The sequence below is a fragment of the Ursus arctos genome, unplaced genomic scaffold (genome assembly GCF_023065955.2).
Source record: "Ursus arctos isolate Adak ecotype North America unplaced genomic scaffold, UrsArc2.0 scaffold_25, whole genome shotgun sequence".
In the NCBI taxonomy this organism is placed as follows: Eukaryota; Metazoa; Chordata; class Mammalia; order Carnivora; family Ursidae; genus Ursus; species Ursus arctos.
In genome coordinates, this window is record NW_026622930.1 from 30,733,870 (window position 1) to 31,013,954 (window position 280,085).

The 280,085-nt window shown below is 45.1% G+C and overlaps 4 protein-coding genes and 2 pseudogenes across 8 annotated transcripts; 3 read left to right on the forward strand and 3 right to left on the reverse strand.

Annotated features, from left to right (window-relative positions):
• Positions 1–1,751: 1,751 nt before the first annotated feature.
• Positions 1,752–54,578, reverse strand: SLC39A9 (solute carrier family 39 member 9). Its single transcript, XM_026519650.4, has 7 exons — positions 53,792–54,578; positions 35,489–35,597; positions 16,687–16,884; positions 9,325–9,393; positions 8,150–8,235; positions 7,255–7,389; positions 1,752–5,714 (listed from the first exon to the last, which is right to left on the reverse strand). The coding sequence occupies exons 1-7, from the start codon at positions 53,885–53,887 to the stop codon at positions 5,484–5,486; spliced, it is 924 nt and encodes a 307-aa protein (XP_026375435.1). The 5' UTR covers positions 53,888–54,578; the 3' UTR covers positions 1,752–5,483.
• On the forward strand, positions 26,078–26,400 carry LOC113270393 (60S ribosomal protein L36a-like; annotated as a pseudogene).
• Positions 54,579–54,725: 147 nt separating the features above from the next.
• ERH (ERH mRNA splicing and mitosis factor) lies at positions 54,726–68,420 on the forward strand. 2 transcript variants are annotated; one of them, XM_026519651.4, is made up of 4 exons: positions 54,726–55,016; positions 58,445–58,532; positions 64,235–64,355; positions 66,965–68,420. In XM_026519651.4, the coding sequence occupies exons 1-4, from the start codon at positions 54,858–54,860 to the stop codon at positions 67,065–67,067; spliced, it is 471 nt and encodes a 156-aa protein (XP_026375436.1). In that variant the 5' UTR covers positions 54,726–54,857; the 3' UTR covers positions 67,068–68,420. The 2 variants fall into 2 exon arrangements, with proteins under 2 accessions (XP_026375436.1, XP_057174669.1); XM_057318686.1 differs by lacking the exon at positions 54,726–55,016 and adding an exon at positions 55,023–55,654.
• Positions 68,421–86,203: 17,783 nt separating this feature from the next.
• GALNT16 (polypeptide N-acetylgalactosaminyltransferase 16) lies at positions 86,204–173,569 on the reverse strand. Its single transcript, XM_026519652.4, has 15 exons — positions 173,225–173,569; positions 118,163–118,320; positions 114,656–114,754; positions 113,663–113,730; positions 113,000–113,065; positions 110,982–111,103; positions 108,892–108,979; positions 106,958–107,042; positions 106,569–106,672; positions 101,589–101,715; positions 100,226–100,318; positions 98,805–98,888; positions 92,309–92,450; positions 91,468–91,590; positions 86,204–88,339 (listed from the first exon to the last, which is right to left on the reverse strand). The coding sequence occupies exons 1-15, from the start codon at positions 173,399–173,401 to the stop codon at positions 88,202–88,204; spliced, it is 1,674 nt and encodes a 557-aa protein (XP_026375437.1). The 5' UTR covers positions 173,402–173,569; the 3' UTR covers positions 86,204–88,201.
• Positions 173,570–179,451: 5,882 nt separating this feature from the next.
• LOC123002156 (GTP cyclohydrolase 1 feedback regulatory protein-like) lies at positions 179,452–185,329 on the forward strand (annotated as a pseudogene).
• Positions 185,330–191,539: 6,210 nt separating this feature from the next.
• EXD2 (exonuclease 3'-5' domain containing 2) lies at positions 191,540–240,263 on the reverse strand. 4 transcript variants are annotated; one of them, XM_048219899.2, is made up of 11 exons: positions 240,157–240,263; positions 231,764–231,889; positions 229,474–229,653; positions 226,986–227,375; positions 212,197–212,432; positions 208,004–208,130; positions 201,311–201,642; positions 200,203–200,309; positions 199,822–199,957; positions 195,792–196,148; positions 191,540–192,999 (listed from the first exon to the last, which is right to left on the reverse strand). In XM_048219899.2, exons 4-11 carry the CDS (start codon positions 227,325–227,327, stop codon positions 192,783–192,785), a joined length of 1,854 nt encoding a protein of 617 aa, XP_048075856.1. In that variant the 5' UTR covers positions 227,328–227,375; positions 229,474–229,653; positions 231,764–231,889; positions 240,157–240,263; the 3' UTR covers positions 191,540–192,782. The 4 variants fall into 4 exon arrangements, with proteins under 4 accessions (XP_048075856.1, XP_048075855.1, XP_048075854.1 ...); XM_048219898.2 differs by having other exon boundaries at positions 212,176–212,432; XM_048219897.2 differs by having other exon boundaries at positions 212,176–212,432; positions 229,474–229,675.
• Positions 240,264–280,085: the final 39,822 nt, after the last annotated feature.

Consider the following 280,085-nt stretch of genomic DNA (forward strand, 5'->3'; position numbering starts at 1 on the left):
TGCCTCCTCCGTCCTCGAACCAGTCCGTGGCACCGTCTACGCAGGGTCCACGTTCTCTCTCCTGTGCCACCAGGCCTCTGGCATGGTCCTGCTCAGAGAACCACTCCCCATCGCTCCATAGCTCACTCTGCTCCACCGGTGATTCAGTGCAGGCCTCCTCTCCCTCTGGATGTGATCCTCGAATCCTCGCTCGGGGTTCCCGGCCCCCATGCGTTCCCCGAGCACGCTGCGCCTGCCTCCCAGTACTATTGGCACCTGTGTCTTCTTGTTGAATCCCTCTCGGAACCACAAGCTCTTTCGGACCGGAAGTGACCCCCACTCCCTTTCGAACACTCGGCACCTACGAGTGCCTGGTCTGCAGGAAGGGCTCAGTGCCGAGTTAACGCTGCTGAATGAAGAGGTGAGTGGAGAAGAGGTAGGGCTCAGCTTACGTCCCATTCCACCTCTGGATAAAATAGGATCTGTGCTCTCTTACACTTGACGGCCCTTGAAGTATCTGATGGTAGTTATCAAGTTCTGCCCCCCAAGAACATTCCAGATGAAGGCAAACATTCAGTTCCTTCCACACCTCCTCTAACGCTCTGGCTTCTCATCCTGTCTCCACTGGGCTCCCTCCTCTGATGGCTCTCGTATTTGTCAGGAGCCCTCCATAGGGAAGGCAGTCAGAATGGGACATGTCTTCCCTCACATTCCTACCCAAGTTTAGAAAACTGGGCGATGGCTAACATTGCAACAGAAATCAGCAGCAGAGCCAGAAGTGGGGTCCAGATGTTCAGGCCCCTGGGTCAGGCACACGGTACCTTACTCACATTAGCCAGTTGTGGATTAGGAGCCCAAACCCAGTTCATTTCCCACCTGTACACTCAGCCCCGTGTGCGGACTCCTCGCCTCGGTGAACGCGGGCGGAGCCAGATGCCCGGGCAGCAGCTGGCTCTGCCACTGGTTACAGGAGTGCCACAGATCCGTGCCACACGCCACAGCAACTCATTTTGCAACACGTATTTATTGCGAGCTTCCTGGAGCTTGTATTAAGTAGGGAAGGACAAAGTAAGGATATATATTATAAAGCAGATTAAAAGGTGACCAGTGCTACAGAAAAAGAAATAAGAGAACAAGGTAAGGTGCACCAGGGCAAGGTGGGGCAGATTAGTTTTAATCAGGGTGGTCACAGGAGGCCTAACTAACTGAAGGAGACTTCAGATCAAGCCTGGAGGGAGGTGAGGGAGCTGGGGAAGGGCATTTTAGACACAGGGATGGGACACAAGGTCGCTTACTTCTGACATCATAAAAACGACACTGTACGGTGCTGCCCTAACTTATAGGAGTTAGAAACAAATTTACAAGCTGCACTTCTATTGAAATCTCTATTTCTAGGGGCAGGTGTTCACAGCCTCTATATACTCCTAGAACAACTCTGCCCTTTGACTGAACCCACTGTGATCGGGGTCTGTTGCTTTTTTTTTTTCTGGGCGTATACTACCTTCCTAAATATTTCTTAACAATGATGGAAAAGCAAAATAAAAGTCAATGAATTAGTATCTTTTGGGACAGTGGTGTATTGGGTCCTTCATCTCCCTTTCTCCTTTGCATCCCTCCTTCCCTAAAGGATCTGCATATAGGGGGCACATCTTTCCCCTGCCCTTGAAAGCTTTTCATTACCTTTTCAGATATTCAAATGTGGGTCAAGTCTAGTCATCAAACAGAAAAGCAACCTGCCAAGAGATTAAGTAATGAGCCACTCACATAAGGTATCCACTAATAAAAATTTAATATCAGAAAACAAATCAGAAAACAGCAAAAAAATTTTTTTAACCATTCACAATTAACGTGGAAAGAGACAAAATTATAAGGCAGCCATCCATGGAATGATTTCATGTTTACGAAGGATCCAGAAAAGGGGACATTTAAAATCACTGTTCAGGCTACTGAACCAGGGGAACTGCAGTTTTATCCCATGAGACTTCCAACTTGCTAGAAGATGCTATCAGAAAAGAGATCAAAGCCAATTTCCTTGCGTTTGGCTGAGCATATCTAGAGAATTCCCAATGGTTGTCTAGTCCTTTCCTTCAAGTCACAAATTTCCCTCAAGTCTCCTGGGGTGAATCTAGATGTCTCAGGTACAAAGGGGGGGGGGGGGAATTCCATCATTGGTTTTAATTTCATAGCATCTCCAACAGCGCTCTTGGGCTCACTCTGTTTTGAGTGGAAATTTTCTAATGGAAGGTGGTTCTCCTGTAGACCACCTTCCACTGCAGCAGTTCGGGAAGAAGCTGGTCAATATTCACGGTCTCTCAAGGGGCCCAGGGCCCTGTAGGCAAGAACATTTTTGGGGGGCCTGGACTGTTGGTAGACAGCTGCCCTGTTTAGTACCTAGCTACCATGGGTCCGAGGGGGCATAATACTCCAATGCTGCTGTGTCCTCCTAGTTCTAATCCTTGAAAAAGAGAAAAACCAGGCAGTGACACTTAGAAGTAGCTGGTAAAACACAATTTCACCATCTCCTCTCTACAAAGAACTGACCCCCTCAAAACAACCACCTCTGTCCTTTCTCGAATGATTCCAAATACAGGAACAAGGCTGACTCAACTGTTTTGAATAGGGAGATTAAAAAGGTGACGGGGGAAGGGGAAGAGAGAACATGTAGCCTCTGAAGATGGAACTGTTTCCAACTCTCTACACTCCGGTGCAGAGCCTTCGCCTAGAAAAATCTGGCAACAGCGTGCACAGGAAAGCAGCCAGCCCTGGAACAGCGCTGCGTGGGAGAAGTGCGGATGGATACGCAATTCGCTGGAAAACGAGGGGAATGGACCAGTAGTGTTTCCCACCTTCATTTGCCGTTGAAGAGTGCATTCGGAATCTGAAGAAATCTGTCCCTACCAAGGACATGGGGTCAAACTGCAATGAAGACTAACTCTGGTTATGAGGAAGGAAGGGCCAAGCTCCTCATCAGCTGCATCTCTTTGGTAGCCGATAATTCCGTCTGCAGTCACGGCAGCAGCTTAAGTATTAGCACTGTTTCCAAAGGTGTGAGAGCATTAAGGCATCTACATCTAAAGAGGCAGTGAACACAAGGGGAAACAGAACTGAAATGGGCCAGTAAGTGACCACCTCTGTGGCCCCTTCTGGGACACTGCCCAGCACGAGCAAGTTCTCCCCTCAATGCAGAAGGCCTCTGCCACGCTGCTCGGTCCCCTGCTGCCTGGAGGTGCATTTGAGCCCTCTACGGTGACTATGGCTGTTTCTGCCTGCTCACCCGGAGAGATGAATAGCTCCCGAGGCAGCGGCTCTAAAGTCTGGGAAAGCCTGCGGCTTCTGAGAGCTGTAGGCCTTGCAAGGTTTGCTTATTAATGTGAGGTCCAAAGGGGAAGGCAAATTTAGAAGTTTGATGGTTCAATCCTTGCCAGAGTTCAACCCCCCCCCCCCCAGCAAGATATTCGAGCCAAACTTTTCATGATGGCAAGGCACGGCTGAAAGAGGCTTTGGCCACAGAACAAAGGTCTCATCATTGCACGCAACAGTAGGATAGAAAGTGCTGCTACCCAAACCAAACCGGACATTCAGATGTGCTATTTATTTAACAAAGTAAATTTCCAGGGAGAATCAAGGCAACCATGACATCTCGAAGGACCAGACGAACCCCCTGACTCCCATAAGTCAGAGCTGTTATCAGGAAAGTCACTCAGACTTTCCAGACTGTACCTTCTGTTGGTTTTAATATATGCAATGGTTGCCAGCCACTATACAAAACCATAACCTATTTATGCTACTTTGGTCTACGGCCAGCAGAGGGCTCACAAGTTCTATTTCCATAGCTGCTGACCCAGTGACAAATCTAGGAAGGAAATAAAGAAATTATAGGCATGCTGGCATATACGTCATATAAAACATTTTACGAACTCCTAAACCCACTGCCCTGAAGAAAATAGTCTTGGTTCCCTCTTTGTATAATGTGTTTTGAAATGGTACAGAAAATCAAAATAAATTAATAACATAGTATTATACACTTAGTTGATAACACAAAGTTTACAGGGATTTTGGCAAATATGGAAAAATCATCCCAGTTTGTTAAACACTTTTACTAATCTCAACTGTTTATATGACCAGAATATTAGTGATTGTGTCATCTCACATATGAGGAAGTGATATTTTAAGGGCTTAACAAAGTTGCATTTGACACAAAGGTAACTTCATTGAAGGGAATAAAGAACAGAGACAATGTTATCTTCATCATCACAGTTCAAGAAGTGGTTGTCCTGATGAGAATTCAATTCACACAGATAACCAACATTGCCACCTGCAGTAAGCAGCAAATTATAGATAGGGAGGAGGGGCTGGGGGGAAAAGTCTGGAGAAGAGCATGGAAAAGATGAAGAGACAAGAGACATGATTTCAGTAAGCTTTAAATCAACAGGCAAACACTTCCCACTTGTCATACTTTGACTTTCTTCACTGCTCCAGGTGCTTATGTGATGCTGACCCAGCACTCCCCATGGGACACCAAGTATTTTCCCAGAGGGACTGCTAGTCTGCTAAGATAAATACGTAAAAAGAAAAAAAGGGACAACATAGGTTTTGGTAATCTTACTTTTAAAAAGATTATGACAAAGATGTCAGTTACTATCCCAATTCACTTAACACCTTTCATTTCCAAAAGACACTTCCGGATCTGACTGTTCTTGAAGGAAAGCCTGCGTGGGCCTGAACCTACCGGAACTTGGCTCCTCTGCACTGGAGGCAGGTATTCTGCAAAGGAGAACTTGAGAAGAAAAACTAGTCGCCTCCCTCGATGCCAGTCCCTCTCTGTTGCTCCATTTGATGGAATGGCAGGCTCTCTTTAAAGAGGCAGATGTGAAAGAAGGTGTCGTCTCTCCAGACATCCTCTTTTCAACGGACAGCTCTCGAGTAAAAAGTCAGTTTTTCATGTGCCTTGCTGTCATTTTCCTGACTCTTGCCCCAAACAAACTACAATTCCCTTTAGCATCTAGGACAGTGGGCATCATGACCTTTATCAAGGCATGCGGCACAGACGCTAAAGCACCAGGCTTACACGGCGGGAACCATGTTAAGAATCAATGCGTGAAGTAAGTGGCAGAGCCTCTAGACTAAGAAAGAGACTTAGCTTAATTACAGAACACTGTACTTTCATAATTATTATTTCATTGTGAGTATGAAGTTCTCCACTTTTCCTTAAAACAAAACTCCATCTTCCCTGAGAATAGGGTTAAGAGAAACATCAAAACTCAGAATGCCAAGGGCCCTTTAAAAAACAACACAACGGAATGTCTATATCCAGTCGCAGAGCGTTGTTTCTACTCTAAAAGCTTTCCAATACGCCAGGTTTTAATCTCACCTCCCTCTGGACTCCAGGAATACAGGTGGAGACGGGCGAGCTGAGACAAGAGACTGAGGAAGTGAGCACTGTCACGTGCTGGCTGTTCTCTCGGGATGGCCAACAGCCGCGGCCTGAGGCCGGAATCCGACGTTTAATGCTGGTGTCCAACTGACAGGAGGAGCGGGATGAGGCAACCCAGAACGAGGGCGGCCACCTCCAGGCGGCTGAGGCCCTTCCCGCCACTGGGGTCGGTTTTGTGGCTGTGCCCCATTCCTCCCACCTCAGGGAGGACATGTACTGTGGCAACATAAAGAAATGTCCCGGCAGAGAAAAGCATGGCCACTCCAGTGGCATTCACCTCTGAAAGGGCTTCTTTACTGCTCTGTGAATTAAGGGCGGGGGGGGGAGAAGGAAGAAAAATTAAGACAAGTACAATTCAGGGAGAGGAAGAAGTCCTGATTAAAAAAACCACTCAGTATTCATGACTGCTGCGATATGGGACACGGGGGACATCTTGAGATCAGAGCAATTTTGTTATTGATGAGAAGCTTCCAAATTTAAGACTATAGATGACATACACTATTGCTTTTTCAAACAGCTTCAAGTCTGGTTGAACAGGTCTGCATTGTATTATTCTTACAATGGAATCAATGGCATTATTAATGCAAGTATTAAATTTCATACATTCATGTATTCTACTAACACTGAACACACCTCCCTGTACCCCAGGCTCTAGGCTGGGGCTTGAGATACAGTGGTCATCGAGACGCAGTACCTGCCCTCACAGAGGCCAGAAACATAAGCTAATCTTGACACAATTAATTTCAACTTTCTCTTTTAAAAAAGTGGACCTATGGACTACGACCATTAATTAAAAATTTAAGAAGAGAATACGCCATAACGTAACATGTAACTGCACGGCTCCTGAATTATACCTTCCTGTCAGAAGTTCTAAAGACTTGCACCGATCAATGAAGTGATAGGTAGGGTAATACTTTAAAAAGAACTATATATTGGTTGTTGACTGAAAGAAGAGAAGAGTTTTCAAATGATCAGAGAGGGTTTTTATAATACCTCATTTGTTAGCAATCCAGATCAACAAACCTGATTAACAGGAACTTAATCGTGTTTGAATCACCTCATTTTTCACATGTTCTTTTCAATACAAGTTTTACTGCTTCAACTATGAATGGAATGACACTGAGAAGAATCAATGACCTTCAGAGAGAGTACGGGGGAAATCAGTTCCCATGAACTAGCCCTGAGTCAGTTTGGTTCTAAGATTTTCCTCCTGTGGCCACTCAGTTGACACTGAAGTACCACAGGGAGGGTTGTTCAGACCTGCAGCCCCAGGGGACAGAACTGGAAGGCAGGGAAAGGTCCACCCTGAACAACAGGGAAGAATGCCCAGGCTCGAAAGTGACAAGTGACACATGTTACTTCAGGTCTGAGGTTACGTTCAGTGTAATGCTAAAGAACTGGATATTTAGCATTTGGTGATATGAGAATATAGACATCTCTGCTTATCCCCTCTGCTCCTCAAAACTGCTGTTTGTTTGTCCCTCACTCTTCATGCACCTCCTTAAACATTAAATACATACTGTTGTGACTTATTATATAGCTGTCAAACAAAATTAGTGTGTTTGGTTAGGCTCGGGTTATGCTATTTTAAAGATCATATATCTGTGCAAATGTTTTCAGAACTGATAGGGAAGAAATTTTCAAACTAAATGAAATAGGAAAATGCTCTAAATTTATGAAGAGAATGCCTTGGAATTAAGATGTTTACCTTGTACTGGCTTTTACTCCTAATTTCATCTTTAGTTTGAGGGGGTAACTTAATTGCAAACTCAACATAATTCTGGTAAATCACAAAAGAATTAGATACTTGTCTAGATAAGCTAGGAATGAATCAGGCTTACCTTACTTAGTCCTAAGTATGTCACCATGGACATAACTGGTGCTGCCAGTGCAAAGACCAGTAAGTGTTTTCTGATTCGATTCCGTTCTAGGCCAGCATGCATTAAGAAGGAAACCAGCCCAAAAGCAGCTGGTGCCTGGAAAAGAAAAAGTATTCCTAATTACTCTTAGAGTAGGGATTGCTTCTATATTATGAAGTATATAAAATTCTCACAAAAAAATTCTTGACTGAATTCACACACACACACACACACACACACACACACACACACACACACAAATGGTACCAAGACTGAGTCTGTCTTTTAAGAATTAATGTTCTGGGGTGCCTGGGTGGCGCAGTTGTTAAGCGTCTGCCTTCGGCTCAGGGAGTGATCCCGGGGTCCTGGGATCGAGCCCCACATCAGGCTCCTCTGCTAGGAGCCTGCTTCTTCCTCTCCCACTCCCCCTGCTGTGTTCCCTCTCTCGCTGGCTGTCTCTATCTCTGTCAAATAGGTAAATAAAATCTTTAAAAAAAAAAATTAATGTTCTAAGCTAAGAAAATATCCTACTTTTGTGTGTGTGTTTCTTAGATAGTAGGGGAAAAAAAACAGTCAAGAAAAGAGTATAAGAAAACAAAAACACTTATGAACAAAAATTACTTTAAAATATAGAAATCTGTAGAGAATTTAAGAGTTTGTGTATATGGCCATAAAAAAAAGTCCCTTCACGTGAAAGTTTAAGAAAATAGTAGCAAAAAACCCTAGCTATGAGCAGAGCTAGTCAACTGTCTCAAATGAATGACAATTATGAAAACAACTAAAAACATCTTCCCATTCCAAAAAATGTGCATGACCAGAGAGAAATTGTAATTATGAATATATTCAATATCAAATCTTCCACTAAAATTCTGCTTACCTTATGTAGCATTATTGCCACAAACACGATTAACTGGACGCTAGTCTGTGAAGTAGAGGCTGCCGCTCCTAAGGCCACACCGTCTGCTAAACTCAGAAAAAATAAATCATAGAACACTATAACAACAACAACAACAACAGTGTAGTAGTTCCGTGTGTGGGCTTTCGAGTCAAGCAGAACTGCATCTGACTCTGGGAAGGTTCCTTAACTTTTCTGAACCATAGCCTTCTCATCTCAATGGGCTCAAGGAAGTATGTATTCTTAGGATTTTCATGAGGGTTAAATGAGATAACACAGGTAAACAGCTTAGCACCTGGCCCCAAATATTCAATATGTCAGCTGTTATAACAGAAATCGCAGAGACTGCAAGGTAAGCATCTTTGCGTCTTGTAGGTGAAAAAACACAAAATACAGATACTCCAACTCTACATAGATGATTGATACACAAGAAGTAAATACTGGCTGAAGGGATGAACTTTTGTCAGATGAGCAGGCTATACTCGAAAGGCCCAGGTGACAGTGCGCCACCTCCCACGTGCCTTTGTCAGTCACAGACTCCGACTGCTGGGCCTGGTCTTCGGTTGTGACTCCAAGGCACGCCCAGTCAGCGACGCTGCGCCTTCTGCATTCTACAGCCCACCTCTGCCTCAACGGGCACTTCGGATTTATACTGAGCAACAGTGCTCTTCAGTACAAAAATGTCAAGGCTCTTTCCCAGATGAGGCTCTAGGGCAAAGGTCAGACATTTTTTTCTTAAAGGGCAGAAAGAAACTATTTCAGGCTTTGAACGCCATTTGCTCCCTTACAGTCGCTGCACTCCGCCATTACTGTGCAAAGGCAGCCACAGATGATATGTAAACAAGCGGGCATGGCTGTGGTCCAAAAAAACTTTATTTAGGGTGCTGCAATTTGAATTGCATGTAATTTTCATCTGCCACAAAATATTCTCCTCCGTTAAAAATATAAATATAAAATATAAAAACTGTTCTTAGCTTGCAAATCCCTGATGCTGAGTACGCCTGGGCTTGTGCTTGTGTTTGGGGGACTTCATGAAGCAACCCTCTCCCCGAAGGCCAGCCCGAGAGCACTTCATGGGGATGGTCCCTGGGATGTACACACTAAGCCTCCCACGCTGAGACAGGAGAGAAAGGGGTCTCAGTGCCATCCAACCCTACCTGCAGCATGGACGACCAGACCCAATGTGGTGGTGATTTTGGAATTGCTGGGCCTTGCTGTTTCTGGATCTGAAGTAAAAATAAGCAAGTCAGCCACGAAGCAATGTGAAACAGATACTGCTAGAACAGTGACCTGGAGGTGGAAGAATTCTTTGAAAGCTCTTAAAGTACATTATATTTTCCCCATGACTATCTTTGCTCTTTGGCTTCAAACACTTAGAAGCTTCCTCTGTCCTGAAAGAGGGGGGCAGGAGGAACTCTTCATTCATCCCAGCCTTCCCTGAGCAGACAAATGTAACCCCCAACTGCCTCAACTGCCTCCCACCTCTTAACCCTGCGGCTTTCCCTGGAGGTGCTCTGTGGCCTCTCAGCGCTTCTCTGCAGACCAATCTCGTTGTCACTGCCGCCTGCCCCCCTTCCCCAGCCTCCTGCAACTTTATCTTTATTCCAACACCAAAATGTCTGTCACGTGTGCCCTTCTCTATTTTATCGCCACCATCCTGACCTAAATTTGCGTCCACCTGAACCTGAATGAGCAACAGGCTCCCCGCTGGTCTCCCCCTGCTCTCCTTTCTCCCAAATCTAACTCGTCCTACACATCCTTGTCCGATTCCTCTCTGAATCACTCTACTCTTCCGAAATGTCAGTTATCTGCTGCTTTTCAGACTCAGTCCAGACTGCTCTATTAAGTGGGTTCTTAAGCTCTTCATCAACTGGTATCACCTTATTTCTCACTATTCAGTCCCGTTAAACCAGTTTCTTTAATACCTTCCATCAAAACCTTTTCATTGTCCCTTCCCCAAATCTCTCATCCTTAATTCTTGGCATGAACTTATTAAACTTCTCAGCTCATCGATCTGAAACCTAGACACTGTTCAAAGTGTAATTCTAGCACCACTTTCCTCAAGAAAGAATCAAAGGTTAATTCCAGCTCAAAAGGTTCCCCTTGCCTAAAAACCAAGAGTTCTATGTGCACAGACTCTACATGGTACTTCAAAGTTTTCCCAGATCACACCCGAGCTATATACAACTGTTTTCACTCAAATAGGTCTTATACCCCCAGACTGACTGTAAACTACACAAAAGTGAATTTTCCACTTCTTTCCGTTTCTTCTTCACATCTTATAGAATGTAGCACAGCACTGGAAACCCAATAGCTGTTAAAAATTCCTTATTGGAGAGTGGAAAAAAAATATTTCTCTGTGTCACATGAATGTTTCTGCTATAACAGAAAATATACAAGCAAGTAAATAATGTTGGAACAACATAAAATTAAAAGATGGGGACATCAAAATGCCAGATGAAATGACAGATGGACATTAGCCAAATAAATTCCAAGGGATTTAATCTTCTGGGAAAAACCAGAACACATAAGGAATGGTTTACAGTGGAAAAAACATATACAAGTAAAGTAACATGTTATCATTTTAGTAAAAATAAAATTATCTTCTAATTAAAACAATGCAAGGAAGGGAAGCTAAACCCCCTAATTGTTCGGAGACAACAAATATTTCAATGTCACCCCAAACTGTGAAGAATATCATATTATACTGTGTGACAAGCTTGTTTTGACTTTCCTTTACACAGTCTTGTGATCTAGTTATAAATAGCAACTTAACTAAAAATTAAAGGCTTTAAAATTAAAACACAGTTTTTATAAATCTTTAGGAAAAGACTGTACTTCAGCATAAATTTAATAAATGATATTCAATAAATTTAATAAATGATATTCAATAATATATAAAACCTTACAGATAATAGGTAAAACCAGATTATCAGATACATGAAAGTGAGCAAAAACAGTGATTTCAGAGATGAAACAGGAGGAAGAATAAAGGAACACACACTATTTTTAAATCTTCGTATAGGATTATAGGGCACTAATGCGGCTTCATATGCATTTAAAATTGAAACTGACAAGAATCACAAAAATGTCCTAAACGCCACTGTGAGCAACTATGTAATGCAGTTGGAATCAGATACCATCCCACCAGAGGGTGCTTCTCATTTGCTATTTGGTAAAAGCACACGAATAAAACCGTGTACTCCTAAATCAATTTCTCAATACATGTAAGACCGTTAAAAAAGAAAAAGTATACGGAAAAAAACTCAAAAGAAATAGTATATGGAACGAGATTAACAAAACAAAAAGTATCCTTGGACTAAAAATGCTAATTAAGTTCAATGAATTTTGAAAAAAAACCTTTTATTTGGAAATAATTTCAAATCTTTCAAATAATCTTTGAAATAATAATTTGAAATAATCTTTCAAATCTTCAGAAAAGTTTCAAGAATGTTCAAAAAACATTCACTACTCGTTTCTCAGAATGACCTACTGTCTAACATTCTGCCCCATTTGCTTCATTATTCGTGCTCCTGTTCTTTCTGTAGCCACACACACACACACACACACACGCACACATTTTTTTTTCTGTACCATTTCAAAGTAAGTTGCATACATCGTAACTCTTTACCCCCAGATACCTCAAAGTATATTTCCTAAGAGAAAGGATATTTTCTTATATAATCGCAGTACAACGATCAGCTTCAGTAAGTTTAATACTGATACTTTTTTTCTAATTTCTCTTGCATATTCTAATTTTGTTAACTGCCCAGGAAAGTCTTTCAGAGAATCCCCCCCCCCCCCGGGAAGGATCCAGTCTGGGATCATATACGCACTCAGTTGTATCTCTTTAGTCCCCTTTAATCTGGAGCATTTTCTCTGCCTTTGACTTTTGTGACACTGATATCTTTCAAGAATACATGTCCCTTCCTGAGCCCTTCTTGTGTTTTAATAGAATGATCCCTTCCAGGGCGCCTGGGTGGCTCAGGTCATGATCCCAGGGTCCTGGGGTGGAGTCCCACGTCGGTCTCCTGACTCAGTGGGGAGCCTGTTTCTCCCTCTCCTACTCCCCCTGCTTGTGTTCTCTCTTTCTGTCAAATAAATAAATAAAATCTTAGGGGGAAACAAAAAGAACGGGTTTGTCTGACGTGGCCTTAGATTACGCACCCTCAGACGGAATGGCACACAGGTGCTGCTTCTCAGGATGTCGCGTCTACAGGCACAGAATGTACGTCTACCTGCTGCTTGCTAGCAGAGTGAATTTTGGATTATATCCTGGACATTGTGAATGTTATCTTGGGGATACTCTGGATTCTATTATATGCCTCCAAAGAGTGTCCATTTTGTGTTTTGCCTGAAGTCCCTTGGTTTGGCTTAAACTGCCAAGTCTGTCTGTTGGGCAGCTGCTCAAATCCCAGCTCAGTTCTTTCCTCTTTAGCTGCATCTGCCCGCAAAAGAATGGTTCAGGGCTCAGCCAGACTTGGGTCGAGTTTATACATAAAATCTGGGGCTGTGTTTCTCTGTCTCTCTCCTTTCTAAGATTCTCCCTTCGCTTTCCAGTGGCTGTAGTTACCCTGACCTCTAGTTCCTTAGGCTGGAGAGACGGAGTTTTCTATCAGTTTTAGCTACCCCAACTGGGTGCTGACTGCTTGAAGCAGTAAAAACAGAAACTTACCCTATTCCAAGGGTTGACTCCCCTCCAATATTTTCCTGCTTTAGGTCACTCTCTAGTGTTTTTAGGTAGTGGTTTTTCAAATTTGCCCAGAGTTCATTGTTATCTGTGAGGAGGCTGGTCTGATAGGCACTTATTTGCCCACACCGAAAACAGACACCAATGACATTAACCTTGATCATCTGGTCAAGGTACTACTGGATTTCTTCATTTCATTACTCCTTTTTCCCTTGCAACTAATAAATCAAAACTTATCCCCTAGATTTAACATTTGTTGATTCTGGCCTGCGCTAATTTTTACCATGAAGCTTGCAAAAAGGATTTACTCCTGCCGGCACTCTTTCCACACTTACAAGTTGGCATTTAGCAATCCACTGGAAGCAAGTGTTCTCCCTCCTCCTTCCCCTCCTCTCTCTCACGTGGATGTGCTCAGCGCTTCCCATTTTCTCAATGGTTTTCGCTTCCTTACTGTATGTAATTATTTTGGTACTCAAACTGTCTTAGATCTGGCCAGCGGGAACCCCTTCAAGCTGGTTCTATACTCTGTGACAAGTTTCCATTGTCTTCCTTTCTACTTTTTTTTTTTTTTTTTTTTTTGAGCACTAGATGTTCCAAGCTCATTTTGTACTTACCCTGCCCCTGTCCTGGAATCAGCCATTTCTCTGAAGAGCCCTGGTATGCTCATTGCTAGTGGGGTGTCTTTACTCCTAGGCCCTCTCTGCAGACAGAGCTAGGACATACATACACGTATACATAAACACACACGTATATATGTACACATATACACACATATACACATATACATTTGAGAAATCATGAGTCCAATCAACTCCAATTCCAGTCCATCCCTATAGGGGTTCTTTCTTGCCTTCCCCCATTCGTGCGTCCCCTCTTCCACAGTGAGAACTCTGCTTCCACCAACAGCAACACACTTACTCAAATCAGAGTAACACTTGCTACAATACATCGAAAACAGTTTCAGAGTTGTTTGCACCTGTGCCATCACAAAAAGCAAAGCCTACTAAAAAGAGTTCGGTAATTGTTTATGATTCTCCCCCAACTCCATCCAAAACTAAAAATATATAGTCAAATACTACATTCATACGTCACTTGAGGTTTTTTTTTTTTAATCCCCTTCCGTGTGATTGTATTAATCATTTGAATTACAGTTCATCTGCTTCAGTTGGCTTCCCCTATCCTTATTGATTTCGTTTTATTTTTTGAATATGGGAAATATCAGCATGCCCTCCCGAAACTCTTCTACCCCAACCTACCCTGCCCCCACCTCTTACAGGCAACTCTGTCGTCTAGCTGAGCTTTCATGTTTCCTTTCTGTAAAAATAAGCAGACATACGTGTTTTATTCCCTCTTTCTTACACAAAATGTAGTATATGACAGATACTAATTTACATTTCGGCTCCCCCCAACACTTAAAAATATCTCCTAGAAATCTCTATCAATTCACAGAGATCTGATTCCTCATTCTTTTTCACAGCCACCTAGAACTCCATTATATGCACACATCACACTTCATTCAACCAATTTCCATGACTGGACATTTAAGTGGTGTTACAATGATAAATAATGCTGCACTGAAGAATCTTGTATTTTCATATTGGTGCTGTATTATCAGAACAAATTTCCAGAAGTGGGATTTTGGGGCTGAAGGATAGATACACACGTAGTCTAGTTTGACATGGCCAAACTCCTCTCTGCAGGGCATTTTGTAGTCCCACAGCAACCGATGAGGGTGTGTCTCACTGCAGCTTTGGGAACCAAGCGTACTGTCAAGCTTTTGAATTTTTGCCTGACAGGTGAGAAATGGCGTTTCGGCAGAGTTTTGATTTGCATTCTTAAGTGAAATTGAACATCTTTTCGTATGTTTAAGGACCATTTTAATTATCTTTTTTATGACTCTGTTCAGGTCTTTTGTCTGCGTTCCCACAGATTTTTTTGTAGGCGACAGATTCTTAACCTGGGGTCCATGTAGAAGAACCGGTAAGATGCAGGGGGTGCCTGTGACCCTAACTTGGAAAAAAGCCACATTTTAATTTTTATTAACCTCTAAAGGAAATCCATCATTCCCTTTGATTATGAATATAGACCATAAACTACAAATACTGGTACTACCTATCCTTCATTGCCAGTAGTAATCAGATAATTTCATGTTGTTTTACAGTTGTGGGTATCTTCATATCACTGCTTTCACTCATCACTACTTTAAATTAAGGTGTACAGCTGCCACCGCACTGCATGATTACAGTCTTCTCGTCTGTAGATGCTCATGTGACAAAGCTGGGCAACTACCAGGCGACGCTGCACCTATGGTCATTCAGCCACTAAACGGCAAACGTCATGGGATCTCTCACTGGGGACCAAGACATCTATGCCGCTCTCCAGCAGCTCCAGTCTGCAGAGTTCTCTGTCAGTGTATCTGAAAAGTGATATCTATAAACCTCTCTTATCACCAAACCCTAGGAGTTTGACGCAACTCTTCCAAATTCATTCTATCACAGTGGCATTAAAGTTGTATCATGGATCAGAATCTTTTTTTATTTAATATAAACCATATCAAAGATGTTGATCCAGCCAAAGATGAATTCATTGATCTTTTCTAAAAAATTTTTTTATTTAAATTCAATTTAGTTAACATATAGTGTAGTATTAGTTTCTGGGGCAGAATTTAGTGATTCGTCAATTGCATGTAACACCCAGTGCTCATTACATCAAGTGCCCTTCTTAACGCCCATCACCCAATTACCCCATCCCCCCACCTTACACCCTTCCAGCAAACCTCAGTTTGTTTCCTACAGAGTTTCTTATGGTTTGCCTCCCTCTCTGTTTTTATCTTACTTTTCCTTCCCTTCCTCTATGTTCACCTGTTTTGTTTCTTAATGAATTCATTGATTTTAAGACAAAAACGTTACTATATCTGGGAGTGCCTGGCTGGCTCAATCAATGGAGCATGTGATTCTTGATCTTGGGGTCAAGGGTTCGAGCCCCATGTTGGGGGTAGAGTTTACTTTAAAAATAAATCATTAATTAAAAAAAATTTTTTTGAAAAGTTATTATGCCTAGAGTTAAATTTTAAGTCTTGGAGAATTGTAGCTGTAGTGGAGGAAGCGTATCTTTCCTTGTGAAGCAAGCTATGAATGTGTTTAAGTATATTTGTAAGAAAATATCTTTGTGAAGCAGGAATTTCTATATTAGTAGCCATCAAAACAAAAAAACAAATCAACTGGATGTTCAACTTGACACTCTGTTGCCTTGTTGAAGCCCGACTCACAATTTAATGTTTCTAGCCAAGCTAAGCAACAAAAGCTGTCATACTGCTGTCCTAAAAAATAAAATCTAACTCCACCTTGCATATGATTTAAATATATTATCTGGTTAATTAATGCATCAATAAAGAAGACATACATTACTATATCATAAATTTGTTTTTAATGTTTTGGAACTGTATTTCAGTATAATCATTTTCTCTGTAATACTATGCGTTATGGTTTACATATTTAAAAACACAATTCCAATAAAAGGTCCACAGGCTTCAGAATGCCTAAGGGCTCCACGGAATAAAAAAGGTTACAAATTTCTGCCCCAGACTCTCAATCAAATGAGACAGCTTTAAGATAAACATGGTAATAACCCAATAAGCACTCTCTTGTGCCACATGTCACAACTCACTCACCAGCTCCCCCAACTGAATAAAATGTTCACTAGAACTCAAGAAAGACAAGAGTTTTTGGCACTGAAGAAGACCACTGATATATACTGAATTATTCAATCATCTGTGACTTTCTAAACTGTAAATTTATTGCACTGCCCAGAAAGCCTTGAAGCCACTTACCATCAGTAGAATGCACATGGGAGCTGCCAATCTGGTCTACCAGCAACATGAAAACGAAGCCCAGCACGAGGGAAACGCCAATGTAGGCATGCAGCTGTGTGTGGTCATGGTTGTGCTCATGTTCATGGGCGACTGGTATTTCTGCTGCTTTGTCTGATGCAATCACATTCTGTGTTTCACTCACTTGGTGGTGTTTACCTAGAACAGAATGAACCATAAAGAGAAAATGTTTTCCTCCTTGAAACATTTTCACATAGATGCTTCCATTCTTCTGTATTTCAAGCTCTACTTTACTGCAAAGACATCTACTTCCTATATTACAATCCAGCGAATCATAAACTCCTTTTGGCATGCAGATCTTTTTTTTTTTTATTAAGATTTTACTTATTTATTTGACACAGAGAGAGAGAGAGCACAAGCAGGGGGAGTGGCAGGCAGAGGGAGGAAGAGACGGAGGAAGCAGGCTCCTCGTTGGGCGGGACCCTGGTATCATGACCTGAGCCGAAGGCAGACACTTAACCGACTGAGCCACCCAGGCGCCTGGCACGCAGATCTTTTAACTGCCTATTATTCTCAAAAGCTGGAAGTAGAAGCAAATCACCAAGGAAGAAAGCAGTCACATTCCCAAGCGATATCGTCCTCAGATCCTCCTATCTGGCTGAGAAATTCGTGCCAATATCATCAAGAAACTACAGTAAGTTTTATTCTGATGAAGACAGGCAAATGAAGAGCAGTAGTAATGAAAATAATTTTAACCAAATTCATCTAGTTTTAGATCTAGGTTGACTTAGAAATTGCAAATAAAGAGCAAATAGTATAAAACTTTAAGCTTTAAAAAATATCAGGAGGGGGGGCGCCTGGGTGGCTCAGATAGTTAAGCATCTCCTTTCGACTTAGGTCATGATCTCTGGGTCCTGGCATTGATCCTGAGTCCAGCTCCTGGCTCAGCAGGGAATCTTGCTTCTCCCTCTCTCTCTGCCTCTCCTCACTGCTCGTGTTCTCTCTCTCAAATGAATAAATAAAATCTTAAAAAATATATATCAGGAGGCAATCACTAACTAGAAACCAAAAGGGCAGAGCAGTTTAAGAAACAGCCTTCCATTTAAATTCAGTCCTAGAAATGCAATTGCTGGGATACTCTGAATTACAGGAAGTGACACTTGGCCAAGTAATACTTCTAGTTTATATTCACATATGACACTCAAAGCATAAATACTTGAGGGCGAGAATCCTGATCTTTGCTATGTTTAATGAAGAGAGGCTAACAGATATTTCTCATTTATAATTAGATTAAGCATTTTTACCTTTCATCAAAGCAATTACACTAGCTTGTAATATTTTAGACCCTGCCTTAATTCTTTAAAAGATATTTTTGAGGGGCACAAAGCACATGCGAGGTGAAAATTAAAAAAACAAAACAAAACCTATATATTCTTCTAATTCCTGAAAGATTTTTTTGGTTTGTTTTCATAGCCATTTTCTTTTTTTTTAACCTTTTTTTTTAATGTGATAAAATATACATATTTACTTACCATTTTAACCATTTTTAAGTTTAGAGTTCGAGAGCATTGAGGACACTCTGTTCTGCAACCATCACCATCATCTATCTCCAGAACTTCATCAACCCAAAGGAATTTTTTAATCTGGAGAGGTTTTTTTTTGCGAACAGTGATTTTGTCTACTTGTTTTTAAATTAAATGTCTAAATCTCTCTTTTGTTAAAAAAAATCAACTTTACTGAGGTATAATTTACATACAATAAGACACAATGAGTTTTCACAATGCAAAAATTCTACTAACTACCACCAAGGACAAGATACAGAACATTTTAAAATCCCAGAAAAGTTCTCTTATGCTTCTCTGAAGTCAATACATCACTCCTGGACCCAAGCAAGGACTGATGTGCTTCTTGTGCCCAGAAAGATTTTTTTTTTTGCCTGTTCTAGGATTTTATATAAATGGAATCATATAATACATAACTCTTTTGTGTAAGGATACTTTTGCTTATGGCAATGTTTTGAGATTTATCTATTTTTGCATGTATCAGTTGTCTGTTCCTCTTTCTTGCTGAATAATGTCCCACTGCATGGACATATCACAATTTGTTTACCCATTCACTTACTGATGGACATTGGGGTTATTTCCAATTTTGGTCTATTATAAATAAAGCTGCTATGAGCATTTGGGTACAAGTCCTTCTGTGAATACATGTTTTCTTTCCCCTTGGGTACATATGTAGGCTAAGAATTGATGGGTTGTGTGTAGGTTTAACTGCAAAAAACCGTCTGTTTTTCCCGGGGATTGTACCATCTTGCACACCCAACAATGGTGTAGGAGAGTACCAGTTGCTCTATACCACTGTCAACATTGGATAATGTGAGGCTTTAAAATTTTAACTACTTAACATACTCAATCATGTTATCTGCAAACAGTTTTACTTCTTTCCAATCTTCATGCCTTTTCTTTCTTTTTCTGGCCTTCCTGCAGGCTAGAATCTGGCCAGGACCCCAAATACAAAGTTAAATACCAGTGGTTGAGAGGAGATGGCATTGCTTTGTTCTGAATGTTATAGATGTCTTAACTGTAGGGTTTTCAGATATGCCCTTTCTTCGTAAGGAAGGTTTGCTGTAATTTTTTTTATGAAGGAGAGTTTAATTTTGTTAAATGCTTTTCTGTACCTCTTAAGGATGATCAAGTGGTTTTTCTACTTTATTTGATTAATATAATGAATTAAACTGGTTTTTGAATATTATTCCAACCCCTATTTTGCATTCCTGGCATAAACTCCAATGGGTCAAGACATGTTATCCTTCTTCTACACTGCTGGATTCAGTTTGCTACATTTGGTAAAAGACTGTTGTGTGTACATTCATGAGGGATATCTGCCTGTAACTCTTTTCCTGTAGCATCTCTGAGTCAGACTGGCATCTTAAAATGAGATGGAGTGTTCCTCCAAGAGACAGACAGAAAAGACTTCCTTCAGCCAACACATTTCCATTTTATTGATTTAAACAAGATCTAGGACTATCAACAGTTATTCTGATGTTAATGTTAAGTAGTATTTCTAAATTACTGAAATGAGATTTATGGCTTTTTTTAAACTTTTAAGACCATGACCTATAGTAAAAAAACAAATTTTATATTTATGGAAAACTAAATACCAAGTTTCACAAAACAGTGAAGCTTATAATGGTTACAACACACTCTTTCATTTCTTTCTCTTTCCCTCTTTCTTTGTCTCTCTACCAGGCTCTTTTTAAATATTGGTCACAAGTCCAACGCCCTAAATTTATTTGAAGACCCACTGAGTTGCTACCTTCAGTTTGAAAGCATCACGAGGAGGTGGAGAGACTCAGAGGAGAAATGGATGATTTTTCCTTTTTCTGGAAATTAGAAGCCTGGGCTGCAGTGGTCAGCTAAAGAGACTGGAATGCTAAACAAGCCTAGGAGAAAACGGTGGGCAGGTTGTAGGTGCCCATTCAGGTCCTTACACAGAATAAATTGTTAGCAATAAGGATGTTAAGCCAAAGACCTGACTGAAAACTCAGAGATGAAAAATAATTAAGTTTGAAAAACAGTCCAAGAATCTTGAATTAGTAATGTTGGACAATTAATAGGTAGTCTTGTGGTAACATGACTGTATTTAGTTTCTGAAAATCATTGAACTGTACCCTGCCAATATGTGTACTTTCCTATGTGTATAACATATTTTTGTATGCAGTATTTTGATAAAAATTAATTAATTCAAAATGTAGTACTCTGGTGCCCAATACTGAGATGGCTGCACCCACCATTTTTCAAGTAAGTCTTTATGAGCTGGGGGACTAGTTTAGCATGGTCTCAAGAACATGAAATATAAGAACTAAGACATCTGATTATCTCTAAAGACAAGGCGATTTTGGCTATGCTTCCATTTTAATATATATAACCATGATTTAATTCTTCATATTTATAGATGTTAAGAAACTGCCCATGTGGGGTGTATGGCTGGCTGTCAGTGGAGTGTGCGACTCAATCTCGGGGTTGTAGGCTCGAGCCTCATGTTGGGTGTAGAGATTGCTTAAAAATAAAATCTACTTAAAAATAAAATCTTAAAAAAAAAAAAAAAGGAAGCTACCCATGTGAAGTAAATCACAGAATTCTGGTAGCTACAATTTCCAATGCTATTTAGAAAGATGCTATTGGAGAGGATCTGAATGATTACACTTTCATAAGGTACCCACTTTACACTTTACTGGGCTCCCATCGCTCCCTCTGCCCATACTTTGCATGAGTTAATGAATCCATGGGCCCTCCATGCTGCTTCTCCTGGATAACACCTTCTCTCTCGAGACTCAGGTCAGAAGTTCCCTCTTCCTTGAGACTTTTGTGTCCTCTTCTCCTCATCATACACAGCGCACTGGGTGTCTTTCTACCATAGGTCTTATACCTCACTATACCATAATTCAGACATCAGCAAATTACAGCACAGGGCTGGTGCCTATTTTTGTAAATAAAAACTGCATTGGAACACAGCCACGTTGATTTGTTCACAGACTGTCTATGGCTGCTTTCATGCTATGACACCAGGGCTGAATAATTGCAACAGAAACCATATGGCTCACAAAGCCTAAAATATTTGCTATCTGGCCCTTTACAGAAAATGTAAACCAATCCCTGCTGTCATTGATTGTTATTCATTTTCCACTGGCTGTGAATTCTTGAAGGCTGGGGCTATATCTTAGATCTCTGAACTGCTAAAAATCAATAGAAGGCCAGAAACCTAGCAAATACTCAACAAATAAATGTTGAAGGCAAAAAATGGTCTTCACTTCTGTCATTTTTTAATGTGGCATTTCATTTTGAAAGTTATGGCAATTAATTATTTTCTAGACAAAAAGTATTGTTTTTTTTTTAAGGGAGAGTCAGTGCAAATGGCGGGGAGGTGGAGAGAAAGGGAGAGAGAATCTCAAGCAGGCTCCACACCCAGTGCAGAGCCCAACGTGGGGCTTGATCTGAGGACCCTGAGATCATGACCTGAACCAAAATCAAGAGTCAGACACCTAACCAACCGAGCCACCCAGGCACCCTGACTAAAAGATTTTTTTAATGGAAATAAATTATAATCTTTTAGTCTTCTTTTAAGATGATTATGCACATGCTTTTTTATAAATTCAATAGGTAACTGATATATATATGAAATTAGGTGATACGTTATGCTAAGAGTTTAGGTAAGAGCATGGGTTAACAAGGGTGTTGGTCATGCTATTATTTGTGAACAGTGGCATAATAATTTTTAAGGGCAATTACTTTTGGGATGTCTGTAGCACTGAAACTAAATGTTAAGCCTAATCACAACTTTCGAAGGATGGTCAACATCACTTTACTCTGAGGTATAACTGTATCAGAATTTTATTTTTTTAAAGATTTTATTTATTTGACAGATACAGAGAGAGAGGAAGAGAGAGTGAGAGCACATGCAGGGGGAGTGGCAGAGGGAGTAGGAGAAGCAGGCTCTCTGCCGAGCAGGGAACCTGACACGGGGCTCGATCCCAGGACTCCAGGATCATGACCTGAGCCGAAGGCAGACTCAACCAACTGAGCCACCCAAGTGCCCCTATATCAGAATTTTAGGATGCAGATGACCATATCTTAACCCAACAACGCTTTTTTAAAAAGACTGAATATAATTAACATACAATGTTATATTAGTTTCAGATGTATAACATTGATCCAACAATTCTTTATATTACTTAGTGCTGACCTCAGTAAGTGTAGTTACCATCTGTCATCATACAACGTTATTATAATATTATTGACTAAACTCCCTATGCCACACTTCTCATCTTCATGACTTACTTATTTTATAACTGGAAGCTGTACCTCTAAATCCCCTTCACCTATTTCACTCATCACCCCAGCCACCTTCCCTCTGGCAACCACCAGTCTGTTCTCTGCATTTAAGAGTCTGGTTTTTTGTTTTGTTTTTTCCTTAGAACTTATTTATTTTAAAGAGAGAGAGAGAGACAGCGTGAGCAGGGGGAGGGGCAGAGAAAGGGAGAGAATCTCAAGCAGACTCCACACTGAGCACGGAGCCAACGCGGAGCTCCATCTCATGACTCTGAGATCACAACCTGAGCCAAAACCAAGAGTCTGAGGCTTAACTGACCGAGCCACCGAGGCGCCCCAAGAGTCTGGTTTTTTTGTTTGCTTTTTAGATTCTACATATAAGTGAAATCACATTGTATTTGTCTTTCTCTGTTTTTTATATTTCACTTAGCATAATACCCTCTAGATCCATCCATGCTGTTGCAAATGGTAAGATCTCATTCTTTTCTATGGCTGAGTAATATTCCATCATACAACATACACACACACACACACACACACACCCCACATCTTCTTTATTCATTCATCTATCAACAGACACTTGGGTTGCTTCCATATCTTGGCTATTGTAAATAATGCTGCAATAAACATAGGGTGCATATATCTTTTTGAATTAGCATTTTGTTTTCTTTAGGTCAGTAGCCAATACAGAATTATTAGATCATACAGTATTTCTATTTTTAATTTTTCAAGGAACCTCCATACTGTTTTCCACAGTAGCTGCACCAATTTACAATCCCACCAACAGTGCATGAGGGTTCCCCTTTCTCTGCATCCTTGCCAACACTGTCTTTTGATTGTCTTTTTGATTCTAGCCATTCTAACAGGTAAGGTACCAACAACAGCTTTCTTTAAATAATTTTGGAACTTTTCTTTTGGTACTGCTTCAGAGTCAAGCTTATGAATCATAATAAGACTGTCATTACTTTATAGTATCACCTGCTTTTGATATAAAGTAGTATTGAATAAACTGATCAGCTATCTTATTATGCAGATTGGCATTGAATACATTTTATATTTCCCAAAACCAAAACTACTTTCAAGGAAAATCTTGCTGCTACTGATGATATTCACCTAAATGTGCTGCACACTCTGGAGGTAAATTAAAGGACAATTTCCAACATTTTCTGAGCAATCACTTCTATAAGTACGTAATTTCATGAATTATAATTTTGAAGGGGTTAATACTTATTTAGATGTGAAATTTATGCAAATAAGTAATATGTCAGCAACATATAATAAATACTGTTGAAATAACGTGCTGTTGATTGAGGCTCCTCATAAAAGATCTGAATGCTTATCATCAAGTGGAATTTAACTTTATATAAAAATATGACATACTTATTGGAGTACACACAATGGTAAGCCTTGGTTTTATATGCAAACATTAACCAAAAAAACAATCATAAACCCTTTTTAAAGTAAATGATAATCACCTTAATAGTACATACAGAAATTAGTAATGGAATCCAGATACTATTAATATACCCATCCTTTCTTCCGTTCTGGACATGAAACTAAAACTAGCAAAAACTGGGAACTCCAAAACCAGCTATAAAGCTAAAATATATTAAGTTGAATACATATGTTACTCATTCATGAACAAGCTTTCAGGTTATTGTGTCTGATTACTCGGGACACTGGTTGGTAATTCATTAGCCAAGATGTGTTCCACGTCATACTCCCTGCTGCAAAGTGTACACAAACCAATGGTGTTATCACTGGATATTGTACATGAGACATATATTTCTCATGCCACTAAGACAGTGTTCAGCAAATCATTATAGGCTTGTTTCTTTGCCTAGATATTTATATAGAAATCTTTCCAGCAACTTCCGTCAGTATGGTATGTAGCTGTCCTTTGTCACAGACATACATTACATTAAAGGTAACAGAAACAATTCACCCTTTGAAGACATTTGTTGAAGCTCCTCCTTCAGAGTAACATGTACTTCTATAAAAGAAACCAATTTTCAGGTAATCTGGCTTTTTTTTTTTTTTTAAGTGATCGCCAGTTTTGATTTTTATATTTTTGGCCTTTTGATTGTTTTTAATTTCTTAACTTCTACTCATACCTTACAACTTTTATAGCTCTCTATCATATTTTTTTCTGACAAAGACAGATAGTTCATTACACATGACACGTATTTTCAGTAATAAGGGCAGAATAGCTTCTACTTAATGATGACATATTCTGTTTCTCATGTAAAAAAGAAAACCTGATCACAGTCAAAATGTATAAAGCTGACATTTTATTTTTTTTAAGATTTTACTTACTTATCTGAGAAAGACAGGGAGAGAGCACAAGCAAGGGGGAAGGGTAGAGGGAGAGAGAGAAGCAGGCTCTCCACTGAGCAGGGAGCCAATAGGGAGCTTGATCCCAGGACCCTGTGATGATGACCTGAGCTGAAGGCAGACGCTTAACTGACTGGGCCACCCAGGTGCCCCTAAAGCTGACATTTTATTTTATTTTATTTTATTTTATTTTATTTTATTTTATTTTATTTTATTTTATTTTTTAAGATTTTATTTATTTATTTGACAGAGAGACACAGCCAGTGAGAGAGGGAACACAAGCAGGGGGAGTGGGAGTGGAAGAAGCAGGCTCCCAGCAGAGCAGGGAGCCCGATGCGGGGCTCGATTCCAGCACGCCCTGAGCCGAAGGCAGACACTTAACAACTGAGCCACCCAGGCGCCCCTAAAGTTGACATTTTAAAGGGATGTTAATTAATGAATCTTTGATCAAAATATTAGTTTTTATTTTTTAATTTTTTAAAAATTTATTTATTTTTTAAAGATTCATTAATTTGAGAAAGAGACACAGAGAGAACATCCACATGCATGTGAGCAGGGGGAGGGGCAGAGGGAAAAAAATCTTCAAGCAGACTCCCCACTGAGCCCAGTAGAGGCAGACTCCAGCTTGACTCTAGACTTGATGCCCCAACCCATGAGATCATGACTTGAGCTGAAACCAAGAGTTGTACACTTAACTGACTGAGCCACCCAGGTGCCTGGGTTTTTTTTTGTTTTTGTGGGTTTTTTTGAAGATTCATTTGACAGAGAGAGAGCATGCACACAGGCACGTGCAGGGGGCAGGGAGGAGAAGGGGCAGAGAGGGAAGGAGAGAGAATCTCAAGCAGATTTCCCACTGGGTGCAGAACCCCCACAACCCTGAGATCATGACCTGAGCCGAAATCAAGAGTCCGACCCTTAACCGATGGATCCACACAGATACCCCTAAAAAGAAAAAAAATCTATTATAAGATTTCTTCAGGGGCACTTGGGTGGCTCAGTCAGTTGAGCACCTGACTCTTGATCTCAGCTCAGGTCTTGGTCTCAGGGTCCTGAGTTTAAGCCCTGTGTTGCGCGCTCCACTACTTAAAAAAAACAAAACAAAACTTCTTCAGCAGATGAACGCTACAATGGTGATTTTAAATTTCTTATGACGTACGCCACGTAGCGGTCTATCATTAAGAATGTAGGCTTCATTTTTTTTCCATTTTTGTTATAGCACTCTCACAACCATGGTGAACGTTCCCCAAACCCACCAGACTTTCCGCAAGGAAGTTTCTGCAAGTACCAACCCCACAAAATGACACAGTACAGGAAAGGCAGAGGTTCTCTTTACACCCAGGGAAAGCAACGTTATGGCAGGAAGCAGAGTGGCTATGGTGGGCAGACTAAGTGGATTTTCTGGAAAAAGGCTAAAACTCCAAAGAAGACTATGCTGATGGTTGAATGTGTTGAGCCCAAGTGCAGATCTAAGAGAATGCTGGCTATTAAGAGAGGCAAGCAGTATGAAGTGGGAGGAGATACGAAGAGAAAGGGCCAAGTGATCCAGTTCTAAGTTCCATATTTAGTTATATTATGAAGACAATAAAACCTCAAGGTATATTCACTTCATTTGGTTGCAATTGCCTTTTAAGAGGAAAATAAACTAGCGCCATCAATAAAATTCTCCTTGTGGAGAAATTTAAGCTAAAAAAAAGAAAAAAGGTGTAGGCTTCAGAGTAAGACTGCCTGTGTTCACAACCTGATCGTGACACTTACTAGCTGAGTACCTTGGACATGTCATTCAACCTCTTTGTGGCTTCTCGTCCTCATCTGTAAAACAGTACCCACCTCAGAGGGCTCTTGTGCTGATTAGACAACAAATGTGAGGGGCTCCCCGCGATACCTGGTATATGCTAAGTGCTCACTCAATGTTCAGGAATATAGTTACATATTAGATGGAATTTGGGAGATTCATTTTTAAACATCTTATGTTATATAATTGATCTGAATATCAGTCAAAAACAATAGTGAGTAATAAAACAATATTGGGGGAAGGGAGAGAGGGGATAGGGAAAAAGCAGAGATCAGACATTTTAGCAGACAAAATACAAAGTTGAAGAGACAGATATCAGTCCACGATCATCCATGTTTCGGAATCCTGTAGTGAAAGAGTGAAAGAGTTTTAAAGAGCCACATTTTTATTAATGAATGATAGGCCAAGAGTTAGTTAAATATAACAGCGTTAACCGTATCCTTTTATTTAAATGTAGAGCAAAGTGACAAAACCGTAAGATAACTGTACTTCTCTAAAAAAAATCTGATCTGTGACATTCCTGGAGAAATTCAGTGAAATAATCTATATTGTACTTCTCTAAAAAAAATCTGATCTGTGACATTCCTGGAGAAATTCAGTGAAATAATCTATATTGTACTTCTCTAAAAAAAATCTGATCTGTGACATTCCTGGAGAAATTCAGTGAAATAATCTATATTGTACTTCTCTAAAAAAAATCTGATCTGTGACATTCCTGGAGAAATTCAGTGAAATAATCTATATTGAACCATTCCTGATAGTTCCAGTGACTATCCTAACAATTATGAAAAATACAGGTTTCAGGTCTTTGACCCCATAGCCTGCTTTCTCAATATACCAATTCTCATGTTCCAAAGAATTATGGTGGTTTCAAATGTGGCCCCACAGTAAATAAGCCCTGCAGCCCTCAACAGACTATATTCTTAAAACTTGTTTCTGTAGAAAAACAGTTTTCTCACACGAATGCTGATCTAATTCCAGTGATTTTAGAGCTATAATTATAGAAAAGTATGTGAGAGGTTCCTTTTACATTAACTAGTATTTAATAATGCTTATTAAAGTGCCAGAGCACTCAGTTAACATGAAATATTGAGCTCTGAAAAAATATCCGTTAATTATCGTAATTATAAGGTCCACAGAAGAACTAAACTATAGGTTGTAGTAAACACATACACAAACTCTTTTCTTGAAGCTGAGAAAAAAGCTGGTTGGATCTACAATAAAGAAAAAGAGGGAAAGGGTGGGGGAGGAAAAGATGAAGTAGCAGAAATGAAAGCAATGGGACTAAGCTCACCAGTGTGCAGACAGATGTGGAAAATGTAACGGCTGAAAGTTACTATGACGGTTAAGCGACCTCAAAAAATTTTTCACAGAGTGGAGTAGTGATATTTTACTTTTTAAAAAGAATGATGGGGACTTCTGTAGCTGGCTCAGATGGAGTAAACCTAGTGTTGCCTCAATCACACAATGATTACCACAGAAACCCTGGACAAAACGTACGCAGAACTACCGAAGGACTACAAATGTAGACAACAGCAAGAGGACAGAGGGCAGCAAAACTGCAAAAGAAACCTCGTCCTTCTGGCCAGAGGACCAGGGAAAGGTGCTGCTGGGGGATGTCCATATGGAGGGAAACCACCTCTCTTTTTTTTTCCCCAGACCTGCCTTAAAGGCAGTCCCAGTTGGGAAACTGCATGGCAGGAACACAGGCAGTGAAAACGCCCAGAAAAACCCGGTCTTTCTGGCCAGAGTGGTCTGAAGAGCGGAGGGGCCGGGGCGGGGGGGGGGGGGGATCTGGTTATTCTGTTCTCTCTCTTCTCCTGCCACTTTGCCCTGAGGGCACCCCAAGTTACACAGAACTGTGCAGTGACAGCACAGGCAGCTACAACTCCTAGAAAAACCCCATCCTTCTGGCCAGAGGACTAGGTAAAGGGTCCCCTGGGAGCCAGGGTGTGTGAGACAAATACTGGAGAGGAAACAGCTAAGGAGGGCTCCCCTAACAGTGCATATAAATGGCACGAGTCCCAGACTTACCCCTGAACTCTGCAGGCACAGGACATACCCAAAGCAGCATTACAAAGGCTTTGAAAACGGAACTAAAATTAAAACCATCACCCAAAAAGGCACTACAGAGCTGGCGGTCTGAAACCAACTAGGCTAAATGACAGCGAAAACAAAAGAACTACATATTCTCTAGACGATTTTGAAAGGACCCAAAGTTCCAAAATATATTATTAAAAATGTTCAGGACACAACCCAAACTTGCTTGACATACAAAGACAGAAAAACTGGGGTGCCTGGGTAGCTCATTCAGTTAAGTGTCTGCCTTCGGCTCAGGTCATGACCCTGGGGTCTTGGGATCGAATCCCACGTGGGGCTCCCTGCTCAGCAGGGAGTCTGCTTCTCCCTCTGCCCCGCCCCCCCTGCTTGTGCTCTCACACACTGTTTCATGTTCTCTCTCTAATAAATAAATTCTTAAAAAAAAAAAGAAAAATTTCACCAATTATGAAGGGAAAAAACAATCCAATCACAAGGCAACTCAGACACTGGAATACTCAAGACTTTAACACAGCCATCATCACTATGCACTCTGGGGTAAAGGGAAAAACGCTTCAAATGAATGAATGTTATTTGAAGAAATAGAAACTATAAAAAGAAACCAAGTAGAAATTTTAAAACTGAAAAACATAATATCTGAAAAAGTAAGTTCACTGGATGGCTCACTAGAGGGCTGATGACCACAAAGGAGAGAATCAATACCCTTGGTTACAATGACAGAATTGAACAGTATCAATAGAGACCACATGGCTCACAAAGTCTGAAATATTTACTGTCTGACCTGTTACAGAAAAAGTTTGCTGACCCCTGGTCTAAATACACCAATTTGAAGACAGAGAGATTGTCAAGTAGGATTTAAAAAATATGATTCAACTATATGCTGTTTACAAGAAATCCAATTTAAATATAGCGAATGACACATAGGTTAAAAGTAAAGGGATGAAAAAAGATACATCATGTAAACACTGATTAAAAGGAAACTGGAGTGGCTATGTTAATATCAAATAAAGCAGACTTGAGAACAAGAAATATTACCAGGAATAAACAGGGACACTACATAGTAATGAAAAAGGTCAATTCACCAATAAGACATAGCAACCCTAAATGTGTAGGCACCTGACCAAAAAGCTTTAATATGGATAAAGCAAAATAGAAATCAATAAAATACAAAGCAGAAAAAAAAATGAAATCAAACACGGTTCTTTGGGGAAAAAAATTTAAAAGAAAACACTACTGCAGACATTAAAAGGATAATAAAAGATTACCATAAACAACTCTTACTATGAATAATTTTTCAACTTAGAAGAAAAAGGCAACATGAATAGTTTTGTATCTATTAAAGAAATTGAATTCATAGCTAAAAACCTTCCAACATAGAACACTCCAGGCCCAGATGGTTTCACTGGTAAATTCTAGCAAACATTTAAAGAAGAAATATTTTTGATTCTATACAGTCTCTTCAGAATGTAGGAGAGGGAACACTTCCCAACCCTAAGAGGCCAGCACTACTCTGACCACAAAACTGTAAAAAGACATTGTAAAAAAGGAAAACCACAGGCCAACACTCCTCATGAAAAGAGATACAAATATCCTCAACAGGATCTTAGCAGATGGAATTCAGTGATGATAATCCCTAACAATCAGGGGGGGTGGCATATGCAAATCTAGTTCAATATTTGCATATCACTGTAATTCACCAAAGTAACAGACTAGATAAAAATTCTCAGCAAACTAGGAATAAAAGGAAACTTCGTTAACCTGAAGAGGGAATCTAAAAAATCTACAGCTAACATTATACTTAATGGTGAAAGACAGTGAGAATAAGGCAAAGCTGATGACTTTCATTCCTAATCAAACTCATACTAGACGGTCTAGCCAGTGCAATAAGGAAAGGAAAAAAAATTAAAAGCATATTGGAAAAGAAAACATTAAAGAGTCTCTGGGAAGGAAAGCATTAGACTGTCTGTATTCATTGATGGTATGATTGTGTAGCAAATCACAAGGAATCTACAAAAAAACTCCCCTAACAAGTGAGTTTAGCAAATTTCTATATACTAGAATACTGGAAACTGAAGTATTTTTTAAGTATCATTTCCAATCACACTAAAAACAGGAAATATTTAGGTATAAGTCTAACAGAACACCTGCAGGTCTGTATGCTAAAAGCTGTAACACTGGGGGCACCTGGCTGGCTCAGGCAGTGGAGCATATGACTCTTGATCTTGGGGCTGCAAGTTTGAGCCCCATATTGGGCACAGAGGTTACTTAAAAAAAAATTAAAAACTACAACACTGATAAAAGAAATCAAAGACTTAAAAAAAAATGGAGATATATATTATATTCATGGATTGGAAAATAAAATATTTTTAAGATGTCAGTTCTCCCCAAATTAATCTATAGATTCAACTCAGAGTCTCAGCATGATTTTTTGTGTAGACACTGACAAGCTGATTCTAAAGTTTTTACAGAAAGGCAAAGGAACTAGTTTAACCACAACAATTTTGAAAAATAAGAACAAAGTTAGAAGGACTTCACCATCTGATGTCAAGATATGCTATAAAGCTATAGTCATCAAGGCAAGGTTGTATTGGGGGCTCCTGGGGGGCTCAGTTGGTTAAGCATCCGCCTTCAGCTCAGGTCATGATCCCAGAGTCCTGGGATTGAGCCCCTTGTCAGGATCCCTGCTCAGTGGGGAATCTCCTTCTCTCTCGCTCTCTCGTGCTCTCTCGTGCTCTCTCTCGCTCACTCTCTCAAATAAATAAATAAATAAAATCTATAAAAAAAGAAAAAGACAGGGTTGTATTGGCAAAGGACAGACATGTAGATCAATTGAACAGAAGAGAGAGTCTAGAAATAGGCCAACACAAATGCGGTCAATTGATTTTTGACAAAGATGCAAAAGGCAATTAATCTTTTCAACAAATGGTGTTGAAACTATTGGACATCCATCCATATCCCAAAAAAATGAACTTTCATATCGTATACAAAATTCACTCAAAACGGATCAAAGACCTAAGTGTAAAACCTAAAATTATAAGACTTCTAGAGGAAAACAAAAGAGAAGACATTTGTGAACCTGGGTTCAACAAAGGGATTTTAGATATGACCCCAAAGCACAATTCATAAAGAGAGAATTGATAAATTGGACTTCATAAAGATTAAAAACTACTTGGTGAATGATACTGTTAAGAGACTGAAAAAATAAGCCAAAGACTAGGAGAAAATATTTGCAGATCACCTATCTGATAAAAGACTGGTATCCAGGGGGCCCCTGCCTGGCTCAGTTGGTAGAGCATGCGACTCTTGATCTCGGGGTCATGAGTTCAAGCCCACGTTGGGCCTACAGCTTACTTAAACAAAAAAAATTAATAAATAACTTTTACCCAGAACATATAAACAACCCTCAAAACTCAATAATAAGAAAACTCAACTTAAAAAATAGGCAAAGATTTGAATCATCAAAGAACACATAATAATGGCAAATAAGCATATGAAAAGATGTTTAACATTATTAGCCATCAGGGAATTGCAAATTAAAACCACACTGGGATAGCATTACCTACCTATTAGAATGGCTAAAATAAAAAACTGAAACAAAACAAACAGCATCAAGTGCTGACAAGGAAGGGAAGCAACTGAACTCTCATGCATTATTGCTGGGAATGCAAATAGTACAGCCACTCTGAAAAAGAGTTTGGTAATATCTTAAGTTAAACTACACTTACCATATGATCCAACCATCCCCTTATAAGTAACTACACAAGAAAAAGAAAAACTCACGTTCACACAAAAAAACCTGTATACAAACGTTTATAGTAACTTTATTCATATTTCCACCCAAACTGAAAATAACCAATATGTCTTTAAACTGGTGAAGGAAAAAACAAACTACGGTTCATCCAAACAATGGAATACCACTCAGAAATAAAAAGGCACAACAGACCAGAGACAGATACACAGAACGACATGATGGCTCTCAAATGCATTAGGCTAAGCAAAAGAAGCCAGACCAAAAAGCTACATAATTTCATTTATATGACATTCTGAAAAGGCAGAACTATAGGAACAGAGAAGAGATCTGTGGTTGCCAGAGGTTGGGGGTGGAGGAAAGGTATGATTACAGAAGGACAGCATGAGAGAATGGTTTTTGGGTGATGGCACAGCTCTGTGTTTTGATTACACTGGGGATAACATGACCATGCATCTGTCAAAACTCAAAGACGTGTACACCAAGAAGAGTGAATATAAAATAAATAAATGAAAATATTTTTCTCAATTGAAATGATGGTTTAGGGCTGGAGACTAATCCATGATGAAAGGCTAAAGAGACTAGAATGCTTATTTTTTAGAAAAACAGGTTTAAAAAGCACATTGTACTGTTTTCTTTTTTTTTTTTTTTAAGATTTTATTTATTTATTTGACAGAGATAGAGACAGCCAGCGAAAGAGGGAACACAAGCAGGGGGAGTGGGAGAGGAAGAAGCAGGCTCATAGCGGAGGAGCCTGATGTGGGGCTCGATCCCATAACGCCGGGATCACGCCCTGAGCTGAAGGCAGACACTTAACCGCTGTGCCACCCAGGTGCCCCTGTTGTACTGTTTTCAAATGAATCCACAAACTTATTTTGGGTCCCAAATCAAGAACACTGAAAATAAAGGAATGCAACCTGACAACATGATAGCTAAATTTAAGTTTAAAACTATACCTGAAATATGGTATGTGAGTTATATCTTAATAAAACTGCTATTAAAAAAAAACAAACACAAAAAAACTATACCTGAAACACTTTTCCTTTACCCCAGTGTTTCCCAAACTTTTCTAGTAAGAAACCGATAGAAACCTGTTAAAAATAGATATTCTCAGGGCCCTTCTCTAGAGATTCTGATTTTGTAGTCTAGGTTAGGGACCAGAAACTTTTAAATTGCACCCCTAAAAAAGGAACTTTTTAAGGAAAACAACTGCTACCCATAATTCTTTCTTAGCTACAAGGTCAAGCAAAAAAATTTTTTAATTGTCTATTTGGTCACGATCGGAAAGTTTTCTAGTATACAGAATAGTAATCCCTACACTGAAATAATCACACGTCAGAAAAATTCAAGATGATCCACTGGGATACGAAAGAAAACACAGGTGATGCTTGAAAAACGTGGGGGTTAGGGTGCTGACCCCCTGCGCGGTTGAAACCCACATATAACTTTTGACTCCTCAAAAACTTAACTCTCATACCCCACCGTTGACCAAGAAGCCTTACTGATAACATAAAGTCTTTTAACACATATTTTGTACGTTCTACGTATTATATACTGTATTCTTACAACAAAGAAAGCCAGAGAAAAGATTAAGGAAGAGAAACACATTAACAGTACTGTACTGAAAAAAGGCCACACGTAAGTGGACCCACATAGTTCAAACCTGTGCTGTTCAAGGGTCAACTGTGCTGGTCTTCTATACACATTTACTTTAAATCTCATACTTCAAAATTTTCTATTTTAGGTTTGTGTTTTATAACACATACAGTAAATCAGTACAATAGTGCATGCTTATCTTCCCCCCTCAAGTAGGATGTGTGATCAAAAAAGAGCGGAAACCACTACTCTGGGACTCCTGATTTATTATCTCCTCCCTAAATCTGACCAGTCGTCATCCTCTCTCCTGTTTTGCACTAAGACTCCCACAGTCCTCATATGTAACGTCTGCCGCCACTCTTTGCCTACCCAACACCATTCCTTATGCCTATATCCACACCCCAGGGAGGAGGGCATCATCACTCTGGATAAAGGACACAGTTTTTTTCCTTGACTGAGATCTGAATAGCTGCCTATTATATTGTATCTAGTATGAAATTTGGAAAGTGCCTACCTTTCTAGACTACTCTTTTTTTTTTTTTTAAGATTTTATTTATTTATTTGACAAAGAGAGACAGCCAGCGAGAGAGGGTACACAAGCAGGGGGAGGGGGAGAGGAAGAAGCAGGCTCCCAGCAGAAGAGCCTGACGTGGGGCTCAATCCCAGAACGCCGGGATCACGCCCTGAGCCGAAGGCAGACGCTTAACGCCTGCGCCACCCAGGCGCCCCTCTAGACTACTCTTAAAGTCCGACTGAGTCCTGGCACTTGAAGATTCCACTCACCAACGTAACAGCTGTGATTTTGATCCTTCACAGATGTCTGAAGTTTTGTGACAAGCAGTAATCTGATTTTGCTGAGTCACAAATCTAATTCAAGTATGTTTCCAGGTGTGAAGACCAAACTATCTAGCAGGTGAGTGGCCCAAGCTGCCTGCCCATTATTTACTCTCACATACCCATGCTGTTCCTTCTCTGCTCATTGTCCTTAGGGTCAGGAAAGACTTCTGTCACTTTTTTAGTTCTCCTTTACTGCAGAGATCCTCACCAATTACCTACAAGTTTACTGTCAAGATTCCTTTAAATCCACATGTGTATAATCTGTTTATTTTTTCAACTAAAGAACACTAAAAATACAACTACTATTATGTAGATTTGGGAAGTTTTTAAGTAGGCTTCAAAAAAGGCCTGTCATACTTAGAAAGACTGGAATTCATGCATTATTACAAATAAATCTTAAGTGGTATTCATGAATTGGGGATTCAGTTCACAAACTGCTAAGGATGTGTTCAATGTCAAAGATGTCAGAAGATATGTTTTAAGAACTCTTTTCAGGGTAGAATTCTATGGCAAATATGAACTATGTCCAGGAAAAAAACCCCACTAGGCTTCTTCAACCCTCCATGTCAACAACATATCTCAAAGAAGACGTTCTTCTTTCTCTCTCACCCTCCAGAATGTCTTCATAAAGTGCATGTACTCCTTCAGGCACGATGACCGCCAGTGCAGTTCCACAGAGAAGGCCAGCACCCAAAACAGTCACCAGCTTTAGTCGCTCCTGGAAAGAAAACACAAGAAACTGTTGAAAAGATTGATGATTGAATAAGAAAAAGTTTCTGAAGTATCTGTAATCAAGACCGTGAGCTGCTCATTTGTGAGACCAAAATCTACAATGGCTAGTGAACATGAAACAGGGTCAGCTTCGTGAAGAATTAACGCCAATTAAAACAGGGAGATGCCACTTACAGATTTGCCAGATTGGCAATGATGTGGGGAACCTTGTCTACTATCCATGATGGGAGAAACGAGCACAACTGTCTGATGCTGGGAGAAATGTAAATTGCTACCCAACCGATCTGGACCGCTATTTGGCGATTTCAATTTAAAGCCTCAAAAAATGTGAATTCTTGATCCAGCAATTTCACTTCTAGAAATTCATCCTAAGAAAGAACTGTGCAAAGATGATCACTGGCACTAAGACTGCAAACCTGAAAATATCCTAAATGTTCGAACAAGGAGACTGACTGAATAAACCATAATACTTCATCACAGTACCGCAACAGTCAGCCACTAAACACTATGATTCAGGTCTATTCATGGACACAGAAAGTCATGATGCACTGCCATGAGGGAAAAGCTAGTGGCAAACAATATGCACTGATAATCTCATATTTGTCATAAAAAGTATACATAGTAGAACAAGTATAAATCAAACATTAACAGATTTTTGACTTTATAATATATAAACATAATACGTTATATACAACTTACAAAACATATTTGTGACTGAGCGACAATGAACATGTATTACTCATAAAATAAAAAAATATGCTTAATTACTTCAGTACGAAAATGTTCTGCGAATGCCTTTAAAAACTGCTTTACTGAGGTATGACTGAAATACCAAAAGTTGTAGCTATTTAATGTAGACAACTTAACGTGTATGGAGGTAAGTATGTATCTGTGAAACCATCATCACAACCCATGCCATAAGTGATCTACGGTTTTAATCCAACCCAATCTCAATTTTTTTCTCACTACCCAAGTTTCTTTGAGAGACTGCCTCCTGACATACAAGATATAAAAGATTACATTTCAAAATTTCTTGAAGCAGCGGTGTACCCTATGTGGTTTCCTGGAGTCTTAGCAGTATGAAAAATGATCCTTAAAACTAAAAGGAGAAAATTAGGTAGGTTGCTTAAAAAAAGCTTCAGTAATTAACGGAGCGATACATACTTCACTTTTCTGTTTCAGTTTCCTTTATGAGGTTAGCAAAAATAACAGTGGCTGTATTTCGCTGACATACTACTGAACTTGTGACTCTGAGGCTAGGGGAATAAATATATAATATACACATACATACATACATACAGATACTGTCTCTATGGGAAAATGGGTTCTTAGCTGACAGGCTGGCTGAAGCATTACAGCCCCCTCGTTTGGGAGGAAGAAAGGAATCTATATCTCATTGTGTCTCTAGTGAAAATGGGGAAACTACAGTTGCAATGTCAGCACCAACTAATACTTGCCATATAGCGAGAGGGGGATCCCCCGCTCCCTAGCACACAGGCGAGGTCGGTCCTTCATACATTCAGGATGGCCATTATCAGCTACTTATAAATAGAGCATTCTGAATGCATCCAGCAGTTGGGGGACTGGCTTGGGAGGCAGAACTGGCTCCATGTCCAAACTGGTTAATAATTCAGTACTTTAGCTTTTCTTCTGTAAAATAAATATTTTTACATGTCTTATATAGGAGACATCAGGAGAAAGTGATTGAAGCATTTTGGAAAAACAACACCAAACCACTGGTGTTACTATTTTAATATTTAATACTGAACTATTCTAAGAGCTTTTGTCTCTTACAAGTTACTAAGCTCATCAAAGCACTGTTAATCATGGCATTCATTTGAGACGAACTGTCAGAGCATAGAGAACACAAGACGGAAAAACAGTTCTATTCTGTGTAGAGGGGACATGGTATATGACTTAGTCTTCTCATCATTTTCTCTAATGAATTCATAAGTCACCCTTTGTTTTAAAAAAATTCATGAATGTAAAGTTTTACTCCCCAGGAAGGACAAAAATCATGGTAAACTGAACCAGACTGAGCATACCATTTCATTACAGGGACTTGGTTTCAGAACTCCACAATTCAAACTAATGAATAAATTGCTAGGGAAGAAAACTGTCCTGTCAGCATTTTGACTATGACTATGCTCTACTTTGGGAAATGGAAATGAAAGATGCCCCTGCCTTAGAAATTAAGGGAAGATGGACAAGTGATGAAAGGAATGCACTTAAAAGAGAAAGAGCTGAGTGCCCTCAAGAATTACTTGGGTGGCAGCTCACATCACACACATAAATTAATTCTTGATGGATTATACTTTAATATAAAATCTAGAACTCAGAAACTTCTAGACGGAAGAGTATTTTTGCAATCTTGGTGTTGGCAAAATTTCTTAGCAAGGACACACACAAAAAAAGAATTTAAAACATCTGCTGATCCACTAAGAAAATGAACAGACAAGCTACATACTGGAAGAAAATATCTACAACACCTGTATCTGTAGTGGATGTTGTGGTAACACAGCCCACATCCATCTCCTCCAGGTTGGAGACACCTGTTCCCCTAGCTGGGGGGTGTTGCCTATTGATGGCTCACCGCTGAGTCACTCTGAGGACCTGACCTTGGGCCAAAGGGTACTGACTAACCTAAGGCTATATTCCCTCTCGCAGGGCAGTTCACATCCCATGACTAGTCCCCTGGGTTGTATGGAAGGAGGTACAAAGCCAGGACCCCTTGCCTCAATTCCAGATATCTCTGAAGAGCCATCCAGCTTCAGAGCAAGGTGAGCTGAGGCCTCTATTATAACCGAGTTACAGTTCAACTTCTCCATCTGCTTAATCCTACTCATTCTTCCCCAGGTGTTCCCCAACAAACCTCCTTTCCCAAGAGCACTCCCCCATAAACTTCCTGCGTGCAGCTCTCCTTCTCAGAGTCTGTTTTCTGGGGAACCCAATCTAAGATACTGATAAAGGGCTTGTGAAATATAAAGAACTTCTGCAATTTTCACAGCTCAGTAAGAGGCAAAAAACAAACAAAAAACCCACACAACAAAAAATGGGTAAAATATTGAATAGATACTTCACCAAGATACATGAATGTCCAACACACCCATGAAAAGATGTTCGGCATCTTTACTCACCAGGAAAATGCAAATCTAAACTACAAGATACCTCCCTACACCCACTAGAATGGCTGAGATGAAAGGCTGACGATACTAAATGATGGCAAAGATAGAGAGCAACTGGAACTCTCGTGCACTGCTGCTGGGACCATAAAATGATACAAACACTTTGGAAAACCATTAGTCTCTTATCAAGTTAAACCAGCAATTCCACTTTTGGTATTTTCCAAGAGAAATAAAAATGTATGTTCATAAAAACACTTGTACAAGAATGTTCATAGGAGCTTTATCAAAAATAGGCACAACTGGATCAGACGTCCACCAACAGGAGAACGTATAAACAAACTACGCTATACTCATACGATGGAATACCACTCAGTAACAAAAAGGAATAAACTGCTGCTACAGACAGCAACCTGATGAAGTTCAAAAACCTTATTCTGCTGTTTGAATGAAAGAAGCCTTACACAAAAGAGTTACTTACTGTCTGAGTCTATTCATATAAAGTTTAAAAGCAGGCCAAACTAAACCTTGGCAAAAGAAATCAGAAACCTGCCTCCAGCAGAAGGTGTTAGTGTGAGAACATAGTGGCCAGAGGGATTAACATTAACTAGAAAATGACACCGGGGGCGCCTGGGTGGCTCAGTTGTTAAGCGCCTGCTTTGGGCTCAGGTCACGGGGATCGACCCCGCATCACATGGGACTCCCTGCTCAGCGGGAAGCCTGCTTCTTCCTCTCCCACTCCCCCTGCTTGTGTTCCCTCTCACTGCCTCTCTCTCTCTCATAAATAAAAATCTTAAAAAAAGAAAAGAAAAGAAAAGAAAATGGCACTGGGTTATTTTTTTTAGGGTGCTGGAAATGTTCTTGACCGGGACGTGACGTACATTTGTATACATTTGTCAAAATTCATCAAACTGCATTAAGATAGGTACCTTTTACTCTACAAAATTACGTATCTATAAAAAATTACCTAGGTACTAATTTACTCAGCCAGAACCCTTGAAAGGATTCATCTTAGAACTATTCAATTGCAACAGAGCTTCTTCATGGCAGCTCTTTGAAACCAAGCTTAGAGTCTATGTAGAATACTAAAAGGCACTTCCAAAATTTTTTCTTAAACAATTCATCTGTCATTCAGACATTCCTTTAAAATCATTCCTCACAATATTATGTCAAAGACTGCACAGAAAAACCAGTGGTATTCGCAACTCTGGACCAATCCTCAAATTCACTAGGCACTTACCAAGTGCTTTAGAATATTCTACACTGGTGTCATGTGAAGCACTATAGAGACAAGATGTAAAAAGCAGGAGCAGAGGTGAGTTCTTGAGGCTTGCATGCTACAAAATTAAGTTGCAGGTGAAGTAGTACCGTATTTGATAACTGAGGGATACATGCCATCTAGAATAACTTAGACATCTATGGGCAGTAAGAAAAAAACTTTCAAATCCATAAAGAAAAAAAATAATTCTCCTAAAATGCTGCCTGATCCAAATTTTTAGAAAGACACAGTAAAAATTATTTTAAGGGACGCCTGGGTGGCTCAGTTGGTTAAGCGGCTGCCTTCAGCTCAGGTCATGGTCTCGGGGTCCCACATGTGGCTCCTTGCTCAGCAGGGAGCCTGCTTCTCCCTCTGACTGCCACTCCCCCTGCTTGTGCGTGTGTTCTCTCCCTCTCTGGCAAATAAATGAATAAAATCTTTAAAAATTATTTTAAAAATTATTTTTATTTTATTAATCTTTAGATGCATACTTTAAAAAGAGGGATACTAGCTACCAAAGTTATCAACACAGAATCCACGTTTAGGAACTGGAAGAAAATGTAAAAAATGATCCTCTTGGGGTGTCTGGCTGGCTCAGTTGGTTGAGTGTCTGCCTTTGGCTCGGGTCATGATCCTGGGGTCCTGGGACTGAGCCCTGCATCGGGCTCCTTGCTCAGCGGGGAGCCTGCTTCTCCCTCTCCCTCCCTTTCTCTCTGTCAAAAAATGAATAAGTCCTTTTTAAAAAATGATCTTCTTTTGATATACAGATGATGAATCAAAGGCCAAAGGTGAAAAATAATTTGCTCAAAGATCCCATGGCTAGGCTAGTTAGTGCTAAGGACATGATTACATCTGACAATGCACTCTGTTGCCCTGTACATTCCAAGACAATGTTCATCACATGGCACAATACATACAATTCATTATACAAAATTTACCTCTGAAGAAAGGTAACATTCAATCATACAACCTCTTTAAATAGTGTGAGCCAGCAGAATCCCTAAACAACATCAAGAGGAAAACCAAAATTATAATTAGTTATAACTGTTCTCTATTGACAGTTTCTAAAGCTCCATGGCAAAGCAGAAGGACAATGTACCAAGCTTTTCCTAAGGTTTTATTTCGTCAATGTAGAAGACTATTCTTTATTCTGAGATTATGTCCTACCTGCTTTTTCATCTTAAAATGTTCTCTCTTAAAAACTGATGGTGACAACAGCTTTTATTTTTAGTGTCCTTACTTTGCAAAATTAAAAGCAGGCAATCCTGTGTCAGTTTTCCCTATTATCAAAAGTATTACTGGTCTGTGAAACCCAAAAGCCTGGAAAACCCTGACCTCCAGTGTAAACATGAGATCTGTATTATAATATCATAAACAAATGTAGAAACAAACAATTTGAGGAAATGTAAGAAGAGATCAAGGTAAACGTGAGTAAATCATCTGTAGTTTTATAAAACCTCTTTGGAGGAAAGACAGTGTGAGCTAAAATTCCTACATTATGTCCTAGTTCCTTTTGAAATTGAGTAAAGCACATTTATTTACCAAAGGAAGTTAAACATCCACTGAATACTATGTTTGTCCTCACCCCACAATTGTAAGTTCTGTGAGGGAAAAGATTTTTGTTTTTAATTTACTGTTCAATGCTCAGCAGTTTTTAGGACAGAAACTGGTATATAACAAATTCTCCCTAAATATTTACTGAAAGAATGAATTAAATGCCCAGCACCATGCAAGGCCCTAGGGACTTGGCATCCCCCATTTCACTGGCTCTAGTATCAACAGATACACAAATGCAGTGCAACTTCTTTAGGCCCGGGATATAGGCCTAACATATTCCTTACAAGTGTAACCATATCAAGAATCTTCAGTGGTTAGCTGCTTTGGATTTATGCTTTAGCTCAAGGGGTATTCAAGTACATATAATAAAGAACCATAATGGGATTCCATTATCGTAAATGCGAAGCAATGCTGTCATTTGTCTCGTTAATGCAAATATCTCAAACGACATCTATTCTTTTTCCCAAGGAGCTCAGAACCTAGTTCAGTCACTACTTCGATCTTCAACAAAGCAATACAAAGATTATTCATCCTCCATAACTTTTATGAACTAGGTAAATGTCTACTAACCTTCTCAGGGTGACTAATACTACAGAGGTAACACTTGTAATGACAAAAAGAATCAGTAGTCAAAAGATAAGCATCAATGTCACGGGTTGTGGCTCCCATTTTTATTTTCTAAAAATGTCTTAACTACCTAAATTATTTTAGATGCAATCTCATTTGTTTCAAGCACCAGAGATGTGGTCCCGTGTTATTTGCATAGCTGTATTTTTTCACACAGCTTCACAACTTGGGATTCAATCTCAAAACTGTGTATATGTCAAAGTTAAAATGCTGACAGGTTCTCTCCTTTGCTTATGGTAAGTCACTATAAGGATGTATCTGAATGAAGAACTACAAATTCCAAGTGTGGTTAAAGATGAAAACAGAGCAATAGCTTCTGTCACAGAAGTGACATATTTGCTCAAGAGAGGCAAGAACTATGCAGTGCCATTGGTTCTACGTTATTTCATTCTATGGTCTCACAGCTGCAACCTGATTGCGCCAAAGGACTGACCAGATGTATTAATTAAAACAGCTTGTATTCCATGCCATTCACCATCAGCGTAAAGCTTTGAAATCAGTTTAATTTTCTTGGCAAACACCAACATAAATGGTTTTTCTTTCCTTGCTCAGAGAAAAAGTCAATAAATTGTTTCGTTTGATGAAATATAAGCCAATAATTGAAAAGCTTATAATATTTAAAACAGTTTATTTCAATCCCCCTTGTACCATGCTCATTTTGGTACTGACAGCATGAACTACAGTTTTCTAAAAAATTAAAGATGCCTCTCTTATTATAAGACTGCTCCCTTCAAAGCTCTAGGCACTGAAGAGACGAAAGATCCTAGGGTACACAGTAACTCACGTTCATGCAACAGAGGCCATCTCCATATTCTTACAAACCTACCTCAAGGAAATACTTCTTACTGTCAATTTAACTGCTGTATTACCTGCTGTTAGTTGTCAGGAATAGGTAATGAAAAACACAAATGTGAACTTTGTTCTTCAAGTTCTGACAACTGAGACAAGATGCCCAAAAGTTTCCTGCCTCTAAGTTGTAGCAGTGACCCTGAGTAAGTTCAGCATCCTCCTCTGGAAGAAGGGGATACGCCCGACACTATCACTATTATCATACAGGAGTGGGACATCAGCACCCTTAGCACAGAGCAACGGTCATTATTACTTATCTCTAACATCATTAGCAGCATGCAGAAAGGGCTTCTAAGCCCCCCCTTCACAAGAATAACAACTCAAACCCCAGATACTTGGATAAAAATTCAACAAACAATGCTCTGATATTTGCCATTTTTCCAGGGGCATATAGGCTCCCCCTTTCCTAATTCATTTGACATAGAGATAATAACAAGCAATACTTTATTACTGCCACTTCCTCCAATTCTGGAAAACAAGACTAATTTTTTTAAGAGTTTTTCCAAACATAAAAGAACAAAGGATAAATGGAAATCCCATAAAACTGTTCAGTGTGACTACAAAAACAAACACAAACAAAAACCCCCTGGGAAAGAACCTGGGAAAACACTGGTGATACATATTATATTATTTACATGTATGAAGTTTAACTGACCTGAGAAAATTAAAATAAGAAAAATACATTTTCCTTGGGACTCCTGGGTGGCTCACTCAGTTAAGGGTCCAACTATTGATTTTGGTTCAAGTCGTGATCTCTGGGTCGTGAGATCGAGCCCCATGTAGGGCTCATGCGGTGCATGGAGCCTGCTTAAGATTCTCTCTCCCTCCACCCCACCCCCCCTAAAAATTATTCCTTCATCAAATTAGCAAAGTTTAAAAACTTAACAATAATAGTACTCAATGTTTGTGCGAATACAATGTCATTTGCATTTATTGGAAAAAGATGCATTTTTTTAAAAAATCTCATAATACAGACTGAGAACCTTCTTAAGAACATTGGTGCCCTCTGACCTTGTCATTCTACTCCTAAGGAAATAATCTGAAATATGTTCATAGCATTAGACACAAAAACATTCATTCAACACTTTATCATGGCAAAAATGTGAGAACAAATTAAATACACAGTAAGAATTTCTATGCATAAAATAACTGAGTGTAATTAAAACATTAAAAAATGCCTAGAACACATTTTTAGTAATAAAAGAAATGCTTATGTTATACTATCTGGTAAAAGAAGGGAGAATGAAAATTACACATAAAACATAATTAATCATGTTAAAAATGCAAACAAATAGAAAAAAAAAGAATGGAAAGAAATAAAAAATGTTACTAGCAATTCTCACTGGACAGTGGGATAATAGATGATTTTATTTTCCTTTTACAGATTATCATATTTTCTAAATTTTCACAAAGAGCCTCTATTACACAGCCAAGCTTTAAAAAAAATTTTTTTTTTTGTTTTTTTTTTTGTTTTTTGTTTTGTTCAGGGATTCTTGGGTGGCTCAGTTGGTTAAGTATCTGCTTTCGGCTCAGGTCATGATCCCAGAGTCTTGGGATCGAGTTCCGCATCAGGCTCCTTGCTCAGTGGGGACCCTGCTTCTCCCTCTGCCTGCTGCTCCCCGCTTGTGCTCTCTGACAAAATCTTAAAAAAAAATTGTTCATTTATTTAGAGGCTGTACAAATAGCGGCTTTGAACTTAGTAAACAGTATCCTCATCTATAAACAGGGTAAGAATTCTTCCTTCTCAAGGTTACTGTTAAATCGATACAGAACTTGACACATAAATTAACACTGTAGCTATTATTACCATTAATTATTGCAATGTGGTCAGATTAGAGAGCACACTGCCCTTAATATTGTACACTTGGAAATGTTTTCCCCTTTATTAAGTGGTTCTAAACAACCGCACTTTGACGTTCTGTAATAATTTGAAATGTTTTCCAGCCTCCCCCTCTTGTCATGTTGTGATGTATTTCCTCTACTTGCTCCCCCACCCTTCTAAACAACCACACTTTGACGTTCTGTAATAATTTGAAATGTTTTCCAGTCTCCCCCTCCTGTCATGTTGTGATGTATTTCCTCTACTTGTTCCCCCACCCCTTCTAAATTTGCCTTTTCTAGTTTTCAAAGAGCTTAGAAATCAGTCCAGCCCAGAGGTTACAGACTGGCAACTCATAAACATGGGTTTTGGGGCCCACGGAGTGATGTAACAATATTTGACTTTGCAGCCAAAATGTAAAATTCAAAACATTTCATGTAAAAACCCTGATTTCCAGCTTCTGAAAGGTAGGATGATTTGGCCACACCAAGACACACGTTGTTCAGATGACCACAGTTCTCACCACTCCCTCATGACTCCCAGGCACCGACCCTCAAGCTCAGCTACCGGTTATCGTGGCACTTCAACTGTTGTATCTTACTCCAGGCCTGATTCACTGTTCAGCCTTAGTGGTTATTGACTTTTAATACCCATTACCTAGTTGTATTAGTCAGGGTCCAATCAAGAAAGAGAAATCGTAATTTGAACAGAGAAAGTTTACAACAGGCGACAGAATAATGAGAAATTAACTAGTAGGACAGAACTCTAAAGAATGTAAGAATAGCAGATAAAAGCAGGAGTGCCTACTGTAGGACTGAGGTAAGAGTGGTCAAGGAGAGGGTCCTATGTGGGCAGAGAGCCAACCGCTGCTGGAAAGGGCGTGGCTGGGGCTCAATTAAGAGCAGTAAAAGGTTCTGGGACCAATTCTGATACCTGTGTGTGTGTTGGGGGGGGGGTCCCCTCACCAAGCAATGCCGGGACACCAGTTGGGCGTACCACAATCCAACTTAATTCTAACACTATCTGCTTGGAGACATCAGATCCCACAGGTTAAGGGTTCAGTCGTGTAAGACTGCGCCCCACCTTCCTGAAAGAAAACTTCAACTGCCTCCATTTTGACCTCAACCTTTCTAACTGAGCAAATTCTTCTTTTCAGCTTATTTATCTCTTAACTGTGGCAAAAGACCCTGCAGGCAAATCATTCCCTGGCAGGAACCAAAACTACACCCTCGAACAGTAAGGGTTTCCCTGAGCCAGCAACACCCTGTATAACTGACCCCAAAACAGTGACTGACCTGACTGTCTCCTGCTCACCCGCACGGACTCACTGAGCTTTGTCCCACATTTTCCTCATATACACCTGGACGTATTTTCAGCACTTTGGAGAGACCATCTTTGAGCCATCAGACCGTGCGTGGTCTTCCTGGTGTTGGCCTCACTGACATAAACTCCTTTCTCGTTTCACCATCACTCGTCTCTCTGCCTTCGGATTTTGTCAGCAGTGAGTGGCCGAACCTGCTGTGTCTGGGACCCCCCAGAGCCGGGTGTCTTGTGTCCCTGCGCCCCGACTACATTCAGACACTAGAGCAAGTCCAGGTTGTCACCTATGTTTCTGACTGACTGACCGCCTCTCCTTGGGTTTGATTCATCTGCTACAGTGGTTCACAGAACTCAAAGAAACATTTTACTATTAGATTAATTGGTTTATTATAAAAAGGTATAATTCAGATACAGGCAGATGGAAGAGATGCACAGGGCCAGGTATGGGGAAAGGGCGCAGAGCTTCCATGCCCTCTCCAGGCGTAAAACTCTCCCAGCATCTCCATGTGTTCATCAACCTAGAAGCTCTCTGATCCCTGTCTTTCTGGATTTTTTATGAAGGCTTCATTACATAGCCAAGATTGATTAAATCACTGGCCACTGGCAATTGATTTAACCTCTGGCCCCTCTCCCTTCCTGAGTGGGAATGAAGGTTCCAACCTTCCCATCACATGGTTGGTTCTCCTGGCAACCAGCCTCCAACCTTAAGTTACCTAGGGGCATTCTAGAAATCATCTCATTCACATGGCAAAAGACACCTTTATGGCTCTCATCACTTTGGAAATTCCACCAGGTTTAGGACCCTTGTGCCAGAAATAGGAAGACCAAATCTATATTGATTATAAAGCACGATATTAGAGGCAAAGAAGATTCTGTGGTGCCACACTGGTGGAACTTGCTGGAAATCTGCACTCTTGGCTGTTGGAGAAAGCTGTTCATGGGAATGTATCTTACTGGAGAGACTCACCTATCCTATAAAACCACCCAAGGCAGGGTGGTGCCAGTGAGTACTGACTGCTGGGTGCAGAGAAGTATGTGTTCAGCAGGAGTCTACGGCTTGAAAACCTGCCTGCAGCGCGGGAGCTGGGCCCTGGAGAAGCCCGGCTGGAGGCCAGAGAAGCCAAACGTGTATGCTGCAGGAGCCTGCACTGGGGAAGCTGGGCACTGGGGAGGCCGGCTGCCTGTGCTGTAAGAACTGTTGCCAGAGTAGTTGCCAAGGAGCAAGCATGGACCAAGAAGGAAAAACCCCTCCTCTTACAACTTCTCTCCAGTATCTTCTACTGTGCCAGCTGGCAAAGGAAAAATACTTAAAGGGCCCAGATCCGTTTCTGCAGAGTAGTCAATGAGGAGTAAATTTGAAGCTGAGAGGCAATAAATTGATAACTGGCATACTAACCTACCAGAATTACCAAAAAAGATACAGAGAAGCCAAGTGACAGCCAAGAACAGAAGAGAGCAAGTAAAATGCTTGCTCTTCAGGCTACATATTTAGCCACTCACAGACTTTTCTGGTGGACAAGTTCTACACAAAAGAGGTGCTACCAATAATCTCCTTAATCTCTATTATAATAATTAATATTTATTAAGTACTTACCATGCCAAGCATGTTCTATTATAATCACCTCACATGTATCAATTCATTTAATCCTCACAACAATCCTATGAAATTATTATGTTCGCTTTACAAAAGCTCAAGTAATTTGCCCAGGCTCACAATAGGCAGCAAATGGCAGAGCCACAATCTGAATCTACATAATTTAGCTCCAGAATCTATACTCTTCTTTTTTCTGTATTTCAATTCAACTTCATTAACATACAGTGTAGTATTAGTTTCAGGGGTAGAATTTAGTGATTCATCAATTGCATATAACACCCAGTGCTCATTACATCTAGTGCCCTCCTTAATGCCCATCAACCAATTACCCCTTCCCCCACCTACCTCCCCTCCAGCAACCCTCAGTTTGTTTCCTAGAGTTCAGTGCCTCTTATGGTTTGCCTCCCTATTTTCATCTATTTTTCCTTCTCTTTCTCTATAATCATGTTTTGTTTCTTAAATTCCACATGAGTGAAATCATATGGTATTTATCTTTCTCTGACCAACTTACTTCGCTTAGCATAATACCCTCTAGGTTCATCCCACAATCTATACTCTTAAACACAATGCTAAACTGCTTCACTACAAAACCCATTTCATTGTTTCATTTTTTGCTTTTAGCACCCATCCTGTTTCCCCAATTTGCCTTCGTCAAATGCATGAAGAATTAATGAAAGAACCATACAAGGTGCAGAAGGCAGGGTATAATTTTTTGGTTATTAGAAAACTGACCCCCAGAGAAATATAGGGCTTGCAAAAGATAGTATGATGTACTTACCTAGTAGCTAACCCCTGAGACCTCATCACTTAAAAATCCATATAACTGGGGCAGAAGAATTTCCAGAGCAACCGATAGCTATTTCTATTTTATTTTATTCTATTTTATTTCAGTAAAATTAGACATTCAGTATTAGTATTTGAGGAGGATTGAGACTTCTAGAATTCTGTCATAGGTTTTAAGAAATACTTGTACTTACACTTAGCATTACTGCTTGTTACCTGGAATTCCAAACTGAGCTATAGAGGATCTTAAACCTTGTTATCATTCAACAAAGTTGTACTTCTTCTACAATTAAAGGAAAGGTTGAGACTGTCACATACAGAAGCATTTCAGGTCTTCTTCCCTCAAAAAGGAGGTGACTTCTTGAACATCACAATTTAGAACTGACTTGACTATGAAGACATCAAGTATGAAAATAATTTTGGACAGTTCAAAATGGGAACTGCTTCAGATTCTAACTTGGCAGGTGTCATTTTAAAGGACATCTAAGACATATTCCATTCTTTCTTAAAGGTTTCAATGCTATTTGAAGACGGTTTACCTCTGTAGTTTCAATTCTGCTACACTGACAAAACACAAGGTAGGAGATATACTGGGGAAGGTAGAACGTCAGTGATGTTAAAGATATTTTTAATTTGGGGAGCTAATGGAGATAATGTTAGTGGTGTTAGACATTCCTAATTTGGGGAGCTAAGTTGCCAATTTAGATCCATGGTATTTTCATTCCTTCTTTACAGTGTTCATCAGAAAAAGAAATATCATCTAACAGTCAAGTGCTTTGGATTGGTAATCAAACTGACTTAGTTTCAAATCCCATTTCTACCAGTGTCTACCATACTCTCTGAGCCAGAGTACACACATTTGTAAAGTGAGGTTTAACAGTCTCTACCTCACAGTCTCCTCCTGAAGATTAAATAAGACAATGCCTAGCACTACACAGAAGGAGCTCAATAAGCATTAACTACTATTAATATTATTAAGCAGGTAAGTTTCAATAACACTTACCCATAGAATATCCTAGGGAAAAGAAAGTTTCTCAGGAAAATATTCAATCAGGTTTTATCTAGATTTTATTTGACCCAAATACTTTTATCAAGCAAAGATACTTATGAAACAATAACCTTATAAGACAATAATCTGAGGAAAGGCAAAATTACCGACTGCTTTCCAGACATGGGTAAATTAGAATGCAAAGTGTAAAATGTTTGAATTTAGAAATGAAATCCCACACAGGCATAACATTAACATCTACTTGTATTACCGGAAGAGAATAAAATGTTAATATACCAGAGAATGCAAAAGCCCTGAAAAATGCAACTCTGTCACATCTACTTCAAAAAGAACCAATTGTCGGAGAAGAGCATACTGACTGAACAACTTTGTTCTTCAGACACAAATGTTTGATTTGTTAGTAACTCAAAGCCCCAAAGATATCTATTATTGAATGAGTCAGTTATTATAGTTAGACACAAAACAAAACTTTTTAACACATGAAAAACAAAACAAGGCTTAAAATGAAAATTAATGAAGAAAAGAAAGGTAAATATTAAGAAAAATACTATAAAGCACGGAGACTAGAGAAGACTTGGTCTCTCCAAATGGAACATTCATTGTGAATAGGAACGCCAACCGCCAAACAAGACCTTTCAGATCCCAAATTGTTGAGAAGTTTCTGGTAACTGGAGAGGGAGATGGAGGACTGTACCCATTATTAGAAGTCTGTTCCAAAATAAAGGCTTAAAAATTATAATTTTGAACAAAGTTCTAAAAATGAAAACCTTAAAGAAGTTTTCAGAATCAGTAAGGAGAACAATCCTCAACATTTTCTAAAGTTCTTATTATGTTCCAGAATTCAGTCTTGTGCTCATATTAATTCATTACATCCTCACAACAATCCTATAAGGTCATTTAAAAGAAGAGATTTTGATGTTAAATAGCTTGCTCAAATAGTGACACTGATTCTGAACTACACTACCTGTCCCAGACCGTTCCTGGGAAATTAGTGCATTACTAATACCTTGAACTCTTTATTGAAGTGAGAGCAGCACTACTTTCATCTGCACACTTATGGGTCCGTACTATTTTGACACATGAAGAATGTGGCATTATAATCCAAACTGGTCTGCAACAAGGAAAGGATGAAACTGAGACAAAGCCTTCAAAAATTTTTATAGAATATGAATACTACAATTATAGGAGTAACAGACATGTGTTACTGGGGAGTATGTCTATTAAATATAATAACACTACATTTGGGCTTACATCTTGTATGTCTTTTTTTCCATTTCATTTTCTTAGTATTTAACTTTTATAAATATATTGGTCTGCAATGCAATGGAAATTAAACTAGTCATCTACCAGATAGTTGGAGGAGCACTGCCCTAGAGCTCTGGCGCAAACAGCCTGCTCTCTGTTACCAGCTCTGTGACAAAGAGGAGACATGCTTAGGTAAGTAACAATCCTCAGGTAATCAATCTATAACCACGTTGGTCATGGTTACGTTGTAACTTCATTCACCAATCATCTGCTAAGTGGGGTTAATTTTAGGTAACATTAAGTTGTAGATTCTCAATCTACGTACGTAGCTTTATCCTTTAGAGTCAAAGACACTGCTCATTACCAACTGAATCTAACATCCTAAGATAGTGCTAAACTAGTGGTTCCAACTCCTTTACCACACGGGACTTCCTTTGTGTAAGTATGCTTTGGCCTCCTTTACAAGTTTAGTTTTCCTCCTTCCCATATGCTGAAGAAGAGAGTATCTTGATAATCAGTTACTCGTAAGTGCTTTCAAGAATCAGAGATTTCGGGGCGCCTGGGTGGTGCAGCGGTTAAGCGTCTGCCTTCGGCTCAGGGCGTGATCCCGGCGTTATGGGATCGAGCCCCACGTCAGGCTCCTCCGCTATGAGCCTGTTTCTTCCTCTCCCACTCCCCCTGCTTGTGTTCCCTCTCTCGCTGGCTGTCTCTATCTCTGTCTCTGTCGAATAAATAAATAAAATCTTTAAAAAAAAAAAAAAAGAATCAGAGATTTCTCTTCCTTTGTTTTAGAAATCATTTAGGCATAAAGGCAAAGTCACCAGGTCAAAAAGCAAGGAAGAAGTTACAAAAGCATCAAGAAAGTTGGTTTGGGGGCAAGGAATGTTGAAGAAAGTGACAGATCAATGTCGCATAAACCTCTTGATTGGTCAGGTATAGCAGGTAGGCACCACTGCTGCCGCAATTTTCAGGTTATTTAATTTTAACTCATTTCTAAATACTAATCCTGCCATAATTAATGGTTTTTTTGAACTTTTATCCCTGCTCTGAGAAATTCTGAGGAAAAAAAAATATTGAGTGGCAAAACAGCAGCTAGATTAAGAACGTGAATAAAGAGTGTATCTTTTCATATACACGAAAGTGAACTGCAAAATAAATTAGATTTATTAGTCTCTTTATTTATAATAACACCAGTCCTTAAGAAAAGCCAGATTTCCTTAAAAAGTAAAGTTGTTTAGCCAATGTAGGAGCTTGGGGAGCTATTTTCAAAGGGTAGAAACTGTGAATGAATTTTATTTTTTACAAATTTATGATCTCACTAGTTTCATGATACATCAATCTATAATAATATAATCTGTCTAGAAAAAATGTTTAATTTCTAAAAGACAGAAAACATCGGTTGAATTCTAAAATGTCTAAGTTATATATAACTTCCATTTTTATTCTAACAGCTCAAAATGCACTGTTGCTGCTGTAGTAATAAACAGATATCTTGAATGTGATTTACAGCATTTGAAGGCCTACAGCTGGAAAAGACCACTGTCAATTCAAAGAGCCATAAATGACATGTCATACTGATTATCTTTATTAATGCCTTGGTTAATTACACCACACATGTACACATTCGCTTTCAGCGAAAAAGAATATAGCAGATCCCTGCATACTGCAAAAATCACTCAAGATAGTTCAAGAAAATACTGAAATTGGAAAAGTTCTAAGCACTTTACAGAAATACAGTTTTGTTGAGTTCTTGTTTGAATTAATTATAATTTCTGATAAATGTCACCTCAATCAGTTAAGTATACAAACCAACTTAAATCTCACAAATGTCACCCGTAATAAGGTCAATTAAAGTCTAATGCAGTTATAAGAAAATATGGTTCATGTCAGAATAAAGCAGGCTCAAAAGAACTGGACAGGTGGCCTAAGTAAGTGAAGGAGGCTTCACAGCCAAAGAGGACTGTGACAATCTACTGCTACTCAGCTCTAACCAACTGTTGTCTTGAGGAAATACAGACAAAAATCAGTAACAATAATAAAAATAAATACTCTGCTATCTAACAAAGTAAGTCTGTGGGGCTAGTTTTGGTATGACTACCAGTTTGCTCTTTCATGAAGTTCTTTAAGGACTGGCGGTGAAACTGGGCCTATTTTACTGCTGGACCCCAAGATACTCATGAAAACCTGTTCCTTTCAAATGTAGTAGTTTTTCTCCCTAAATCTTTTGAGCACTGTGCATGCTGTGAACTCTTTATGAAGAACTTATCTGCATTTTCATTGAACAATGCTTTCATCTTTCTTCCCCACTGGTTAATGTTTGTTCAAGTAATGACAAATGAACAAATTAACCCAAATGTCAAAACATATTAACAAAAAATTCATTTCTAAGCAAAGATTTGAAACAACTTCAAATATCCATTCCAATGCCCTCTTTCTTTAAAAGGAAATGTGAGTTAACTAACAATCTAATTTAATTTAGTTTTTTTCTTTATCTTCATTCTAATACAAAAAATTCAAATCACCAGATAACTTTTTTGGATTCTAATCCAAAAAAACTACTTTCCACCAAAAAACTATGCTTCATTTTCTCAAAAAGAGGAGTTATACTGATTTCTATGCATACGGACAAATGATATTCTCCATTTATGTTTCTTGATAGCAATCTGGAACCTCAATTCCTTGGAACCTCTAGGAATCAAAATAATGTTATGATGCCTCTTTCCAGGAAAACGCACAGAGCCCAAAATTTTTGTATGCAATTTCACAAGATTCAGAGTACCCCAGGATCTCCAGTGGATCCATCCACCCCAAGTTAAGAACTCTAGTGCTTAAAACGAGGTTTGTTTCTATTATGAAATGCTATGTATCTTTTAAAGATAGCCTTCCTTAGTAAGACCTTTAGCTCTGAGATTAATTGGTCAAGCAACTTCCCTTTACAACTGTCTCTATTTCCTAGCAGCCATCCTGACAGCTGACAGAAAATTGAGAATTTCTTACCTCAGAGAAATTAACAGCCAAGGGAACGATTCCAGCCACGTAACATCCCACCAACATAGCCAGAGACAGCAGACTAATGGAAATGAAATCATCCATTCTGTCCTTTATTTACCCACCGCCACCAGACTACAAATTTTCAGTGGCTTCAAAGGGTCCTTAGGTTCTTAAACGCGTGTGGTGATTCCAAGAGAACAAGTGGACTTTCCAGTTCTTTCGTCCTCCCCACCAGAAGATGTGTTCAGGAAACCCCTTTCTCTGGAACGCACCTGGAAATAGCCCCTTTTTGCTGATATTAGCACCAGAGAGACCTTTTAGCAATCTGAGGTCCCAGCCCCTGCGTTTTCAGATGCCAGTCACTGGATTCCCTACGGTTAACAGTTAAAAGGTATGCGAAAGAGCGATTTCTTCAGTCTTCGGAACTGTGGCACAATGGGCACACTCCCTCTACAACGTCCCAGGTGGCAGCAGGAAAAGGAGGAAAACACAAGCAAACTTGTTCGTTCTCCCGGCGCCCCTACGTCCCTGGGGCAGTACCCCCCAGGCTGGGACCAGCCCACCAGTCTCGGCAAACTCTCCTCCGAGTCTAGAATGGGGAAGGAGTCCTGCAGGTCTCTAACGATGGGCTCAGGGGTTCAGCAGCGAAGCTGATACGAAGCTGTCTCTGCTCTATACCCGATGCTGTCCATATTACTCCACTCCGCTGGGCCTTGACCCGGAGCCACCGATACTACAGCTGCCATGGCCGCCAAGTGGCACCTCTTCATTACATCCACTTCCGGATTGCTTCACCGCCCCCTCCTTTAGAAGAGTACTTCCGGGTTACAACCGACCTATGGCCCGGGATTCTTATGCTACCGCCATTTTTGAGTAGGGCTAATGAAAGATATCTGGTTGTCAGAGTCTATCTTTGTGTTCACTGTAGCCATATGCCTGATAACGAGAGTATGGAAGATTATGTCTTGAGAAGAAATGATATTTTGCAAGTTCCGCAGCAATTCCCTGTGTATCGCATCGCCCTTATTCAAGATGGCTGAGACAGAGTCAGTATCCGCTCTAGCTGCCGGAAATGTGTGCGCCTCCATGGTCCAAAAGGCTCTTTCGCGGTGCGTTTCTGACGACTTCCGGCGGCTCCTCTCGCGGGGATTGGCTGTTGGCGGCGTTGCGGCTAAGCTCGTGTGCGGCGGCGGTGTCGGCAGCGGCTGCAGCGAGAGAGTTTGGCGCGATGGTGAGAAAGGCCTCAGCGGCTCCCCGATCCCCCGGCCTCCGGGGCGATCCCAGCCCTGTACATCTTTTCCCCAGCCCATCCAGCGCGAGCTTGCAGCTCCCCGGCCCACCAGCTTGTTACTGGACCCTTCCCCTTCCCGCCGCGGAGACGCTTGGCCTGGCACTAGGCCCCGGAGCCCGGGTCCGCCCTGCGTTTGCGCGCCCGCTTGCGGGCTTCCGCGAGGCGTGCGGTGTGGAGGATGCGCTTTCTCCCAGTTGCTGCTTGGCAGAGGGCGGCGTGGGGATACTGCTCTTTCCCTCCAGACTCTCTGGCCCAGTGTAGGAACAATGGCCGAGGGATGTCTGACAAACCTCTTTCCAAAGCTGACAGATTCAGTGTGCTGCACCCAGCGTGTGGGCCGGGAGGGGTCGTCTTCGCTTTGTAGTGTGCTTTCTCAACTATTCTCTTTTGTTTTGCTGTGCTCTGTCTTTAAATATACGTATAACATCTTTTCTCTTTCCCAAGACCCCAGATGCCTGATCTGGCGTTTCTCCCAGCCCTCAATCCTGTTCGTACTCATTCTCTTGGGACCGAAAGCTGAAAAGATAGGCTCAGCTGAGGGTCCAGCTTCCTTCGAATCTGATCGGGGTGGTAGTGGAGTGAGTGGGTATTTTGTTTGTATTTCTTATTTTATTCCACCGAAAAGGAGATGCTCCACAGGGATTACGAGGAATCATGGTTACTTCCATACTTCAGCTTTCGTTTTCTGATTGCTGCAGTTACTGTTAACAAGTTACGCAGCTGTTGTTAGCAAGGAACTTTTTGAGGTTGTACTTTTCTGAATTGAGATGTTTCAGTGTTTGACCCAAAAGGTTTCCCAGAGGGGACTAAGAATTGGAAGACTGGGTTTCCAGTTCTTGTTTTGTCATAACTAGCAACGTGACCTTGGACAAGTCTTTTTACCTCTGAGTTTCCTTCTTTCTCTGCCTTTTATGTCGCTATTTGGTATTGTGTTACAATGCTTAGATTAAAATGTGAGGAAGTGAGAGCAATTAATAACCCACTCTCGTTAGGCAAATACCAGTGATAATTCCTTCTGCGTCCAAGTAGCATTAAAAATTAGATTTTGTATATAACACAATTATTGGTTCAGTAGTCTTAAATACTTTTGCTTTATTAAAGATAAAAGCTTTAGGTGTGGGTTTTTGTGGGGTTTTTGGTAGTTTGGGAGAAGCATTTGAAGCTAATGGGCAAATCGTATGTATTCTTCTGTAGCAGTAGAATGATTCTTAGAATTCATGTGTGTGAGACTTAAAAAGTTAGTAAGGCAAGATTAACTATTCATTAAAGTGATTCACTTGTGCCTGGTAATCAGAAAGAATAAGGATTTTATTAAGGTAATTTTGCATACCTTTTCCTGATTTAGGTTTTGCAATTTTATTTTTCTGTTGGTGAGAAATTTAAGTATGTATGTATTTGCCTATATGTACTTATATTTTGCATATATATTTGTTTTTTAATAAAACCAAACGGCTTTGAAAATACCCCTAGTAAGAAGAAAGTGATCAAAACTGATTTGCGAAGTTTTATGATCTTAAAATGTTAATAGGAAAGCACTGCCACTTAAAAATAATACTCGTTTCGATTACAGATTTGTAAATTTAGTCATTTTTTGTTCTTAGTTTTTAATCCTCATCTTTGGGTAGTAAGTATTGAAAATAGTGAGGTTTGTCAGAGGTTCATTTTAAGACTAGATGTAAAAAGTAGTGTACTGAATAGCCATTTCCATATCTTTATTCTATCAAGTAAATTAGTCCCTTAATTTGCATTGGAATGAGAACAATTAATATAGTAGCAACTGGTGTGGGTAATGTACAGAGTGAGCCCTACTGCAGGACTTCTAGTGTGGTTTCTATAAAATTATTTTGTCAACATATGACCCATCGAAACTGCTGTTTTTTGAGTAGGTGACTTAGAAAAAATTCTGTATAACAAATAACTAATAAAATGCTTTCTCTGGTTTATAATGCCTATTTAACAAAGGCCTTGACTGTTCAGGTCGTTATAGGTAAGAATTACCCTTAATCTCTTGTCACCAACATCTATTTTTATCTCAGATCCTCTCAAACTTTTTATCAGAATGGATTAGTTCTTGATGGGGAGGGAGGAATGTGAGCAATTTCTTTGCTTTTTATATAGTGTTCAGAGTATTGGGGTTTTTTGGTGCTTATTCAGAAACTCTAGACCTCAACTATTCAGTTCCAATATCTTGATGGTTGAAAAGTCTAATGATTTCAAAACAGTTTGGGAGACCTGTCATAAACGATCTTTTTGGACAGTAGCACAGTAAAAGAGAAGAATGGGATTAGTTTGAGGGTTGAGTTTACCGTGAGGTTGCATCATACTTATATTTAATTAATCGACCTTACACACTTGGCAAAAGATTGGAAGGGGCCATAATTTCAATAGACCAATAGTCTGGACACATTTTTGATTATCACAGTTTTGCCCAGGAGGGGGCAGGGGTTCAAGTGCTACTAGTATTTAGTGGGAATAGGCCAGGGATGCTTCTAAATGTCCTGCAGTGCACAGGACTACCTCTATAAGGAGGACCCTTCAAGCCCAAATTGTAAAAGTGCAGAGAGTGAAAAACTGTGAAATAGACCCACTAACAAAAACATGCCCCCCACTGAGCATGATGAAGTGGAAGATGTTAAGTCTATTTGCTGTTCTTTAGGCATATTCACAGTTGTCACGGTGTGATCATCTCACTATTTCGTGTGATTCTAGTGTTTAAAAATATGTGGTTTTGAGACAGCGTAGCCTCTGAAGGTGAGTCATCTACTGGGTGAATAGTTAATGGTTTTTCTAGGGTAATGTTAACTATATATTAATTTTATACTGCCCATTTATCTTCTGCCTTCACGTTAGAGTCTAAGCCCTGGATAAGTTGTGACTCCACTGTTATGCTAAGGTTGGAAAAAAACATAAATCAGATCCAGTGCTTATAGTCATTAATAGTGTTTCCCTTTTTCTTCTTTTTATCAGCCTACATAGGAGTTTTTTATTAAGGGACTTAATAGGGCTAGAGATAGAAAGTGACCAGTGGAGATAGAAAATCAAAGTGGGTTTAAGATCTAGTTGGGGAGGAAGATGGGAAAGAAAAAAACAGTACAAGGTAGCTTATGCTGGAATGCTTACAGGCAGTAAATACAAGTTGGAGAAAGCAGCCCTTAAGGACTGGAAGACCTTACAGAGACTTTACAGAGAAGCTGTCTGCCCACGTTCTGACACCATGCTTGCACAAAGACATAAATGTAGGATGAGCACCCTAATTAATAGTGTTTTAATAACCAGTGATCATTGTGTCATGACTGGGGATTTTCTCTCACTATGAATTTCTCAAATATGAGTTAGAAACTTATGTTGAAATCACTTTCCCCCTACAGTCTCACACCATTTTGCTGGTACAGCCTACCAAGAGGCCAGAAGGCAGAACTTACGCTGACTATGAATCTGTGAATGAATGCATGGAAGGTGAGTTTAAACACTAATCAAGAGTTTCTGTTTTTGTTTTCTTGACCTTCACTATTAGAACATGTCTCTTTTAGGAACTGGGCTTGTTTTTCCTCCACATTTCTTGAATAATAAATTTGAGCAGGGAAGGAAGACATTAAGGAGCATATTTATTGAATATTGAAACATTGATTATATATATTATCGTTCTGCAAGTATTTTTTTTATCCAGCTCATGGTTACAATGAATGACTCTCTGATGCCTCCCTTTGTTATGTTGATAGTCCATTATTTGTTATGTAAATATCTTACAGTTATTCCTTGTGTATTCTGGTTAAACTCAAGCACTATAGAGTTAAGACAGGCTCTAGGGATACCTTCAGAACCTATTAGTCTGCAGTCTGCTCATTGAACAAATAAACATTAAAAGCTGTTGAGGTTTGGTTACACTCCATCAGAGTGTTAGGAAATAAAAATTAGCTCAGAGAATAAAGGCAAATGGAACCAAATAAGTATAATTTATTGTGCATTTGATAAGCTGACACCACCCTGAAGGGAACTGTTAGCCCTTAATGTGTCTTTACTCAGTAAACCATTAGATGAGAGCACGTAGATTGGATCATCACAAATTGGATTCATCCTTACATTTAATCATTATATCAAGTAAACCAGTTGTGCACATCTTGCACCCTTTTTAGCAAATTATCGATTCTTCACTTCTTCCTACAAAGATTTTACATTCACTGTTTTTGCTGCTGGGCATGTCTCTGAATTTGTTGATCATCCAAAGCTAACTGGGTTAGCCTTAGAGTCTGTCCTTGTAAAGCCAACAATGGGTAGATCTGTGGGGAAAAACTACTGGTAATAATTAGAGACGTCTTCTAGGTAGTTGGCACCATGCCTTTCCGATTGCAGGTTCTCTTTAAAAGAAGAGCAGCTCTTCTTCTTCCCTCATTTCAGGACCCTTCCTCTGCTGACTGTTAGGGTAGACTTTGTGCACGTGCTGCATTGGCACGTTAGTGCCTTACCTGGGTTATCACGTTTGGTCTTTGATTCTGCAGTACTCTGCCAACCTCTGCTGATTTTAGTAAGGCCTAACTTTTTCTTTTTAATTAATACACTTTATTTCTAGAGCAGTTTAAGGTTTACAGAAAAACTGAACAGAAAATACACGAGTTCCCGTGTACTTCCTTTCCGTACCTCCAAGGTTTCCCCATTAATAACACCTTACATTGGTGTGGTACGTCTGTTACAGTTGATGAACCCAGTTTTTTTGTTTTGTTTTGTATTTTAAGGATTAATTATTTGAGAGAGAAAGAGCGCATGAGCGCATACAGGCACAAGTGGGGGGTGGTGTAGAGGGAGAAGCAGACTCCCTGCTGAGGAGGGAGCCGGATGCAGGGCTTGATCCCAGGACCCTGAGATCATGACCTAAGCCGAAGGCAAGATGCTTAACCAGCTGAGCCACTCAGGTGCCACAATGAACCCAGTATTGATATGTTGATACATTATTATTACTAACTAAAGTCTACTATTAACTAAAATCTATTATTATTAATTAAAGCTTATATTGGCCTCATTCTTTGTGTTGTACAGTTCTGTGGGTTTTACCAAATATATAACATCATATATCCATTGGTATAGTATCATACAGAATAGTTTTCACTTACCTAAAAATCCGTGTGCTCCACCTGTTCATTCCTCCTCCCCACTTCACCCTTTGCCCCGACAACTATTGGTCTTACTGTCACCTCCATAGTTTTGCCTTTTCCAGAATGTCATAGAGTTGGAATCATTACCATATGTAGCCCTTTCAGACTCGCTTGTTTCACTCAGCAATATGCATTTGAGGTTCTTCCATGTCTTTTTAATTAATAGATTTAGTGTTTTTGGAGTAGTCGTAGGTTTACAGGAGAATTGATTGAAAAGTACAGAGAATTCCAGCACGCCCCTTCTTCCCTACCCTGTCCTTCCAGTTTCCCCTGCTACTTACATCCTGTATTAGTGTGATACATTAGTTACCATTGTAGAACCAATACTGATACATTATTATTGACTAAAGCCCATAGTTTACATTAGAGTTCAGTCTTTGCTTTGGCCATTTTAGGAGTTTGGCTTATATAATGACAGGTATCTACCATTTACTGCCCTAAGAATCTCTAGTGCTTCACCTGTTCTCGCCCCAAGCTGCTGGCAACCACTGATCTTTTTAATGTCTCCATAGCATCACCTTTTCAAAAATCTCATGTAGCTGAAATTATACAGTATATGGCTTTTTCAGGTTGGTACTTTCACAAAACGGTGTTTTTTTGTTTGTTTTTTAAAGATTTTATTTATTTATTTGAGAGAGCACAAGGAGGGGGAGGGGCAGAGGGAGAGAGACAGGCAGACTCCCTGCTGAGCAGAGATCTCCGAAGTCAGAAATTTCACTGATTGAGCCACCCAGGCGCCCCCAAAAGAGTGTGCTTTTAAGAGTCTTCAATATCTTTCCATGGCCTGATACCTCATTTCTTTTTATTGCTGAGTAATCCATCATTTGGATATACTGCAGTTTGGTTATCCATTTACCTGCTGAAGAATTGCTTCCGGGTATTGGCAGTTCCGATAAGGCTGCTATAAACATTTGAGTGCAGGTTTCTGTGTGGACCTGTTTTCAGCCCCTTTGGGTAAATACTAAGGACTGTGATTGTTGCATCATATGTAAGATCGTGTTTAGCTTTGTAAAAAGCTGACAAACTGTCTTCAGATGTGGCCGTACCGTTTTGCATTCTCACCAGCAATGAATGGGAATTCCTGTTGCTGCACATCCTTCGCAGCATTTGGTGCTGTCCGTGTTTTGGATTTCTGTCATCCTAACAGGTACATAGCGATATCTCGTTTTAGTTTGTAGTTTTCCAACGACATGATGTTGAGTATCTTTTCATCATGCTTATTTGTCACCTGTATATCTTCCTTGGTGAGGTATCTGTTCGGATCCCTTGCCCACTTTTTAATTGAGGTGGTTTTTTTTAATTGTTGAGTTTTAGGAGTTCTTTGTATATTTTGGATGCTTGTCCTTTATCAGATACATGTTTTGCAGAGATTTTCTCCCAGTCTGTGGCTTGTCTTTTCACTTTCTTGATAGTGCCCTTTGAAGCACAAAAGGTTTAAGTTTTGATGAACTCCGGTTTATTTTTTTCTTCTCATGGTTTTGGTGCCATATCTGAGAATCCATTGCCTTGTTCAAAGTCATGAAAATTTGTGCCTGTATTTTCTTCCAAGTGTGTTATAGTTTGGGCTCTTACATTTAGGTCTCTGGCCACTTATGATGTGAAGTGTGGGCCCAACTTTATTCTTTCGTTTGTGACTCTCCAGTTGTCCTAGCACCATTTGTTGGAAAGACTGTTCTTTCTTCATCAAGTTTTGTCTTTGTATCCTGGTCAAAAAGCAATTGACCATAAATGTGAGGGTTTGTCTGTGGATCCTCTTTTCTATTCCGTTGATCTGTATAGCCATACTGATGTAGAAGCAGTACCACACTGTCTTTATTGGTGTAGTTTCGTAGTAAGTTTTGGAATTGGTAAGTGTGAGTCTTCCAGCTTTGTTCTTTTTCAAGATCTTTTGGGTTATCCTGGGCCTCTTGTATTTTCGTATCAAATTTAAGATCAGCTTGTCAATTTCTACAAAACTAGGTTGGATTTTTGATAGGGATTTCATTGAATTTACAGATCATTTTGGGGGTCATTACCATCTTTTTTTTAAAGATTTATTTATTTGCGAAAGAGAGAGCATGAGCGGGAGTGGGGAAGCAGACTCCCCACTGAGCTGGGAGCCTAATGAGGGGCTCAGATCTCAGGACCCTGAGATCATAACCTGAGCCAAAATCAGGAGTTGGTTGCTTAACTGTCTGAGCCACCCAGGTGCCCCTGGGGAGCATTACCATTTTAATATTAAGTCTTCTGATCATGAACATGAGATCTTTCATTTATTTAAATCTTTACTTTCAGTGACATTTTGTAGTTTTCAGTGTACGTTCTATGCTTTTTTTTTTTTAATTAAATTAATTCCTAAGAATGTTAATTTTTGATGCTGTAGTACATGGAGCTGTTAATTTCAGATTGTTTATTGTTGGGGTATAGAAATGCAGTTGAATTTTGTGTATTAACTCATATCCTGCAATTCTGCGGCAGTCATTTATTAGTTCTAATGGTTTTGTACGTGCGTGTGTGTGTGGTTTCCTTAGAATGTTCTGTATACAAGATGGTGTCCTCTGTGCAGAGAGATAGTTGCACTTCTTTTTTTTCCAGTCTGAATGCCTGTTGTTTCTTTGTCTTGTCAAATCACCCTGGCCAGAACCTCCAGTAAAATGTTGACTACAGATGACAAGAGTAGATAGTCTAGTGTTCTACAGGAATACTCTGAGTGGGAAAGTATCCAGTCTTTCACCTTTAAGTATGATGGTAGCAGTGGGTCAGTGCCTTTTTAAGATACATGGTGAATACATTTTCCTGATTTTTGTTGCCTTTCTACTTTGACCTTTCTGTTCAATAACTCATGAGTGATACTCTCTGATCACATTGTGATGTATCAGTACCAGTCAAAAACCCTAACTCAGCTTTTCATAGATCTGTAGTTGAATATTACTTACTTCTTTTTTCTTTTTTGAATATTACTTTCTATTGGGAAATTTACGAATTTAGAGTTACAGGAAGGACCTGAGTGTAGAGGATAGGACATGCTTTCCCAGATGATGTTTACTCACTTGTTCATTCATCATAGCGGCATTAAAAGCATTTGACAGTGGGAGTGGACAGAAAAGGTTATGTTTCCATTGTGTGGGAAAAGAGGAGTAGGTCAATGAATAAAAAATAATGTGCTCTTTAGATAATTATGTTAATGTGTGCTTGCTATCAGTGATTTTGTTCGTTTTATTGTCTTTTGATGACTTACATTTGAGTGCTTACATGCTCTTACCGGTGCTAATGCTTTTATACGCATAATTTCACATAACCTTCACCATAGCTCCATCAAGAATATTGTTGTCCTTACCATTTGACAAGTAGGGTTCTGGGGATGGCGTCATTAGTAAAGGACAGAACTAGAATTCAAGCCTCTGAATCCAGAGTCCAGCCTTTTAAGATATTTTATGACAATCTCTTTCTCCGTGCCAGTTTTGTTTTTGCATTGTATCAAAATTTGAAAGCAGGATAGAAGAAGCCTCTATTTGTCATCCATTATTCCCAAATGTGGTGTTTTTCTGAGGCTTTAGGAATATTTGTTTATTGAAAAACCTGGTAAGACCCACACTGTCATCACTTGTTTGAACTCTTGTATGACAAGTCTTTAAAGTTGTTTTTGACCTACCTGGTGACTTGAAGTAATCATTTTATTTTATTTTTAAGGCATAAAATACTTAACATTCTGGCGGATATATAAAATTAAAAGAAATTTGCTAGTGACAAACGTTAAAACAAAAAGTGACCAACTTACTGTTTTTTTCCACAGACCAACTTTATAAAAATAAAATACTGTGGGGCTGCCTGACTGGCTCAGTCAGTGGAGCACGTGACTTTCGATCTCAGGGTTCTAGGCTCAAGCCTCACATTGGATGTAGAGATTAGTTTTAAAAATTAAATCCTTAAAAAAATTAAAGTATTATGGCATTGCTATATATATGTTATATATATGCTATTCATATCTAAAGTTTATACAATTGTAAGATCTTGGTTTTTCTCCTCTCTTAGGCGTTTGTAAAATGTATGAAGAACATCTGAAGAGAATGAATCCCAACAGCCCCTCTATCACATACGATATCAGTCAGTTGTTTGATTTTATTGACGATCTGGCAGACCTCAGCTGCCTTGTGTAAGTATGAGCCACCATGTCTTCTAAGGTGTATTTTTCTGTTGTTTATCCAGGTGTTTGAGGTGATTTATGGTATTGGGAGCTCACTCTATGCCTGACACTGATCTTTGCATTTTTTTTTTTTTTTTAAGATTTTATTTATTTATTTGACAGAGAGAGAGGGAACACAAGCAGGGGGAGTGGGAGAGGAAGAAGCAGGCTCACAGCGGAGGAGCCTGATGTGGGGCTCGATCCCAGAACGCCGGGATCACGCCCTGAGCCGAAGGCAGACGCTTAACCGCTGTGCCACCCAGGCGCCCCTGATCTTTGCATTTTGACTACTGTGTAGTAATATTTCATCTACATATGGCTCATAAGTTAATTTGGCAACATAACGGTAAAGGCACAGGAAAAGCTTGAGAATTTTGCTAAGATGGCAGAGTATGCATAATTAGTATGCAGAGAGAATTCTGTGAAGTTCAAAGTGTTGATCTGGGTTTCTTAAACCAAAGTTGTTTGTTTTTTGCTTTTGTTTGTCTGTGTGTGTTTTCCCTCAAAGTCTTTGTCCTAAAGCAATTGGCTTTGGGTTAAAACTAAGATGATTCTGTTTTCATGACAAAGGAAAATGAGAGTACCTTATAATGAGATGATCTTCAGTCATCAGGTGCTTGAATATGATATGCCAGATACTGTCCTAGAAGTAAATATGTTTCTGAAAAATTTATATGTCCTACTCACAGGCACTTCCTGTGACTCCTGGATTATGACCGGGGCCAGGCCCGGACTTGCTGTTTCACCAAAGATTCCTGTTGAACACTTGTATTTTCTCGGAATATTCGAGTTTTACTTTGCTAACTCAAAACATTCCAGTGATTCGGGTCTGGTCTTTAATGAAGTATGTTAATAAGAAAGTTTTGTGTGGTTTTTTTTTTAATGGGTTTTTTTTGTTGTTGTTTTTAAAGATTTTATTTGAGAGAGAGCATGCGTGAGAGCACGAAAGTTTTGTTGGGGTGCCTGGGTGGCTTAGTTGGTTAAGCATCGGACTCTTGATTTTGTCTCAGGTCATGATCTCAGGGTCTTGGGATTGAGCCCTGCGTTGGGCTCCATGCTTAGTGTGGACTCTGTTTGTCCCTCTCCCTCTGCCTGCCTCTCACCCTGCTTGTGTGCTCTTTCTGTGAAATAAATAAAATCTTTAAAAAAAATGGTATCTACTCGCAGGGTTGTAGTAAGGATTAAGTGAGTTGATCCAGGTAAGTACTCAATTGATAAATTAGATATTTTATCTTTCTAAAGTATCCCTAAGGTTTTTATTATTTTTTTTTTTTAGGCAAAGTGCATCTTTGTCTCTCTTGGATGCCATGTAGTGTTTCTACCACGTGTTGCACGTGGCTTTAAAACACTGAAGTGAATTGTATTTGTGCAATCTCTGGTTACTTATTGTCTGCTTTTTTTATACTCTAACCTTAGTATTTTACCCCAAAAATGATTTTATTGCTTAACCAACGAGATTTCAGTGGTAGGTCGCCTGGAATGTTTGTACTATTGAGTCTTCTAAAGATATGTTGAGTGGTTGGCTATTCAGTGATACCTTGGTCTCAGACGCCTGGAGTCCCACTGGAGTCTCATTGCTAATGCCGCCGGTCCTTGCTGTCCTGACCCTCCTCTTCTGATTGGAGCCATTTTGAAGCTTGTTACATCTTCCAGTAATTCTCTACCAGCCTCTAGCATGATTTTTTTTTTTTTTAAAGATTTTATTTATTTATTCGACAGAGATAGAGACAGCCAGCGAGAGAGGGAACACAAGCAGGGGGAATGGGAGAAGAAGAAGCAGGCTCATAGTGGAGGAGCCTGATGTAGGGCTCGATCCCAGAACGCCGGGATCACGCCCTGAGCCGAAGGCAGACGCTTTACCGCTGTGCCACCCAGGCGCCCCTCTAGCGTGATTTATTTTAAAAAGCAAATCCTAGGGCACCCAGGTGCTTCAGTCAGTTAAGTGTCTGCCCTCGGCTTAGGTCGTGATCCCAGGGCCCTGGCATCGAGCCCCGTGTTGGGCTCCGTGCTCACCGGGGAGTCTCTTCTCCTCCCTCTGCCCCCCGCCCCAGCACTCGCTCTCTCTCAAAGAAATAAATAAAATCTTAAAAAAAAAAAAGGCGCAAATCCTGAAATATAGGCTAAAAGATTTCTTTAACACTGTACGGGGCAGAAATCTTTGTGGTAGTAACATGGTTTTTTTTTTAAGGATTTTTTAGTTAATTCTAAATAAATTTAGCAAATCTCAAGTTTGTACCAGTGTTTGGTTTTATATTTTAATTACTAAAGAAACCATATAACTAGGGGAAAGAACACATGGTTTCTGGTCATACTTTGCCAAGAAGTAAGTGTGTAACACCTTGAGCATTTAACTTAAGATTTCTAGACGTTGGTTTCTTTTTCTGCTATAAGATTGTACTTGGTCTAAAGTTCCTATCGCTTAAAATCCAATGGTAATGTAAGCAGCTCTTTTATGTTTTCATTAAGTTCATGTATAAACATGTACACCAGTGCCATCATTGGGCAGTTACAATTCAGGGTTTGAAAAACACGATAGCGATCGACCATTATAACCTTGCTTCTACCTTTCTGTTCCTCAGTTACCGAGCTGATACCCAGACATACCAGCCCTATAACAAAGACTGGATTAAAGAGAAGATCTACGTGCTCCTCCGTCGGCAGGCCCAACAGGCCGGGAAATAGTTGAGTTGGAAGCAGTAGGGGGATGGGGGTGGGCTTGGAACACAGGTGTGTACAGCGTGCTGTAGTAGGAGTTTTGTATTATAGTAATCCTGTTTCCATTTTGGTATACTCTAGCCAGGATTGAATGTATTAGATGAAATGTGAGGATCTTGTTCAATCTGAAACCCCCATTGCTTCCTTCCCCCCCTTTTTTTTTTTTACTTAAACATTTTTATGGTAATTTAGATGGAAGTTGTCGGTTGATGTTGGTTCCAGTCCTTCAAACTGTTCATACCTGCTTTATAACATTCACTGTACTAACCCTTCTTCAGGTTGGGGTGGGGGGGGTGGTGACAGTTCAGTTATGTCCTCAAGATAAAGTCTTAGTGAAAAAGGAATAAATGTTCTTTAGTTATATTTTCCCCTTGAGTGATTTTTTTTCCTGGTCTCTGAACATTGAATTTTCTTACAAAGCATTATCAGTTTCAAAACCGGTAGGCTACCACACAAAATTCAAAGAAAGCTTATGTATGTGTTGAATACATTTCACTGTGGTTTATGTGAGGCTAACAAGCTTTTACCTCATTTTCCCAGCCTTGTAAATGAATCTTGATTGTAGCTCTAAGGTTTGTACTTGCTATTGATGCAAACGTTATGAAAGATTTTTCTGGTGACATTTTCTGCAGCAGCAGCCAGCTTAGTTCCTTAGTTTTGGTCCTGTACTCTTTCTGGGAGTGCCCTTCTCCGAGCCTTCAGCAGTTGAACATGGTTTGCTACTCCTGTATGAAAGCTCTAAGGGTGACGGAAAGACCACAGAAAAGGACAAGATAATCTTGCTTTTAATGGAAAGAGTGTTGATCACACTGTGACTCGAACATACACTGTACTGTACCTCCAGTCATCCCAAGTGTGCACGCGTTCCCTGATTGTGCCGTTCGCACACTTCACCAACAGCCAGGATCTTTCTACACTCTAAGGTGGGCAGGTTTTTTGGAGGCTTGTGACCAGCTTTCCCCATGTCCCTGGCCTACTCCCACATTAGAGCCTTAACTATTCTTCCTATTTTTACGCAGAATGAGATTCTGAGTTAGTAGTTACATTTGCTCACTTCGTGTGTGGAATAGTTATTCTATTAATGGACTGTCATCACTGTATCAAAGGATCATTAAAATTAGGGTGCCTTGGGGTGCCCGGGTGGCTCAGTCGGTTAAGTGTCTGCCTTCGCCTCAGGTCATGATCCCGGGGTCCTGGGATCAAGCCCCGCATCGGGCTACCTGTTCAGCAGGGAGTCTACTTCTCCCTCTCCCTCTGCTCCTCCCCCCTGCTTATGGTCTCTCTCTCTCTCAAATAAATAAAATCTTTTAAAAAATAAAATTAGGGTGCCTTATTAAGTTAAGTATAGCTGTAGTTAATATTTCACTGAATCAGCTAGATTTTAAAGCTAAAATGTTCTCAGTGAAAGAGGAATAGATCCAAAAGTAAGATTGTGTTGCTTTTCATTTGGTCTGTCCTGCCAGCATCATTTTATTTCTATAACAGATGGGATCTTGTCTTCAATTTTTGAAAAATATTCTAGAGCACATCTGGGGGGAATGCGACCCCTTGATACTCAGATACAATACAGTTTCTAATATTGGGCTTAGAAAGGAAAATATGATTTTCTAAGGAAAGTGGAAAACATCTGGGTCCTAGATGTTGGGTGGTGAGAGCAAAGGGGAAGGGAGCAGTGTTTCAGATCATATTTTATAAGGCTTAAGGAAGAATAAATGTGGCTTATAATAATATATATATATAAGGGTTAAGATATAAATGTCCAGCATCACACAGAAAAGGAGCAGAAGTACCTTTCATTGTGGAGGTGAAGTCTGTGATAAAACCTTCAGTGGTTTGGCCACGCTGTAGCCACCATTCCCCTGTTGTTAAGGAGTTGGTGTATTGATTGTGTGGCCTTTCCCCAACCACAAGTAAAACAGGTCTGATTTCTGTTCATACAATGGTATTTTACACTGCTACCTGCAAGTGAAACCTACAAATTACAAAATTCTTGGTTCTCTTATCCATCTTGTGTTATATCCTGAGCATTTCTAAGATATTTCTCGACAATGTTTCTTCTCTCTCAGCATTTGATCTAAGAGGTTACAGGAGTGTAAAAGGGGGATTTTAACTGTCTCACTTCACTAGCAGTTTTTGGGCTTAAAATATTTGCAGCACCTTACTAAACACCTTGGGCATTGTTTGGACAAGTTATGTATCTTCTGTCGTTTGCGTTGGGAATGCTGGAAGCCTGTTTTCCTTCCAGCAGCAGACTAGACAGGGTTAGAAAGAGGACAGGGCAGTTCTTAGTATGACATCATACTCGTATGAGTTTGGCCCTTCCTTAATCATACTTGTTTTTACTAATTTTTCAAAGATCAAGAATGAAAATCGGCAGAAATAAATGAACTGTTACATAAATTTCATTAACATTTGTACAGATACATTTAGAAGAAAGACTATTAATCTGTGTGTTGGTGTAAAGCTCCTAACATTATACCACTTAGGCATATCGTTTATTTCCTGCTTAGGAAACATTTACATACATCTTACTTAATCCGCACAGCAGCCCTTTGAGATTGGAAGTAATTGTTCCTCTATTAATGGTGAGAAAATAGGTTCAGACTGTTCAAGTCCCTCACCCAGATAACACAGCATAACCACAAAAGATTTTACTGCCGAAAAAGACATGGTCTTAATCTCAGATCTTGAGGAGAGTAGGGAGCCCCCACAAAACGAATAGCTGTGAGCTAGATAAAGACTCTCCGGTGCCTGTCAAAAGAAGCTTTTTAGATTCATAAGACCTGAATAGGTCTCATTTGTCACCAGTTTAATCAAAAGCATACGGGACACAAAACAGCTTGTCAGCCCAGCATTATGGAGTGTTTCTCTTCCATCGGAGTCGTCCTCATGGCAGTTCACGCAGTAATCCAAAAATCGTTCTCTGCACACACAAACAATAGCTCAGGTGCAAGAGCTGCACTGGCCTAGAAGCCTTGTGTACCAACAGGAGCCACCATCTCTTGTCAGAACTCCATAGACTTAGCTTCTAGGTCACCAAGAGACCTGCCCCAGTTATAAGTCACAGTATTCAGAGAAGCACAAAGTTCCACCCACCCACCAGGAATTTGTAGTTTTCACTCACTTTTAGTATTAATGATCAGAGGACATTTTACCATCAACGATCTTGTCTAGTAATATATTCCACCATATTTTTTCTTAAGAATAGAGCTAGAAAGTCAACCCAAGGTCAAATTTGGCCATAGAGCAGAAGTTTTGCTAATCCTTCACAGATACTTAAGAAGTGCAAGATGGCACGCACATTTAGTTTACTTTCATGCAGGAGGTGACATTTGAGCTGGGCCTTGAAAAGTGGCTCAACTTGGAAAATAGGAAACTAGAACAGGAGAAGTAACAAGGTAGTAAACACTGTAATGTTTGAGGAACAGCAAGGAAGCCATTGTGGCTGGCGTAAACCGAGTATTTAGGAGAGCAGTGGTGTAAAGGCCAGGAAAGCTAGTAGTGGGACGCCTGGAACATGAAGCTACGGTGTTTAACTTTGTAGGCTGTGAATAATCTTTAAAGATTTTTAAGGCAAACCTGTCAGATCTGCATTAGGAGGATGAAATTCAGTGCTCTGTGTAGACTAGATGGGAAAACTGGAGAATTTCATGTCCCAGAAACCAAGACGAGAATTTTTCAGCGAGACAGGTAAGATGAGGAATTGTAGAAAGGCTTTGGATTTGGAATTAGGCGTTTTTTTCAGGAGTGTACCATGAAGACAAAAACCAATTTGCAGGTGAAGAGTCCAGGAAATAGCGAAGACTAGGCAGGGAAGGCAAAGTTCACGAGAACTTGAAAGAAGGAAGGGGTAATATAGAATGATGAGTTGGAAGGCCAGGTGTTTTTGTTTTTTTTATAAAGGCAATTTGTCCATGTACATAAGTAATGTACGGAAGGCATGGATCTAAGATTTTAAAAACTTATTATAATATATACATAATCATACGTAATAAGCATGATATGGAAAGGTTAACTTTGAAGCTAATGTACCATTGTATGGCCATTATACTTCAAACAAAACAACCCAGCAAAGCTCCAGACTGCACACAAAGGCAAGTGAGTGATGGGCTAAGATGTAAGAAGGGGCTGAGAGACTGAAATCACGAAGAAATTCGGGAGAGAATTTAGAAGAGGCTACATGATGGTCTGAGGGGAATTTCAGCGATAGAAACCTGAGAGGGGATAATTTCTTAGTGATTCACTTTCCTGTCTCCCGTACTACATCGTTCTCTCCTTGGAAGACTGATCTAAGAAAGACGTCTTACCTTTGAAGACAGTAGTAGTCCTTTCAGCTACATTTAGAGATCCCGTGTCAACTTATCTAGCATACTCCTTTCTTTTTTACAATTATATGCTTTAACTAGATACTCAATTTGGGGCATGCTGTGAAGAGCTTGGCTTAAAAGCCTCCTTGTGCCAAAGGTAATTTTCTTTATGCTTTTCAAGAGAGTGGGGAGAAGGCTAATGAGGACTGATTATATCACTTAACTGAGACAGGCCCTATGTCTTTGTCAACAGATGTTTGAATTTAAGGTCTTTGGACTGTAAGAAAAATGGGCTAGATCATGGTTTTTTCCTTGGAAGCCTGAGGTTGATGGGTTGCCATGGAAATCTAACTCTAACTCACTTACTGGCATTTGTTGTGGATTACCTACTCTGTTCTAGGACCCCCCAGGCTTGGCCAATTATATTGCCCCCCTAGTCTGAGGAAGAAAGAGTATGTTTGAGTCTTTTAGTTCCTGCTCCAGAGTGAACAATTTGAGGAGCATTTAACAATGCTGGGCCACGTCTCCCCAATGGCCCTGGACATTCTGGAGATTGCTTTGTCCTTGACACTGACATTGGGCCCAGATTGTGTTGGAAGCATGGTTACCCACTTCCTTTCACCTATAATGCAATTCCAAGAGGAATTACCATAAGGCCCTTCCAGTTTTTAAGCAAGTCCCAGTAGGAGGCTGCGGTTGGCTGGGGGGTGGCTGGGGGTGGCGGCGGCGGCGGCAGGGGCAGGGGGCAGGGAGTTAACCTCATACTGCCCCTTCAGAGGAGTGTTATGAAAGGATCTGAAGGTACAGGTACTGAAAGGCCACTGAGGGCAAATGCTCATTAGTATGTAGCCCTGATGCAGCTCTTTGGGATCTCTCGAGGTAGGAAGTCTTGATTCCCCAGCATTTGGTGATATCTCTGAGCCAGGTCCTCTCTGGATCTGTTCAAGTACGTTGGATTGAGAAATTATACCTTTCCTTCATGTAAAAGGCTAATGATCTCTACTTAGTAGAGTATTGGAGGCCGGCGTGCCCATATGTGAACAGATGGTCACTGTAATATTGCCCGGTAATCCCTGCAATTGACCAACCGAGATATTGAGACTGGGCAGTTTGTATAAAGGATTCTGTATCACTCTTTGCATGGACCACCCAGCAGTGAGTCAGTGCTGGCGCTCAACATAGAACAGGCTGTCCCGAGAGGCCATAGATAGGGAAGGATCCCTCAGGCTCCCCTACCCCCACCGTGGACAGCCCACCAGGGCTCAGACAGCCCCCACCTGGCCACCTTCTGCGTGGGCACCTCCCCCCACTTAGCCTCTGACTCCCCCTTCCGTGCCGTGCCACTCCCTCATGGGCCTTTCTCAACTTGCTCACCCATAAAGATGATTTCACATGGTAAACATTTATATGACTGGCGGCTCTAACAGCAGTTGTGCTGTTTACATCTCATTTTCAGTGTTTATCTTAATCCTCAGGACAAATGTAAAGCTTTATGATTATTATTACAAAACGAACTCTTAAGAATTTTGTGCATATTTACATATGTATGTGTGTGTATATAATATACATAAAACATATATATGTTATACTTTAAGTTTGTTCTTCAGAAATATTTAAAACAATACTACCAGAAAGAAGTCGAGAAAAATTCATATATAAAGTCATCCCTGTACCTTTATAGAGGCCTAGGACCCTCTGGCAGTCCAGCCACAGCTGGTCAAAGAATCTTATTCACCTTCCAGCACCTGGCTCTCTAATGGGCTGTCCTGTAGCCCTGGGAAACATCAGAAGGCCTGATAAAAATGCAAGGGTTGCTGTCTTCTTTACCTTCTCTATTAAGCTATTTCAAGAAATGTTTTAATATTACTGAAGTTGCAGGTAGAGTCGGTAGAGTGTGCAACTCTTGGTCTCGGGGTTGTGAGTTCGAGCCCCACGTTGGGTATAGAGATTACTTAAAAAAATTTTTTTTTAAAAAATTAAAAAATAAAAGAAGATAAAAATAGGGAGACAAAACATAAGAGATGTAACTATAGAAAAGAAACTGAGGGTTGCTGGAGGGGAAGTGGTTGGAGGGATGGGGTAACTGGGTGATGGGCATTAAGGAGGGCACTTGAATCATTGAATTCTACCTCTGAAACTAGTAATACACTATATGTTAATTAAATTAAGTTTGAAGAAAAAAAATTTACTAAAGTAAAATTACTAAAGTTGTGAAGCACATGGGTGATAATCCTGGTGTGGTCATAATCTTGTTTTGCCTTGATCCTTCAACATCGCCTTTTTTTTTTTTTTCATTGTTTTGCATTTGATCCACTGTTCCTGTTAGAAATTAAGGGTGAAAAAGAAGGGAGTGCAGGAGCCTGCCTCCTCCTCTCACCGGTATGGATTCCATCAGCATTGTGAAGGAATTATTGCAACGTTTTTTAGGTTTGGCAATGGTATTGTTATTTTTTTAAGGTACCTTTTAGAATAGGTACTGAAATGTTTTCAGATAAAATGACACAGTATCTGTAATTTGTTTCAAAATAATCCAGAAGTATAGAGATGCAACAAGATTAGTCATAAATTGATCATTGTCGAATCTGGCGGTGTTATTAATGCCTTCGCTTTTTTACGTGCTCGAAAAAGTTAAAAACAAAAACCAGTTGAGAATGCGGTGACAATCCTGTCCTGACTCCCGCGCGGCTCTCACGCCGTTTCTGAGGCTGGCGAGGAGCCCGTCCCTCAGTCCTCTGCCTCCCGCCCTCATGTTCACTACTCTCCAGCCTGGAACTCTGCCCAGCTCCCTCCCCAGCACCTGAGCCCGGCCAGAGCAAATGCCGCCTTCTCCCAGCGGGACAGATTTGGGTCACAGATGAAGCCTTTGCTCTACAATTGGGCCACTCGGGCGGAGGAACTCAGGGAGCTGCTGTGCTGGGTGGCTGGGTCAGGCTGGCCGTCTGCAAGCCCGAGCCACGGAGCCACCGAAGCTACATTTCTGACACATGCTAATGAGCTTCCTTCAGGCTTGTAAACAGAGTCAGCGCTTCACGCTAAATCCTGGGGGAGTTTAGCCACCTTCGCTTAGCCATCTCCCTAGTCTGCTTCTGACTGGACACGAGCGCCAATGTGAAAGGGGGCATGCCCACCCCTGACAGCTGCACAAAGCCAGGTTTTCCAAAGCGGCCAGCTCTGCCCAGCCTCAGGCTGGGTCACTGTATGTGACATGTCGCTCCTGTTAGAGAAGAGCACATGTGTTTTCTGCACGCCCAATTTCAAGCCGCTCCACCCATCTCCATGATCGTCCTCAGTCTGGTTGGGACATGAGCCGTCCTACAGGGGGCCAAGGGAACTGTGCCAGGAGTCAGAAGGACTCATTAGGCTGCTACTTGACAGCTGATTTTGTCATGCTACCTTCAGTCCCTTCCTCATCAAGGACCAACCAGTCCCCAAGGGGATGGTGATCATTGCCTATTTGCAAAATTAGGTCTTTCTCTACTGAGTCCATATGCTTTGAGTGCAGGGGTTATAGCCTTCAGCTGGTAACGCGGTCAGAGTTAAGGAGGCCAACAACACAAATGTTCCTCATGTAGGTAGGTTAACTTTTCTGTTCCCTAAGAGCAGGCACTCATCTTGAAGACACATACCAGCTCCAGACGGAGCTCCTCAGCCCTCCTCACGGCCCCCATCCAGAACAGCTCTGTCTTGCATCGGGCGGCCGGCCGACCATGGCTTAGGCAGCAACAGAGGGGCTGTAGTCGATTGGGTCATAGTCCAAACTACAGGAATGGCCAGAGCACAGACAAATCTCAGGGTCAAATCAAACCAGAAGCATGGGCAGTCGGGAATGCCTACCATTTCTGATCTCTGTCCCTCCCCCTTTAGGTGTCAGCTCCATTTGTCCCAAAGACCAGCTTTGTCCACTTAGTCGGCGACATGGCTGTCCACAGTCTCCGAGCTTCCTTCAGATTTCATCTTTCTGGTCGAGTTCACAAATCCCAGGGAAATGTTCTGGTTGGCCCACCTGGGTCACCTGACTGAAGGAAGAGGGGGGGATCCGTGTGGTAGGCAGCCTCCGAATGACCCCCAGGGATCTGCATGCCCGGGAGCTGTGCCCTAGTGGAAACCCCTACTCTTCAGGGAGGCCTGCACTTAGGAATGACTCTCTTCTAAAAAATAGAATACCGCTGCACTGATGGCATCTCACTTCCAGTGTTCAGTTATAAAAGGACTGTGATGTCCATCTTTGTATTCTCTCACTCTTGTGGAACATTCACTCTGGGGGCAGCCAGCTTGCCATGTTGTGCAGAGAGGCCCTTGTGAGCAGGCTTGGAAGCAGACCATCTAGCCCCGGTTGAGTCTGGAGATGACCGCAGCCCTGGCTGACACCCTCACTGCAACCTCATGGCCTCCCTGAGCCAGAACCATCCAGCTAAGTCATTTCTGGATCCCTGCCCCACAGAACCTCTGAGAAAATAAATGTCAGTTGTTGTCAGTCGCCAAATGGGGAGATCATTTGTTACAAAGCAATAGATAACTAATACAGTCTGTAACCAAATGGAAGCTTCTGGTTCACAGCATGAGGGAAGGCACGCGTTCGAGGAAAGGAAGGGTGGGCCTGTGACAAGTGCCCCCCACTACTCTCTCCCAGTCTGTCCTCTATCCCGCTATGGAAGAGAGGTTTTTCTTTAATGAAAAATCTGATTGTCACTTTCCTGCTTGAAATTCTTAAAGCTCTCTGTCGCTCTTAAAATAAAATCCAAATCTATAGCTTGATACCCAAGGTCCCTCATGATTAGCACCTGCCCACCCCTCAAACTTGGCTCCAACCAGTCCCCCTCCCTCCTGCTCCGGCCACACTTTGTACAGCTCCATGAGTATGACACAAGATCTCTTGCATGCCTTTGCACACTCCCTTCCTTCAATGGGCATGTCTGCTTCCTCAAGGCCCACACACTCTAACAGCTAATGCTAGGTTAAGGCTCAACTCAGGCGGGCGCCTGGGTGGCACAGCGGTTAAGCGCCTGCCTTCGGCTCGGGGAGTGATCCCGGCATTATGGGATCGAGCCTCACATCAGGCTCCTCTGCTATGAGCCTGCTTCTTCCTCTCCCACTCCCCCTGCTTGTGTTCCCTCTCTCACTGGCTGTCTCTATCTCTGTCGAATAAATAAAAAAGATCTTAAAAAAAAAAAAGGCTCAACTCAGGCATCGCCACCTCCAGGAAGCCTTCCCTGATCACCAAATCCTCCACTTATCTAGCTTCTGAGCTCTGGTAGTATCCTCCATCATGGCTGTTATCACACTGTGTGGAATTATCCACCTCCCTCAGTAATCTCTGCTCTTTGAAGGAGGAATTATATCTCTCATATTGTAATCCTTAGCGCCTTCCAAATAATTGGCTCTCCGTATGTGTTTGTTGACTAACTGGTACATCGTTTAGCCAATCAACTGAGCTATGGCATCAAGGAGCTACTCTCACCCGCACTTGCCTGTCAACACTGGTTCCAGTGTAAGGGGGGGGTTGGGGATCAACTTGTCTTTACTACCTCGGTTGCGGTTCATAGTGAATGAGATCGGCATGACCCTTGTCCATGACACCCTCGTGGTGCTTACAGGCCAGGCGAGACACTGACGTGGCTACCGCTGTGAAGGATGTCGTCAGGGTTTCTCAGGAGGGAACCATAGTTTGAGTTACTGGAGCTTGGATGGGCAGAGGCCCTTGAGGCTCGGCATCTGAGATCTGAAAGACGAGCAAGAGCCAGACAGAGTGGGGGACACGTGTCGTAGGGAGGGGATCTGCGGTGCAAAGCCTCTAAGCAGGACAGGCGTTGGTGCTTCTGTGGAATTCCAAGGAGACTGCCACAGACACTGAGAGGGTAAGGAGCAGAGACGGGAGGGACAGGTAGGCAGGGGACTGTCCCAGGTGGAGGGGCACAGCTCGGAACCCTAGCTTACCATGCAGGGACTCCAATGCGGATGCAGCCACCCCACCCACTCATCTGTTCATTCATGCCAACCCCCCCCAAAGCCTTGCGCTCCCCCTCTCTCTGCCTGAACGCTCTTCCCCAGAGAATCCTCGCCCCGGCTCCCATCGCTCAGGTCTTGCCTCAAACACCAACTCTTACCGCATCTAAAGTTAGCCTTTCCCTTCCTAGCAACACAATCACGTTGGCCCTGTTTATTTTCTGCATTACACCGATTAGTATCTTGGAATGACCTGGTACGTCTTTTGGTTCACTTGTTTTTCTGTCTCTAGAATATACACTCCATGGGATGAGGGAACGTACGTGTATTGCTTACTGCTGTATCTGCTGTGCCTAGAACACGGCATGGTATGTATGTAACAGGTGAATATTTATTGAATGGGTTCATTCAGTTAGCCAACATGTTTCATGTTTATCATGTGCCAGACCTAATGCCAGGTTCTACCCAGAACCCTGACTCAGGGCTGGCTTCACAGGCACACAACCTATGCTCTTAAAAGTTGTACAGGGCCCGGGTCTTCGAGGGACCCACTCTGCTGTCGTCATTTTTGAAACTTTTAATAGTTTGTGGACGAGGTGACCCATATTTTCATTTTACACTGAAACCCGCAAATTATGAAGCCAGCCGTACCCCAGTGATAACTCCAGAAAGTTCCCCAGCACACTCAGAGTTGAAAACAGTTTAGGGACAAGTCAATAACCCCTGTCCCCACTATCAAAAAATTGTAACAGGACTGTCTTCTATGTTTAAAGAGATGTAAAAGGTTAGTGATTTGCAGAGACCGTTAGTTTAAGAATGTAGCTCCAGGAGCCAGACATCCTCGGAGTCCGGGCCCTGCCATTTCCTGGCTGTGTGACCTTGAGCGACTCATAGAACATTTCCTGACCTTGGTTTCCTTGTTACACATGGAGATGGTAATAGTTGGCTTGAGAATTAAACAAAATACTACTTAACACCTTTGTGTTAAGTTGTGGGGGTCCCGAAAAGTGGGTTGATTGTTCAGCCACCTGGTCCCTTCTTTGTTCTCCCTTCCTTTGGCTCCTTCCACTCTCCCCGACACTCCTGGGCCGGAAGATCTGGGTCAATGTGAGTGGCTACTAAGTGAGAAGAATGTTGAAGAGAAAAACCAAGGAATTACAGCCTTCAGGGAAGCAATAACATTGTACTTAAAAATTGCTTGAGCAAAGACTTTGTTGATGTTAGCAATTTGTATGCAAATAAACTAAAGACTCCCGCATCCTGAGCAGAGCCCTGGCCCTGGACCAAAGCTTCAGGAAGACCACAGCTTGGTACTCAGAGAAGCCTTCGTCCTTTCTCTCTGCTGCCAGTTTAAACTAAAACCTTAGATAATTCCAAGCCTGCAGTTTTCACTGCCCTAGCCTTTGACACGTTCATTAGTATGTAAGGCATTTTTCTCTCCAGGTCGGAGCATCCCCATCTGAATTTGCCCCATCATCTCCGCTGTTTCCCCTTGTCCTCACATGCATTGTTCAATCAGGCAGTGATTGGCCATTAACTTGCAAATGCTGGGTCTCCTGTGCCTGATGAGAAGGAATTTTCGCTAGTCAGACCTCATCTGATTCCTTAAAAACCCAAATCAACAGCGATTAGTAGAGAAAGCTGAGAACAAACTGATAAGCATCCCAGACCTTGTGCTCCAAGACCAGAGCTGCTCGGCACTCGGGGAGAAGAGCAGTTTTGTTAGACTCCTTTACTCATTCACCACACGGTTACGGAGCTCCTGGCACGTGCTAGGCACTGTGGACACGTCTCTTTCTGTATGCAGTTTGCAGGCTAGTGGAAGTGTGGAAAACACAAGCACCTCCGACACAACCCTGATTCACGAAGGCGGAAGCGTGGACACTCAGGGAACCTCTAGCAGGGCCCCTGGCCCAGGGGCTAAGGATGTGGGTGGAGAATCTCGGGGGTGCTCTCCAGCGTGTTTACCCATAAAGGACATCCATCTGTCTGTCTCTCAGTTCCACGCCTGCCAGGACTCCTCAGTGCACAAAGTTAACCAGCCTCACACGTCTCTCTCTCGAATACATGCCCCCTTTGGAGTCCTGGGGACCCTGGGCGAAGGCGGGGGCTAAGCTTGGAGTCAAGGCCTTCCCAGGGAGACGCAATTGCCTCACACAGAGCTTCATTCATTCATTCATTCATTGACTCATTGACTCATTCACAAACACTTAGTGACCAAATTCTCTGTGTGAGGGTCTGGTGGTCCAGCTGTGAAAAGACAAATAGCCCCTCAAAGAGGGTGGGCACTCCACTGGCCAGTGGGCCCCCTTTTCTTTCTTTATTCCAACCCCTCCACAACTGTCAGCTTGTTCAAATTGCACAACCCCCCTGAGAAGTGGGTGGTATTATCTCTGTTTTCCCAGTGAGAGGACTGAGGTTTAGAAAGGGAAAGTAACTTGCCACGTGTGGCCCAGCTACTAGGAGAAACAGCTAGGCTTCAGCTCTAGGTTTGGCTCCACAGCCCCTGCTCATTCTTTCCTGCCAGGCAGGGGGAGCCCTAGGCAGGGAAGGGGGCTCCCAACCATGGTCTTCTCTGTGTCCTTGATCTGTGGGGCCTTCTCAACAGTGTGTCTTGGTCATCCTCCCCAAGGCCTTCTGAGAGTGGCCGGGCCGCAAGCTCCCAGACCCCAGCTCCTCTGCTCCGTGCGGCAGGCCCAGGGAGCCCTACTCCATGTCGGGTGGGGGATGCGGGTGAGAGAGGGGGCAGCTCTGCTCTGGAGACCCCAGACAGAGCCACTCTTCCTGCCTCAACCTCCTTCCTGGCTCCCATCCCAGCTTACCCCACTAGTCTGAAGGTTTTCAAAGCCTTCTTGCAACATCAATTCCCCCGCGGGATCTACTTTTCTTCGCTTCTCAGAGGTAAAAGGAAGAGCCACCAAAAGAGTTTTCATAGGCAAATCAGCAGCCTCAGGAACAAGGTGGACCCCTGGACTCCTCACCTCTTCTTTGCTAGTCAGCTTCCCACCCTTCAGTCCCCCGTGACCGCGCTCTGATGGCTGGCACAGGCCTTAGCATCTGGAAAATCCACAGCCTGCCCCGGGTCTGAGAAACACTCCCTCGCTTTCCCAGACTGCTGCACACGCTTTCCAGTTTACGAGGCCTGAGCACATTTTCTCATCTGATCTCCCCCCACGTCAGCCCCGTTTTCCAGCTGAGGACACGGAGGCTTGGGAAGTCTAAGTGGCTCACCGGAGGTCACCCAGCTCATGGATGGTTGGGCCAGAGCTGGAGTGACTGTTCTCCTACCGCAAGGCTGGAACTCTCCTCTCCACCCCTGCCGGCCCACAGTCAATCCGCCAAACAGAACTGCGAGGGACGCATTGGCTTATAGGAACTTTCAAGTCAGCCCTGCTGCTTGAGGACTTCTACGAATCAGCTGCGAGAGGATGGGGGGCACGTCTTGGGCTCTGCACTGAGACGGAGAGCTTTGCGTGGGGCCTCCTGAGGTGCAAGACGGGGACAGCACAGTACAGAAGTGTCGGGGTGGGTCTGAGGCTGCAGGCTCGTACGTGAAAGGCCATAAAGCGCAGTGCGGGGCGAGGAGCCTGGGCCAGACTCCAGCATCTCAAACGCTGCCGCTACCCCACCTGCTCGGGTGATCGCAGCCAGGTGTGTGAGCCTGTCCGGGCTTCAGTTCCTAGCTCGGAAACGGGGTGATAATGAGAATACTCACCTGGCAGAGCTGCTGGGAGGATTAAAGGAGTGAAAATGTGGGAGGCGCAGCGACTGGCGAGTACGTGATAGGAGTGGCTATGAACGTCCTCCGTCAGACGGTCCATAGGAAGGACAGAGCCACAGAACTCACGGTAAAGCGTCTGCCCCTCCTGCAGGCTGGGGGGCGCGGCACTGATGCCTTGATTAATGAATCTTCTGGCGTGGGGGCTCTTCTATTACCGTGTCAGCCGTCTGGGGCTGCTGTTGGGGCAGAAACTCATAAATCACACAAAGCGAGGTTGGCACGTGGCATGTGGCTCAGCAGCTAAGCCTTGGCCCCGTCTCACGCCCACCCACCCCCGGCCCCGGAAAGATCCATCACAGCCCGGGGCTCTGGGGGAGGCAGGCTGCTCAGCGGAGCAAGGCCCACTGTGCCCTCCGGTCAGGGGACCAGGACCCATCCTAGTCACCAAACCAGTGACTCTCAAGCTCGAGTGAGCACCAGAAGCCTCTGCGGGCTGGGTGAACTCAGGTGGCTGGGCCCCACCTGAGTTTCTGGGCCCGAGTTTCTGATTCAGTAGGTCTGAGTGCGGCCCAAGGTTTGCATTGCTAGTACGTTCCCAGAAGCTGCTGCTGGTCTGTGGGACCACACAACGCACATTTGTCTGGGACCGAGTTTAAACCTCGCTATTGGTCCTTGGGCAAGTTTCTTCTCCTGACCGAGCCCCTGCTTCCTCATCCGGGAAGTGGGCACACCAGAGCCTACCTCGCAGGGGGTGATGGGAACCAGCGCCTGTAGCAGTATCAAGTTCTGGGCACCAGGAAATGCTCAACCCGTGCCAGCCCTCAGCACCACCAGCGCCTCACTGATGAGGGCTTGGAGACAACTAATAAGTAGGAAGGGTAGAGTTGTGAAGGTATCAAGCTTATAGGGAGAAGCAAAAGGAGAAATGCACAAATATGAATTGAGTGCTTTCTGTATACATTGTCCTAATTCCTAAACGTAAAAATGCCTTGTCACTAAAACCAAACGGCAAAACAAAACAAAACAAAATACAGCCCAGTGAGAATCTGCGAGTTCATTCATTTGGCAAGCCAGCGTTTACTGTGATTCTGAGAGCCAGGCCCCGAGCTGTGGCTGCGGGGACAGATGTGGGTCCTGTGATCCAAAAGCTACAGCCCAACTGCAAGGAGAGGGCAGATAAGGACTAGAGAAGACGAGTCCTCATCACAGCATATGGAGGAAGGTGACCACTGTGGCTGGAGAGGAACATTCGAGACATTGAAGAAACAAGTTGGAGGGATGCCCTCAGACACGTGGGAGACTGGGAGTGTTTCCTGTGGAAGTAGCCATTTGTCTGGAAAAGTGGGTGGCATCGACCCATGGAGACACAAGGTAGAGAGAGGAAGGAACCGCAAGCGAAGGCACGAGAAGGCAGGAAGCAACTTCCAGAAACGCCGCAGGTGAGTGTGGCTGGATCACAGGGTGGGAGCTGAGGCTGGCCTGGCTGTCTGGTGTCTGACCGTGGACAGCCTCGACCATCAGGGGTTTACAGGACTCTTTGGGCCCATTTTATATCCTCTGGCGTAGGCGCTCAGCACCTCATCGTGGGCTCGGTGATGTTCGTGAAGATGCCACGGGTATAAGAGACCGCGTGATCCACGGGAGGCATCCCGAGGAGCTTAGACCTCTGTCCACGCCTGCTCACCCGCCTGGCATCCATTGGAAGGTGAGGGGCGATCCGTCTCCCCGCAGGATGTGAGCGCGGGGCTGGGGTCTCACTGTGTACCCCGGAGAAAGCCCCTGGCCCACTCTGCTGCTCCACCTGGTGCCCCCACTGCTCCCCCCTTAACAAGCCCCTGCTCTCCTGCCCCCACTGGAGAGCAGTCAGCCCGGGGCCAGGCCGCCCTTGCCAACGTGAGTGGCTGAGTCTGCGGGTGCCACAGGGCCTCCGGGCCACGCGCACATCAGCAAGCTGCCTCCAGCTCAGCTGGGGGCTTCAGCGGGGCGGGGGGTGGCTCTGACTCAGCTGGTGGGGAGAGGCCCCAGGGGAGGCCTAAGCAACCACCTCTGGAGACGCTTCCGCCCTGGTCCCGGACCCAGAAACCCAGACTCCCCTGCCAGCCCTGGGTTCTTGTTCAAATGAGGGTTTCCTCTCTGGGGGCGTCTCTCCGGCACTGGGCTCCTCGGGAGCCGGTTCTGGCTCACACATCCGCTCCTACATGCATCTGCTGGTAAGGAGTGCAGGGGTGGCCTTCTTTCCGCTTGGCTTCTCCTACTCGCAGGGAGGTCAGTACCGGGGTACTCAGTGCAGAGCTGGGGCTCATCCCGAGTATCCCCCGCGCGGCTCCTCCTCCCTGGGCATCCAGGTCTGCCTCCTGCTTCAGAGGGTCGCACACGCCAGGTGCAGCTGTATCAGCTAGGCCACGGGGCATACATGGAAATTTGGAGTCAGCAGGTCTGGGTAGGAGCCTGGGGCTGAACATGCTTACAAGCACCTCGCCTGATCGCTGCAGCTTATCTGGGCCGAACCTTGAGGACACGCATTTGAAAGACAAATTGTTGAAAGGCAGGCTTGGTTTTCAGATGGCTTGAGTGGATCAGAGATAATCTGAACCAAGGAGGATGGAGAAAACAAGTCTTTCTGGAATACCACCTGGTCATGTGTATCCATTCTCTCCAGGTAAGAATCATCAAATTCTCCAGGCCACCTATTTCCCCATCCTTTCCTCTGCCCTCACCAAAGAAGACTGAGCCCTGGAGGAATGGTCGTTAGCTCAAAAAGGAAAAGGTTTATCTGTTTGGGTTTAAATGGCTGCCGTAGCTTCCTTCTGGAATCCTTCTATGATTACACGTGGGTCTACATCCCCATGATGCTGTGTGCACTGAGGTGACAAGCCCAGGCCACTCATTGTACCTGCTGAGCCACCAGCCCGGCTAGCATGGCCAGCTCCCACCAGCTGTCCTGGAAACATCAGGCTCCTGGCCCCCAGCCCCCAGCAAGAGGCCCCTCCTTGCTGCTCCCATCGTTCCTGCCTTCCCTGTGGCTTTTATCATGTGGTATCACAGGGGCCTGTTTCTTCATCCATGTCCCCTGCTAGAATGTTCTTAAGGGCAGAGACAGTTTCTGTTTGTTTATGTGTGTTTCACCCCTCCTGGTAAAGTGCCTAGTGCATAGCAGGCACTCCAAAAGTGTTTATTAATAGTGGCACGAATGCATGTTTACTAGGCTTTTAGAGCGATGCCTTGCACTCGTGAATTAATCATTCCTCACACAACCCCTCCAGGGCGAGGAGTGACCCCTTCCTCCACATGAGGACCCCAAGGCTGAGGGATGATGTAAAGGACTGAAGACCACATGACCAGTAAGTGGCAGAGTAGGGATGGACCAGCTGACGAGGGCCCTGGGGTCCACACTCCATCTACACACTTCCTCACACTTCGTGGGGTCGAGTCCTGTGGCAGAGGGCCGTCCTTAGATGGTTCTGGGGCCTTCACCCTCCTGGTGACCCACACAGCCCGGCTGTGGGTGGCCCCACCTGCCTCACCTGAGCTCTTTGCTGAGTGCCCCGCAGTGAAGACTTTTTAAGGTGAGAAACTTCCAGGACCCCTCCCTCGCTCTGGAGGAAACAGACTCAACCATGGTAGGGACACACGGCAACACCAGGGACAGTGGGAGCACTGTCGGGAGTGAAGCTGTGGGTGTCACCAACTGTAGCTTCTCCTTTCTCGGTTTCCTTTCCTGTTCCCTTGCTGGGAGAGGACCACACCCACTTAATGATGGAAGATTCTCCGCAGGCCTGGGGTTGCTGGACCCCTTGGAAGACAGGTGTTGCCCAAGTCATTTCTCCCAACTGCACATGGAAAGCCCTCCCCTGCGGGGTGTGGGGCCGAGCCTCTGGAAAACCGAAGGCAAGTTACAGAGGCCCAGGGATGGAGGAACCCCTCCCTGCTGGATAAACGGGATGCTGGCCTCATGCCCATATCCCTCTTGCCCTCCCCACCCGTGTGCTCTTCGAGACTCTTCTGCTGTGTTCTGTAAGTTCCTTGTTCCTAAGGGCCAGCCTGAGAGTTTTTGCTGACCCCTCCAGGAACTGGCTAAAGGCTCCGAGTCTTACTTTCCAGAAAAAAAGGGGGTGGAAGAGAAAATGGACCTCCAGAAAGGTAGGTTTGGAGGAGGGCAAGACAAAACGACCCAGGAGAAGCAGCACCAGAGCCCTTGGAGGCTGGGAAGGAAAACAGACGGAATGTGGAGAGCTGGCCCAACTCGGCCAGGACAGAGGCCTAAGGAGGAGGTGGGCCATGGGATGTGCTCCTGGAGAGGATGGACAGACAGACTACAGCCAGAGACGTCTGCAGTAAATTGTTACCTGTGCCCGGTTAGCCCAAGCTGGGCTCTGCCACCACACTGTGTGCTTGGAACTGTCACCAGCCAAGGGGCATGGTGGCCAGGAGTTCTGGGAACCCCGGATGAGCAGCCCTGAGATGGAGTGGGGGTGGGGCAGAAATGGCCGCGTGCAGGAAAGGCGCGCTGGCCTGCCCATCACGGTTCATATGTGCACCGAAGCAGTGTTTGTTTTTACCTGGGTGGGTTCAGCTTCTGATCACAGGAGTGGTGGGGCCTTCCATTGGTTTCCATGGAAACATGAGGCAGAGCATCTGGTACCCAATCAACAAGGCTAGGCTGATAGGACTCTTCTGGAATTATTTTGCTGTTTCTACCCAGGAAGATGCCCCGCCTGCATTTTCCCATCGCCTTCTTGTGTGGTCGAGGCAGGGAAGGGCAGTCCCCGGGGGGTCAGGGCTGCCAGGGAAGGAGAGGGGGCTGGCAAAGGCAGCATTCGGAAAAGCCCCGTGCTTTCCACTTCAAAGCCCCGAGTAGGGTCCTGCCGTGAGGCCACGGAGCTGGGCTCTGGTCCCAGCCTGCCCCAGCACCAGGGACACCTGCTTGTCTCCCCCCACCCCCAGCTGCCAGCCTGTCATCCGGGACGCCCTGAGTGACTGTGGGGCATGTAGGCTGAGGAACAAGCTGTCAGGTACAGGAGGGGGTGAGACCCAAGCGCGTTCAGTTTCAGGTTTACAGAATCGAGGCCCCAACTTGCCCATGAGGCAGGGGAGGGTGGCGTCGGGGTGAGAAAGGCACTGGTGCACATGTACATGTGAGAAGTGGTTTTATTCCAGGTGTGTGTTTCATAAAGAAGAGGCCCTCAGGGACAGCGAGTGGCACATGCTTTGGTCAAGAAGGAACAGCAGGAACAGAACTGAGTCCCACAGAGGACGGCTGACAGGTGCAGTCTGACCTCAGGGAGGGAAGGGGCTCTCAGAGGCTTCTCTGAGCAGCACCCCCCTTACAGTTAGTGAGGGAAGCTGTGCCCCCGTCCCCATCCCCAAGGGTTCACGCTGCCTGTGGAGGGGACACGCACAACAGAGATGGGGTGGAGGAAACACGGCGACAGAGGACGGGAAATGGTGGCCCGTGCTGGGGCCCAGGAGCACTGCTGGAGAGGGCCTGCTGAGAGCCAGGGGGGAGAGGAAGCCACCGAGGCCCCCCATGGTGGGACTGCTGGCCTGAGGGCTGCATGGCAGGAACAAGCAGTCTAGGCACGCCAGGGAGGGAGAAGGGGCGTGGCGGCTCAGCCGGATGGGCGCTGCAGTCCAGAGCAGAGCTCAGACCCTTTGGGGGTCTGGGAGTTCTGCAAGCCGGGGCGAGCCGGGGGGCCCTCTCCCCAGGAAAATGCACATACACACACATGCACGATTTGGGGGACAATTTCTGGAGATTCCCAGGCCCTCTGGAATCCATGAACTCCCTAGAGGTCCCAGGCTGATTTGCTTTGGGAGGGGGATGCCCAGGGGTCCTCATACCCCTGGTCTTTTGCCAAAGATCACACTGCCTGAGCCGGTAGGGTTGGGGAAGAGGAAATGGGGAATAGCAGAAGTGCTTCCAAGACCGGGCGGCGGGCCCAGTGGCGGTGAGAAGGAAGGGAACTGGGGGCTCTGGCACACACAGGAGCCGCCAGCCCGCCTCCCTGCTCACTGTGGGAACTGACCCTCAGGCCTCCCTCCTGCAGTGGGGAGGGGTGAGGAGGACGCTTAGCCTCCAGCACTTACTCCCTAAGGTCTTAGGGAATGTTCAGCTCCAGAAGGGAGGTCCTGTTCTTACCAGCTACTTCAACCCCGAAATGCTGTATTTACAGAGGCAAAGGCTTTTGAGAAGGCGGGACTCACAAAGTCTGAACGAGGATGGGGCTGCTCCGTGGTGCACGGTGGTGGCCTGCCCACACGGGGTCATCACCATGGGCCCAGGCAGAGGGGACAGGGTACCAGCTGGTCTTAAGGCCCAAGAAAGAGGTCTTGGCCCACACATGGCCAAACGGAAGCGGGATCTGTTTAATAAACTGGGTCCCAAGGCTGCCCATGGAGATCCCCTTGCAGCCTCTTGCTAGGAACGTGGGACCGGAGTGCGGTGCGATGCCCGCGGACGGACACAGCAGGGGAAGGACTACGGGTTGTCGGGAAGAGACTAACTCTTTCGGTGCTTGGCTGCTTTTCCATCTATGTCCTTCTGCAAATTATCCATCCTTTGCTCCAGATCCCACCCCTCCCACACTCAACCCGGCCCCTGCCTGGGACAGGCCACAGAGCTTCTTACCTCCTTCCTGTTCTCCACCTGCCTTCGAGCTGCCCCCCCTCGTCCGGCCCTCAGCCTCCCCATCCATGCTGCCCACATTCTCCTCTCATGCCGGTCCCACAGGTAGGCCCTGTGACCCAGCAGAGGCCCTGTGTGGGCTTCTGTCCTTCTCTGCCCAGCCAACAGGGGACAGCCCCCCAAACACTGTCCAGGAGCCCAGGAGGGTGAAAGGAGGGGACAAAGGGCCAGGGGGTCTGCCCAGTCTCTGCCCAGCAGCAGTCCAGCATCCTGACCTTCTTCTCTTCTGGGGCAAGGCCGGGACGGTGGCCGGGGCATCAGGGCCCGCTCCCCTGTGCCCGCCCCGAACGAGATTTGGAGAAACGTGTGTCGTGGCAGGGGTGTTTGCTGATGATTCCGGCAGAAATGTGAGGAGATGGGAACGGCCTGCTTTACACTCCCCCACCCTAACCCGCTTCCAGTCCCAAAGTCTCATGCAAAAGGTACAGGAGGCCCCGGGCTACCGTCATGTGTGAGGCAACAGCTGCCACTGCTGGGCCGGGGCGTCGGCCTGGCACTTGCTGGTCGCCAGCTGGGCGGGCCCGGCCTCCAGGCAGAGGCCGCTGACTGAGTGCTGGATGAAAGAAGCTTTTCTCCTCCATCTCTGGGGGAAAGGACAGGAAGAAAACAGCGATGAACAATATTAATAATGTCCAGAACTTCACTTCGCATATATGTAAGTGGCTTGAATATTCCTAGGACACCTTCCCCTGTTTAAAGCAGATTGTGTCCCTTACACAGGAGCTCCCCGACCCCACAGGCAGCCTTAAACCCCTTCCCTCCTGATGCGCTCTTGCTTCCACAGTCCCGCCGAAGTCTAGAAGTCAGAGGTCTGTGGGCTGGATGAATCTGACCCGGGCTGGATTTTGTTTGGCTTGCACGGTGTTTAAAATTTGGCCTAGCTGTCACAGCTCCCCTTAGACACGGGCCCAGTTTCTTCTGCGGCACAGGGCAGCTGGGGCCGAGCTGCTGCTCCTTGCTGGAGGTGGGGCTCTCGTTTACCAAGGTCCTGCTGGGGGGACAGCACACCCCGCCCCTGCAGCACATCCCACCCCTCCCTGCTGGCACTTGAGTCTGCAGGTCCTGGCTTAGCGTGTCTTTTGCTTCTTCAAACAAGATTTCCTCTCCCCGCAGCTCTGTACGCATGCAGCAGGTGACTGGCCAACATGCCTGCAGTGGTGAGGAGTAAGGCCGGCGAGATGGTGGGAGGCCTGGGGTCCCCGTCACAGTCCCCTCCTGGGCCTCCCCTTCCCCAGGCTCGACAAAGGGGAAAAGCGGTGTTCCTGTGGAACATCTGGGGGTGCCTGGGGGGAAGACAGGGTGTCCTTCGGAACACTCAGGAGAAGGGGCGAGAGGCTGGCCCAGGCGTCAAGGCTCCGAGAAGAATAGTGAGAGAGGTCTGTCTGTCCATCTCTGTCTCTCCTCTCCCTGTCTCCCCCTCCTCCACAGGAAGTGGCGAGTGCTCAGCTCTGAGGGGGTGGGGCCATGGGCTTGCTCAAGTGCCCACAGAAGGGCTGAGCTGCAGGGCCAGGCCTAGGGCTGCAGGGGTTGGGGTGGGCAGAGACGCGAACTGACTTAGGGGGAAGGTGGGGGCTGCGGACTCCCCTTGGGAATGTGGGCCTGGGGGTGCCCACGCGGCCGCAGCAGAGAGGGGTCCCTGGCCTAAAAGCCGGGCAGTGGGTACGACAGGGCCTTGGTCCCTCTGGAACTCACAGCATCCTGTTGCTTTGTGCTCTTCTAGTCCCTGACCTCCTGGGAGGGGTGGCCATGCTCCCCCGCTGGGCATCGCTGGACCACGTCCTCCTTTCCGCCTGTGGCCAGCAGGAGCCGTACATTCCCCAGCACAGGCAGGGGCCCAGCGCAGTGTTACGTATGAAGGGTGAATGCGTGGATGAGTGAGTGGATCACCCGATCCCTGGAGGGGCTCCCCAAACCGCAGGATTCTCACTTCCTACCCATGCCATCGGGCACTCTCCTGGCCACTCAGGCCTGGGCCCGGCCAGAGAAACAGTGCCCCTCACGGCACTCTCCTATCCCCTCAGCCTCCGTTCCTGCAGGCACCTTGCAAGGCAGGCAGGGGGGAGACTGAGGCTCGGAAGGTGAGGGGTGGTGGGGCTTGGGGTCTGCCGACTCCATCCCACTGGCTCCAGGACAGCATTCATGACTCCCAGTGGCCATGGAAGCCAAGGGGACCAAGGAGGGAGGTCTAGCTTTGAGAAGGCACGAGCTGCGGGAGGTCTGTTCATCCTGGCGTCTGGGAGGAGAGGCCCGGGGCCCAGGGGGCGGCTGGGGGCCTGGCAGGACTTGCAGGAGCACAGCGGCTAGAGCTCCAGAGAATTATTTGAGCGGCGGCCGCCCCAGGAACTACTTCCTAGCTTGGCCTAGTCAAGGAGGGGTGGGAGTGCGCTTAAAGCCTGACCCTCGGAGAGGTCCGAAATGTCGGCTGCCCCTGTGAAGAAGAGCCTGAGGGCGTCCCTCACTGCGGGGCAGGGGCGGAGGACAGGCCGCTGAGGGAGCAGGACAAACTCCACCTGCCATCAGAAACCCCTCAAGTGTCCAGCAGGCCCAGCAAGCTGATCATGGCACACAATTCACACACACACACACACACACACACACAGACATACACACACACAGAGACACAGACACACACAGAGACACATACAGACACACAAACACATAGACACACACACACACACACACACACACACACACTCAGAGGCTGGAGGGAGGGGATCTGGCTGTTTTTCCAGAATGGCATAGCAAATTGCCAGTCATCCCTAAAGAGGGAGCTGACCCAGGCAAACAGGAAAGGGGTGGGAGGAAACCCTGCAGGCCAAGTCAGACAGCCAGGCGCTCTCCCCGGCGCGGCACTGTCCCGCCGGCTGGCCAGGGCCAGGCACAGGGAGGGCTGCCGGGGTGTGGGCAGAGGACGGGCTGGAGCAGACCTGTGGCCTTTGTGTCCCATCCCTCTTGCAGAGGGGCTCCCTCCCAGCCAGGAAGGGAGCTGGGCTGCCTGCCACCAGCTGCTGCGTATCCTGAGCAAGTGAAGTCCTCTTGGAACGTCAGCTTCTCCCCCGACTGGTGGGCCTGGCCTGTCTCCCAGGATCCGTGGAGACAGGGTGGCTGAGTGCTTGACACATGGAAAAGGCAGTGCTCGTGTGAGGCGGCCGCGCCAGCTGGAGATCGGTGTCCCTGGGACTCACTTTCCCAGCAGCCACAATCGAGAAATACTTACCGAGCATCTACTGTGTTCTGGGTTAAGACCGTGGGTTTAGGGGTCACACTGACCTGGGTCTGAATCTCAGCTCCACCCTTTCCCAGCTGTGTCATCTGACACGTGTTTCTTAAATCCAGCAAGCCTCAGTTTACCCACCTGTTAAGATGAGGATGGTACAAGGGCCCAAATCCCTGGGTTGCACGAGGACAAGATGGGATCATCTATGTAAAACTCCTATCAGCGGCTCTTGGTAAAAGCCAGCTTTTGGCTGCAGTGGTTGTCAGGGGCTAGGGACACAAGACCGACGGTCCCTGCCCTGGCGGAGCTCACAGGCTGGCAGGACGGACATTTAACAATATTTACTCGAAGAAGTACAATAGACTTGACCTAGCTGCTGGCTTGGAGTGACCCTCACTCTGGAGGGCTTATTTGAGTCCATCTGTTACAACCCAGGGCTCCCCTGCCAGGAGCTCGCACCCGGTCTGTGCAACCCCGGGGGTGAGGAGACTCACCTGCCTGCCTTCTCTTGGGTTGCACCCCTGCAGCAGGACCAGGGAGCCTGGGGTGACTGAGGTGGAGCTGACGGTCAGGCACTTTCCCTGCTGCTGGATGAGATGGTCGCTGAAGAGCCACGCCTGGAAGACAGGGACATGAGTGGCTGAGTCCCAGCGTATGGTGATGGAGGGGGAGGTGGGTAGACAGGTGAGAAAACAAATACTGTGTATGTTGGTAGAATTTTCTACAAATAATAAGAGTGAGTATATGGGTATTCACTGTACCGTTCTTTCAACTTTTCTGTATGTTTGGAAGTTTTCATAATAAAAGCATTGGGGGGGGAGCTTGGCTGGAGCTGGCCAGAGGACAATCCAGGATGTACCAAGGGATGCTCTATGGGGGGGGACAGGGAGAGACAGGACGCGGGACCAGGGCGGCCAGGGGATCTCCACGCCCGGCTCTTGTTTTGACATGGGTGCAGCGACCCTCGTTGCGGCACACTCACGTACACACAGAAGTCTTGGGAGCCCTGCTGCCCGTGATACACGTGGACCACAGTGGCATCCCAGGAGAGAAGTGGTGCCGTCTGGATAGCATTTCTCCCCAAAGGAGAAAGTGGGTGGTAACCAGGGGGCAACTGTGTGACAGGTTGGAAAAGGGCTGGGAATGTGGCAGAAGCAGACCCAAGGAGCAGTGTGAGGGGTCAGTGTGCATGGTCCCTGGGGAAGTGGGTTTGTGGAGGGTATAAGCAGAGAGAAAATGGAATGAGCGAGGGAAGCCCTCCCCCACAACTCCTGGACGATGATCCTGGCTCCCTGCCCCCTCCTGGTTCTGACCTCAAGGCCCTAAGCAGCTTACCTGGGGTGCTGGGGGGTTCTTCGCAGATCCCCTGCAGATCCCCATTCCAAGCAGGAAGTTCCCAGCTGAATCCTGGCCCTGGGATTCTAGGCAATTAACCCCTTGCTTAATGATGCCAGGGAGCACTTCCTTCACGGGGACTCTGAGGGAAAAGGGAGCAGTCAGGCTCGTCCTTTGCCCTCTCCAGGCTTACTCACCCTCAGCCAGAGGGCAATGCTCAGGCGGCTTCCCGGGCATCATGCCCTTGGTCTCAGCGTCACGGGAAGGGGCCCGGGGAGCAGCCCTAGCCGGCAGGGGCAGGAGGGCAAGGGACCGGGGAAGGGGCGGGGATGCCTGGGGTAAGACTGAGCCTCGCCCCACCGGGTCTGAGCAGCTGTGGGAGCCCCCGGGGCCAACCAGGCCCCCCCCCATAAACCCAGGGCTCCCCAGTCCAGAAAGAAGAAAACCTGGGGAGAGACTGGGGCCTAAATATGGACTCGATATGACATCTCAAAATGACAGGGAAGAGGTCACTTCGGAGAGGCAAATTTCAGACCCACAAATAGGAAAATGTTCAATCTCACTAATGATTAAAGAAATACATATCAAAGAGTTACCACTGTTTACCATATATATGTGCATAAGATACAATATGTAATAAATATGTATTATTTCTATATGTTTATTTATACAAAATGTATCATAGGAGTTATATCAACACCAATCAATATCAATTCCCAGTGTTGGCAATAGCTATGAGATCAGATCTTCTCGTACCCTACAGGGGAGAGCATAAATTGGCCCAATGGTTCTGGAGGGTAATGTGGCATGATGTATCCAAAGCCTTAAAAATGTGTACACATAGATAAACGGGGTTAAGAGCTACAAACTTTCAGTTATAAAATAAGTCACAGAGATAAAGTCCAGCATAGGAAATATAGTCAACAATTCTGTAATAACACCGTATGGTAACAGGTGGTGACTAACCACACTTATCATGGGGATCATTGCATAATGTAGAGAATTGTTCAATTACTGTGTGGAACACCTGAAATGAATATAACACTGTATGTCAGCTGTATTTCAATAATAAAAAACACAAAAAATAATGTGCATACCTTTGACCTAACAATCCCAAGGCTACTTCTGGAAATTTGTTATCCTGCAGCAATAATTTTGGATGTTTGCAGAATGATTGGTTATACTGAAAACATAGATATCCAACAATAGGGGATGGGCTAAATAAATACTGATTCATCGGTAGGATGGAAAACCCCATAGCCATCAAAAATGACTCCAGGGGCGCCTGGGTGGTTCAGTCATTGAGTGTCTGCCTTCGGCTCAGGGCGTGATCCCAGAGTCCTGGGATCGAGCCCCACATCAGGCTCCTCCGCTGGGAGCCTGCTTCTTCCTCTCCCACTCCCCCTGCTTGTGTTCCCTCTCTCACTGGCTGTCTCTCTCTCTCTGTCAAATAAATAAATAAAATCTTAAAAAAAAAATGACTCCAAATGAGTATCTGATCGGATGGAAAAATGTTTACAACATACTGTTAAATAAAACAGGCGTGTTTCAAAATATTACTTAAAAATTTATATGCACAGGAAAATATGCTTAAATACACATCTCTCTCTCTCTCTCACACACACACACACACACACACACACACGACACAATTGTCCTACTCTGTGGATAATAAAACTAAAGAAGCTGCTGGCCCCAGCTGATGCAGGCTTGCTGTATTCCTGGGTTTAGAAGGTCAGACACACTCTTGGGTTATGGCCCCAGGGGGTGATGGGGCTTAGAGTCAGGCCATGTACCTAATCTTAACCACCACTTGTTACCTCCCTCCGAAGAGTACCCAGGTGGGCTGGGGAGGGCGGCATCGTAACACTTCTGGCATTCTTTGATCTCAACCAAACCAGGTCTTCCTTCCTCAGCTCTGGGCAGAAGCCCCCAGAACCCCCAAACCATGAGCCACTCTCACAGAGCCTCAGGAAGACACCTTCACTTTCCCTCGCACGCTCCTGGCAGGAGTGTGCACGCCTCCAGGCCCCACTTGAGAGTTTGCAATAATTCTAGACCACAGGTTGAAAACTGCTGGCCCTCAAGCTGAATATGGCCCCAAACATATATTGTTTTTAGCTTAGAAAGTCATCTTTATTGGTTTCTTGCTGCCTCACAGAGCATCAGGGTCCATTCCTCCCGGAAATATGGCGTCTGAAGAGATAAATATTTTGTCCCCAACTTGTCAGTAGAGGGAAGTTTAATAAAAATAGTAATACAATAATAATGACTATAATCAATAATAAAATGCTCCCTATGATCCTCTAATGCACAGGTGGTTGAAGCTTTGAGAAAAAGGGCCTTTCTGGGAAGGGGCAGAGTGTGCCTGGAGACCCTCCAGCAGCCCCCATCAGGCGCCATCTCCCACCAAGTAGCCTTTATAAATACCCTCCCCATCCTGTGTCTGGGGCGGATTAGATGCCATGTCAGTTGGTTCAAAGGCCCCTCTGCCAAGCTCCTCCGCAGAGAGAAAGGCCCCTATCAGTAGTGTTCTCCTCCCGGCTCCCCTGGGCTCTCTGCTGCTCTTCACTGCTCTTCCTTTATTCCTCCCCTCTTCCTCTGGATGCCTCTCCCCTCCTGCCAATCACTAACGCTGCCTCTTCTCCTTCCTTTCCTTCCCCTTCTCTCTCCCACTTCCTTCACCTACATCCTCCCTGCTCCTTGTCTATCCTCCTTTCCTTTGAAAAAAATTTTTTTTATTTTTTAAGTAATCTCTCCACCCAAAGTGGGCTTGAACTCTCAACCCTGAGATCAAGAGTCGCATGCTCTATTGCCTGAGCCAGCCAGGCGCCCCCTCTTCCTTTCCTTTGGATCAGACTCTGTCTTTCCTACCTTGACCCTGAGCAGAGACCATGCTATGCCCCAAGTTGGCCTCACCTAGAGGTTGGACAGTCCACACCCAAGACCCCAGATTGCTCCCAGGGACCTAGTCCTTCTCCAGCCCTCATCCCGCCTCTTGCTTGCAGGCTTTCTGAGGCTTGGCCCACGGAAGGAGAACTTGGGCACAATCGTTGCTAGACTCCAGGGAGTTATTCTATTCCCAGTAGCTAGCACAGATAGGGGCTGGGAGCAGAGGGGAAAGGCAGGATAAGGGCTGGGAGCCAGGGCCCCCAGGTCCTGGGTACCCAGACCAGCCTCCGAATCACTCTCCAACCCAGGCCCTCACTGAGTCTGAATTTCCACACAACCCCGGGCCAGCAGGAGCAGGAAATGCCTCAAGCTCTTTGCTCATTCCTGTCTCTCGGTCCTGGAATCGGGGGTGAGCCCTGCCAGGGCGTGTCAAGGGGAGCCCTCTGATTCAGGGGTTAGGGGGAGGCTCCGGCCTCAAACACATTTTGTCTGACCTGCATATCGTGGTTGTTGTTGCTTTAATTAACTGGCAATATTAAAAAGCTGAAGGTTACACAAAGAAATCTGAATCCAGCTTGAGAACATAGGAACACCAGGCCACACTGAGCTTGCACTCCCATGAGACGCTCGAGGCACTAACACAGGGTTGTGCTGCCCCCTGGGGGACGGGCTTCTGCATCCCGGCGAGGCCTTGGTCCCCACAACTCCCTCCCGTCTCATTGCTGCCCACCCGATTGGTTTGCATCACCCAACTGAGCGCTGTAGGACTTGAATCCGTAACCTCCACCAGGGGCGAGGGGGTTGGGATGCAAGGACTCCACCCCCTCTGCTCCGTCCAGGGGCAACTTGTTCTCTTGCCCTGCTCTGTGGAGACGAGATGCCTGCTGAGGCCCCTCGGACCTGCTCAAGAATGCGGCCCAAGCTGTTCCAGATCCTTCTACATGTTTCCTCTCCCTGCCCCCGGTCCTAAGGGAGATGTGCAGGGTGTTCAGCTTTCAGAGCTGAGGGGGGCACGGTCCACGTGTGGCAAGAGCCACTGGCATGAAGCCCTGCTCACTGATGCTTACGGGGGAAACACGGGGCTTGGGCAATAATCTCCAAACCCGATGTGGCTCGTGAGGGGTCTGTGTGGCCGCAGCCCTGGAGACGCTGGCACAGTCGTCTCCACCTCTCCCTCGGCTTCCCGCAGAGCCCAGCTCCGTGACACCTGCGTCTGCCTCCCTCTCTGTGGGCCTCCTCCCAGCTGGGCTGGCATTAGCCCTTATGAGGCCTTTGTAGACACAGCAAAAGCATCCCTTCCTCGAGACAGTTACTTCCAGCTGTTAGAAGACTGTCATCATATACCGGGGTTTTGTTAGAAGACTCTTACTGCCATCTGCCAGGAAGTGTCATAATCAACGTACGCTATCCACTGTGTGGTTAGCACCCCGGCAGATGTGGTGTGCACAGCTTGCACTACTGTTCCTGACCGTCCTAATGAAAGTACTACATTCGCAGTGCTCGAGGCCAACTGCAGAACTCTGATTTCCAGGGATGGGGATGGGGAGGGGGGCAGCTGTGCTGGGATTGGAGGCGGGCCTCCCTTCGCCTCCTCAGTCTCCCCACTGACCGTCTGCAAGTGGGGCCCAACCGTTAGGATCCCCTGTGGGAGGAAAGCTGGTCTCATTGGGCATACAGAGGACCTTCCCAACCGACGACCTGAGCCGATGCTGGCCCCTCACCCCGAGCACTGAGGCAGAACCAGAAAAGCGGACCGGGGATGAGTAACCTGGACAGGAAGGAGGTGCCAGCTTCCATCTTACGACACGAGATCATTTTGTAAAAGCTCCCCGCTGTGTCGGAACAGACAGAAGATGACTCATGCTCCTCGTTTCACACAGCTGGTTTCATCCACTCTCCTGCCTTGTGACGGGTCCAGGTTTCTGATAGTTACACTCTTTCCTCTCCGTCCTCCGGGGATGACATGGGACCCGCGCGTGGGGATGGGGTGTGGCGAGGAAAGGCACGTTCCGGGTCCCCCCCAATGCCTCCCACAGGCCCCCAGCTCCTGCCCGAGGCCTAGAGCCTGTGGCTCTGTCCCAATGTTGTCTGAACTCTCACAGGATGTAAAGAAACAACTGTTTTTTTCCCTCAGAAATGACACGTCTGAATGCAACTATCCCCTTAACAGTGGCCACTGGCGAAAGTGGTTCATTTACCGCACTTTCATAAATTAACGCGCTTTCCCTTCACGGCCGGACCCCAGGGCACTGGCTCATCCAGCCCGCCAGCTCTTTGCAAGGGTGCCGCTGCTGCTCAGATTGCGTTGAAATTCCTTGCAACGTGTTCCCAGAATCCGTTTACTCTTGACACTAGTTTTAGCCCTTGTCATGCTCTATTGGGCCCAGGGCCACCTTATCTGGGGGTGATCGCCTTACTCACTGCACTTGGTGACAACCTAACTATGGCTCTTTTCCAAAAATCAAATCTGCCCGCAGAGAACCGAGATTTGCCTTTTTTGAGGACACTCAGGCTCTGAGGGGTGGAGTGTTCTGGAAAGCCGCAGCAGCATCCTTGGGAGAGAGCTGACGGTGACGGAATAACCCGTCCCCTAAGGTGACAGCTACAGAAAGGAGAAGGCTGATTGCCAAGTTATTACTATTGAGGCTTATTGACTATGCAATCTATTCAGTTAAAGATATTTATCAAGTGCGAGTGCCCGTTTTGTGACAGGCGCTGTCCTAGGGGCTGGAGATCAAGCAGCGAACAAAGCAGGTCCACACCTTAACCCTCACAGAGCTTTCTGTCCCGTGGTAGTTGGGGGACAACAACGAAACGAACTGGCCACGTAGGCGCTGGACGGTGGTGAGCGTGGAACAGACGGGACGCCGGGGAAGGGGGCGCTCTGCAAACAGAGACTGTCCCCCCAGAAGGGGACATTTGAGTCAAGACCTGAAGGAGGTGAGGCCCTGAGCCGTGTGGATGAAAAGGATTTTGGAATGAGAAAAAAGGCAGCCTCCCTGTCCTGCGCCAGCCTCACACTTCACCCCCAGCCCGGGGGCTCCCGCGCCCACCGCCCGCCTCCCGCTTCCAGTCCGCCAGAGCAAACGCTTCCCCACGGCTTTTCGGTCTTCACGACTGCAATCTTACTGGACGCGTAATATCTGTTTGGATCCGCGTGTTGGGATTCACCAAAGCCACCCCTTATTATTAGTTATCTCTAGATTCTTCACAGCAGCAGAGAAGCCTACACTGAACGAACATCTCTTGCCAACAGTTTTTTGCTTTGCTTGCTTTATTTCCGGAGGATAAACTCCCAGAAGGGAGAGAACAGAGTCAAAAGGGATGAATCTTTATTTCTGCGGCTTTTGCTACACAATGCAGTGCTGCTTCCCTGTGGGGACGACACCCGCTTCTGGCTCTACGACCCGGACTGTTAAGAGTTTGGTTCCTACCACATCTCACTTGTAACTGCTTCCCATTTCCCACCAGAGCCTTCACTTGAAGATTAAACACTGACAGCTAGAAAGAGCTGGACTGCCCGAGCTGGGAGATCTCAGGGTGGGGGTCCCGCAACAGCTGGCCCCCCACCAGGCCAGACGCACGAGCTGAGGGCTGCACTCACGTGAGCTCCGGGTAGACGTTATCCAGGTACCAGCGGAAGGACTTGCAGTTCATCTTCTTCCTCTGCTCGACCCGTGTGGCTACGCTGAAACGGAAGGGAAGGCTCAGGCTCTGGCAGGTGGACGCAGGGAGGAAGCCCCAGGAGGCTGTCCCAGGCTGCCCTCCGGCCGTGGCCACCTGCCGCAAATCCTTCTCTGACCTGCAAGGTCACGCCAGGTCTCCCGGCCATTCGTCATTTCTTTCTTCAAATTCCGGCTCACTTTCCAGGATCAGAGCTGCCCACCGGGGCCCTGCTGGCCTCTGGCTTCACCTTGAGACCTCAGCACACCCCTAGCTGGTCCTTAAGCAGAGCCTTAACGAACTCCAAGTTTTCCTTTCCTGCACTCCAATTTTAGCAGAAAGGGTCCAACAAGGAAGGCACGCTTTAACTGTCTTTCAGCAATCGTGGCAAATGAGGACCCTCTGATGTGCCCTGGACGCCACAGTTCGCCTCCCCAGTGTCCTCAGCTACCCTGATGGGAATGGCCACTGACAGACAACCCTCACCGACTCTCTGAGCCTCAGTTTCTCTACCGGTAAACATGGCCACCTATCCCAGAAGGTTTTCAGAGAATTAAATGAATTAAGAGGGCATAAGAGCCTAGCACAGGGTAGATCTTCGGTAAAGGTTAGTTCACCACGAAAAGAAATAGTCTGTGAGGTAGTTTTTTTTAAAGCGATACAGATATGAATAAACAGAGGGAAGAAGATTCAGAGATGATCACTAGTGTTTTTGGTCTTCTGACCACAACCTTAAGAAATAAATGTATCTTGTGATACTGTGATCGAGTGTTCCCGTGTGCGCATGTAGCTACATACACACACAGGTAACCGAAGGAAAGCCCACCCAACAGTACTTAGCCTTAACTGCGATCGACTGTTCTTTTCCATCCTGCTCCGTACCGATCTATCGTGTTCTCTGTCATTTTATTTAATGCCGGTCACGACCCACGAAATGGATTTCATAACCAATCTACATTTTGAAAATGCTTAACTAGGCTGTCGTCCTACCAGCCCAGGACAGGAAAACAGGCTAATCACAGGCATATTTCGAACAGTAGGGGGTGGCAGCCAAACCCCAAGTGTTTTCTGCAGACAGCCCGGCCCTGACTACTCCCCCAGATGTCCTTTTTCCTGCAGGCAGCTGGTGAACGGGCAGCTCTTCTCCAGAAGCGAGCCTTCTCTGGTTGTTTCTCTCCATGAGACTGAGTGCTCCTCAAGGACCCAGTCCTGTCTCACATTGCATATGTGAGACCGGTGGGGAGGGGCTCAGTTACCAAGGAGACTGTGAGTGCTTCCCTGGCGTCCACACCATTTTGTGTTTTGTTCTGGTTGTGCTAACGTGGGTGGAGGGAGGCAAACAGGGCTGGCGGAGGGGCCCACCTGCCAAAGGCCTTCCCGATGGCTGAGGGCCGGGCCTCGTAGTAATACTGCTTGTACTCGTCCATCCACACCTCTGCAGTGCGCTTGGTGTTCCTGAAAGGGGATGAAGGAGCAAGATACAGTCACCGGGGAGTGACAGAGTTAGGATCAAGTGAGCTCTGTGCAGTACAGGGTGATGAGAATCTCGGGAACGTATGCAAAGTAACACTGACTGGGGTGGTACAAATGGGTACGATCTGTTAACGTCCGTGCACTCATGTCCGTATGCTCTTTACACGCCGCTGGAGGACTCTGTTCTGCCAAAATGCCTGCATGTGGGCAAGAGGGACATGTGCCAAATATGTGTTTAATAAAACATGGGTGACGACCTGAATGCCCTTCAATGGGAGAATAATGGCCCCTACTTGTATATGGTGGAGGACACACCATGGTCAGTACGTACTGACACAGAAGGATGGCTGTCACATAGTGGGGAGTGGCAGAAAAGCACGCTGCGGACGGAATACACAGTGTGACCCCGCTTATAGGAAAACACAAAGTTGTGGTGTGTGTGCTTCTCTCTACATGAACTACATGTATGAAAAGAAGTCCAAAGGCCTGATAGACCAGAAGTCTAGTCACAGCCGTTACTTCTGGAGAGACAAGTGGGATGGTGGTCGGGTTGGGTAAAGGGGCTCTTGCCTTCTCCTCTGTGTACGCTATGAAGAGTAAAAACACACCATATGTACAGACACATATACGTCACACGCACTGGACAGCTCGCATTTTGCAGCGAACATGTGCTGCTTTTACAATTATCAAAACAAATAATGGAGTGGGGGGAAGCAAACCAAAGTAATAAGCCACTCAACTAGCTGGGGAGCCACCGTGGCAAACAAGGAAGCGTGGGCCTGACAAGAAAAGAACTGTCCTCCAAGGGGGTGCTCGGGACCCTCTTCCCCTTCCGCCCCCACCAGGAGCGCAGGTGATGGCTGGTCCTCCAGGGCCAAGCACACCTGTGGCTGGGGACATGGACAGGCAGATGCTGACCAAGTCAGGCTCAGGACATGGCATCCGTGACCAGAACCTGGGGCCCCGTGAGTGGAGGGCGGCCCCCAGTTAGTGATTGGGCCAGTTTTCCAAGACGCTCATGGACAAAAAGGGTCAAGACAAGGGAGGCCTGGAGGCAACAATCTCAATTTCATCCTTCCACCCCTCAAAGTACCTGGAATCCCCAGAATTGGAAGGAACAATTGGGGAAACTGAGGCCCAGAAAGGGGGAGGGGCAGCTGCCCAAAGCTGTAGGAGTAACAAACAGGGCCGGTGGGGTCTAGACCCTAGGTGTCCTGGCTCCTAGCCTGGTGCTCTTTGCGCTGCGACCTACCTGATGTAGGTGAGGGCGTTGCCCTCAGGGAAGTTGTAGGGGTGCCGTTTCCTGAAGACGTGGCCCACCCGGCTGCAGGGCACGATCTCCAAGCTCCCACCGCACATCCACACCCTGAAGGAGAGCTCTGCAGGAGATGGCAGCCGTCAGGAGGGAAGAGCCCCGGCAAGTCCCCAAGGAGTGAGGACGGGAAGGAGCCAGCCTCCCTCGCCCCCCATTGTCTCTCTGGAGGCACAGCGGGGCTCAGGGTTCCTGGACCCATTTACATGGGATGTGCCCATCCCTGCACATGTTCCTGACTGCTCACTCCATGAGTGTGCACACCCCCGCCCCCCACCACACACGCCCCCCCTCCACACCTCCCTATCCCATCCCCCACACACCCCTTCCATATACACACACCCTTCATATACACCCCGCCCCACACATCCCCTCCACACACACACACCACACACACCCCACCTCCACACACCCCCCTCCACACATCCCACCCCCTCCACACCCCATCCCCACACACCCCTTCCATACACACAACACACACACACACCCTTCATATATACCCCACCTCCCCACACCGCACCCCCCTCCACACACATCTCCTCCACACACCCCACCCCGCACACACACACCCCCACCCCCCCGCCATCCGCACACACCCTCCGCCACCAACCCCATGCACCCTGCCCGCATCCGAGCCCTGGAAGAGCAGTGGGGAAAGCACTGAAGCAGCACCAAGGCCGTGAGGAGAAGGAAAACGGAATCAAAGGCGGCATCATTTCCAGCCTCTGACTAGAAAGCCCCATCCGGCCAGTGCTAAGAAGAATGCATTTGCTCATCAGTCAGCCCTGGGCATCCATGCGGCTGGAACACCAGCCACCAACCAGGCCACAGGCCGCTCCAGCTGGTGTCTTTCTGGCCCAGACCTCCCTCTTGGCGCAGGGGGTCTCCATGTACAGGCTACCACTGGCCCTCTCGAGACTCGCTTCCTTTTGATAGTGGTGGGAATGCTGAATGAGCTTCTGCAGGACTGCGAGGGACTGCGGTCCCTCTTAGGGCTGGGAGATGCAAGTGGCCATTCTGCTTCCTGGAAGGGGACATCACGAACTGCCTGCTCCGTTCTCTACTCAACAATTGTCACTTCCGGGAAGGACCCGCCTTGGTGGCCGTCAGAACCTCACATAATCTCTTCTGATTACCCTTTCGTATGAACCCTGCAGTGGGACAGACACCCTGTGACATTAAAACACCTCCTTCCTGTCCCAGAAAAGACACAACCCTTGTTTTTTGTTTGTTGGTTCTGTTTTTAATTGAAAAAAAAAAAAGGACTATTTTTCTCATGAGTTCCAGCCTTGGTCCCTCTTCCCACTCCCCAGCTGGCTGTATGGACACTCTGGTCTCTGGCCAGGCCTGGGGGTTCTCACCTGGCACAGCTCGTCAGGGTCCACCCCTGCTCCCCCACCCCCAGGGACTAACGCCTGCCTCTGGCCAGCCTGTATGCAGCAGACAGCTTCCAGACATGGGCCAGGGACCAGGGCTGGACACGTGGCAGAGCAGGGGTGGCCACGTTGATCGGCTTCCCTAGGGTGGCCTGCAGACTGCCAGGCTCGTGTTCCTTCCCCTGGGAAGAGCTCTGCAGCCAGGTCAGTGAGATTTAGAACTAGGGGCAGACCTGGGGGACAGGAGAGCTGCATTCTGGTTCCATGTCTGCCAGACTAACTTGGTTATGCTAGTAAGCCACTTCATCCCACCAGCCCACACTGTCCAAACTGTTCTTGGCATTACCCACAGCACGGTCACGAGCAGTAACCATCACCCATGTACTGAGCCCTTACTGTGCGCCATGCTCTATAACCCAGGTCTAATTCTCACAGCAAGATGTGAAGCTGCTATTATCACCCTCCTGTTTGGGTTGTTTTAATTTTTTAAAATTTATTTATTCTTTTTAAGTAGGCTCCATGCCTAACATGGGGCTCGAACTCCTGACCCTGAGATCAAGAGTTGCATGCTCTACCAACTCAGCCAGCCAGGCACCCCTGTCCCCATGTTTTTAATCAGGACTGGGAGGCTCAAACATGTTAACCTCTCCAAGATTACCCCAATACTGTGTTGCAGAATTACAATATCGAGTTCACATTTTGTCTAGTAAGCAGCACTGTTTAAATCAGACTCCCTAGTTTATTCAGCAAAATTTTACTGGGCACCTGTTAATTATGTGTCATACACTGTTCTCGAATCCTCACACACTCATAGGTAGGTGATGGGAACTCACTAAAACAGGAAACAAAAATGCAAGTAGACAAGAAGGTGAGTGAAATGCGTAGTCTATCCGATGGTACTAAGTCCAATGGAGACAGATGAAGCAGGGAGGGGCTGAAAAGCCACCAGGGAGCTGCGGTGGGCTGCAGTTTTAACTGGATTGGGAAGTTCTCCATCAAAACAGGACATTTGAGCTAAGACCTGAAGGAGGTCAGGAAGCAAGTCCTGTGGCTTTTACGGCAGAAGCATTTCAGGCAGAAGGCTCAGCAAGGGCAAAGATATAGGGCTGGAGGGGGTGGCAAGTTCCGGGGCCGCAGGGAGGCCTGGTGGAGGGGACTTCGGGGTGGAGTGAGGCCTGATGGGAGAGGCAGGGGATGTGGGCAGAGCTGGGCTGTGCTATGGGGGAAGGGTAGATGGCGTGAGGACTGTGGGCTTTGCTCTCAGTGATGGGACAGAGTCCCTACGGGGTTGTGAGCAGAGGACCCATATGATCTGACTACCTTTTAAAAGGACCTCTAATGGGAATCCCAAGGTTTTCACATTTGCCACCTCCACTTACGGTGGCCTCCGGGGCTCTCTGAGGGGACACAGGAATGAGTCTCAGTTTGGGCATCTCCCTTCCTTCAACAAAAGAATGAAATGAAAGGCCCCAAACCACCAGCAGCAGAGCTCTCCTGGCTCAAAACTGCTCCCAGCAGCTGAATGCCTGAGCACTACAGCTAGCCTAGAAATTTCTTTGAATTTCTTCTAAGAAACAAAACCCTTCCCAGAACCACTCTGTGGTTCACCTTTCAAGTTCCCCAACCACTGAGCCCTCGCCTCAGGCAGAATTTGAAGTTAGCCATTTGATCATTTACTTGTTTCTCTGCCAATCACCAGCTGTAAAAAAAAAAAAAAAAAGACAAAAAGACAAAAAGACAAAAGACAAAAGAAAAAAAGCTCCTGGATGCAGGAGAGAGCGTGAGTTTCTCAGTCCTCTGAGTCTGTACAGGAAACCCGCTCTGCCAAAGCTCCCTTCAGGCTGAGATGGAGGACACACAGGAGGTCACTTGGGCCCAGAGCATGCGAAAGGAGGTCAGAGAGAAGGGTCAGTGCACCCCGGTTCCCAGAATTTACTTCTCCAAATGCCTGTGTGCAAATGGTTTCCAAGAGTAAGTTGCAAAGGGGAGAACATTCCGCGCCTGTTTCCACTCCAGTTGGTTTTGAGTTAGAATTAGACCTATTATGAGCCCCACTGCTGGGGCGCCTGGGTGGCTCAGTTGGTTAAGTGGTTAAGCATCTGCGTTTGCCTCGGGTCATGATCCCAAGGTCCTGGGATCGAGCCCCGCATTGGGCTCCCTGGTCAGTGGGGAGCCTGCTTCTCCCTCAGCTCCCTGCTCATGCTCCCTCTCGCTGTCTTTCTCAAATAAGTAAATAAAATTAAAAAAAAAAAAAAAAGCCCACTGCTCCTCTATCTCGATCAGGGAGAGAGTAGAAAGTCCTGCTCCTCACCTCTCAGGAACACAGAATTTGCTCTGATCACACCTCACAACACTTAAGTGGCTCTGGTGGGGGCACTACGCACACGTGTCAGAGGTGGAGTTTCCTGATTGAACTCTGGAAGGCAGCGTCCACCTCAGTTTTCCCACCTGTCAAATGGGTGAGAAACCACCAGCCGTATTTACTTCGCAAAAAGCCTGGTGAGGATGAAGAAGGAAACAAAGGGCTCTGCAAAGACCAGGAGACCCCGGATCACTCCCCATCCTTCACCCCGCTCCTCGCCGTGTGGGCTGCACCGCCAGCTGCCTTCCTGCGGGCTGGCAGGGTCAGTCAGAGCGGGGAGAGGGGCAGCGTGGGTGGGCATTTAGCCCCCAACCCCCTCTGCCTGGGTGCTGTGGGCTGGCTGCAGGTGCCCCAAGACCACAGCTCCTGTCAGGGGCACTCCCTCCCCGCCTTTCAGACCTGGGGGTGGCCACACCTCACAGCAGTCACCAGCCCAGTCCAGCACTGCGCGGCCCCTGCAGCTCCCTGAATCTCGCCCACACTGTGTGGACAGACTCATTTTAAACCCGCTTATATTACCGTGTCAGCTGATCCATCTGTATCCGGCCTTGATCTAACCGAACCTCGCCCGCGACCCCGGGAGCTCACTGGGCTCTTCCCTTTCCTGCTGGAGCTAGAGGGCTCCCCCGGGCCCATCAGTGATGACAATGGCCGCCAGCAGCATGCCACGTGTTTTAACTTGTCTCTTATTTGGTACTCACACCAGCCCCTTGAGGACACGGGAGCTTTGGGAGGCTTTAACTTGCTCAGGGCCAAACAGCTTGCAGGTGGCAGGGCCAGGATTTGCACCCAGGCCATCTGCCCGCATTCTTACATTTAACCACCAAACTCCACTGCAGCCCCCCACCCCTGGCTCTTCTGGAAGAGAATCAGCTGCAGGTTTAAGCTGCAGCCCTGGTTACAGTCTGTTTGTGCGTCCACACACATGTCTAGTCGTGCGACCACAGGCTCCCCCGACTATCTAAATCTTTGTTTACTAGCTGTGTGGCTCTGGACCAATTACTTAACTTCTTTGTGCCTCAGTTTCTTTATCTGTAAAATGGAGATATAATAGTACTTACCTCAGAGAGTTGTGAGGATTCAACAGACGAATACGTGTGTAGAACAGGGCCTTATGCACAGAGTGTGCTCGGACAAGGTTATCTATTATTGTTGCTACTGCTATTGCTATTTCCAACTTACCAAAATTCTCTCCCCCCCAGATGTCCATCTGGGCATCATACTTTCCCAAGTGGTTAAACCAGGACTTGTCGATCACAAAGATTCCTCCAGCTATGACAGGAGTCCTGGGAGCAAGGAGAGGAAAGAGACAACGCATGAGCTGGAGAAGTTGGGAGCCCTTCTAGATGGCCCCAGAACCCCAGGTCATTTGCCCCAGAATCCCCCGCTTACAGAGTCTTAGGGGCAGGATATCTAGCAGCTCCCTGGCCTCTGTCCTCTCTGGCCCCGGGCCCAGAACCGAGTCAGCACTTAGACAGTGCACCCTGAGGAGCGCCGGCAACTGAAACGGCCCCCCAGCAGCCTCCCAGGCCCCCTGACCCAGGCTCTGCAGAGCCCACGGCAGCACTGACCTTATGGGCTTGGTGGGGTCGGTCCGGGCGATCTTCTGCTCAAGAGGGATCTGCTCCCACTTGAAATGCAGGCTCCAGTCAAATCCTACGGGACAGAGTGGGGTGAGGACGGAGCTCAGGGCAGAGCTGCCGCCCCCTCGCTCCACCAGCCCTCGGTCTCCCTGGATCAGGGCCCAGCTCGCAGAGGGCCCTGGGCAATTCATGCAGTCATTCCTTTACTCAGAATGAGACAGATCCCTGCCCTCATTGAGTTTCAATCTACTAGGTAGGACAGAAACTACAAAAATAAGTCAATACAATGATAATCTGCCAGTCAAAGGTGAAAAGTGCTAAAAAGAAAAGTAAAGAAAAGAGAGGTGTCCATGCTATCCCAGTAAGGGCAGTCAGGAAAGGCTGTCTAATGAGGTCACACTGGACCTGAATGAAGGACTGATCCATGCAGATATCTGGGGAAAGGGAATTCCCGGCAGGGGCAACAGCAAATGCAAAGGCCCTGAGGTGATTTCCTAAAGGAGAAATGCCTGGCTCCCTTCAGAACTCCATTCAACTCCAAGATCTAAGTAATAGCTCTTTCCATTTTTTGGAAGTCTGGGCCCCAAATAGGAAAGCCACTCTTCCCTCTAGCTCCTAGCAACAGATTCTCTAGTGTAGCCTGTCCAACAGAACTTTCTGCAATGATGGAAATGTTCTATATCTGCACTGACGGTCCAATATGGTAGGCACTAGCCGCATGGGGTTACTGAGCACTTGAAATGTGGCGAGTGCAACTTAGGAAGTGAATTTGAATTTTATTTAGTTGTAATTCATTTAAATTTAAAATAGCCAAATATGGCTATTGTATCAGACAGCAAGGCTATAAAATCTAGACCAGAGCTGTCTGAAAGAATGCAAATGATGCAAGCCAGAAATGCAAGCTACATATGGAATTGAAATTTTTCTAGGATGCCTGGGTGGCTCAGTTGGTTAAGCATCTGCCTTAGACTTAAGTCATAATCCTGGGGTCATGGGATCGAGTCCCGCATTGGGCTCCTTGCTCAGTGGGAAGCCCGCTTCTCCCTGCTTCTGCCTGCCACTCCCCCTGCTTGTGCTTTCTTTCTCTCTCTCTGACAAATAAATAAATAAAATCTTAAAAATTTTTTTCTAGTATCCATATCCAAAAGAACATACGCAATTAATTTGAATAATATATTTCAATGCAATATATCCAAAAATATTATCATTTCAACATGTAATCAATATAAAAAACTACTGATGAGATATTTTACATTCTTTCATAATAAGACTTTGAAACTGGGCTGCCTGGGTGGCTCAGTCGGTTAAGCATCTGCCTTCAGCTCAGGTCATGATCCCAGAGTCCCAGGATGGAGCCCTGCATCGGGCTCCCTGCTCAGGGGGGAGTCTGCTCTTCCCTCTGCCCCTCCACTGTCTTGTGCACACACTCTCTATCTCTCAAATAAATAAATAAAATCTTTTAAAAAATTAGACTTTGAAACCTGGTATGTATTTTATACTTACAGTACATCTCAATCCAGACTGGTCACATTTAAGAGCTCAATAGCCATAGCGGCTCATAGCTACTGTATTAGACAGTCTGGGTCCAGACCACCTCCAGGCGTACATATTAGGAATTCATGCAAGACACTGTCCTATCATGTCCTTCTGCCAGGACTGCAGGCATGGTCCCTGGGTGGGCAGCATTTGGGAAGGATGTGTCCGTGTTTGTGCAGAGGGGAAGACACAAGACTAGCTTGGCTCTGTCACTGATTGTGTCAGAGGGCTTTGTCCCCAACCCCAGAGCTTTCCATTTTCTGGAGGTAAGGGGGTGGTGTGAGCTGCTCTGGCACAGCTGGGCAGAAGAGCACCAGACCAAGTCTTCAGACTGCCCTCACCTGCCCCTTTCAAGTCTACAGCCCCTCCTCTGGGGATGGACCCACCTCCACGAAGATCAGCAGATGCGGCCAGGTAGGCAAAGTTATCCAGACTGATGACATCGATGATGGGGCTCACCACACGGGTGTGGTCCTAGGGGAGGAACAGAGAGATGGTGTGAGGCCAGGGACTCTGGGAAGAAAGGCCCAGCTGCCTGCTCTGGGAAGTTCTTTCTGAGCCACGGGGCAAGCAGCCCTTCCTGCAGGACATGGCAGGTTCTTGGGAGCTATACTGCAGCCCCACAGCCAGGCTCCTGGAAGGTCCCACCTAGATCCCATGGGCAGAGTGCTCTCCCAGCCTCTTCCTCTCCCATCATGTTGAGCCCTGCTGGGATCTCACCTCCTCAGTGAAGCCCTCCTGGATTGCTGCAGGCCGAGGATTTCTTCCTCTTTTAAGCTGCTCTCACAATTACAGTCCACCTGCCTGAGGTGGCTCTTCTGCCGCTGGTTTGAACTGTTGTTTTATTAATTGTCATCCACCTTTGTACATGTTCGGGTTGAGTTTTCCCAATTGGACCACCAGCAGCTTGAGGACAGGGACTCCGTGGTCCCTGTGCATCGTGGCTGTCACTCTCTCATGCCACATCAGTTTCAAGGTCAGATTCACTACTCCCTTCATCCTCCTAGACACAAATCCACCTCCAAAACATTGGGGGGTAATGTCAATTTTCCTAAAGATTTGGGGGGTGGGGCAGTGGTGCTGGTGGCTTATGTCATACACCCTACTCGAAACTATCAACCGCCATCGGCCCTCTCTTCTCTGTCCCTCCACAGAAGGACCCAGACCAGAGCTTCTCTCCCTGCACCCTGCCCTGACCCTCAAAATCCCTTTGTCTGCGACTTGGAGCCCAGCTCTGCCCAGCTCACAGCCCGTCTCAGGACCATGACAGCCTGGGAGGAGGCGGAGCAGGGGGAGACCACCCATGGTTTCTCACAGAGCTCTGTGGGGGCCTCGCCTTTGCCTTTTTATAGACTTTTTTGTTCGGAGATCTAATTCACATTTTTATAGCAATTTCATTAGCTGTAACTGACATATGATAAAATTCACTGTTTTAAAATGTTCAAATGTGGTAGCTTACGGTATAGTCACGACTGTGCACCCATCAGCCCTATCTAATACCAGAATATTTTCATCCCCCCAACACGAAACCCTGTACCTGTTAGCGGTCACTCCGCATCCTCTCTCCCTCCGGCCCCTGACAACCCCTCATCTCCTTTCCATTTCTGTGGCTTTGCTTCATTCTGGACGCATCTCGTGTCAGTGGAATCATAGAGCACGTGGCCTTTTGTGACCGGCTTCTTTCACTTAGGGACACGTTTTCATCCACATCGTAGTGCACGCCAGTACTCCGTTCCTTTTCACGGCTGAACAGTGCTCTGTGGTATGGCTGTGGCGGCAGACATTGGGCTCTTTCCACATTTCGGCTATTCTGAATGATACTGCCCAGAACACTCTGGTGCAAGTTTTGGTGTGGAGTACGTTTCCATTTCTCTTGGGTGTGTGGGTCACATGGTCAGATGGTGACTCCATGTTTAAACTTCTGAGGAACTGCCAGACTGTTGTCCAAAGCGGCTGCCCCATGTTACATTCTCACCAGCAATTAGCGAGAAGCCCCCTACTTCTTTCCCCACACCCTCGCCAGCCCTTGTTACTGCCCGTCCTTTGGTCACCGCCATCCCGTACGTATCAAGTGGTATCTGACTGTGGTTTTGACGTGCATTTCCCTCAAGGCTTAAGAATATTGAGCATCTTGTCCTGTGCTTGTTGGCCATTTGTGTATTTGCCTTGAAGAAATGTCCTTTCAAATCTTTTGCCCATTTTTAAGTTGATCCGGGATCACCTCATCCTTCCCTCCACCCTCCCCCTACTAGCGAACAGCTGGCACATGCTAGGGGCCCCCCCGTCCTCATCTCTCCTTGAGAACACCATCCCCCCCTTCCTCCTTCTCAGGCTTCCCAGCCTTGACCCCAAGCTGCCCCCTGCCCCAGCACGGGACCTGCCTCCCCCGGTGAGGAAAACAACCCCACTGCCCCAAGAACATGGTGGGCACGTCCCAAGGGACAGAGCTCCCTCCCCCAGGGACAGAGGGACTCACCTCCTTGACCCGCTGCAGCATGGGCTGCAGCCACTCGGTGTTCACTTCGCAGTGGCTGTCCAGAAAGGTGAGCACGGCAGCTGTGGCCACATCTGCCCCACGAACGCGGGACCGGATCAGCCCTGCCATGGGAGTGCATAGGGGTTGGTACTGGGATGGGGCCAATTTGCCTCCATGCCATCCCTCAAAAGTCTCAGGGCTCTGCACCCATCAGGGGCCAAGGCTTCTTGTGAGTTACTGTGATTGTATTTCATTATTTCCTCCGTCCCTCTCTTTGCTCTCATCCACTCATCAACCATCATTACTCTGAGCTCATTCTCCGCGTGCTCTCCACATGCCAGACACTGCTCTGGGCTCTGGGGACACACTGATCAACAGTCAGGTGTCAGTGAATGGAAAGTGCAATCCAGTGTGTTTTGGTACCAAAAGGAAACCAGAAACCAAAACCCCTTCCCGGGGATCTGCAGGCCTTTCCCTTCAGCTTCATCATCATGTGGGACCTGGTGAGAATCTGCTAGACTAAGACAGGCTGGAGTGAGTGTGCCAGTCCCTTCACGTAGCTTAAGCATGTTATTTAACCTCTCTGAGCCTGGGTTTTCTTACCTAAAAGACTCAGAGAGCAAATAATCCCCGCCTGCCAGGGAGAGTGCCCGGTGTCTAGGAGGCCTGCATGTGCTAGATTCTGCTCTGCTTCGACCCCCAGCCCAAACAGTCTGGCCGATGGCTCACCAACTATCAAAGAATGGCCTCACTTTTGACAGCTCCCCGGTCAGGCCTGGGGACTTGCCTGCTGGGGAGAGAGGAGGCCCGGCTGGTGCTGCTGTGAAAGCAGCCACTGGTGCCCTGTGAGCTGTGGGGATGGAGGGGCCTGGTTGTAAGAGTTCAGAATACAGCTGCCGCCTGCAGAGAGTTCCCTGGCCATACCTCTGCCCTGTCCTCTGCCGCCATCCATCTGACTATCCATCCATCTGTGCAAAAATCCATCTGTCCCATCCTGGCACTCCACCGGTAGCTAGCAAGCACTTCAAGTTGGCACCTGTGTTGGGCAAACCCCAGGAAACACTATATTCCTGGACCTTAAAGTACCTAGAACCCAGTGCTTGGGAGAAATTTCTCTCTGGCCTCTTCCACGCCAGTGAGAAGGTCTCCTTAGTCTGACTGGTCTTTCTTAATTATGCCCCTCACATCTCTCTCTCTCTCAAAACTTCAGTGGCTCCCTACTACCTGCCTTATCAAGTCTAAAGGCCTTTCTCTGGCTTCCAAGGTCTTCTGCCATCTACCCTGTCTACCCTCACTCCACCACTTCCCCTGCTGACCAGACCCAGATTCTCCCAGGCAAGAAGGAAGAGAGGGAGGTTAAAGGTGGCCTCCTTCCTCCAGGCTGGAATTCTGGCTCCTCTGCTCATCGCCCTGGGCAAATTACTGAACTCCTCAGGCCTCACTTTCCTTATGTGTAAACGGGGACAACGGGCTGTTAGGAGGAGGGAGTGTGAGAACACAGGCAGAGCGGATGCCGGCTACAGGCGGGCACTCAGGAAGAGGCCGTTAGCATTACAGGTGCACCTGTGCCTGCCCAGCGCTCGGGGCTGCAGAGCCCTCAGGCCTGGCCTGCCCTGCCTCGCTCCCTTCACCTGTGGCACAGCGTCCTCACCCAGGCAAGGCCTAGCCCCCTGTCACATCCCTCTCCTGGGGTCCCCGTTCTGCCCCCACCTAATCAAGCTATTTCCACATAGCTTACCTTATTTAATCCCTACAACAGCCAGGCAAGGCAGAAAGGGTACTATTACTAGCTCCACTTCTCAGAAGAGGCAACCCAGGCAGCCAGAAGTGAAGCGTCTTGCCTACAGTCATGCCGTGGCAGGGGCTGGCCCGGGATAGCAGAGGGGCCTTTCCACAGGCCTTGGTCCTGCAGCAGGAGCATGCTGGCTTAGTGGGACATGGTGCCAAAAGGGAATGGGGAGGTGCAGAGGTCTAGACCAAAAGGGCTCTGTGGTGGCACCCAGGGTCCAAGAACTTGCCTTCCCGCCGATCATTGCGCAGGCACTTGACCTTGGGGATCCTGGTCAGGAGCAGACAGTCTTCCGCTGAAGGTGAAGAGAAGGAAGCAAGCTCATTCAGATATGGGCATCAGACCACAAGGGGTTTGGTCACCCCCTGGAACTGCCCAGAAGGTGTCTCGCAGTAAGTGCAGGGAAAGGGCTGGGGATGGGGAGGTCCACAGGAGCATGGTCATGTCTAATGGCCAAAGGATTGCCCTGGGCCCCACTCCCAGGCCAGACTGAGGAATACTTATGGCATTGCCCCCAGGGGGCGCCAGAGAGCACCAGCAGGTCAGCGGGCAGCCAGGTCAACACCAGCGCAGCCAGGTCAACACCAGCGCAGCCACGCTGAAGGGACAATCCTCAGCATATGGCAGTTGTAATAACAAAGGATGCTGCTGACGTTGCTTCTGTTTTTAAAAAATGTCATCTCACTGGTGTCCCATCAAAACAATACCACTCTTTCCCCTTCCTTGGCACCTGGGAACAGAGTCAGGGAGGGCACCTAGAAAAGACTAAAGATCCCGGCTGAGGAACAGAGGTCAGCCCGTGATATCCAGGACTGCCCTGGGAGCGCTTGCCTCCACGTCCTGGGGAAATGAGAGTTTGGAAGGGTGCGGATAACCGGAAGTAGAAACTTACGATCTGAACTGAAGTCATCCACTAAGATGATCTCCTGGATCAGGCTGGCTGGAGTTCGGTTCAGGACACTGGAGTGATGGGGACAGAGTGATGGGGACAGAGGAGGCTGGATTTAGGGGTCACCTTCCATTTACCTCTCCCTGCCCCAGGGCGCCCCCACCCCCCAGCTCAGGGGCTGGCCCACTAGCCACGAGCAGCTGCTTGGAAAACTCCCGGGCCCTGAGCAGTGGCTGAGGAGCGGTGTGGTCCTCGGGCTCGTCCCAGGACCTGGCTGACCCTGCTGCCTGGACCTGCGGGCACCTGGGACCTGGGCCAGATGGGCTGTGGGAACTGCCCCCGTTTAGTTGTCAAGACGGGACCTGTAGCTGTTCTGACTGCTTAGGATTAACAAACCCTGCCACGGCCAAGGAGGGTGAGGGAGAGGGGTGGGGGGGCTTGGGGGGTAGGGGAGGGTGGGCAGCACCCAGCTGGGCCCGGAACTGCCTGTCTGCTTTCCTTCCCACCATCCTTCCTCTTCCTCTACTCCCTGGGAAAGGAACCCCAAGCTTCTTTAATCCCTGGGATGATCCAAATCCTATTCTCATTAAAGAAACGGGGTGAGTAGGAATTAAACTTGACCGGAGGGCCAAGTTTTGGAGGACAGAGGGGCACTTCCCTCTGAATCACTGACTGGCACCTACTGGGCTGACATCCAACCACCTGAAGCTTCCCGTCCATCCCTGACTCCCTTGGCTCCTTGTCCCTTGTCCTGGGGACCTGACCTGTGTCTTTGTGCTTCCCAATAATCCCGACTGGATTTCTGGGGTCTCCCTGACCCTGATTCACCAGCTTCAGCTTCTCAGAAAGACAGACTCCCCCTCCCAGTGGCTGAGTCCTTCGCACCATCTGGCCCAGCACCCTGTCTCAATGTGCCCCCTGCCAGGGTCTCGGCAAATCTTCCTGAGGCTTCGGGGAGCAGCACCACTGACATGAGGGTCCTGAGATGGGGCTTACCTCTTCACGGTGCGCAGGAGGGTGGAGCGGGCCTCATTGTGGAACGTGATGATGACACTGGTGGCTGGCAGGTCCGAAGAGTAGGATACAGACGGGCAACTGAGAATGGAGCACAGGGGTCAGAGGGCACTGTGAAGGCATCCTCAGGGCAGGCTTGAGGCTTCTCTCTGTCCAGCCTGCTGCCCCCAGGAATACCTCTGTGGGACAGGGAAGCAAGCCTGAAGCCAGGGTGCGGGCCTGCCCTTCCACGCCTGCATTCCACCCCACTCAGCCCATCCAGCCTGGAGTCCTCGGAGGGAAGCCACTGGTTGGGGCACCTTCCCAGGCCTGGTCATCTTTACCAAAGACCTAGGGCCCTCAGAGCTTCCATCACAGAAGCTTTAGAAGGGCTCTGACCATCATGTCTGTGCGGGCACTGCTCCAGGCCCGGAGACCCAGAGCTGGGCCAGCAGACAGAACTCCCTGCCTGCCAGGGAGAGACAAAATGGGGGGGGGGGGGGGACAGCCTCTGTTTCCTGTCTGGCACTCTGTAGCTTCTTTCTCTTCTCCTGGCTCACGACATTTGGAGGATCTGGAGAGGAATCACCCTCTCCTATCCTCCTGTGACTCCCTCCCTCTCACTGCCCAGCCCGGACAGCAGGCTGGTGACCCGGGGCAGGGGAGCAGCCTCACTCCTCCCGGGCCCTGGACTCCTGGAGCACACAGAAGCCTTGAGAAGACCGAAAGCAGTGCCTGCCAGCCCGCTCCCTCCCCCAGCAGCTCTGTGCTCCTCTTCTCTGTCTCACACCACATTGTTAGCCATTGGCTTCCCCGTCCTCAGGAAAGGGAACTAAAACAATCCATTCCCGCCAGCCTTCCTCCCTGTCGCTCCTGCGAATGCTTTTACTCGTGCTCCTGGGGCCGGGGGGAAGGCAGCTGCTGTTCCTGGCGATCTCCTTTATTACAGTTGCTCTCTGACTATTCCAGAAGTGACTGCTTTTTCATTCCAGCATTCACGCCCCTGACAACAGCTTACAGCCGAATTCCCAGGCCCATTCCCTGCCATGCAGAGCAGACTGGGTCAGAAAGGCAGGAGTCCCCCCAGCCTGTGACCCCCATGGGAGGAATCCTGAGAGGCTTTAAAATCATTCTCTATGAGAGGGGATGTAGGGAACAGGAGGGGCGGCGGGGTAGGGAAGTTCACCTCTGCCCCCTGAGAAGCCAGGCTCCCCAGTGCATCCTCCCAGAGGCATGTAGAGCTGGGGGTGGGAGTGGGCTTGGCCTGCTGATGTGGGGAGTGCTGGGAGAAGCAGCCACGGCCTGTGTTCCCGGTCCCCCAGCGCTGACTCTAGGGAGCCAGTCCTGACTGGGAAGCCCAACCGTCTGGTGCCCAGGAGGAGAGGATCTGGATAGCGGTGCCCATTCTCCACCTGAAAGTGGTCAACCTACCCATGCCCCATCTGGAGGGTGGACCTGACTTCCTCCCCACCCGCCCGATCCAACTCTCTCCACTCTGCATTTCTCTAGGGCTTACAACTATGATGATGGGGATTTATCCGGCTCCAGGAGCCAAGAGCCTCTGAAGAGATTTGTCCCAGGCCTGTGTTTCAAGTTTGGGGCTGGTGAGGCTTTCTTTGGGTTGCTAGGTCTGTCTTGCCTGGTCCCTCTGTTCCCCTTGAGGGGGGCTCCCCAGACTGCGGGCTGACAGTTTGGAGGCCAGCAGAAGCTGCAGTCCGGAGGGCCAAGGAGAAGCGCAGGGTTCGCCCCAGCACGTGAAAGCCAGCACCTCCATTGCTCCACCTACGGACACCGACGGCCCGCACGCACACACACCCCGAACCACCTCAGGCTCCCGGGAGGGCTGGGGCAGGAAGGGAGGCTGGCCTCACCAACCCGCCCCTGCCTTGCATTCGAAGAGTCTCATTTTAAAACCTACGTCGCCCCAAGAGGAAATCCTCCTTTAAGTTCTTCAGTGAACACCTGAGAAGGTATGAGGGGGGCTTAGTGGGAGGGAGGGCAGAGGTGACCCAAGCTAACCCTGGATCAGTTCAGAGATTTGGGTCTGTAGAAACTCCAGGCCTTGGGGTCTAGGTTGGCCATGGCCAGGACAGCCAGGAAAGGGCTCTAAGTAAAGCTGTGTGGACATAGCCTTGTAGGTCCCACAGTGCAGGTGGAAGCTGCACCAGGACTGACTGAGAAAGAACTTCTGAGATCTGAGCTGGCCATTGGACCTGGGGGGAGGCCTTTCTGAGTAGCAGGATTATTGTCCTACTTGGTAGCGTGAGTTTCTGGAGGCTGGCAGTGCTGGGGTTGCAAGAGAGTGAGGACAGTCTGGGGCTCCCCCAACTCCATGTCCATCTCACCTTGAAGGCTGCCGAGCCCACTGGATTTCAGGCTCACCTCCATGAGTGACATGGAAGGTGCTAGAAGCATGTCCCCTTCCACATTCTTATCTCATACACACCTTTTGTGCTCTGGAGAAGCTGCTGCAGAAGGAAAAGCAATCGTGACCTGCATCGTCCCCACCTGGTGCTAGGTACTTAGCTGGGCCCGACACAGCCCATGGCAGTCACTCAAAACTGCAGGCACATGGGTGAGTCTTCCACATCTACCCTGTCTGCACAGAGCACAGAGGAAGCCTCCAAACCAGCCTGGGTTGGCAAGGAACCTTTCCCGGAGGAGAGGACACTGAGGGGAGTTGTGAAGCTGCAAGTGGGAGGGGGCGGGGGTTCGGGCAAGGGAAACAGTGTGTGTATACACGGGGGGGGTTGGGGCAGAAGAGTATAGGATTGTGGGAGCATGAAGCGGTAGGTGAAAAGGAGCAGAGGCTCAGGGCCCGGAGGGATGGCTTGCACTCCAGGGTAAGGACCTCAGACTGTTCCCATAGGTGAGGGCAGGAAGAGGGGACTGGAGGTGGTGACTGTAATCCAGGTAGGACACGTCAAGGGCCTGAACCAAGGAGGGGGTGTTGATGGCTTGCCCAAGGTTGGTCACTCACACTGAGTAGAGTCAGAGTGGGGATCATCACAGAAGGTGTCCTTGGTTCTGCTCCGGGGCCTCGCCCACCTACCACACTGGGAGAACCAAGAGCAAGGCTGGGAAGCATTTCTGGGAACTGCTGAGGAAGTGGGGGCAGCGGGGCAGGAAGAGGAGAAGGAAAGAGATTCTAATGCACAGATCCCCTCGCACAGTGCGGGCAGGGCTGGTGGGCCCTCTTCACCTCAGGCACCGTCAACAGGCTCGCCCACCCCCTCTGACCTCCCGGTGGTCCCCTGGCAGCTCACTCTCACTGGGACTCCAGGCTGAGGTGCTGGGGGGCCTCCCCGGCACCAGCTGAGTCCCCTTGGCCGTCTCAGGCCCTCAGGAGGTCAACGAAACAGAGGAGGACAGCTGAGGGTGAGGGTGTGAGTGTCTCAGTAACCAGACGGAGTCTGAGGAAATCTTTCTCATTTCTTCAGTCCGCGTGACCAAATGGAAGCAAGCAGACAGGTGCCGGGCCTTCCCTCCACCGCACAATGGAGGCTGTACCTGTAATGGCGGGTGTCCCGGATGGCTCGGTCTGGGCTCAGCTTGTCACTCTCCAGCTGGTTGAAGGCATGCTGCCTGTAAGGGTCCTCTCCGGGCTTCAGCTGCTTGGCTGCCAGGTACGCCTTCTCATCGAAGCCTCTGGAGGGTGTTCCTGTCACCTGAGACAAAGGTCAGCATCAGAGGGGTCACAGGCAGGAGGCTAAAGCAGCCGCTGTGTGGTAAGTACTGATCCCACAGGCAGGAGCCAGCTGTGTTACCTCGTTTGCACCTTCTCCCAACACTGTGAGCAGGAGATCAGTATTTCCCCCCTTGCACAGATAGGGAAACCAAGGCTCAAGAAATTAAAAAGACAGTACCCAAACTGCTCTTAAAACATGAAGTCTTCTTTTTTTTTTCAAAGCCCAAGGTCAGAGCGAGTCCAGTCACAGGTTCTGGATTCAAACTGGTTGTTCTGACCTTGAAGGTCATTCTCTTGATTAGTGCTCTTTGCTGGATTTGGAGACAGTGACCCCCAAGATGAGGTGCCTTGAGGGGACCACCAACCAAGCTGGAGGTCGCCAAGCAGCCTACAGTGTCCTAGGGATGAACTTGGACCTGACCCTAGACTAGGCATGCAGGAAGTGCCTGATGAGTAAACACCCGGAGCTTGCACGAGCTGCCGCACAGAGGGGGCTACCTGTGAGGACAAGCAGGCCCTCCCAGGCTCGTGCTAGAGCTGCCAGAACACAAATGCAATGATGCATCTTCTCGGGGACTGGTGCCTGCTGCTGAAGCGGCCCCATGTCAGAGCTGCTGGCTCACCCGTGCTAAGTGCCGGCGAGTGACGGATGACACATGCCATGGCCCAGCCTCTCTCCTCTTAGCCACACCCCACTCTGGGCTCCCAAAGTCCCCCCATGAAAGACCCTGGGGAAGGGCACAACTGAGATGAATGGAGAGATAGATGGATCCTGACATCTTATTATTTGAACCAAACTGCAGGCCGGATGTTCCCATAGTGCCTTTGAGATATCATCAACAGTGAGCGCATCCTGACTACACCCTCCCACCTGCCCGGCAGCGTGGGCTGGAGCTGTGAGCCCCCAGAGGCAGCGGGAAGGTGGGTAAGGATTGTCCAGACACAGAACCTTTGCATGAAGACTCCATCACAGGCCTAGCCCCAGAGGGATGGTCCCTGGAAGGCAGCTGAACCTGGGGGAGAGGAGACTGAGGTGTTGGGTGATGCTGGGGGACATCCACAGCGGCCCAGGGCCTCCATGAAAGCCTAGCCCCGGTCCTCACCAGACAAGACTGCGGAAGGCTCCAGGAGGCGAGTATCTCCTTCAGGGATGCCACTCTGTCGAGTTCCAGCCTCCGGTGCATCCTGTCCTAGGAGCCAGCCCCGGAGCTCCCTGAGGTCAGAGCCAGTGAGGGAGGTTTCCTCGTGTCCACCAGGCCCAGCCCCAAGCTACACACAGACGCTCAGGATGGTGACCGCCGCTGCGGCGGCCACACCGTGATTCCTATTCGGAGCTGGTGCCGTACGGGGGGCTGGACAGATGTGGCGTAGCCCCCATGGCTGGAAATCCATTTCAGGAAAGACAGAAGGAGGGAAGGAAGGAGAGAGGGAGAGGAAGGCTGTTTTGATCTGAACCCTGGATTGCTAGAAGGACCCAAGCTGTCCAACCTTGAGAGCCAGCATGAGAAGTCCTCTGTGTCCTTCCCACCTGGGAGAAGGATGGGTGCTAACTCTGCCCCCACCCCCAATTCCTCCCAGCCCAGGTCAGAGAAACGGAAAGCAGCCTCCAGTTGATATCTGAGATAAAATAAAAGAAAAACTGCAGAAGCTCCCAAAGGCAGAGTATGCCACTTAATTATCCTGCAAGGCAACTGTGGGAAATAACCGTGTTTATTTATTTAGGACTTCTGGCCACTCTGCGGGCTCAGAAAACCTCTGAGTCCTCATCCCACACTCACCCATCACCCAAGAAACGTGGATGGAGAGCAGCCCATCTACCAGGCACTGGGACTCCCTCTGCAAGTTCCTCGGCCTTTCTCATCATTCATTCATTTGTTTAAGAATGCTTGAAGTCACTCACTCCTTCATCCAGCCCCCCATTCATTCAGCAGAGCTCAGGCCAAGGTTCACTAGAGAAGTTCCTTTCAGGGCCTCAAAACTGGGCTAGACATCCTCAAAGATGTCGTCCAGAAGCGTCTGCTGCTCCCTCCCGCAGACCCATAGCTTCCGATGATGCTCCAATTGTCCTCCAAGGTTGGACCCTTCACCTCTGAGCCACCTCGTGAAGAGGGTGCTGTGGAGTCACACAGTCCCTGCTCCCTCCCAGAGCTCTTGGCCCTGCTTTAACACTGACCCAGCATCTCTGGGGCCTGGAGCCGAAACATCAGTTGGCCCCGAGTCAGCCAGGTAGAAGGGACACTGAGGCAGGGTAGGATGTGACCTCTGCAGGGCTTTAGCTTCCTCTCTCCCCAGCGCCTCCCTGGCCTCCCCCGTCCCCACCCAGACCTCTTCTACCTGGTATCTAACCAGTTCACACACCCTCACTGCAGCTCATGCCGCAGCTCATTTCCTTGCGGCTCTTGAACTCTCCTTTTCCTTTGGCCCTTTCTTTGGTCTTGAGACTTTCAGGCCTTTGAACGTCCCATGGGTGCCGCTAACTCTACACCTCAAAACGAATCAGTCACTGAAGACCAGCGCTGCTGCTTCTCCTGCATAGCCTGTTGCAGAGGTGGGCCGTCCCGACCTCCTGGTCCTCCCAGCAACACATGCAGGGGTCATCCGTGACGTCCTCCTCGGTGCTCCACGGCCTGACCGAGGCCATTGCCCTGGGCATCCACAGCTAACTCAACAAGTATCTCCTGCCAGTCTAGCATGTGCAGACTGGGCAAGAGGCTGGGAAGATGGAAAGACACAAAAGCCATATGAACCGCAGATCACCCCTGGTGGCTCCCCCATCCCATGCCGGACAGGCCATGGACGATCAGGAAGAAGCCCTCACCCTCAACCTCAGATCACGGGGAGCTGGAGAACTGGCCATGGAAGCCCTTCCCGCCCCAACCCGAGCTGGCACAGGAGTCCAGAGATGGTGCATGTGCCGCAGACTGGTGACCAGTGAATGCTCTTCCCCTTCTCCCCTGTTTTCCCACCACACTGCTTACTAAGCACGCTGGCGAGGCGTACACGCGTCCTTTGGCTCTAGGCTGCAGCACCATGAAGGGGCTATATCTGGATCCTCCTGGGAGACCCGAGATCCTGGGCTTGGAGCCCTTTGGAGCCACTATATGGGACTCGTACCGCTGCCCTTTCTGGAGGGGGTGAGGGCGCTTGGAGCTGCTCGTTCAATTCACGTATTACGTGGCACTAACATCTGTGCTTTACTTTTCTTTCTTTTCCACTAGGCGGTGAGCTCCCGACCTTGGAGCTCCCAGCACCCAGCACGTAGTAGGCACTGAGTGGATGTTTGCTGAATAAAGGAATGAATGAGTGAATGAACGAATGAATGAATAAGTATTGTCCCTGCTCTCAACTTACTTATAATCGACAGGGGAGAGACCACAGCGAACAAAAGGGAATCCTCTGACACATCACATGACCTTCGGAGGCTTTCGCTCTCCCTCAGCACAGGTCCCAGCAGAGCTCACAATGGCCCAGGACACTCTGAGTGGGGCCAGTTACCTCAGGGGCTCAGGTTCTGCCCTCACCACCTCCCTGGCTCTGTTCTGGCCGTACTAGCCTCCTTATGCTCCTTGAGCCTGCCGCCACCCTTCCCCTCAATCTTCCTTCCTTTTTTTTTTTTTTTAAAGATTTTATTTATTTATTCGACAGAGAGAGAAGACAGCCAGCGAGAGAGGGAACACAAGCAGGGGGAGTGGGAGAGGAAGAAGCAGGCTCATAGCGGAAGAGCCTGATGTGGGACTCGATCCCAGAACGCCGGGATCACGCCCTGAGCCGAAGGCAGATGCCCAACGACTGCGCCACCCAGGCGCCCCTCCCCTCAATCTTTCTGTTCCTTCTCCATTCTGGAAGGCTTTTCCAGATATCTGCATGGCTCCCTCCTTCACCCCTCTGCAAGGCTCTGCTCAAACCTTGCTTCTTCTGTGAGCCTTCCCTAACCCCTACCTGTAACACTACGAGCCAGCCCCACATTCCCTGGCCTCCTGCCTTGTTCTAAATTTCCTTCTAGCACTAGTGTCATCTGATGTTCTTTGTGTATTTTGCTTAGTTATTTTATCTTTCTTTCTTTTTTTTTTTTTTTTTTTAAGATTTTACTTATTTATTCAACAGAGATAGAGACAGTCAGCGAGAGAGGGAACACAAGCAGGGGGAGTGGGAGAGGAAGAAGCAGGCTCACAGCGGAGGAGCCTGATATGGGGCTCGATCCCACAACGCCGGGATCACGCCCTGAGCCGAAGGCAGACGCTTAACCGCTGTGCCACCCAGGCGCCCCTAGTTATTTTATCTTTCTGACTGCTTCTCCCCACAAGAATATAAGAGGCACTAGGGCAGGTATCGTCTGTTTTATCTAATGCTGGATCCCCTGTTGGTAGGATTCAAAATCAACGGCTCATGAATATGTGAGCAATGAGCTGTCACGACCCCACTCATCCCCTTCGCCTCCCACACCCGTACTAGGCTAACACATTACTTGGAACTGAGGTGGACCAAGTTGGTGGCAGGGTGGTTTCTGCTTGCCTTGGGGATCTCCTTCCCACTTACATCTCCTGGCAGGCCTGTTAATCACTGTCCTCCTGTCCCATCAACGCCTTGATCACCACCACGGGGGTGGGCACAAGGCCCAGGCTAGACTGTTCTATCACCACACTCCTAGACACAGAGATTGGTGAAGCAATCATCATTTGACTTCATCCAGGCCAATCAGAATCCACCCCGAGACCCTTCTATAAGATGAGCTCTTTTTGTCATCACTGCTACACTGGGAGGCAAGTCCTTTTGCCTATTACATGGAGAAATTTTGTCTGGAGAATGAAGCCAAGAAGAAACAATCAGAGCCAAGAGACAGAATGAAAGAGCTACAGTGATATTATTTGGGGGTCCCTGGAGCTAGTCATATCTAATCCCAATTCATCTTGGGCTTTTTTTTGTATCTATCTATGCCTATCTGTCTGCCTATCTACCTTCCCACCTATCCACCTGCCTATCTACTACCTATCTGTCCTCTGTTTTGGTGTTTTGTTTTTGCTTAAACTAGTTTGAGCTGACTATCCTCTCTAATAACCAAAAATTCAGAGATGTCAGTCCTTCAGTCATTCCAATGAACAGAAAACCATTCTTCAAAAGTAAGAAACAGGGGCGCCCGGGTGGCTCAGTCAGTTAATAATCTGCCTTCAGCTCAGATCATGATCCCAGGGTCCTGGGATCGAGCCCCACGTCGGGCTCCCTGCTCAGTGGGGAATCTGCTTCTCCCTCTTGTGCTCTCTCACTCAAGCATGCTCTCTTGCTCTCAAATAAATAAAAATCTTTTTTAAAAAAAGTAAGAAACAAAAACCAAAAAATGAGCCACCAATGACAATGACAGTTTGGTGCCAGCCATCCATTCCAAGATACCAGGCTGGTCCCTGGCATCCGGCCCAGCGACTTAAGCCTAGAGTCAGGTGGGGCATTCCCTGCCTTCCCCAGCAGGCAGGGCTGTGGTCAGGCTTTGGGGGGGGGGGTTCCACCTGGACCACAACTTAAGTGTCCCCTGAGTTGCCCTGGCAAGGAAGGAGGGTTGGGAGACGGTGAGTAACAGCCTGCTGGGCCTCCCACAGCCCTCCAGCCTCCTCTAAGAGCTCTTGGCTGAGGGTTAGATGGTTAGACGGTGGCCTCCTCCCCAGTCTGTCCTTTTGGGAAGTGCCCAAGCCAGCACTTCCAAATCCAACAAGGTCAGTCACATCTGAAATTGTTTAAGCTGAAATAATGACTCTGCTCTATAACATGGGAAGAATTATTTTTCATCTTGGAGAATTTTATTTTCAGTCCGTCACTTCAATTAAACTTTGAATCTTGCCTGACCGGCTTCAATTTTTTTCCAGCTAGATTTGCTTACTTCTCCCTGACTGCTAAATTTAGGAAACAAACAGCAAAGGGGAAGGTTTAAAATAAGAAAGGAAAATATTTTCCACATCATTTTTATCAAAAACAGTTCAACCCAAATCCCCAAGCCCTGTAAACTTTCTTTTAAAACATACATGCACCTCTAAATTGTAGATTTAAACAACTCAAACTCTTTTTAAATAACTGCTGTCTAATTTCCTTTTATTGCCAGTAAAACAGGTACCTGCTGGGCTGGCCTTTCACTCAAGTTCAATGAAACTGCAAATAAAAAGGCCCTGGTCCTATTTTATGGATGGCTCCTGACTTTTCTCCTGAGTCTGCGCTAAACCCCAAACACCTGGCGAACAAAATGTGATTCCCCACCACTCCCCACTCCCCCGGGAACAAAGTCTCATCTGATGCTGTGTCCAAAGTTGAAAGACTGCCATTCATCCCGAAGGCTGGGAAACGGAGCACATGATTCACCGCTCTGAGTGCAAGGTGTCAGGTTCCACCTCTCCCAAATGAAAAGGCGGGTCCCACCAGGCCTCCCGCAAGCCGCCGGGCTCTGGGGAAGCAGCCAACCCCGCCTGGCCTGCCAGCGCTCCTATCCAACCAGACGAGATGCCGGGGTGGCACAGGGCTGGGGACCTCAGCTTGGGTACAGGAAACCTCGCCTAGGGTATCGAGGGTCCCTCAGGGGCCTGCCCCAGACATGTCTCCCTTTCGCCTTTCCCGTGGCCTCCACAGCTGTTACGTAAGGGTTACCAGCCCGGCCTTAGAAATCTCTGGGATAGAATGCCTGAAAGCCTGTGTTTACTGCTCTCTGGCCTTGGGAAGTCACTTACCCTTTCTGAGCATGCTTCTTCCTCTGGAAAATGGGGATTATTGTGAGCATTAAAGGAGACGAGGTAACTAACGTGCTTAGCACACTATCTGGCACATAAATTTTAATTATTAATTATTATTAGCTCGCCTGCCTTTTTACCAGTCCTTCTCAACCTTGGCTGCACTTTAAGAATCTGAAGAATCGGAAGATTTAAAAAATCCTGCCGTCCAGGCCCCGCCCAAGACCAATTCAATCAGAAGCTCTGGCGGTGGGAGGCTCGTGGCAGGGGCTCTTAAAGCTCTCCAGGTGTGCGGCGCGCGAGCGAGGCGGAGCTGCTGATTATGCAGACGCAGGACGGAGAGCTGGTGAAACCACAGGACCAAGGACTAGAAGGGACCTTGGAGGCCCTCTCCCGTGACCCCCTTGCCAGGAGCCTCACGGTGAGTCTGGGCTTCGTCCTCTGTTTGGGCCGCCTCACCATCAGCAGAGCTAAGGAACTCAGCTGGAGCCTCCGCTGTTACTATAGAAACCACGCCCTTGCAACGCAGGCCTACATGCCCTGGAGGCTCTGGTTCCATGACAGACCGAGGAGCACACAGGGTCAGGGCCGCCTGGGAAGCCCACCCTGGGCTTCCAGTTAGATTTGCCACCACGACCTGATTTCTCCAAGGGCGCTGATGACTGCACAGCTTTATGACTCCAGGGGTCTCCTCAAGAGAGAGGGGGAGTGCATTCCCCAGATGGTCTCTGTTCAGGTTTACGGAGATTCTAGGTCTAATCAAGCTCCCCAGGTCTCATTTTCCACACTTTGCCTGGCCCAGAGGTCGTCCAGGGATGGGGGACTCTGTGGGCGGGCAATGCTGGGGACGTGCGGAGGGACAGCTCCGTCTCCACCTGCGCCTCAGTGTACCCAGCTTGAGCAGAGCATTCCTGGGTTTGTGAAGAGTACGGGAACCTGCCGTACCCCGCCCCCCACCCCGTCAGAGCTGCTGCACAGTCAAAGGAACAAGGAGGCCTCTCCTGCAGTAATGAGCTGATGCTGACTGCTCCCTGATGGCCTACTATGAGCTGGTGCCGGTTTCCAGCTTCAAGTAGTCCTGCCAATGGGTGCCCTCCTGAGCCTGCTTTGACAGAAGTGGAAACTGAGGCCCAGGGAGATAAAATGCCAAGGTCACACAGCTGCTGAGAGGCTGGGCTGGGCCGGGATTTGAGGCTGTCTGGCTGCAGGGCCTAAGCACAAAGCTTTCTCTGTCTTCAGACTACTCCTAGGCACAGATGGGCTTGGCACCCCCTTCCAATTCTGAGTCCCTCAGCTCCAAAACAAGCTGGCCTCTGGTGCCCGGAACACAACCAGGCCCTGACAAGTGCAGGCTGGAGGCTGCCTCCCCACTGGGCTCAGGGTTCAGAGCAGCAGCTCACTGCACAGAGGCGGACACAGTGCTGTCATCTCTTGGCTTGACATGGGCATGGAAACGCTTCTCTGCTTTGGCTAGAAAGGACGTGGAAAAAATGAAAAGTATAAGAGTTTGTATTAGTCAGAGCAAAACAGCACATAACCAAATTTCCTTGGGTCAGTCCGGGCCCTCCTCGGTCTTTCCAGCCAGGCACGTCCTCGGGGTCCTGACGACCTTCAGCTGCAGTCACAGAAAAGGGGGACAAAGCCAATTCCTGTTGAGGTTCTCGTCTGCTTGATGCTAACAACCTCCCCCACCCCAACAGCATTGCCACATCGGTGGCCGAGAGAAAGGAAGTGAACAGAAAGACCAGCTGAGACAGGGCCACCTCAGGGCTCCCCAGGCCCCCACAAACACCTTTCCAGCCCACATACGGTGCAGATCACGCAGGTGTAATATGTTGGGGTCTGTAGGTTATCATTGCACTTCTGGTGCTCATGTTCAGTCTACTGACCTTGAACCTATCAGATAGTAACTGGAGAAATAGAAGCAGGTATGAGCCAGGTACTGCAGAGAACACACCCAGCACTGACTATTCCAAGAGTGTCAGCAGCCTCCTGCCTCACCCGCTGAGGATCCCAGCTGGGCCAGGATCAAGTCGTTAGAACTCAGCGGGGGCTCATTGTGGCCTGGTGCCTCAGTTTATACCACTTTTTAGAACAAAGAGCCAAATTAGTGTAGTGAGCTGGCACAGTACGTTATTGGCATGGCAGGTCAAGTTTAGAAGTACATTACCTGTGCTTCATATATAATTAATATAATTAGTATAATTAAACAATTAGGTTATACCTTCTGATAGAGCATTCATTACAAAGGCAGACTTTTAATATCAAATTAAGCAAAAAGAAAAAGGAGGGGAAGGGGAACAGGAAAAAAGCAGCTTGGCTCATGTGACTTTCTTCAAGGGGCACTGCAGGGGCGAGTCCCACTTGTGTCCGAAGCAGGACCATGCCCCTAGATTGGCAGCCACCTCCCATGGCCCAGCATTTTACCTAGGTGCAATATACAAAATGGCCATAAAATCCGGAAACAGGGATAATACTAAGATTCTTTTTTAATGAACAGAGCCCTTTCGATGAATTCTTCCAGGATATGCTGGAGATGCAGGGTTTTTAAAAAATTTCTTTAACTATATTATTGATTTATTTGTCAGAGAAAAAGAGAGAACACAAGCAAGGGGAGCCCCAGGCAGAGGGAGAAGCAGACTCCCCACTGAGCAGGGAGCCCGATATGGAACTCGATCCCACAACCCTGGGATCATGACCTGAGCCAAAGGCAGGTGCTTAACCGACTGAGCCACCAAGGCATCCCAGGATGCAGTTTTATTCAAGCAGAAATCAGAGACACACATCATCGGATCACGGCTGGGATCGATGGAAATACAGTGTTACGCATCTCATTCATCGCAGTCGTGCGCAGTGCACCAAACCATACGTGGTTAATAAGTCACAACGCAATGACTGGGTCATGCATTGCAATGTAACCTAAATAAACCACTTAATACATATGTTTGTCCATGTTCTTTTTTTTTTTTTAAAGATTTTTTTATTTATTTATTCGACAGAGATAGAGACAGCCAGCGAGAGAGGGGACGCAAGCAGGGGGAGTGGGAGAGGAAGAAGCAGGCTCATAGCAGAAGAGCCTGATGTGGGGCTCGATCCCACAACGCCGGGATCATGCCCTGAGCCGAAGGCAGACGCTCAACCGCTGTGCCACCCAGGCGCCCCTGTTTGTCCATGTTCTGCTTGATGACCACCCTATAGATAAATAGAACCTGAGTGGGAAGTGCAGCCCATTCTTGAAAAAGACTCAGGGATACGGAGATGTAAATCCTCCCTGACTTCATCTACAAATTTCATGCAATCCTGATCAAATAACAACTGTATTGGGGGTGGTGGGAGGGAGGAGGATTCAGCCGGAAGAATTTAAACATGAGCGAACAATCAGGAAAAATCTCAAAAAACTTGAAGATAAGGAAATAGACCTACCAGATATTAAGACATATGAAAGACGGCAAACTTTATATAGCAAGATACTACTGGTATAAAGCCAAACAAATCAATAAAAGAAAACAGGTTAGAAATAGAACCAAGTACATATGGAGGGTTGGCACAAGATATATTTGCATTTCAAATGGAAGGGGGAAGGGAGAGACATACTATTCAGTGAACGATGTTAGGAAAAGTGACCAGACAATATGGAAACAAATAAAGCTGAGTTCATTTTTTAAATCAAAATAAATTCTAGGTGGCTCAAAATTTAAAATTTAAAAAGAAACTAGGGGTGCCTGGCTGGCTCAGTCAGTGGAACATATGACTCTTGATCTTAGGGTTGTGAGTTTGAGTCCCATGTTGAGTGTAGAGATTACTTAAAAATCTCTTAAAAAACCAATAAAGTAAAATAAAATAAAAAAGAAACTAAAAAGTATGCAGAAAAAGTTGCTTTTTGTTCTTGTTTTTTGCAATCTTGAATATAAAATCCAAATGTCACAAGAAAATGTACATAAAGGTTTAAAATTTTTATAAGGCTAAAAATACCACAAAGTCAAGATACAAACATGCTAGAAAAAAAATATTAGCCAAAAATAGGCCAAAGAACTAGCTCCTTCAATATGAAAAGAGCTTTTATAAGTCAATAAGAAAAGAACGAATAATTCAAAAGAAATGTAGACAAAAAGGATATGACCAAGTAGTTCATTGAAATGTGAAATACAAATGACCAATAAGAAATGAAAGAGGGGCCTGGGTGGCTCAGTCGGTTGGGCATGGACTCTTGGTTTCATTCAGGTCATGATCTCATGGGTTGTGGGACTGAGTCCCTATTGGGCTGCCTGCTTGGTGGGGAGTATGCTCGAAGGAGTCTCTCCCCCTGCCCCTCCCCCGCTGCATGCACATATGTGCCCGCATGCATGTGCACGTGCTCTCTCTCAATTTAAATGAATGAGTCTTTTAAAAAAAGAAGAAATGAAAGATATTCAATCTCATTGATTATTAAATGCAAATTAAAATAAGATACAATTTCTTGCTAATTTGGCAAGTCCAAGAATAATTATATATAATGTTCAGTATTTTGAAAGTTAGAAGAAATAGACGCCCTTATATGTTGATAGATTATAAACTGGTATGATCAAGACCATTTGACAACATCATTTTATTTTTTTTAAGATTTTATGTATTTATTTATTTGAGAGAGAGAGCATGAGCGGGCGGGAGGAACAGAGGGGAAGGGAGAGAAAGACTCTCTCAAGCAGACCCCACACAGAGCCCAAAGTGGGGGGCACAGAACCCAAAGCGGGGCATAGAGTCCCACTCAGGCTCCATCTCACAACCTTGAGATCAAGACCTGAGCCGAAACCAAGAGTCAGATGCTCAACCGACTGGGCCACCCAGGCACTCTTGACAACATCCTTTTAAATACTACTTTTTGACCCAGTAGAAGTTCCATTTTTAGGTAAACGTAACTTGGTTTTCCTGAGACAGTCCCAGCATACACTTGTGCCCTCAGGAGCCCCTGTGAATTAGAATTTGTCTTAGTTTAGGTAACAGATTATATGATCCCTAAATTATAGTTTATCCTTACAGTAGAATTCTAAATAAATGTTAGAAAGAATAAGTTATGTATGTACATTGTGATTCACTGTATATAAACTGTTAGTAAATACATGTGTATGTAAATGCATAGATATATCTGGAAAAATACATGGCGAACTGGTATACAGTGGTCACCTCCAGAAAGTGGCCCAGGAGTGGGCTGGAAGACTGAAGAATTTTACCTTTTCCTTTATACAAACCTGATTTTTATAAATAAGTATTCTCTCACCAAAATTCTTTTTAAAAAGATTTTATTTACTTATTTGAGAGAGAGAGTGTGCACACAAGTGGTGGGGAGGGGCAGAGGGAGAGGAAGAAGCAGATACCCCCCTCCCCAGGGCAGGGAGCCTGACGTGGGGCTCCATCCCAGGACCCTGGGATCATGACCCGAGCTGAAGGCAGGTGCTTAACTGACTGAGCCACCCAGGTGCCCCTACAATAATTTTTTTTTTTTTAAGATTTTATCTATTTGTTTTGTCAGAGAGAGAGAGAGAGAGCACAAGCAGGGGGAGTGGCAGGCAGAGCCAGTGCAAAGCAGGGAGCCAGATGCGGGACTCAATCCCAGGACCCCAGGATCATGACCTGAGCCGAAGGCAGATGCTTAACCAATTGAGCCATCCAGGTGCCCTACAATAAAATTCTTTACAAAGGCCAGATGAACCTTAATTCTTCTTTACCTAAGATAAAAGAATTGAGCTAAATTATTGTCATCATCAACATCACCATCTTCAGAATGAATCTCAGATATAAAGAAATAGATGAAAAGTAAGCCCTTCCTCACCTGAAACATTTGGGGGCAGAAGTACCAGCCAGGGACAGGTTACTCCTGACGGAGAGGAGGGGAAGGGAAGTTGCAGGGGAAAAAGAATAATTTTCCCTCTGCCTTTCTAAGTTCTTAGCTGAGACTCCTGTAATAAAAGACAGATAAAGTGTTCTGGGACCCAGTTTCAATGTGGCAGGGTTTTCCCCAGGCCACTAACAAGCAATTCTCAGACACCAACTGGATGTCCTACAATTCAACCCAATTCTGACACTGTCTACCTGGAGACGGCCTCAGGTCCCGCAGGTGAAGAGCTCAGCCTCACAGGACAGTCCAGCACTTCACATGCCAGTCACAAGCCCAGGTTACTTGTGCTTCTGACGAACTGACTACAAACCCACGACCACCTCCTGGGGTTCAATTACTTGGCTAGAGCCACTCAGAGCTTACATACTACATTACCGGCTTATTACAAAGGCTACTGAAGGATTCAAATCAACAACCAGATGAAGAGATACACAGGGCAAAATCTGAAACAAAGGAGCTTCTGTTCTGCTTGGGTGGCACGTGAAACCGTCTGGTTCCCCAACTGGGCAGCTCTCCAGACCCCCTCCTTTTGGCTTTTATGGAGGCCTCATATTACATAGGTATGATTGATTAAATCATTGGCCGTTGGCAACTGATTCAACCTTCAGCTTCTTCTCCCCTCCCCTCCCCGGAAATCAGGGGGTCGGACTGAAAGGTCCACCCCTCTATTCACAGTTCAAGGTATTCATTCCCCTCGCAACCAGGCCCCATCCAAAAGTCACCTCGTTAACATAACTGAGGACACGAGACAAATATTATAATAAAACATGCTCCCATTGCTCCTATCACTCAGGAAATTCCAAGAGTTTGGGAGCTGTGAGCCAGGCACTACGGACGAAGACCAAAGATACATTTCTTATAAATCACAACAGATTAACAAGAGAAAAAACAAACAGAAGTCTATTAACATGTATACAAGGAAAATACTCAGATAAAAGTGAGTAACTCCCCAAGGCACTCAGAATTCAGGATTACACACCATCTTAAGAGGGAAAGGGGAGGAGGATGTAGACCTCTTAGGGAAGAGTTAATGGCTTTTAGGAAGATGAATGGGCCCTTAGAAGAGTAGATGGGAGGTACGATGGTTTGATGGTTTGTGACAGTTTGTCCGGATGTGGTGTTGACTTCTGGTCTTCTCTCCCATGATAAAAGTCAATCTTCCTTGGCTGCTGAAACTCACAGGAAGGGGATTTATGACCAGGGAGTTCCTTTTGGAGGCTCTGTGTTTAGGCAGATGATGGGAGTTCAGAGAAAGCATCTCCTTGCATTTGCTGGTTTTCAAATGCCTACAGCTCAAAATAATCAATATGCCAAAGGGGCATCTTTTCGGTGGTGTTTTCTGCTGCCCTTCAAAGTGGAGACAGGAGGGGAGCGGTATATGGTGGCTGAGCCCTCGAGTGTGTGGGTGGGTGTTAGAGCACGTGACTTCAACATCCAGGTAATGCTTGGAGGCCCAGCTAGGCGTCTCCTGATTTCTTCCCAAAGCGCAAGCCTAACAATTGAAAATGGGGTTTGGGGAGAGGGTTAAGAAGGCAAGCCCTGGTCCAGAGCCATAATCTCACTTGTGCTCTAGGCACCGACCACAGAACACTCTGAAGGGGAGTGTTTCCTTTACCATTTGTCCATTTTTAGCTTTAAAAAAAAAAAAACCCCTCTCGTAAAATGCCTTGTATGGAGTGCTTAGCTTAGTAACTTGGTTGAAAGGGGCAGGCAGGCCACGGGGAGCTGAAAAGGCCGTCAGTCAAGTCCCTCAGGCTAGCCCACAGCCATTCTGCAGGCCTGAGGTACCCTGTGTGGATAGCATTTCCACAGCTGCAGGAAGGAGGTAATGATGCTTACCGCCCAGGGGTTTTGAGCGCATTAAATAAAATCATTGCACCCTGTCCACATCCACGGGAGGCCCTCTCTCAATGGCTGCATAAAAGGAGGAGGTTTGAAACAAATGAGCAAAGGAGGAAAGAAAGAGAGAGAGAGGCAAACCAAAAAAGATTCTTAACTGCAGAGAACAAACCGAGGGTCACCAGAGGGGAGGGGGCTGGGGGGGTGAAATAGGGGTGGGGATTAAGGAGGACACTTGTCCTGGGTGAGGAGCACCGGGTGACGTATGGAAGTGTTGGATCACTATCTTGTACACCTGAAACTAATATAACCCTGTATGTTAACTGGAATTTAAATAAAAACATAACAAAAATTCAACAATTAAAAAACAAAAGGAAGGGGTTTGAGCAAGACGCTCTCTGAGGCCGCTCCACCTTGAACGTGAAATGATCTGTAACAACATCCATTCACCCCATCATTCTTCAATACGTATTTATTACAGATCCTGGAACCCCGCTGAAGAGCCAAGAGCCTCTTTGTATATGACCTACTGCTGTTCTTGACACACAGTAGGTGCTCAGAGGATGTTTGTCCCATCAAGAGGGTGTGTACACGGTGTCCCAGAGATCCCAGCTCCAACAGGAGCTGGAGGAGTGGTCAGCAGCTCTGGTCACGTGTCACCAAAAGAGCACCTGCTTCCTCCTTGGGCTTCGGACAGGAGGTAGGAATACACAGGATCTCTAGAGTGGGGAAGTGGGGAAGCTGCCGGCAGGGGCTACCCTGGGAGCCCCACCAGTGGCTCCCGCCCCATGCATGAGCTGGGGCATGCTAGCTTTGAGTCTGGGAGGGGCAGAAGTGTGTGTTTTATTGCAGTTGAAGAGTCCTTTGTGGGGAATGACATTGTGGTGGGTTAATGGTGGATAGTGCTTTTCTTCCTTGACTAATATCTTTGAATATTACATTAAATTGTTTTTAAGCCACCAAAATGGTTATTAAATTAGTACCCTTTTGGAAAACAGTCTGGCAGTCCATTTCTAGTGCTGTATCCTTTGGCACACGGCCTTTTCTATTTTATTCTATCCATTATCTTCCCCTAGCCGTGGCCGGGTGCCAGTTGGGCCCCAAATCTCCCATATATCCAGAAGATTTAAATTTAACCTTTAGAAGGAGGGAGTAACTTGAGTAAATGTGCCTTCTCATCTAGGATTCCTGTTTTAATCACACAATTAGTCATAGACAAATATTAGGCACAAAGATGTTCACGATGGTCTTATTTATAAGAACGAAAATTTGAAAACAATCTAAATGTCAACACTGGGGAAAAGAGTAAGTAAATGATGTTCCATCAATTGAAAAGAATATTTAGCAGCCATTTGCAATAACTGTTATAGGCTGTGGGGAAATAAGTACGCTCTCGTGCTTTATTAGAGGGAGTATAAACTGGTATAAATCTTCTAGAGGTAAACTTATCAGTACGTAACAAGGGAGGGTCTGAAAATGATGTATACGTAGGATTCGATCTTAGGAATCCCTCCTAAGGAAATTATTAAAATGGGTTCCATTTATAATAGGAAAAGATGGCGGAGATTAAAAACCCCTAGATTTCCAGTAATAGGGAATTTGTTCAGCGAGTTATGGTACGGCCTTCAAGGGAATACACTGCAATCATTTACAAAGATGTAGGAATTTATTTATTTTTTAACGTGGAAAGCTGTTCACCATACAAAATGAAGTGAAGAAAAGCAGGCTACAAATTAATATGGGCGTCGCGCCTCCATTTTGTTTATCTGGACGTTCTAATCTGTCTTAATGAATAATTATTACTTGTGAAATCAAGAAAAGATAGCATTAACAATATTAGCTCTGAAAGCTCTGGAGAGGCCCAGAAAAATCCTGGCTCGGTAATGGGAGGAGAGGGGCAGTGTATCAATCCCAGACGCTGAATGATTGCAGCCTTCTGAAAATGATGGAGCTTGACCAGAAAGGCGTACTGAAACAGGGAAACAGGGGTTTGCTAGGAGGGGGAGATTACGGATGATTTTCTATCCTTTTGGTTCTTACCATGTTTATGTAATGTTTATTTTTAAGTGGAAAAAACCTCCTTTGAGACTTTTTCCTCTGTGGCCTCTCCCCTCGTTGAAATGGTTGTCTTTATGGAATGCAAGGCTGCTTACTAAAAATAAGGCCTTACAATGGGCCTCTTCTGGACAGCTAGCTTCCTTTTGCTTCTCCTGGCTCAAGTCTGTCCCAGTGACCCCTCCTCCTTTTAGGGCCAGCACAACTCTACCTTATTTCTTATCAGCCCTGACCCCTGACCCCAAGCACCCAGATGCTGTTGGACTAACCCGCCCCTTCTAGCTATCCTGGACCCCAAGGATCAAACTTGCCAACCTTGAAGCTGACGGTCTCGGGGTCTGGCCAGAGCAGAACAACCACCTAACACGAATCACTAATAATGGATTGATGCCTATTTAACCCCTCCAGAACCAGGCACTTGCACGGACAGCTCTTGAGGGTAGTTTCCTTGGGGGAAAACAACGTGGCACGTGTATCAAAAGCCTTTAAAGCGTTTACCACCTAGCAATTCTGATTCTAGGGTATTACAAAATAAGAAATCTATGAAGATGTGGGTACAAAGGTAGACTGCTTGGTATTTTTTATACCAGTAAAACATTGGAAATAATCTAAATGTCCAACAATGGGAGCTTGGTTAGACAAACTATGGCACATCATAAGGTTGCCATGGAAAATACAGGATGCCCAGTTAAATGAGAATTTCAGATAAACAATGAATAACTTTTTTTAGTGTAAATATGTCCCAAATATTGCATGGGATACACTTATACCAAAAAAGTACTCATTGTTTCTCTCAAATTCAAATTGGAATACGGTTGTACTAAAAAAATTATTCAATGTTTATCTGAAATTCTAATTTACTTAGATGTCTTATATACTTATTTGTTAAATCTGGCCAGGCTACACACCAATATGATAGAATACTGTGTACATTAGAACTCATTTTTAGAGCAGCGGCTTTCAAATTGTTTTTTTTTTTTTTTTTAAGATTTTATTTATTTATTTGGCAGAGAGAGAGACAGCCAGTGAGAGAGGGAACACAAGCAGGGGCAGTGGGAGAGGAAGAAGCAGGCTCATAGTGGAGGAGCCTGATGTGGGGCTCGATCCCACAACGCCGGGATCACGCCCTGAGCTGAAGGCAGACGCTTAACCGCTGTGCCACCCAGGCGCCCCTTTCAAATTGTTGCTTCTCTCCCTGTGCTTTAGCTAGAACTTCACATCTTTTATTCCATCTTTTAGACTTCTGCATAAGATTTGGTTTGAAAATAAGGGTTCCATTCCTTATGAGGTTTGAAAAATATTGTTTTAAGAAACTAACAACGGGTGACAGTGCTCATAAAATAATACGTAGAAAAAATCATGTTAAAAACAGTATGTTTCTAATTTTGCGTATACACACGCGCATACATGGAGAGGGAGAGAAGAATGAGAGACAGGCAGCAGACATTCTGGAATAATCCTAAAAAAAAAAAAAAGTGGGCGTCAGGATTATAAGTGAATTTTAGAAGATTTCCAGAAGATTTTTTCAGATTTTCTACAATGAATTAAGGGTATTTACATTTTGAAAAAAAATTTCTGTTAGAAATATGTATCCTCTTAGAGGACATTAATACTTTAATGTCGTTGAGCTTCTGCATTTGTGATTCTTAAATTTCGGAGTTGTGAACCCTTTGGGGATCTAATGAAAGCTCTCTATTCTACCCTCTGAAGGCACATTCACACAAAATTTTGCATACAGTTTCCCCTCCTTGTTTCCCCTTCTTGTTAAGACCCTTCCCTAGATTTCTAGAATGCCATTCCTTTCCTCTGCTTGCTTATTATAAAGTTACTTACCCTGTCCTCAGGGCAGTGGTTCTTTTTGGGGGGAAGGGGAGTGGTCACACATCTGTTCTGAGACCCCGTTAAAAACTGAGGACTCTACTCAGGAAAAAAAAGAAAAAAAAAAAAAAAAACCCACACAGCCCCATGCGCTGCTGCGGGCGGCTTCAGATGTTCGCAAACTCCCTGAGGTCCATTCTTGGACTCCGGGTTCAGAACTCCTCGTGCAATCCCAAGCCTTTGGCCCTCGCTCCAGCCCTGACTTGGCTAATTCCCTTTAGGGCCAAACTGGTTAAATATAGATTTTGAAAAAAAGAGACAAAGCCAGGGATAGAATCTAGCTCAGCACTCCCGGGCCCTGTCACACAGCAAGTATTTCTAGAGCAGTGGGGCAGGAGGGGCTGGGATGGGGGGTGGGCTGCGATGCAGAGGAAGAATTACTTCTGGAAAGCATTAGAGCTGGCAGGGATTCCACAGGCAGGAAGAAGAACCAGAATGAAAATGCAAAGTTGGTGCCTCTTACTTGCGTGATCTGTGCCTTTGGGATGGCTGAAGGGGAGGGAGGAGGTGGGGTGGATAAAGGAGCATTGTGTCGGCTCCACGTCAGCCACCCACTCTCTTTAGTAGCTCTCTTAAGCAGCTGTACAGTGAACCAACCAGGATTCCACCCGGAGAACCAAGCAGGGGCCAGGGATAGGTGGGGAGACCGCTGGGAGCCTAGGAGGGAAGCCCCCCTCCCAGGGCGGGCCAATCTGGCCAGAGCTATTGAAATGTTAAATGTGCACTCCCTCCCATCTAGCATCTCTTAAAAATGAACAAACAGAATTTACCTACATACCCAAAAAGACAGGTACAGGGTATTTTTTACAGACTGTCAGGTCGCACAAAGTTCTCTCCAACCCATGATTGATTTTAAAACCAAAACAGAATCACCAAACCCGATGACCATAATATGAATTTGTGTCTCTTCTCCAAGGAAAAACACAGTCTCTGCAGAGGGGACATTCCAAGCTCAGGCTAAAGCTGCCTTGATCTTTTTCACTGTGTTCCTATGTGATCCAGGGATCGCAAGGCCAGGAAAGGCCAGTGACAGCCCCGTCCAGCGGTAGGAGCGTAGGCTTCCAAACTCATGCAAGACCCACAGGACACCCTTCCAGGGGGAAGACCCGTCATCTGCTCTGTCTTTACTTTCATCTTGACAAAAAGATTTGAAAGTTCCTCTGGAAGAACAAACATCTGCAAATAGCCCTGACCTCTCCATCCCACCCCCTCAATCCCGAAAAGAAAGCCAAAAACAATGGAAGAGACTTGCCTTGCCAGTTATTAAACCTAATCTAAAGCCTCTCTAACCAAAACGATATGGTGCTGGCTGAGAAAAAGACAAACAGGTCAGTGGAACAGAATATAATCTGGAAATAATACGTACAAGAACTCAGTATATGACAAATCGGCATTCTAATTCAGTGAGGAAAAGATAGTGTGGCATAAATAGTGTTGGCATAACTGGCTATTCATATGGAGGAAAACAAAATTAGGCCCTCACGTCACAACAGATACTGAAACAAATTCCAGATGAATTTAAAATATACATATGATAAGAGACTCTAAAATATAGAGAACAAACTGAGGGCTGATGAAGGGGAGGTGGGAGGGGTTGGGGCTCGTGGGTGACGGGCATTAAGGAGGGCACTTGTTGGGGTGCCTGGGCGGCTCAGTCAGTTAAGCATCTGCCTTGACTCAGGTCATAATCCCAGAGTCCTGGGGTCGAGCCCTGCATCAGGCTCCCTGCTCAGCGGGGAGTCTGCTTCTCCCTCTCCATCTGCCCCCTACCCCTGCTTGTGCTTGCAGGTGCGCTCTCTCTCTCTCACCCTCTCAAATAAAATCTTAAAAAAAAAAAAAAAAGGAGGGCACTTGTGATGAGCACTGGGTGTTGTCTGTAAGCGATGACTCACTAAATTCTACTCCTGAATCCAATTTTACCATATATGTTAACTAACTAGAATTTAAATGAAAATTTGAAGAAAAAGACAATAAAACAAACTATACATGTGAAAAATATATATATTGTGATAAAATTTAGCAGAATAACCGAATAGTGAGGAAGATCCTTAAGGAGGGCAAGAAGCCCGTAAACAATTAAGGAAACAGTAGCTAGACTGGGCTACACAAAAATCAAGAATTTTCCCATGGCAGGAGTACAATTAACAAATTCAAAAGACAAATAATATCCTATTATTTAATAAGTCAATATTTATGCATTTGACAGGTAAAAGGTTAATGTCTAAAATATGTTAAGAGCTCTGCCAAACTGATATGAAAAAGACAAACAGGGGCGCCTGGCTGGCTCAGTCGGTAGAGCCTGCGACTCTTGCTCTCAGGGTCATGAGTTTGAGCCCCATGTTGGGCCAAAGAGCTTACTCAAAAAAAAAAAAAAAAATTACAACCCAAATAATACATGGGAAAGGGACACAGACAATTCCTCAAGGAAGAAATGCAAATGAACATATGAAACAACTGAGAGGTGGAAAATCAAAGTGAAAGAAGACGCCATCTTCATCTATCGGATGGGCAGATGCGAGAAAGGAGAGTACCGAGCACGGCTGGCGAGGCTGCAGGCAGCACGGCTAGCAGACGTATGCCGTTCTACCCCTCTGGGGAAAATAATTTGGCAAGGTGTGTTTACATTAAAAACATACAGAGCTTTAAAAATTTTTGTTTTAATTAAAAGTATAAAACATACAGAGCTCTGAGCGGTAATCCCAGTCTGGGAGCTTCACACAACAGGAAGAAAAGCACGCGTGTGTGAAGTCCCCCGTATGCATGTTTCTTCTAGCGCTGTGTATGTCGGCAAAGGCTTGAGACACCCTGAACGTCCGTTGGTGGGGATGCATTATACGAACTGTCACAAGGCCATTCTGCAGAACGAGGTGGACCTAGGCACCCTGTCCCGGAGGGGACTGTTAGGGGGTAAAGCACATTGGATGGATTGTGTGTAAGGGTAAGATCCATCTTCTGTGTAAAGAGACAGCAGGGGAGAGAGACCTACTAAGTCTGTGTGTGCATTTCTGTGATCATAGGGAGAAAATCACATGGCAGGCTGTGACTGTTTCGCTCAGATAGATGGTATTGGAGTGGGGTGGCCAGGAGGGGCGGGAGGAGAGTTACTCATCCGTTAGATAGCTCTGTGTTATTGTGTTTGCTAGAACAGGCATGTGGGGCTTTTGTGATTTATATTTTAGTTTTTTTAAATATCTTTTTTATTTATTTGAGAGAGAGAGAGAGCGTGCAGGGGCAGGGAGAGGAGGGGAGAAGCAGACTTCCCTCTGAGCAGGGAGCCCAGAATCAGGACTCCATCCCAGGACCCCGGGATCATGACCTGAGCCGAAGGCAGACACTTAACCAACTGAGCCACCCAGGCGCCCCAGGTGCTCTAAGTATAAAAGCTCTTCAGAAAGGCAGAGGGGTTCATCCCCAGAGGTTAGGGATTGGCTTATTTTGGCATTGAACTTTATCATCCAATTTCTGCACCATTTGCGACACATGGCAGGAAGATAGGAAAGGTCCCTTCCTGAAGTCTGCAGGCTACATGCTGAAAGCAGCCACTCGGGGATTTGGGAAAAGAGGGGTCTGGGTCTTTGGGGGCTCATCCCTTCATCTTGCTTCTAGGGCTGCTTGAATTCTTTCATCAGCAGAGAATAGCTCTGTCAGATCCTGAAACACAGCAGCCCTGGTGTATTAGGAGCAGATCGGGACCGAGGGAGGCCCCTCTAGCAGCACCTCCACCACCCCCAGCCCCAGCCTGACGGCAGCCAGCCCAGGGGGGTGTGCGTCATAGCTCCTGGAGAAAAGGCTGGAAAGGAAGGAAGGATGGTGGGGGTGGGGGGAAGCAGAATCTGCTCACCTGCCCTCATTTCAGTCCCCACATCTACTAGACACAGGGGTCAGGGTATGAGGTAATCCATCCAGGGAAGCTCAAAGACATGGGGTAATCACAGTGCTCCTTCCTTTTGCCCAAGTATTTGTGAGATAGGACCTTACTTCCTATTAACCACGGAGTAGGTACAAACTTCTCATACATCTTCGAAGGAAACAAGAGACTCCCACCGCTTTATGGGGCCTAAGGTCCTGGCCCAGACCTCCTGAGGGACATGCTTCCTCTCCTTGGCAGGATGAAGGGCTCTGGGGACAGGACTGAGGAGCCCCGCAGTGTGCATTCTGGGGTGCTGGTGGTGAGGGGAGTGCAGGGCCTCCGAGCGACCTGGCCCAAGAGTTTACTCCGCATGCTCTTTCAAGGCTCTTTCGAGAGCAGCAGGAGGCCAGGGTTCTGGGAGGCAGCCAGACCGGGTCTGAGTCCCAGCTCCTCGCGGTGGGCCGGCTGGATAACCTCACCCAGCCTCAGCCGCTGCACCTGCAAAATGGAGACAATGACAGAACCCCCTTCACAAGGGCTATGGGTGAATTCAGGGAGCGAATTCCTGCAAAGCACAGTGCTCGGCACTCCCCAGATCCCAGGGCTGTGGGCTAAGCCTTTGCCGTGACAGCGTCACAGGTCAACTTGTCCCTCCACATCCAAACCGGAGTCCCTCACCCTCTCACAGGTACTCATCCCAGGGCACTCCCGGTGAAGCCCGCAGCCAAGAGTCTGGCTCAGAGCTTGTTTCCTGGGAACCCGAGTTGGGGCAAGATCCCTCAGGGAGCAAGTGAAGACTGAACGAACCAGAGGACCAAGCCCTGATCCCGGGGCCCTCCAGAGTTTAAGGGTCCGGGAGGAGGAAGCCCCAGCACACAGAAGGGGAGTGTGGTCTCCCTGAAGCTGAGAGAGAAGAGAGAGTGACTGACAGTGTCAAAGGCACTGATAGAAAAGAAAGAGGAGCACCAAGAATTAAGGATGGGATCTAGTCACTCGGAGGTCATTGGTGACCTTGACAAGGGCATTTTAGAGGAGCGGTAGGGACAAAAACCTGGCTGGAGTGGATCAAAAAGGAACGGATGGCGAGAAGCCGAGCAGCAAGCATGGACAACTTTTTGCAGGAGTTTTGCTATTTTCGCAGCAGCAGAGACACAGGAACAGCTCAAGGCTTCCCCCGGGCCACCGCGCCCGCACCAAAAACGGGTCCCTAGGGTGGACATCTACCGTCACCACCTCATTCTCAACCATTCTCAACACAGACTTTGTAACGCTTTGTCCGGAATTCCCAGCGTTCTCCGCAGGAGGGCTGCCCCCATACCCTGTAGCCGGAAGCAGAAGGGCGAGGCCTCGGCCTTGGGTGATGTCTAGGGCTGAGTCTCAGGATCTCTGGGGACAAGATGCACCCCCGGGCTAGCACCTCCTCAGCCACACCCCTGCGCCCAGCCCGGCGCCACAGAAGACACCCGATAAAGCCTCTAGTGGATGCCCACTGGGCCCCCAAATTGTGGTGTTGTGTTTTTTTTTCTCCCAAATTTGGTTTATTAAATTGTCTTCTGCCACAAGGACCACTTATTCACAACAGCTGTTGCCACAGCAACCACGCAGCCAGCCTGCTGTTCTAGTTAACAGCCAGGAGCCTCCCGCTGGCTATTTGGCTTAGCGAGAACTCAGGGCAAGATACCCCGAAAGTGGCTGAGAGGCTGGAACATGGGGGCGGCATGGGAAATGAGAGAAGGGAACAGGAAAGTGCAGAGTTCAGTGCTTTTCCAATCGTTTCATAATTCTGCACCAACAGGTTGGGGCTGGGAGAGCTACGCGCCGACTGGTGCCCGAGGGGTCTCCACATCTTGTGATGTAGTGATGCAGGCCCCGCTTCTCCAGCAACCCAGCCCCTGACCCTCCACTCCCTTTCCACAAGCTAAAGGAGAAAATCCTGCAAATGCAGAGGAAGGGCACTGAGTCTGAGGCTGCCCCGCCCCCAGACAGAGCAGGCCCCCTGGAGGTGGTGCTGGTGGGCCCCAAGGGTGCTCTTGAGGGTCTGTAGCCCCTGTGCCCTCCTGACTCCTGAGGGAGAAGCTGGTTGCTTTGAACCAGGCCTGACTGTCTTTCGCGGGAAGTACGGGTTAGTCACCAGGTGTCCGAAGTCACACAGATAAGAGTTCAAGCCGTGACTCCTTCACTTGCTGCCTAACATTAGGGCAGCTTACTTAACCTCTCTGAGCCTCAGTTTCTACAGCTGTAAAATGGGATAAGCATAGTACCAATGTCACCAAATTACTTCAAGGGGTAGTTGAGATTGAGCACGTGAAGTGTGCAAAGCCAGCATCTGGCGCCCAGCAAGCTCAGCGTGAGTGGGGAATATTAGCATGGGCATTGCCATTGTCGTCCTACTGCTGGTGACTGTGTTAGTGAGCAGCCCTAGAGGTTGAAGACCTGAGGGACAGCCTTAAAGGGACTGAGAAGGACAAAAGCAAACCTCAGCACAGTATATACATTAGGTCCCATTTTTGTTTAAAAAGAAACGTTAACCAAAAGTAAATAAATAAAATTCAAAAATGTTAACAATGAGTATGTTTAGGCGACGGCACTATGTAATTTTGCTTGGTGGCTTTTGTTTCTTCCAAGTTTTCTGAACTGAACAGGTATTACTTCCAAAATTAGAAAAAACCACTTTTTTAAAAGGTTAGAGATGAGCAAGAAAAATGAGCTACAGACTAAAAACCATTGAAGGGTGTACTTTAAGCGGGGAAACTGTGTGGTATGTGAATTATACTGCAACAAAGCCGTTAGCAAAAATGCTCTAAAAATGACTCAAGGTGTGCAGGTAATAACCCATTCAAACTTCTAAACATAAAAATGCATAAACGAAAGGGAAATACCAAGGGAAAGAAAGAAAGAAAGAAAGAAAGAAAGAAAGAAAGAAAGAGAGAAAATGAGGCAAGGACTGAACTCTTACACAAAAGCTAAAATACGGGGAATCAAGCCCTTGCATATATCGCTGGGGGATATCAATTGGTGCAACTGTCAACGGAGGGCAAATCAATGAAAATCACAAACGCTCCGAATGCATACGCTCTGACCCAGCCATCCTTTTCTAGGAAATGTATCCTACAGATATTCTGGGATAAGTGAGGAATGATTTGTATACAAGTTTCTGAATTATGGCATTGCCTATAGAAGACTGGAACAGCCCAGCGTCCATCAGGAGGTGACTGACTGAATAAGTTAAGGCACCTCCACACGATGGAATAATATGAAGCCGTAAAAATAAAAATGAAAGAATAAGGAAATTATCCTCTGATATGAAAAGATGTCTAAGCTATATTATTAAGTGAAAAAAATCGAGGTGCCAAACAGTATAATGATACATGCTACCTTTTGTGTAAAGAGTGGGTAAAGACTGTATATTCATATTTTCTTACATATGCATTTTGGAAGAATACATGAAAATAACAGTCGCTGGAAGGCACTGAGTGAAAACGGAGCAGATGGGGGATAGAAGTTTCCAGACTGAGGGGCGCCTGGGAGGCACAGCGGTTAAGCGTCTGCCTTCGGCTCAGGACGTGATCCCGGCGTTATGGGATCGAGCCCCACATCAGGCTCCTCTGCTAGGAGCCTGCTTCTTCCTCTCCCACTCCCCCTGCTTGTGTTCCCTCTCTCGCTGACTGTCTCTATCTCTGTCAAATAAATAAATAAAATCTTAAAAAAAAAAGAAGTTTCCAGAGTGAAACTTTTCACTGTACATCTTTTATACTCTTTGATTTTAGAATCTTATAAATATACTACCCATTCAAAAGTACATGCAAATTCATATGCTCGAAGGAAGAAGTGAAAGAGTGAAATGATGGGACGTCTGGGTGGGGGTCTACATAAAACCACCATGGTGGGTGCCGTGCCCATGCCGAAGCTGGTTGGTGGGTCTATGGGGGCTCATTGAAAGTTTGAAATTTTTCATAATAAATTATTAAAATTTAAAAGGTTTTCATACTAGTTAAAAGGTAGAAATAACCTAAATGTCCATCAACTGGTGATGAGCAAACAAAACGTGGTCTATCCGTACAATGGATACTACTTATCAATGAAAAGGAACCAACTACGGATCCAAACTGCAAAAGCATCACGGAAAGTGAAAGAAACCAGACACGTGACTCCATTTATATGCAATGCCCCAAAAAGACAAATCCAGAGAGACAAAGAGTAGATTAGTGGTCGCCTGGGTCCGAGGGTGGGGCTGGAAAGTGACTGCAAAGAGGCAGGAGGGATCTTTTGGGGGATCATAGAAATGCTCTAAACTTGATTATGGTAATGGCTGCACAACTCTATAACCTAGTAAAAGTCATTGAAATATACACTTAAAACGACTGCATTTTGTTGTATGCAAATTATACCTCAGTACCTCAGTAAAGTGGGTTTTTGGGTTCTTTTTTTTTCTTTTTTTTTGAAGATTTTATTTTTAAGCCATCTCTGCACCCACTGTGGGGCTCGAACCCACAAGCCCAAGATCAAGAATCGCATGCTCCACTGATTGAGCCAGCCAGGGGCCCCAGCAAAGTGATTTTTTTTTTAGAAGGAAAGGAACTGGGGCCACTAAGAGGTGGTAGTGGTGGTGAAGAGCATGGGTCCTGGCACTAGACTCATTGAATTAAAATGTCCGCTCTCCCAGTGTAGCTGGGCAAGCTACTTGCCTTCCGATGTCCTCATCTGTAAAGTGGTCTGCAGTAACTAGGTCTTACTAGAATCCCAGCCACTGTACTTCACATTGTTAACCCATTTAAGCCTCACAACTCTCCTGTGGGGTCATTTTACAAAGGAGGAAATGGGGCACAGAGTGGTCAAGTGACTTGCCCATGGTTGCACAGGTCAGATGACTGGCAAGCAGCCACAGCAGGCAGCCTGATTTTAAGGGCCAAGTGTTTTTTGTTTTTTTTTAAGATTTTATTTATTTATTTGACAGAGAGAGAGAGAGACAGCCAGCAAGAGAGGGAACACAAACAGGGGGAGTGGGAGAGGAAGAAGCAGGCTCCCAGCGGAGCAGGGAGCCCAATGCGGGGCTCGATCCCAGGACCCTGGGATCACACCCTGAGCCGAAGGCAGACGCTTAATGACTGAGCCACTCAGGCGCCCTATGGGGCCAAGTGCTTAACCATGTCCTACCCTCACAATAACACCACCTAACTCAGATGAGTATGAGAACGAAATAAAAATAATTAACACAAAATGCTTGATATACAGAAAGTACTCAATAAATGCTAGCCAAGGAAGAAACCACCATCTAATTGACTCAAATGGCTTGGGGTTGTCCAGTGTACTCTGAAATGTTTATAGAGTAAACACCAAACCTGTTTAAGAAATTGTCTGGGGGTGCCTGGGTGGCTCAGTTGGTTAGGCTTCTGCCTTCCGCTCAGGTCATGATCTCAGGGTCCCAGGATCAAGCCCCGTGTTGGGCTCCCTGCTCAGCAGGGAGTCTGCTTCTTCCTCTCTCTCTGCCATTCTCCCCACTCCTGCTCTCACTCTCTTCTCTCAAGTAAAAAAAAAGAAAAAGGAAAAGAAATAGTGTGTCTGAAAGGAAAATGCTAAATCCTACAGCGTTAGCCATGAAGAATTCTTGCTCTGTCTGGTCGAGACATTAGGGGGTGGAGACGGGAGCGCGGAGTCATTGCAATCCCTAATGTGTACTGCAGTGCCTGCGTTTCTTTGCAAGGCGGTGGGACAGTGAGCTGGCAAGTTTAGAGCCGAGATTTTGGGGCAAGACAGAACAGGGTGGTTTGACTCTGTCTCCTCTACCGATCTGGCCATCTGACCAGTGACAAGATACTTAACTTCCGTTAAGTCTCAGCTTCCTCATCTGTAGGATGGGTTGGAAAAGAAAATACCAGCGTGGGAGGTGTGAGGACTACAGTATGTGTAGAGGGAGCAGCACAGGCTCCCAGCGTGCACTTGGGGCTTAACGAATGGAGGCGATGTCTTCTACCTAAATTTCTTGTTACCTGCAGATATACTTCTCATCGCAGATTGTAAAGAAAGCATTGTTCTTTGCAGAGGAAGATAACCAAACACTTGAACAAACACTGCTCCCAGCACTGTGATCTGACCCTCCACATTGGGTCAAGGCTGCGGGTGGGCCAACCTTGTCTTCACACTGGAGGAACGATGGGAACTGCCCCCACTGCTCCCAGGAGGCATCTGCCAGCTTCCCCTCGGGGTGCCTGCCCACCGGGTGAGCGGAAGGCAGCTTCACTAGAGGAAAGAGGAAAGGATGAGAGGCGCCTGGGTGGCTCAGTCATTAAGCATCTGTCTTCGGCTCAGGGCGTGATCCCAGGGTCCTGGGATCGAGCCCCGCATCGGGCTCCCTGCTCCGCTGGGAGCCTGCTTCTTCCTCTCCCACTCCCCCTGCTTGTGTTCCCTCTCTCGCTGGCTGTCTCTATCTCTCTGTCAAATAAATAAATAAAATCTTTAAAAAAAAAAAAAGAGCGAAGGATGAGGGACTTAAGTAGCTCTGTGAGTTTGGAAAAAGCAATGTTGTTATGGGTAGGACGGAATAATTCTCCACCTCCCCAGAGAGCAGAGAGTATGGCTGGGTGGAGGCGGGGGCAGGAGGGTGGCAGGGTTAGGGCCGTGAGACCAGTGAAGGGTGTGGAGGGAGTCCCGCCTCGGCGTCTTCCGGGGATAAATAAGGAGCCGTCAGATATGACCCCCGGGCTTGGGATGGTGCTCCCACTCCCCACCCCGCCTGCCTTGGCTTCCGTCTCCTCTCCCAGGAGACACGGGGCCCAGCACAGGCAAGGCCGTGAAGCAGCTGACCCACCTGTTCTCGTCCCCGCCAGCACAGAGCTCATCATGGAAAATGAAGAGGTGATCGGGCACACAGGCTAAGAGCACTAACTTAAGAAAGGGACAACCTGGTGGGGAGTCCCACCTCTGTCGCTTACTAGCTGTGTAGCCTTGGGCAATTTACTCCACCTCTCTGGGCCCCAGTACCTACCCCACAGGGATGCTGGGAGAAGAAAACGACGCGGTGGGTGTAAAATGCTCGGCTCGGTGCTGGGCGCTGAGTTAACGCTCCGTGAACAGCAGCTGTTGCAGAGCTAGTGTTGAGGCCGAGAGCGAGCCATGCACTAGTCCCCTTTCCTCTCCCAGGTTCCTGTCTGAGAAAGGGACCCAGCAGGACGCCTCCCGGTCTCTGCCTAGGGGGACACCCCCATCGCTCCCCTGGTAGCTGTGCCTGTGGCATCACGCCCATTAGGGGACTTGGGGCACCCCCTACAGTAATGACTGCGGGTTCCTTATGCTGTTATGACACTGGACAGTGTCAAAGCAACGTCATGAGCACGATCTCATCTGACAAGCCTCTGTGTATTACCAGGATAGCCATTTTGCACATTAGAAAATGGAGAAATTCAAGAAGGGCTGCACTGCTAGTGAAGAGGGCCTGAAACCCAGCACATCCTGTCCCCCGTCATTCTGGGCCTTCCTGGCAGCGGGCAGGGTGTGCCTTGGCCTGTCACGCTCGCTCCCCTGCCTGAGCTTCTCGGCCCAGCAGTCAGCAAACACAGGCCTGGCGGGCCAGGGTCAAGGTCTGGGCCTGGTGTATGTCTGTGGAAGGACTGGCCCCTCCCACTGCCCTGGCCATAAAGAACAGGACAGGTGGGACAGGCCCTAGTCCCACCAGGCTGCATCTGCACCAACCCAGCTGTCTGTGCTACCTGGTCTACCTGGAGCCCCCAGTGTCAAGATATGAAAAGGTCAGAGTTGAGTCCCCCCAAGAGACTTTGCAGACAAACCTCAAACATTTCTATGTAAAATTTGAAAATACCAAGTATAACCAAAAAAAGACCAGTCCTTCCAAAAAGAATCTCCCTTATCCCTTAACCTTAAGGTAAAGACCACCAAAGCTGAGAATTTAAACATGAAAAGAGGGTCAGTGAGCGCCAGTGGGTCTGGAAGACCCTCAACCCCCTCTCCTGCCCTTTGGGCCACAGTCCCCCCCCCCCCGCCCCCTGTCCAAGAATCACAGGCGTCCAGGGAGCTCCATGTGTCTTGAAAGCTCTGGGGAGCCTTCCCAGGTGACGTCTGCTTCCTCTGACACCATTTAACTGTTATCAATAGTCGAACTGGGATGGAGGGTTTGGGCATTTCATTCTTTCGAGAGAGGGCTGAAATCACATTTTCATTCTCCACCCTCATTTTCAAGGGCCGGTGATTTTCTGAGACCATTACCGTTTGAGCTGTGATTTTTCCCAGCCCAGAGGTAGAGCGCACAGGGAATTTTCCTCAGCAGGTCTGAGTGCCCGAAGGTGCTCTCAGGAGTCACATTCTTAATGTGAATCTTTCAGTCACTTTCCACCATAGCATCTTGGGGTCAATGAGAACCTCACTATGTTTATAACCTTCTTATGTGCTGCTGTCAGTTTAAAATCATCAACAGCGAAACCAAAGGGCAAAGCCCACGCCGATGTTTTTGTCTTAGCTCCTCTGGGGAGGCACCAAAGACAGATGATTGTGGAGTCCGCCCCTGGGGAGCTGTTCTCAGCTCAGGCAGCCCGGGTTCCTTGCTGATGTCCTGGGACAGTTTCCTCTTCCCCCACCTTCCTGTTTGCCTGTAAGGCCATCGGAGATATTGGTTTCCAGAGGCAAACTGTCCTTCTCCTGGGAGGATTGAATGCAGTACAACTGCCTCCCAGGAACCTTGCAAAGATCGAGTGAGACGGTGCAGGCGGAAGTGCAAACTTGAGAGCACCTACCATAGGAGCTGTGACGGCAGAGATGCACGTGTGGGTGTGCAACAGTCGTTAGCACTGCGGCACAGTCTTCCGCTTTTTAGAATCGTACATGTTAGATCATTGATGCTGACCAACAAAGCATATGGTCAAATTAAGTTAATTAACAAAAATAGCTCAGAACAATTTCTACACTGGGTGTGGAAGACAGTCTGTTTTGGAAAGCCAGCATCCATTTCCCCTTTTGAAGAGCACCCTGGTTTCCTTTCCTTTCCTTTTTTTTTTTTTTAAGGTTTTTTATTTATTCATTTGAGAGAGACAGAGCAAGCAAGAGCACGAGGGGAGAGGGCGGAGGGAGAGGGAGAAGCAGATTCTCCAGTGAGCGGGGAGCCCGACGTAGGGCTCAGTCCGAGGACCCCGGGATCATGACCTGAGCCAAAGGCAGATGCTTAACCCACTGAGCCACCCAGGTGCTCCTTGAAGAGCCCCCTGATTTCCTTTTAAGGAACTGACTCTTGTCTCTGAGGGCAACCAGGGTAAATCCAAGGGTCTTCTCCCCAACCCCCTCCAACATGACCACGGAAGCCGAAGGGGTCCTTGCAGGCTTCTTTGGAGGCATCCCAGCTCTTCCTGCCAAAGGGGAGGCACAGGACAGAAGCTGGGCAACGACAGCATTGGAGTCAACTTCCAGGCTCCACTGAAGCCTTCGGGGGTTTGGACCGCCTAATGTGGCTGGTTCCCAATCTTCCAGGTATCCTAGCAATGCATGCCCCACGACTCGTTTTCATGCTAACGTATCACCAGGGACTCCAAAACGGCACTCCCATCAAACCCATGACTTGCACGCAGGCTCAACCACTTTCAGCCTCTCTAAGGCCCTCAGGCCCTCATCATCCCTCAGAGGCCCCAAAGGAAAAGCAACTAACGATCTCTGTCCACTGGCCAGGGAAAAAGTGCACGTCAACATCGGACCCAAGCAGGAGCCTGAGCCATGCACGCATTCTCTTTCTCTAGGTGCTGACTTCTCCAGACCCTGGGTTGAGTTTTTAAGTTTCTGATGCTCTAGAGACTATTTTCCAATCCATAGAGCTGTGGGTTCATGGAAACTTAATGGAAACTTCTGGTCCTCGGATGTATCCTGTGAAAGGCCCATGAATCTCATCATGTCCGAGTGAGTCCTAGTAAGGTCTGGGGCCACAAGGCCCTGGGCCGGCCTAGGGGCTCATGCAATACAGGAGGCATGGAGGCGGTGCCACTGGCCCTGCAGGGCCTCAGGGACACTCTGGGGCTGGGGTTTCTGGCTGGAGGGCTCTGGTCCCGAGGGCCTGACCTGTCGAGCAGGGCAGGTTTGGTAGCACGTCTGCTGAACTCATGCACTGATTGCATCAGAGGTTCTTTCGCAGTTGCCTGTAACCCGTTCCAACTGCCTTCGGGTTTGTTCTAATGTGGAACAACTGTCCTGCGGCTTTCTAACGAGGCGGCATGGTGTCGTGGGAAGAGCTGTGGCCGGAGGCCGGGAGGCCTGGATCCCAGCCCTCATCTCCCTGCCTCCCCGAGCAAGAAGGGACCCTCTCGCCTCCTGTAAATCAGACCACTAGGTGGCCCTCCAGGTCATTTCCTCAGACCCTCCTGGCCCTTCCAGTCCCTGCTGGAAAGCGGGGTGCGGGGACCTCAGAGAGGCGGCAGCAGATACTTTTGCTAGTTTGCTTTGGACTTGCAAGGTCATTGATTCCAAGGAACATTTTGGTTTCTTAGTACCACGGTCTTTCAGGACTCAGGAGACTTGAGGGACCACTCCGAGCTCTGGGTACCGTGGAGGGCTCTCTCTGAGTCCTCAGAATTATTCACTCGCTACCCGGATGAGGATCAAGCGGAGAATTTTCTACAGGCTTGGGCCGCACAGTCAGGACTTTGGGTTAGCACGTCTCACTCAGAGGCAGTTGCGTCGTTTCCACGCTGTGGCTTCGCCTCAGATCTGAGCACAGGAGGCGGTGTGGTCCATGAGAAAGAACTGGGTCAGCGGGAGAGGGGGGATCTGGGGTGGCCCTGCTGCCCAGCAGACTGCTGTTTGCCTTCGGGCAAGTCACTAAACCTCTCTGCATCGTTCTAACAGCAATATGAAAGAATTGGACTTGACTTTATTCCTATTTGTTATGTATTCCCTGTAGCATTAGACATAGGAAGGCAAAAACCCCAGAGTCACTGAAGGGAGGGAGTGGGGAGCCCTCCCACTCCCAGGGAGGGACCCCAGGCCACCAGAACAGCTGTAATTGCTATATTGAATTTCTACCCACACCAAAAGGGAAGCACTAGGCATTGCTTAGTCCTCACTGTTTGCTAAAAGAAAGCTTCCCCATCCGTCAGGAGAGAGATGCTTCTTTCCTGCGCTGAATTCTATGACGCACTCATCCTTGCACGTAGCCAGTAAACATTTACTGAGCATCTGGGAGAGGCCCACCGTGCTGCGCCTGCAAAAGCAAGCAGACCTGAGGCCCTGGCGACAGGGATTTCATCTGCTAGACTCTCACCTGTGGAAATACAATGATGCCAATAGCGACGGTACAGAGGCGCTCACCATAAAAGTCGGGGTGTGGGGCAGAATTGCAGTTCTACAAAGACTTTCCAACAGTGAGCAGGGTCCCAAATCGCCGCCAGGTATGCCCCTGTCCAGGGGCTCTGCCGGATGTGGGCCTGGTCTGGAAAACCAGGAGCGGTGCGTGACTCACACATATCCTAGAGACTCTCTCAATTATCCATCAACTCGTCGCAGCTTTTGACGGGAGTGAGATACTGGTCAAGCACTGCTGGGCCTCCTGTGGCTGGCCTGGGGCACTGGTATCCTAGAGGACTAGCATGCTATGTCGGGATGACAGACGGAGTCTGCCTGCTCACACTCCTTTCCTTTATCTATTAAAACTTTCACATTCTCGGGACGCCTGGGTGGCACAGCCGTTAAGCGTCTGCCTTCGGCTCAGGGCGTGATCCCGGCGTTATGGGATCGAGCCCCACATCGGGCTCCTCCACTATGAGCCTGCTTCTTCCTCTCCCACTCCCCCTGCTTATGTTCCCTCTCTCGCTGGCTGTCTCTATCTCTGTTAAATAAATAAAATCTTAAAAAAAAAAAAAAACTTTCACATTCTCTCATAAACATTTTTTAAAATTTTTTTATTATGTTATGTTAGTCACCATACAATACATCATTAGTTTTTGATGTAGGGTTCCATGATCCGTTGTTTTCGTGTAACACCAGTGGTCCATGCAATACGTGCCCTCCTTAATACCCACCCCTGGGCTAGCCCATCCCCCCAACCCCCTCCCCTCTAAAACCCTCAGTTTGTTTCCTGGAGTCCATAGTCTCTCTTGGTCCGTCTCCCCCTCTGATTTCCCCCTCTTCATTTTTCCCTTCCTTCCCCTAATGTCCTCCATGCTATTCCTTATGTTCCACATATGAGTGAAACCAAAAGGCAATTGTCTTTCTCTGCTTGACTTATTTCACTTAGCATAATCCCTTCCAGTTCCATCCATGCCGATGCAAATGGTGGGTGTTCATCCTTTCTGATGCCTGAGTAATATTCCATTGTATATATGGCCCACATCTTCTTTATACATTTGTCTGTTGAAGGACACCTGGGCTCCTTCCACAGTTGGGCTATTGTGGACATTGCTGCTTCTCATGAACATTTTTGAATGTACTGAAAAGTTGGGAGAATTATAGAGTGAACACCCATGTACCTGCCACCTGGATTCTACCATTAGCATTTTGCTGTATTTGCTTCATCAGAGATCAGTCCTTCTATCCATCCTTTCATCTGTCAATCGACCAGTCTTCATGGTCTGGTGTATTCAGAGGAGGCCTTAGACCTCAGTGTATTTCACCCCTAAATACTCCCAGCATGCACGTCATTAACTAGAGGCCAAAATTTATTTAAGGTTGTGTGCGAGTGGATGTAAATTGCACAGATCTTAAGACTCTCTTCCAATGAATTTTGATAATGCATACACCTGTGTAATCCAAATCTCTACCAAGAAATAAAACCTCAATATCACTCCAGAGCGGTCCCTCGTCCACCCCTTTTTAAAGGGCTCTGCCCCTTCTCTCCACCCCATCCCCAGACCCCCTGCTGCCTTGGTATGTGACTCTGAACACTTTGAAGCAGCCATTTGCCCAGGGTGGGCACCTGACCCAAAGGCAGCCAATCTAGGGGTTCACTAGTGACCTTTAACCTCTGTGTCCTGGCTTAGCAGGAGGAGCTGGGCCAATGAGAGTCTCTCTCAGGAAGCTGGAAAGTGAGGCTGCCCTAGTTGGGCCAAGACACTGAGCAAAAAGCAGATGTGGGGCTGGAGTCACAACGGTCACGAGCCACATGCCAACAGAAGTACAGAGAAGCCAGGGCTAGTGAGGAACATGGGGTGTGTACCCAGGAGAGACAGCGCCCCTGTGTGAGGGACAGGAGACAGAACCTCAGTTTCCTTCAGGTGTCTGGAGTCTGAGGGAACCTGGATGGGTGTCTCCGTGCAAGGACAACCGCACCCCCGACGGAGAAATACACATGACGGTACATAGGACCGTTTGTTTTGGAAAAGAGGGCTCTTTCTCACATGACAGCCATCCTATTTCTGTGTGGGCTGGGCTCTAGGAAAATGAAAGCCATAATAAATGACATCAGCATAATAAATGGTAACAAAGCCAAGTTCAGTACTACACGTTTTCATGCGTGATCTCGGCTGATCCTCACAGCACTCTTCTCCAAAGAGAGGCACTTTGCTTTCCTTGTCCCCATTTTGCAGTTGAAGAAATGGACACCGGTCGGAGACATAATTCGCCCAAGCTCGCCGTAAGCCGTGGAAGCAGAGCTTGCCGCGTTCAGGAATTGCCGGTGCCGGCGTTTTGCAGGAAGAGCAGCTCGAGTGTCTGAGCAGGTGCACAGTGGAGGCCCCAGCGCCGGACGCAGGGTGGGGGGCAAGGTTTCTGCTCTGCAACATTTGTCACCAGTGAGCAGCCTGCATGGAAAGGGCCTCCTTGCTCTGGATCTGACCATCCCCTTTCTTGGAACACACCAGACAGGAACATTACCTAAAGTGACGGCCCAGGGGCGGACCCCGGGCTGGGCCTTCCTTGGTGATACCATCTGCTGCTGTGTCTGCTGGGACAACACTGCCACTCCACCCCCATACCCGGGACAGTTGTGTTTATCTGTCCTCGCTGCTGGTGACGGGCCCTGGGGCCCCTTGAGGCTGGATGGTGGCAGGTCAGCTACCACTCCCTGCTCCCTGTGGCTGAAGAGCTGGTACCCCTTCCTGGAGGAACTGCAGCGGGGGGTTGGTTGGAAGTACTAACGAGGTGTAGGGTCTCCATGGCCCCTGTCGGCTCTGAGAAGTTAGGACCATTCTAGTGCCAGGAGAGGGCCAGAGAAATCGCTCAGCAGGGCAGGTGTGAGCACCCCAAAGCAGGAATCCATTTTTGCAAAGCAGGAAGGCTCAGCTGAACCAAATCATTCTTAGGTATGTCTTCCCCCAGCATCTATCCATGCCCCTGTCATCATCTAATCCTGCACCTCGAGGACAGGGGCAGGATGTCTCGTTCACCTCTGATTCCCTGGCACCCTGCACAGCTTGTGACACATAATCAGTGCTTAATGAATACATCTTTAATACATGAAGATATGACACAGGGAAGCCGAGAAAACAGAGGGATACTGACAACACAAGTGGGTAGCATTACTAAGTGCAAGGCACGATTCGAAGACACTACTTAGAGTAAGTAATCAGATCCTTGTAACTACTCTGGGATGCAGGCATTGAAGCACAGACAGGTTAAGTAACTTGCCCACGATCACACAGCCAGTAAGTTGTGGAGCTCGATTCGAACCCCGGCACAGTCCACGGTCTTAGCTCCCGTGATTCCCATCACCCTATCTTTCCTACCCTGGAAAAGCGACCTGGCATTTGACACCAAGTGCCTCACCTGTGCGAGCCCAAGAATCAGGACCCGTAAGAGGCCAGGTGTGAACCTGGGAGACACGTCGACGTCCTGACAACCCAGACGTGGGTGATGCAGCCCACGAAGGGCCATGTAGTGAGTAAAGAAACAGCAGCCATACCCCAAACGGTCAGCCTTCCTCCAACTCTATCCACAAGTCCTGCAAGGCCATCAGGTGCCAGGCACTGTCCGGTACAACCAGACGGACAGTCCCCGGCTGATGTGTCGACGCGGTGCTGCACCCCCCATTCCATGCAACCCCTGTGACTCCTGCCCACCACGCAGGTGACGAAACAGAGGCTTGAGAGGTCAGGCCACTTGTCCGTGGCTAATGACATGTATTTACAGGTACCTACACGGCAGGCCCTGCCGAGTGGTACAGACGTGCACGCCACACCGTCTCTCCTCTCGCGGGCGGCTCATTCCAGTGGAGCGGCTGAGATGGAGAGCAGGAAAGAGCACACGAGCAAGATCATTTCCAGGAGTGATAAGTGTGTGGAAGGCAGTAAAGCAGGTAAAGGGCTTTAGAGGGCAGGAGAGAGGAGCCCGCCATGGTCAGCTGGGGAGTGGGGGCTGGGCAGAGGGGACAACCTGTGGGCCTGACCCAGGTCAACCTGAGGTGGCCGTGGAAAGACAGGGGACAGTGTGGCCGGGGCACAGTGAACGGAGGGAACGAAATAGATCAGGAAAGTGGGGGGTCTCGAACCAGGCCTGGCTGACCGTGTGCTCCCACGTACAATGCTGTGTCCAGCTGGCAGTGTGCAAGGAAGTACACAGAACTCATCTCTGGAAGACAAGGGCAGTCTTGGGTTCCAAGCCCCTCTGAAGGATATAAAACCTCACCATGCAGCTTGAGCCGTCTACATGTAAAGAAAAAAGAATCAGCTAGTGCAGACATAATCTTTGTCAATTCCGACATCTCCCAGAGGTCCTCTGGGGCAAATGGCAACTCCTAACTTATGAAAAGTAAGAGTCCTAGCCCTTGGTCCTTGAAGAGCTCTGTGTATGCAAGCACTCACCAGCACGAAGTCATTTCAGGATGAATATTGTTTCTAATGACCGTCATAGTGGCTTGGGGTGTAGACAGGCTCAGCTCCTACCCAGCACCCCTATGCCTGGGCAGAGGGCTGTGTCTGGAGTGAAGGGGGACTGTAATGTCCCCAGGCCTAAGACATATCAGGTCTCAGAAGCACCACAGGCCAGTGTCCTGGGAGAAGAAAGAGTGATGTCATTGTTCTTAAGCAAGCCTCGGCTCCCCGGGGTCACATGAGCATTGGAGCCGGGAGGCTGGGGGGCTGGGCTGGTGTCATGACCACGCAGCCAGAAGAGAGGGATTTCCACCGTCGAGCTCACAGAACACTGGAGAGCTGGGAGGGCAGACAAGCAGGACGGTGGTGATGGTTGCACAATCATGTGAGTTTAATGCTACTTAATGACACCGTGGACCCTTAAAAATAGTAAATATGGTAAAGTTCTTGTTATGTATATTATGCCATGATTAAAAAGAAGAAAATAATAATAAGAAGAAGAAATCAGCATTAGGCATCCATGTCACCATTATCTGTTACACAGGGAAGGTGGGGCTCCTGGGAGTGTGAACAGACTGCTGGAGGCTGGCCTTCCTGTAGTCGGTGTGACTTTGGAACAAACAGATATGGGGCTCAAGGCAGAATCCCAGCATCCCAGCATCTCTCCGCCACCACCCAGGCTCGTTCTTGGCCTGGCGCTCTTCCCATTCCGGACTACGACCTTACTAACAGAATGCCTCGGACCTGGGCTTCGCGCTGCGTGCTGGCTCAGGCCGCCCCTCCTGCCTGCTGTCCCTTTCGCTTTGTGTGCAGCCAGCATGTGCCCAGACAAAAGACTCGGCCCACGCTTTCACCCCTTGGTGTACAAGGCAAAGACTTCGCTGAAACCAGCACATGCCCTGCTCCCTTACACTCCCCAGCGGTTTGAGGGCAGGAACTGCGTCTTCCTCGCCCTGGCGTCCCAGCTCCTAGTTCAGCGCTTGTCACATGCTGGACGACACATGTTTTCCGAGAAGAGATAAACACAATGCTTATTGAACCCACTGACTCTGGACGCTGTTCTGAGAGTTTACAAGTCTCACTCACATGATGACTCCACAAGGGAAACATGTTGCTATCCAGGGCCAGAGCAGGGGAGACAGCAAGGCCCTCACAGGGGGTGCAGAATGTAAGCGGACACCAACCAAACTCAGGAATCAAGATAGATATATTTTTTTTAAGATTTTATTTTGGGGAGTGCCTGGGTGGCACAGCAGTTAAGCGTCTGCCTTCGGCTCAGGGCGTGATCCCGGCGTTGTGGGATCGAGCCCCACATCAGGCTCCTCTGCTATGAGCCTGCTTCTTCCTCTCCCACTCCCCCTGCTTGTGTTCCCTCTCTCTCTGGCTGTCTCTATCTCTGTCTAATAAATAAATAAAATCTTTAAAAAGAAAAAAAGAATTAAAAAAAAAAAGATTTTATTTTGGGGAGTGCCTGGGTGGCTCATTTGGTTAAACATCCTACTCTTGACCTCAGCTCAGGTCTTATCTCAGGGTTGTGAGTTCAAGACCCGCGTTGGGCTCCACACTGGGTGTGGAGTCTACTTCAAAAAAGATTGTAGGGGCACCTGGGTGGCTCAGTCAGTTAAGCATCCTCCTTCGGCTCAGGTCATGATCTCAGGGTCCTGGGATCGAGCCCCGCCTCCGGCTCCCTGCTTGGTAGGGAGTCTGCTTCTCCCTCTCCCTCTGCTCCTCCCCCCTGCTCATTCTCTTTCTCTCAAATAATGAAATAAAAAAATCTTTTAAAGAAAATTGTAAAGAGTTTTTTTTAAGTAAGCTCTACACCCAACGTGGAGCTTGAACTCACGACCCTGAGATCAAGAGTCACATGCTCCACCAACTGAGCCAGCCAGGTGCCCCAAGATAGATATCTTAAAGAAATATTTCTAAAAATAAAAAACCTGGAAATATCCAGAATGAACAAAAACTAACATTTGAGATACGGACAGATCTGGCCCTGACTTACACTACTCACCCCACTCACTTCTCCCTAATCTGAGCCCTATCCAATTCTGTCTTTATTAGAGTTTTTGATATTTTGTTCAACAATTTCATTGCCAGGATTTTATCTAGAATTACTTCAGGCTATGTGTAAAGGTGCACCTACAAAGATGTTCATTATTGTATTGTTTATAAAAATGAAAAACTGGAAAATAAATTTGGTTGAACCATTTGAAACTGCCAATAGTTGACCATTTTTGACCTAAAAACAACAATTTCATATTATCCAATCTAACCTAATCTCCAGTGTCCATGAGCTGTGATTATATAATCTATGGAATATTCACCCAGCGAAAATCTAGGCAGCTATTAAAAAATATTTGGAAGAAGACTGACAGAGAAAGGTGCTCATGATACAGCGTTAATTGAAAAAAACTAGTTACAAAACAGTATAAAATGTATGATTTCATCGTTTTTAAAGATTTTATTTATTCATTTGAGAGAGAGAGAGAACACATCAGGGTAGGGGGTGGGAGGATAGGGAAAAGCAGGCTCCCCACTGAGCAGGGGACCCTGGGATCATGACCTGTGCCGAAGGCAGACTCTTAAAAAATCTACCAAAAAGGATCTGAATTGATTAATCACCAAAATGTTAATAATGGTTACTCCAATGGTAGGATTTGGGGGTGATTTTCATCTCCTTCTTGATTTACTGTCTTTTGTATATTCAACATGTGCTATGTCTAAAGGGAGAAAAAAGAACAATGAAGAAAAACCTCATATCTTTGACCTACCAAAAGACTTTGTCATCCCCTCACCCCTGACAGAGGTGAAGAGACACCCATTTTTACTATTCACGTCCTTTCACAGATGGAACTCCCAGGCTCTGGCTCTCAGTTTTCCTTGCATGGGCTCCAGGCACCCCCTCCCTGACCCTTTTTTTCCTCTGGCCCCTGCACCCCCAACACTTGGGGCTTTGTTGGAGGCAGTGCCCTCTCTACCACCACTACCTTCCACGCCAGCCCCTCCTCAGCGGATCTTCAGGCATAGAAGACACGCCTGAGCACTGAGAATTGAGAATTGAGAATCGAAAATCACTTTGCTGTCCTCCAAGCACGGGAAAACAGTGTTACGTGGGTGACAGGCTTTCTGGGGGGCTGGGGGGCAGGAATCTTGCCTCCAATCCTCCACTACCCTCCTTCTCCATCTTCATGCAGCTGAAACCCAGCAAACTTGGGGCACCAGCTCTTTCTTTCCTTTCCTTTTAAAATGATTTTAGACTTAAGGTTTTTTGTTGTGTTTTTTTTTTTAATTCCAAAAAGTGCAAAGACTAGGAATCACCTGCACAGCTACCAAAATTAACAACTTATTAACATTTTGTCAGATTGGCTTCAAGCCTCTCTTTTCAAAAAACTGAAATAAAACGTTGCAAATAAAATCAGACTCCCTGTAGGTCCCCTCCTCCGTCTCTCTCCAGGAACACTCAGCGCTCTAAGTGTGCTGCCACTCCTCTTTGGTCCATTGTTACACTTGGAGATATTTATGCACACATACACCCATACATCCGGGAACAATAGACACAACTGTATTGTTCAAATTTGCATAAAAGTATCAGACAAAATCATCTGCAATCCCCCCTCTAACAGCCTGTGGGGGGGGGGTTGTTTTGTTTTTTAGAGGGAGAGAGAGAGTGCATGCGAGGGGCGGGGGTGGGGGGAGGGCAGAGGGAGAGGGAGAGAGAGAATCTTAAAGGGCTCGATCCCACCACCCCAAGATCATGACCTGAGCCGAAATCAAGAGTCGGACGCTTAACCAACTGAGCCGCCCAGGCGCGCTTAACATCATATTTTTAAGCTCCATTTGTGCAGATATATATTGGTCTAGTTCATTTATTTTACGGCAGCCAGGTATTCCCTCCCAGGTGGGTGGGCTTGATCCCTCTGCGTGGAAATCTCTAGGGCTCAGGTAACACCAAGGCTTCCCCGACCCCAGAGTTCTGCTAATTTGCAGAGCCTAAGCCAAGTGCGGGACTCTCCCCAGCTCATCCCTTTTGGTCCATACAATCCTCCAAACCTTGCACCAGCTCGATTCCCCCCCAACACCACCCCCAGCTCTCTGGCAGGTGCCGAGATCACCAGGGTCCTGTTCCCCTCCCTTGTCTGGCCTGTGAATGTCTCTTGGCTTCTCAGTTTCCTGATCCTGACTTTGAGAAATACAGGAATTAAGATCCTTCACAGAGGCTGTTTTCCTGAGTAAGCCGTACCATCGTGAGGGGGGCATCCAGCGGGGTGGTGTGTCTCCCCAGGCTTTGGTGCCAGGCAAGCCCGGGTGAATCCTGGCTCTGTTGGCAGGTAACCTGCCCTCTCTGAGTCAGGTTCCCTGTCTATAAAATGGGGGTAGCAATACTCAGGCCACAAGCCTGCTATGACGGATGAACCATAAAGCATATGAAACCCAGCTGGTAGGTTTCTGGCCCGCACCGGGCAGTCAGAAAGTGCTTCTGCCCTTGCCCTTGCCCTGTCTCTTCTCCAACCAGCAGCCACAGAGGTCTCTCAAAATGTAAGTCAGATCACATCAGTCCTTTGCTTATATGACTTCCCAGGTTAGGTCAAGAAGTCTTTGGAATATCCGCCTTCGTCTCCCGGGTTGCTTGTTATGGGGGAGCCAGCCACTGCACCATGGAAACCCTCAAGCAGACATGTGGAGAGACCCACATGGAGAAGGACTGGGGCCTCGGCCAAGAGCCAGCGCCAGCCGGCCAGCCATGTGAGAGCGCCACCGTTGCTCCTTCGGGTGACTGCAGCCCTAGCTGACATCTGCCTAAGACCTCACTAAGAAACCTGGAGCCAAGCCACCCCGGATACCTGACCACACAGAAACAATGAGAGAGAATAAATGATTAGTGTGGCGTTCAGCCATTCAGTTTTAGGGTGATTCATTACACAGCATTAAATAAGTCATATACAAGTTAACAAATGACGACAATTTATATTGTTGTTACTAACCTGTATGCTGACGCTAGTGCGGCACTTACTATGCCCGAGGCATGGTTCCAAACACCTTATGGGGATTAACTCGTTTAATCTTCAGAGCAACCATCTGCAATGGGGACTGCTAGTATCTCCACTTCGCATATAGGGAAACTGAGGCATAGCATGTTTAAATAAGTCGCAGTAAGTGGCAGAGCTGAACATGGCTCCAGGGGCTGTGCTCCTGGCCACCCTCACGCTGCAACAGGAACAAAGCCATAGCCAGAAATGTGGCACCAAGAAGCAGGAAATGTTCTAAAGTTCACAGAGCCCACTTTTAAGGGAGGAAGATGGGGAAAAAGGAAAAGAACCAAGCCTCTTCTCTTCTCCCAGCCCCTCCAGGTGTCTGCCCTTCTCCTTGGGTTTCAGCTGTCTCTATGCTGCCAGGAGACCGGTCCAGACCAGAGCCAACTCACCTCTCCCAAGTCAGTGAAAAAGTGTCACCAGAAGTCTGCACCGTGTTTGAAAGCTCTCGTCACATCTCCTTAGCTAGGGTTCTGACCCACTGAGATGACCAATGTCCCCTCTGCACTTCTAACTCAGTGCAAGCCTCACCCCTGCTTCTTCAAAGTGGCCAACTTCTTTTTTTTTTTTTTTGAAGATTTTATTTATTTATTTGACAGAGATAGAGACAGCCAGTGAGAGAGGGAACACAAGCAGGGGGAGTGGGAGAGGAAGAAGCAGGCTCCTAGCGGAGGAGCCTGATGTGGGGCTCGATCCCATAACGCCGGGATCACGCCCTGAGCCGAAGGCAGATGCTTAACCGCTGTGCCACCCAGGCGCCCCAAAGTGGCCAACTTCTTAAAACAACGCCAGGTCTTTAAAGTGGGAGGACAATTCTCGAAGAAGACAACTTCAACAGGGCAGGGTTAGGATCTGTAAAGCACGTGTTCTACAGCCCCAGTCCATGCCCCTTACAGACATGGCTAATCAATCGCCTCTTTCCCGCTCAGTCTGGATGCAGCCTGGGCAGCCTTCTCCCCACGGGGCTGCCGGCTGCCACTTCCACAGGTTCTGGGCTGGCAGTGGAGCTGAGACCTATTTATCATTCTGGCTCTAACAGGATGAAGACCAAACACCAAAAGCAACAGACTGGAACTAATCCCTCTACTTTCCAAGGGAGTAAAAGGCTCCCCGCCTCCACTGCTCTGACCCCTCCTACCCAAAACCCATTTTCATCACAGCAAGAGCTCAGAAGGGATTTTGAAAGGAGAAGAGGCTGCAAGAAAACATTGACCTTGGTTTTAATGATGGTATGAGGATGAAGGCCCATGATGGGAGGTGACCCGTGCCCACAGATGATGGTGCATTAGGAACCGACGACTCCACAGCAGCTGGACCGGAAAGGACTTACCCCGAAGTCAAGGTAAACTGGGAATGTAGTCACATTCTTTACTTTACATAAAACCTGCCAGCAAGCTCCTACCACTTTAGACGGGGCTCATGAACACATGTAAGGACCAGTGCAGCCCAAAGCCACAGAATGCTAGCCACATAAAGAATTTACAAATTTCTAGTTAGCCACATTAAAAAAGTAAAAAGAAACAGGTAAAATTAATTTTAATAATATATTTTATTTAGCCCAATATATCCAAATATTATCATTTCAAAAGGCAGTCAATATTTTAAAATATTAGTGAGATATTTTAATCCTTTTTTTGTACTAAGTCTTTGAAACCCAGTGTATGTTACATTTACAGCACATTTCAACTGAGACCCTAAATTTTCTCAGAAATTCAGAAACACTTGATCCATATTGAGATTTCATAAAATTTACAGTTGAAAATGTAGATTCCACTACTTCAGTTCTTCCGAACACTCCTAAAAGTTGACCAATAATTGACATGAGTGTCTGCTTTTCAATTTAAATCAATTAAAATTGAATAAAATTGAATAAAATTAAAAATTAAAATTAAAAGCTCAGTTCCCACTGTTGCACTAGCCACACGTCAAGTGCTCAATAGCCACATGTGGCTGGTGGCCACGTAGTGGTCAGCGCACATCTGGACCGTGCAGGGCTCTGGCTACCCATTGGCAGGTGCTGTCCTCTGCCAGAGTCCCCGTGACCATGCTCAGGGTGTCTGTGGCCTGGCCCTGAGAACACTCGTGTGCAGGCCTGTCACCTCGTAACCAGTGTCACCGTCTGACCAGGCCCAGGCCCTTTCTAACTCTCTGCGTGACTTGCCCTCAGCTTTGCCCTGCTTCTCGGGCTAGCCCACCCCATCTGGCTCCCAGCCCCCACCCAGGCATGGTTCAGAGACCCTGCTTTCCTGGAAGGGCTGAGGAGATAATACTGCATTCTCTGCTATGGAGAAAACCAGGGGTTGACTATCTTGGGGTGCACCCAGGGGCAAGCCATTTTCTTTCCATGTTTTGGGAGAAGACCCTTGCCATTTTCATGCCCCCCCAAGGTGGCACCAAGGCTGTAATAAAACATTACTCTGGGCAGCCTCTGCTCTCTACCTGGCAAATCCCTTTTAGCTTATGGCTCCAAAAAGCCCTCCATCACCTTCCCTGGTCCCTGCAGTGTGTGCACTCTGTCCCTTGGTTCCCTTTCTCCTTCTGGGCTCGGGTTGGAGAACTATTTGGGGGCTGTGGCTCAGTCCTACCATTTGACTCCTTCCAGGCATCAACACCACCTCAGACATCACTAATCGGTCATATGTTCTTTCTCCCTGAGCCTCAGGCAGGGCTCCACCCCAAACCCTGGGATAATGCCCCCAACCTCTCCCACTCCCCTCAGCCTCTTCCCGTCCCACCCCCCAGGGAGGAATTTCACATGGAGGGGAAAAGATGGCTTCTAAGCAAAGAATAGGGTCACAGAACGTGTGAGGCACCAGAAGCTATCTCCCAACCCCTCAAGACTGACTGCAGACTTGGCAACTTGGCAACATGGGTCCCCTCTGGCTGTGGCCTCCCCAGGCCTGACCCCCTTGAAATGAAAGACCTTGGTATGTCAGAAGTACTCCCCAACCGTTGGTTGAAAGAAGCTAAAAGCCAGAGCTGCTGGGAGAAGATAAAGGGATGAAAATCTGAACTCTGAAAAGCAGCCTCTAAAAGGGCATGACTGACAGCGGTCTGGAATTGAGAGTGTGTGACCTGAACCACAAAGAGAGAGCGCTGGCAGCTTTCCGGGGACACGTGACGCCTTATCGCACCAGTCACTGGGGCACTGGGCAAGCCACCTGAACATCAGTGGACAGTCTCAGACAGGCCCGGGGCAGAGCCATCTTGCTCCTCAAAGCAGACCCTTTCTTCCACTGCCTGCCTGATAAAAAGCTGTGTGGGGTCCTTGATCCTGCCAGGCCTTGGGTGCCCACCTCCGTGTCTGAGGGAAGGCCCCATGATTCTGCCTTCAGGGTTTTGCTGGTACAGAGGGGGAACCTGCTTGTACAGAAGGACGAGACTTCCAAGTTCCTGCATTGCCAGAAAACATCCTTTCCAAGTCCCAAATGCACCTGAGGAGAACGCAACGATCCAGACGAGGAAGCAAAGGGGGACTCGATCAGGTACCACCATAGGGAGGAATTCTCCTTCCCACGAAGAACTCTTCCTCCCAAGACAGAGGCCTCCCCCACCCTTCCTCACTCCAGTATTTCAACAAGGGCCCCATTATCTTTTGTCTTTTAAATCTCTTCAGGCACCAGCACCCTCCATTCCCCCTCACCAGCCAAAAGAGAGAGAGAGAAAGAGAACGAACACAAGTACCTCATTGATCTCACATTATAAGGAAATGAAGCGTTCCAGCCATAGAATATTTTTCAAAGAACTTAGGTTTACCTCTTTAAGAATCAACACTTTCTATTATATTTGATCATATTTCTGGAAAATTTTCTGAACGGAATGACAGTCCGCTGACGTACCCAGCCCGTACACCGAGTGTAATTTATCACTTCCTGATGACTCAGGGACGTGTTTCTGAGCCTCTTACCACAGCCTACGGGCCTAATGATCCAGACTTCACCTTGGGCCACTTTTACCCTTGCTGAGCTGCCCTGCCAAGTGCACCAGGCACACACCCTGCAGAGACTGTGCCCTGGGCCTTGGCCGTCTGGAACACTCTCCCTCTGGTTGCCTGCATGGTTCTCTCTTTCCATTCATGCTACAGCTCAAACACCATCTTATCTGGAAGGCCTTTCCTGGCCATTGTTCTCTCATCTCTCTGTCCCCTTTTGTGACTTTATTTTATTTTCATAGTATTTGCCAACCCCCCCCCCCATGCATTGTATATTTATCTGTTTATGGTCTGTCTCTCTCACTAGGATGCGAGCTCCTCAAGAGCGGGGCTTTTTACCCATTTTGTTATCTCCAGAGGCTGGAACAGTCCTGACACATAGTAAGTGCTCAGTGAAAAATGATGCCGTTCCCTTCTGGCCAGTGCGTGCTTGTTAGGGAAAACGGGGATCGCTCCAACCTCCTATGGCCCTTCCTGGTTGGTCCTTTGCTGTCAACGATCCCTTCTCACTATAGCAGCTGCTCCTAGCAATTCTCTCATCTCGCCTCCTCTAATCTGCTGGATTCGTAACCCGGGAAAAGCTAAAGGTTGCCGGGAGATGGCCAACCTCCTGATCTCCTTAAATGGATTTTTACAATGTTCATTTCCAGGCTGTGGCCTAAGGGCAATTCCACACCTGTCTTCTGAATCAAGTCCAAGGGCACAGGACTATTAATTCTCTGCTCAGGGGTCTTTGTGGTTTCCTTTTGGTCTTCCCACGTTGTTGAGATGTCTGAAGTCCACCCCTAGACACTCCTACATGTGTGTCTGTGAGCAACCCCAGACACACTCACAAACACCGTAGGCTTCTAGTTCAGCAGACGGGGGGCTGTGTGGCTCCGTCAGTGCTTCAAGGGCAGAGAACGGGGAGGGGGTAGGTCCAGTTCATTCCTTATGAGAATTTAAAGGTTTCACGCTCTTCTGCACACAAATGGTCTGGGTCTCTGTACATCTCACCCTCTGGCCTTAATCTCCTTCATCTAGACGCTATCAGACCTTGACCCCTGGCTTGGGGCCACCTCACTTCTGCAGAAGTGGGCCAACAAAGTCAAAGATGGTTTAAGTTGGGAGGCACCTTGGAGATCATACAGTTCAACCCTCCTCTGACACGTGAGGAGACTAAGGCTCAGAGAGGGGAAGTGACTCACCTAAGACAACGTCGCCCCTCGGGGGCAAGGCTGAGCCTAGAAGTGGGTCACTTGGCTTTCATTCCACATCACCTCTCTGTCCCCTCACACTTCCATCCCCAGAGGCCAACATCTGTTTCCATCCCGGCCCACTCTGTTCTGCCTGGTCCTGGCCCTGCGAGGGCCCGTTATGGCAGGTCTCACACTGTGTGTCGAGAGATGTCACCCACCTCTGAGCCCTGAGACAATGTTGTTCCTGATGTACCCCAAGCCACACCTCACTTCACAGAATGGCAGGAAAGAGGCACTGGGGCCCTTAAGCTACACTTAAAGCTCTTCCTAATGGATCCAGAAGAGTAGAAACGCTCTACCTGGGGCAGACTTGCCTGCATGTCTCCCCAAACGTGGCCTGAGCCTTATCTTGCCTAGGGAGTATAATTGAACAGTTTTCCATTTGCCCCCTCTGTTCCAAAGTGCTCCAGCCTGCCACTCCCACCTATTCTGATATGTTCACAAAAGTCCTCCGGGTGGGCACACTGTCTCCAGCCAGATACTGTTCTAGGGTGTAGCTAAAATTCAGGGTGTGGGGGAGACAGGCAAGCCTGGGCTTCAGTCGGGCAGGAAAGCTTTGTGGGCCTCGTTCTGAGGAGCAGGAGAGACATGAAAGACGTTTGCTATTTTGCGGCTTTGCCTCTGACCAGCCTTGGCCCCCACTGCCTCCCTGCTTGGCAGCTCCAAAGGAGCCGGGAGGGGAACAGCGGGGCGGCCGTTGTGGGTCTTTCAGTCAGCCTCCCTGGCCTGGTCTCCGCGGGCTCAGCCAGCCCTGCTCCCCAGGGCGCCAGGTCTCTTGTGGTGCAAGAACTGGACCTGATTCCAAACCCCATTACAGAGATGCCTGACGTCTTAGGAGACCGGCGGGACAGCAAGGCTTTTCTCGTCCCCTCGCAACTGCTGCTGGGAGGACGTGCTCAGCTACCGACAGGGGTGTGAACAGAAACCCTGGTCAGCCTTTGGACTATTCCAATGGTGGACGGTTCAGTGACAGAGTTGTCCTTCTCTCCCCCTGCAACTTCTACCCACTCGCCCCAGTTCTATTCCGTCACTCCCTATGGAATAAGTCATGTAAGTCTCTTGCCTTTTCTGTTGACTCAAAGCTAAGCACTGATGAGAGATTCAGAAGTGGGAGACGTAGTTGAGAAGTTTACTCTCATTGAGGAGTCAAGGGTGATTTTATTCAGTCCCTGAATACTTTTTAAAATAATTATCCTGGTGGGCTTTATCATTATAGTATTAATAGATGTTTATTATAAAAAATGTTGAGGAGCACCTGAGTGCTGCCGTCGGTTAAAACACCTGACTCTTGGTTTTGGCTCAGGTCTGATCTCAGGGTCATAGGATTGAGCCCCACATCAGATCCATGCTCAGTGTGGAGTCTACTTGAGTAGCTCTCTCCCTCTCCCTTTGCCTCCTACCGCGCTCTCTCTCTCTCTCAAATAAATAAGTCTTTTTAAGAAAAATGTTGAGGGGCACCTGGGTGGCTCAGTCAGTTAAGCATCTGACTCTTGATCTTGGCTTAAGTCTCATGGTCGTGAGTTCGAGCCCCACCCTGGGCATGGAGCCTACTTAAAAAAAAAGGTTGAAAAAGCCAAAAGACAGAAGAGGGGATTACCCATAATACTACTCTCCTAGTGCTAACATTTTCTCCTAAGTGGTTTTTGCATTTCTTCCCCCAACAAATGTTTACGGAGTAAACACAAAGCCAGGTGCTGATCTAGGTGCTGCGGAAAGGACTCGCTGGTGCATCAGACTTGGGTCTTGCCCTAAAGATGCTTCGGGGGAAAGAAGACATAGCATGGGCCTCAGAGGCAGAAACGCCTAGTTTTAAAGGCACTTCCTAGTTGCCTGGTCATGGATAAGTAAGCCTCAGTTTACTCATATGTTAACTGGACCTGATAATGGCACCTTCCTTGTTAGGTTGTTGAGGGGAATCAGGTTAAATGGTGAGACATCTACCATCAACGTATCCAATGAATGAGCCTCCATAAATATCATACAGGGGTAATGGCCATGACAGAGGCCAGCCCAGTATAGATCAAAGAGCACAGGGGTCCGTTTAGAGGAGAGACACCCAGCCCCTGCAGACCGTGTCCAGAGCCAGTTGCACACCGGCTGCAAACGCACCAAGCAAACTGTCTGATTCAGTGAGGAGAACCCCTGCGCAGGCGTGATCATCATTGACTGCTCCCCTCTCCTCTCAGGAGCCCCGGGTTCCCTGTCTAGTTAGCCTCCGTGTGTCTTTGCCCCCAGGTCCCACGGAAGGTGTTTCAGGTCTCCTCCAGAAGCAGACAGGGGCTAAATCTTCCATCTTCGAACTGTAATGCACTGCTCGGATACAGGCTCCCCTCTGACCCCAGCGTGGTTTCCTCCACTACAGCAAACAGCTCCCTGGGTGGCTCAGCCCGGCCTTGCCTGCGCCCCTCCACATCTTCCAGAACGGAGGGCTTCCTCTGCTCGCAGAGCTAATAAACTCGACCACCAGAGAAGAAAGCCAGGCCCAAGGCCCGGAGCAGCCAGTGCGGGAACTGCTGCTACTACACAGAAATATGGGGCCCATCCGAAAAGTGAGCAGAACCCTAGAATCTTGGGACCTCGGGCCTCGGGCTTCCCAGGGAGGCTACTCTTGGGCTCTCAGGCCCTTACCAGTCTTGGCGGCTCTGTGCTGCCCCCAGGTCTATAGGCAAGTCTCAACATGACCCAGGCTGGGACCCCAGTGAAGGGAGACCAGGCGCTTCCCAATCTGAGCATTTTGACAAAGGGAACTGTGGGTGTTCGAGCATCTCCCTCCCCACCCTCTTTCTTGTGTGTGGCACCTAGACAAATAAAATAGAAAATCATTTCTGTCATTTAGGCAAACCCTAGTCCCACAGTTCTGAAAGGCACACATTATAAATATAAACCCATCCAGATCTGACTGAAGCCTCTGCTCTCAGGGAACAGCACCAGAAAAGCCGTGGGTCACCTGTGTCCCCTCCTGCTAGGTGAGCAGGGATCCCTTTGAAGCCTCGGGGGTCACTGCTGGAACTTCTCCTGACGGGGGCCTTCCCTCCACTAGCAATAAACCTCACAACGCCCTTCAGGAAAATTGCCTTAAAGCCAATTTATTTGCTTCTAGAAATGAAGCTCTCATCAGCTTGTCTAAGGATCAACAAACCTTTACAAATCATTTAACCCCAATTTGACATAAAATAACCAAGGTCCAGAGATATAAATATTTTGTCCACGGTCATCAGCAATATTCCAACTGGAGGATAAGAAAACTCCAGCTTAAGAAAACTCGTGCCTAAGACTTTCACGGCTCCAAACAGGAAATGTTGCAAATGAGTGTCCCTATCCTGAAAATATTCATAATGGACAGTCTTTTTAAAAATATGTCTGCAAAGTGAAATTCCGTGTAGCACCTTAACATCCCACCCAGGCCTCTTAGAGAACTAGCATATGGAAAACCTGGGTGCCAAGCCAATCACAAACAGTCTTCCCCACTGCGAGGTCTGAAGACTGAAGGCCAGCCGTGTCTGCTCGGCCGCCTGCTCTAGCGGCTGTCCAGTGCCAGCACGCATCAGTGTCGATTCCAGTGGATTTCCCCAAATCCATCGCCTTGCCCAGAAAATACAGCACGGAAAAATCACAAACCCTGCCACATCGTAAGCAGCCATTTAGGGATGGAGTCAGTATCTCGCTGTAGTTTTACACATTCCGTAACCAATTTTTCACATCAAAATTTGTGACACATGGGCTGACAGCAGGACAGAATATTAAAAATCAGGACCTCCCTGAGAAATCCGGGCCATCCGGTTGCTATGCCGACACCCCACAATGCCAAACAGCGCCTCCGAGGTCTAGAAGCAACTTGGCTGGCTTCGAATAGCCCAGACATTGTGAAGGCAGAGCTGCCCCCCTGGCCCAGGCTGTTAGGCAGACCCTCCCTTTCCCAGCTCTGCTCTCTGATTCCCCAGGGGAGTGATGATGACGCTTGTCTGAATTCTCTCAGCCTCTGTCAGCAGGGCTGGCCACATCACTCCCTAAGAATTTGAAAACCCACATGGAGCGTCCTGGCCCAACTAGACAGAGACATGTTTTGGAATGGCAAGAAGACCAGTGAGAGGTTCACCACAGCGCTCCGGGAGAAAGCACTCAGCTGCACCTGCCCCTTCTAGGCTGCACATCGGGTTCAGCATCCCGAGAAGATGAACATGCATTCCCCGATCTCCTTAGTGATGGTCAGGCTGGAGCCAGGAACAAAATACTGGGGGGGGGGGGCTTATGACGCTTGTCTACTCCCAGAGACAGGCAGAAATCCTACTTCGTTTGCCTAACAAGTACTTATTAAGTCTTGCTGTGTGCATCAATATGGAGATGTAAGAAGCTTCCAGCATAGTCTCTGCGTGACAGCGTATATGACTAAGAATCCTCCTGAAGTGAAATACCTCAGAAGGTAGGAAGACAAGGCAAGGCTGTGTGCAGGGAGGTGTGTGACTGGGGACCAGTGCCTGAGGAACAAACAGAGGGGGAGCTGGCCATGCCCCTAGGTGGCCAGAGAACTGTCTGTGGCTCACTCCCCGGAACTCCCACTCTCCCTCTCTTCCTGCACCTGCGCTCCCTCGCTCCCGGGATCTTCCTGATAATCCTTCACACTTCAAACTTAGCTCCCAGTTCACAGCCCTTTTCCAATCTGCAAGTCGAACCCCATGGGAACAAGGAGAGGGCCAGAGGACGTTCACCTGCGCCCCCTCATGATTGCCCATTTCCACCCCTCAAAACAAGAGCCACGTGCCTCCAGCAGAGCCCACCCCACCATTCCAGGGCTCTCAGTCTGGGCGGCCTTCGGCCTCCCGGCAGACCTCGGAGGGCAAGGAGGAGTGAGGAGGGAGGAGAGGTCCGAGAGCAGGGTCAGGATTCTGAAGCAGAGACAAACGTAAGGAAACCTAACCTCGGGCTCTGCTCCCATCAGCAGTTTCCCTGTGCTCTCTTCCCTTGCCCTTCCTCTCTCCCCTCCACTCTCCCCTCCTCCTCCCCCTCCAGCTCAGACCCTCCTCCCCACACGTCACCATTGTGAAGGACAGAACATCTGGCCAGCCTGCCTCTCCCCTGCCGCTCCAAGCCCACCTACCCTGAGACCAGGGCTGGCCCTCTCAGGGTGTAAGAACGGGGAGCTCGTGGGTCTGCGCAAGATCCCTGCGGGTCTGGGGCCACTGCTGGTTCAGCCAGTTCCCACTCCAGTCTGTCGGTCTGCCTGGATCCCAATACCCTGGGGTCCTTACGCTGGAGGCTTTATCCTCATCAGCCTTTCCGTCCAAACATCCTCAAGGGCTTTGCAAACAGTTCCTAGTGACAGGGACCCTCAGCTCAGAAGGGAACGCTCCACCTAATCAGGCACACCTGCAGAGTTCAACCGGACAGGGATCTGGGAATGGGGGGGGCGGCTGGGGAAAACCCATAAACCCCAAGGTCTCCTCAGGCAAAGCTAGGAAATATGGTTCCTCTGCAGGGGTTTTTTTACTTCTTCCAGGGGGAGGGGGGTTGACAAGACACGGCATCTGGGGCAGGTTGGGAATATGAGAACACTTCCACACAGACACCCGCCTCCACCATATTCCTGGGGCTCAGCTGCCTTTGCAGAAATATCCCAGATTCGACTCCACGCAAGCCTTCGCCCTCCTGAACCTGCACCTCCCTCCCCAGGCCCAGATCTTTCCCGTCAGAATGGCCACCCTGCTCTACTCTCCCACCCTCAGCCCCACACTTGGCTCGCCCTCCTCCTGGTCCTTTTCCGGCCAAGCTGCCCCAGCCCAGCAGCTTGTCCCGAGGGTCGCCCAAGGCTCTCGCCCGCCACCGGCCCCGGTCGGAAGAACGCGGCCCGCCGCCCGCGCCTCTCGGCGGGCACCAGATCCTCCCGCCTCAACAGGTGCCCCTGCCACACAGGGCCGTCACCCGGGGACCGGGCGGCAGCAACGCCCCCTGCAGGGCGGCGGGGGCTCCGCACGCCCCAGCCCAAGTCCCCGGAGCGCCTAGGGCCCCGGCAGCGCCGCGGAGGCCCCCGCCGTGCTCCGCCACCTTTGTTTCCCCGCTGGCACATCGCGGAGCTGACCTCGAGAGAGGGAATCTGCCAGCCCTAGCGCACACACTGCCAGCTCGCCCGTCGTGATGGACCCTCGTGTTGGGGTGAAGGGCGCGTACAGGAAGAGACCTTTCCCGGACCCAGAGAATGCCGCGGGTGTTAGTGGCGGAGTCCTCCGTGCCAGAGAAGCAAGTTCAAGTTGAACTGGGCTGAAAAGGGGGCTCAAAGCCGGGCTCAGCCCCTAGCGACCCTGCCTTACCCAGCGCCCCCACCCCAAGTCCTTTGCCCCCTGGAGACTAGAGAGGGGGTGCGCACGGCCACCTACGCGTTCAGCAGCGCGAGGTTCCCACTGCCGGCTCGCTGCGCTCACCGTCCAGCCGCCTTCCTGGGGCGGGCGAGGTGCGGACAGTCGGGCCCCGGCTCCGGCCGCGCAGTGCTGAGAGAGCCACGTTCCCAGTCGCGCGCGCACGCCGGGCCCACCAAACTTGCAGCACTTTCTCCCAGCCCCCACCCGCTGTCACCCTCCCTTCATCCTTGCGCCCTGGCCCGGCTGGCCCGAAAGAGGTTGCCATAACAACGGACAGGAATGCTCCAACATATACAAAGCCGGCAGGGCGCGGCGGGCACGCAGCCCCCAGCCCCGCGCCCTCTGCAGCCGCGCGGGGCTAAGGACGCGCGCCGCGGCTCCAGGGCCGGCCGCCCGGCGCGCAGGGCGTACTCACAATGAGCGGGATGGTGCGGTCCTCGCGGAGCTGCTCTGGCCTCCCGCCCGCCCTCTGCGCGCCCCGGCCGCCGGAGGATGCTGCGTGGGCTCGGTTGTCCTGCCATAAGTAGTAGAAAGTGCCCAGGATCCAGGCTACAGTCAGGATGGCGATGGCATTGGCGCGGATCTTCCTCATGGTGGGCGGGCGGGCGCCCCGAGTGGGGGCCCGGGCCGGCTTGCTCTCGGGGCCGGGGTGGGGGCGCTCGCAGCCCCAGCTGTTTGTTTTCGCTCGCGCCTGGCTGCTCAGTCCTGCAGAGCCGAAAAGGGAGAGAGGTGGGGGGTGGGGGGTGATAGGGAGAGACAGGAGCGCGGAGCGATCCTCACGGTCCTAATGCCCTTCAGCCCCGAGCGCGCGCGTCCCCCGGGCGCCCATTCATTCGCGCGCAGAGCCCGCCCCGCGCTCCAGCCCCCACCGGCTGCCCCGGCCGCTGCGCATGGGGAGAGGAGCACGGCGGGTGCGAAGCGGCGCGGGAGCGCGAGCCAGACGCCCGCGGTGGAATGGCGACGGGCCAGAGCCAGCCTCTGCTCCCACCGCTCGGCGACCGAGCGCCCGGCGGCTGCCCCCGCGCGGTCCTAGTCGGTCCCGCCTACCTCCACCCACCCCCGGCCCGAGCAGCCCTGAGTCACCGGCTGGAGATGCGCGACCCCGGCCCGGGCCCGCGCCGCGAAGCTGCAGTTCTGGGCTGCGCTCGGAAATGCGCTCTGGCGCGAGGTTTAAGGTGTGTTCTGCGAGGCCTCGGGAAGGGACGGCTGGGCGAGAGGAGAGTCTGGAGTTTGCACGGGAATCCTCCGCAGCCTAGGATTCCGAGCCGCCCCAGGGCCCGCCCCGAGGAGGGATTGGAAGCTGGTGCACTTGACAGTCGAACAGAGCGGAGGGGATGCGATTCTGCTTCACTGCTGGTGAAAGAAGGGGAGTACAACTACCCCACATCTTCCATTGGCCTGGGGCTCCCAGCTTTCATGAGGCTTCCCTCCAGACCTTTCACTGTGGCCTGAACAACCGTGAGGTATCGTCACCGCTGTTTGTCAGGGAGAAAGGAGACCAGAGGGGGTGGAAGATTGGCCCGAGGCCACACGACTAATTAGTGGGCTGAGCCCAGTCTAGAAGCCATCTCTCCGTTTGCACTTTCCACAAAGTGCAAAACACGGTGGTGAGACAGGGACACAGAAATCACGGAGATTTTGCCCCAGCCCCGGAGGCATTGAGAACTCCGTGTGAACTGCTCAGAGCAGAAGGCAAGGAGGGCTAAATCAGTTCTAGGAGAGCAACACACTGTCAGGCACAGAGTAGACTCACAGCGAGCGGATGTCACCCGAGCTAAGCAAGGATCACAGAGGAGGAAATGATGTATTGCAAGGTAGTCTTAGAGAAGGCTTCTCACAGAAGGTGGATAAACCTTTGAATAAATTCTTAAGAGGCAGGGCAGGGCAAGGTATTAATTAGATGCATGCATAGCCAGAACAAAGGTCCAGAGGATGGCAGTGCTTGATGTGTTCCAGAAAAGAGAGCTGTCTGGTATTGCCGGGGCCCAGGACGCTGGAAAGGACCTGGGAGCTGACTTTGGGCAGGCTGGGCCCTGGAATGCCAGGGGCAGAGTTGGCAGGGAGTTGGCTTCTTGCTGGTGCTGCTGGACACTGGCTCTCACAGAGGGTCCCAGCCCAAATAAGGTCCCCGACTCTAAATGAAGCTGCCTCAGGAATCACGCAAAGGTGGGGCCACAGCTCATGCTTCCCCAAGCACCCCCATCAGCCGCACTCATTTTCCCGCTTCTCCAGCACGCAGGGCTGAACCGTGCGGTTAATAGATGCCCATTCCGTTTCTGTTGGAATGAAGTAAAATGAAGAAAGAAAAGCCTAATGCATTTTTGCTGCAGAAAGATCATCGTGGCTACTGCAGTACCTTCTTCCTCACTCAGAGCACGAACCTCGAGGACATGTGGACAAGTCCAGAAATGGCCCCACCAAGACTAGGACCCTGGAAAGAGAGTGTGCCAAGAGGGTCTCACGAAGAGTTGCAGGGAATCCGAGGCCGAGCCAGGTGGCAGTCAGGAACAACAGGAGGTGGATGTGAAGGTGCCAATAGGCCCGGAGCCGTGGGCCAGCCTTGGTCTCCTGGGTGTCTCTTGCCTGCGGAGTTTAATTAGACTGCCGTAGGGGCCAGAATTCATTTCCAGAGAGAGAGAAAACCACTGTCAAGCTACAGCCTGGTTTCCACAGGAATCATGAGGCTTGTCCTCTGTGGCAAGCCAGGAAAACCTTACTGCTTAAGAGTCAGGCCCCACGGGCATTTCCAAACAATAAGAAAATATAAGGAACTCCCCTTTTGGTGCCCCCATTTCCACACAGGCTCTCAGGTCAGCCAAGTGGAAAGACTTGGGGAATGGCCCTCTGTTGCCGCTGGCTGCTTCCCTCAGCCCAGCCTGGCCTATGTATGTCTAGTTGCCTTTGGTTTTGAGAAAACCAGGTGAGAGGATGTGGGATCCAAAGACATTACATCAACCCCTAGGGAGACGCTCCAAACTCACTCCTAGGCATGGGAATGAAGCTGGAAACCAAAATCAGGCTGATGGGTTTCTGATGGCTCTAGAAGGAGAGCTGTATGAGGAGAAGGAGGGAAGGAGGAGCTGGAATTTGGCAGGATTTCCACAAGTTTCACCTCTTACTCCCCAGCGGTCGGTGGTGAGGATGATACACCCTCTGTACCAACCGTCACTGCCTGGTAGCTCCGTCTGGAAGAGAGGGCTCTCTGCCGCCCCCCTCATGCTCCCCCAGGCCACCACCAGGAGAAAACCCCCACAGGGACAGAGCCTCTCTGGATGATGTTAGACTTCACCGCCCTCCCTTAGATGGACACGGTAAACTTCCCCCGAGTGGGGGTGGGGCGTGGGGTGGGGGTAAGGAGGCGGGTCAATACCGCGCTCTTTTGGCTGACAGAAATTTGACCTAGGCAGAAGTTAAGTGATGGTCTCTAGCCACAGGCACATTGGAAGGGCCTGGAACTTGGGGCTGCCACCTCAGCTACCGCCCATGGACTTTCTTCCAGATTTGAACCCTAAATAGGTGTGGGGCTGAAGCTCAGCCCTCCCTGAGATGGATTACAGTGTTCAGAGATGACAGTGAGCATTGTTTCCTCTCTGGTCCTAGGAATGGAGTCCAGCGGAACCATAGAATCAAAGTGATACCTAAGAGACTTGGTGTCGCCCAGCATTCACTGAGCCAGAGTGGTCATCATAGCCGTAGTTACTGGATGCCCAGCAGGTGCCAGCTACGGAGCCGGTTCCTCACCTATGTGATCTCTGAAGCGCCCCAACCCGCAGACCGGGACTTGGGGAAACTCTCCATGGCGGAAGCCATTTAGCAGGGAAGAGGCGGGGCTGGGTTGGAGTCCCTTCCCCACGCCAGTGTCTGGGGGCCAGTACAGGGCTTCTGGGCACACTGGGCGGTCTGCAGGGTGGTCAGAAGTTCTGTATGCAGGGACTTCACCTCCCCACTGGGACCTCCATTTTCTCCTCTGGAAAAGGAGGGATGCAGGAGATGACCTCCAAGGACCCTCCAACTGTGCCCTTTTGGACTGCCGGTTCCTTGGGCATTTTCTTCCAAAACGTGGCATTGCTCTCCACATGGCCCTTCTCTTTTAAACTGTCAAAGCCAGCACTTAGGTCAGTTGGGCAAAACCATGTGTTCCTGGCACTCCCAGAGGCCCCAGGGAACTCTCCGCCCCTGTGCATTTGATGTGGGGGTAGATAACAGAGGGGAGAAAGGCTGTATAGTTCAGGTGAGACCTTGGCTCTGGAGTTGGACCACCTGCATTCAAATGCTGGTTCTGTCATGTGTTAGGAGAGTGGCTTGGGCAAGTTCTCACCCTGTTTCCTCAACCGTAAGGGGCATTGACAGCCCTTAACTTGCAGCACTGTTGGGAAAGGTAGGAAATAAAGCATGTAAACTCCAGTGCTGGTAACCACCCCCCCGCCGGGGCCCCCACCCCACCTCACCCCTCTCACAGGCACTGCTGCTGGCTGCGGGGCTCTCGAAAGGCCTGCCCAGGGCACGCGTGGGGGATTGCTCACCAGGGCTGCGAAGGAGAACAGACCCCAACAGGCCCAACAAGGATGACTGTCCTGCCCCACCAGGCGATGGCTGCCTGTCTCTTTAGAGCCTGTGCTGAGCAGCCTGGAGGGGGCAGAGGAGAGGCAGCGTGCGGGGCCCCAGCAGCTGCTGGGTGTCCATTCTTGCCAGCATACCCATTACCTTTGTGACTCAGTCAGCTTAGAAGCCCCTTGCCCTGTCTGCAGCTGCAGCAGGGACCCAGACAGTGGGTGAGGGGGACTGGTTAGACCGCCATGACTGCTCTAGGCCGAAAAGGAGGCAGACACGGTGAACAGAACGTATGTTAACAGGCACTGTGCCAAAGCAGGATCTCAGAATACTCACAATGACCCTGTGAGGAAGGAGGGGACCCTCTCCTTGCACGGACAAACAGACTGGAGCCTGCAGAGGTCCCCCAGCCATCAGCGGCACATACGATCCCCGCTGGCTGCACTCAAGGCACCACTGCACCTAAGGGAATGTTATTTCTAAGTTTCTTATAATCCATCAAGGAGAGGACCTGGCTCTCTGAAAGGAACTCCAAGAGTCTTATCAGTCATCGTTCTCGTATTTGGCTTTTCAGATCGGTTTCTGCCACTGGGGTGTAAACTCCATGAAGCCAGGAGTTCTTGTGTGTTTTGTCCCCCGTGGTCTCCCCTGCACTTAGAACAGCGCATGGCATTCGGCCGCACCCAGCACATGCTCACTGAGTACTTGTTGCTGGAAGGGAGGGAGGGAAGAGCCTGGAGAGAGGGAGCGACGCGTCTGGGGTCAGTGTGGGCCAGTGGGGGGAGGAACTCAGGTTCCCCAACAGTGCTTGCTCAGGAGCACTGTCCCCCTCCCTGCAACCCCAGAACCAGGGGCCAAATCCTGCCGCCCCAGGATGGCAGGGTGGGGGGTGGGGCGCGGAAAGGTCCTCTGTGTTCCCATCAGAGTTTGGGAGGAGTGACCCTGGTTCTGGTGGATAACTGCAGGAATATCATTACTGATCATGAAATGAGCCAGCTGTTGCATTTGGGAATAATAAGATTGGAGAGGCTGAGGGTTAATTAGAAATGTGTCAAATGCTTTTTCTTAACAGTAAGGAATTTCGACAAAGGAGAAATGCATAAATAAAGCCAGCTGGTCAGCAGAATTGGTCCCGGAGGCAGAGCCCTTTGGGAGGCCTCCCTGACCTCCCCATCTCTCTGGTGCTCTCCTTCACCCCTTCCCCCTCTCCACAGCCTCTGCAGAGATGAGTGGCAAAGGTCCTCAGAGTCGAACAGATGGCCCAAAATGCCAGGGCAGTGCTTGTCACATGCCCGTCTCTCACCCTTGAATGGGAGTTCCTCTGAGCAGGGCCTGGCAGCCTTCTTTTGTCACCAGTTTCTAGCACAGTACTCGGGCATCGTGGCAGCACTCCCTGAATATTTGTGCAATGAGTGAATGAGGGAATAAATACCCAGGGTGGAGGGCTGCTGCTACTCCCCATCTGTCCCATGAAAATGCCACAAGCCTGCTCAGACGGCAAAGCCTGGTTGCCCACGGGGTGGTATTCCCAGTCCCTTTCTTTCCTTTCCTTCCTGAGTGCCTGCCATGCCAGGCACTTCTAGGTTCCAGGGATACGAAAATGAACAAAACCTGATCGCAGCTTCTGAGAAGCCCAGTAACTGGTCACGGGGAAACACACATCAATTGTCACAAGAGGGTGTAATGGAACTCTCTAGAAGCACAAAGGGGGCTTCTTCAAGTAAGAAGTCATCTGAGAGCTGAAATCTTAAAGGGCAGCCAGGCAGGCAAGAGTGGAAGGGTGTTCTGGGAGGAGGAAGGGCAAACAGAGGACACTAGGACGTGGAAGTGTGTGGGAGCACAGGAAATGGTGAGAGGTTTGGGGTAGGGGGTAGGGGGTCGTGATGGTAACAAGCATAGAGGCATAGGCATTGACCAGTTAACAGATGTCTTCTCTGTCTTTCTAGGATGTTTGGACTTACTCTGGTAAGCCATGGAGAACCAACTAAGATTTTATTTTTTTAAATTTTTTTTTTATTTTTAAAGATTATTTATTTATTTATTTGACACAGAGAGAGACAGCCAGCGAGAGAGGGAACACAAGCAATGGGAGTGGGAAAGGAAGAAACAGGCTCCCAGCAGAGCAGGGAGCCCGATGTGGGGCTCGATCCCAGGACTCCAGGATCATGCCCTGAGCCAAAGGCAGACGCTTAACGACTGAGCCACCCAGGCGCCCCCCCCATCTAAGATTTTAAACTAGGGAGTGACATGATCAGTTATATATTTTTGTGAGGAGGCTGGAGACTAGTGGCAGGGGATCACAAGGATACCGTGCTTGTCCAAGCAAGCAGTGCCGTGGGCCTGGGTGAGGGCAGAAACTCTGGAGGAGACAGACAGAGGGCAGACTCAAAGGATTTGGTGATCAGTTGGAAGTGGGGTTGCAGGAAGGAATGAAGAAGAGCATGCAAATTTCTTGTGTAGGAGACAAGTGCTTTGGTGTAAGGTAACCAACTGTTAACCGAAACAGGAAATGCAGGTGGAGGAACAGACTTGGGAGGCATGATCAACGGAACTGGAGTTCTCTGTGGTCTGTCCGGAAAAGTGGCTGTACACCCAGGTCTGGTGCTTAGGAAGAGGAGAGGAAGGAGCCGGTCAGGTAGAGATGAGAGAACCAGAAGCACAATTGGGGCAAATGTGTTGCTGGGTGGCTGCACATGTGCCCAGCACCTGGGCACAGGAGAGAACCATATGCGTCAGAGATGAGGACTTCCCGATCCCTCGAGTGAAAAAGAAGCCACAGAGAACTGGTAGGTTTTTCTGCCTCCATCAGATGCTTGTCTCAAGGCCCCGGACCCAAGCTCTTGGGAATACTCATTTCTTTATCAAGGACCTCATCACCTGGTACATATTAGGATGGACCCTAATATTAGGTACATATTAGGATGGACCCTAGGCTTAGGGCTGGAAAAAATTTGGCTGAGAAAGAGATTACGTGGTAAGAGCGGAGAGAATCTGAAATGCAAAGAGACCCCTGGCATCTCCTTTAGCCTAACTGGGCCTGTAGTTGGTACCTCCATTTTCCCTGAGAAACTTGGAGGTGGAAATTAAGGGAATGTTCCTGGGATTGGTACATCTTTTGAAGCTTTCAGCAAGGCTGAAAATATCCATCGATGTATTTTGAAGTGTAATTTCCACTCCCTTACCAGCCAAAATAATTGAACAGGAAGAAAAAGCTGTTAATGCAGGAGGCGTGTAACATCAGACCCACACTGCCTGGAAATTTACCATTTCAAAGCAATTGAGGGTTTTTACTGCCAGTGTTTACAGTCATACATGTCCCCTCTCACTGAAGCCATCAAAAGGCCCATCAATCTGGCTTGGACACTGAAATCGTTCACAGTGTCTGGAGCGAATGTCAAAGCAGAGAGAATTTTTAAAAATTATCCTGCCGTTTTGTCAGCATATAAATCGTGGGGTGTTGCCTCCTGGGAGGCTGTATAAAGAGCTGGGGTTGTCAGGCTCCTGGATCCCATGGTGGCAGAGCTCCACGGTGGCACGGCCAGGCACACCCTCCCCGCACCCTTGGCGTCTCTGACCTGGGATCTGTGCGCAGGCTGTCCTCTTACTCAAGTCTGTGTGGGCATTTCTCCCTCCTGCCCAACAAAAAATGCCTGCCTCTGCCTCTGCCTCCAGCCCGGTGACCCCAGGCCCGAGGGGTGCGGGTTCCTCAGCAGAGGAGTGACGTCATGCTGCCGCTTACAGCTTCTGCCCGGCTCAGCAGGAGAGACAGACAGCAGACTTTGCTGACTTTCATCTTCTGTCGGCTGCCGATGCCTCTGTGTGTGTGTGTGTGTGTGTGTGTGTGTGTGTGCGCACGTGTGCTATTTTTCAGTTAGAATGTGACTTCAGGTTTTTCCTGGAAATTACCGATTTCTTTCCCTATGTTTGTATCCAATGGAGGAAATTTCTACACCCATGCCCAATCATTTGTCTTTCATTTCGGGATCCCTATCTTTCCAAAGGCCACTACCTAAAAAGTGCCGTTACCTCACTTAGTGACCCTGGAAAAGTCACTTTCTGGGCCTCTTTCTTGTGTTTGAAATGAAGGCTTTGGTACAAGGGACTCGGAAGGTCCTTTCTAGTGCTAGCATTTTAAGACTCTCTTTAGTTATTTTAATATTTTAAACCGCTCCTGCCCCAGCAAGAATTATTGGCAATAAACTGAGATTCAGTTTTCTTTATTATCATTTAGTCCCTGCACACACATTACATACATACATATATATCCGAACAATTTAAAATATTCCATTGGGTCAAGAATCTAAAAACTTCGGGATTACAGCAGACCTAAAAAGGAGAAGTAAGAAGAATGTACAAGAAATTGGTGCATCCAGGATGCCTGAGGAGGGGAACTTGAGAACAGAAGTGGGAGACTTTTCATCATATGTTCTTTTGTATCTTTTGATTTCTTTGCCACATGCATTTATTACCTCTTCAATTTAAACATTTTGTAAGCAAGAGAAGAGTGTTCCTTTCTCTTTCTTCAACCACCAGCCTCTCTGCAGCTCACTTCCTGGGGGCAGAGGAGACCATGATAGGGCCGGCGTCATGGGCTGGAAGCCAGCCCTCAGACCAGGCCCTGCCCAGGACCAGTCCCGGCCCCCTAGCTGGGATGGCAAACAGCCCTGCTCCCCCAGCTGCCCTGTGTGTGTGGAGGGGTTCTGTGGGTGGGCACCTCGCGGGCCGCCCTTGCCGTGGGCACTCGGGCTGAGCTGTCGAACTGCTATAGGGACTCCATTCGAGGCGTTCCAGTAAGGGGCTAGCTCTCCTGGCTCCAGCAGCCTGTGGGCAAAGGGGCCCAAGAGTCCAGCAAACAGGGAAGTACATGCATCTAGCTTCAAATTCTCCAGATCTTGCCATTCCCTTTCAAAGACAGACTGCTTTTTGTTTTGTTTTCTGTTGCTAATATAACATGAGGGCAGGAACGTGAAAGGAAAAAGAACAAAAGGGCCAGAGATGCATGGGGAGACAGGATCTTTCAGGCTCCCCTTTCTCCTGCCCCCCTCCCCCCACTGGCCCTGCTTGGCTGAGCAGGGCTGCAGCATCTCTGGCAGGTCCCACTACCCGGGTTTGCTCCCCTAGGAGCTCCTGCTCAGCTTCCCCTTGTGACATCTAGCTGCCACCCAGCCTTCTCCTACCTCCTTGTCTGATTATCACCTTCGATGGGTGCTGGCCATCACTTCTGTGTCTCCTACTTCCTCCCACCCCTCCTCTGACTTCCCTACCTCACTGCTACACTGCCCAGAAACAGCTGCCATCTTTGAGGTCACCACCAAGGCTGGCGCTGTCACCTGCCCCACAACTGGGATAGGCTCCTCCACAGTCCCTGACTTTCCAGGGTCAACAAAGCCCAGGTGAGGGCAGGTTGCCCCCCACCCCCCGCAGGGTATGCGAAGGTGCGGGCGAGAGGACAATTTGAGAAGCCGCGGCAGAGTCAGACAAGGAGCAGCAGGTGGAGATGTGCACTTGACAGAGTGGACACAAGAGACGGAAAGATACAGAGTATGAGGGAAAACAGCTTCAGGGAAGGAAAAAGCAGAGAGCGAAAACCAATAAAAGTGTAATGAGTCCTAAAACCAGAAAGGCCTGAAGAGAAACCATCCGGGGAGCAGCCAGGGGACGCCTGACACCAGCGGAGCCAGGTCAGAGAGAAGGAGCAGGAGGGCTGGAGGCCGGAGGCACAGCACAACAGAAACCTCTCGGGAAGGGTCAGTCACCTCCAAGCTGTGGGGCTTATTGGCTGCGGCGAGCAGAATCTATTTAAAACACAGCAAGCATTTTACCTTGGTCTGTTTCCCTGTCTAGAAAAGGCTGGAGCCAAAGGCTGAGGGAACCATTCCAGCATTAGGAGCCTGTACAGACGACAGAGCCGAGACCATGAGCTCCTTGCCCCCTCTGGGAATCAGCCTCCCTTCCCCTGACACAAGCTACCAGGCCACTAAACTGACAGTGTATTGATCCAAGTCCCAAAGGCTGCTGGTGTTATCCACTTGCACTGGGAAAGTCTCGAAGACTTCCTTCGTTCTGTCTTCGTGCTTGTCAGAAAGCAGATGCTGTTCGAATGTGACAGCTGCACTGCAGGGGTGATGTTCACAGGGAGCCCCCTGACCAGTGGGAATATTCGCAATGATGACCGAAGAGGCCTTGGGTGATCGGAGAACAGCAAGATGAAGAAGAGAGCACCAAAGGTCATCAAGTATAAAATGGCCCCAGGGAAACCATATGGGACGTGAACTGGAAAACATCAACAGCCTCACTCCTTTCCCTGGACTGTGGATCTTTGGGCAACTCTAATCTGGGGAAGATGTGACTCTTCATCCACCTGCCCCGAGTACAAAATACGGCTGGGAGCTAGAAGTGGCTGAGGAAAGCCATCCATCCATCGCGCTTTGGTGTCTGTCCAACAGAGAGGGTTGGGAATGAGAGGTCTTCCTTCCCTGGCTCTGGAGCCTGTAAATTGTGTAAAATACTGTTCCAGGCTGAATATAAGTCCTCTGCTGCATGACATTTATATTCTTGAAAAATTCAGTGTATAAATCAAATCAGATTTTGCCTGCCAGAGAAGTTGGCTTTTCAAAATAAATTTGAGGTCAATCCTATGTTTAAAGAGAAGAATGGCTTGTGAAGGTGAAAAATCATCCCAGTTCACGTCTGTAACTTTGGAGTTTTGAATGTCTGATTTGGGTGGGGGTGGGGGTGGGACTGTCTAGAGATCCGTCTATAGTTTACTTCTAGGTTGCAATGCAGCATTACTTTAAAACAAACAAAAAACTTAATCAGATAGGTGTGTTGCAGGAGTCCCTGCTAAAGATATAGGAATTTTTAAAAAATTGACTATGGAAAATTTCAAATATGTATTCTAAAAGTAGCAAGCCTAATGTGAAAAAATCCAACGCCAGCTATCATCAACTCCCGGCCAATCCTGTGAGAAACATGGACTTTTGAGCCAGATGACAGATACGGAGAATGAACTTTATAGGACAGGACAAATAGGATTAGTCGTACTGAGCCTGTAGTCCAAGTTTCTGCATAAATGCCTTAGACTAGAGCCTGGAATATAAAGAGAAGGGCTGAGAAACATATTCTTGGTTAACAACCAAAGAAAGCTGGGACTTAAAAAAACAAACCCCCCTTCCCCCCAGCCCCAGGCTGAACAATGCCCAAGTAACAGTAACAGTGGTTACCTTCAAGGAGGGAAAGGACTGGGGGGCGGGGAGCGGGGAGAGTCCCTTTTCATTACACATTAATTTTTTTTTGTACTACGTGCACACATTACCTATTTTCAAAAGTGACGCGTAAAGAACAAGCATCATAAAGCTTTGTGGCAAGCACACCTCCTAGACGCGACAAGAGAGCAAACTGCCCGGACTCAGGCCACCAAATCTTCACCGTGTTTGAACCGGGATTTGCTGTCCTACAGTCGTTTGCTCAGGTAGATGGATGCACGACCTTCCAATCCAAGGCCGTACGTCATCAGAAGAGATGTTTCATGCAGCATAAGGAACCCCAGCCCTGAGAGCTGGAGGAACTGGACTCGGGGTCGCGGGTCGCAGCAGGCCTGGCACCTGAGGGGCTGGCATCCGCACTGAGCCCAAAGCCCTGGGTGGGAGCCTGACCGGGACTCATGCACCATGCCCCACCCGCTCAGCAGCGCCCAGATCCACACGGAAGTGGGCCCCACCCCGGTGGGTGATGGGCGCTCAGCCCCAGAGCTGATGTGGTATCTGGGGGCTTCAAAGAGAAGCGTCTTGGGAAACCACTTTTGTGAGTACTTCATCAGTGACCCTCCCTGCATGGTCCTGGACAAGCTGGAACGCAAAGGCTTCCATGTGCTGAGCAAGAGAGAGGTGGGCCGACGCTGGTGTGGTGCCTGCACAAGGACTCACTCTCTCACACTGAGGAGCAGATGGGACACCCCTTTTTTGCGTAATTCCCAATCCTGAGCATCCATTCACTCACTGTCCAGCCTCTCTCTTCCCAAATCATCATTTTCCTTTGCCTAGTACCACTGGGCAGTGAATGGCCTTTTCTGAAACCTGCCTCAGCCCTTGGGAGAGGGCAGGGCCCTTCCCCTGGGGCTTCCAGTGGCCCCTCCAGCTTCAGGCCTGGCCGAGGGCCTTAGAGGAGGTCATGATCTGTGGGCAGGGGCCCACAAGAGCCAGGCTGTCCTTGGCAAGGAGCTGGAGCCCCCAAGGAGCACAGCTCCAGGACTGGGTGGGAAGGTCCTACATAGCTGGTCTAAGCAAATAAAGGGCTGTGATGAGTGGTTGCTGGAAGGAAGGAAGGAAGGAAGGAAGGAAGGAAGGAAGGAAGGAAGGAAGGAAGGAAGGGAGGAAGGAAGGGGGGGGGAGAGAAGGAGGAAGGAAAGAAGGAAAGGAGGGAGGGACCCCAGCCCTGAATGGTTACATGGGTGCATACAATTTGTCAAAATTCACAAGCAGTACTCTTAAGATTTGTACTTCATTGTTCATTCTGCCGTGCTTCAATAAAGTATTATTAACAACAACAATCCTAGCCCTTGTGAATGAATGAGTCAAAGAATCACCATTCGGGGGTTTATTGGGTTGGTGGTTCAGAGAAAACTGTTGTTTTCAGAAGACAACATGATGTAGCCTTTCTGCAAAAACTTGCTCTTTGGAAACCATCACTACAGCATGTGCTTCTGGTTAAGCATTCCACGGCTGAAACGCAACTCTATGCTGAGATGCCGAGAGGATGAGGCAAAATCTTGGCCAAGGTCAAGCTCTGCTGATGGTTTGAGAGGGGGACGGCAGCCAACTGCTCTGCACTTGTATAACATTTAAAAAAGAAAAACTAACCCCAAGCCATCTTCTGTCCCTTTTCGGAGCCAACATTAGTCCTGCTCATTGTATCCAAGAACTCAGAGGAAGCCACTTGTATGTGGCTACAGCTCGGGCCCACAAACCTCCAGGGCCCACACATACGTACTTGGATTAAAAAAAACGAAGCTAGCTTGCTGGGATTCCAGTTGGCTCTATGGGATATGACGACAGATGTCAGAATTTTAGATGAAGTTACGGTTCGTCTATCAGAGGGCAGAGAAATACACTTTTGCTTCCCTGTTGGCTATCCGGTTGCTTTTTCTGGAACTAGAGTAATAAAATGACCCTAGTTTGGTAGAAAATGGGGGCTCCTGTCTATATCTGGGTGATTATTATAAAAAGAGCTGCAAGGTTAGCATATTTGGTCCAAATCTGTGCTACACAAAAGCCAATACGCCAACACCCTCTTTGCGACTGAAACTAAGCACGAGGATGAACTGGGAAACGTATTTTCTGTCAGGTCATGGGGAACGGATATATATACAGAAAAATGTCTTTCGGCAGCTTATAAAATATAAACTACATTGTGCACATGTCTGTCTTGCTGGTGGCCAAAGATAAGAGGGGCAAAGTCCAAGGCCAGTCAGGGTTATACAAGATGCAGGCCCCAGAAACTTCCCAGTCTCGCTGTGAGTTCATCATGTCTTAGGACTTACGGATGGGTAACAATGTGTTAACACTGGATCCCTCCAATTTTCTTAGGCAGTCATGACAACGTAAAAAGAGAGAGAATATTTTTAACTTATTGGTTTAATATTTTCCTTTTAAAGTACCTAATTCTATTCAGTCCTCTATAGTATAGTCTTCTCCTATCCTTAAAATGAGAAACACTCACTCCTTTTTTCTCAATATCTTCCCATCTACAATACTTGGCAAACTTGCCTCATTTCCATTCTGTGCTTATCTCTTATTAAACCCTACAGCACGAGCAATGCAGCTGAAGATAAAGATTTCTCTTCTTTTTTTATTGTTAAATAGTGAACTAAGTAGAAATGTGAGTTCCCTAAGGCCACACACAGCACATCTCTGGTGAGAAGGGTATTTTGACCCCAGGTGGAACACCAGATGGAGGAAGCAGGCTTCTCTCTAGTCAATGAGGCCAGGAGGACATGGTGTGGCATCCTGCTTCCCTCATTCCCCTCCCCCCTTCCGTACACAGTCTCCATTCCCAGAGCTGGGGGCGGGATGAGGGTGTGCAATGAAGCAGAAGGTACACAGCTCCCAAGGGAAAGTGCCACATAAGAAACAGTGGGATGTACTGCAGAGTGCTACAGCTAGGAGGGTCCTTACAGCACATCTAATCTCAACTTCGAACTTCACTGGTAAAGAAAGGAGCCCAGAAAAGTTAAGTGATTAGTCCAAAGATACACAGCTAATGGCCAGAACCAAAACCGAGGTCACCAGCCTGTTCCTCTGATCCTCCGACAACGACAGAACTGAGTACAGGGAAAAAGCAAAATTGAAAGTTAAGTCCATGGGCTACACCCCCATCAACCCATGAACCAAATAAACATACCTCTTTTAAAACTACCCATGTCTTAATCTCCCATTTCTTTTCAGCTGTTAGCTTACTAAGCTCAAATGTTTGGTTCTTATCCAGGACTTAATGGATACCCTGGTGGCCTGACTAGTCAGAATCCCAACTCTGTCCCAGCATGTTGAAGCCCGAAAAGGGAGATCTTTGGGAAGCAGGAGTAGAATATAAGTAGCCTCTCCACTCAGGAATATTCTGGACCACACATCATGCTTATAATAATGCTGACTCCAAACTCAGCAGCTTTTGGAGCTTATGCAGGCAGAAAGGCAATAGACTACCCACTTAGCAAGAGGAAAATGCAAGAATTAATAACAAATAAGGAAGCTAAAAGGAGGGCAAATACTTTGGTTCAATCTGGCAGTAGGAAATTAACTACCTCCATTCAGAGTAGCCAATGACCTGTAAGGCAGTGTGTACTACATCTGAAAAATCCTCTTCAACCCAGGATGTGGGAACTAGGTCCTTTGACATTCCCTATTCCTATGCAAAGGAAATCCGTTCCTGATTATCCCTCAAGTGATTACCCATTTGGTCCAGTTACCACAGTGTCTAGGGACCTCCAACAAGAGTGGGCCACAGACAGACCTGGTGAGATGGAAATAATAGTCTAATGTACTTCCCACCTTCCCAAATAACATGCTGGCATTAAAGCAAGGGCCTCGGTGCCTCAAGCAAAGGGGGGGGGTCACTAACGCATCTCCTAGCAGGCTGGTGGGGTAGGTAATTGGAACAAGCAAGCTACCTGGCCGCATGTAAGCCCTGCGCCACCACCTGGTGCAAACCTGCTCCAGGACTGGGGACAGGCAGAAGGAAGAAGGCTTCAGCATGAGGGGATAACTTGGTGAACAGCTAACACAGATCACTGAATTCCAAAGCAGAAGTATTCTGGGGACGATGTATTATATTTATGTTATTCAGATCAAGAGTTCATCATAACAGGTCATTCTTATACCCTCTTTCAGCTTATCTCACCCAAGAAAAACTGATTCCCACTGTATTCCTGAAGGATCAGGTACTCCAAAAACGGCCACTAAGCAAAAGAAAAGATGAAAGATCAGAAAGGAGAACCCTTTTAAAAGAGCCCAGATGTCCATCAATAGATGGATACAGAAGATATGGTATTTATATACAATGGAATATTACCCAGCCATCAAAAAATGAAATCTTGCCATTTGCAACAACGTGGATGGAACTAGAAGGTATTAGGCTACCGAAATAAGTCAATCAGAATTATCATATGATCTCACTGATATGTGGAATTTGAGAAAAAAGGCAGAGGACCATAGGGGAAGAGAGGAAAAAAATGAAACAAGACGAAACCAGAGAGGGAGACAAACCATAAGAGACTCTTAATCAGGAAACAAACTGAAGGTTGCTAGAGTAGAGGGCGATGGGAGGGATGGGGTGGCTGGGTGATGGACACTGGGGTGAGCGCTGTGTACTGTGTAAGACGGATAAATCACAGCCCTGTACCCCTGAAACAAATAATATATTATATGTTAATAATAAATAAACTGAAAAAATGTAATAATTAGTAAACTAGTAAACCAAGAAACTGTCTTCTTTAAAAGTAAAAGGTGATACCTCTCATGATGATGAGACATGATGAAAGGGGAAAAAAAGGAGAAAGGATAAACGAATGAATGAAAAACTCAGACAGGTAAGGTAAACTAAGAATTTATAATCAAATGTTAGGGCCCCACACTAACAGGTAGAAAAGGAAGCTGAACAAAAGCTCTTTCTGCCTGCTGGGTTTCTAAGAGTATAAAATGAGGGATTAAAATGGCTTTAGTTCAACAGAACACATTTTGTCATCTGATCTCCATCCGTGACATGGATAAGAATAAGTAACTTACGGCTGCACTCTTAAAAAGCAACAAATCCCTGAATATTGTACCTTGTTCACTTTAGGAGAGCAACTCACTGATTGCTTGTGCATCGTACACACAAAAAAGATCTGCCTGTAACTTTTATTTTATGTTTTTATTCTAAAATAAACAGTGTTTCCAAAAAACATGGACTTCAAGGGGAAATGAGTCAATAAAGGATGGGACACAAAGGGGAAGCAGAGAGAAGACTCTGAGTCTAGATCAGGGCACATTCAGAGAGGCCCTCGCCATGGCCCTGTTCTCTCACTACTGCTCACATGCAGGCTCAGCAAATGCACTGGGACACGAGCTACAGGGTTAGAGAGAAGCGATCCCTTGATATATGCTCCTCAAAGGTGATAACAGTTGGTACTCACTCCAGCAATGCGAGCCCCCTCCGCCCCATCCAATCTCTAGAATTCTATCCTAAGTAAATTCTCAAAGATACAGTCAAAGATTTATACAAAAGACAGTTCATCACAGCATCACCGACATTAACAAAGGACCCGAAACAACCAAAATTTTCAACAACGTGGGAATGGACAACTAAAGTATGGTAGAGCCACTAGAAATCTACTTTCAAAGATTAGGGGCACAGGAAATTAATTACTTGTGGTACCATGTTATGTGAGGGGGGAAAAAATAGGATGCCAAGCTGTATGTGTGTGTATGTGTGTGTGTGTGTGTGTATACACACACACATATATATGACTCTGAATTTTGTTTGTATTTTATGCATTTTTAAATACTGAAAGGAAATTCATGGAGGTTAGCTCTTTTCTAGACGGAGGGAAGATGGATGATTTTTATTCCTTCTTTAGACACATTTCTAATGAACATACACTATTTTTCTATCAGCAAAAAACAATAAATATTTCTTTTATAATATGCCTGCCCTAAAATATCTCATTTGAGGTATTTTGTCCATTTGACCATCGTCAGTCTTCAGGAAAGGGTGCTAAGCGCTGACTCAGAGAACAGAGTCAAATCTACACAGTAACTTCCGAGGAGGGTGAGGAATCTCATGTGCCAGTCTAGCTTCTTTCTCTACGGTGGCTGCTGGCTCTGTTACTGGGCTTTGCAGGAAACTGTTGGAGAAATCTATTCCTTCTTCCCACAGCAACCACTGCTCCTACTCGTATGTTTCTCCCCTCTTAGCATGAGGATCACAGGGAGAGAGAACGAAAGCACCCTACCCCGTTTCAGAGGAAGTTTTTCTTGTAATGCTATCCAAATGACCCCAGATCAGCTATACAGAGTTGGAAACAGAAGTCATCAGTTATGTTCAGGAACCATATATAAAAAGCCCTAGTTCTCAAGAATGAATATAACACAAAATCTGTGAGTGCCACCTTGTGGCAAGCCTGACTACTCAAACGACCACCCGTCAGTCTCCACGGTTCACCCCTGGACCCCGGAGCATGGGGTCCAGCCGCTGAGGCACATGCCCCACAATAACCTACCCCTCTGAACATACGGTCCCCGAGGTGGCTGGGACTATTCATTGTCAAGGATCTCTAGTTTAGTGCCCAGGAATGCCCGTTCGAGGACAAGACGGAATGAAGGGGCAGCACAAAATGTACGTCCGTTTCCGGGCCACTGGTCGATGGGCTGAAGCTGCGCCGTGCGTGGTACGTCCATGTGCACGCTGTGTGTGGTACGTCAGTGCGCACGCCGCGCGTGGTACGTCCATGTGCACGCTGTGCGTGGTACGTCAGTGCGCACGCCGCGCGGGGTACGTCCATGTGCACGCTGTGCGTGGTGCATCTGTGCGCACGTCATGGCACTGCCGCACAGCAGGGACCTGAGGGATGGATATCTCCTCCCCCAAGAATATTTACCGATTTTATAAAGCTGTGAAGAAAAAACTTTTACATTTACCATCAGTGAGCTTTGTGCTTAGAAGAAGTTTTATTTATCAGTGTTAGAACCATCACCAACTTGGGCACAGTTTCAAAACAGCTCCTGTTGGATTCTGGCCATAAAATTATTGTTTAAGTTTGTCACGATCTTGTAAAGTAAAAAAGCTCTCCTCATACTTTAGAAAAAATACTAATAACTTGAGTTCATGCTCAAAGTGGTGGCTTCACATAAAGGGATGAAACACCACCGTTCTGAACATCTAAATATATGAATTAATCTCGGAGTCCCAGGCATGAGAGCAGGTGGAGAAATCCTCACAATACAACCTGACCAAAGGACTCCGAGAGAGAATTAAGTGTTAAAAAGAGGTCAGTATTACAAATCTGAAGGAACACAGAACACGGAAGGGACCCGACACTGATTCTGAAAGAAAAGATCTTCCTCTCAGAAAGGGATTCAGCTAAAAACCTCGCACTTCTGGACAAGAGGATTGCAACAAACAGACAACAAACAGCATGAAAGGGAAAGCAGAGCAAATATCAAAGATCTCTTGAGAGATGGTGCTTGTACTTCTCCACCCAGTTAGAAGACCTATTTCCAAAAAAGGGTTTCCTCCAGTGTTAGGGTGGAAGCATATGGCAGGAAGTCGCTGCTTTGGTCCTGGACGTGTAAAGGGGAGCATTCTCAAGTACGGAAATAAAGTGAAGTGACCTAGATGGGATGGATCTCAACCAGGTGAGCTGTGGGAGAGCATGAAGCCAAGGAATTTATAATTATGAGCTTGAACTGGGAAAACGAATCTGACTCCTTGTTCACCTCGCCAGCCTCTGCAAGAATGTTTTCTCCCATCCTAACCCAATGGGATTAAAATACTTGACTGCCCCTGTTTGAGAAAAACCAACATACGGGGCAGGGAAGAAATGTATTAAAAACCTGAGTGTCTTGATAAGTCACTTCAGGGGAGAATCCTTCATTTGCTGTCTGCACAGGGAAAGCAAAAGAAGGAAAGTAAAATAAAGGCCAAGGCCCTTTTGTCCACAAAAATAAAATAAGAGAGAGGCAAAAAGAATTCTCACCCTGCCCAACTAAAATCCAAAACCATAAGCTCCCCTTGAAGCAACAGCCTGGTTCCACCAGAAGCATCCTGGGATCAGCACGGGTTAGCATTCTAAGTTGTGACACTAGGCTCTGACAATTAATGACACGGGAAGAGGTGACTTTCCCACCTTGGCTCAGCTTCCCAGCTGGGCTAACCTGGGAGGAGAGCGGCTATCACAACAGCTTGACGGGAAGGTCTTCCCCATATTTCCGGAGCAGCTTCTGGTGGTTGTGGTCCACTGACCACTGCTGGGGCAGGTGCCTGGGCTGCATGGAGTCCAGGAAGTGCTGACGCCAGCGGCTCTCCAGCTGCATGAGGGAGCGCAGCCCGCCCTGGCTGTGGCACTGCACCACCTTCAGCCCATGAGGAATGTAGTTTTCATTGGAAATCCTGGCAAGACACAAAGGACAAGGGTCTGAGGGAGACAAGCACAGGATGGTGTTGCAGACGGCTCCAAATGCTGCGGGCCAAGGGGTTTCCACAACGGTATACGAGGAGGTTGCTAGACTTCCAAAGGTTGATTACTTTAATGCTTAAAAAAAAAAAAGATTTTATTTATTTGAGAGAGTGCGTGAGCACCAGCAGGGGCGGGGGTGGGGGTAGAGGGAGAGGGAGCAGCAGATTCCCCGCTGAGCCGGGAGCCCGATGCAGGACTCCATCCCAGGACCCTGGGATCATGACCTGAGCCGAAGGCAGCCGCTTTACAAACTGAGCCACCCAGGGACCCCCTACTTTCATCTTTTTAAAGCATCTTTCCTACATCTGCCTTTTTAAAGTAGTTTGGACATATTGCACACAATCCAACAGAAGGTATTTGGGGATTCTGAGCTACATTTGTGGGAAGGCCACTGCAGGATGCAGCCCCCACTACAGGGGCCGTACTGTCTGGCTGACAATGAGTTGTTGGTCTTTTATTTACTCCAGGGTTACCCAGGTACCAGCTCGCCCTTCTTTTTAAGTTACTCATTCTCAACCATACTCAGTATTTATATGGGGCTGTTAAATCGCCCCACATGTTCCAATGCTTCAAACACTGGAATACCTACATGTAAAATGCAAGGTGGGACATTTCTTTAGTGCCTTCGTCCTCACAGAAAGAATGCCAAGCCGTACGGCACAGGCAGTACAGTCAGTGGGACTGTAATAGCATTCTCTGGTGACAGATGGGAGCTATACTTGTGGTGAGCTAACACATAACACATAAACTTGTTGAATCACTGTTGTACACCGGAAACTAATGTAACATTGTGTGACTGTGTCAACTACGCTTCAATTAAAAAAAAAAAAATTAAAAAGATGGGGGTGCCTGGCTGGCTCAGTCAGTAGAACATGTGACCCTTGATCATGCGGTCATGAGTTCAAGCCCCACACTGGGCCTAGAGATTACTTAAAAAAAAAAAAAAATCAACAAATAAATATCTTGGGGCACCTGGCTGGCTCAGTCAGTGGAGCATGTAGCTCTTGATCTTGGGGTTGTAAGTTCAAGCCCCATGTTGGGTATAGAGATTACTTAAAAATAAAATCTTAAAAAAAAAAATGCCAAACCACATCCATGAGAGACATGTTTTGGTCTCATGAAATACTCAGTCGTGCAACTGGTGCTGTTTCATGGGAAGACGAATCCCTGCCTTCTTCCTAACTAAGTAGAGAGGCCTTAAAAAGTGCTCTGATGCCCTGCAAACAGTGCTTTCACCTCCTGTGAGTAACGACGACTTTTCCTGAGGGAGCCCCTACCCCATGGACTCAGTTCCCCTCCCTGCATTCACACCCCACTCTCAGGCCTCCCTCCCAAGACCCCCTCCCCCATTCGAGCAGTGCTAGTCCCCTCTGGGTATCTGCAGCCACCTTACTGCTTAGCTTACAAGTGTGCCACTAACTTGCCTATCTTCCCCCAAACAGCTTCTTCTCGGCCCCAGACATCCAACTCCAGCATCCTTCTATCCAAGTCAGCAAGGTGATTGGTTAGAAAGGTCTGGGGCTGAAAGGGGAAGTTTAGTTCTTTTAGCAAATACATCTGGGAATTGGTCGAAGGAACCAGTCTCATCAATTTCTCATTGGACCTTGCCAAGTTACTTAACTTTAACCTCAGGGTAGCTAACATAAAACTTGGAAAATAACATCTATACTGCAACCTCACAAAATAGTTGTAAGGATAATACTCATTAGTAGTGTTTAACTTTGAAAGATTTAAGAAATGCAAGATATAATGCTAGCAGTTGCCAGTGAGAAATCCAAATCCTGTTTCATAGGGTTGTTAGAAGAACCAATTAAGGCAATTTACAGAAAGTTTTATTAGCTTGGTTAAATAGATTAGGATATCTATAACTATTTGTTTGATAAATGTTTGCTGCTATCTTTAAGATTTTTGGATAATGAAACTGTACAGGCAACCAGCATCGCTCTCACAGTTTTGCAAACTTATCAGTGCAATTCTTTCAGTCCCTAGTACTACTGGAAAAGTGATAATGGGAAGCAAAACTGTAGCAGGTGGCCCAGAGTTTCCTTCACCTCAGCCATGGACCCATTCATTTCTCAGGACCATCGGCTTCTCATTTAGGAACACTGAATTAAGTCATGAGTTCAACTCTGTATTCATAGGGAAGGAGAGAAAGCAAAGAAGGAGGGGAAAAGGAGAAAAGTAATATGAATGGTAAGAGCACCTCTGGCCAATATTCTATTCGGTGGACCAGGACCCTGAGCGTAGGTGAGACAGAGAACATGAATCCATTGGTCTCAGTTCCCACAGACCTGGATAAGGTAAGAGACACAAAGCCACACACATCGTACGCATGAGCGACTTCAGAGATTCGAGGGTAGTTCTTGAGTATTATTTTCATCTCCTGTGCTGACTTTAGGATTTACTTCTGCATAGAATGCCCAAGGCACAACTCCATGGCATTTGAACTCATCTGCTAATCACGAACATGACTGGATATAGATGACCCTAAAGGGTCAAGGATAGAAGGCAAGTCTCCTACGGAAAGGAAATTCTCAAACAAATTCTTCTATCCCAGCCCTATGGTATTTTAAGCCATTAGACGCTCAATGGGATAACAGGAAGCTATGCTCTGCACCTAAATGGCTAACGCCCCCTGCCTGGCAAGCATCCTCACCAAGTAGTCAGGGTTAATACCACTGGGTTATTCCTCAGTCCCTTCTCAGACCATAACTGCACATTGTACCTTGTCTCCAGGCTGGCAGCCTCTTGAAGCATCTCATCCGTGACTGTGTCTGTGTTGTAAAACTCTCTGAGTGCTTGCAGCAGCTCCTCCTTTCGATGAGCAGGCAGGCTCTCTGCGTTGAGTAGGGCCCTGGCCCCAGACCGTACCTGCCGGCGCTCAGGATCTTCCAGCAGGCGCAGACCCTCCTCAGAGCCAATGGGGGCCTGGAACTCCCTGGCCAGCTGCTGCTTCAGGTGGTTGTCATAGTAGTTAGAGATGGCGTGGCAGGAGGTACAGAGCAGCAGCACATCGTGGGAGTTGTGGTCCTTCATCTCAATGGGGAAGTGCTTCCGGTACTCATGCGGAATCACGTTCTTCCTGCCAAGCCCACCCAGAAGGCAGTGCTCATTAGCATAGGACACAGAACACGGGTGGAGCTAGTGGGCTACTGGGATTCTCATCTGGGCCTAAACAGGACTGAGAAGCCTTGGGCACCACCACCCAACAGCTATTACATAAAGGCAATATTGCCTCTTCCACTCTCGGCCTCCCTACCTAGCTGTGCCTTAGTTTTCTCTCTCCGAGGAGCAAGTTCATACCACCTGTTGCAAGAGTCAGCGGAGGGCCAAGGCAGGGGGAGGCTAATAACGACCTTTGCAAACACCATGCTCCCGGAAGGAAAAGTATCAGAGAAATGAAAACAAATTCTAATGATCTTTAACATCTGGAAAATAACTCTCTCAAAGCATGTAGCGGTCCCTCTACTCCTGAAATTTTGGAAGACTGGTGACCTAAAAATAGCCAATTTCCTCATCTGAGGAACCCCTTACTCAGACTTTTTCCATGGCTCATCAAGGCCCATTTGTTATTTTCTAGGGAGAACTGAGCTCTCAGTAAAGACCCTTGGAGTTCACAGCTATTTGTCTCACTTTGTAAGAGGAGAGTAGGAAAGTGAGTTACTCCACTGAAGCCAGGGAGTAGAGCCAAAGTGTGCCTTCAGGTCATCCAAATACAGGCATATCTCATTTTATTGCACTTCGCAAAAAAAAATTGCATTTTTTTACAAACTGAAAGTTTGTGGCAACTCTGCATCGAGCAAGTCTATTGGCCCCATTTTCCCCCCAACATCATTTGTTCACTTTGTGTGTCTGTGTCACATTGTCACATTTTGGTAATTCTCCCAACATTTCAAACTTGTTTCATTATTATAATATTTGTTATGCTGATCTGTGATCACCGTCATAGGTGGCACTGTAGTAATTATTTTGGGAGGCCATGAACCATGCCCCCATAAGACAGCGGCACTCAGTAGATAAATGCATGTGTTCTGAATGCCTCACCAACTGGCCATTCCCGGGTCTCTCTCCCTCTCCTCGGGCCTCCTTATTCCTTGAGATGCAATGATACTGATATTAGGCCAATTAATAGCCTACTACAATGACTCTAAGTGTTCAGGCGAAAGGAAGAGTGGCATGTCTCCCATGTTAAATCAAAAGCTAGAAATGATTACGTTTAATGAGGAAGGCATGTCGAAAGCCAAGACAGACCAAAAGCTAGGCCTCCTGCTTCGGTCAGCCAAGTTGTGAATGCACAGGAAAAAGTTCTTGAAGGAAATGAAAAGTGCTGCTCCGGTGAACACATAAATGCTATGCAGATGAAACAGCCTTACTGCTGATAAGGAGAAAGGTTAGTGGTCTGGACAGAAGATCAAACCAGCCATACGGTTATCTTAAACCAAAGCCTAATCCAGAGCAAGGCCCTCACTCTCTTCAATTCTGTGAAGGCTGAGACAGGTGAGGAAGCTGCAGAAAAGTCTGAAGCTAGCTGGGGTAAGTTCAAAGTACAAGACGAACCCCCAAGTGCTGGTGTAGAAGTTGCAGTGAGTTGTGCAGAAGATCGAGCTGCGATCGTTAAGGAAGGTGGCTGCACTGAACAGCAGATTTTCACTGTGGGTGAAACAGCCTTCTATTGCAAGAAGATGCCATCTAGGATTTTCATAGCTAAAGAGGAGAAGTCAATGCCTGGCTTCAAAACTTCAAAAGCCAGGCTCACTCTCTTGCTTGGGACTAATACCGCTAGTAGCTTTAAGTTGAACCCGATGCTCATGGACCATTCCAAAAATCCCAGAGCCCTTCCGAATGATGCTGAATCTACTCTGCCCATGCTCTCTAAATGGAACAACAAAGCCCGGAGGACAACATATATGTTCACAACACGGTTTACTGAATATTTTAAGCCCACTGATGGGACTACAACTCAGGGGAAAAAACCAAAATTCCTTTTAAAATATTACTGTTCAGGGCACCTGTGTGGCTCAGTTAGCTCATGATAAAACTTAAAAGGATGAGGAGTTGCTTCTCGTGAATGAGCAAAGAAGGAGGTTTCTTGAGATGGGATTGACTCCTGGCGAAGATGATGTGAAGATTGTGAAATGACAACAATGGATTTAAAATATTACATAAACTTACTTGACCAGGCAGTGTAAAATTTGAGAGGACTAACTCCATTTTGGAAGAAGTTCTGCCGTGGGTAAAATGCTATCAAACAACATCACATGCTACAGAGAAATCATTCATGAAGGAAGAGTTCATCGATGCAGTGAACTTCACTGTTGTCTTATTTTAAGAAACTGCCACAGCCACCACCCTGCTCAGTCAGCAACCATCAACATCATCACAATACCCTCCCCCGGCAAAAAGATTACAACTCACTGAAAGCTCAGATGTGGTTAGCATTTTTTAGCAATAGAATATTTTTATTTATTTATTTATTTATTTATTTATTTATTTATTTATTTATTTATTTTTAAAGTAATCTCTACACCAAACATGGGGCTCGAACTCATGACCCCAAAATCAAGAGTCACATCCTCTCCTGGCTGAGCCAGCCAGGCAACCCCAGCAATGAAGTTTTTTGTTTTGTTTTGTTTTTGTTTTATATAAAGAGAGTGAGCAGGGGGGAAGGGGCAGGGGGAGAGAGAGAGAGAAGCTCAAGCAGGCTCCATGCTCAGCACAGAGCCTGATGCAGGGTTGAATCCCATGACCTTGAGATCATGACCTGAGCCAAAATCAAGAGTCAGGTGCTTAACCAATTGAGCCAGCCAGGTGCCCCAGCAATAAAGTATTTTTAAATGAAAGCATATACATTGTTTTTTTTTTAAGCCATAACATTACTACACAGCTAACAGTCTACAGTATAGTATAAACGTAATTTTTATATGCACTGGGAAAACCAGAAAATTCATTTGACTCACATTTTTTTAAAGACTTTATTTATTTATCTATCTATCTATCTATCTACTTATAGACAGAGTGTGAGTAGGGGTGGGTCGGAGCAGAGGGAGAGAGAGAATCTTAAGCAGGCTCCATGCCCAGCAAAGACCCCAATGTGGCTTGATCTCATGACCCTGAGATCATATCCTGAACTGAAATCAAGAGTTAGCCATTTAATTGACTGAGCCACTCAGCCCCTAAAGATTTTATTTTTAAGTAATCTCAACACCCAATCTGGGCCTCAAACTTATAACCCCGAGATCAAGTGTCACATGCTCCACCAACTAAGCCAGTCAGGTGCCCCTGACTCACTCACTTTATTGTGGTATTTGCTTTATTTTGGTGGGCTGGAACCAGACCTACGATCTCTCTGAGGTATGCCTAGATATACCTGTACTCCATGAATAGTATCAAGGCTCAGAAAGTTGTGAGCCACTCAAGGGAGGATTATAAGGACACACAGAGAAGGGCAGCTTCGGAAGGAAATGGGTCTCCAGTCTTTCATGAGCAAAGCGGAACCACTCTCTTTACGGCAAACTGTTACTGAGAAGAGCGTTACACTCTTGAAACCAAGAACAGGGAGCAGGATAGGCAGGAGAGCACGATAGCAGGACCCCAAAGAGGGCAGAAGTTCTCAGGAAAACTGGGATGACCCCTACGGACAAGTCTCTCAACTGAGGTTGGCAGATTCAACCAAGACCCCGGAGAGCTCCGCATGCAGCTACAAAGGCAGTTTCCATCAGAGGAAGCCAATCTGGGTGGCCCAACCCCACACTCACCGAATGTACGAGTCTTTCTTGCCACAGACTACACACAGGTTCTCTTTAATCATCAAGTAATAGTCTCCTGGAGATTCGGGTCTTCCTGCAGGTTCAAACTGTAGCTTGACCACAAAAGGCTCCTCACTCACCAGCTCTTAGAGAAAAGATAAGAGGTCAGTGTTTGCCCACCTGTCCCTAAGGAAAGAAGCCCCACCTGAAACGTTCTCTGCAGTGTCCTGGCAGAGATCATGATTTCTCGGTTTTGAACAGCCACGTCCTACTTGTCTCAAGGTCGTTCTGCCTTCTTCTAACCCTCCCTGCCCCTTGTCTCTCTCCCCACTCCTGCCGGTACCCACATGCACCTAAATGTAGATGAAACAGGACAGGTGAGTCTCACACCTCCAATGCCTTTGTCCAGGTACCACTGAGCTTTCCTCCGGTCACAAGTGCACAGGGGCTGTCCATCAGGAGCATGGAGGAAGCAGTTATCATAGAGGGGTGATTTTCTGCAGGGAAAGGAGAGATTAATCTAAAACTGGAAGCTAACTCCGGGCCTCCATGTTGTCTTCTGAGTGACTCCAGCTATTCTCAACACTACATTACACTTATGGAAAAAAACAAATAGGGCAAAAAATCGCGTTTGTTCTTCCATCTGCATGGGGCTAGGAACTAAAAATGAATTCGTTTAGCTAGTTTTTATATTTATGGAACGAGGAGTGAGTTGGGTAGTGGGTACACAGCTCTGTTGTGAAAGCGAACAGAACAGAGCACCAAGAAAACTGCGCTACAGAGTAATCATTGGGTTAAACAAAGTAAATTAAAATTAAAGAACTTCAAGCTAAAGTAATGAGGGCCACATGGGTTTATTTCTGGCTCATACGCAATACTTGCTTCAATTGAATCATCCAATTCCTAAAGGCGCTCTGCTACGGGGCCCAAACTTCCACTTCAAAGTACTTATTAGTCATCTTTCTGCAACAGAGGTGTAAGTTGTACAGAAAAACTCTCACTGGTTGGAGAATGATATTGGCTTAGAGCTGGATGCCGTTCTAAATAATCAAATACCAAGTGAACAGGAAATCAGATGATGCATTTCTCCTGAAATGTATGAGGCAATTCATGTTATTCATTTTTCGCAGCTATCCTGAGCAAGAAAGGAATAATAATTATACCCTCATTTATAACTGGAGAAGTTATAGGGCTCAGGTCATAGCAGGATCAGTGATAAAGCTACGTGAAGCTCCCCTTACTTCCACTCAATTCTAAAAATTAGAAAGTACTAGAAGGGAAAAAGGAGGAAAATACACAAATAGACCAAAGGATAGCTTCAAATGTCCTTGAAGGAAAGGAAAAATAAAATGAACCCTTGGGGGGGAAAACTAACCCCTGGAGCACCTGCTACCCTACCACACAACCTTCTGCCCAGATCCAAGATGAGGCCTCATGCCTTTTGCTGGAGGCTGGGCCTCTGAGTCTCTCTCTACCAGACAGAGAACTACTCAGTTACCTGGCCGAATAGCCCACCCCCAGGGGCTTTCTTTTATGCTTTCTGGGGTCTCTCCCTTGGTGGTTGCCTGGCACCGTTCCATCCGTCTTAGACTTCTTATTTCTTGGCTTCTGCTGAGCTTCTGCTGCTTCCCCATTAACCTCTTCCCCCAGGCGGCTGAGTCCTTTGCTTCGGAATGGGATGTCTACCACATCCTGGCAATTTTCCAAGACTTTTCTCCAGCCCACGTGGTCATCGTTTTCATCTAGAGTTGAATTCCTAGAGAAAGGGTATCCAAGAAGATGGAGAAAGAGAGCCACTGAAATCTGGGCATCCCTGGCAGCATAAATCACCTGAAGAGAAAAGTCAGAGATCAGTGGAATCTGGAAGGCAAACCAGAGAGTGCAATTTCCAAGTCAATCACAAAGATACAGACAACTTTTAGGATTCTAATTCAAGATGTACAACACCCTAAGCACCATGTACTTCTTAAAAACCTTTTATGATGAAATATTCCACACTATATGAAAGTCAACTGAATAGTATAGTGAATCTTCATGTTTCTTTGTCTATGTTTTTAACTAAAATAGCTAAAATAATGACTTACTCTGAATGCTAAAAAATCCTAACTATATAAACCCAGTGAAGTTTCTTTCTGTTACCAAACCTGATGGACAGATCTTTCTCAAGTTTGGGTGAGGGCAGTCACCACAAGTTTGACAACTAGTACATGAAATTCACTTTGGAGGTGGTCACCGTCTAGAACCTGAAAACAAGATTCATTGAGAGGCCTGTGTGACCGTCAATCAGAAACAACCTGCCATACCTATTAATGAGATGTGGAAAACAAACGGCTTTCAAGCATGGGCCTCAAATCAAGTCACAAGGGCTCATTTCTGGAATTATTTATTTAATAATGGTAAGTCACTCTTCCAAACAACTGGTGACAGGAAAGCTGGTCATAAATAAAAGTAGCCAAAACTATCACTAATAGCTTTTCCCAACAAAGGGAGTAAAGACTTTAAAATTCCTTTAATTTACCTTTAGTAACCAAGCCTGGTAAATAATACTATTAGGAATATGCTTTTAGAGTAAAACAGGTTTGGATAGAATTTTCCACCTAGACTCAACAATCTGTACATCTACCAGCAGGTTGTCTTCCACAGGAAAAGAGTATGCTTGAATGTGAAGTGTTTAAAGTGTTTTTAGGGGCGCCTGGGTGGCTCAGTCGGTTAAGCATCTGCCTTCAGCTCAGGTCATGATCCCCAGGGTCCTGGGATCGAGCCCCACTTCAGGCTCCCTGCTCAGTGAGGAGCCTGCCTTCTGCCTCTGCCTCTCTTCCTGCTCATTCTCCCTCTCACTCTCAAATAAATAAAATCTTTAAAAAAAATAATATAGTGCTTTTTAACAAACTGTTTTCAAATGATAAGGAAACGAAGGCACTTTCAACAGATGCTGTTCAGACAACTGGATGACCACATGTAAAAGAATAAAGTTGGATCCCTACCTCACATCACACACACAAATTAACTCAAAATGGATCACAAACCTAAATGTAAGAGCTAATACCTAAGACTTGTAAAAGAAAACAGGAGTAAATGTTCATGACCTTGGGACAGGCAATGATTTCTTGGATATAACACCAAAAGCGTAAGTGATAATCGAAAAAATAGATAACTGGACATCATCAAAATTAAAACCTTTTTTGCTTCAGATAACGACCTCAATCAAGTCAGTGAAAAGACCACCCGAATAATGGGAGGAAATATTTACACATTATATATCTAATAAGGGACTAGTGTCCAAAATATATAAAGAACTCTTAAAACTCGACAATATAAAGACAAACAATGCAATTAAAATATGAGCAAAGGATGTGAATAGATGTTTCTCCAAAGAAAATATGCAAATAGCCAACAAGCACATGAAAAGATGTTCAGCATCATTACTCGCTAGGGAAACGTAAATCAAAACCACAATGAAATACCATTTCATACCTACGAGGATGGCTCTAATCAAAAAGACAGACAATAACAAGTGTTGGTGAGGATGTGGAAAATTGGAACCTTCATACATTGCTGGTGAGAATATAAAATGGTGCAGCTACTTTGCACTTTGCCAAGTCTGGCAGTTCCTTAAACAGTAAACATAAAGTTTATGACCCAGCAATCCCACTCCTAGGTATATACCTAAGATAAGTAAAAATGTAGGACATATGTCCACACAAAATTTTATACACAAATATTCATAGTGGCATTTTTCATAAAAGCCAAAAAAATGAAAGCCATCCAAATCTCCGAGTGATGAATGGATAAACAAAATGCAGTATATCCATACAATGGGGTACAGCATAGCAATACAGAGAAATGAAGTACCAATAAATGTTATAACATGAATGAACCACAAAAACATGCAAAATTAAGAAGCCAATCACAAAAGACCATATGTTGTATGATTCCATTTATATGTAATGTCCAAAATAGACATATCTATAAAGACGAAAGGTAGATTAGTGGTTCGTCTAGTGTTAGGGTGTTGGGGGGGGATGAAAAGTGACTGTAGGATGGGAAGTGACTGTTAATCAGTATGGGGTTTCTTTCTGGGGCGATAAAAATGTTCTAAAATTAGATACTGGTGATGGTTGCACAATTCTATGAAAATACTAAAATCCATTGATTTGTACACTTCATTTTTTTTTAAGTAGGCTCCATGTCCAACATGGGGCTTGAACTCACGACCTGGAGATCAAGAGTCACATGCTCTACAGAATGGGCCAGCCAGGTGCCCCAATCTGTACACTTTAAATGTCTGAATTATATTGTATGTAAGTGATACCTCAATAAAACTGTTTAAGAAAGAAAGAAAGAAAGAAAGAAAGAAAGAAAGAAACCAAGGCACAAAGAAATGACTTACTCAGAGGCACAGAAAGTCAGAAATAGCTGCAGAAAACAAATTCAGATAATTTGACTCCCAAAATTCTTTCACAGGATAATGTTACTCTGAAGATACCAGCTAAATCTTTCCAATAACACATTCTGGAAGGATGAACAAGTGGTGACCAACTCTGCAAACAAGAGAAGGCTAAAATCTAGGCCTATGGGTGGTAAGCCAAATACCCAAGAATCACGTTAATTTGAGCCACAGAGAATGGAAAAGTATTAGGAATGGGAAGCACCAGGTATCTGTGAAAGCAAGTACAAGCAGGGGTGAAAACAAGAAGATAAGGTGAAAGCCTCCATAAAGAAAACTTAGAACTCTAGACCTTCTCCTTTGTACCACAGGGCTGGCGACGACTCCTTCTCTAAGCCCCAAAAGAGTACACATTTAAGTCATATAATGGCTAACTCACAGAGGATCTGGATCTAGTAATACCAGGCCTGGCAGAGGGGGGAGGGGGCAAAGTGTCACCTGAGAAAGGGATTATGGGAAAGTGTACATATGGCTTGGTGAAACTACCAATACCTTTCCCCACTCAGCAACCAGAATATAAGCAGAGGGACTTATACCTCTTGGGCAGAAGACTAGATGATTCATCTCTGGAGGAACTGAGTAGCCTGAGAAAAAAGAGTTCCAGTTACTGACATGTGACTATAATCTAGAGGTACTGATAATAAAGCCCACTGGTCCAAAAGCCCTGGCTATATGTGCTATGTTCTCAACCTATTTTTTAAAACTCAAGTTTAAATAGCATTTTCCGTATTTTCTAAAATCTCATTAAGCATTATGTTTATAATTAGAACAAAATAAATAATAAACATTATCATAATAAAGAAGGAACAGGGGTGCCTGGATGGCTCAGTAGGAAGAGCGTGCAACCATTGATCTCGGGATTATGAGTTCGAGTCGCACGTTGGGTGTAGAGGTTACTAAAGAAAAGAAATAAACTTAAAAAAAGCTAAAAAAAAAAAAAAAGAATGAAGAGTCTTTGGAAAGTCTGAACTCTCACAATAATAAGGATCACAAATTTGGCTTCGAATTTGGTAGCTATTAACTTTTCCTCCCCAACTTTTTATTTTAAAAGTTGTCAAACCCACAGAAAAGTTAAAAGAATAATAGTACCAACTGACATTCACAATTGTCAATATTTGCTTTATCTCTTTATAATATGGACACTACACACTTCTTTTTTTTTTTTTGCCTGAACACATTTCAAAATTAAATTGCTGCTATTATGATACTTCAGCTCAAACGTGTCAGCATGTACTTCTTAAGAACAAGGACATTCTTCTACATGACCTCACCACTGCCACACCCAAGAACTTTAAAAGTGACAAAGTACAATAATATACGGTTTTATTTGAATGTCTCCAATTGTTCCAAACATGTCTTTTCAGGTGGTGCAAGATTCTGGATTTCTAGTAAACTTATAGAATTGCACAACCCATCACCACAATCAATGTTGGAACATTTCCATCACCTCAAAAAGAAACCTTATACCAGGGCGCCTGGGTGGCACAGTGGTTGAGCGTCTGCCTTCAGCTCAGGGCGTGATCCTGGCGTTATGGGATCGGGCCCCACCTCAGGCTCCTCCGCTGTGAGCCTGCTTCTTCCTCTCCCACTCCCCCTGCTTGTGTTCCCTCTCTCGCTGGCTGTCTCTATCTCTGTCAAATAAATAAATAAAATCTTTAAAAAAAAAAAAAAAAAAAAGAAACCTTATACCCTTTAGCAGTCATCCTCCACTTCTCTCAGCCCAGGCAACCATTACTTTATGTTGTCTCTATAGATTTATGTACTCTGAACATTTCACAAAAATAGAATCTGATGTGGTATTTTATGACTGGCTTCTTTCACTTAGCATAATGTTTTCATTTTTTAATCAAGATTTTGTATACTCATCGTATTTAGCATAATGTTTTCAAGACGCATCCATGTTGTACCATGTGTCTTTTTTATTGCTGAATAATATTCCATTGTAAGGCTATTCCATATTTTACTTATTCATTCAACAGTTGATGGACCCAATCAACTTTTTAATTTGTCTTTGAATATGAATGGACAGCCAAGGATTTAAACATTTAAGAAAAATCTTTAACGTGAAAGACAAAGACCAAATCAAACATTTCAAATAAGGAACTTGGAGGAAAATGAAGCAATATAGGAAAAAGAAAATCTCAAAAATCTTTAATACTGTAACAGAAGATACTGTATCCATTACACAAAAACAAAGTTATTTTAAAAGTGAATATTCAGAGGAGACCAAGAACCTCTTGTCACTTAAAATTATGATAGGAATAATTAAAAATTCAATAGAAATGTTAAAAGATAAACTTGAGGAAATTTCACAGAAGGTAAAACAAAAAATACAGAGAGAGAAAAATCAGAGAGAAAGTATTTTTCCTAGGAAATCAGAGGATCAATTCAAGGGAGTCCAATATCCAAATAATATGAGTTCTAGAAACAAAAGAGAGGGAAACTTTCAAATATTATGAGACTAATTCTCTAAACTGAAAGACAGGAGCTTCCGGATTGAAAGGGTCCATTGGCTTCTAATACTAAAACGAAAAATAGCCACACTAATGTGTATCATCATGAATATTAAGAACTAAGAATAAAGTGAAGATTCTCCAAAAAGAAAAACCAGTGACATGCTCAGGATCAATGCTGGAAGCTCCAAGACAGGGAACATTATCTTTGAAGTTCTGAAGGAAAATGACTTTCACCCTAAACTGCCGTCCTCGGCGAAAATGTCAGTTCATAGAGAGGGAAGCCAGTATCTTTTCAGATATCCAGGGTATCATAAATTAACTCCCTACGCTCCCTTTCTTAATCCACTCCAAGACAAGGAAGGGAAAAGACACGGAATTTGAAAGACAGAGGATCTACTCCAAAAGAAAGGTGAAGGGGCTCCCTGGGCTGATGGTAAATGCAGATTCCAGGGTCAGAGCTGGGCAGCAGGGCTCTTGAAAGAAGCAGGATGACAAAGGGCTCTAGAATCTGGAAGGAACAGCTCCAATGGAAAACCAAAGGAATTAGTCACCTCATATGTTTGAACCAGCCAAGATGTAGGGTGCCATTAAAAGAGTCCGGGGTTGAAACGGTTAATAGGTATATAGAAAACAAAGCAAACAAAAGTACGAATTATTACTCCTAGGAAAACAAAGAGCTGTATAAGCAAAAAACTTAATTGTGGCTTACTATGTGGCTCAGCTATAAATAATATCAATATAAGTAGATATTAATCTGATAAAAATGATGATTTACCTATATTGGGAAGTTGGGGAAGGGAAGAAGTATTTGGGGACAGAGGAATTACAAGAGAATTAAATCATGTCTTCCACTGTAAGAAGTCAAAGATAATATGAAAAATAAGAAAGAGTAATATATGCATGTAATTTTAAAATATAATGGTAATCACCAGGAAGAAATGAAATTGGTTGCCACTGAGTGGGAGGAAGACAGGGAACCACTAACCATTTCTTATAATAAGTCTTCTAACACTTTGGTTTTCTAATTATGCATTGTATTCATAATTTTAAAAATTATATTTTCTGAAGTGCCTGGCATATAGTAAATGTTCAGAAATATAAAACACAACAGGGACTCTTTTACTCTGTTACTTAAGTACCATTTACAAACGACAGACCAGTTATCTTCAGTGAGTCTCTTTTCAGGTATTTCCACCCAATACTTATATTTGAAGATTATAATTACAGGAACAACTATACTTCACAAGCAATGGCTCTTCCATTCTTCAACTACTCTGATAAGAAATACCTGGTCCTCAGTAAGAGTCTCAGCATCCCAGTTGCTGCAACGAAGCAGAAGGGACTTGTCAAGTGGAAAGTTCAAAACCGTCTCGGCAAGTGATTTCAGGCTGAGCCCATTACAGAGCAAATTGTTTCTATAAGAAATAAGTAAGTCATGTATCAAAAATAGGCAAAAGAAGAACAGGTAAATCAAGAAAGACATTTAAATGGCCAGTATACAGATGGCAGACACTCAAAGTCACTAGACATCAAACAAAATAAAAATTATAAATAATTTATCTATCAGATTGCAAAGATTTTAAAAAATAACTATCTACCATTGATGGAGCATGAAGAATCAGTCTAATCTAAAATTCATGAACTGTCCATTTTTACAAGCTTTATGGAAAATAGTTTAACAATAAAGAGCTTTCAAAATTTTAAACATGAAAATTCTCTGATTCAAGAATTCTACTTCTAGGGGCGCCTGGGTAGCGCAGTCGTTAAGCGTCTGCCTTCGGCTCAGGGCGTGATCCCGGCGTTATGGAATCGAGCCCCACATCAGGCTCCTCCGCTATGAGCCTGCTTCTTCCTCTCCCACTCCCCCTGCTTGTGTTCCCTCTCTCGCTGGCTGTCTCACTCTGTCAAATAAATAAATAAAATCTTAAAAAAAAAAAAAAAAAAGAATTCCACTTCTAGGAATTTATCCTAAGGACAAACGTACATAAAATGATCTTCGCTGCAGCACCATTTATAGTAGCAAAGAATTGGAAATCACCTAAATACCCATCAACAAAAGTCTGGTTAAAAATCTATGCAATTAAATTCCATACAACTGTTAAAAATAAGGATGTGGATGGGGCGCCTGGGTGTCTGAGTCGGTTAAGCAGCTGACTCTTGGTTTCGTCTCAGTTCATGATCTCATGGGTCCTGGGACCGAGCCCCACGCCTGGGCCACCGCCCTGCCCAGCTCCAGGCTCAGTGCGGAGTCCACTTGAGGATTCTCTGCCTCTGCCCCTGCCCCCCACCCGCATGAGTGCTCTCTCTTTTTCTCTCTAAAATAAATAAATAAATCTTTAAAAAAATAAGGATGTGGATCTATATTGATGTGAAAAGATGTCCATGACATATCAGTTAAGTAAAAAGACACTGTGGGAGAAAACATATGTTGTGGTCCCTTTATGTTAATATATACGTACCACATTCCAGATGTATGTGTGTGATTCTAGGTATGAGAGAGACAAAGCACAAAGAGATAACTAGAAAGATATCGATCATATGTTAGTGATATTATCTCTGCGTATGGGATCTGTGGTGATTATCTATCTTCTTTATGTGTGTCTATATTTGGCTTGGCTAGTGTTCAGGTAATTACTTTTCAAATTTGAAAAAATGATAATGGTATTTTCATTGGGCCGGTGAAGGTACAAAGAAAACCACCACACATAAAAAACAACATTTCTGCCCTTCAAACACTTTCTGATTAAAATAGCCGCAGGGTGGAGGAAAAAATTAATTTGTCCAAGATTTGGAGATTCCAAACAAGAAATAAACATGAAATTAAGAACACATTGGTCTACACAAGGGGATCTGACTTCCTGGCTACCAAGGGAGAGACCAGAAGTTTTGGAGCAGGAGGCCTGGAAGTGGGGGTTGCTGTCAGGGTTACCGCAAGCAGGACCCCCTCAGGTACTGTCGGAAATGAAATAATCATAATGATGAAAAAAAGGAAGTCTTTCCCTACAAAAAGCAGCAGTAATTGATGGATTTCATTACCTCCAAAAGGCAGCACTGACTAAAAAGTGAAAACAGGTCCAGACGTACTTAGGGAAAAATACATCATGTCTTGGTTCAATTAGTGAAAATTAAGGCTTTGGGAGACATAAAACTCTCTTTTGTTTTGTTGGAAATTATAAAAGTAATTAATGCTTATTATTAAAAGTTCAGACAACAGGAAAGCATCACAGGTGAAAAGTAAAAGCCTGTCACCCCATACTTTCACTCCTTAGGAATAATGACTCCTAACAGTATGCTGTGGCCCCTCCAGACCTTTCCTATGCACAAATAGACAGATGGTTAAACGGAGGAGGAGATAACGTGTTTTTGGTATTTGTTCTGCTTTTTGCTTTGCAACTTGCTTTCTTGTTTAATATATCAGAGACTTCCATCCATGAAAATAAGTACAAATATACTTATTTCATTCTTTTTAATTGCTGTGTAATTTCTCAAGCATGGCTAGTCCATAACTCTTGAAATCATTACCCTCGCTGAAGGACAGTACTTAATTTTTAAGCTACTTAATTTCATTTAGGTCATTAGTCTTTTTTTAAACGTTGTATTTGGAAAGGATGCACATTTCTTGAGGATTAATTAAAAACAAGATGCCATCTTTGCCATTTCAAAATTTCACTAGGAAAGAGTCCAAAGTCACATACGACAATCTCTGTAATAAATTATCTCTGGTTAACACATAACACAAAATATAAAGAGTAAGAAGAAAAGCAGTACCAAAAAAATGTGCTCCTCCCAACATCAACTGAAAGAAACAACTACTTATGGCAAATGTCAGGAGCAGCCGATAGCTAATAGCGTGAAGTATAATCCTTGCACTATAATGTCAAATTTCTTAAGCTATAATGTCAAAAAGTTCTAATTTTCCTACAGAAGTGTTCAACAATAAAAAAAATTTTTTAAATGTTTTTTTTTTAAATCTCATTAAAAACTGAAAGGCCTATAAATACTTCACTCTTACTTCTAGAGAAGTTCATGGTAATATTCAGCTTTGGCCAAATTCTTATTTTGATGCATGGCCATTCTGCACTTAGTGAAACGGAGAATTCATGTACTTCTCGTTTCTGTCTATTCATGGCGAGGACTAACTGCACAGGAGAGATCTGGAAGGACACACTGATCGATGAGGGCTCTGAAGGAGGCAGGGACAATGACGACGGTGATGATGACAGTAAGAGCTGAACACAGCAGTACACCACACCGTCTCTGTGTGACACACGCTAAGTTCCTCATGTAGTTTAACTCTTGGAATTCTCACACCAGTCCTGGGAGGTGAGAACCTAATTATTGCTGCAGATGAGGGAAATGAGGAACAGCCACCACACAACTCTCTCCAGGGTCAACTCTTAGGTCCTACACCCACCCCCTCTAACAGCAGAGAGTGACAGTGGACACCTCTGGGGAGGTGGTGCAGGGGGGTGGGGGAGGCGGGACAGGAAGTCCTGGTGAGAGGTGGCTGTTGGGGTGACACTCCAAATACTTTCACAGATCTAAATTTTTTTTTACAGTAAATATGCCAACGTACTTCTTGAAAACGCTTGATACTTACGAGAGTTGTATATACATAAGCCAAACTACTAAGCTAAAATAAAATTTCATTTTATGCTAAAAAAGGTAAGAGATTTTAATCAGGCCCTCTCTCAGTTTACCAAATCCTCTGAACTTTTAATGTCAGTGTCATTTGAGGCAGGGAAGGGGCTACCTCTCTCCACATTATTAACACACACACACACACACACACACACACACGCTATTGCCACTCCCTGAAAAACAAGTTAGCATAGAATTTCCATAAGAATAGAATTCCAAGGAAAAGGGAAATCTTTCTCCCAGTAACGCATTAGTCTACTACTATTTTTGGCCTAAAGCAGGGTTTGCAAATTCAAATGTTTATCAGGATGAGCTGGGGTTACAAGGGATGGGAGAGGTGGGGGTTCTGACAACTGAACAGAGCACGGGCATCTAAAGAGACCCACCTCTCCCCAGCAATTGCTACCATTCAGAACCACTGACCTCAGTCAAATCAATCTGATTTTTCAAAAGTCCCAAATACAGACTTTTACATTAAATCTTCTGGATTTAAACTAAAAATTCCCCAAAATATCATATGGAGGAAAAAAAAGCAAAAGCAAAATGTGAAGCCCTAATTTAGCCAGGGGCACCATCAGTTTACAACCTGTAGCTTATGGAAACACCTTACTTATCAATGTTTCACCCAGAGAGACCAATCCGAGGTAACTAAAGTTTTCTCAGAGGTTGGACTATTTCCTCATGAATTCATGTGCATGTCAGAAGCCTCTAGGCTACTAAAAAATTTTAGATGCTTCATTACTGTTCTCAGTACTCCACAAATCTTGCTACAATATTTGCCCGGCACTACAGGAAGCCCAGCATTCGTACAAACCATACCCCTGCCTCACGGCTAGGTACCGGAGGTCCAGGCACCCCTTCACCACGAGGCCGTAGTCCTGCAGAAGCTTGCTGGCGTCTTCTGAACATCCTACTCCAACTTTTAAAATCGTGCCATCTGCCAACATGTCCAACAATGTTTTTGGTAGTGTTTTTCCTCCACAGATCAGCTTTGGCAAGCGAACCAAAACACAGAAGCCGCTCGGGGAGGCCACTTGAAGGAGGGACAGAGGACTGGCTCTGCCTTCCGAATTCACCTGCAATGGAGGAAAACAGGGCCACAGGTCATGCCCAACCACAGCACCAAGTACAACATGAAACTGACAAAAAAAAAAAAAAAAAGTCTAAGAAGTACATCCTTAACTTCCCAAAGGAAGCGGCTGACCACGTTTTGGTTCAAATCGAAGGATAAGCCTATGCTAACAAATGCTACGGACTCCATGAAGCAGCAACCTAAACAAAGGGCCACACGCGAGCCTGAAATGTGAGCCATCCCTAACAAGGGACAGCGAGGAGAGCTGGCTGAGTCATGTGAAATGTACTGGTTTTAAAAGTCTAAGTGAAAAAAGGCTACGGAGTAGAGTGCCAAATGATAAACACATACTTTTCATTATCCAGACTCTTCAATGCACGTGCTAGGAACGCTACTCATTGCTCTTACTGTTACTGCCTCAAGATCCAATTTTTGCAAAGAGGTAGACAATACAGTACTAGAAGTAAGTGGTACCTGCCAATATAAAAAATCCTGGTAGCACAAAGTGCTTTCTCAGCATTTTGTGATCACAAATGGTGTTCACTAAGGGGAAAAAAAAAGCTATATTGAGCATAAGGTAGGATCCTGATATCTTAAGAGATGAAAATCACTTTATATATTAACTGACCTAGTTTTAATCTTTTTGAGGTAACAGATAAGTTGCAGAAAAAAGCTGAAAGCTAAGAAATTATTCCCAGAAAAATTTACCTGCAAAGTTCACATTAACGAAAAGATCCTCTAAAGCCATCCATAGAATCCAGGTTAAACACCCAAGAAATCCCAATCCTTCTCATTTTTCAGGAGAAGAAATTTAGGACCTACAGGTGACGCGGTCTGCCTACACACGGAGGGATAATGACAAAGTTGGGACTAGAACCCAAATTCCCCAATCTAGAAGTTCTCAACCGAGATTTAATATGTGTACCCCCACACACACCCCGGGGACATCTGGCAACGTCTGGAGAAATTTTTGGTTGTCACAGTTGGGGGATGGGGTGTACAAGTATCTAACAGGTAGAGGCCAGATTGCTGCTAAACATCCCACACTACACGGGACGCAGCCCCTCACAACAATGACTCACAGCCCAAGCTACTCACAGTGAGGAACGCCGCTCTGGGCAGCGTGGTGCTCTCACCACCGCGGTATCACTGTGCCAGGCCCCGTGCCACGCGCCACTGTGGCTATGAAGTTACGCAGGAGATGGAACGTGACTTAGGGATTACAGCCTTATTGGTAGAGTACAATACACACAAGCTCACGCCCTCAGAAACGACATGGTAAATACCAGAGGAGTGGTTCCACTCATTTACGGAACATAAGAAGTAGGAAGAATGGTAGGAGAAGAAAGGGGGGGGGTACACAGAAGGGGGAATGAACCATGATAGATTATGGACTCTGGGAAACAAACTGAGGGCCTCAGAGGGGAGGGGGGTGAGGGATTGGGACAGGCCGGTGATGGGTAGTAAGGAGGGCACGTATTGCATGGTGCACTGGGTGTTATACGCAAGTAATGAATCATGGAACTTTACATCAAAAACCAGGGATGTACTGTACGGTGATTAACACAATATAATAAAAAATATTATTATTTAAAAAAAACCACAAAGGTAAAACGAAGTGTTAGCAAGTAATCCAAGGTAGGATATTGCATAGTTGAGGTGACCAAAACCACAGAGAGGAAACAGTCAAGATCACAGAGCGGCTGTTAGAAACACAGCTCAGAGAGCACTCCTCTTTGACTTCTACTTCACGAAGTAAAACCATGGCTTGACTCACGAAAGGCTCAGGACTTCCCTTCTCAGGTAGCGCTTTATCAATGAGGGCGATTTCCAGATCCTCAAAAAAGCATGCCAGTTTGATTTCTAATGTGTCTCTTTCTTAGGGCTTAGCCAAGGTCAAAAAAGACCTATAACTTGACTACTGGCTCCTGTTCTTTTTTTTTTTTTTTCTTTTTAAAGATTTATTTATTTATTTGAGAGAGAGAGAGAGAGAGAGAGAGCAGGGGAAAGAGGCAGAGGGAAAGGGAGAGAAAGAAGCACACTCCCCACATGGAGCCCAACACGGGGCTCGATCTCACGACTCTGAGATCATGACCTGAACCTAAATCAAGGGCCTGATGCTTGACCGACTGAGCCACCCAGGTGCCCCTACTGGTTCCTGTTCAATAACAATTCATCTAGATGTGGCCAAATTGCCTTTTTATTAGTGAATAATTCCCTTCCTCCACATACCAGCTCTCTCCAAGAAAAAGCCACACATCTCTACTTCTGGTATTTCGCACTGTTAATCTGACCTAGTACTCACTGCAAATTCCTACGGTGGGTCTCTGCACATCTTTTCAGTCGGGTTCCACTGTCTAAAATACATTAAATAAACAACTAGATAAATAAGTTGTCTTTTTAATACTGTTTCTGGATTATGTTTAAGATCCAATGTATCATATTAAGTTTTCCCACTAGGAATTCAAATGTTTATGATTCCAGTAGGTACCCAATTTATAGAGAATGTGTAAGTAGAAGAATAATGTTTTTATCAGAGTCAATTCGGCTTAAAGAATAAGTTATCTAATCTAGTCTTTATTTCTCATATTTCCCCCCTTTGCTTCCCAGGATCTTCTTGCCTCGACATCACTAACTACTCATGGAAAACAATGGAACTCTTGGCTTACCAAAGTTATGTTTAATAACAACAACAAAAAGAGATACACTTAAATTTCATTATTTAATTCAGTGGTCTCTGATTTTTTTTGAAGATTTACTTATTTATTTTAGAGAGAGAATACATGTGTGCAAGTGGGGGGTAGGGCAGAGGGAGAGAGAGAATCCCAAGCAGACTCCCCACTGAGCACGGAGCACATGGGTCCTGCCTGAGATCAAGACCTGGGACAAAATCAAGAGTTGGACGCTTAACCGAATGAGCCACCCAGGCACCCCATTTTTTTTTTTTTTAGATTAGTCAACTCATAAAAAATGTTTGGGACATACATAACATATATAAATATGTATTTGTACATTATAACATGCAGTACTATATTAACATGTTATAGACATTATTAAACATACACAAAATAAAACCTTTTAATGAATGATGCCACCAAGAATTATAGACAAAATTTCTAACACTCTTTTTGTATTTCAGTGATGCACTTAGAGAGCACTGTTTTGGAGAGTCTCCTTTCTGATGGCCCATTTTGGCTACAGGATTCTTAGAAGTCCAGAGCTGATTAAACTTTCTGGAAAAGCCCATGATTCTTTAAATGACCCCACGATGGCAGCAGAGAGTAAAGAATGATCTGGGACCTTCTTCTGGGCTTTGAACAGATTAATGAGCACCCTTAGTCTGTAGTTTATGTATCAGTTAAATTTAGACCATGGCTTTGAGACACGAACGAGCTTGTCCTTTTCAAGTGACAGAATAAAGGCTTAATGAGGCTAGCAAGTAATAATAAGAAGATGAGAAGAAAAAAAAAGAGGAGGATGGGAAGAGAACAGGAGACACGTCAGAGATGCTGAGAGAAGCCAGAGCACGGAAGTCCTTAAGTACAGATAAGTAATTAAGACATGTCGGTTGTATTCAAAGCAATGAAAAGGTTTTAAGCAGAGGACTGACACGGTCTGACTTTCATTTTCAGAAGTTCACTTTAGTTACCATATGGAGGAGGGATTATAGGTGCACAGGGGTCCAAGCAGGGAGGCCAGTCAGGAGGGTTTTACAAAGGTCCAGATGAGAGTCACGTGAGGCTTGGGCTCGGGAGGAAGCAGAGGAGATGCAGAGAACTAGACGGAGGCAATATCTGTTTTGGAGACAGCACAGGTAGTATGACTAAAAAGGGGTTAATGATAAGGAAAAGGAAGTAAGCCTCCAGTAGGCCTGAAGCCTGGGCCGGCAGAACAGTGCTCTTCGGAAAATGACCTTCACTTCATTCAATCTTTGTTGCGCCAATTATTTGCACCTGTTGAGCAAGGACATCTGCAGCCAGAGACTCTAGAAAAAAATCAGGCAGGAGACAGGGGCCAGAAAGATATTGAACATCTCCATCCCCACCTTCCCAAGAGAAAGGTATGTTTTAGCTTCTAAAACACAGCAGAAACCTCATTTTGTGGGGTCTGGAAACCCATACCTCTACCTCTATCTGGTAGCATGCTGTGTTATTTCCTGTTTGTGCAACCACTCCTCTGAATTTCTATATATTCTGCCATTGAAGAAACCCAGCATACCACAACCACCTGTTTGTGTCTGACTTTATTATTTTTTTAAAATTTTATTTAGTTATTTGAGAGAGAGTGGGAGAGCTAGAGACACCAAGAGAGTGCCAGTGAGGGGAGGGGCAGAGAAAGAGGGAGAAGCAGGCTCCCTGCTGAGCAAGAAGCCCAATGTGGGGACTTGATCCCAGGACTCTGGGATCATGACCTGAGCCGAAGGCAGATGCTTAACCGACTGAGCCACCCAGGTGTCCCATGTGTCTGACTCTCAGTCCAATCATTTCTGTTGGTTAGCCCTTGGGGGTTGGATGTTTCCCTGATTTTCATCTTAAAGGTACAGAAGACTAAGGATAATACAGATTTGGGAAGAAAACTCAAGAGTTCTTTTAGGAACATGTTAAGCTTGAAATGACTATTAGACAGTGAAGGGAAGATGTCAAATAGGCAGGTAGATATAAAAGGCTGGAGTTTTATCAATCAGCTTATCAATGATATTTAAAGTTTTAAAATAGATAAGATCACTTAAGAGAAAAATGTAGATTAGAGGATAAATTAGTGGTCCATGGACACATCTGCTGACCCACAGACATGTTTAATATTATTATTATTTTGGTCTCCACGTATTTAAAAACTTCGACCAAAATTTAAAAATTATTAAATTCACATTTTTAAAAAAAATCTATATTGAAAGTTTCTCTTTAAAGAACTGGACAACCTGGGAACGCGTGGCTTGACCTGTATAGCAGCTTCCCCATTTATATAAGGCATGAATTCTTTAATTCACCATAATGTCTTCTCAACACTGAAGCCAACTATCATTTTCCATTTACCACTGTTTGTATACCACTTTCTAAAAAAAATTTTATTTATTTACTTGAGATAATGTGAGCGCATAAGCAGGGGGAGGGGCGGGGGAGAAGCAGACTCCCCTGAGCGCAGAGTCACCCCAGGACCGCCCCCCACCTGCTTGAGATCATGACCTGAGCCAAAGTCAGACCCTTTTTTTTTTAATTAAAGATTTTATTTTTATTTATTTGAAGAGATAGAGACAGCCAGCAAGAGAGGGAACACAAGCAGGGGGAGTGGGAGAGGAAGAAGCAGGCTCCCAGTGGAGGAGCCTGATGTGGGGCTCGATCCCATAACGCTGGGATCACGCCGTGAGCCGAAGGCAGATGCTTAACGACTGCGCCACCCAGGTGCCCCCAAAGTCAGACTCTTAAACTAACTGAGCCACCCAGGCACTCCACCACTGTTTTTCTAATAGAAAGAAGTATTTCTCAGGATCCATGTCTCTGTTCAAACTAGGAAAATAAAAGATTATAGAGGCCTTGTATTTAAAGAAAAAAGGGAGGGAGCATATTTCCTTATGAAATTTAAGAATATCTCTATACGCTCAAAAACGCAAACCATCACTCCACATCTTCATTTACATTTCCCGTCTGGAACTTGTAGGCATATAAGTTTGCAATCCCTGGGGTAGATAGAGAAGAGACCAAGTCTGAGCCACCTCAATATTTAGATGTGAGGTAAAAGGGAGATCAGAAGATGAAAAAGAGTAGGGAACAGTATGATAGGAGACAGGAGAGTCTGAAGACACGAAAACCAAGAAGAATGTCTTATGTAGGAACTATGCAGATGGTTTTGAGAGCTAGAAGAACACGAGTCCACATAAGTGTCTGCTGGATTAGAAAACAAGAAAGCCATCAACTTGATCAGTTTCAGTAGGGTAGTATAGTAGGAGGTCAGATTAAAGTAGTTTGAAGAATTAATGGAAGGTAGCCAATTATACCCAAGCAAGTAGAAGGGAAAAAATGAGAGAGCAGATATCAGTGAAATAGAACAAAAACATATAATAAAGAAGATCAATAAAGTGAGAAGCTGGTTCTCTGAAAAGACTAATAAAATTGAAAAGCCCATAGAAGGAGTAATCAAGAAAAAGACAGAAGCACAAATAAGTGATGTCAAGAATGAAAAGGGAGCCATCCCTACATATGCTTCAGATCGGGGGAAAAACTGTTGAAGATATTATAAACAAGTTTATGCCCATAATATTAAAATGTGAAAGCAGCTTTAGATGAAAAATATAATTTACCAAAACAGACATGAAGATAGGGTGCCTGGCTGGTTCAGTCAAAAGAGCATGCCACTCTTGTTCTTGGGGTCAGGAGTTCGAGCCCCACACTGGGTGAAGAGATGACTTTCTTATAACTAAATAAATGATTTTTTTAAAGGCATGAAGAAATAGAAAATCTGAATAGCTCTAAAACTATTAAAGAAATGATATCCGTGGGGCGCCTGGGTGGCTCAGTCGTTAAGCATCTGCATTTGGCTCAGGGCGTGATCCCAGGATCCTGGGATCGAGCCCTGCTTCGGGCTCCCTGCTCAGCAGGAAGGCTGCTTCTCCCTCTCCCACTCCCCCTGCTGGTGTTCCCTCTCTCACTGTGGCTCTCTCTGTCCAATAAATAAACAAAATCCTTAAAAAAAAAAGAAAGAAAGAAAGAAAGAAAGAAAGAAAGAAAGAAAGAAAGAAAGAAAGAAATGATACCCATAATTCAAATACTTCCCTAAAAAAACCCAAAAAACACAAAAAAAACTCCAGATGGCTTCATCAGTAGATTCTAACCAAATATTTAAGAAAAAAAGAATGGTAATATTATACAAACTCTTCCAGAGAATGCAAAAATAAGGAAAGCCTTAACTTGTTCTATAAGACCAGCATGACTTTTTATCAAAATCAGACAGGGTAATTTCTAGAAAAAAAAAAATTACAAGCCGGTATCACTCATGTACATAGTTGTTGTTTTTTTAATCCTCTAAAAAGCATTAGCAAAATGAATTCAGCAATGTATAAAAAGAATAAGACATCATGACCAAGTTGAATTTACTCCAGAAATTCAAAAACCAATGCATTTCACCACCACCACAGAATAAAGGAGAAAAACTACATAGTCATCTCAAGACACAGAAAAGGGCGCCTGGGTGGCTCAGTTGGTTAAGCGTCCGACTCTTGATTTCGGCTCAGGTCATGATCTCAGGGTCATAAGATCGAGCCCTACATCAGGGTCTGCACTGAGCAAGTAGCCTGCTTGAAGATTCTCTCTCTCTCTCCTTCTGCCCCACCCTGCTTAAAAAATTGTTTAAAAAAATAATAAAGAAAAAAAATGCAGAAAAAGCACTTCATAAAATTCAACTATTCATAATTTTTTTAAAAAAACCTCCTAACAAACCAAGAATAGAATGCAATGTATTTAATCTGGTAAAGGGCTCTATAAACAAACCTATGACAGATATCATATGCAATATGAAAATGTGGAAAGCTATCATTTTGAGATAGGGAATGAGTTAAGGATGCCTACTATCACCACTTCTACTAAGCACTACGCTGTGATCCTAGTCACTACGGTAAGATAGGAAAAGAAACAAAAAGTGTAAGGACTGGAAAGAACTAAAATCATCATTTCTCAAATGATGTAACAGTGTACGCAGAAATCCAAAAGAATCTATGATGACTTTAGTAAGGTTCCTTAATGTAAGAGAAATATATAAGAAACAATGCATTTCTTTATACCAGAAACACAAAAAATTCTAAAGATCTCATTTACAATAGAATTTTTAAAATCATAGAAAACTATAAGCAGATTTTTAGGAGAAATTAAAGAACTAAATAAATATTCTTAGATTAGAAAACTCAAAATTATAAGAAGTTACTCCCCACAAATTGATCTACTGATGCAATACAATTTCAATCAAAATATCAAAAACCTGGAAGCAGAAATAAATACAATACATAAGGACATGTAAAGGACCAAGACTAAGATATTCTGGAAAAAGAACAAGATGACAAGTACTGCTGACCCGGATATCAGGAGTCAAGATAAAATAGTAACTAAGATAGTTTGTGATTATAGGTGCAAAAATAGAAAAAACAGACTATTAGAGAGCGCAGAAACACGTCTTATATAAGGCACTTGTTTTGTGGTTAAGTGGCATTGCTGAGCAGTGAGGAAAGGTTTATCCTTTCAGTTCGTGGTCCTAGAATAACTGGATATCGATATGGGGGGAAAATGAAACTTGACTCCCCCTCACAGCCTACACACGCACACATGCATGCCCGCAGGCGCAGACACACACCAATTTCAGGTGGACGGTAAATCTAAATGTGCAAGGTTAAAACCACAAAACTCCCAAGAAAATAATATAGGAGAATATCTTTATGACTAGGAGTAGGATAAGACTTCTTAAACTGCAGCATAGAGAGCTTCTGATTATCAAAAGATAACATTAAAAGAATGTAAAGATGGGGCGCCTGGCTGGCTCAGTTAGTAGAGCACACAACTCTTGATCTCCGGGCTGTGATTTTGAGCCCCATGTTGAGCATAGAGATTACTTAAAAAAAAAAAAAAATCTTAAAAAAAAATAATGTAAAGGCAATTCACAGTACGGGAGAAAACATATAAGGTATACATTTAACTCACAAAGGATTCATAGCCAGAATATATAAAGAACTCCTATAAATCAGTGAGAAAAAGAAAATTCAAAGAAAAAGGAGCAAGAGGCTTGAACAGGTACTCCATAAAAGAAGATATCTAAATGAGTCATAAAATGTAAAAAAGACAGGGGTGCCTGGGTAGCGCAGTCGTTAAGCGTCTGCCTTCGGCTCAGGGCGTGATCCCGGCGTTATGGGATCGAGCCCCACATCAGGCTCTTCCGCTGGGAGTCTGCTTCTTCCTCTCCCTCTCCCCTGCTGTGTTCCCTCTCTCGCTGGCTGTCTCTCTGTCACATAAATAAATAAAAAATCTTTAAAAAAAAAAATGTAAAAAAGATGCTCAACCAAAAAATAAATAAAAAATTTGTATTACACTGAAGGAAACAATCAATAAAACTAAAAGGCAACCTACTGAAGGGAGAAGATATTTGCAAATAACATACCTGAAAAAGGGTTAGTATCCAAAGTATATAAAGAACTTATAAAACCCAACACCCAAAAAATGAATAATCCAATTAAAAAGTGGGCAGAAGTCATGAACAGATATTTTTCCAGAGAAGACATCCAAGATGGCCTACAGACACATGAAAAGATGCTCAACAGCACTCGGCATCAGGGAAATGCAAATCAAAACTACAATGAGATGCCACCTCACACCAGTCAGAATGGCTACAATCAACACCACCGGAAACAACAGGTGTTGGTGAGGATGTGAAGAGGATGTTGGTGAGGATGAGATGTGGAGAAAGGAGCCCTCCTGCGCTGTGGATGGGAATACAAGCTGGTGCAGCCACTCTGGGAAACAGTATGGAGGTTCCTCAAAAAGTTAAAAACAGAACTACCCTATGATTCGGAAATTGCAGTACTCAAAGAATACAGAAATACTAATTCAAAGGGATACATGCACCCCGCTGTTAAAGTAGCATTATCTACAATCGCCAACTTATGGAAACAGCCTCAGGGTCCACTGACTGATGAATGGATAAAGAAGATGTGGTGTATATACACAAAGGAATATTACTCAGCCATAAAAAAGAACGAGCTCTTGCCATTTGCAACAACATTGATGGAGCTAAGCAAAATTAGTCAGAGAAAAACAAATACCATTTGATTTCACTCATATGTGGAATTTAAGAAACAACACAAACAAACAAAGGGGAAAAAGAAAGAGAGAGAAAGAGGCAAACCAAGAAACAGACTCTTCACTATATAGAACCAGATGGGGGAGGTGCGTTGGGGATGGGTTAAATAGGTGACAGGGATTAACAAGTGCACTTGTGATGAGCACCAGGTGTTGTATGCAAGTGTCAAATCACTGTACTGTACTCCTGAAACTAATATTACACTGTATGTTAACTAAAATTTAAATAAAAACTCCGAAAAAGAAAAAAAAAGAAAATGCAAGATGGTATAATTAAATAAATATATTGGATTAAAAAAAAAAACCTTTTTAAAAAAGATCTTAACCTTGGGGCGCCTGGGTGGCTCAGTCGTTAAGCATCTCCCTTTGGCTCAGGGCGTGATCCCCACGTTCTGGGATCGAGCCCCACATGAGGCTCCTCCACTAGGAGCCTGCTTCTCTCTCTCTCCCACTCTCCCTGCTTGTGTTCCCTCTCTCGCTGGCTGTCTCTCTCTCTGTCAAATAAATAAATAAAAAATCTTTTAAAAAAAATCCTAACCTCACTGGTAATTAGGAATATGAAAATTAAAACCACAATGAAATATTACACACACCCATGGGAAAAGTTAATATTTAAAAATCTGACAGTACTAAAAAGTAAATAAAAATTAAAAACAAATAAAAATCTGATAGTACCAAATGTTGACAAGATATGTGACAAAGACAATTTTCATATACTCTTGGTGGGAAGTTAAATCAGTAGAACTACTTCTGGAAACAATGGTTACACTCATACAGTACTGACTGGCGGGTACATTAGTGAAAACCACCTTGGCAAACAACTTGGCATTATCCATATAAGTTAAACATATGCACAATTCTACAACCCAGGACTCCATTCATAGATATAGATGCCCAATAATGAGTACATATGTTCACTGCAACATTCTCTGTAAGTGCTCCAGATCACAAACAACCCAAATATCTATCAATATCAGAACGGATGAATAAACTGTGACATTTTTATACAATAGATGACTATATGGCAAAGAATCAGTCACACACACCACAGGCAAATCTCAGAAACACAATGCTGAGCAAAAGAAGATGGACACAAAGGAATACATTACTTGACCGTTTCATATATATTAAATTTAAAAAGCAGGCATATCCAAATTATAGTGCTTAGGGATGCAGGCTTGAGTACTAAGAGTATAAAGAAAAACAAGCATGTGAATACTATGAAATCAGGATAATGATAACCCTTGGGGGATAACGATTACAAGGGGTCATAAGGGGAACTCCTGGGGTACTAGCAATCTTCTATTTCCTGACCTAGTTTCTAGCTACACAGCTGTTCTCTTCAGATAAATCATTTAGCTATTTTTGTTTCAGGCACTTTGATGTGTTTTATTTCACAAAAAAAGGTTAAAAAAAAAGCCTTAAGGGGCAAGTTAAACAGATGAGACAAAACTAAATAAAGAAAAAGGGGACTGTAAAAAAGACCTAAAGAAACGGTGCAGAATGAATCCAGAGAGATGACAATATGTTAAATATAAAGGAGAGGGGCACTTGGGTGACTCAGTCTGTTAAACATCTACCTTTGGCTCAGGTCATGATCCCAGGGTCCTGGGATCGAGCCCCATGTCAGGCTCCCTGCTCAGTGGGGAGTCTGCTTCTCCCTCTCCCTCTGCCCCTCCCCCTGCTTGTGCTCTTGCTCTCTCTCAAATAAATATTTAAAATTATATATATATAGTTTATATATATATAGAGAGAGAGAGAGAGAGAGAGTTTATATAAACTATATATATAGTTACCAGACATGTAGGATAGCATAAAAAGTTCAGAATATGGCTGACCGAATTCCAGCAAGAAAGAAGGAGCACAATGAGGAAGATGAGAAGGAAAAGGAAGAAGAAAGGGAGGAGGAGGAGGAGGAGGAGAAGAGCAAACAAGGTAAAGACAATTTTCAAAGAGAATTTAAAAATTCAAAGAAGATACCAATCCTCATTTCCAGCTCTCTCTGAACCCCAAGCCAGAAATACAGAGAGCACACCTAGCTTCATCATAGTGAATCTTCAGAGCCACAAACTCAAAGTGAAGATCTTAGAAGCAGCTACAGAAAGTTAGATTACTATGAGGAATCAACATTTAGACTGACAGTGAACAGCAACAATGGAAGCCAGAAGACACTGGAATACTGTCTTGCAAATGATGATACATTGCCAAGCTAGAGTTTTATATCCAGTGAAAGTATCTTTCAAGATCAAGAGTAAAATAAAGACACTTCTCAAACAATAACAATGACAATAAGTTTAATGAGCCCTCAAGAAATAAACTTCTAGGGCTTCCTGGGTGGCTCAGTCGGTTGAGTGACTGACTCTTGATTTCGGCTCAGGTCACGATCTCAGGGTTGTGAGATCGAGCCCCATGATGGGGAATGGAACTGTGCTGGGTGTGGAGCCTGCTTAAGATTCTCTCTCTCCCTCTGCAGCACCCCCCCCCAACTTGCTCTCAAGCTCTCGCTCTCTCTCTCTCTCTAAAAAAAAAGAAACAAACAAACTACTACAGGATGACCTTGAAGGACATGATCCTAAAATGAAGGTCTGAGAGATACGGGAAAACGAGCAGATAAAAAGGTCAACACTTTGGTAAATCCAAACAAATACTCACTGTGTTAGACATGAGCAAAAACCATAACTCAACAAACACAAAAAGTGAATAAAGAAGGAAGGGAAATAGAAACGGAAGAATGGAGGGGTGCCTGGGTGGGGCAGTTGGTTAAGCATCCAACTCCTGATTTGGCTCAGGTCATGATCTCAGGTTTGTGAGATTGAGCCCCGTGTCCGGCTCTCCACGCAGCGCAGAGTCTGCTTGGGATTCTCTCTCTCCCTCTCCCTCTGCCCCTCCCCCAACTCTAAAAAGACAAAAGAAAGAAAGAAATGGAAGAATAGAGAGAAAAGGAATGAATGATTTTCTTCCTAAAGCTTTTCTCTGGCCTCAATCAGGGAAATGCAATCACACCTGAAGGAGATCTGGCCTCCAGCAGGAGTTCAATACTTACCCAAAGCCAAAACGAAGTAGGTTTGAGATTACTTGCCACTTTAACTTACCCGTGCCTCTGCTATAGTAACTAAACTGCTGTCACTAACTATTCACTTCAGACTACCCTGCTGATGCACTGATACTTCACTTAGTTAGAAAATCAAGGTGTTTGGGAAAAGTGAATTTTCCTCATCTACTAAAACTCACTGTTTAGCAATGGTTTCTTCTATTATTGTTGGTGTAAATATTTCTAAAATGATATAATTTCTTATACAGAATACACCAAAAGTATCCCATCCTTTCCTAATTGCCCAAGGTCACTGGCAGAAACAACTACTATTATTGCTGATCCAATGCAGTACCCTCCAGTAGCCAAGGTATGGGGTCCTGCATGACTACTAAACCTTGCCCACGCTGCCACGTGTTCCCTTGGCCATCACTGCATTGGCACCTGCCAGGCCTCCCACCATGCTCCGACCTGATTTTGTGGCAGCTATTCTGCTTAGGGCCTCTTCTGATTCCATGTCCTGGCTCGAGCCCATATCCTAGATACCCAGAAGAAATACATCAGAGAATCTTGGCAAGGCATTCTATTGAATTAGTAAGAAATGATAACTATGACTTATTTCTACTTTTATAATATCTCTGTTTCAAGGAGATTAAAGTTCACTCTGTGAGTCAGAATGATAGAGGAGGGGATCCACCATATAACCCTCATCCCAGCTACGTAACAACTCTCCCAAAGGAAGAGCTGTAGGAAAATCAACCAGATGCCGGGTGCCTGGGTGGCTCAGGCGGTTGACTGCCTGACTTGATTTTGGCTCAGGTCATGATCTCGGGGTTGTGAGATCGAGCCCCGTGTCAGGCGTCGTGCACTTGACATGGAGTCTGCTTGGGATCTCCTTCTCCCTCTCTCTCTGCCCCTCCCCCACTTGCACCCTCTCTAAATAAGTAAAATCTAGGAAGGAAGGAAGGGAGGAAGGGAGGAAGGAGGGAAGGACTATCCAGATGGTTAAGAAAGCCCTGGGCTCAAGTGGTTACCTTTTTAGGCCTCCTTCCCTAGCTGTAAAGTGAAGGTAACAGTAGTATGTTCCTACACTGGATTACTGTGGAAATTAAACGAGATGATGCAAATAAAACAGCAAAGCACCTGGCTGAGAGTAAATAGTATTTCAAATTTTAATTGTTATGTCTTTAAATGCTACTTTGTGTAATAATTCCCATGTAGGTAGACTTCCTTAACTATCTTCTCCATGGCATCCTTATGAAAATACTATTAAAAATATTAATAGTAGCTAATACTTAATGAGCACTGACTATATGCAAAAGCCACGCTGAACCCTTTCTAGGGCTTGTCTATTCGAATCCTTTGAAATGCCCTGGGAGGAAGATACCATTACATCCCTGTTGGACACAAGTTCACTGAGACTCTGAGAGAGTAAGTAGCTTGTCGAAGCTCGAGGAATGATAAGTGGTCAAAATGGAGCTTGTACGGATTTGCCTCACTCTAGAACCCTCCCCTATCCTGTAAGCACTCCCCTATCCTGATAAGAGAGGCAGCTTCTCCTTCTGCTAAATTCTAGTTGTGAGCTAGCTGAGAACAGGCTAATTCTCCTTTACTCTCCTCCTCTACCTGACTATGCAAGTCACCTGTTAGAAAAGCAGAAAAGGTGCACACGTTCTGTTTTTGCTTTTTAACTTACCCACTCGCAGTCGATTCCAAGCACTGGACAGTCTTCTAACTCACTTCTAAGCAAGGGCTCAATCTGATCCCACTCTGCCTCCTGAGACACAGTCACCACCTTTGCTCTGAGGATCCTCTCCTCCCATGAGGCTCTGGGGGCACCGGCGTGCAGCCGGTCCTCTCGTGGAGGGGACAGCTCCCTCCTGCCCGGTGCTTGCTGCTGCTGCTGCTGCCGCCGCGGCTGCCCAGGGTCGAGGCTTGCTTTGCTCCTCCGCCGCTGGATGCCTTTCCACAGGACAAACCCCCCCACGGCCACACCGACAAGGGTGGTCACTGTCAAAGCCATTAAGTATCTAGACATCTTCAACTTTTTGTGCTCTTTAGGAAAGCATATCACTAATCCCACAATCTGCAAAACAAGTGGCAACAATATATTTATACACAGAATTTAAACCTAGATGGAAACATGTTTTCCCCTAAAAAGCGATCCACTTACAATCTCTGTGTCCACAAACTAAAACAAAATGCTACAAATTTCCACATGGGAAGAGTGATACTTATTTTTCTCCCTTCTCTACATTCTGTTCTCCGTCTCTATCTTCATTCCACCCGAGAAAACCCCCATCCTCTACCAGCTGCCCAGCACTCACTTCATCATGTGACAACAGGGTGTCTGAACACAGATAAGAACATAGACAAGAACAAATTCTTGAAAAGAATCTGAAAAATCTAAAATTAATTATAACCCTGCTACCCTTAGGTGACCACTGTGATCTCTCTGATGTTCTATTATTTGACACAATTAAAAAAAGAAATAAGAATGGCGGATGGCTTTAGTCAGGGAAACCCCACACAACAGTCTCTCTTCCATTTTTCTTATCACATGTGGTTTTCTCCATTTATCTTTTGTGTTCCTATTTTTGACAGAGAAATGGATATACAGTAGTATTTCTGTACTACTTAAATAACAACAGAAAATGTGTAACAATAAAGGGTAAGCAGCCCTTGGCCTCAGTCACGGAGAGCTATTCTGAGTCAACCATTCAGCGCAAGGGGGTTGATCCTGTTTGGGAAGCAGTCCCAGTACAGTCAGATAACTCCATTATTCAAGAGAAGTCAGATATCTAAATTTTATGTGAAATGTCACTATTTTTAAGTGTCAGCAACAAATTTACAGTTTTTAAAACATTGTACCAGCCAAACAAAAACACTCCGGGCTCTGTGCCACCCATCTGTGGGCTCTGGCCTAAAATCTCTCATGCCCAAAGCCGCAGTGATCCACCAGACCCTGCCTACGCTTCTCTATGGCTGGGAGTTTCCCACTGAATGCGTACCGTTCTTATCATTTTTCAAAGCTTCAGTAATAATTATTTTTTAAATAATTTAATATGTACAACAACCCTGGGCTATCGTCATATCTACAGAGCTATTCGGCATTGGAGATGAAAAATAAAATCATAATTCTTACACTGCTAATGAAAACAATAAAATGGCTGTGTTGTTTTAAAAAGATTTACTTTAGTGCAGAAACTGTGCTAAGTACTCATGTGTACCTTCTCCAGTACTTTTACTGAAGGCTTAATGAGATTAAAGAATTTGCACAAATTTCTAGTTAAAATAATCTGAGATGATGTTTTAAAAAAAACAAAAAACCCTCCCTTTCCCACTGGAAACAATACAAAATGCTGGAGAAAACATTAAAAAGATAAAAGTATAATGCAGAATTAAACTCAAAAAGAAGAAAGGGAAATCATCAGGTGCCAGAAATGGAAGTGGGTGGGAGATACAGCTGGGCAGAGACCAGAACTCAGCGCTGGGGTATATTGCTAGCCCATGACTGGAAGTCTAGGCCACAAGCCCGGGGCACACCTGGGACCCAGGAGAGTGCTACCTTGTCCAGGAACAGGAACTGAAAGTGCTCACCCACCAGGGTCCAGGCAAGCCACCTGCCCAAGGCTGAGAGTATGACCAGAGCTCCTCATGGGAAGGCAGACCTCAAGCCCGCTCTGTGAAGCAGTACAGGGCCCAAGTTCATACTATCCTCACAGAAGAAAACCCTAAGCCAAGAAACTAAAATTAAAATGGTTAGAATTGGTGCATTCTGTTGGTGTGTGTGTGTGTGTGTGTGTGTGTTTCTGTCTGTCTGTTTCTAACACACAAGAAACATGCAGGACTTCTACAGAAGACCAGTCCCTAGAAGAGCAATCATAAATGAATAACAACAAAACACAAATCAAAAAACCTTAAAGCCAATAAAAAACAGTTCACAATAGAACCAAACAAAAATATCCACATCCGAGATCCGAAAGGAACTTTACAATAATAACACTCAGGGAAATTAAGGAAAATAAAATCTAAAACATGAACAGGAGAAAACAAAAAATGGAAATTCTAGATATGAAAAATATCTGTTAAATATTTTTTAAAAATTCAATACTCAAAAGACAAGTTAAACAGGTCAGACAGAGAGAGAGTTAGGGAATTGAAGATAAATCTGAGGAACTCACTCAGAATGTAGCACAGAGGGGCACCTGGGTGGCTCAGTCGTTAAGCATCTGCCTTCGGCTCAGGGCGTGATCCCGGCGTTCTGGGATCGAGCCCCACATCAGGCTCTTCCGCTATGAGCCTGCTTCTTCCTCTCCCACTCCCCCTGCTTGTGTTCCCTCTCTCACTGGCTGTCTCTCTCTCTGTCGAATGAATAAACAAAATCTTAAAAAAAAAAAAAAAAAAGAATGTAGCACAGAGAGAAAGATGAAGAAAACATAGCAGAGACATGAAGGATAGATCAAGAAACTCAACGTCCATGTAATGAAGGTTTGGAAGATGGAGGTCATCAGATTTAGTACAGTTCTGAGTCCCAATCTGGATAAATTAAATCTATCCACAAAAAGACTTGTTTAAGAATGTTCGTAACAGCTTTATTCATAATAGCCAAACCCCAGCAACAGTCCAGTTGCTACCTGTCAGTAGAATACTACTTAGTAATAATAAAAATAAACGAAATACTGATATTTGCATGAATCTTAAATAATATCAGGCTGAGTGAAAGAAGCCAGATACAAAAGAGAAACTGTACAGTTCTAGTTACATAAAGTTCTAGAACAACTAAAATTAATCTATAGTAGACACAGATCTGGACAGTAGTTGCCTGGCGGGGTGGGGGGGCCGGTTTACAGGGAAGAGAGATTCAAGTGGAGCACTGAGTATCAAAAAAATAGCCAGTCATGAAAATTTCTAGGGAAGAGCATTTCAGGCAAGAGGGAACTTTCTAGAATAGTGTGTAACATTCCAAGTCTTGATGGAAGCTTGGGTCACCCAGGTATACACATTTGTCAAAATTCAGCAATATTAAAAAAAAATCAGCAATATTTCTGACTTTTTCCTGTTGGCCTGACTGATGAATAACTGTTGGTTCATTCACTGTCTGTCTTTCCCACTAGATTGTAAACTCCATGAAAACAGGGACCTCACCTGGCTCCTTCAACACTACATATATCCCCAGTAACTAGCACAGGATTCATAATCATAAATACTCATCGAATGAATACAACGCAATTCCAATTGTTATGTTTTATGATAAATGTCTCTACTTTAATCATCCGATTACAAAAATCTGTCTATTCCAATTTAAAAAGTATTTTTCCCCTTACTGGGCCTTGGTGCTAAAAAGAAACAATATGGCTCAATGCAGGGCCAGAAGTGTTACAAATTTTGTGTTACAAGCTGAAAGTCTGCGTCCCTCTAAAATTCATAGGTTGAAATCCTAGCCCCCAGTGTGATGGTATTAGGAGGTGGAGCCTTGGCAAGGTGATTAGGGTTAGGTGAGGTCATGAGGGTGGAGGCCCCACGAACGGGATCAGTGCCCTTGTAAAAGCTTGCTTCCCTCTGATCTCTGCCGTGGGAGGATACAGTGAGAAGTCAGCAGTCCGCCTTGCGAAAGAGGGCTCTCCCCAGGACCTAACCATGCTGGCCCCCTGATCCTGGACTTCAGCCTCCAGAACTGGGAGAAATACACTTCCGTTGCTTACGATCCACCCCGTCTGTGGTATTCTATGTTACCAGCCCAAACGGACTGAGATAACTCGCCAAGGGCTTGCTCTGGGATCCAAAGCTTTCAGTGTCTCACCTCCTCCCATGACTGAAAAGAGTCTGCCATTTTAATTTATTTTTCTAAATTGTACATAGTAGGGGCACCTGGGTGGCTCGGTCAGTGAAGTGTCTGCCTTCAGCTCAGGTCATGATCCCAGGGTCCTGGGATCGAGTCCCATGTCAAGCTCCCTGCTCACTGGGCAGAGTCTGCTTCTCTCTCTCCCTCTGCTGCTCCCCTTGCTTGTGCTCTTGCTCTCTCTCTCTCAAATGAATAAATAAAACCTTTAAAAAAATAAAATAAAATTGTCCACAGTAACTGAACATCAAGCTGACAACAGTGATTACCTAATGGTAGTAGGATTATAATTTTGATTTTTCAAATTCTATGCAAGTATGTGTATCTCTTGATAATTAGAAAAGTTACTAGTTTTTTTTTTTAATTGATTCTTTTTACAGGTAGGCAAAGTAAATATCCCACTTAAGACATGATTATATTCCTGAAATAAATCACATTTGGATGAATTAAACGAGTATGTCAAGCTGTTCAGGGAGCAGCCTAAGGTAGAGGATAAGGAAAAGGGCTCTAGAGTCAAATACCCTGGGTTCAAATCCAGACCCTGCCACTTGCTAGCTATGTAACTTGGGCAATCCACTGAACTTCTCTCAGTCTCTGTTTCCTCATTGGTAAATGGGAAAGATAGTACCTACCTGGTAGGACTCCTGTGAGGCTTAAGTAAGGTGATCAAAGCACCTGACTTAGCATCCTGGCGAGCACATTAGGGTTCCATCAATGTCAGCTCTTACTGCTACTGGGCTCTACAAACCACAGAACTCCTATTAAAGGAAAACAAAGAATCACAGCGTGAAAATTCAGGAGCCAAATTCAGCTCCTGCACAAGTTAAGAAGCCTCTCTGTAGCAATCCTGACAGATCATGACCTGGTCTCTCTACGTGAATACTTCTAAGAACAGGGTTCATTACCTTAAGAGGCAGTTTTTGTTGAAAAGTCCTTGCATTCTGCAAAAGTTCCCTACTCAGAAATTGCTCTCTTTTTAGGTTTTTTTTTTTTTTAAGGGGGGAAGGGTAAAGGGAGAAAGAGAGAGAATTTTAAGCAGGTTCCACACCCAGCATGGAGCTGGACGGGCTCAATGTCACAACCCTGAGATCATGACCTGAGCCGAAATCAAGAGCTGGGTACTTAACTGACTGAGCCACCCCGGCACCCCAGTAATTGCTCTCTTTGATGTCCAGTCAGGCCCCTGAAATAACAACAGGGTTTCCTCCCTCCTGAGAGCCTGTGAGATATGTCAAGACAGCTTTTATGGCTCCCCTTAGAACATTCTTCCTAAACCAAGCAGCCTTCCTGCGACCTGGGAGGGTCACCACTGTGCCGGGTCTTTCTGAACGCCTCCAAGTTTGTCGATGTATCCCTTAAAATGTGGCACCCAGGTCGGTATTCAATACCTGAGACAGGGTCCAATTGCTGTGGACGACACTGGTACTACTACTTGCTAGTGTCTGGACCCTAGATTTTACTGATGTTGTATGAAATGACTCATTTTGGAGTAGAAGAAACCCAATGGTGGGTCATATAAAGCTTGTGGTCAATTGAAATTCACTGATACCAAATTGAGTCCCCCATTTTATATATTTATAATTTATATTTTGCACTTAAATCCAAAGCTTTACATTTCTTTTAAATTTTACCTTGTTTGTTTCAGCCAAATGTTTCATCCTTTGAGGCCAATCTGCATCTTGAGTGTACATTCCCTCTCCACTTAAAAATCATTTTGCAGAGATAAGTGAATTTTTGTTTTCAAAGAAAATAACATCTTCTCGCATGTGTTTTAATTCATTTTTTACATTTATTTTTGCATTTTCATACTATCTCCATATTTTATAATATTAAAATAAGGTGACATTAAAATAGAAAAAGCTTAAAAAAACAAAATATTATTGATTTGCTTCCACTGAGGAGGAATCCCTCAGATGCAGAGTCCCCACGCATATGGTAAGGTTCCTCACTTACTCTCTGTCACGTGTGTACAAAGGCCTCACAGGGAACCTGAAGGAGCAAGCAGGGTACCTCCACATGAGGGAATGCCTGGCAACATTCAAAACACATATTAATTCATTTTTACATGGAGAGGTTTTGTGTGGGTGTTTTTCCAGCCGAAGGGTTCGTTCAGCAAACACATACGTAGCACTTTCAATAAGCCAGACGTTGTGTCAGACTCTAGGTAAAAAGGGTTAAAAGGCACAATCTGCTTTCAAAAATTCAGGATTCAGAAAAGGAGAAATACCTGTAGTGAACAGGTTGCAGGGCAGGGAGAGAACCCCGAGCAGCACGGGGATGGCAAAGAGGAAGGAGCGCGGGTATCGCTAATGCTCCTGGGAGATGGGTATGGGAGGCTAGTGCCGGGGTCAGAAAATGAGCGTGAGTCATCCAGGTGAGCAGGCAGCTAGGGGAAGGGCAGAGGGAACAGCACGTACAAGGATACAAAAGGCAGGAAGCACCACAGTATAGGCAAAAAAGTTCAAGCAAATTTAATGTGTACTGTAAGTGTAAAATACAGAATTTTGAAGACTTACTATGAAAAAATGTAACAGTATCTTATTGATAATTTCCATATCAGTTTTTAAGGTGGATCTTTTTTATTTTAGTAAAATATACAAAACACAAAACTTACCATTTTAACCATTTGTAAGTGTATGATTCAGTGGCACTAACTACATTCGCAATATTGTACATCATCACCACTATTCATTTCCAGAACTTCCTCATCATCCCAAACACAAACTCTGTACACCTTAAACAATAGCTTCCCATTCCATCCCCTGCAACCCCTGGTAACTTCTATTATACTTTCTATTTATATGAATTCCACGTTGCTTTTTTATATGTATGTTGAAATAATATTTGAATATACTAAGTTAAATAAAACATGTTATTAAAATTAAGTTTACCTTCTTTTTATATATATTTTAAAGATTTATTTACTTATTTTGGAGAGGGGGGAGGGGCAAAAGGAAGAGCGAGAACCTCAAGCAGACTCCCCACTGAGTGCAGAGCCTAACACGGGGCTCGATCTCACAACCCTGAGATCATGACCTGAGCCGAAATCAAGAGTTGGACGCTTAACCAACTGAGCCACCCACAGGCCCCTCTCTTCAGATTTTTAGTGTGGCTACTAGAAAACTGTATATATGGGGCTCACATTATATTTCTATTGGATAGTGCTGTGCCGGAGCATAATGTGCATACAAGAAAACAGAGACACAGCGTGCGGGAATGAGCAGATCCAGAACAAGTCGTGAGGGGCCTTAAAGTGCGGTACAAGAGAAAACCTTATAGCCAATAACAGACCTACAAGGGAAGTGCCAGGATCAAAGAACACCATAGCGGCTGTGTGGGTGCCAGACTGGAGGACAGCAAGGCAAGACACAGAAAGACCTGTTGGAAGACTCACAACAGTAGAGCCTGGAAGGGAAGAAGATCCAAGCCAGGGCAGAAGAAGGCAGAATGAAAAAGAACCATGGGACGGTTGGGGGTGGGGGGTGGGGGGGTGTCACCTGGCTGGCTTGGTCACTAGAGCATGCGACTCTCGGATCAGGAGATGCCAATGTTGGGTGTAGCTCTTATGTTAAAAAAAAGAAAAAAAAGAAAAAAGGACCGTGGTTCCTAACAGAATGACTGCCCTGGAATCACCAGGATAAGTAAACCAGTCATAACTTTTACAAATTATCACTCTGAAAGTTTGATGAATATAAAATCAATAGCTTTCCAAAACCATTATAAAAATATGAAGAAAATCCCACTCATAATAGAAACATACACCTTTTTAAAGCCACACACAAAACAACCACCACATATACATACACGCCTAGGTATAAACTCAACAAGAAATGTGCAAGATTGATACGAAGAAAAATAGAAAACTCTACGGAAGACATAGAAGCCTGAGAGGGCAGAGACATATTACTGTAGCTGTCACAGAGCGCACCGCACGTGCCAGGTACCTTACATGATACAATCATGTATACGTTACTCAATCCTCTCCACAACCTTTTGCAAAAGGTACTATAATTACTCTATTTTCTTTTTTTTTTTTTTTTTTTTTTTTAAGATTTTATTTATTTATTTGACAGAGATAGAGACAGCCAGCGAGAGAGGGAACACAAGCAGGGGGAGTGGGAGAGGAAGAAGCAGGCTCATAGCAGAGGAGCCTGATGTGGGGCTCGATCCCATAACGCCGGGATCACGCCCTGAGCTGAAGGCAGACGCTTAACCCGCTGTGCCACCCAGGCGCCCCTACTCTATTTTCTTAATAAAGAGATTGTTTTACAGAAATAGTCAAAATAACATATAAATGCAAAGCAAACTTAATTTTAAAAAACTTTTTAAGAAATGAACTGACCATCAACAGAGTGAAAAGACAACCCCAGGGTGGGAGAAAATATTTTCAAAGCATATATCTGGTAAGAGCATGTATGTAGAATATATAAAGAACTCTTACAATTCAATAATAAAAAAGACAAACTGGTTAAAAACAGGCAAGGATCTGAACAGACATTTCTTCAAAGAAAATATACATATGGCCGATAAGCACATGAAAAGCTATTAGGGAAATACAGATCAAAATGACAATGAGATACCACTTCACACCTACTAGGATGGCTCTGATAAAAAAAAAAAAAAAAAAAACAACAGAGGGGCGCCTGGGTGGCGCAGTCGTTAAGCATCTGCCTTCGGCTCAGGGCGTGATCCTGGTGTTCCGGGATCGAGCCCCACATCAGGCTCCTCTGTTGGAAGCCTGCTTCTTCCTCTCCCACTGCCCCTGCTTGTGTTCCCTCTCTCGCTGGCTGCCTCTATCTCTGTCAAATAAATAAATAAATAAAATCTTAAAGAAAATAAAACAGAATATGGGGAAATTGGAACTCTCACACATTGCTGGTGGGAATGTAAAATGGTGCAGCTGCTTTGAAAAACACTCTGGCAGTTCCTCAAATGATTAAGCATAGGGCTGCCATATGACCTGGCAATTCCACTGCTAAGTATATACCCAAGAGGAATGAAAACATATGTCCAAACAAAAGTTCACAGCCGTGTCATTCATAATAGCCAAAAAGTGGAAACAATATATATGTCCTTCAGCTGACAAGTGGATACATAAAAGGTACCGTATCCACAAGGTTATAGGTTGAACTGTGTCCTCAAAACAAGTATGTGGAAGTCCTAACCCCCGGTACCTGTGAATGTGACCTTATTGAAAATTAGGTCTTTGCACACATAATCAAAGGAGGTCATACTGAAGTAGTGTGGGCTCTGAATCCAATAGAAATAGTGTCCTTCCACGAAGGGGAGAAGAGACACAGAAACAGGCTCCCACGGAGAGAATTACCGTGTAAAGACACACCCTCAGGGAAGAAGCCATGTGAAGACAGGCAGAGGTTGGAGTTTCACAGCTGCAAGCCAAGGAATGCCAAGGATTGCCAGCAACCACCAGAAGCTAAGAAGAGGCAAGAAAGGATTCTCCCCTAGAGCCATCAGAGAGGGCAAAGCCCTGCCGACACCTTGATTTTGGACTTTATAGCTTCTAGAACTGTGAGAGAATACATTTCTGTTATTTTAAGCCACCCAGTTTGTGTCACTTTGTTACTGTAGCCCTAGGAAACAAATACAACATAGGATGGAATTCGGTTCAGCAGTAAAAACAGATGAGTACTGATACATTCTACAACATGGATGAAACTTAAAAACATTATGCCGAGTGAAAGACGCCTGCCACAAAATATCACAAATTGTATGATTCTATTTATATAAAATATTCAGATCTATAAAGGCAGAAAGATTAGCGGTTGCCTAGGGCTCGGGTACTGGGGAAGGGGATGGGGAATGACTGCTAATTGGCATGGGTTTCTTTTTGGGGTGATGAAAATGTTCTAAAATTACATTATGGTGACAGTTGTGCAACGTGAATACACTAAAAACCACTGAACTGTATACTTTAAACAATGAGTTATGTAAATCACATCTCGACAAAGCCACTTAAAAAAACTATTTGACAAGCTAATTCTAAAAATCTAGAAAAGAAACTCGAAGATTAGCGCCCCAAATAGTTTTTTTTTTAAATGAGTATGTGAGCTGATAAAGTATACAATTTTCAATAAAGTAATGATGGTAATAATAAGGGAGTATTTATCCTACTAAATATCAAAATAGAACATATATTTAACATAAGATATTGTGGTACTGGTTCAGCAAAACAGAAAATTAGAAGAGTACAGAATAGAAGAGTCCAGAAACTGTGTGTGTGTGTGTGTGTGTGAGAAAGCAGTAAATGATAAATGTGGCATTTCACATTAATGCATCAATAATGCATTTAATATTCGAAGTGACACTGTTGGGAAAACAGTAACTATACACACACCATTCACACACACACACACACACACACACACACACACACACATCCAGAGGAATTTTAAAAAAACTCAAACATGTAAGAATTTATAGAAAAAAAGATAGTCATAAGAGGAAACCCTGCTGTGCCTTAGGGTATAACAGGGTTCTTCAACATCAGCACTACTGACTTTTTAGTCCAGGAAAACTCTTTGCTGTGGTGGGTTTTCCTATGCATTGCAGGATGTTAGCAGCATTCCCGGTTTCCAACCAGTAGATGCCCGTCATTCCACAACCCCTGTTAGACACCGAAAAATGTCTCCTCACATTGCCAAATAGCCCATGGAAGGCAAAATATCTCCCACTGGAGAACCACCCTGGGAATGACAGCCAAAAAATACAAAATACACAGAGTAAAAAATGGATACATTGAAATGTAAAATTTAAAACTATGGTTTGACAAAGATGCCATGTAGTTAAAAGACAAGCATCAACTTTAAAAAGCACTAAGTTGGGAATAAAGAATTAAAACAAATATAAATGACAAAAGATTAATGTCCAGAAGACATACAAGACTACTATATATTAAAAAACAGCCCAATTAAAAGGAGACATTTCTCAAAAGAGGAAATACGAACAGCCAACAATCATGAAAAGAGGCCCAATCTCTCCAGTAACTAGGGAAATACAAATTAAAACAACAATCAGAATATTTTTTACCCATCAGATTGGCAAAAATGGAAAAAAGATTAATAGCATCAAATGTTTAAAAGAGCTAAGGAAATAGACATTATTATACACTATTGGTGGGCAGTTTGCCATTAAATGTCCACACGCTCCCATCCAGCAATTCAATCTGCAGGTTTGAAATGTCCACGTGGGCACACAGACACATGTGGAAGGATGTTCTCTGCCACACTGTGTCTAACTGTAAGCAATATATGGAATCTTGTATACTATGAAATCTTAATATACATGGAATGTACAGGGCAAGTAGAAAGAATAAGGTAGATCTCTACATACATATGGACAAAGAAAAAGTTCCAAGACCCATTTTTAAGTATAAAAAGTCAAGTTGCTGAATAGGTACAAAATGCCCTATTTGTAAAATATGTATTAGGAAAAATTTAACACGAAAACTTACATCTTACATGCATGTAACTTATGTGAGTACTTGTCAATAAATGTAAAGAAAGAGAAATAGAAAAACACATCCCAAACTGGTAACAGCTCTTACTTTAGGGCTAAGAGATTAAAGATGGAGATGGAAAGAGATCAAAGAGGATCCATTTTGTTTAAATTTCGTACATGAATTTTTTAAAGGCTGTATGCATGGACTACAACTAAAATAAATATAAAAGAGGGGGAACCTGGGTGGCTCAGTGGGTTAAGCATCTGCCTATGACAGATTGAGCCCCCTGTTCGGCTCCCTGATCAGCGCGGAGACTGCTTCTCCTTCTCCCTCTGCTGCTCTCCCTGCTTGTGCTCTCTCTCTCTCAAATAAATAAATTTTTTAAATTAAATATAAAAGAATACATTTCTAAAACCAGCTCAATTTGACCAAAACGAATCATTATTTCCCCCTATTAAACTGCTTTTCTCCCACACTTCCTAATTCTGATAATCAACAAAATATTCCCATACAGCTCCTACTATCCATGTAATACAATTAAAAAACTACAGTATTGGGTGCCTGGCTGGCTCCCTCGGTGGGGCATGCAACTCTTGATCTAGGGGTTGTGAGTTGGAGCCCCACGTTGGGTACAGAGATCACTTAAAAATAAAAACTAAAAAATCTTTTTAAAAAATGGTATGGGGCGCCTGGGTGGCTCAGTGGTTAAGCGTCTGCCTTCAGCTCAGGTCATGATCCCAGGGTCCTGGGATCGAGCCCCGCATGGGTCTCCCTGCTCCGTAGGGAGCCTGCTTCTCCCTCTCCTTCTGCTGTTCCCCCTGCTTGAGCTCGCTCGCTCTCTGTCAAAGAACTAAATAAAATCTTTTTTAAAAATGGTATAGTGCTTTCAAGGACTGGGTATCTAAGAGAGTTTGCGTCCAATCAGTATATCAAAAGCTTAGAAAGGGTTGGGTTTGCTTATTTTTTAAAGAGCAAGTATCAATTCTGTAGGCATCACTAGGGTTCTATATAGTTTCCTCCCAGGGATGCGGAAAGAGAAAGGGCTGGCTCCCAGCAAGGCCCAGAGCAGCGGGTGTGGTCTGCGAGGAAAGGGGTGGTAACACTGCGGGCGGGGGCAGGTCCCCACGAAAGGTGGGGAGGGAACTGTAACTGCGACCGCGTGCAACACGCAGCGCCCCAGGAGTTGCCAGGTGCTGTGGGGCAGTGCCTCCTTTTGAGCTGACTGGGTCTAGAAGCCATGAAGGTTTGGTAGGTGCTCCTAAAGGGGCCCGAGGGGGCGGCCGGTGGCGCGTGGTGGGCCGCGGCCCGGGGCAAGAGCCCTCGTCGCACACCTGGGTGCTGAACCGCCGCTGGGGGGGGGGAGGGGGCCGAGGAGGCCGCGCCCGGGGAAGGGAAGAAGGGCTGGGCCAAGTCGCTCGGGGACGGCGGGGTCCCCGCAATAAGTCGCCCCCGCACACAGTGACATCTCCAGCTCCACAGCGCCTCTCCAAAATCCGCACTGGAAACCCCTTCCTTCCGTCGCACAAGGCGGGTGAAAGGCCCCGCTGGTCCCTTACTCTCACTTACCTGCGACCCCGGACCTAACCCGAACACCTGCGGCACCTCACGCTGAAAAACTGGAACCCTCCTAGGCCACCTGCGCGCACCTACCCGGATCCACTAGGGCCGAAACCACTTCCGGTCCTCCGACGGGCTAGAAGGACGTAAACCCGGCTTGGGTATACAAATGGGTGACGCCATGTTGTACGGAATCTGCTGGGGCAGCTGTTCCGTCGCGTTTCTCCACTGCTGAACAAAGGATCTGTTAAAATTGGAAAGGCTTAGCATCTCTTCAGAAAAGGGGTGTTTTTGTTTTTGTTTCTGGGGTGGTATTTTTATTTGTTTTGGTTTCGGTTTTAACAGGAGAAGCCTCTGGAACCCTTACAAATGCAATATGGAACATCTAATTGTTATTACTAATTAGCTCAAGTAATGTTACTCTACTGCACTAATTATCTTAACTGTTAAATGATAAAGGTAAATAGGAGAGACACTTGTTTAAATAATGTATTCCTGATTAGCAGTGCATTTTATACTATTGCCATTATAATAATTATGCCATCTTTTATAACAAGAACCACAATACCTTATGTTTATATTTAAAATCATTCATTCAACTAGTCTTCATCAGTAACTATTATATGTGAAGAGGCTAATGTGTGCTGGGTATTGTTACTCTGCCATAGAAAGTGTAACAGAAGGAGAGATGAGATGAGCATAAAGAATATAAGGTATAATAATGCTGCCATTTGTTCACTATGTACACACAGTGTGCTAGGAAATTGTTTGATGTATTTTATCTCATTTAATCCTCAAAACGACCTCCTGAAGCAGGACTATTATTTGTGACATTTTAAACAAAATGGAGAGGGATGCCAGAGTGACTCAGTCGGTTAAATGTCTGCCTTCCGCTCAGGTCATGATCCCAGGGTCCTGGGATTGAGTCCCACATTGGGCTCCCTGCTTAGTGGAGAGCCTGCTTCTCTCTCTGCCTGCTGCTTTCCCTGCGTGTGCTTTCTCTCTCTCTCTGTCTCTCTGTCAAATAAATAAAAATAAAATCTTAAAAAAAAAAAAAAGAAAGAAAGAAAGAAAGAAAAAGTTTTACCTCTCCTTTAACTCCCTAAAAGAATTTAGAATGGGAGTCTGGCCCAGAAAAAGAGCTATTACCAGAGATAACTTTTAATAACTTTTAATGTATCGCAGGGCAAATATCTAATTACCAAATATTGGCTCTTCTTCTTGTCCTGTGAATGACCCTCCTCCCATTTGAAGCCCCAGGGCCCTATCCTGTTCTATAGCTTAGGATGGCATATGAGCCTCAATTGCCTGGCTTGTCCTTGGGTCTCATTCTTATGTACATAATTACATTTGTTTTCTCCTGTTAATCTGTCTTATGTCAATTTAATTAATAGACCAGCCAGAAAAATCTAGAAGGATAGAGAAAAAAGATTTCCTCCCCTACACCATAATAAACTGTCTGGGTCCATAAGCAATCACCCTAAATGAAAGGTCCAATCCAACAAGCCCCATCTGTGCATAAAGTCTTCCCAGTCAGCTTTTTAGTAGCTCACTCTTTGTCTTAGTCTATTTAGGCTATTGTAACAAAATACCATTGAGTAGGTGGCTTATAAACAACAAAAATTGATTTCTCGTAGTTTTGGACTCTGGGAAGTCCATGATCAAGGTGCTGGCAGATTTATTTTCTGGTGAGTGCCTGCTGTCTTCTTTATAGACTGCTGTCTTTTCATTGTGCCCTCACTTGGCCAAGGGATAAGGAGCTCTCATGGGCCTCTTTTATAAGGCACTAATCTCATTTATGAGGGAGTCCGCTCTCATGACCACATCACTTCTCAAAGCCCCCACCTCTTGATACCATTATACTGGGCGTCAGTTTTCAACACATGAATTTTGAGAAGACACAAAGCATTCAGTCAATAATATCTACATAGGTAATGATATCCAAGAATAACCAGCCATTGCAGAAATATCTTCAACACCATTAATTAACATTTTCTTTTTTTTTTTTTAAGAGAGAGAGAGCATGTGCATGAGGAGGGGAGGGACCAAGGGAGAGGAGGAGAGAGAATCTTAAACAGGCTCCACACTCAGCACAGAGCCCAAAACAGGGCTCAATCTCACAACTCTGAGGTCGTGACCTAAGTCGAAATCAAGAGTCATGCTTAACCAACTGAGCCATCAGGTGCCCCATTAATTAACATTTTCTAAGGAACAGGTATAGAACTCTGCACCCAGCATTTTGAGAACACAAATACTTTTAAAACTTACAAGGAAGATTTAAGAAAATTACATTTGATTTAGGCCATTGAGCAACTTTCTACAAATTGCAAAAAATTGGTATCACACAGATCTCATTCTCTGATCATATTACAATTAAGTTAGAAGTCAATAATGAAATGATTATTTTTAAAACTATATTTAGAAATTTAAAAAACATATATTTTTAAAAGCTTTTATTTACGTATTTAAGAGAGAGACAGAGAAAGCACAAGCAGGGGGAAGGAGCAGAGGGAGAGGGACAAGCAGACTCCCCACTGAGTGGGGACACCGGGCTTGATCCCAGGACCCTGAGATCATGACCTGAGCCAAAGTCAGCTGCTTAACCGACTGAGCCACCCAGGTGCTCCAGGACATTTAAAAAACATCTTAATAGGGGCACCTGGGTGGCTCAGTCGTTAAGCGTCTACCTTTGGCTAAGGGCGTGATCCCATAGCCCTGGGATCAAGCCCCGCATCCAGCTCCCTGCTCCGCTGGGAGCCTGCTTCTTCCTTTCCCACTTCCCCTGCTTGTGTTCCCTCTCTCGCTGGCTGTCTTTCTCTCTGTCAAATAAATAAATAAAATCTTTAAAAAAAAATCTTAACGGAAAGATCAAAGAAGAAATCCCAATGCAAAGTTATATTAGATTTGAGAGGTAATAAAAATACTATATATGAAAGTTTATAGGATACAGGTAAGGTAATAACCTTATATGCATTTACAGTAGAAAATAAGACTAAAAATGAAATATATAAGCCATCATCCTAATACATTAGAAGAAACAGAAAAATAAATCCAAAATAGTAGAAGGAAGAAGATAAAGATTAATGAAATAGAAAAAAGATGTAATACAGATGCCCAAAAAACTAAAGTTAGGTCTTTGAAAAGACTAATAAAGAAAACAAGTTTCTGTGAGATTGATCTAGATAAAAGAAAAGTAGCAACAAATAAATAATATTAGGGCTAAAAAGGGGAATATGACAAAATAAGCAGAGATTTAAGAAACTAAAAAATATGATGAAAACGTTATGCCAAAAAAAAAAAAATGGCTAGATAAGAGAATGAAAAGACACGGCACAGACTGAGAGAAAATATCTGCAAACCCTTATATAATAAAGGACTAATATGCAGAATATACAAGGAACTTTTGAAACTCAATACCCAATTAAAAAGTGAGCAAAAGATCTGAACAGATAGCTCACTGAAGAAGATAAAGACTATCCAAATAAGCATATGAAAAGATGTTCAGGGGCGCCTGGGGGGCTCAGCCGGTTAAGCAACTCCTTTGGTTCAGGTCATGATCCCAGCGTCTTGGGATTGAGTCCTGTGTGGCCTCCTTGCTCAGCGGGGAGCCTGCTTCTCCTTCTGCCTGCAGCTCCCCCTGCTTGTACGCTCGCACTCTCTCCGACAAATAAATAAATAAAATCTTAAAAAAAAAAAAAGATGGTCAACATTGTATGTTATTAGGAAATTATAAATTAAAACGATAATTAGATACCATCATCTCATTGGCTAAATCCTTTTAGAATGGCTAAAATTCAAACACTGACAACACCAAATGGTGATGAGGAAATGGAACAACAGGAACTCTCATTCATTACTGGTGGGAATGCAAAATGGTACAGCCACTTCTGAAGATAATTTGTCAGTTTCTTACGAAGCTAAATACAGTTTTACCATAGGATCCAGAAATCATGCTCCTAGGCTTTTTACTCAAATGAGTTGAAAACTTAAGTCCACACAAAAACCTACACACAAAAGGAATGCCAGGGTGGCTCAGTTGGTTAAGCATCTGCCTTCGGCTCAGGTCATGATGCCAGGGTCCTGGGATCAAGTCCTGCATTGGGCTCCCGGCTCAGCAAGGAGCCTGCTTCTCTCTCTGCCTGCTGCTCTCCCCTTGTGCTCTCTCTCTCTGACAAATAAGTAAATAAAAATCTGTTTTTAAAAAAAAAAAGCCCACACACAAATGTTTATAGAAGCTTTAGTCATAAATTGAAAGCAACCAAGATGTTCTTCAATAGGTGAATGTATAATCAACCGGTACATCCATACAATGGGATATTATTCAGCAATAGAAAGAAATGAGCTATCAAACCATAAAAAGACATAGAGGGATCTTAAATGCATATTGCTAAGTGAAAGAAGCCATTCTGAGAAGGGTACATACTGTATGTTTCTAACTACATGACATTCTGGAAAAGGCAACAGTAAAAAGATCAGTGGGGCCCCTGGGTGGCTCGGTTGGTTAAGTGCCTGACTCTTGATTTTGGCTCAAGTCATAATCATGATGGTCATGGGATCGAGCCCTGCTTCAGGCTCTGTGCTGAGTACTGAGCGTGGAGCCTGTTTGAGATTTTACTCTCTCCCTCTCCCACCCTTTGTGCACATGCTCTCTCGAAAAAAAAGAGAGAGAGAGAGAAAGAAAAAGAAAGATCAGTGCCTTGCGGGGGTTCCTGGGGAGGAAAGAAGAGGTGCATAGGTGGAGCTCAGAGGATTTTTAGGGCAGTGAACCTATTCTGTACGATACTGTAATGGTGGATGCATGACATTATGCATGTGACAAAACCCAGGGAATTGTGCAACACAAAGAGAAAAACCTAAAATAAACTATGCCCTTTGGTTGGTAATAATGTATCAATATTGGTTCATCAACTGTAACAAATGTGCACACCAGTGCAAGATTTAATAGTAGGGAAAACTGTATGTGTATGGGTGTGTTGGGGTGGGGGAAGTAGTATGTGGGAACTCTTTACTTTCTGTTCAAATTTTCTGTAAACCTAAAACTGCTCTAGAATTAAAGTCAATTCATTTAAAAATATTGTGCCATGAACTGCTTGATTTGTCTAAAAATGTTTTATTCATTTATTCATTGATTTTGAAGACACCTTAATGTCAAATACTGAGATGTCATATACAGAAAATTCAAGAACTATGGCAGGAAGTGCTGTGGCCTACCCAATATCTGCATTCTCCCCTCTGCTTAGTGACAAAAGTCAGAGGACATTTTTAAAATACATTTAAAATTACATTTAAAAAATACATTTAAATTGCATTCATAAGTTTTTTTTCTGTCTCCCTTGGTAATAGGTATGGTCATGTGATTAAGTTCTAGCCAAAGAGGTATAAACAAAAGTTTTTGCACTGGACTCTCAGTAGTTCTTTAAAAGGGGACAGACAACTGTCACAAGCCTTTTTTTTTTTTTTTTTTTTTTTTTTTTGCCTTTTTGTTGTTACCCTTCCGCTTATTTCTTGCTAGGACAAGGCCTTGATGGCTGGAGCTCCAGCAGCTCTCCAGCACAGCAGCACTTTGAAGATGGAACCAGGTGCCTAGGAAGGTGGAATGGAGAGACAGAAGCCTGGATCCTTGATGCCTTCTGTGGTTTCCATATCAACCCTCAACTACCTACCTCTGGACTTCTTTATATTAGAAAATACACTAATTTTTTAAGCCACTGTAGTAAAAAGTCTTTACTGCCAGCAGTGAAACCCAATTCCTAACTGACACACAAAATGAAAGGTATTAATAATGAATGCATACCTCTCAAGTCAGTAAAACCTGTTAAATATATGGGGCACCTGGCTGGCTCGGTCAGTGGGGCATTCAGCTCTTGATCTCAGAGTCGTGAGTTCGAGCCCCACACCGGATGTAGAGATTACTTCAAAATAAAATATTAAAGGGGCACCTGGGTGGCTCAGTCAGTTAAGTGTCCAGCTCTTGATTTCAGCTCAGGTTATGATCTCAGGGTTGTGAGATCGAGCCCAGCCTTGGGTCCTGTGCTCAGTGGGGGACTCTGCTTAAGATTCTCTCATTCCCTCTCCTTCTACCCCTGCCCCCAAAATGTGTGCACACTCTCTTACTCTAAAATAAATAAATCTTTTAAAAAATAATGAAATAAAATATTAAAAATGAACGAACAAACAAGCAAATGAAAAGTGAAAACACTTTATTGGATTTGTTTAGTGTGTTAAAGGTCAAAGCTTAGAGGAACCACTAAATAGGCTTTTTCTGAAAATCCTATTTCCTTCCATCAAAATTCTATCCATCCTTTCTGCCCACTGATCCCTTCTATAAACTTTAGTAATATTATTGGGTACCATACAGATTATAAAAATTATGTTGCCATGCATTCAAGAAGCTTATAAACTAGCTGGAAGGACAGAAGAGTATTTGTTAGCAAATGAGAAAAGATATCCTTTTTTTGTGATTTAGAGAGATATGGAACTTTTCTCTCTCCTAAAGAGCTGGAACAAGGCTACCTCTTGGAAACGAAGAGATTCATGAGGGCCCCTGAGAATGACGGTGAGACTCTCCCTGCTCAGGGACAAGTTCACCCAACAATAGGGGTTGAAAGGCTGGTGAGTCAACATTCCTTTTGTTTTGTAGTGAGTGGTATGCATGGGTGTTGAGCTGAATTGCTTTGTGGGGTAAAAGGATAAGAAATGAGAAGATTCATGGGACCAGTCAGAGATAAAGGGAGGAGTCAGCAAGGCTCCCAACTTCCTGGAAGAAAGAGAAAGATATCTCAGAGGAGAGACTTCTCGGGGAGAAAGAAATGTTTAAAGTATTTGGAGAGTTGACTGAAGTTCTTTGGTGTGGGGTGTGTACATGTAATGTAACCTCATCTTCTATCTCTCATAGGTAAGGTTCAGTAAAGTCTGTATCATTCTCCAATGTTTTTGTTCCAGTAAATTCTTTGGAGGAATGCAAATACGTGTTGAATTTTGTATCCATGTTTGCAAGAGGAAAAGCAAAGGTTATTTGCCAGCCTTCTGGAACAGGAGGGTAAAGGGTAGATTGCTGTCATCTAAGTCACAGAGCAAGAAGCATGAGAAGAGAACTCCAGTTAAAGATAATGGACTGAACCACATGTAACTCCACTTCTAACTGAAATCTCTCTTTAAAAATGGGAAAGAACACAAAATGTCAAGGCAAAAAAGTTACAGAAAAAGAAGACCACCAAAATGAGAGTAAACATAGCAGGGAGTCAGCCACCATCTCTAGTATTTGGCAAAGACTCAAAGGCAGAAAGACCAGTGGGAAAGTTTTATAGTGAAAACAGGGATGGCTTCAGATATGCTCTGATTGGTGGTCATCCTTGTGGGGAAGCTGGAGATGGGCTAACTAGAAACCAGGCTTCTTATGTGATTGGTTTGGCATTCTCTGGTTGGTCTTGTGTTGGAAGTAGGGGCGAAATGTAAGAAAGCTGACTCACCAACAAGTTTTAACCATTCTGGGCTGCCTCAGAGGCTGTGGCTTGGCTTCCCAGGCTGGTTGTGGTAGAAGTTATGGGTCAGAGTTCTATTGTCATATATGGTTTGGCTACTGTCTGTTTGTATAGTCAGTCTCTTCGAGAACAGGAGATAAATCACTAACATCTTGGAAAACAGAAGGATTGTGGGAACTGACTTAGCAGACTCCTCATCTATCAAAAGACAGGCCAGGAGCACGCCTGGTTTGCCCTAGAGAAGCACCAAAAGGCTCAAGGATTGGCAGCACTAGGTACCTCAAGAAGCAGCAGTAGAGTTGGGACTACAAGAAGAAGAATTGGTTAAACGTCCATTTCGAAAGCAGTTAAACCACCAGATTTCCTCCCTAGCTGCCAAGTGATTGCTCCTCCAGCCTCTGCAGAAGGTTTAGGATTGATGCCCTAGAGAGAACAATTAGAAGACACCTGGTCTAGTTAAGAATAGGGGAGCCATACAAAAAACATAAGAATTCAGTGAAAATTATTTACTTTCAAGACTTCCGCCTTACTTTCCCACATCAGCAACCACTGTTAGAAGCCAAGTGTTTAAGAAAAATTTTCATTTGGTTAAGTGTCCCACTCTTGATTTAGGTTCAGGTCATGAGCTCTGCGCTCATGGGGCGCCTAGTTGAGATTCTCTCTCTCCCTCTGGCCCTCTCCTCCATGCTCTCTCTCTCTCTAAAATAAATAAATAATTAAAAAAAAAAAAGAAAAACTTTCAAATAATTTTATTATGAGCATACATCAAAATTTCTTTACTATCTTGCAACAAGGGAGAAGGCCTAAAGTAGTATATTTCTAAATGGACCAAAAGATTACGGAGAAATGGAAAAGAGCATTGTTCTAAGCATACCCTTCCCACCTATCAGAGTCTATAGGGTTTGTGCCTTTTACAGTCTTTGAGCTCTTTTACAATGCTGAAGAGATAGGGGTTAATTTGTAGAAAACCGATAGTAGTGCAAACAACTATTGTCTTCAGAGTGCAAATAAATGCTCTTAGGTGACGCTTCTATTGACAACCCTGCCCCCCCACACCCCTCAATAAGCCAGCTTTGTGTCTATTGAGAAAATTTATTTCAACATTTTCTTAAAGATTTATTTATTTATTTATTTTAGAGAGGATGGGGCGGGGCAGAGGGAGAAGAAGAAAGAGTCTCAAGCATCCTCCACGCTGAGCCCAGAGCCCCACACGGGGTGGATCCCACCCTGAGATCACGACCTGAGCGAAACCAAGAGTCCAAAGCTTAACAGACGGTGCCACTGGGTGCCCCATATGTCAACATTTTTGATGGGCTTCGGTATTTGTTAGGTCTTTGAGTTTTCCTTTAAACTGATTGTAACATCTTTTCCAGTTCCCTTATTAATTAATGGGTTAAATTAAATCTTTGACAGGTATTTATTTTGTATCTTCATCTGAGTCACAATTTTCCTTTTTTTTTTTTTTTTTTTTAACTGTTATCCTTTAAGAAGTCCAATTCAAAGATTTACTTTGGGTAGGGCTATTTGGGCAGAAAAGAGATTGGTTAGAAAACATTTTAGGGGTGTCAGGCTTGGCTAAGTCAGTGGAGTATGCAACACTTGATCTCAGGGTTGCAAGTTCGTGCCCCATGTTGGGTGTAGAGATAACTTAAAAATAAAATATTAAAAAAAAAAAAAGAAAGAAAATCATTTTAAATTAGGTACAAAAAGAAAAGAAAGTTTGGTGAAATTCAGTACAATCTGAACTGAAAGGTGAGGGGGTGGATAACTGGCTTCTCGCAAGTTTTAATCCCTTCAGTTTTATTAGAATTTTGTGTGAGCATTTTATCGGAAGTTCTAATATCTTCCTAGAAGGTGGCTGTAAATGACATCACTCAAAAAAACCTCTGCATCCTGGTTCTGGTTTGGATTTTTTTTTTTTTCTTTTACGGGTGAATGATTCCCGAAACTCCATTCCAAAGCTCTGTTTCTAAATACTTACTCCCAGTGGTCTGAGTGCTGGGCCTGATGAGAAAAGGACCTTGCTCCAAAACGTGAATCAGCGTACTGCTTCCTCCACTGAAAACTTCTACCCACAAAAATGTGCTGGCTGACATGGATGCTTTACATTCTGGCACACACCTTCACCTTATTGAGGACTGCTAAAAAATGATTACGGGGCACCTGGCCGGCTCAGTTGGCAGAACATGTAACTCTTGATCTTGGGGCCATGAGTTCCAGCCCCACACTGGGAGTAGAGTTTACTTTAAAAAAAATAATAATAAAAATAAAAATGCATTGGGGCACCTGGGTGGCATAGTCGGTTAAACATCCAGCTCTTTTTTTTTTTTTTTTAAGATTTTATTTATTTATTTGACAGAGAGAGAGAGAGACAGCCAGCGAGAGAGGGAACACAAGCAGGGGGAGTGGGAGAGGAAGAAGCAGGCTCATAGCAGAGGAGCCTGATGTGGGGCTCGATCCCACAACACCGGGATCACACCCTGAGCCGAAGGCAGACGCCTAACAACTGAGCCACCCAGGCGCCCCTAAACATCCAACTCTTGATCTCAGCTCAGGTCTTGATCTCAGGGTCATGAGTTCGAGCCCTGCATTACACCCATGCTGCGCATGGAGCGTACTTTAAAAAAAGTAATAAATAGAATAAACATGAATAAAAATAAAAATGCATTTAAAAAATCAAATTGCGCAAAATGAAATGTTCTCAGCTTTAAAAAGGAATGAAATTATAATACAGGCTACAACAGGAATGAAACTTAAAGGTATTTATGCTGACTGACATAAGCCAGACGCAAAAGGACAAGTGATGCACGATCCCACTTATATGAGGTTGCTAGGAGAGTCAAACTCATAGAGACTGGAGTGGAATAGTGATGACCAGGGGCTGGGCATAGAGAGGAATGGTAAGTTACTGTTTATTGGGCACAGCGTTTCAGTTTGGGACGATGGGAAAAAATCTGGAGATGGATGGTGGTGATAGTTGCAAAACAATGTAAATACACTTAATGCCACAGAATTTAAACATGCTTAAAATGGTAAATTTTAATATATATATATAGAGAGAGAGTCACAATGTAAAAATGATGAAAATGATAGATTTTATATTTATTTAACTGGGATTTTTTTAAACTGCAGACCAGCTAGTCCAAAAACTACACTTTGAATTGTACTATATTAGACTCCAGGCTTCTCAAACTAAATTTATCAACCCCAGCAGATCTTTTCACATGCTACAAGCGAGCTCCTTTCTGACTGCCCACTCCACATGTATTCTCCCTCTTTCTCCACTAGTCATTCAGTGACTAACGCTAGAAATCTTGGAATGTCCTAGACTCCTGCTTCTCCCTCATCCTTTTGTGTGTGATTTGAGCAATGCTTGTCTAACTGTGCTGGTTATGAAGAAACCCTCAGCCTCCTCAGCTTCAAAGCCACCATCTATGCTCTGTTTTATGGTGCTGAGACTGGCTCTCTGCGTTTCGCATTTTTCCTTTGCCAGCCTGGCTCTCTGTCAGGTTCTGCCAATAGTGGGAGATCAGAGGCAGGAGGAAGGGAGAAGGGACTGCTCCTTCCTGTTCCCTTCCTGTTTCTATCCGAGTCACCCAGGCAACAGTTCTCCGTGCCAGCAGCAGCAGTTGGTTCCAGCTCTGGACTCCTTTCCATATTCCCAGAACTAGCCTCATCACGCTCCTCAGAGACACCAGTAAGGGCGAGGCAGCAACTCTCCTCAGAGGCCTGAGTCGCAGCACTGCAGGCCCCCCTCCCCCCCCCGTGGAGCTACTGAGGGTTTAATCCCAATACTCCCGACCCTGACACTTTATTTCCCCATCTACTTCTTGCAATTACTACTTCTTTGTTCCACTTTCTCTTTTCAGTTCTCCAATGCCTGTGATATCTCCAATAACTCTTTTTTTTTTTAAAAGGTCTGGGCTTTCACATCCCTAAGATCCCTATAAAACAAGGGGCACGGCCTGGGACCCAGTCAATAATTTGGGCTCTGGAAACCCCGCAACCTCTCTTCATCAGAATGACAAGAAGGAGAAGCCCCCCCCAGCAAAGAAAAGACAGTGATTCTGTGGCCTCTGCCACAGAAATAATGGATATGGATGTAACCAAATTATCAGAAATGGAATTCAGAGTAACGATGGTCAAAATGATGAGTAGAATTGAAAAAACTATTAACGAAAAGGTTACTGAGAATATAGAATCCCTAAGGACAGAAATGAGAGCGAATCTGACAGAAATTAAAAATTCTATGAGCCAAATGCAGGCAAAACTAGAGGCTCTGACGGCCAGGGTCGCAGAAGCAGAGGAACGGGTTAGTGAATTGGAGGATGGGTTAATAGAGGAAAAAATGAAAATAGAAGATGGCCTTAAAAAAATCCACGCCCACGAATGTAGGTTACGGGAGATTACTGACTCAATGAAACGATCCAATGTTAGAATCATCGGCATCCCCGAGGGGGTGGAGAAAAACAGAGGTCTAGAAGAGATATTTGAACAAATTGTAGCTGAAAACTTCCCTAATCTAGCAAGGGAAACAAACATTCGTGTCCAAGAGGCAGAGAGGACCCCTCCCAAGCTCAACCATGACAAACCTACGCCACGTCACGTCATAGTGCAATTCGCAAATATTAGATGCAAGGATACAGTACTGAAAGCGGCCAGGGCAAAGAAATTTCTCACGTACCAAGGCAAAAGCATCAGAATTACATCAGACCTGTCTACACAGACCTGGAATGAGAGAAAGGGTTGGGGGAGCATATTTAAAGCTCTTTCAGAGAAAAACATGCAGCCAAGGATCCTTTATCCAGCAAGGCTCTCGTTCAGAATTGATGGAGAAATAAAGATATTTCAGAATCGCCAGTCACTAACCAATTTCGTAACCACGAAACCAGCCCTACAGGAGATATTACGGGGGGTTCTATAAAAGTAAAAAGGCCCCAAGAGTGATACAGAACAGAAAGTCACAGCCAATACAAACAAAGACTTTACTGGCAACATGGCAACATTAAAATCATATCTCTCAGTAATCAGTCTTAATGTAAATGGTTTGAACCATCCCATAAAGCGCCACAGGGTTGCAGATTGGATAAAAAGAAATGACCCATCCATTTGCTGTCTACAAGAGACTCATTTCAAACCCAAAGATGCATTCAGACTGAGAGTAAGGGGATGGAGTACCATCTTTCACGCAAATGGACCTCAAAAGAAAGCTGGGGTAGCAATTCTCATATCAGATAAATTGGATTTTAAACTACAGACTATAGTTAGAGATGCAGAAGGGCACTATATTATTCTTAAGGGAAGTATTCAACAAGTGGATATGACAATTATAAATATATATGCCCCCAACAGGGGAGCAGCAAGATACACAAGCCAACTCTTAACCAGAATAAAGAGACATATAAATAAAAATACATTAATAGTAGGGGACCTCAACACTCCACTCTCAGAAATAGACAGAACACCCTGGCAAAAACTAAGCAAAGAATCAAAGGCTTTGAATGCCATACTCGACGAGTTGGACCTCATAGATATATATAGAACACTACACCCCAGAACCAAAGAATACTCATTCTATTCTAATGCCCATGGAACATTCTCAAGAATAGACCATGTTCTGGGACACAAAACAGGTCTCAACCGATACCAAAAGATTGAAATTATCCCCTGCATATTCTCAGACCACAACGCTCTGAAATTGGAACTCAACCACAAGGAAAAATTTGGAAGAAACTTAAACACTTGGAGACTAAGAACCATCCTGCTCAGGAATGACTCGATAAACCAGGAAATCAAAAATCAAATTAAACAATTTATGGAGACCAATGAGAATGAAAATACAACAGTCCAAAACCTATGGGATACTGCAAAGGCAGTCCTAAGGGGGAAATACATAGCCATCCAAGCCTCACTCAAAAGAATAGAAAAATCTAAAATGCAGTTTTTATATTCTCACCTCAAGAAGCTGGAACAGCAACAGAGGGACAGGCCTAATCCACGCACGAGGAAGCAGTTGACCAAAATTAGAGCTGAAATCAATCAAGCAGAAACCAGAAGTACAGTAGAGCAGATCAACAGGACTAGAAGCTGGTTCTTTGAGAGAATCAATAAAATTGACAGACCACTGGCAAGACTTATCCAAAAGAAAAGAGAAAGGACCCAGATTATTAAAATTATGAATGAAAAAGGAGAGGTCACGACGAGCACCATTGAAATTGGAAGGATTATTAGAAATTTTTATCAACAGCTATATGCCAATAAACTAAGCAATCTGGAAGAGATGGAATCCTTCCTGGAAACCTATAAACTACCAAGATTGAAACCGGAAGAAATTGATTCCTTAAACAGGCCAATTAATTATGAAGAAATTGAGTCAGTGATAAACAACCTTCCAAATAACAAAACTCCAGGCCCGGACGGTTTTCCTGGGGAATTCTACCAAACATTCAAAGAAGAAATAATACCTATTCTCCTAAAGCTATTTCAAAAAATAGAAACAGAAGGAAAGCTACCAAACTCATTCTATGAGGCCAATATTACCTTGATCCCCAAACCAGGCAAAGACCCCATCAAAAAGGAGAATTACAGACCGATTTCCCTAATGAATATGGATGCCAAAATCCTCAACAAGATACTTGCTAATAGAATCCAACAGTACATTAAAAGGATTATCCATCACGATCAAGTGGGATTCATACCTGGGATGCAAGCGTGGTTCAATATTCGCAAATCAATCAGCGTGATACATCATATCAACAAGAAAAGACTCAGGAACCATATGATCCTCTCAATCGATGCCGAAAAAGCATTTGACAAAATACAGCATCCTTTCCTGATTAAAACCCTTCAGAGTGTAGGAATAGAAGGTACATTTCTCAATCTCATAAAAGCCATCTATGAAAAGCCTACTGCAAATATTATTCTCAATGGGGAAAAGCTGGAAGCCTTTCCCTTAAGATCAGGAACTCGACAAGGATGCCCACTCTCGCCACTATTATTCAACATAGTACTAGAAGTCCTTGCAACAGCAATCAGACGACAAAAAGGGATCAAAGGTATTCAAATTGGCAAAGAAGAAGTCAAAATGTCTCTCTTTGCAGATGACATGATACTCTATATGGAAAACCCAAAAGAAGCCACTCCCAAACTATTAGAAGTTATAGAGCAATTCAGTAACGTGGCGGGATACAAAATAAATGCTCAGAAATCAGTTGCATTTCTATACACGAATAACGAGACCGAAGAAAGAGAAATTAGGGAATCCATCCCATTTACAATAGCACCAAAAACCATACGTTACCTTGGAATTAACTTAACCAGAGACGTAAAGGACCTATATTCTAGAAACTATAAATCACTCTTAAAAGACATTGAGGAAGACATAAAAAGATGGAAAGATATTCCATGCTCATGGATCGGAAGAATTAACATAGTTAAAATGTCCATGATACCCAGAGCAATCTACACTTTCAATGCTATCCCGATCAAAATACCAAGGACATTTTTCAAAGAACTGGAACAAACAGTCCTTAAATTTGTATGGAAACAGAAAAGGCCCCGAATCTCCAAGGAACTATTGAAAAGGAAAAACAAAGCTGGGGGCATCACAATGCCGGATTTCGAGCTGTACTACAAAGCTGTGATCACAAAGACAGCATGGTACTGGCACAAAAACAGACACATAGACCAATGGAACAGAATAGAGAGCCCAGAAATGGACCCTCGGCTCTTTGGGCAACTAATATTTGATAAAGCAGGAAAAAACATCCGGTGGGAAAAAGACAGTCTCTTCAATAAATGGTGCTGGGAAAATTGGACAGCTACATGCAAGAGAATGAAACTTGACCACTATCTCACACCATACACAAAAATAAACTCCAAATGGATGAAAGACCTCGATGTGAGACAGGAATCCATCAAAATTCTAGAGGAGAACATAGGCAACAACCTCTACGACATCGGCCAAAGCAACCTTTTTCATGACACATCCCCAAAGGCAAGAGAAACAAAAGATAAAATGAATTTATGGGACTTCATCAAGATTAAAAGTTTCTGCACAGCCAAGGAAACAGTCAGAAAAACTAAGAGGCAGCCCACGGAATGGGAGAATATATTTGCAAATGACACTACAGATAAAGGACTGGTATCCAAGATCTACAAAGAACTTCTCAAACTCAATACACGAGAAACAAATAAACAAATCAAAAAATGGGCAGAAGATATGAACAGACACTTTTCCAATGAAGACATACAAATGGCTAACAGACACATGAAAAAATGTTCAAAATCATTAGCCATCAAGGAAATTCAAATCAAAACCACACTGAGATACCACCTTACGCCAGTTAGAATGGCAAAAATAGACAAGGCAAGAAACAACAATTGTTGGAGAGGATGTGGAGAAAGGGGATCCCTCCTACATTGTTGGTGGGAATGCAAGTTGGTACAGCCACTCTGGAAAACAGTGTGGAGGTCCCTTAAAAAGTTAAAAATTGAGCTACCCTGTGATCCAGCCATTGCACTACTGGGTATTTACCCCAAAGATACAGACGTAGTGAAGAGAAGGGCCATATGCACCCCAATGTTCATAGCAGCAATGTCCACAATAGCTAAATCGTGGAAGGAGCCGAGATGCCCTTCAACAGATGACTGGATTAAGAAGTTGTGGTCCATATATACAATGGAATATTACTCAGCTATCAGAAAGAACGAGTTCTCAACATTTGCTACAACATGGACAGCACTGGAGGAGATAATGCTAAGTGAAATAAGTCAAGCAGAGAAAGACAACTATCATATGATTTCTCTCATCTATGGAACTTAAGAACTAGGATGATCGGTAGGGGAAGAAAGGGATAAAGAAAGGGGGGGTAATCAGAAGGGGGAATGAAACATGAGAGACTATGGACTATGAGAAACAAACTGAGGACTTCAGAGGGGAGGAGGGTGGGGGAATGGGATAGACCGGTGATGGGTAGTAAGGAGGGCACGTATTGCATGGTGCACTGGGTGTTATACACAACTAATGAATCATCGAGCCTTACATCGGAAACCGGGGATGTACTGTATGGTGACTAACATAATATAATAAAAAATCATTTAAAAAAAAAAATAAAAGGTCTGGGCTTTGTCCCATTTATTTATTTATTTTTGAAAGAGAGAGAGAGAGACACACACACACACACAGTGTACACAAGGGGATTGGGAGAGGGAGAGAGAGAATCCTTAGCAGGCTCCACACTCATCGCAGAGCCAGATGTGGGACTCAGTCTCACAACCATGAGATCATGACCTGAGCCAAAATCAAGAGTTGGACATTTAATCCACTCAGCCATCCAGGCACCCCTCCAATAACTCTTTAGATACATTTTCTTAGTTAAGATAACCGCTATAGTTTGTTTCTTTACTGAATACTGACTAATACAGAAAATGGTCCCAAGAGTGCTTCTAGGAAATAGACTTTGAGATAGAGGATTTGGGGTTGATTTATTTATACCCTTAAACTCAAATTCAGTGTCAAGCAAGTTGTCAATGGGAAATGGGACGTAGTGGCATCATTAGTGATCAACTTATCACCTGTAGTCATTTCTGTTGAAGTGTCCACTAAAGCAAATTCTTTGGGGCCACATATGACCATCTGATGGCAATGGTGACTTTAACAACTCTATGTTGGGAGTGGCTTCATTTGCACCCACCAAAGAACTTACAGAAGAAATGGAAAGTTCACATCATTACACATTCGGTTCAATGACAGAGAACGAAAGTTTCTATGGCAGCCCTAAAGAATCCCTTATTTTTAATACCTGCGAACTAATCTTGCTGAAATCGAACATCAAACTGGAATTTGCAGATTTCAGAACTACAACAGAAGTTGATTTGATAGCCTTGCCAGAACTGTCTGGTGAAAGATAGGGCATTGATGGGAAAGGGTATGACACTGAAACTGGAATGGTGACATTTGGGTTAACTCGAAGTTAAGATTCTAGAGTGTCCAAATCTCTCTGAAGCTCCAAAGTTAGACAGCCTTCCACCCCTTGCTTAAAAGCCTTGTAACAACGTTATGTGAGCGATGTCTGTTTTCCTGAAGTTCCACTCCAACCATTCCTTGTTACCTGTAAATCAGAGTTTCTCAACATGCTGGGCTATGGATAACCACTGTGAGGAGATGTCTTGTGCATTGTAAGACATTTAGCAGCATCCCTGACCTCTTACCCCCTGGCTCCGGTGACACCTCCCCAAGCCCAAGTTGTGACAACCAAAAATGTTTTCAGACATTTCTAAATATACCCCGGGAGGAAAAAAAAAGTCATCGCCAGTAGAAGAGCATTGCTCTAGATCCATAACTAGGGTCAGATCTCAACACGTTCCAAGTCTGACTGGGGAAGAAATGACTTGTGCTTATTATTGCAATATTTTGCTCATTTATATTTGCAGACTTGGAGAATATGTGAAAGAATGGGTTCTTTTTTTTTTCCAGGAAGGCAATAAACAAGGAAAACAGATTCTAACACCAGATTTGGTTGAATTATTAACCAATTCAATTCAACTGATGAGCACTTTTACCACAATTCTAGATTTAACGTGCTGGCTTGTGCAGCTGGAAATGGCACCTACAGGTGGTTGACTGAAACTTTAAGTAGTGGCCTACATCCAATGAAGTTGAGATGCAAGAACTTTCTGGTATAACTTAGAAGAAGGAATCCAAGGTCTTAAGGAGATAGAAAGGCTGGAGTAGATATATCATGTATGAATGGTCAGTCTCTCACTATGTCACCTAAGAAATCCCAGAGAACACTCTGTCCACTAAGGCACTGAGAAATATATTAGTGGATGGGCACCGGTATTGCCATAAGCTATGTGGTGGCTGTTTCCTGTAGATAGATTTGATGAAGGAAGAAGTTACAGTTGACATGGGTTCCCTGCTTTCAATGGAGATATGGGATCCTGGAGTAGCAGAGGTCAAAGACAATGTGGGTCAAGAGACAGTCTGTGGACTTCCTTCCAAAGACTATAGTACAGGGGTTTCCTGGCTGGCTCAGTTCGTGGAGCATGCGATTCTTTTTTTTTTTTTTTTTAAGATTTTATTTATTTATTTGACAGAGAGAGAGACAGCCAGCAAGAGAGGGAACACAAGCAGGGGGAGTGGGAGAGGAAGAAGCAGGCTCCCAGCGGAGCAGGGAGTCCGATGTGGGGCTCGATCCCAGGACTCTGGGATCATGCCCTGGGCCGGAGGCAGATGCTTAACGACTGAGCCACCCAGGCGCCCCGAGCATGCGATTCTTGATCTTGGCATTGTGAGTTCAAGCCCCATGTTGGGTGTAGAGATTACTTAAAAATAAAATCTTTAAGACAACAACAACAAAGAGTATACTATGAAAAGAGGCTGGTAGGAAAGAGTGGCTTTACAATGTAGAAACCTGACAAAACTACCTCAGCCAGGTTATCAAGGCTGTAAGTCATGTTGACACTATATGCCTGCCTAAATAAACTAGGACTGCCATAAGAAAATGCCGCAGACCAGATGGCTTCAAGAACGGAAATTTATTTCTCATAGTTCTGGAGGCTGAGGAGTCCAAGTCCAAGGCACAGGACAATTCTGTGTCTGTCGAGAGCTCTTTTCCTGGCTTGTAGATGGCTGCTTTCTCACGGTATTCTCATGTGATGGAGAGAGAGAGAGAGATCTGGTGTCTCTTCTTATAAGGACACTAATCCTATTGGATTAGGGCCCCACCATTAATGCTTCATTTAATCTTAATTACCTTCTAAAGACCCTATTTCCAAATACAGTCAAACTGGGGTTTAGGGCTCAACATAAGAATTTGTGGGGCTGAGGGAAGACACAATTTAGCCCATTGCAATACCCTTTGATAAAATTTGATGAAAATGGCGCTTTCCCTCTGTGGCCTTCCTCCTAAAAACACATAACCCCAGTCTAATGAGATAAACATCAGACAAATCCCAATTGAATAACACTCTACAAAATACTTAATTAATACTCTTTAAAACTGTTAAGGTCATCAAAAACAAGGAAAAGTCCCAGCCAAGAGGAACCTAAGAAAACATGTCAACTAAATATAAAGTGGTATCCCTGATGAGATCCTGGAACACAAAAAGGATATTAGGTAAAAGTTAAGGTAATCTAAATAAAGCATGGAATTTAGTTAATAATAATGTAATGATATTAGTTCATTAATTATGACAAATGTACCATACAAAATAAGATGTTAATAATAGGGGAAATTGGGTGTGGGATATATGGGAACTCTGTTCTATCTTCATAAGTTATCTGTAAAACTGAATCTATTCTAAAATAAAAAGCTTATTGGGGTGCCTGGTTGGCACAGTTGGTGAAACGTCTGACTCTTGGTTCTTGGTTTCAGCTCAGATCATGATCTGAGGGTCATGAGATCCAGCCCCATGTCAGGCTCCATGCTCAGCACAGAGTCTGCTTAAAGACTCTCTCCCTCCTCATTCCCTCTCTCTCTCTTGCTCAAATAAATAAATAAACCTTTAAATTAAATAAAATAAAAAGCTTATTTAAAAAGTAAAAATTTAAAAAAACCAATGTGAGGGGTGCCTGGGTGAGTCAGTCAGTTAAGCATCTGCATTCATGATCTCAGGGTCCTGGGATTAAATCCTATGTTGGGCTCCCTGCTCAACAGGGAGTCTGCTTTACCCTCTCCCTCTACCCCTCCACCTGCTTGTGCTCTCTCTCTCTCTCTCTCAAATAATAAATAAATAAATAAAATCTTTAAAAAAAACGTGAGCACAATTATCATAATGAGTAGCAGAAATGAAGTGCTATTCAGAAAGTTTTGATATGCAAGAATCTTTGGCAGTGGGTGATTGATCCTGTGTCCTAAATTAAATGGATAACTTAATAAAATGTTACTGGAGTTATCCACTTATGATATGTCCTAGTAAGCCCCTGTGCTGGACTAGACATAAACCCTGGACAAAATACACTAAAAAACAACTCCCTGAAGGCACTGGAGAGTGAAAAAATGCAGATAGATTCTGACAGGGAGTCAACACTTACAAGAAATAGCGTGGGGTGAATTTCTTTAAAGTCTTTAACCTTAGGGCAGGCTTCAGCCAGTGCTACTTGGAATGTGAAAATACTGATAGAAAATCCAGTCTTTGTGGCCTGAACAACCAAAGGAGAGAACTGGGGGGAACCACAGCAGCCAGACAATGAGACGGGAATCCAATAAAGGATAGAACCAGAGAGAGGGAGCCACTCAACTCGTGTTTAAACACTGCTCAGCTTCTAGTGAACCCCTGAGCCACATATGCTCAGGGAAGTCTACAAGCAGCCCAACCAAAGGAAAAATAACTGAACTGAGATTTGTGCTGCAGCTCAGAGACAGAGTCTGGAGTTTGAGTCCGTCCAAATTAATGGCGTGCTTAAACAAACAGAACCACCACAAAATAAATCCTCTTTAAGGAAAATAACAGAATTTACTCTCCACAACAAACAATTCAAAATTACTTGACATACAAAGACACAAGACTATGTATCACATCTTCTTAAAAGAAATGACAAGGAACCGACGTGGGCACCAATATGACACAGTTGCTGCAATTAGCCAAGATTTTAAAGCTGATATTAAACTATATTTGATAACGTAAAGGAAAAATGCTCATAATGTGTAAACGGATAGGAAATCTCAGACAAATTGAAATGATAGAAAAGAACAAAATGAAATTCCAGACCTGAGATATATGTATATGTATTATGTGTGTGTGTGTGTGTGTGTGTGTGTGTGTGTGAAAGCATGTTAAAAAATTCACTGGGTAAGTTTACAACAGCATAGAAATGACAAAAAGAGTCAGCTTAGCTTCAAGATAGATTCATTGAAATAATCCAATATGATTCATAGAAATGATTCATAGGAAGGATCCAATATGAAAAACAGAAATGAAAAGTTATTGGAAAGAAAAGGAACAAAACCTCGGAGATCCCAGGCAATAGCAAAAGCTCTGACGTATAACAAACTGAGTCCCAAAAGGAGGGAAGAGAAAAAGAGACAGAAAAAATATTTGAAGACACAATGATCAAATGATCAAACAATTCCCAAATTTGTTGATAGACATACATTTACAGGCTCAAAGATCTCAGCAGATCCCAAGTTACATAGATTCAGAGAAAACAATCCCTAGGCACAGCATATTCAGACTGCTGAAAACCAGACAAAGAGCATGTCTTAGAAGAAGCAGCAAGACAAAAATGACTCATTACATATAGGAGAATGGATAAAAATAACCTACTAACTTTCATCAGAAAAAATGGAGGATAGAAGGCAGCGAAACACCATTTTTAAAGATTTTATTTTTAAGTACTCTCTACACCCAATTTGGGGCTTGAACTTACAGCCCCCAGATCAATTGTTACATGCTCTACCAACTTGTCCAGCCAGGTGCCCCACGGACGACTGTTTTTAAAGTGCTAAAAGACACTGACAATCCAGAATTCTATACCAGTGAGAACATCCTTAAGAATGAAGGCAAAAGAAAAACTTTTAGATTAAAAAAAAAAAAAAAAAACCAAAAGGGGGCACCAGCCTGGCTCAGTTGGTAGAATGTGCAGCTCTTGATCTCAGGGTTATGAATTCAAGCCCCATGTTGGGCATAGAGCTTACTTTATAAAAAAAAAAAAAAAAAAAAAAAAAAAAGGAATCTTTAAGAATTCATCACCAGCAAGGGTGTACTACAAGAAATACCGCAGGAAGTTATTTGAGCTGAGAAGAAATGGTACCTGGTAGAAAATCAGATCTTCAGAAAGAAGTGAGGAACATCAGAAATGCAAATATCTGGGTAAATACGCAAGAGGTTTATTTCCCCTCACAGTTAAAAAACAACAACACACGTGACTGTTTAAAGCAAAAATCGCCTTGTGAAGTTTACAACATTTGTAGTCGCAGTATACAAGACAGTTATAGTGTAAAGGAACGGGGGGATGGAAAATTGATCTGTAGACTTGCAAAGTTTCTACATTCTATGTAAAGTGGTACAATAGTAATTCTAAGTAGATTGTGTAAAGTTAAGGATGCACATTGAATTATCTAGAACAACTGCTGAAAAGGTAATATAAGAAGTATAGCTAAAAAGATAGTAGATGAATTAAAATTAAATTTTAAAAATATTTAAATAATTAAAAAGGCAGGAAAGGAAAAACAGAAGAACAAAAATTAGAGGGGACAAATGGAAAACAAATAATAAAATAGAAGCCCTAATTCCCACCATATTAATAATTGCATTAAATGTTGATTGATTAAACACTTCAACTGACAGAGATTAGCAGAATCACTTCATAAAAAAGCAAACTCCACTATTTACTACCTATAAAACATACACTGTAAATAAAATACAATATAAAGGTACAGAGAGTTTGAAAGTAAATAGAAGACATGAAGACAGTAAGCGTAAGAAAGTGGAGTAGCTGTATTAATAACAGATAAAACAGATTTCAAGATGATAAGTACCAGAGGACACAAAAAGGGGCATTTTATAGCAATATAAGGGTCAGTATATTTGAAGACATCACAATCATAAATATGTATATCCCTAATCACAGAGCTTCCAAATATATGAAGAAAAAATTGACAGAATTGAGAGGGAAACAGACAATGCCACAATCATAGTTGGAGATTTTAGCATCCCTCTATAGGCAATTGATAGTCCAACCAGGTAGAAAATCATCAAAGACATTTGAGAACTGAACAACACAATTAACTACTTTGTGCTAATGGACATTAATAGAACTCTATGCCCAACAACTACAAAGTACCATTCTTTTCAAGCGCAAATGATATATTCACCAGGATAGATCATATGTTAAGCCATAGAACAAGTCTTGATAAATTTATAAACCTTGAAAATTTTAAAGAAAATTTCTCTGACACTGGAATTAAATTATAAATAACAAGACTCTTTTTTTTTCAAAAAAAGTTATTTACTTATTAGAGAGAGAGAGAGCACGTGCACAAGCTGGGGTTGGAGCAGAGGGAGAGGGACAAGCAGATTCCATGCTGAGCGGGGAGTCTGATGTGGGGCTCAATCTCACAACCCCGAGACCCCTGAGCTAAAACCAAGAGCTGAAGCTCAACTGACAGAGCCACCCAGGTGCCCCAATAACGAGATTCTAAGAAAACTATAAATATCTGGACATCGGTATACATACTTGTAAATAATCCACAAGTCAAAAAATCTAGAGTCATTAGAAGATATTTTTAAATGGATGATAATGAAAACATTTCGATATTTGTGGGATACAGGTAAAGCAGCACTTACAGGGAAAGTCATAGCTTTAAACATGTATAGTAGAAAAGAAGATCTAAAAGGAATAATCTACATTTTCACCTTAAGGAATTAGAAAACAAGAGCAAATTAAGCCCAGGGGAAATAGAAGGAAATAATGAATATAAAAGCAGAAATCAACAGAATAGAAAATGGAGAAAAACGGCAAAAATCAATGAAACAAAAGCTGTTTTTTAAAAATTAACAAAGTCCACAAGCCTCCAGTCAGAATGACCAAGAAAAAAAAAGACAAAATTTATTTGAGGAACAGAAAGTTGATTTAACATGTGACAATCAACCAAAGTAAGTCACCTGTATTACAACCTTCATAGGAGTAACGTTGAAAGATAGGAGAGTGGTGAAGGAGAATCCTCTCAGTGGGTAGATCTCCAGGAGATACGTTTGGTTGTCCACTTTACCTGGACTGTGAACTGGCCAGAACACATCTACCCTGATTACTGGGTAGTTGCTAATGATTTCACTGTATGCTTAGAGACGTGGAAAGAACAGTGGCATTTGAAGATAAGTAGAAAGAAGGTATGGGGAAAGAGGTATGTGGATGGACCTCTCAAATGGGCAGATTGTAGTGATATTTGAGTCCCATAAAAATGCTCACAAAGGTCATCCATTGCAGAAGAGGCTCTCAATCAGATGGACAAGATGACATGGAGTATAAATGTGACTTTCTCCAGACACAACAGTGCTTGCTCAAGGAGTCCAAGTACAGCGTGGCCATGTTACAGAAATGAAGACTATGCGTGGATTCAACAACATCAGCTTCCCCTCAATAAGTCTGACTGGCGAAGCCCCCAGTAAGCCTAACATACTTCCAGTTACGAACTTAGGGCTGGACCCTGAGTACGACATTCCCTGGGGAATGCGTCAACTAGGACCTTGTAAGCACTTACAGAAATGAGCACAATAACAGCTATGAGTATTTTCTTGTAACTTTTTGTGTGTGTACTTAGTGAGAATCTCTCCTGATTCCCCTTTATTTTATATAAGGAATCCCGGTAGCCATTAACTTTACAATTTAGTCTTTTGGTTTTAGTATATTTCAGTAGGACCTTGATCGAAAGTGAGTAGTCATTGACATCCCTCCTATGTGGATACTGTAACTATAACTGAATGGCAAGCATTCTCCTGCCTCAAGGCATTTGCATTTGCTATTTCCTTTTCTTGAAACGTTCTTTGCCTAGATATCCATAAGGGCTTCTCTTTCACCTCCTTTTAATCTTTATTCAAATGTTACTTTTCTCAGAGATGCTTTCTCAGATCACTCTATTCAAAACTCAAAGTACTTATCTAACATACATATTTTACTTGTTTACCTTGTTGACTTGCTGATTCCTGCTTCGGCTTAAATGCTGGATCTTTGGGGCACCTGGGTGGCTCAGTCAGTTAAGCATCCCACTTTCGATTTCAGCTTGGCTCATGATCTCAGGGTTGTTGAGGTCGAGCCCCACCTCATGCTGGGCATGGGGTCTGCTTAAGATCTCTCTCTCCTCCTTCTCCCTCTGCCCCTTCCCCACTCCTGCTTGCACGCGTCTCTCTTTCTCTCGCTAAAAAAAAAAAAAAAGGCTATATCATCAGTGCAAAGAACGATGTAGACACTCAAGAAATATTTGTTGACTATGGAACATTATGTTACCCAATTTAAAATAATGAGGTAGGGGCGCCTGGGTGGCTCAGTCAGTTAAGCATCCAAAGACTCTTGATTTCAGTTCAGGTCATGATCTCAGGGCTGAGAGATTAAGCCCTCCCCCCCCCCCCCCAGCCTCTGGGCTGGTGTGGAGCCTGCTTAAGATTCTATCTCCCTCTGTCCCTCCCCCCACATACCCATACCCATTCTTTCTCTAAATCAATCAATCAATCAATCAATCAATAAAATAATGAGGTAGATCTATAAATACTAAAGAAGCTGTTATTTCTAGTTTCCTTCCAGAAATAGGGGAAGAGCATAAATTTTAACTTTACCTAATTCTTAGGTAGGATTTTAACATTACCTAAGTTAAAAAAATTTTTTTTTCAGTTTTTTCAGTGTTGGGAGATACTTGAACATACTTGCCAACATACTTTCTCCTTAGGAGAAAAGGACAGTAGCATTGGAGTGAATTAGTATATAGGAGAAAGGGAATAATTGATGGAACAAGGTCCACAAAGAGATAACATGAGATGGCTGCAGAGCACAGCGGAAGTGCTGCGCTTGGATAAGAGGAATTTTGCCATGGGGAGACCTAAAATTGAAGGAGTTCTCAGCTGATGGCCTGCATGATCCTCACGAATGGGTGGAAGGGTCAAGGCTAAGAGCAAGGGTTTGGGGAATGTGCTCAATTTGTGAGGATTTAGGAAAGGTATTATGGTTATATTAACACAATTATTTTATTTAATCCTCTCATCAGTCCCGTGAGATATTATCTCTACAATATTATTCCATTTTGCAAATGTAGAAACAGAAGGACTGAGATTACGTAATGTGCACAACACTATGTAACTGATGAATGATGGAGCCATTTTAGTAAGCTCTATCCCAGGCCCCTCTAACTTCAATTAACTGCAACCTGTCCAGGCCTCACGTTCCTTGGCAATGATATGGAAATGGGCCCATGCTACCCCATCCTCTAAAGGAATGGTCCCCAAAGTGGAGTAGGATGGGCGTATCCAGGGCGTCCATGATGGTCCATTGGAATGTTAAAAGAAAATGTTAGATTTCTATTTACATTTTAAATCTAAAAAAAAATGTTAAAAATTCAGCTTTGCTACTATTTAATATACAGATGGACACTGGCATCCTTATTTGGTCTGGATGCCAGCTGGTTGTGAGTCATTTTGGTATCTGGAGGGAGACATAGGAGTTCCATGGTGCAGATGGACTGATAGTGGTGCTCGCCCGTGTTATTTTTTGTGCTTAGGGGATGACATCAATGTGTTCATTTCTGTAGAAATAAGACTCATGTAGCAGAATCTTTAACCCAGTGGTCTATGATGAAATGGGGACTGATGACAAAGGTATTTGGCTTCACTCAGATTTGCTAGGTATTTCCGGTCAAAGTATTAAAATAGTTGTCAGAACCTATAAATAAGTGACTTTTCTTTTACAAAAAGACAAACATTTGAACTTTGCTGATTTTTTTAATAAGGAGATTGTCAGTAGTATGCTACTTTATAAACACCAAAAAAATGTGTCTTACAACTGTTCCTTCAAGCTAAAGCTGATAGTGTAATGAATAAGAAAACAACTGGTTTTTGAAAGCTACTACCAACAAATATTTTGGAAAGTGATGTTAATTTTGGTGGGTTGTTTTTGGCCAAAAAAATACAGATGTAATATATATATATATTTACATATATTTTTTAAAGTAGGCTCTACACCTAACATGGGGCTTGAACTCAGGACCCTGAGATCAAGAATAACATGTTCTACCAACTGAGCCAACCAAGCACCTTGTTAGAAGTATGTCACTTATAAAAAGGCTCATGTTTGCACAGATAAAACCTTGGAAATATTTTTCTACTGTGTTAAAAATCTTCCAAATAAAAGAGATTCAGTGGATTTTAAATATGTTTGTTAAAAATATAACAACTTCTGGGGCACCTGGGTGGCTTAGTTGGTTTCGTGTCTGACTCGTGGTTTTGGCTCAGGTAGTGATTTTGGGGTTGTGGGATTGAGCCCTGAGTTGAGGTCCATGCTTAGCGCAGAGTCAGCTTGTCCCACTCCCTCTGCTCCTCCCCCTGCTCATGCTCTCTCTTTCTCTCTTTCCAGAATAAAATATATATATTATATAAATTATATATATTTATATAACATCTTCTGATTAATTTGCAAATGTAACTGATTGATATCATGGAAGATAAAAATTGACCAGCTGGACTTCAATAAAATTGAATGGGACCTAAAAACTAGTTTCATGTTTGACTAAGCCAGCCAAGTATTTTCCCATTTGGATCCTTTATATTTTTGTGAATTTCATTTCCCTTAGAGCCAAGTAATAGATCATAAATACAAACTTCAGAAATCATAGAATCATAGTATGTTAAGCCACCATTTCAAAAATGAATCAAAATCAGATTGCTCTTACTTTATTTTTTTTTTAAGGTTTTATTTATTTATTTATTCATCAGAGAGAGAGAGCGCGCACAAGCAGGGGGAGCAGCAGGCTGAGGGAGAAGCAGGCTCCTCAGGGGGCCGAAGGCAGGGCATGATCCCCAGGACTCCAGGACCATGACCTGAGCCAAAGGCAGATGCTTAACCAACTGAGCCACCCAGGAATCCCTGCTCTTGCTTTAAAAAAAAGTTCAGGGAGCCTGGCTGGCTCAGTTGGTAGAGCATATGATTCTTTTTTTTTTTTTTTTTAAGATTTTATTTATTCATTTGACACAGGGAGAGAGAGAGAACAAGCAGGGGAGCTGCAGGGGGAGAGGGAGAAGCAGGCTCCCCGCTGAGCAGGGAGCCCAATGTGGGGCTCGATGTGGGGCTCGATGTGGGGCTTGATGTGGGGGCTCGATGTGGGGGCTCGATGCGGGGCTCGATGCAGGGCTCGATCCCAGGACCCTGCGATCATGACTTGAGCTGAAGACAGATGTTTAACTGACTGAGCCACGCAGATGCCCCGAGCATCTGGTTCTTGATCTCGGGGTCTTGTGTTCAGGCCCCACGTTTGGTGTAGAGCCTACTTAAAAAACAACAAACAAACAAACAAAGTTCACGGGAGCAAAAAGGGCTTAGATAATAAACAAAGTTTTATATTTTAAAATATTGTTTCTTTCATCTTCATCTTATCCTTTATTTTTTAATTTTAAAACATTTTTGCGATTTAAAAATGTACACAAGGGGCACCTGGGTGGCTCAGTGGGTTAAGGGTCTGCCTTCCACTCAGGTCATGATCCCGGGGTTCTGGCATCAAGCTCCGAGTTGGGCTCCCTCTTCAGTGGGGAGCCTGCTTCTCCTTCTCCCCCTGCTGCTCCTCCTGCTTGTGTTCTCTCACTCACTCTGTCAAATTAATAAATAAAATCTTTTAAAAATACTAAAAATGCACACATATATATATCAGGACATTATCACATGTATACAGTGTATCAATAATATAGGCTCATGTTAAAAAGTGTTTAGAGGAGGAATGCTTGGGTGGCTCAGGGTCCTGGGACCAAGCTGCTCAGCAGGGAGTCCGCTTTTCCCTCTCCCTCTGCACCTCCCCCCACCTTGTGCTCTTCCTCTCTCTCTCTCTACTCTCAAATAAATAAAATCCTTTAAAAAAAATGTTTGAAAGAGAGTTTGTGACAACAAAAAATGTGGAGATGATTGTTCAAATACCAGGTTTTTCAACCTGAGCACTACTGACATTTTGGGCTGGAAAATTCTTTTTGTGGGGACTGTCCTGTACATTGTAAGTTATTTAGCAGCATCGCTGGCTTCAACCTACTAAATGCCAATAGCATGGCCCACACACAAGCAGTTGTGACGATCTAAAACTTCTCCAGCAGTGACAAGGGTCCGCTTAGGGTAGGGTTGCCAGATTTAGCAAAACAAAAAAAAGAAAAAAACAAAAACAAAAGGACATACTTATTTTTAGTCCTATTCTTCATTTATCTGAAATTCAAATTAAACTGGGTTCCTGTGTTTTATCTGACAACCCTAAGGGAGGAGGGCAACCCCACTCTCCCACTGGGAACCACAGTTGGAAAGTCTGCTATGTCTACATTACTCCCTACATCCTTGCCTCTCTCCCAGCCTCATACTACCTTCCAAACTCTTCCTTCCACTGTGCTTTCTGGAACTCATTATCCATAACTTGCAAAAGTCCCTGTCTTGTCAGCTTTCTCTTCAATTTATCTTTATTAAAATCTGACTGACTCTCCCTGAAAGATGCGATTTTCCTGTTGTCCCACCCAAATGGTGCTGTTTACATTTTCAGGTACCACGTACCTCAGGGATGAGAAGTGTGTGGAAATTTGGAATAAGCAAAAACTATAACCAGTATTTCCAATGGAAAACTATGCATTCTTCAGAGCAGACCCTTCCAGGTTATCAGATTCTAGCCTTTCATTGCTTTTGAGGTATTTTGCAACTCTGCAAACTGTAGACAACTGATAGTAACGCAAAATAATTCTTTTTTTTAAAGATTTTATTTATTTATTTGACAGAGATAGAGACAGCCAGCGAGAGAGGGAACATAAGCAGGGGGAGTGGGAGAGGAAGAAGCAGGCTCATAGCGGAGGAGCCTGATGTGGGGCTCGATCCCATAACGCCAGGATCACGCCCTGAGCCGAAGGCAGACGCTTAACCGCTGTGCCACCCAGGCGCCCCGAAATAATTCTTGTCTATAGACACACAGTAAATTCTGTCCAGTGGAAATTCAATTCACTTGCCTCCCCTAATATGGATAGAAGCCAGTTTTGCCTACATTTTCAAGTTCATTTCAATTTTGCTGACCTATGTGGATCTACCTTTGGATATCTTACCAGTTCTCTCATTAATACAGGTTAACTAAAATCTTTAACACATTTCATTTTATATCTTTGTAAGAGTCATGGTTTTAATTTTTTTATAGTTTTTTAAAATTTTCCTTTAACAGAGGTGAGGTTGTGGTTTATTGTTGTTTTTGTTTGCTTCTCGTTGCTATTTCCTGGCTATTATTCTTACGCTTATGCTTAAAAAGAAAAAGAACAGCTAGCTTCTCTGAGGTCCATGTCATCCACCTACCCCACTCTTTTCCTCTTCTTGCTTTTATCTGTCGTACTCATGTAACTCCCCTTTCATTTAAGCAAAGACTTTGGCCTTTTACTCCTCTCTATAGTAAGCCCTGCCATTATCCTGGGTGACTTCAACAATCAAAAAGATGATTCATCCACTTGGGTCCTGGCCGCTCATTTCTTTGATCTCAACATCCTTCTTGACTTCACTGGAACCACCCACTCCTTCCATCATCCTTTGGACCCAGCTATCATCTGTAACTGTGTCAGTTTCAGAATCTCTAATTCAAGCAACTTCTTTAACTAAAATCTCTCTTTCCAAGTTGCCTGTTAACTACTCCTATAGCTTTTCTCAACCTCATTGGGACCTCATTCATTGACCCTCATCAGCTTTCTTTCAATTTCTTTCTCATTCTCCCTCCTGCTCCAGGTTGGATTCCATGATCTATAATTTCACTGTTTTGTCAACACTAACAACCCTAAACTCCATTGTTCTCTTTCCTTTTTTCACTTCATCTACCTGGAAAATCCCCAAACCTGAATGAACTTAATTACCTGTTTTCTTTATGGCTCTGGTTAAGGGCAGTTTGTGCACTGTTTTAGAAAGTCATATAATAGGGCAAATTGGCTCCAGAGAATTTCCAAATGAGCCCTAAACATCACTTAGGTTGGGTCATCCCATTCTCCAATTTTCTGTTAACTCGATCATTCCCTCTCTCATCAAACTTTGGTTCCCCCCTTCTTGCCCTATACTCTCAATAGATGACCTTGCCTTCCTTGACAGAAAAAAAGTAGAAACTATCCCATGGGCACTCTTCTTCCTACCAAACATATAATCCTACCTTCACCTGTACCCAACCTGTCTTCCTTCTCTCCTATTTTAATGGAGGATGGAGGAGCTGTCCTCCTTCTAACTAAGGCCAAATTCTTTTCTTGTCCTTTGTATCTCTTCTGCCCTGCCTTGTCGACTGTAGAGTGCACAGTCTGGCTTCATCTGTGTATCTTTTTCAATTTTTTCCTCTGAATAGCGTCCTTCTCAATGGCTTTTAAACATTTTCAACTTTTTTTTAATTAAAAACAGACAAAACCCTTCCTGAACCCTAAGTTCCCTTCCAGCAGCTCATCTGACTGCCTCCATTTTTTTCCCTTCACTCACTGTTCAGTCCATCTTCCCCTGAAGGAGCTCTGATTGAGGTCATGGGTGTCTCTCCAGTGAAACACCGATGTCAACAAATCTAACATTTTTTAATCATCTTGTTGATGTTTCAGCAACAATTGACACAATTGACCACTCTCTCTTTGAAATGCTCTCTTGTCCCAGTTTCCATAACAATATTACTCTAATTTTTTTCTTATACTTGTGGCTATTCCGACTCCTTGTAAATATATCCTCCCTTACTCAAGCATTAAACCCAAACATCTCAATGCTAGGCCTTCGGCCTTCTTCTCTCTTCTTCCCACCTAAAAAAAATTTTTTTAAACCATTATTTTTACATATTTTATATATTTATTTGACAGAGAGAGAAAGAGAGTGTGCACAAGAGAGCACGGGCAGGGGGAGTGGCAAGCAGAGGGAGAGGGAGAAGCAGGCTTCCCGCTAAGCAAGGAGCCTGATGTGGGGCTTGATCCCAGGACCCCGAGATCATGATCTGAGCCGAAAGCAGACACTTAACTGAGCCACCCAGGCACCCCTCTTCTTCCCACTTGATACTTCTGAATATTCTTGTCCACGCCTAAGACCTTACCACCACCTCCATTTCAATGACTCCAGCTTTGATCACGTATCTGAGCTCAGCCTACTGTCAATTCTTCTTGGAAGCCTCAGCGGCACCTCAAATTCAATATGCATATAACTGATCTCATTGTCTCTCCTCAAAACATAGTGTTTTCCAGGGGTTCTATTTCAGTGGACATACAAGTAAAAAGCCTATGTGTTTCCTGATGTCTTGTCCCGTCATTCCCCACTCTCTCAAATCCATCACCAGATTCTATCTTTTTATATTAAATCCACCTACTTCTTTCCAACTCCACGTTCAGTACCCTTGTCTAAGCTGCCACCTTCTCTCCCCTTATTACTGTAAAACTTCCTAATCCTCTACTTCAAACCACTCCCAGCCACTTCCAATCCTATCTTCTTATAATAGCCAAAATAATCTTATAAAATGCATTTTGTTTTTGTTTTTGTTTTTTAAAGTAAGCTCCACACCCAACATGGGGCTCGAACTCACAATCCTGAGATCAAGAGTTGCATGCTCTACTGACTGAGCCAGCCATGTGCCCTTAAAATGCATGTTTGATTGTATAAGGCCCCTGTTAAAAACCCTCCAGTGACCTTAGGTAAAGACTGAAATCTTTAATAGGGCCAGGTCCCTGCAGAATGTAGCAGTAGTCTAACTGCACCCTCACCCGATACGGTGTCCCCGTCCCACCTTCGGCCACGTGGGCCTTCTAGGTTTCTCTGCCCACAGACCCTTTGCATGTGCTTTGCTTGGAGCACCACCCCCAACCATCTGCTTGGCCTCATCCACAACGACCTGTCCTTCAGATCACAGTTCTCTTTAATGTCTTTGAAAGGATTCCTTCTTTTAATCTCTCACCGGACACTGATCTAAGGGCTCTACCCATAAGAATTTATTTATCATAACAACTCCATTGAACGTATGTGAAAACTGAGGCATCACATATTTTCATGTACCACAACTGTTATTTTTCTTTTGTGCAAAATGGAACAATAGTACTTTCTTCATAGGGTGGTTGAGAATATTAAATGAGTTCATATCTGTAAAAGACTCAGAACAGTGCCAGTCACATGATTAATGTCCAATAAATGTTAGCAATTGTTAGTATTGTTGTAATTTTACATTTACTGCATGATTATTTGATTAACATCCGTCTCTGTCCTGTAAGTACTAGAAACATTGGTCAGGGTCTTCTTTTTTGCTATTATATCATTTATGCCTACTTATGGCAGTGGCACACAGTGGGTGCTCAATAAACATTCCTTGAATGAATGAATGAATGAATGAATGAATGATGAATTCATGTCCAACCGCACAGGACTGTTATAAAGCTAAAAGAAATGTATGTAAGTTATTTGCCAGAGAAGGGGTTCATGGAGGTATAGGATTTGGATAGATGAAGTGGACCTTAAAATATGTAGAATATTGTGGAGAATACACAGAGGTACATAGGGAAGAAGTGGCTACCAGCCTACCTGGTGGGTATGTGATGAGGAGTAACAGGGAATCTCATTATAGATATGGTGGAGATAAATCATGGAGGGACTTGACAGGCAGATAAAGGAATCTGGACCTGACATGAAAGAGAAAAGAGAGAGTCCTGAATAGGGGCATTTCAGGGAGATTCCTTCACCTGACAACAAGTAAGTCAGGAACTCTTCTTCATGTTATAGATTCAGTGGTGACCAAGACAAACCATGAATGGTGAAGGGATTTGACCAAGCGATTTCTGAGACCCCGTAAGTTTTTATCATTTTGTAATTTGAAAGGTAAGTATCTTCCAGCAGCTCGTCAATAACCAGTTCCAGTATATAACCAGTATATCACCAGCTCCAACTTAAATGGAATCTCTAGTCAAGAATGTTAATTATATTTATATTATGAGTTCATGCAGCTCATTCAGAAGGAAGGGGAACAAGTTTATTAACACGTGCTGTGGTCAGTTCATCTTCCAGCAGCCTGTCCTTCGTTACCATTGAACCCATAAAGACAATTCCAATCTGACTTCTGTGCCAGAGAATCTTCTGGCTTCTCCTTGAGCGTATTTTACTTTGGGGAAAAGGAATTGCCCAATTTTTTCTTTTTTTTTTTTTTTAAAGATTTTATTTATTTATTCGACAGAGATAGAGACAGCCAGCAAGAGAGGGAACACAAGCAGGGGGAGCGGGAGAGGAAGAAGCAGGCTCATAGCAGAGGAGCCTGATGTGGGGCTCGATCCCATAACGCCGGGATCACGCCCTGAGCCGAAGGCAGACGCTCAACCGCTGTGCCACCCAGGCGCCCCCCAATTTTATTTTCTAAATGGTATTTGACACACTAAAGAGCTCATAAAACATTATAAATTCGTGGGACCATCTCTGGAAAAGATACCTTGGTTATATGGCTTGATACCTGGTGCTATAAGTAATAAGTGTTAACAGCTTCTCATGCCACTCACCATTCATGTGCAAGCCTGAAATCAAAAATAAGTAAAAGCAGCTGGGTCATGATGATTTTGTCAAGACAACTTCAAATACACAAAACCCAGATGGTTGGTATAGAATAGCACAGAAAATGTCACTGAATAAATACCAAATGAATAATCCTGGCCATTGAGAATTTCTGTCCACTTTCATTCCATAAAGTTTATTTCAAACTAGATTTCATTCATCATGAAGAATTATGCACGGCAAACTTGAATCAAAGATTTGGAAAGTAAGTTGGAATATGATTTGAAAATTCTAGTAACAACTAATATTCTGACTTTACTGAATTCAATTACCACACAGCCTGGGAACTCACTTCAAGACCTATAAAAAATGCACCCCTTCAAAAAAAGTTAGAAATCAATGAACAGAAGGAAATTTGGGAAATTTGCAAATGTGTGGAAACTATACACTCTTAAATAACCAATGATTCATGGAAGAAATTAAAAGGGAAATTAGAAAACACTTTGAGATGAATGAAAACACACAACATACAAAAAATTTATAGGATGCAGTTAAAACAGTGCTTAAATAGAAACGAATAGCTCTAAACATCTACATTAAAAATAAAGATCTCGGGGTACCTGGGTGGCTCAGTGGTTAAGCATCTGCCTTCGGCCCAGGTCATGATCCCAGGGTCCTGGGATCGAGCTCCGCATCAGGCTCCCTGCTCAGTGAAACTGCTTCTCCCTCTCCCTCTGCCTGCTGCTCCCCCTGACTGTGCTCTCTCTCTGTGTCAAATAAGTAAATAAAATCTTAAAAAAAAATAAAGATCTCAAATCAGTAACAATCCTTTCAACTTAAAAAATTAGAAAAAGAAGATTAAACACCAAGCAAGCAGTAGGAAGGAAATTATAAAGACTACAGCAGAAATAAATGAAATAGAGAAACAACAACAACAAAAAATAGAATAAACAAAACCAAAAGTTGGTTCTTTGAAAATATCAACAAAATTGACAAATCTTTAGCTAGACCAAGAAGAAAAAAGATGGAAGACTTAAATTACTAAAATCGAGAATGAAAGAGGTGATATTATTACCAAATCTGAAGAAAGAAGAAGAATTATAAGGGAATACTATCAAAATGCCAACAAATTAAATAACCTAGATGAATTCCTCGAAGCACACAAACTACCAAAACTGAATCAAGAAGAAACAGAAAATCTGAATAGAACTATAACAAGTAAAGAGATTAAATCAGTAATCAAAATCTTCCCGTAAAGAAAAGCCCAGGCCAGGCAACATCTCCAGTGAATTCTACCAAATGTTTATTTTTAAAAAATTGTTTTTAAATAGGTTTATTTGTTTACCTTTTATTATTTTCAAATAGGAGGGTTTTTTTTTTTTTAAGATTCTTAATTTATTTATTTGAGAGAGAGAGAGAGAGAAAGAGAGGAGAGAGAGAAGCAGGCTCCCTGCCGAGCAGGAAGCCAGAAGCCTGGCTCAATCCCAGGACCCTGAGATCATGACCTGAGCCAAAGGCAGCCACTTAACCGACTGAGCCACCCAGGCACCCCTATTTACTTATTTTTAAAGTAAACTCTACCCCCAATATGAAGCTTGAACTCGTGACCCCGAGAGCAAGAGTCACACGCTCTACTGACTAAGCCAGCCAGGTGGCCCACTACCAAATATTTAAAAAAGAATTAATTCTAATCCTTCACAAACTCTTCCAAAAAATAGAAGATGGACTTCCCAACTCATTCTATGAGGCCAGTATTTCCCTGATCCCCAAACCAGACAAAGATATCATAAGAAAACTAAGACAACCCTATGTCACAAAAATCCTCAACAAAATGCTAGCAAAGTGAATCCAGCCACATATAAAAAGGATTAAATACCATGCCCAAATAGGATTTATCTAGGAATGAAAGATTGATTTAACAAAATAATCAACATAATATAGCAAAGGAGGAAACCATATGATCATCTCAATAGACAAAGAAAAAATATTTGACAAAATCTAACACCCTTTCATATAAAAACATTCTACAACTTGGAATAGAAAGGAACTCCTGCAACCTGATAAGGGAATCACAATCACATAAAACCCACAGCTAACATACCATTTAGTAGTGACTAAAAGACTAAAAGCTTCCTCCTGATATCAGATACAAGACAAGATGTCCACTCTTACTACTTCTATTCAACATTGTACCGAAGGTTCCCGCCGCGGCTGGAAATAAAAGAAAAAGAAATAAAAGGCATCTGGATTAAAAAGGAAGAATTAAAACTATTTCTATGAGTCTATGACATGATCTTGTATATAGAAAATTTGAGAGACACAAACTATTAGAGCTAATAAATTGGTTAAGCAAGCTTGCAGGATATAAGGTCAATATAAAAAATCAATTGCATTTCTATTTACTAGCAATTCAATGGGGAAGGAACAGTCTTTTTTAAAAAATGGTGCTTAGACAACTGGATCTCCACATGCAAAAGAATAATGTTAGACCCCTACCTCACACTATATACGAAAGTTAACTTAGGATACCTGGGTCGCTCAGTTGGTTAAGCAGCTGACTTCAGTTCAGGTCATGATCTCAGGGTCTGGGATCGAGCCCCGTGTCAGGCTCCCTGTTCAGTGGGGAATTTGCTTGAGGATTCTCTTTCTCCTTCTGTCCCTGCCCCAGCTCTCTCTCTCTCTCTCTCTCTCTCTCACACACACACACACACACACAAATAAATAAACAAACAAACTTAAAATGGATCATAGACCTAAATGTAAGACCTAAAGCTATAAAAATATCTGATCCTATAGATCTTGTTAAATTTATATTTCAGATTTTTTTTTTCAAAATTAAAATTGACTGCTATCTATTTGAAATGACCAGTAAATAACATCCTTTAAAATTTAAATGACAGCTGAATTACATGTATAGTTAGGGCATTGATCTTTGTCTGAATTAATATCTCTTATCTATGAGTAGCAGTTTATTTTGGAGTTGAAAATGTTTTTAAATGAAATGCTTCTGAGGATGTTAGTGTCCATGTGTAGCTCTTAATAAGCTAAAATTTAGTAAATATGTGAGAAGAGGCTTAGTATTTTCTTAGGTTTGTTTTTTAAATAAATAATTTCTAATGTTTGAGCATTTCCTTAGCATGTAGTCAGTTTTTAAAGATTTTTTTACTCTTCCTTCGGTGATATTAGGGCCAAACAAAATAGAAGCCAAAGAACAAATGAATTTCTGGGAACTCTGTGTTTGATCAGTGTTCACCCCATGGCAGAGCAAGGAGTAAGGGTTCGCATGCTAAGTAATTTCCATATCTTGTTTTTTCCAGAATGAGTTTTCAAAACAGTGTTTTTCCAGAATGAAATTCAAAATGGTGTTATTATGTAGGAGTTTCTGGGCCTAGGTAAGAAAAACATGAATGTTTCAGTCTTTTTCCTTTCCCCGTGTACATTCTATGCAGTGGAGAGATTACTCAATAGTCCAATTTCGTTTGCTATTTTTAAGCTAAGTGTCCTGGACTTTTCACTATAAATGCCTATATCAGAAAGCCCAAGCTCATATGATCACTGAAGTTGATTAAATGTTATATAGTTATGTACAATATTATTAGTTTGCAATAAATGACACAAGAAACTATGTTCGATTTGTAATAAAAGCAAATAGGTATCATGGGGTTTGATCTTTTGAAGCTGGATTATATTATATTATAGGTAGGGTTGCCAGCCTTAGCAAAAGATATAGGATGCTCCAATTTGAATTTCAGATAAACAATGAATAATTACTTTAGTATAAGTATATTCTGAATGTTGTGCAGAAAATACATATGCTAAAAAATTACTGTTGATCTGGAATTCATACTGAAGTGCGCATCCTGCATTTCATCTGGCAACCCCAATTATGGGACAAGGGAGAGAGAGATTTTATGCATTCTCCTTACAAAAAGCTGCCCAGCCTAGCGGTAGGAGATAAATAGACTGAGTGGTCCTACATTTCTGTTCTGGTTGGTCACTGAACAGTTAAGGAAGTTTCTAGCAAAGTCCTAGAATTGGGCTGGCTTGTGATCAGATCCTGGTCTATTTTTAGGCTGCGGTAAATGGGACAGTTATTCCAGGGATTGGGGAAAAGCAAGTCACATTTAAAGTTGTGGAGAAAAGATATATGTTTAAAGAGGGGAGAGCTTGAGAGTGTGTCATATATTGCCACAGTAAAGGCCACTTCAACCACATCATTACTGTGTCCATCTCTTCCATCCCAAGCAAATAAGGTAGGTATCAATGATGTCTCGTTAATCTAGAAGGTGCCAGATGACTCCTGTTTTTGAATATGTGGATTGAGTACCTCAAGCAAAGGAACAGTGAGATGGGAAACTGGCCTTGAAATCACCTCCACTGGAATGAAGCACAAATACCTCAAACTCAATCCTTCCATAACAGAAGTCATTACCTTCCCTTCCAAATTCTTCCCTACTCCCTAAGATCATTCAAATATTCAACAAATATTCAAGTGGCCCCTGTGTGCCAGCATATACTGGCTCTGGACATATACCCAGTAAGCAGAAAGACATGATCCCTTCTTTCAGAGACTTTACAGTAGAGTCGGGGACACTTTGGTAAAATCACAAAAACACATGTTTAATTACGCATTATATTGCTATGAAGAAAAGATGTTGGGGGGCACCTGGGTGGCTTCAGCTCAGGTTATGATCTCAGGGTCCTGGGATCCAGCCCTGCCTCCGGCACCATGCAGTCTGCTTGAGATTCTCTTTCTCCCTCTTCGTCTGCCCCTCCCGCTCATGCTGTCTCTCTCTCTAAAATAAATAAATAAAATCTTTAAAAAAAAAAAAGATGTTGGGTGCTAAAAAAATCATTCATCAAGCTGATATACTACTACTGATCTTTATGAGGCTATTATAATGAATAAACACTATGAAGCATCCTGAGAACAAAACTTTTTAAAAAGACAGCACTACACGCTTCCCTGTTTAGGAAAATAATAGCCCAATAAAACCATAATTTCTGAAATTTGGTGAATATTTAAGTTCAGCAACATTTGTTATAATGTTGACTTTTAAACACTTGCTTGCATATGTTATCGGTATAAATAGCCTTATTGCAAAAAGTAGAAGTAGGTGATTTTGCCTGATGGGTGTCCTTTTCCATGTTCAGTCCCCGTTTCATAGGTGTATACTCAACTGCCCATGTGCTACCTCGGATACAGAGGATGGAACTCCCGCTAAATTGAAAGGGCGAAACTGACACCTGCCTATGTTAGTAGCTTACCTTGGTTTATTTCAGTGACAGAGGATAGCTTC

Excerpts from the sequence above, each read along its gene's own strand:
- GALNT16 (XM_026519652.4), bottom strand. The coding sequence starts at position 173,401 with ATGAGGAAGATCCGCGCCAATGCCATCGCCATCCTGACTGTAGCCTGG. Across the intron at positions 100,319-101,588 it reads AACGCCCTCACCTACATCAG|GAACACCAAGCGCACTGCAG; the intron begins GTAGGTCGCAGC and ends ATCCCCTTTCAG. Across the intron at positions 92,451-98,804 it reads AACGTCTACCCGGAGCTCAC|AGTCCCCGTGAAGGAAGTGC; the intron begins GTGAGTGCAGCC and ends CTTTTCCCTCAG.
- SLC39A9 (XM_026519650.4), bottom strand. The coding sequence starts at position 53,887 with ATGGATGATTTCATTTCCATTAGTCTGCTGTCTCTGGCTATGTTGGTG. Across the intron at positions 9,394-16,686 it reads CCATGTGCATTCTACTGATG|ATCCAGAAACAGCAAGGCCC; the intron begins GTAAGTGGCTTC and ends TTTTTACTTCAG. Across the intron at positions 5,715-7,254 it reads CATACTTAGGACTAAGTAAG|AGCAGTAAAGAAGCCCTTTC; the intron begins GTAAGCCTGATT and ends CTTAATTCACAG.
- EXD2 (XM_026519653.4), bottom strand. The coding sequence starts at position 227,327 with ATGTCTAGATACTTAATGGCTTTGACAGTGACCACCCTTGTCGGTGTG. Across the intron at positions 201,643-208,003 it reads AGACTCTTACTGAGGACCAG|GTGATTTATGCTGCCAGGGA; the intron begins GTATTTCTTATC and ends TTTTCTCTTCAG. Across the intron at positions 196,149-199,821 it reads AAGAAAGACTCGTACATTCG|GAAGAACGTGATTCCGCATG; the intron begins GTGAGTGTGGGG and ends TGGGCTTGGCAG.
- ERH (XM_057318686.1), top strand. The coding sequence starts at position 55,343 with ATGGCCGAGGGATGTCTGACAAACCTCTTTCCAAAGCTGACAGATTCA. Across the intron at positions 55,655-58,444 it reads CTGATCGGGGTGGTAGTGGA|TCTCACACCATTTTGCTGGT; the intron begins GTGAGTGGGTAT and ends TTCCCCCTACAG. Across the intron at positions 64,356-66,964 it reads GCAGACCTCAGCTGCCTTGT|TTACCGAGCTGATACCCAGA; the intron begins GTAAGTATGAGC and ends TCTGTTCCTCAG.